This window comes from Nelumbo lutea, chromosome 6 (genome assembly GCF_056320005.1).
Source record: "Nelumbo lutea isolate HS-2025 chromosome 6, American lotus-T2T, whole genome shotgun sequence".
In the NCBI taxonomy this organism is placed as follows: domain Eukaryota; kingdom Viridiplantae; phylum Streptophyta; class Magnoliopsida; order Proteales; family Nelumbonaceae; genus Nelumbo; species Nelumbo lutea.
The window spans coordinates 29,977,319-30,246,744 of NC_142689.1; the positions used below are offsets into that span (position 1 = coordinate 29,977,319).

General features: G+C 37.6%; 12 protein-coding genes, 1 long non-coding RNA gene and 3 other non-coding genes across 20 annotated transcripts; 10 read left to right on the plus strand and 6 right to left on the minus strand.

Annotated features, from left to right (window-relative positions):
- The first annotated feature begins 25,999 nt into the window (after positions 1 to 25,999).
- Positions 26,000 to 32,620, plus strand: LOC148848280 (GPI-anchored protein LLG1-like). Of its 2 annotated transcripts, XM_088951535.1 has the most exons (5): positions 26,000 to 26,380; positions 26,480 to 26,536; positions 31,254 to 31,579; positions 31,903 to 32,129; positions 32,247 to 32,620. In XM_088951535.1, the coding sequence occupies exons 1-4, from the start codon at positions 26,305 to 26,307 to the stop codon at positions 31,987 to 31,989; spliced, it is 546 nt and encodes a 181-aa protein (XP_088807661.1). In that variant the 5' UTR covers positions 26,000 to 26,304; the 3' UTR covers positions 31,990 to 32,129; positions 32,247 to 32,620. The 2 variants fall into 2 exon arrangements, with proteins under 2 accessions (XP_088807661.1, XP_088807660.1); XM_088951534.1 differs by lacking the exons at positions 31,903 to 32,129; positions 32,247 to 32,620 and having other exon boundaries at positions 26,002 to 26,380; positions 31,254 to 31,835.
- Positions 32,621 to 33,065: 445 nt separating this feature from the next.
- On the minus strand, positions 33,066 to 33,168 carry LOC148848281 (U6 spliceosomal RNA). The gene has a single exon (XR_016101639.1). It is a non-coding gene; the product is annotated as a U6 spliceosomal RNA (small nuclear RNA).
- A 3,085-nt stretch (positions 33,169 to 36,253) lies between these two features.
- Positions 36,254 to 42,392, plus strand: LOC148848282 (GPI-anchored protein LLG1-like). The gene is made up of 3 exons (XM_088952241.1): positions 36,254 to 36,606; positions 36,698 to 36,754; positions 41,927 to 42,392. The coding sequence occupies exons 1-3, from the start codon at positions 36,531 to 36,533 to the stop codon at positions 42,292 to 42,294; spliced, it is 501 nt and encodes a 166-aa protein (XP_088808367.1). The 5' UTR covers positions 36,254 to 36,530; the 3' UTR covers positions 42,295 to 42,392.
- Positions 42,393 to 43,576: 1,184 nt separating this feature from the next.
- LOC148848283 (U6 spliceosomal RNA) lies at positions 43,577 to 43,679 on the minus strand. Its single transcript, XR_016101638.1, has one exon. It is a non-coding gene; the product is annotated as a U6 spliceosomal RNA (small nuclear RNA).
- A 5,254-nt stretch (positions 43,680 to 48,933) lies between these two features.
- On the minus strand, positions 48,934 to 52,288 carry LOC148848284 (large ribosomal subunit protein eL15). Its single transcript, XM_088949232.1, has 4 exons — positions 52,234 to 52,288; positions 51,575 to 51,741; positions 49,463 to 49,660; positions 48,934 to 49,382 (listed from the first exon to the last, which is right to left on the minus strand). The coding sequence occupies exons 1-4, from the start codon at positions 52,235 to 52,237 to the stop codon at positions 49,137 to 49,139; spliced, it is 615 nt and encodes a 204-aa protein (XP_088805358.1). The 5' UTR covers positions 52,238 to 52,288; the 3' UTR covers positions 48,934 to 49,136.
- An 8,946-nt stretch (positions 52,289 to 61,234) lies between these two features.
- LOC148848285 (3-isopropylmalate dehydratase small subunit 1-like) lies at positions 61,235 to 70,915 on the plus strand. 3 transcript variants are annotated; one of them, XR_016100629.1, is made up of 3 exons: positions 61,326 to 62,176; positions 63,439 to 63,653; positions 70,633 to 70,802. XR_016100629.1 is itself a non-coding variant. In XM_088949194.1 (2 exons), exon 1 carries the CDS (start codon positions 61,399 to 61,401, stop codon positions 62,161 to 62,163), a length of 765 nt encoding a protein of 254 aa, XP_088805320.1. In that variant the 5' UTR covers positions 61,235 to 61,398; the 3' UTR covers positions 62,164 to 62,176; positions 70,633 to 70,915. The 3 variants fall into 3 exon arrangements, 1 of the variants encoding a protein (XP_088805320.1); XR_016100630.1 differs by lacking the exon at positions 70,633 to 70,802 and adding an exon at positions 69,099 to 69,971; XM_088949194.1 differs by lacking the exon at positions 63,439 to 63,653 and having other exon boundaries at positions 61,235 to 62,176; positions 70,633 to 70,915.
- A 10,432-nt stretch (positions 70,916 to 81,347) lies between these two features.
- On the plus strand, positions 81,348 to 81,454 carry LOC148848286 (small nucleolar RNA R71). The gene has a single exon (XR_016101607.1). It is a non-coding gene; the product is annotated as a small nucleolar RNA R71 (small nucleolar RNA).
- Positions 81,455 to 86,843: 5,389 nt separating this feature from the next.
- Positions 86,844 to 91,403, plus strand: LOC148848287 (Uncharacterized conserved protein (UCP012943)). Its single transcript, XM_088949197.1, has 4 exons — positions 86,844 to 87,752; positions 89,129 to 89,372; positions 90,530 to 90,623; positions 90,736 to 91,403. Exons 1-4 carry the CDS (start codon positions 87,328 to 87,330, stop codon positions 90,999 to 91,001), a joined length of 1,029 nt encoding a protein of 342 aa, XP_088805323.1. The 5' UTR covers positions 86,844 to 87,327; the 3' UTR covers positions 91,002 to 91,403.
- A 1,004-nt stretch (positions 91,404 to 92,407) lies between these two features.
- Positions 92,408 to 145,840, minus strand: EMB2766 (structural constituent of nuclear pore). Its single transcript, XM_088949195.1, has 9 exons — positions 144,188 to 145,840; positions 131,445 to 131,565; positions 129,484 to 129,565; positions 129,030 to 129,152; positions 127,209 to 127,286; positions 104,609 to 104,712; positions 93,394 to 93,481; positions 93,215 to 93,313; positions 92,408 to 92,771 (listed from the first exon to the last, which is right to left on the minus strand). Exons 1-9 carry the CDS (start codon positions 145,593 to 145,595, stop codon positions 92,679 to 92,681), a joined length of 2,196 nt encoding a protein of 731 aa, XP_088805321.1. The 5' UTR covers positions 145,596 to 145,840; the 3' UTR covers positions 92,408 to 92,678.
- Positions 145,841 to 163,667: 17,827 nt separating this feature from the next.
- Positions 163,668 to 183,822, plus strand: LOC148848289 (putative glycosyltransferase At5g03795). 2 transcript variants are annotated; one of them, XM_088948003.1, is made up of 6 exons: positions 163,668 to 163,728; positions 163,832 to 163,982; positions 164,556 to 165,237; positions 165,336 to 165,466; positions 180,292 to 180,640; positions 182,266 to 183,822. In XM_088948003.1, exons 3-6 carry the CDS (start codon positions 164,776 to 164,778, stop codon positions 182,944 to 182,946), a joined length of 1,623 nt encoding a protein of 540 aa, XP_088804129.1. In that variant the 5' UTR covers positions 163,668 to 163,728; positions 163,832 to 163,982; positions 164,556 to 164,775; the 3' UTR covers positions 182,947 to 183,822. The 2 variants fall into 2 exon arrangements, with proteins under 2 accessions (XP_088804129.1, XP_088804130.1); XM_088948004.1 differs by lacking the exons at positions 163,668 to 163,728; positions 163,832 to 163,982 and having other exon boundaries at positions 164,638 to 164,914; positions 164,987 to 165,237.
- Positions 183,823 to 191,220: 7,398 nt separating this feature from the next.
- LOC148848290 (transcription factor MYB114-like) lies at positions 191,221 to 192,508 on the plus strand. The gene is made up of 3 exons (XM_088952560.1): positions 191,221 to 191,631; positions 191,746 to 191,875; positions 192,035 to 192,508. Exons 1-3 carry the CDS (start codon positions 191,496 to 191,498, stop codon positions 192,345 to 192,347), a joined length of 579 nt encoding a protein of 192 aa, XP_088808686.1. The 5' UTR covers positions 191,221 to 191,495; the 3' UTR covers positions 192,348 to 192,508.
- A 6,450-nt stretch (positions 192,509 to 198,958) lies between these two features.
- Positions 198,959 to 208,461, minus strand: LOC148848291 (uncharacterized). The gene is made up of 10 exons (XM_088951890.1): positions 208,160 to 208,461; positions 207,960 to 208,018; positions 207,793 to 207,850; positions 207,627 to 207,666; positions 202,005 to 202,127; positions 201,866 to 201,918; positions 201,681 to 201,741; positions 200,950 to 201,041; positions 200,597 to 200,833; positions 198,959 to 199,297 (listed from the first exon to the last, which is right to left on the minus strand). The coding sequence occupies exons 1-10, from the start codon at positions 208,202 to 208,204 to the stop codon at positions 199,163 to 199,165; spliced, it is 903 nt and encodes a 300-aa protein (XP_088808016.1). The 5' UTR covers positions 208,205 to 208,461; the 3' UTR covers positions 198,959 to 199,162.
- Positions 208,462 to 210,150: 1,689 nt separating this feature from the next.
- Positions 210,151 to 211,507, plus strand: LOC148848292 (type III polyketide synthase A-like). The gene is made up of 2 exons (XM_088951312.1): positions 210,151 to 210,382; positions 210,510 to 211,507. Exons 1-2 carry the CDS (start codon positions 210,151 to 210,153, stop codon positions 211,505 to 211,507), a joined length of 1,230 nt encoding a protein of 409 aa, XP_088807438.1.
- A 13,914-nt stretch (positions 211,508 to 225,421) lies between these two features.
- On the plus strand, positions 225,422 to 230,941 carry LOC148848293 (uncharacterized). The gene is made up of 2 exons (XR_016100951.1): positions 225,422 to 226,221; positions 230,741 to 230,941. It is a non-coding gene; the product is annotated as an uncharacterized LOC148848293 (long non-coding RNA).
- A 1,762-nt stretch (positions 230,942 to 232,703) lies between these two features.
- On the minus strand, positions 232,704 to 233,874 carry LOC148848294 (PLAT domain-containing protein 3-like). Its single transcript, XM_088950636.1, has 2 exons — positions 233,590 to 233,874; positions 232,704 to 233,427 (listed from the first exon to the last, which is right to left on the minus strand). Exons 1-2 carry the CDS (start codon positions 233,665 to 233,667, stop codon positions 232,945 to 232,947), a joined length of 561 nt encoding a protein of 186 aa, XP_088806762.1. The 5' UTR covers positions 233,668 to 233,874; the 3' UTR covers positions 232,704 to 232,944.
- A 21,716-nt stretch (positions 233,875 to 255,590) lies between these two features.
- On the plus strand, positions 255,591 to 256,716 carry LOC148848295 (PLAT domain-containing protein 1-like). Its single transcript, XM_088952308.1, has 2 exons — positions 255,591 to 255,901; positions 256,022 to 256,716. Exons 1-2 carry the CDS (start codon positions 255,827 to 255,829, stop codon positions 256,505 to 256,507), a joined length of 561 nt encoding a protein of 186 aa, XP_088808434.1. The 5' UTR covers positions 255,591 to 255,826; the 3' UTR covers positions 256,508 to 256,716.
- Positions 256,717 to 269,426: the final 12,710 nt, after the last annotated feature.

Genomic DNA, 269,426 nt, shown 5'->3' on the forward strand with positions numbered 1-269,426 from the left:
ACGCCGGGGTCAGAAAAGTGGTTGAAGCTTGAAAGAGTAGTTGAGAAATACAGATTGTTTAGGGCATTGCCCCAGTTCTACTCCAATGGAAAGCCAAAGCCAATATTCATTCTTCATTGCTTAGGCCCCATTTGGTTCGCCGGAATAGGGGTCCGGAATCGAAATGGGTGATTCCAACTGTTTGGTTTGGTTGGACGGAATCGGAATTCCCATTGGAATGGCCATTCTTTGCCCCTCCTTTGGAAATGAAATCCCATTCCTGTCATTTCAGTTCTTATTTCCATTCCTATCTGAAGCAAATAAATTATAGAATGGACCATTCTGATTCTAATTCTAAAATATTTCATTCCATCCCCAATTCCAATTCCAACTGCAAACCAAATAGGCCATTAATGCTTTTTGTAAAAAAAAAACATTTAACACTAATCTTACGGCTTAAGTCATGTGCCGTTGAGTCATTGATTGAGTGTAGAAGTAGCAGTTGGTTGCATTTTAGACTTTGGATCGAGTGAATGTTGATTGGGGAGGCGTGAGAATGCCAATTGGTCGGCCGAAATCCCAATTCCAAAGTTTGTATATGGGAAAATAAGTGCCGCGAATCGAAGAAACGACCTGAATTCAAATTGGCCTGAATGCATAGTTTGCTTGAATTAAAAAATAATAATAAAATAAAATAATGATAGTTCTAAATTTGTTGCCTTCGCTGGATTAGTTTACGAAATATAATATAACTTAAGGATAAATGCATTGATTAATGACTAGAACATCACTTGAGACTAGTCTGGTTCAGTGATGTACCCCCTATTTAACTTGATGTTATACGCTTATTAAGGCATATGGGTTGATTCATCTTAGGATCCGTTTGGCTTATAGAAACAGGTCTAAAATTGGAATCAGAATGATCCAACCATTTGGTTGAACGGAATTGGAATTCCATTCTTATTATTGGAAAATGACATTCCTCCATTTGACACAATGGTCATTTCCTCAAATGAAATTCTAGTTCAGCCAGTTCAGCTGATTCGGATTTTAAATCCAATTCCCATCTGAACCAAAGAAGTAGGAAGAATAGAGTCAATGGACGAGCTCGAATACTGTGGACCCTCGGATTCACAGAAAGCGTGCACCTGCGAATGACAAATGAGCACACCACCTTATTAAGTTAACAAGAATTTAAAGGAATTGCTCTGACAACCAAGTTGGGAGACCGATGATCAGTGACCGGCAGTAAAATCGTCATCATCTTCTTCTCTTCCTGTCATAGACGGAATGGAAGTGCAGGATATGTAGCTGGAAAAAGAAATATCGGAAAACCATTCACTGTGTGCTTTATTAATTATACCTTGAATTTTTGAAATGCGTAAAATAAATTTATTTTAAATGTTTTGATGGTTCATACCGGACAACTGAATTTAAAAACCATTCACTACAAATCCCAATTAACGGTCGGACACCCAGTTGAGTTTACAAATCTTTGTTATGCACAATTAAAAAAAAAAAAATCGTCCAACTGACACTAAATATGAAATGCCCATCTTCTACTTCATTAAATAATTTTCCTCTCAAAACCGAAGTACAAATTTGTGACTGGAATATCTAGGAAAGGCACTTCAATTGCCTAGTTTTTTTACTGTCTTGGGTTCTCCATCCTTATAATGTGATTCCCTTTGATCCTTCAAACGTCTCCTTAAATGATGATAAAAGAGGAAGGATGCAAAGCAATGGGCTTTCTTGGAGGGGGAGAGAGGGTACTTTCTGGCTTTTGGCACCAAGTAAGTTCACATTACTTCAACTATAAAGCAGGCATTCTCCCTTAATAATTAGTTATTTGGCCAGGCAAATAGATGACTGTCTTAATGTCTTTACAGAGAGTGGTTTCACTGATTTAGGTTTCCATTTTTCGGATGGTTGTTAAGATTATGGTTTTCAAAATCGGATCGGACTGGATGGCTGAACCGAAAAAACCAAAAATTGATTGGTGATCAATTCTGTTTTACCCTAGAACTGTTATTTTGTCAAAAAAAAAATCGTTGATTTTATCAACAAACTGCTGATCCAGATGGTTGAATCGTCTAATGGTTTTGACTGTTTTTATTATTTTTTGTTAGAATGAACCATCCATTTGATTCAAACGGTTAGACCGTTTGACCCAAGAACTGAACCCCTGACTGGGCTATTATTATTATTTAATGGCCTCTTAATTGCTGGAACTGATGATGTACTTATTGTCTGATTGTTAGTACTATTTAGCATTTTATGATGAGATATGGGCTTTGTTTTTTTAATTCTCTCATGGACTTGGTTTTCTGCATTTTATACTGTGTACAGAGTTGAAGTTCTTTTTCTATTTGCAAATTTCAATATTTTGTTGTATTTGAAGTTTTTTAAGCCTTCTTTTAAATGAAAAGTAGTATACGTTTCTGTTGGGATAGATTATAACTAATTAGTGTTACTTCATGTTCGTTTTCATTATAACATTCATTATAACAATACAAAAGCACTTCTCTCAAAGGAAGTTTTAAAAATCGACCTAGAATTGGAATCATTAAAAATCGAAAAATAAAAATGATCAAAACCATTAAACGGGTCAATAGTTTGATCGCCCAAATCAATAAATTGCTAATTAATTCAACAATTTTTGGCCAAAGAATGAATTTAAGGTATAACGGAATCAATTGCCTGAATGATTCTCGGGCCAAATAATCTGACTGTCCAGGTCAATGGCAGTTCAAAAAGACTAATGCTTACTGTTTAATTCTCTTTGCACAATATCTGAGAAGGTTCAAATGGTTCATGTATCTTTCGTCGTTTTAGCATGCATAATGAAGGATTTACAAAGAAAAAAAATATTTGAGGATGCTGTTGTGCGTTGAACATACCATTTGCACTCTGACATGGGAACAAAAATAACCCATATATGATGTTTTTGCACATGGACCTCAGCTCTCATATAGATTGACTTTGTTTATTTTTTATTACTTAATTTGACTTATAAGTTTTTAATTTCAATCTGATGAGTTCCCATTATTCTTTGTTTTCATTTTCGTTGTTCCAAAATCAAACTATCAAAGTCAAAGAGACACTGAGCTGGAGCCTACATGCTTTGGAAGTCCATTAGCAAAACAAGAGAAAAACCTCTCTTAAATTGTAGTAAATAAGGTTGTCAAAGATTCTCTTATCTCTAAACTTTGAGAATAATTGCATTATATATTTGGGAAGAAAAACATGTTTCTTTGTTTTTAATTTATTTATAGGGCTGAAAATGGATTGGATTTAATCCAATTCAAATTTAAATCTAATTCATTTAAGTTAATTTTGGCATTCTATTGCCCATAATCGCATCGAGGTATCTGCATATATTATTTTTAGTAATAAAATTCTTCAGGAAACAAACAGTTGTTTTGCAATGCTAAGCATTAGTATATACTTTTAAACTTGAACTTTTTTCACTTCTTAATTACAAGAAATTAGTCAGAATAATCCATCCCCAACTTGCTTAGCTCTAGTTATAATCTTACAACTTCTATTAATTGGAGACTTTCACTCGAGAGAATAATGCCCTTTATATATACCAAGGTTTTTAAAACTGACTTGGAGATCGCATCGGTCAGGGGTCCAGTTCCCGGGTCGAACGGTCTAACTGTTTGAACTGAACGATTGGCCTGTTCTGACAAAAAAATACAAAATAAATAAATAACAGTTAAAACCGTCAAATGGTTCAAATGGTTTGAAACGGTTTAACCACCCGGGTCAGCAATTTACTGACCAAATCAATGTTTTTTGCAAATATCTGGTTTTAGGGAAAAACAGAATCGGTCACCCAACTGGTTCCTGGTTTTTCCGGTCTGATTTTGAAAACACGGATATATACTGAAATTTGACAACCTGTGGAGTAATTTGAGTGCACCCCAATTTTCATAAGTGCAGAACACCCCTAATTGTGTAATGGAAAGGCACATGTCCACAAAAAAACAAGAGAGAAATAGAAAGTTGAGGACTCCACACTTGACACAGGGAAATTTATTTTGGGGTTTAGTTTTGATTTTTTTTTTTTTTCATTTTTTCTGGTAGGATTTTGGTTTTGATTTTACTTGAAGGTAAGAATTTCACAAGCTTTTCTTTAAGAGATCCATTCAATGAATTAAACAATTAATATAGAAATCTAGACATTGTTGTGATCATCTACGTCATCCATGTGGGACTCCTCAAATGGATATCCAGCATGTTCAGTGATTTTCCATCTAAATTATATGCTTAAAAGTAAACCATAAGTCATAGGGCATACCCTTAATAAATAGGTTGGACTAAGTTGAGCATTGATGATGCCTTCTCAAGATTTGTCCTGAAACTTCATCCAAGCACAACCAGAAAAAGTTCATCCCCCTTCCCACCATATTACTGCACGTTTATAGTTTGTACTGTTCAACATACATATCCTCCGGCCTCTTCTCTCATTACTCGGATCATAGAAGCACACATGTACACACAAGTCAACCTCACTGCTACAAAAATGTAGATGAAGGCCTGAACCAGCTTTTCATTGAAGATTAATTAGAGCCACATTGAAAATATAAGTATCTTTAGGACAATGTTTTCAACCCCCGGTGGGTTGAATCGTTTGAATCGTCACCTGACATTGATTTTGGGTTTGGTTTTGTTAAATTCGGGTATTTGGTAAAAAAATATTTGATCTGGGTGGTTAAACCGTTTATCTGTTTTACCCAATCACGGGGTTGCATAGCAAATGTGAATGCAAATACATTGGGTGATTTTTTTTATACTTTCGATAACTTCTTGAGATTTATGCGTTCAAAGGTGTCTTGTCCTGTTATTTTCGTCAAAAAATCTTTTTTATGTCCGCAGCAGACTCACTATGAACTAACGTTTTATTATACAAGAGGAAAATCTTTACAAAGAGATTTGGTCATATTAATTGTTGCCTATGGAACCGGAAGACTCATCAATTCTTCCTTATTTTTAGCCTTTTACATTAATCACAGTTGTATATATTAGATTAAGGGTCTGTTTTTTTTTTTATTTCGATTTTGAAAGGATGAAAGTTGGTCAATAGGATTTTAAGGGTCAGCACTTTCAGTTTTGGGGATTTAAGTTCTATTTGTTTATATGGGGTCCATGGAAAATTTATTTTTCCTGAGTATACCCATTTCCTAAGTGGGTAAATAAATTTTCCACCTAAAGAGAAAGTTGTCAATACGTGGGTAGAACAAAATTGCCCCTTTAATAATGGTTTTTATGGCTAAAATGATCACCCTTATTTACCTAATAAATAAAAGAACATAGGTAAATGCATGATTTTCGAACCATTGTTGACTCAGATAGTCGGACCATTCAGCCTGAGAACCATCCAGGCAACCGGTTCCGTTTCACCCCAAACTCAGTCTTATGTCAACAAATCATTGACTTGGTCAATGACCTGCTGATTCAATTAGTCAAACCGTCAAGCCGTTTGACCTGGAAAATGGTTTTTGACCTTTTTCATTTTAATTATTTTTTATTTATTATTTTTTTAAATTGTCATGGGTCATCCATTTGAACGAAACGGTTGAACCACTGACCTAAAAACCAGTGACTAAAGTAGTTCCAGTTCCAATTCCGAATCAGATTTTAAACATTGGATAAATACACTTACTCGAATAAGAATTTCTCAAAAAACACTTTACCTAAATAAATAACTTCACAAAAACGATCAAAGCTTAAGAGTAAACTATGAAATTTGACTTGAAGATAGAAAAATGAATACAAATAAGGAAGTGTCACGACCCCTAAGTATAAGGTCGTTGTCAATATGAAAAATCAACACTTAACTGTGGTTTTAAGGTGTCTGTTTGGCTCACCCATGTGTTGCTTATGTATCGGACTACAATTGAAAGTACAAACCAGGTCCAGGTGCACTATGGCGAGTGCAATAGATCGACTCCATTCCACTGTATCCAGTTGTTAGTGGTTACACACGGATAAACCAATTTTTTGAGAATCAGATCGGATTGGCAGGTCCAACTGGTAAAACGGTGAACTCGGTTCACCAAGTCAATTCGGTCATGCTCTAAAAATCGGTGTAAACAAAAACCAGTCATAACGACTGGAGGTGAAAGTGACCCCAATAAGGTTAGGATGCATGGTGATAAGACCTGTTCATGGGACGGCTTCAGATCGGGTTTTGCCTCTTTATTAACAAAAACTGTGTAGGTTTGATCCTGAGCCCGGTCTGACCATCGGGTCTATATCATGAGCCCGAATCTAGCCCTTATATAAAGTCTGTAGCCCGAGTCCGAGCCCAAATACTGATATTTATGTACAAAATATCTTATTTTCAGTTTACTTTTATAAATTAGTATTATATTAATTTGGTAATAAATTAGTAAATTAATAAGCTAATTTGTATTTCCTAATAGTAAATTAATATTTATTAATAATTCAAAAAACAAATATATATTATTTATTATATATAACATAAATACTTATTTATTATATATAAATATCAGGCCTAGTATTTAAAGCCCAAACCCGAAACTTTGTCCAAGTCCGAAAAATAACAAACTGGGCTGTCGGACTACGCAGCCATGAAGGAGTTCAAATCAACCCCCCACAAGATTGCCCCCCACAACATCCCACAGCACATACCAGTCATGTATTACGAACATCTCCCGATGATAATACCAAATATGATGATATCATCATTAGGAGATATTCCCAATACACGTCGGAGTAGGGCTGCAAGTCAGGTCGGGTTAAGTCGGGTTGAGGCCAACCCTAAGTTCCAAACCCCAACCCTAACCCTAACCCAAATCGAGCTTCAACCTGACCTACCCAATCCTAACCTTAACCCTAACTAAATTCCTTCAACCCTAACCCAATCCAACCCAATCCGAAGTCAACTTTGGGTTGGGCCCAACCCAACCTTCTTCCCATCCCTTAAAATCTCATATCTTAACTCAACTTTCACTACATATATATTAATCTTATGTTTTATTAGTATTTATTTGTTGATATTTTTATTGGTTCTTTAAGTACAAAATTCAAAAAATAATATTTGAAATAATTATAGTTTATTATGACTTATAGCTTATAATAGACCTTTTATGGGCAATAAGCTATGGGTGATAAACAACAAAGAGGAGATAAAGAATAAAATATTCAAAAAACATAAAAAATGTTATTAAGGTTTTGGTATTTCCAATTAGGATTAAGTGAAGTGATTATCTTAAAAGAAATAAATGATAGTATGTAGTAGGGGCTATACAACTATCATGCATATAAACAAATCAATGTATGATATCATATATACAATATATATTTATATAAGATATGTACTATAGAATTGGGTTCGGATTGGGTCGGATTGCTCGAGAGGTCAACCCTAACTAGACCCGTTCATGGGCCGGGCTCGAGCCGGGCTTTTACTCTTCATGAATGGAAATTTGTTAGGCCCAAGCCCGAGCTCGAAGCCCGAGTTCGTGGTGACTGTAAGCTATGATTTCAACAGTGATCAATTCGCGTCTAAGAGAGAGAGAGAGAACTCACCGCCACCGCCGGTGCCTATATTCGCCGCCCCGCCGGTGACTATAAGCTAAGTTTGCGGTGTCTGAAATTTGTAAGCTGCGATTTCAACAATGATCAGTTCATGTCTGAGAAAGAGAGAGAGAGAGAGAGAGAGAGAGAATGTGAGAAGAGGAACAGTGAATGTTCGCCGCCTTGCCTGTTGTGTGGCTACCTGAGAGTGTGAGGTCTGAGGACTGAGGAGGATGTGAAGACTGAAGAGAAGAGAGGTTTAACTGGAAAGAGGTGAAAGAGGTGAAAGAGAAGAGGGGTTCAACTAGGGTTTTTTAAATTTAATCTATAGGTCGGGCCGGGCCGGGCTATTTTGGCAAATCCCGAAACCGGCTCGAATTTATTGTGGCTCGAGCTTTTTGGCCCTGGATTAAGCCCACGGGCTCTTTTGCGTGTTCAAACCCGTCCGGGGGTCGGGCCACCCAGCCCATGAACAGGTCTAACACTAACCCAACCCGAAGTAAAGTTGGACTCATAAAATTTAACCATAACCCTAACCCGAGCATCAACCCGATCCAACCGGTCAAGTTGGGTTAAAGTTGGGTTCAAGCCAACCCGGCCCAAGTTGCAGCCTTACGTCGAAGATGTGTTATGGGACGTTATGGGGGGCTGATTTGATATCGCCATGAAGAGGTCTAATGGTGACCTTGGTGGATCAAAGAACACTTCAAACAGCCTAACGCTCATCCAGTCGGAGGTGCCTTGGCGACAGTTGATAGAGATCAGCTCGTTCTCCGAGTTGATCCATGTGAATAAAGAAACGCATTGATGCCATCCAACCGAGGTGAATTGCATTAAAAGAAACACACCCAAACAGAACCACGTGTATGTGAAGACAACTACCTGGTGATATGGTCAGCCTATCTGCCTATTTTGTCAATTAGTGGGCCCTAGGCTCTTTCCACGTACGCATAACTGAACGTGTTGTACCAGTCAGCAAAATGTATCCTACATGTCTACTAGGTGTCTTGCTTGTCATCACGCCGTGTAGATTGGCATGATCCCAAGTCTCCTACGACGAGCAGAAGACGTTACCAACCCGTTGATTGGCATCTTGCACACCAGTGAATCAATCTGATTTGATAAAACTAGTCGATTTTTATTCATATCTATATGAAAAAATTTGAAGGCCATCAAAATCCCTTTGTGACCTTGGCCTATTATTTTTGCCAAAAAAAAGTCCTTTCATAATTTTAATTTTTAATATAAAAATATATTTTTGTATGTATAATTAGGAATGGCAACGGGGCCAGTTTGAGGTAGGGATCATATTCTTTTCCCCTATTCCGATCTTCGTCGGGATGGGTTACTCGTAAGGATCCAAATCCCCAAATTTTATTTGAAAAAGTAATTTATTTAAAATAAATAAAAATTTTAATTATAAATAATTTTTTAAATATGTTTTGATATATATAATCCATGTCCCTGTCCCCGTCCCTGTCCCCAACCCCAATCGAGGATACTTATTAATCCCTTCCCCCATCCCTATCCCACCAAAACAATCCCCATCTTTGACCCCATCGGATCGGGGATGTTGGGTCCCTATCGAGGATGGGGAAAATTGCCATCCCTATGCATAAAATAATTTTGTATGTTGACCTATTCAACTCAGGCAGTTGAACCAATAATTCAATTGAATTGAATCTGAATTCAATTCGATATCCGACATATATTAAAAATTACTATCCGAATTCAAATCCAATTAAGTATTCGACTAATCAATTTGAATTCGATTAATTAATTATTTTAGATAATTAATAAATATTTTATTGACATAAAGTACATAAATATATAAATTATTTATATAACTTAATTATTATATATATAAATTATATAAAATATTTTATATTATATATAATAATTAAATAATCAATCAAATTTGGATATTTATCAAATCGAATCAAGTCATATCCAAATTTGAATCGGATTAACTATTCGATATGAATAAGATATCCAAAATCGACGGTTGAATATTTGAATTATCCAAATTCAATTCAATTATGTCAAATATCAAATTCAAAATCAAATTTTCGAATACTATTAACACCCTTAGCCTTTTGATTGATTCTCTAAACATTGAGATAAACACATCCTTTTTTTTTAAGGTCGCATCCTTACTCATATCATACAACTACAACTCAAAAGAACTTGATTATAGCCCCATCAAGCATATCCTTCGAGATCATTACTTTTTGGAATTTTGCCTGAAATCCTTAGATACATCCATAGATTTATTGAAATTTTGAATTTTTGTTGACTTGCAAATTTAGTATAAATAAATAAGAGATAATTAATTAATTATTTACCATAGCTTCATATATACTTTTTCTTAAATTTATAATGAAAAGTAAATAAAATAAACAGTACTTATATATAAATATTTATTACTTGCCCCTAGTTTATGTGTTTTTATCCTTTTATTAGAATCTAACTCATATAAATTAGTTTATCTACATATAGGGCCATTACTTGGTGTAATGGTCCGCAAGTATGAAACATAAGTTTGAATTTGTGAGTAATAATTTTGTGCAGAAAAAATAATGCCAAAGGTTAAAACGCTCCCAAAACCCCAGCTGAGACCAACATCGGATAATGGTCTTTTTTATGCCTAAAAGTAAGTTGAAACATTGACTAAAGAAATATTAGTGAAGTGTTCATGTAACATTTTATTTCTACTAGTAAGTGTGCAGGTGATAATTTTTGTGAGGATGATAATAATTAAATAATATGTTTTTAAAATTTTTTATAATTTTTATATTTTTATGCCTATTAAATTATTCTTATTTGTCACATTTATTTTTGTTTAATATGATGAATATATGGTATAGAGATATAACCAAATGTTTTCTTAATTTCTTTTACATTTTGTATACTTTTACGTGTTTTCATCTTTTTAATAAATTATTATTATTATTATTATTATTACTACTTCAAGGGTTAATTTACACATTTGACCCAAAAAGGTTGAATTATTGACTTGCCACCAAACAAGAAAACAACTTCACTTTTGTGTTGTTTTTAAATCTGTATTTTATTTCATTCATCAATAAAAACATTTATTCTTTATCACACTTATCTTCCTTTAATATGATTAATTAACATAGGACTCAATGAAATAATGAGAATTAATACCCTAAATATAAGACTTAATGAGAGGGAATTAAATGAGAAAAAATGTAATAGTTCAAATTACATTTTGTGCCCTCACAATTATAAAGGGATCAAATAAAAATCAGGGTATTCTAGTCAATAATAAGATTCAATGATGTTAATTGGAATTAATAACTTAAATATAAGACTGGATGAGAGGGATATGATTGAAGAGAAAAGTGGGTGTTCAGATTATGTTTTTATCCTTACAATTAAAGAGCAACCAAAACCAAAATGTGGGACATTTTTCTCTCCACACTCTCATTCACACTTCTAATAATAGTATATATATATCTTCATATGTTAAAGTATTTTTTTTTTTTAGAATTTTGAGAGGGGGAAATTGGTCAATAGGAGTTTGGTTCCCATTGACTAGGAATGGCAACGGGGGCAAGTATGGAGCAGGACACCCCCTCCCCATCCCCACTTCGTGGCTAAAATCCCCTAACTCGTCCCCGCCCTGTCCCTGATATTGGGGTAAAGATTGAACCCCCATCCCCGGCCCCATCAGGTATGGGGAATCCCTGACACATTCCCGTTGACTGGAGATCAAAATGAAAACAAAGATTTGCTCCGAGAGCCGCTCAAAACACCCTGATTTGCGTTTCTGTGGTTTTGTATTGTAGAAGTGGAACTAACTTACTATATCTCTAATTCTTTCTCATCTTTTAATCTTTTATCTATATCTGCGGCGCCAAACTGTGTGGTGCAAAAAAATAATTAAATAAAATATTGTTTTTTTATCAATAACAAACGATACAGTTACCAGCATGCCTCTTATCTCACCAAAGCAAGAACATGTTAATGCAAACGATTCAAATCAATAGATCTCAAAACTTGTAAAGCTTAAAGCCATTAAACATACCATAAAGAACGATTCTGGACTAGAGGGAGAAACACAGTTACAGAAATGGGAGAGAAAAATAGAGAACGGGGCCACCGGTCTCTCTGCTGCTACAACGCCTAGCAGGCGGCGGGCAGGTGAATTGAGAGAGGGAGAATGGAGCCAAAAAGCACAAACTGCAAAACCACCTCCAGCGGTCAGCAGGCAAACTGTGATCTACGAAGACTAAAGAAGAAGAGACGATGACAAATAGGAAGTGAGAAGAGAAACCAAAAGTGCAAAACGCCAAAACCTAACTCACATCTATATACAAAAAAGGGTATTATTGTAATTTACAATCAAGTTTGAGGATTTATATGCAGACCCATCTCTGCCCCATCCCTGGTCCGGGGCAAAAGAAAAATCTCTGAACCCAACCCGTTTCCATTTATGATTGGAGAAAACCTGCCCCATTTGAGGCGGATTGGATTGGGGCCCGGTTTTGTGGGGGAAATTGCCATCCCTACCATTGACCAAGATACCCATGTTCTTTTTCTAGACTTATATGGGGTCCATAAAAAATTTATTTCCCTAAGTGATTCACATCTCATAGGTAGGTAGGTAACTTTCTCACAAGAGGGAAAGTTGTCAATACTTGAATGAGGCAAAATTGGCCCTTTTAATAACGGATTTTTATGGTTAAAATGGTCGTTGTCTTATTTATCTAGAAAATAAAAAAAAAAACATGGGTAAATGCACCTACGCAAGTAAGTGTTTACTGGAAAATATTTATCCGGGTAAGTGCATTTATATGCATATATAACTTCCCAAAAAGTGAATGGGCCAAAAAAAAAAAAAATTGTATCAACAACCTGTATGATACTATTCGCTCAATATAAGCATAGAGAATAAAAATGTAAAATTTAAAAAAACGAAAAATTAAAACAAAGATTTTGGAGCAAAAACAAGCCATGTGATGTGGTTCAATTTTTTTAGTTTATAGTAATATATTTGCATTTGAACTTTAGAATTGTATAGTATTCTTTTTTTTGGTTTATCGTGTGTTTATGTTTTTCTTTCATTTTCTTTTGATTTACCTTCAAAATAATTCATGAAAAATATTTAATTTGAAGTCAAAATCAGAAAAATGCTGTCAATAGTGGAACGATTATATTAAAAATGCCAAAACACCCTTGCCGTATTATCTCCTTTAAACCAAAAAAAAAATACTATGATATCTTTGAAGGACTAAATATCTTGAACTACTTGCTTTGAGGGGTAAACAAAACAAAATACGAACCACCTTCTCATTGCTTTTATGCGATTGCAATTTTTTTCCCCTTTGATAAACCACATCACCCATCTTTGAGTCCCATTACTTCACTGATGGGGGCATAAACAGCCTCGGTTGAACTGCCAATGTGGAGAATGGCGACATAGCACAAGACTATTAAAGTATTAATCGCGGAGATCAGAAATGGTGCATACCACGGAATCGCACGCCGCTCAAGGTACATTCTTCTTCCACACTCTTGCATTCAAATTCTCTGCATCCCTTGAAGTCTTTAGTTCTTTAGCGTTGCTCAGTTACAACGAATTTGTCTTAACTAGTTCAACCTAGCCAATCTCCTCATCCTCTTCACTTACTTTAGTATCGGAATGCTTCTCTCTTGGGGATCCACCTTAGGGCCTATAACCTTTTTATGCTCGTAGGTCATCAGATCCAACACAACTTGTCCAAATCTAGGGGTGTCTATGAAAAATCAAAAAACTGAACCGAATTGAGAAAATTGAACTGCAATATGCAGTTAACGAAATCAATTGGTTCGGTTTCAATTTAGAATTTTTGAAAAACCAAAAGATCGGTTTAGTTTTCAGTTAACCTAAAAAAATCAATGGTTAACTGAATCGACCGATAATATATATATATATATATATATATATATATATATATTCATTATATATATATAATAATCTATTTATAAATATATTATATATTTTTAAAATATTTATAATGTATTATATATCATGTATTATTTATAATATAATATTCTACATATATTTATATAATGTATTATAAATTTAAAAATTCGAAGAACTGAATCAATCAAAAACCGGAACTAATGGACTAGTTAACCGATGGTACTGGTTCAATTTCGATTTAGAAAAATAGAAAAACCGATACTACCGATTCAGTTTGCAAAATATGCCCATGATACCGAACCATGCACACTACCATCCCGCTCATCAGGATATTTATTTCATATTTGTCCACCTCAACTCGAACATCAGTTATCAAAAGGTTAGACTTGATGAAAAGAAAAAGCAGAGAAACCTGTACAAACACAACCAAAAGGTATGATGCCTTAAAAAAACTTCTAACCAATATAATTGCATGTGGTAAACAATCAACTACTAGTCTGATATTCATCCAAATTCACGCGGGGTTCTCATTGGTTAGAGTTTTTTTCAGGTACCATACCCTTTCATTCGTAATGGTAAAAGTGTCTATTAATATAAAGGATAAAGTACAAAGACCACCCCTTGTATTGTGGAGTCAATGATAAATACCCCCCTTGTATTTTCATTTGCGACAAAGACCTTTCTCGCTATTAAATCAGCCTATGAAATATGTTAAATTACCAAAATGTTCATTTTGTAAATCAATGGGCTTGAAATGAAAATTTGAAAATGACAACAATGAACAAAATCATTCCCCTTTTTTGTCTATTTTTCACCCATTTTTTATTTTTCTCTTGAACCTTATTCTACACAAACATACTGTGGGAGAACCATTTGACAAGAACCCTACGTCACTCTTCCTCAAAAGTTGTTGGCACTATCTTATGGCGAAGAGCTATCTCGAATCTCTATTGACACCAAGAAATAATCGGAGTACACTGCATAATTTTGAAATTATAGTCCACCATGGTCTACTATTAGTCCGCATCTTATTTGTAGATTTGGCATTAATTCACGGTCAGGATTCATTCTACCTATGCTGGGGACCAAAAATTTTGAGGTGAACTGAATAGTTATTCTTCCAAAAATAATTTGCATTTGTTACGACATTGTTGAAGAAAAGATATTTTTATGGCCTTGCCCAATAAAAACCTATATAAACATATGCCACATCAGCTATTTTAACCACATAAGAAACAATATTTGCAAGAATTATTGGGTTATCAAAGTACAAGTGAAAAAGTAAAATCATCTAAGCAAATAATAAAACGACTTTTGTTTGGTATTTAAAACCTTTAAACAATAAAATTAGAATCTTTTCCCGAATTAACCGATAAAACACTAATGGAGAAGGTCTTTGTCAATGAAAAAGTTCGATGGGGATTTATCACAGATGAGAGTCATTTGTCACTGATTCCATAGTAAAGGGGGGTCTTTCTAATTTATCTAATAAAAACTTTAACATGTATAAAAAATAAAGGGGCCTCATTACTGAAAATAGCGGTAGCAATTGGGTGGATTGGGTTGAGTTTGGTTTGGCATCTAACCCACCAACCTATTAATGACCTAGTTATACAAAATTAAATGGGTTGGGTTCAACCCAAACCCGCCTTGATCCAATCCAAACCGCCCAAACCCATTAATCTTATATTTATGAACTTAAAATAAAACACTAACTCCCACTTAACAAATAAGTTGGTCATAGTTTGGTGGTAATAGTAATTGTTATTTATACAAGTCGTGAAAGTTCAAATCATATTACATTCATTTTATTTTTACACAAGTGGCAAAGCCATTTGACTACGTTTGGGTTTTGGGTTTGACCAAACCACTTAGGTTCAAAATGGTCAGACCAACTTAAACTATCTAATTGGATTGTCTTTGAGCTAATCACATAAAGAGCTGTTGAATCATTTGGATTCAGATCAGTCCGGCTGGACCAGACCAGCAGTCAATGGCGAATTGACTCAAATCAGCCCATATCAAGTTGTGCACGGGTTTGGAACTGAATCGATTGGTCCAAAGTGGGTCAAGGGAAGCAAATCAAGTTGATGCAAATTTGGGTCGGGTGTACGAATACTGGTTGGGCCAATTTGTCCGAACCAAGACCAAAATGATCGGACCAAATTTCGGGTCGGATCGAACTACACTTGGCTATCTGGATCCGTTTCGGGTTTGAATCGGACCAAATCTGGATCGGGTTGGATTCGGATTGGACTAACCAACCTAAACGAACTGAACAAAGGTGATCAAGTCTATTCATATTTAGACCGGGTTGAACTGGTCCAGACTCGGGTCGGGTTAATTTGGATTTATGTCAACTTGGGTGAAGTGTGTTCATTCAAGGCAAAACTAATTTTAATCAATAATTAATAAAAAATTAATGCATTAATTGTAAATTATTTCACTAAAATAAAAAAAAACTAAAAAATTAATACTTGTATCATTAGTGCTTAATGCAATGGTTATCTATAATCCAACCCATTTAAATTAACTGAATGGGTGATTTGGGTCAATTTAAATTAATACCTGAAAATCTTTCATAATGAAAGTAATATACGTGGTAATGGAAAAGTTGTCTATTAATAAAAGATTTTAAGTAACCTCAAACTAACTTGGTTCACACGAAACTCAATGTATAAAGCAAAGGTAAAGTTATCCATTAATAAAAGTTTTGCTCATTAAATATGTTGTTTTTTTTTTCTTTTTTCTTTTAAGCCCATAGACTATTTTGATTTCATCAAAATTAAGGATAACATCTCGTCATTAATGAGTTAAACGCCCGTTTGGAAAGACTAGAAATACAAAAAATGATCAATACAAATACAAATGTTCAGTTCAGAAAAATGTAGTCGGTTTAGTTTTATAATGATAATTTTATATTCTTGCCAAATGATTTTTAGGTGTAATTGGTACAATTAGGCTTGGCAATCGGTTTGGGTTGAGTCAAGACATTTTGGGTTGATTTTAGATCAGGTTGAATTTTGAGTTGGGTAGAAAATACTAGACCCTAACCATAAATGTTTGGGTTCGAATTGACCCATGGATCAACTTGGGTCAACCTAAAAATAATTAAAATTTTAAAAGCAAAGAAAAAAGACATGGGAAATGTCAAAATTAAAGGAATTAACCTTAAAATTCAAAAAATAAAATAAAATAAATGAAAAATCAACATTTCAAAGTGTAAGGACTAAATAATAAAGATAAAAGAGTGAAAACTTCTAACGATACATAAATAGTTCAAATTAGACCTATCAATTGGGTTAATAGGTTGACCCATGACCCAATCCGATCCAACCTAGTTTTTTGGGTCGGATGATTGGGTCATTCTTGGATATAGGTAGCTACATATTAGATCCTTACCTTGTTTTTCAGGGTTGGATTTCACGGATTAGGTCAACTTTTTACTAGGTCTAAGTACAATCATGAATTCCAAAACTTGAATCTACTCTTTACATTGAACAACTTGAAATGCAAAAGTTTGCAACCAATTTATTGTCATTATCAATAAACAAAAATATTCTAGCTATGCTAGCGCTCAAGCCATTGAAAAACTAAACCAAAATGCATATATACACTTAAATGCTATTTATACTCTCCCCAAACCTATCCTAAGGCTGTGTTTGGAAGTAATGTAAAACGCCGTCGATGTAACTGAACCGTAAAAAAGTTATTGTTGAGCCTTAAAAAGCGTTGAGTTTTTACATCAATTTTATTGATGTAATACTTACATGGATAATTGATATAAAACTTTACTTTTGATGAAATTTTACATCGATTTATGACATAAAACTCTACTCCATCCAAATGCCAACAAATCTAAACTGGAATGGAGTTTTACATTGATCTTGATTTATACTCCATTTAAATGCCGACAAAATCAAACCAACATAAACTTTTACATTAATAGCATTTTACATTGCTTTCAAACACATCTTTAAGATTCAGTTTAGAAAGAGTATAAATGCAAATATGTAGAGTGCAAAACCTTATATTTTGCATTATTTTGCATATATTTACACAATACATATTTACATTTATACTCTTTCCAAACTCAGCCTAGGGAATTGTAAGATAGAAGACGAAATCAAAAACCTATCATTTCATAAGCATATGAACAACCACATTACAACCAACAAGATAAATAAATGAAAACCGTCCAATGAAAGAGCGGCAATCAGCAGAGACCACGTTCCATCAAACTTTTAGGGTGAGAAGTTATGATTTAGCCATGTTTTTTATTTTTCATAAGCAAATTAGCCAACGTATATAGGTTTGTAGAAAAATAGAATGTGACCAAATATTTAAAATCTCCTGAATAATCAATTGGAATATTCAACTACTACAACATCATCTTTAAACATTGGTTGAACGAGATTGACATGATTCGTCACCAGTTTCTTTTTTTAAGCACGACCAGTTGAATGGCACTAACAGGTGTATGTTATATGGGTGGATCACATGGTTTAAACTCAAGTAACACGTATCTGTTATCTATAAATTCTTCCCACATTCTTATCCACAAGATACAACATCTATGTATTGAGAATATTTTTCAACATAGGATCTTCTGCCCACGTTTACTCATGACACACTATCCTCCTGAATTGATAATATTTCCCCCTGTATAATACTATGCAGGAAGATGAGATATTCTCCATGTGTGACTGCGATACTTTATGGGCAAATATGGGCAGAGTTTTCGTGGACAGAAGATCCAAACTCATATTTTTCTTGTCATTTCATTTATGAGATGTCCCAAGTATAAGGAGAAGTGATTTGGGATTGGCTCCCCACATAGTGACTACTCCAAGTGTATCTTATAACACTAGAACATTTTTGTATTTGTCCAAGGGAAGATGCTCCCAATGCACTATAGGGGGTCAATATGAATAGGATCACCACCAAGATAGTGCCTTGTGGGTAGGGATGTGAGAAGAGTTGTGGGTAGAATATTTGGAGTAGCCAATTGATTTAAGGTGCATTTGACAGGGCTTAAAATAAAGGGAGAATGACTGTTCAATGCACCCTAAGAATTCTTAACCCTACAGTACAGTTGAGTAGATACCAGCTCGAAATTAATGTCAATACACAGATAGGTATTAGTATTTTATGTTGGATGTATCTATCATTTTGAATTGTGTAAGATTGCAATAACACATTTAAATGCCTTTATATTGACAGCATTTAAATGGAATTCCTAGCCCCACAGTATTTTTTTTAAGCTTATAAGTGATGAAAGGTCAGATTGCCTTTATATTGCTTGTTTCAAATAACACATTTAATTAAGTGGTTTTTAGCCAAACTCAGCCTTAGATAAACTGAACTACCTAATTAACTGTATCATCAGATTCAATCATTTCAACTATTATCAAACGGTCCCTTGGGCCAGTATTGGCGGAACCACTAATTAATTGTTTATCAAAAAGTTCCCTTAAATTTTTCTATAAGCAATTAATTATTTTTGTTATTTTGGTTTGAGTTTCCATCAATTGCATATTTTACACCTTTGCTCTTTGTCGATGAAAGAGACGTAATCAATATGGAAATATTTAAAGTGTATATCTTTTAACAAAAATACTTTCATACTAAATCCAGTCTTATCATCACTCTTTTCAAAATCGAACCGAACTGGACGGTCGGACCGGAAAAACCTAACCGGTTCTGTTTTCCTCTAAACCATTGATTTTGGTCAGCAAACCGTTGAATCGGCTGGTTAATCATTTGAATCGTTCGAATGATTTTGACCATTTTCTAATTTTTTTTTTGTCAGAACAAGTTGGTCGTTTGGGTCGAATGGTCGGACCATTCGAACTGGTAATTGGACCCCTGACCAATTCGATCACTGGTTCATTTTTAAAAACCATGCTTATCATCTCATCAAATTTTAAATCTATTTATTTATTTATTTATTTTGTTATCATCATACAAAAAAAAAAGTTTGACCCTTCAAAAGATATAGGCGTTGTTTGGTGTGTCTTTTTGCACGGTCTTTCGACTGTTTACAAGCCAAGAAGACTGAATGGCACGCAATAGATCTAGCCGCCAAAAGGCGCGATGTCGAAAAGATACGTGAAGCCCATTTTGGGCTGATTTTGGAAAGCTTCAGATGAAGCTTTTTACGTCTTTTACGTTTTAATCTCGCACTGAAAGACCTAAAATGATGCACGGAAATATGCACATCTATCAAACGGTCTTCAAACTGCTCAGATCTTATGTCAAAAACTTAATGCGTCTATTGACGAGCAAAACTACGAGAAAATCTTTTCAAAGACTTGTTAAACGGGCCCTAAGAGTATTTTTATATAAATAAAATATATAAAGATATAAACAATAAAATAAATATAATTTAAAAACTTTTAAATGTCAAATGGGTATTTTCAATCACTAAAATACTAATTAATAATAATTAGCGATGGGGCTGGAGTAGGTAAGTTCCAAGGGAGATGTTGGGTTTTGAACAAAATACCAAAGGGGTTACAATTAATAATTTTTTATTTATTTAATAGTACACCAACAGCAGAAGTTCGGTGCCGTGAAGAAAATTTAGTTGTCTATGTTGGACGGCCTTTGCCGTATACGGAGTTTTCTATGACTGATGATTAAGGTCCCGTTTGGTTCGTGAGAATAGGGGTTTGGAATTAGAATCAGAATGGGTTATTTTGATTTCAACTGTTTGGTTTGGTAGAATTGAAATTTCATTCCCATCCTAACCATTTTCCCATTTAAGAGAATGGTCATTCTCTACCTCTTGGGAATAAAATCTCATTCCTGTTGATTTTAATTCTCATTTTTATTTTTGTTTGAACCAAATAGACTATAGGAATGTACCATTCCAGTTCTAATTCCAGAGGATTTTGATTTCAATTCTGATTCCGATTCTAATTCCAACTGCAAACCAAACAGACTCTAAGATTCATGTAAACTTTAGCTGTTTGATAAACAACCTGAAATGTTTGGGAGATTTTTGCACAGGACACGTTAGTTAAGTTTTAGTTTGGAAGGAGTACAAATACAAACATGCTGTGCAAAACCTTGTATTTTGTATGTATTTGCACTACCTTCCAAACTGAGCATAAATGAATATTTACACACGATTCAAGAAAAGGCGAATAAAGAACTGAATGGGATGAGTGGGACCAACTACGGTGGACCAACCAGTTTGTAAGTTTTTCTAGCAGGTTCAAATTGGGAAGAATATAGTTAAATACAAATATGCACAGTGCAAATACAAGGTATAGAATAATTTGTATTATACATATTTGTTTTTATAGCTCCATTTGGAAGAAGTATAAATACAAATTTATAGAGTGCAGAACCTTATATTTTGTATTATTTTGAATATATTTGTATTTATACTCCTTTCAAACTAAACCTATACTCTTCCCTAAGCCCAACTATACTAGATTAGGGATCTCCTACCCACGGAACATCAGTTATACATTGAGATTCATTGTAGCATAGGTTTATGACAAAAAAGCCACTGCTACAAAGTAGGTAGACTAGAAACAACGTGGGCAGGGGGGAGCTATGTAAGGAAAGAGTGAGGCCATATGGGCTTTGGTCCCCTTATGGATCAAATAATGAACTTGTTAGTTATTGTATATTTAAACATATGTATTTTATATATATTGTATACATATGGGCTTAAGTTTTGTATTTAGTTTCTGATGGAGCGTAATCCAGCCGGTCTTAGCTGTCAACGATTTCGCCTCTGAGCTGGAGCGATGGGGAGCTTAAAACGGGAAAGATGAGGGAACTCCGGGGGGAACCCGGTGAGATAACTCCGAAGCTCAAGTTAGTATTATCTCAAAGGCAAAGTATAGATCAGATGGCGCAAAGTTCACATACCTTTGTTGTTGGGGTAGGGGGCCTTTTATAACCACTTCACGCACTCGCTCCGAAGCCCTTGTCAAGTCAGGTATGATTACCCTTGCATCTGTCAGTTCGGGTGTCGTCCTTTCTGCTGGGACAGAACCGTCACTGCCTTTTGTCAGAACCGTCTCTGTAACTGGAAATGGCGATGTCAGGAGGCAGTGGTAGGTGGCCGTTTGGAGTGCGGCTGTTAAGCGTCAGATCCCAAGTCAATCAGGTGCACCGCCCTTGGGTATGGACTTCCGCGGAGTCAGGCATAGTACAGTTTGTTTGGTTTTGGTGTCCTGAGGGCGATGTGGTGGAGTGGTGAGCGAGGCGAAGTCTTGAGTTCGGAGGTATGTTCTGTATTGCTATAGGGAAAGTTAGTTCGGCGAGGTGTATTCCGAACTGTTATAAAGCAGGCCAATTCGGCGAAGTGTATCCCGAACTGTTACAAAGCAGGCCAGTTTGACGAAGTGTATCCCAAACTGTTACAAGGCAGGCCGGTTCGACGAGGTGTGTTCCGAACTGTTACAAGGCAGGCCAGTTCGGCGAGGTATGTCCCGAACTGTTGTAAGGCAGGCCAGTTCGGCCAAGTGTGTCCCGACCTACTACACGGCAGGCCAGTTCGACGAGGTGTGTCCCGAACTGCTATAAGGCAGGCCAGTTCGGGTTACTGTTTGACTTGGTGCTGAAGGGGGAGTTCGAGCTCCTAGTAGGGAGTTCGGACCGCTGGTTTCTCCCCTTGGTGCTCGCGTCTTAGGCGTGTTTTTGTGCCTAGTTGTTGCCTTTGCCACGTGTTGCGTAACTGTGAGGTCGGGCCAAATCTTCCTTCATCAGTTTCAATCCCAACCTGACATATATTTAAACATATGTATTATATATATATATATATATATATATATATATATATATATATATATATATATATATATATATATATATATATATATATATATATATATATACATTACTTTAGGATAAATTATTAAATTATATTTTATATAAATATTATATTATGACACTTATAATTAGGGATAGAAATTTTTCTCATCCCCGTTAGCATAGGTACTTGACCTCTACATCCTTTGGGTTAGAAATGGAGATTGCCTTGGAAGTGTGGGTTGTCGCCGCCACGCCTTGACCTCAATTATATATTAAATATTTGTACATTAAATTTATAATATATTATGTATTATTTATGTTATATTATATATGTATCAGAATATATTTAAAATGTTATTTATATTTTAAAATTTTCCTTTATTTTAAGTAAATCTATTTTTCAAAGAAATACTATTAATTAAAAGATTTTGAGAATTTGGGTCCTTGTGGGAAACCCGTCTCCACCAAGGATGGGGAATATGGTCCCTACCCTAAACCCGACCCATTGCCATTCCTACTTATGATATATATTATATATATTATGTATAAAATAAAATTATATACATATTATACATTATTTAATATAAAATATTATATATATAACCCTTATCATAAGTGCAAAGCCCAATTCGGTCGAAACCCCTTTTTTAAAAAGAAAAGAAAAATATAAAATATCGAGTGAAAAAATTAAATAAAATATTAGCACTTTTAGTATTTAGAATCATGTATTAGATTTTATTTTAATCATTGTTTTGAAAATCAGACCAGACCAAATGGTTGAACCGTTTGACCCAAGAAACGGTCACGCTTCTAGGTCCGATTTTCAAGTGGGCTGCTTTTTTTGAATTAGTTAGAAAATTGTCAGCCTGGGTGGTCGAACCGCTAAACCATTCAACCCAAGTAGAAGTTCACAGTTTAATAAAATATTTGTTATTTAATATTTTTAAGAGAGCATGTACAAACAAGGGATCGATAGATGGGGGAGGGATTGAAATTAGATCTCAGATATGAGAGAGAGAGAGAGAGAGAGATTGAGATTGAGAATGAGATTGAGAGATCTATAAGATCCAAGTTGTCATTGCTCTGCTAATGTTGTCGCCACCACCGCTACTCTAGTACTGTCACCACCACTATTGTTGTTTTGTTACCATCGTTGATGAACCTCCTCCTCCTCCTTCTATCTTCTTTCCTTCCTTCCTTTCTTCTTTCTTTTCCTTCCTTTTTTTTTTTCCTTCCCCAACCCTCTTACCCTAATAGGTCAAATAAATCAACCCGCCTGAACCATTCAATCCAGATGGTCAAACCATTGACCCAAAAACCGGTGGTTAAAGCAACTTTGTTTCAAAATCGGTTTTTAAAACCTTGATTTTAATTATTAACATTTTTATTATGAAAATTAGGATCCACGTTCAAGTAATGAAATTAACTTTTGGACCCTAAGAAAAAATCTTGTCTCCACCCCAAAACGTGGACTAGGCAATCTATCAAGAGTGAACATACCAGTGATTTGTATGCATAACGTGTGAGACTCTTGATAGGTTTTGCTTACCCAGTTAATTTGTTTCTAACACTTGTTATGTGTAGCTCCTTGAAGTCAAAATGCACAAAATAAATAATAAGTGGGTAATAGTGATTGGCTATATAGCCTATTACGAATGAATATGCTGCTATTAATTTTCATACACATGAAACCTTCATGTGGTGTGGTTATTTGAGATGGGTATGTAGCCCTATCATACACTCAATACTTGTCCATGCTTGCAGTTTGCAGTAGTACGTAGATCCCACGTAATGTAACAGTACTGCTGAAGGCATGACTGTTTGAGTTCACTCATTGCTCCACCGCTGTATATAAGGGGCTATACAACCAAGTATACTATGAGTAAATACCTCTAATTTATACAGAACACACTAACATCTTCACCTGTAACCGGATATGTGGTTCACTGCCTCAAAAGATCGGTTTCAGTCGGTGCAAGGCCCGTTCGAATAATCTTTACACCTTTGCATTGGGTATATGTCTGTACTTTTATGATGCAAGTTATGTGGCTGTTCAAATGAGTTTTCCACTGATTGAATCTGATTTCACTGCCTCGCACTAGAACTCGGAAATTATTCATCGCAAAAGATATCTCACACCAAGAAAATCTCATTGGCGCCAATACACGGCTGGGAGGTGCTGTTGTGCTAATCTGATTTTCACACTAATCTCATAAAACATTGCAACCGTGCATTGGAAATGATGAGGGCGGATTTGGCCCTCCAATGACATTGTGACACCTGGCACCTCGTGACAATTAGGTGCAGCCTCGTAACAATCAAGTATCTCGACACTTACAGTTAGCTCGCCACAGGCATCTCGTCACTTACAGGCAGTTCGCCACAGACAGCTCACCACAAGCAGCTCACCATCATGTAGTCTGGCAACTTTGACAACTCGCCACCTCACAAGTAGCTCGCCACCATGTAGCATTCACAAGCAAATCGCCACTAGGCAGTTTGCACCATGCAGCACTTACAGACAACTCACCACCAAGCAGCTTGACTCCTCACAAGTAACTTTCCACCAGCCAGCTCGCCACCATGGGCACTTACAGACAGTTCGCCACTAGGCAGCTCGCCATCATGCAGCCTGGCACCTTACAGGCAACTCACCACCCAAACAGCTCGGCACTTCATAGGCAGCTCGGCCACCGCATGATAATTCCAAAGAACTCACCATTGTACCCCGCATTTTACGGTATTATGACTTGTAACGGCTATATTAGCTCACCCACTCCCCAATTCAAGCGGGAATGGGCAACCTCACCAGTTGGTGGCATTATCCCCACCTAACACGAAAACAGGTCCCATCACAGCGCGAATCCAGGAACTGTTCCACCAAACCCGCGAGGACTCTAATATATAATGACCTCACCCCCCAGGGGCAAAGGGATGAAAAGGAAAAGATGGAAATGAAGGGCGATCTCTGCTCTCTAGCTCTCTCATTCTCTAATACCATTTTCAGCTCACTATTAAGTGTTGGCTTAGCCATCGGAGTGTCCTCACCGGGTAAGCTACCCCAGGTTCTCTGATTTAGTTCTTGTAGACAACTAGTTCCCACCGTCTACAAAGATGAGTTGATCATCACCTACAGGGAGCAACTGGGTTGCACTACACTAGGGAGCTCCACTTCAGTCTTTGAGTCATTGGCCACTTGGGAGCAGACGAGATAACGAGGTACTTAGCCAAAAAAAAAATGATACATGACCAGAAACCATTACATCAAGAAACATCTCCCCCTTATATGTATGGAGATGTTCCCCATGTATGACTCCAAGTGCAATAAGATGAGTGCGAGACCTCAAACCTCACATCCAAGCTTGTATTAACTTTTTTGGTAGATCCCAATCCCATGATGAGATGTAGAGTGTAAGATCTTGTTGATAGGGTGTCGGAATATGTTTTATTAGCCGGAGATCCCAACTCGTTCACTCGTCCTGTAAAGGCTATATGCTGCAAACAATAGAACAGACGCTGTCGAATGTAGACAGCCAAAGTTTTTCAACTTTGGAAATGTCCACGCAAGCCTAACCTGCTTTGAAAAATGCTCTTTCTTTAGGTGGAAATGGTCCAATTTCACACTGATGATTATTTAGGCCACGCTTCCTTTTGAAAAAGTCATTTCAACGTTGGGATCTCCTGCCTACACCTACCCACGGGGTATCATAGCCACACATCGAGAACATTCCTCGAACTAATATTGTTGTCATTCGTTGGAGATGCTCCCGGTGTGCGGCTGTGGTGTTTTGTTTGTAGGGCTCATATGATGTGAGGTCCTAACTTCTGAAATAGGCGCGGTTTTTTTTATTCGGACACTTAAACAGCCGAAGGTGTAATAAGAACTTCCGATTCCGAGGCTTCTCTTCCGATCGAGCATTCTCTCAAATGGTTGCCGAAGCGCCCATAAATTTTATGCTACTCGTTGTCTTTTCCTTCTCTCTCTCCCCAGTTCCCGCTGAGAACGGACGGTTCTTTCCGATAATTCTTTTAAAAGGAAGATCAAAAAGGAAAGAAAAATAATGCCGAATCGCTGCTTGTCTGCGGTTCTATTCTTCCTTTTGACAGGCTCGGCTGCTTCTTCGAGCTTCGTTTCAAGTGATTTCATATGAATCTCTTCTACTTGATGAGTTTCTTACTTTCTTATTCCGTTTCAATCTGTTTTCTGATGTTCGAATTTGATCCAATCTTTTGCAGACACTATCTTTGAATATCATGGACACACTCGTCGAAATCTACTTCAGACGAAAACAGGTTTCTCTTTTCTTCTCAAAAATGTTCGCCTTCTTCCTGTATACTTTAAATTGACTGCTATTTGCATTCGTTAGAAGAAAGAAACATTCTGTTTCTCTTTTGACTGTTTTTTTTTTAAGTTGGAATTTACTGGATATTTATAGATATAGAGAACGAAAATTAGTAACGACGAATTGATTATAAATCGACAAAGAAAAACGCTTAATTTGTTAGTTGAGTAAAGGCTAATAGAGTAAAGACGTTAGGTTAAACAGACATATTTTTCGTCTCTTTCTATCTAAGCCGTCTTTCATCTTATCTCGGTGGTGGAGCGTCTTTGATAGTCTTTCTCCAACCCTTCTGTTAATTACGTAAAATAATTAATTGGTCAAATTCAAATTAAATCAAACATTTAAATATTTAATCAAATTTAAATTTAATCATTGATTTTTAATATTCATTAAATATTAAATTGAATTCAGATATTGAATTTCTAATCAGATTTAAATTCAGATATTACTGGTTGGCTGATTAGATTTGAATTCAATCCATTTACAACCCTAGAGATTGGGGGTTATGGGAACTCAGGTTTATTGCGCCCATCGTCACATCACAATTCCAGACCTTTCAATAAAATGTTTGCAATAAATTCAAGGCATCAACTTACTTTTTATTTCAAGCATTTTGGGAGCCATATGTCATAGGAAATGTTTTTGGGTTATGGACAAGGGGATGGAATAACCAAGAAGAAGAAGAATGTTGTGAAAAGTTCCGGCCTCTAGGCCTTGATTTTGATCAGGTGGATCTATGGGTAGAAATTAGAATTCATAAATTTAACCCATTTCAATATAATCCAAATCAAACCTAACCTTTTTTATTATGGTTTTTGAACCATTATTGACCCAGATGGTTGAATTGTTCGGCCCGAGAATCGTTTAAGCAACTAGTTTCGTTTTATTCCAAATCCAGTTTTTCATAAAAAACCATTGAAAAAGTCAATAACCCGTTAACCTAAGCGGTTAACCCATTCAACATTTTTTTTTTGTTTTTTTTATTTTTTTATTTCTTTTTATCAAAATGATTCATTCATTCAAACTGGAAGATCGAACCATCAACTCAAAAACCAATGGCCAAAACAATTCCATTTCCAAATCATTTTCTAAAACCTTGCTTTCGATGACATAAATGCTTGTATGAGTTAGGCCCAAATATAAACTAACCCACTTTTTACTTAATTGAATATTTGACTTTTAATGACGTCTCAATGTTATTGTTTTCAACCGTTATTAACTTTATAGGTATGATTAGATGAGTCGCCAAAGCTGCAGGTTTCCACGTCCATTTACCCTATGAGCCATTTACTAAAAAATACTGACCAACCAACGATCTAATGACCCATCCAATTGAAACATTGAACCACCAAGTCAGTATGTTTCAAATAAATCAGATATTAAATTCCATTTTTTTATTTTTCTATTTTGTGTATTTTAGTCATTTCTATCATTTATAATATTAATTTTCATTTGACATATTTATTTTTGTTTGATATAATCATAATTTTAAAAAACACAAGCAAGGAAATCAAATCAGCCCCCTACAACGTCCCATAGCATATCCCTATCGTGTATTGAGAACATTTCCCGATGATAATACCAGAAATGATGATGTCATCATTGGAAGATGTTTTTAATACATGGCAGGGATATGTTGTGGGACGTTGTGGGGGGCAATGCTGTGGGGGACTGATTTAAACTCCAGGCGAGGTGTTGAGGTGCAGACGGCACATCTCAAGGCTAGATGAAGCCAAAATATGTACCAAGAGGAAATGGTGAGGCATAATCTTCATACGAAAAACATTAGAACTAAAAAAAAAGAATATTATAAATTAGTTATAATACTTGTTAAAATTAAAAAAAATGATCATTTAGCGTTTATTTGACATCATTGTCATTGCTCCAAAAAACGGTGACACATCAACATCATGTCAGAAAAAATGGCACTCCAGAAAATGCCTGTTTTTTTTTTGAACCATTTTTCTATAAAAAAATGTGCTCCAAGCCACACCTTGGAAATTGGGAAGGCATGGCTTGGAACAATGCCGAATTTGGCATTTCTTGGAGCTGCAGTTCATTGCTGACAACAGGGACATGATGTGGCACTAGATAATAGGTACCGTGCTGAAAACGTTTCCTAGAGCACGCATTGGTACCAAACAGAAAACGTTGTTGCTCCAGAAAACATCCTACCTGGTAGCAACGTTTCCAAACAAAAATAAAAAAGACATCGTTTTCTCAAAAAACGATGTTATATCTGCAGCATCGATGGCAAACATATACTTAATTGCTTATAACTAATATAAATCAATTTATATAAAAAATCTCAAAATATTTCATTTAAATAAAAAAATGTGTCATTTATTTTTCTCTTACTCAATGTATATGTTACAATAGGGTTTCTTTTCCCCAAATCTAACTACAATGAACAAAGTACCCTTGTACAAAAAAAAATTACTTTGGGCTACGGGCTCCGCCCCCAAACCCCCAACCAAGTCCGCCCCCTACACCTTCATTGTTGTGTAAGGTGGGTTTAGCTACACTTTTGGCTCACTCACCTCCTCTCTGATAGATAAATTAAGTAAAGTTAAGGGTTATAAATGTAAAAAAAATAAATGTTAAAATAAGTATCACGTTAAAAATATATAAAGTAACTATGAAATAAAAATATATTTAAAATATATATGGAAATTAAAAATAATATGAAAATGCAAATTAAATAAATGGATAATTTTATTTAGGTAAATTATTATCATAAAACATATGTTTAAATTTAATACAAAAAATAAATATAAATATACAAGTTTCTATAAAATAAATAAATTATACTATTACAAATAATTTTAATATGTATTTATATATTAATTAAAAATTAGATAAATGGAGTTATAAACATAAAATATCTTTTTTTTTCATTTTTATCTATTTTTTATTTTCATTGTATGATTTATGAAGTCATAGGCTTAAACGATTAAACTATTGACCCACTATGGTCCAAGGTGATCAAAGTGCTTATTAATTATATATAATATTAATTAATGTCAATACTAATCTGAACTAATTGTTTTTGTAAATGCAGTATTAGAATTCAAAAAATATAGGCTACTTCTATAGTTTATAATTTTTATAGACATATCCATGAAACCTTTTTTATCATTTTCTTAATTATTATATTTATTTTATTAAATTAATTTTCTAATCAAATACATTGAATAATGGATTAATATAAAATTAAATTTGGATGTAAATAATAGTTTAAGTTAATATTTATAATATAATATATAAAATATTTTTGTTAATAACCCAGCTAAATTAATTGATATATTTATTTTTAATACTATTAGACATCTAATATTATTACTTTTGCATTTAGTTTTCTATATTATTTAATTTTTCTAATATAATAAATACAGCATTGAATTAATAATGAATTAAATAAAGAGATAATTAAAAGACATTTAAATTAGTGATCATTGAATTACTAAAGTCTTTTGCAGTTAATGGATGCTGAGTTCCTAATGTCTATTGGCCACCTTTATCTCTTAAAAAATGGAAAAAAAAGGGGGGTGGGGGGGAACTTTCTTTCTAGGGGATCATGAGGAGAATAGAGAAATGCAAGCATGGAGTATCTCCTTTTCTATATATAATATATAGATTTTGGATACAATCAGAATATGGTGTGGGATCATGTACACCTGATTGTACTCGCCATAACCTTTTTTAGGATCTTGGTTTGAAAATTCAAGACAATGGAGAGATTAAGAAGGATATTGTTCATAGAATTAGAGCAGGATGGGCAAAATCGAGGGATAAATGTTAGGCAATCAAGAAATAATATGTCCAAGGAATGAGTATGACAGAAATGCATATGCTAAAATGGATCAGTAGGAAGATGATCATACATACTATCCCACTGATGTTACCTGAGTTATTTCGGCTTGCATCACAGTTTACCTTCACAGCTTGTGGAGGAGTCCACGACACAGGTGGATAATTTGAGGTAGGATTCCCAGAGTTGATAGTCGAGTTCTATGGGAACAACTCAGCAAAGACGTGGATTTAAGTCCTACTATTTCCACCTACATTGAAAAGTTAATGTGTGACCAAAATTGTTATAGATAGATATATAGATGGTGTGTGACCTAAATTGCCAAGGCTGCGTTTGGAACCAATGTAAAATGTCACTAGTGTAAATATTTACGTCGGCCCGATTTTGCCAACATTTGGAAAGAGTGTACAATTATGATCGATGTAAAACGCAGTCTGGTTCAGTTTTGTACACGCTTGGATGGAGTGGAGTTTTACATCATAAATCAATGTAAAAATTCATTAAAGCCGAGTTTTACGTCATAAATCAATGTAAAAGTTCATTAAAGCAGAGTTTTACATCGATTATCGATGCAAATATTACATCGATAAAGCTCTGCTTTTCTCATGTACACTTTTCGAAATTCAAACGGGTACTTTTTAATGGTTCCATATAAAACGTCATCGATGTACATATATTTTACATCGGTTCCAAATGCACCATAAATATTAAAATAATTATGCTTTTGTTCTTCTCATGTGATTAATTTTCCATGCTTGCATCAAGTAACATGCACTTAGATTAGTTAACATATGAGATTTGTTAATTGGAATAGCCAATACATGACAATGCAATGTTTTCCCCTGGTGATCTGAAGAGTGCACTGTGAACTTCGAGAACCTGGACTACACAATATTCAAAAACCAATGCAAAGGGCCCCAGTTTCCCCCAGAGCTCTGTTGTGCAGCTTTGAAAGAATTTGCTTGCCCATACGCAGCTGAGATTAATGACCTCAATAGTAATTGTGCATCGACCATGTTCAGCTACATAACCCAGAATGAGGGATATCCCCCTGGCCTGTTTTCCAGTGAGTGCCGAGAAGGGAAGGATGGACTGAAATGCAATGCCACAGCACCGGTGGGATCTAGCAATGGTACCAGCGGAGCCCAGATTGGGCAAATTCTATTGCCTTTCCTGTTGTTTGTAAGTTCGTCCCTCGTGTTATTACTGCTCCAAATGTTATGAAACCCAGAGGTCTGATCATTTGCATTCAGATTTCAGACTCTCTGTGTTTGTTTTATTGTGTTTGGCCCCTCCAACAAACAGCCTTTCAAGAACCATGGTTTTTCTGCAGCCAGCCATGTTGTACTTTCTGTATCAAATAAACCATAGTGGACTATGTCTGTATTACAGTTCCATACTAAGCTTGATTTAGTAGATAAAAATAGTTTACCTGTTCTATACTCCTAGTACATTTGGGAGAGTAGAAATGAGAAAGCATGGTTCAAAGATTTGGCTTGTTCCAGGTCATGAAGACATCACTGCATCTTGTTGTCAAACTTAAGACAGACTGGTTGTGCTTAGACCAGTCAAGTTTTGCACCCCAGAAGTAGTACTGTAGCAGAATAACACAGAAACAAGTTTGTAAGGCTAAATACATCCTCCACCCCCAGCCTCTCCTCTCACGACTCGGATCATAGAAGCAGACATGTACACAGAAGGCAACCTCAGTGCTACAAGAAAGTAGATAAAGGTGAGTCTGAACCAGTTGATTAAAAATCCAAGCATGTTTAGAAGAATATTTGAGGGCTTTGGAAAAAACAACTTTACTACAACTAGTGCCCATGATCCCATTTTCTAACTCCTGCAGAAAGGAAAAGCTCCTCCTCCTGAACAGAAAATGGCTCTACATCTAGGAAGCTACCAAAAGGCTTTCAGGTGAATCAATTGACTGGGTGGAGTAAGAGGACTGATGAGTCTGATCATTGCACAGAAAGATTTTGAATTTCAACAAAGGCCTGGTGTTTGACTGTTTGACTGGGAGATCTGGGTCATACTAACCTCCATTGAAATGGCCTACATTTGATTAGGATTAAAGATTAACTGGGAAAATTGATTTGAAGATTGAATGTTGAATACAAATAATTACTTCACTACTGACTGTGATGAAAACTACTCCCAGAAAGATCTGGATTTGAAGGGTGGTTTAGGATGTTCAGATTGTGTAAAGTAAAACAAAGCATTATTCAAGATGACTAATTTCAAAGGAAAAATAAGATATAATGGTAGATATAACAGTCACCGATAACCTGAATATTTCTGAATGTGATTTCCTAGCTTCTGGCGTTCTGTTGCAGAAAAGAATTTGACAAGCGGAGAGCAGAAAACATCTATACCCACCAATCTATACATTTGATAGACTTCCAACACTCTCAATCTTGTTTTACTAAGAAAAAACGAAAGGAAAAATTACCCCAATTTGCTTTCATAGAAACCCAGAATCATACCCTGGCATAGATATTGTAGAACTGAAAGATAAACAGAAAACAAGGGTAAACAGGAACTTGACCATTCAAAACCTTCAATGCTGCTTTTTTTTATCGAATGATTTCTGTATTCTAAATTCAAAAGGGTGATCTTCGGTAAAAGTCTAAAATTCATAGATTATAAAATTGGATAATTTTTCCAAAACACTTTGGACCATTTCTCGATTTATTCGTGTCATCCTTGCGCAGGGGCCATGCTAATCTTCCCTTTATCGTTCCAATTTTATCGGATGTCTCCGAAGAGAACCGCTCTGATAGCCATCATGCATATTAACAAGATTCATGCTTATATGTTAGCGATGTGGGACTGCGTCCATTCTAAATAGGTTCAATAGGCTTTCAATAAAAGATTGGAGTCACCGGGTTAGCACTCAGGCCGTCAAAGAGGGGTTTCATGTCCTGGATTTTGGGCTTGGGAGATATGGCCCACCCAAAAAGCCTATAAGCCTCTATGCAGCCGATGCCTGAAGACTGAACCGAAACAGTTATTTAACTAAGCCCTTCCTGTTTTGTTATAATGTTCCTATCACAATAGCTTGTATTAATATATGGTAATGTTAATTTTTTTTTCTTTTTTTGGGTGTGTGTGGGAGGAGGGGGGAGTCTATGATACCGGACAGACATGGTATCAAAAGAGTTTTCACCAATCAAAATATCCCATGATGAATTTTGATGAATACAACCTGATTGGTCACTCTTTTATGATATTTTTTATTGGCTGTAAGTTTTCCTGATATTATATGTCTGGTATTATAATCGAACCCGGGTAAAAAGATTCAACTCTTTCATGAGCTATTTGAGCTCAGTTTGTGAAAAGCTCAATTCGGCTTAATCTAAACCAAGCCTCAAGCCGAATTTAACCCCAATATATAGGCTTTTTTTCTACTTGAGCCAAGCTCGAGCCTAATAAAACTCAGCTCGTAAATATATGGTAATAATAGTGTATCTAAAATTTTTTGTAAATTTTATGTATTTTTACATACATACATACAATATATATATATATGATTGAATAGCTTACTAGCCACATGGACAAATAAAGGTTTTGTTTTTGAGTCATTTTTTAAATATGAGTTTTATATTATTAAAAGTATTAAATATAGATCTAATTAATAGAATTTATTTATTAGAAAAAAATACCTTACATAGAGAGAGAGAGAACAAGATTTAATATCGCGTATGACAATCTTGAAGTGACACTATTTTTTAAATATTAAAAGAAATGCCCATTAGTTTTTAAGAAAAATTAATGGGATAATGAATATATAGAATCCTAATATTAATACCATGCCAATAACAATATAGTTGTGTATAACATGTTAAACCTTTCATCTTTGCCATATCATAGTTTATATATTATATGTAGTGGGGGTTTTATGAATAATAAGAAGGGGACTTTTGAATTTTGTATTTACAATAGCTATTTTAATTTTGTTATTGTTATAGTTGATAAAATGGATTTGGTTAAAGAGCCAATTGAGGTAGAGTTTATAATAATTTTTTTAAAGCTTTGACATTTATTAGAGATGATGGCAACAATTAATTGTTATTCCAATGTAAAAGTGATGGTACAGGTATTGAGTGGCAATGAACCATCAATATCTTAGTGTTTATGTCATTACATAGATAAAATTAGGAAGCTTGTCCAGCAATATTCTTTAGGCATATTTGTTTATAACTCTCGACCTTTTATCAAAACCTACTCATATTATACCCTAAAATGTTAGACTTTTGAATGAATTTTGTATATGAGAAAGCACCTTACTTGTAGGGCTATAATACATTGAATTCATATCAGATTGAGCAAAATCCGAATCCAATCCAACTATTGAAAAATTGCATCCAAATCTAATCTAACTATTCAAATTGTGAGTCAAATCGATCAAACCAAACCGACCCAACCCGATTTGGTCGGTTTTTGGCACTTGAAAACCAAAATCAAATCGAGCCGAACCAAGCATCCAATTCACTAATGTAGAGTGTTTTCATCCTTGGTTATTGGCCTATTGCTTCTTACTTTCTTAGTCTTAGTCCTTTCCTATTCCTACTTAGTTTTAAATTTAAGTAACATTAACTAAATGGGGAATTGCTTTTGTCTTGGGATTGTTATTTCCTTTTTCTAATATTTCTTACACTCTCTTTACACTAAAAGGGAAACATGGAAATGAGTTATGAGGGGAAGTTTGAGTCAATTTCAAAGTCTTTTTATTTATTACCTTTTTTGGGATTGGAAAGCCTTGCAAGAAAGATCCCTATGGCTTTAAACTTGCCAAACTTAAGGAGAAATTTGAAATTTTTGTTGCACACACTAAACACTACACAACATCTTGCTTTTGCCCATTGGCCAAACCAACTAGCTAAACTGACAAACCGATCATTCATGTTTGGGTCGGCTTTACTTCAGCGTGGGTCGGTTTTGGTTTGGTGAATAAGCAACCGGACAAGGTCAGGTCGGTTGAAAAAAAATCATTGAAACTGACCCAGCCCAACCCATGAACACCCCTACTAGACAGTAGTGCAATTGTGTGATTGTGAGTCTCAGATCCATGCTTGTATGAACTATCATGTGATCATGTGATGTGGAGAGTCACATGTATGAGCAAAGGCCATCAAATTTGACAAACAAAGTTTTCTATGTTCCAACCACTATCAATAATCAACAAGCTAGCCTGCTGTTGGTTGTTGCTAAAACCTCCTCTAAAGTTTGGTAATTGCAGTCACCTCTCCTAAACCTTTTGACATGATTGTAAGTAGATTTCCTTCGTTACAATTCTTTAAAAAGAGGCATGAATAAAATGTTCAAAATACCCATGTAGTTACTTTGGGCCAAAATATTTATTTTTCAAATTTTTTTTCCCGTATGAATTACTATCCCAAATCCTTTCAATATCTTTTCTGAAATTGATTTATTTTCCAAATTTACCTTTCATATAAATCACTGACAGGTAAAATTGCAAATTTGCAACTTTAAATTCTCAGTTTTTTTGTTATTCATTAAGTATGTATTAATTTTTTTTCCGTAAAAACCAATTGTAGACATCTTCATGCCTCTTTTCAGAGAATTATAACAGAAGAGATGTGCTTACAACTGTGTAAGAAAATTTTAGAGATATGATTACAACTACCAAACTTCAGTGGGGTTTAAAATGCTTCTTCCTAATAGAAGAAAGATCCCATTCACATTATTGATGTATTAGGCCACGCCTCCAGAAAGTCAATTCGACATTCTAGATCTCCTACCCACAGGGTATTATAGCCGCACATCATTAACATTTCTGATGCTTCCAATGTGGGGCTGTGATGTCTGTGGGTAGGGTTTGTGTGAGTAGGAGGTATGGACTTGTTTATCAATTCTGGCCGGTTATATAAGCAGCCTCCGAAAGCGCGGTTTTTTTATTTGGACGCGACTACTACCGAAGGCGAAGCTGTAACGAGAACTTATGACTCCGCGACTTCTCTTCCGAGTTCGATCGAGCATTCTCTCAAAGCTCCCATAAATTTTATGTTGCTCGTTGTCTTTTCGTTCTCTCTCTCTCTCTCTCTCTCTCGCTGTCCCCGCTGAGAACGGAAGGTTTTTTCCCATAATTCTTTCAAAGCTCCCATAAATAATGCCGAATCGCTGCTTGTCTGTGGTTCTATTCTTCCTTTTGACAGGCTTGACTGCATCTTCGAGCTTCGTTTCAAGTGATTTCATATGCATCTCTTCTACTTGATGAGTTTCTTATTCCGTTTCAATCTGTTCTCTGATGTTCAAATTTGATCCAATCTTTTGCAGACAATATCTTTGAATCTCATGGATATACTGCTCGTAACCTCCTTCAGACGAAAAAAGGTTTCTCTTTTCTTCTCAAAAATGTTCGCCTTCTCCCTGTATAATTGAATTTTATTGCTATTTGCATCCGCTAGAAGAAAGAAACATTCCGTTTCTCTTTTTGACTGTTGTTTTAAGCTGGAATTTACTAGATATAAATTTGTCCTTGTTGACTTTAAGATAGATATAGAGAAACGAAGAAAATTGGTAACGCTGAATTGATTATAAATCGATAAAGAAGAAAAACGCTTAATTAATGATTTCTTTCTTCTTTGAGAACAGGGATTCCCTCACTCACCCGACATATATAGGAATGTTTATTTGTTAGTTGAGTAAAAGCCATAGAGTACAACGTTATCTTTTCATGAGTCCCGCCTGCCAGGTTAATTAGACATGTTGTTTTTCGTCTCTTTCTAGTTTCCATCGATCTAAGCCGTCTTATCTCGGTGGTGAGGCGTCTTTGGTCGTTTTTCTCTGGCCTTTCTATTAATCATGTTTTCAGCAAAAAATCTGAAAATCTGCTGCGACACTTGTTGCATAAGAACCCAATACACCAACGTTCAAAAAAGAAAAAAATAATAATAAAAAAAAAAGCAGTTTATGTGATCTGATGCTTGAATTTATTGAGGGTAAATTACACCCTGCAATTTAGGGCTACTCTCACTTTAACATCTAAATTTCAAATCTTGCTATTATTTGATCTTCCAAAAATTGTTAATTATCTATATTAGGTAATGACATGTGCCACTTAAATTTTTAGGAGAATTATTGTTCAGCACATTTTAAGAATTCTTAATCCACGGTACAGTTCGGGTAGGTGCCGGTGTAGAATTGATACTAATAATTGAGCCGGTATTAGTGTTTTAGGGTGGGGGTATTTATTATTTTGAATTATGTAGAGTTGCAGTTTTATTCAGAATTCTATAGTGTAGTGCAGTGTATTTTTCCATAAGGACACTGTTTTCTCTGACGGCATTTTTCCATATGACTTCTCCAGCGCGATGCATTGGTTCTTCAGCAGAAAGTTCAGGGTATAAACTGAGTAGTGGTTCCCAATTGCGGTGAAAAGGGATTTAAACATGGCTATATTGGCCATTTCAAAATTGTATTTCTCTCCTATTCATAGGGCTGTCAACGGGTCGGTTCTAGGTTCAGACCAGCTAGAATCAGAACCGACCCGATGGGAAATATTGAGGACCTCGAACCGAATTAATCGGTTCTCAAGATAATTGGGTCTGACCCGACAGACCCGATTATAATAAATAAATAAATACGTTTAATATATATATATTAAAAATTATATATATTATATGTATATTATATATAATTTATTTAATATATACTATGTATTATATGTATATAGCTCATGTCAGGTCTAAATAGGTTCCGGGTGTTTGTTATATATACTATGTATCTATTCACATACCATCTAACATTGTTAAGGAATGTTTACTAAATTGGTAATTTTCGAGAGTTCAAGTACTATAGTGACACGTACATGGTACTAATACACATTTTATCCATTTTGTTTAAAAAAGAAAAATAGTGGTGTGTTGCATTTCATTGGGGATTACATGCAACCAAGGTTTTAAATTCCGACCTAAAAATGGAACCATTCTGGGCATTGTTTTCTGATTCGACGGTTCAACTGTCCAGGTCGAACGGTTTGACTTGTGATGTCATAAATAAATTAAAAATCAAAAAATAATTATATATAATAAAAAATGCCATAAAAGTTAAATAAAATACACATAAAAATATAGGAAAAAGAAATCATAGTATTGCAAGAAACAAGGTTTTTAAAACTGAATCGGACAATGAATCGGTCAAGGGTTTGGTTCCCAGGTTGAATGGTTTGACCGTTCGAACTGAACAAACAGCCTATTCTAACAAAAAAATAAAATAATAAAATATAAACGGTCAAAACTATTAAACGGTTCAACCACCTAGGTGAACAGTTTAATGAACAAATCAACGGTTTTTGTAAAAATCCCGTTTTAGGGAAAAACGACCGGTCCAGTCCAATTTTGAAAACCATGGTAAGAAATACCAAAAAAATGCAATGGTCCTCGACTCCAATGGAGTGGGCTCCAACGCAAATGGTGGTTCCTGATGCAAGAAATCGTAGTATTGCAAAAAAAAAAAAAAAAAAAAAAATGGGTTAAGGCTTAACCCAATCACATCAAGCCTTCCATAGTGTTGCAGGCAGCCGCAGCGAAGATTGGTCGTCGGAGGTTGGATGTCCATAGTGGTCGCTGCCTTTCTCTTCAACAGATGTTGTTCCTTTCAAGTAGACTTATTCATGGGCCGGGCCGGGTAGCCCAATGGCCCGGCCTGCACCCCATTCGGGCTTGGACATGTAATTAGGCTCGTGGGCTTGATCTCAGGCTCAAAACAACAAGCCTGGCTGTGTTTCGGGCTGGGCTCAGGATTTGCCAAAAAAGCTCGACCCAAGCTCAACCTGGCCCAACTCAGCATTATATATTTTATAAAATATATAATATGTATTTTATATATTATATAAAATATATAATATTTATTAGAATATATATTAACAATTTAATATTATATATATACATTTTTTATTTTTTTCTTTATAATTTCTCTCTCTCTATTCAGTCGCTTTAGCAATAGCAGCAGTATGAGCTAGACTTTGGGCTCGGACCCAGGCATGGACTTTGGGCTTTTTATGAGGGTTGGGCTCAGACCTAAGTTGTAAGCCTAATAGTCAAGTTGGGCTCAGGCTCGGGCCATAGAAAAACTTGTTAATGCAGAGTGAAAGCCCGGCCCGGCCCATGAACATGTCTACTTTCAAGAGATCAGAGATGTTTGGAAATAAAGTGTTCCACCATGCCGAACCACTAACCGTTGATCGGGTCGAAAGGGTTGACAGTTTGATCGTACAGGTCAACGGTTTTTTTACCATTTCAACTGTTTTAGGCTAGATGACAATCGGATAAAACCAGAATCATTCAAGTGACCTGTTTCTGATCCGAACGGTCCAACCGCACGGATCAACGACGGTTCAAAAACGTTGCATATAAAACTAAGTGTCAACAAAGAGATTGGGGGTTATAGGGAGCTCACATTTCATTAGTGCAACCACGATGTCAATCCAGAGACCCCTCAACAAAATGCAAACACTAGAATTCAAGGCATCAAATCAACCGGCTTTTTATTTCAAGCGCCAGTGTATTTGCATTTCAGTGGGGATCAAGAAGAAGAAGAAACGTTATGGTTTATTGATGACCCAATGCCTAAAATGACCACTCATGTATCTCCAAATTCTTCATGGAAATTTCAGTAGACCTCACATGCACCCTATTATGTTCCCGCAAGTTCAAGTAGTTTCATTTTTTATTTTTTTTATTTTTTTCAAATATTAAAAAATATAAAATTTAGAAGAACTATAGAAACCATAAACGAGTTGCAACATTCAACAAAATCCAAATCCAAATCTGAAAAGTTCTGGCCTCTGGGTTTTATCACCTTTCTAAATCTAGATTTTGATTTGAGTTAATCCATAAGTAGACTATTACAATAAAACCCAAACCAAATCTAACACCTTTTTTATCACATAAATGCATCTATATTAACTATGTCTCAATGTTTTTAACCCATCTAATATATATAAACAAAGCCCTCAAACTAGAGAGCTTCTCTCTCAAACAAGTGGCATATTTTTTTTTCAAAAAAACGCATCTCAAAGGTGACTATTTCGTTCTCAAACATGTGTCTACCCACTTAAGTGATAGTTAATTCCACTCTTAAAAAAGGTTAGTAGTAGTTATTTATACTAAAATTGAATGAATATTTAGAAATAAAGTTGAATTTAGTTTCTTAAATTAAATAACAAATCTATACATAAAACAATCAAATAAAATAATACCCTAAATTTACAACATAAAAATGGATATCAAATAAAACTTATTAAAATTCATAAAAAAAAAATGTTGGCCCTGTACTTAGTATTGGAGTCATTCTCTATTTATTAACTTTATAGGTAACTAGATGAGTCACTCAATTAAGCAAGTTTCTACATCCATTTAGCCCATGAGCCATTTGATCACCTACAAAAAATACTGACCAACCAACAATCTAATGATCCATCCAATTGAACCATTGAACCATTTGACCAAGTCAATATCTTCCAAGTAAATGGCATTGATTGTATTTCCGAGAATGTATTTCTCATCTAACCTTTTTTAATACCTTGGTTGGAAAGTTCATAACAAGAGAAAGAGATTAAGGAAGATATTGTCCATATAATTAGAAAATGATAGGAAAAATGAAGAGGTGAATTTTGTGTGCCTTTATGTGATATACAAATATATAGCACTTAGATTAAAAGGAAAATTCTATAAGATAGTTCTAAGGCTTGCAATGATATATAGGGAAAAGTGTTAGACAATCAAGAAACATGTCCAAAACATGAGTGTAGCAAAAATGCTTATGCTAAAATGGATGAGTGCGAAACAACTATAAAGTAAAGGGTTATAAGTGAAATCATTCAAAGGAGTTTAAGAAGAACTCCTATTGTTGATGAAATGAGAGAAGTAGACTTAAATGGTTCAATCACATGCATGGAATACCACTTACAACACCCATAAGGTAGTGTTTGTTTGTGGTGTAAAACCCCATCCATGAAGTTTCACACCGAACTATTGAAATCTCTGAACCACTGAACTTCAAAAAATGTGATTATCGATGTAATACTGTATCAATTTTATTGATTAGTATTTACATCGACAGTCAATGTAAAACCTCATTATAAGTGACATTTTATATCGATTTACGATATAAAACTCCACTCCATCCAAACGCCGCCAAATCTGAACTGGGAGTGAAGTTTTACATCGATCTTGATTTATGCTACAAACAAACACCGACAAAACCGAATCAGTGGTGAGGCTGGGTGAAGCTTCTTAGATGACGATGGTGATGATGATGTTATTATCTTTATAAATTGTTTTCTTTAATAGCAAAAAAAAGAGGCTGCCAGGACTAGGCTTCCCTTTATACAGATAGTGTGTAAGCTAAATTCTAAATATCAAAAAATGTTGTGATTTTATTGTTCTTCTCATGTGATTAATTTTCCATGCTTGCATTAAGTAATATGCACTAGGATTTGTTAATTGGAACAGCCAATACATGCATGATAGTGCAATAATGCTTTCCCCTGGTGATCTGAAGAGTGCACTGTGAACTTCGAGAACCTGGACTACACAATATTCAAAAACCAATGCAAAGGGCCCCAGTTTCCCCCAGAGCTCTGTTGTGCAGCTTTGAAAGAATTTGCTTGCCCATACGCAGCTGAGATTAATGACCTCAATTGTAATTGTGCATCGACCATGTTCAGCTACATAACCCAGAATGAGGGATATCCCCCTGGCCTGTTTTCCAGTGAGTGCCGAGAAGGGAAGGATGGACTGAAATGCAATGCCACAGCACCGGTGGGATCTAGCAATGATACCAGCGGAGCCCAGATTGGGCAAATTCTATTGCCTTTCCTGCTGTTTGTAAGTTCGTCCCTCGTGTTATTACTGCTCCAAATGTTATGAATACCAGAGGTCTGATCATTTGCATTCAGATTTCAGACTCTCTGTATTTGTTTTATTGTGTTTGGCCCCTCCAACAAACAGCTTTTGAAGAACCATGGTTTTTCTGCAGCCAGCCATGTTGTACTTTCTGTATCAAATAAACCATATTGGACTATGTTTGTATTCTAGACTTCTAGTACATTTGGAAAAGTAGAAATGAGAAAGCATGATTCAAAGATTTGGCTTGTTCCAGGCCATGAAGAGATTCCTGAACCTTGTTGTCAAAATGAAGACAGACTGGTTGTGCTAAGACCAGTCAAGGTAAATTTGCATCCCAGAAGTAGTAATGAAGCAGACTAACGCAGAAACAAGTTTGTGCTGCTAAATTCTGAACCAGTTGATTAAAAATCCAAGCAGGTTCAGAAGGATATTTGAGGGGTTTGGAAGAAACAACTCTTTAATAACTACAACGTGTGCACATGGTCCGATTTTCTAACTCCTGCAGAAACGAAAAGCTCCTGCTTCTGAGCAGAAAATGGCTCTACATCTAGGAAGCTACCAAAAGGCTTTCAGGCGAATCAATTAACTGGGTGATGGAATAAGAGAATTCATTAGTCCGAACATTGCACAGAAAGAATTTGAATTTCAATAAAGGGCTGGTATTTGACTGGGAGATATGGTTCATATTATTACCTCCATTGGAATGGCCTACATAGACTAGGATTAAAGATTCACTAGGAAAATTGATTTGAAGATTGAACGTTGATTCCAAACAATAACTTCACTACTGATTGTGACGAAAACTACCCCAAGAAAGATCTGGATTTGAAAGGTGGTTTAAGATGTTCAGATTGTCTAAAGTAAAACAAAGAATTATTCAAGATGACTAATTTCGAAGGAAAAATAAGATATAATAGTCCCCAATAACCTGAATATTTCTGAACGTGATTTCTTACTGAACTGAACTGAACAGAAAACATCTATACCCACCAATCTATACATTTGATAGATTTCGAACCCTCTCAATCTTGTTTTACGAAAAAAAAAAAGGAAAAATTACCCCAAATTGCTTTCATAGAAACCAGGGTCCAGAACCATACCCTGTTTCCTAGCCCAGAAAGCATAGATTTTGCAGAAGGAAAAAATAAATGGAAAACAAAGGGTAAACAAATAGAACTCGACCATTCAAAACCTTCAATGCGCCTTTTTTTCTATCGATTGATTTCCATATTCTAAATTCAAAAGGGTGTTCTTCTGCGGAAGTCTAAAAATGTCAGATTTTAGAACTGGAAAATTTTTTCCAAAAAATTTGGACCATTTCTCGATTTGTGCGTGTCATCCTTGCGCAGGGGCCATGCTAATCTTCTCTGTATCGTTCCAATTTTATCAGATGTCTTCGAAGAGACAGCCTCTTAGATAGTCTCCATGTATATTAACATGATTTATGCTTAAATATTAGCAATGTGGGACTACGTCCGTTATGAACTGCGCCTGGTGCTTAATATAGGTTCAATCGGCTTTCAACAAGAGATTGGATCATTGGAGTCATTGGGTTAACACCCGTCTAAGAGGGCTTTCATGCTATGAATTTTGGCTGAACCAAAACAGCTACTTATTAAACTAAACCCTCCAAAACAGCCCTTAGTTGTAATAACAATCCCATCCATCACAATAGTTTGTATAAATATATGGTAATTTAAATTTTATTTGGTAATCAAGATTTTCATTGACTAAGCAAAGTGACAGATTAGCAGAAACAAATTAAAAAGAAAAACTAACTAATGACAGACGACTAACTAATTAAACAACACCACTCGTAGACAAAATAAAATAAAAGAACAAGGGAGACCATTACGGAGGGTCTACATTTCTGCCATCTTCGAATGCAATTTTATCATTAATCAAAAAATAAAAACTAACTAACTTAATTTCCCTTTCTTTTCTTTTTTAAACCAAACACGGCCTTAGGCTTCCACACACGCACAAAATAGATGTCTATTCGATTGAGTTTGGTGCTAAGGCTTTTGGTGACTTCTTGCATCATCCTCTAAGCCAAAGTTTTTAAAATCGAATCGGACAACGAACCAATCAAGGTCCGGTTTCTAGGTTGAACGGCCGATCATTCAAATCGAACAGATGGCTCATTCTAACAATAAAAAATAAAAAAAAAATGGCCAAAACTGTTGGACGGTTCGAACGGTTTGACCATCTAAGTCAGCGGTTTGCTGACCAAATCAACGGTTTTTGGCGAAATAAAGGTTCTAGATAAAATGGAACCGATCACCTGACCATTTCTCGGTTTTTCCGATCAGTCCGATACGAATTTTAAAAGCCATGTTGTTAGCACTAAGGATAAGTAAATTGAGTCCGACTTGGGTCAAGGCAAAGCCCGTTCCAACAAGCTTTACAGCCTTATGTTGGGAACATCTTTGTATTCATGCGATTTATTTCAAGGGAGATATTCCCAATGCAAGGTTATAAGGGGTTGCTCGAATGGTGCGAGCAACGAGTTGCCCTGACAGAAGTTGAACTCAAGTAAACTTGGGTATTGGGTTTGTCATTACTTGATCAAAGATGAAATCATTCCTGCACTTCCAAATAAGCATGGCATGATAACAATAGAACTAGCGAAGGGGCCTTGCAGGAATGGAACCATCAACCCGTTGATCCATTGACCCAGTCCCTGGCCAAAAACCGTTGAATCGGTCAATGACCCATTGACCCGACCAATCAAATCATCGACTCATTGACATGTTCAATGGTATTTGGCCATTTTTTTAATTGGGAACCATCCAGGCAACCGGTTCCGTTTTATCTTAATCTCGATCCCTAGCCAAAAATCGTTGAATCAGTCAACGACACATTGACCTAGGTGGTCGAACCGTTGACCCATTCAATGGTTTTTGGTCGCTTTTTTATTTTTTTAATAACTAGACAGTCAAGCTGTCGATTGTCAGAACGTTATTAACAACATTTATCAATAATAGTAAGTAATTATACTATTTAATTAAATAATCATTAATGATAGTTTTAATAATATTATTTAGTTATTTTTAATATAACACTAAATATTGAATTTATGAATAGGATTTATTAACAATATTCATTAAATTAATAATTACCAAAATTAAATTAAATTAACAGTATTTATCAGTAATAGTCAATAATTATAATATTTTATTGATAATCAATAACAATACTTTTAATAACATTTTTAATTATTTTTAATATAACAATAATTACTAAATTTATTAACAGTATTTATTAATAACAATATTTATAATTTTAACTTAAAGTAAATATCTATTTATTAATCATATTTATAACAACAAACAGTAATTATTAATTATAATCACTAATTATATATTTATTAAATTACTGTAATAATCAGTAATTTATTAACAGTATTTTTTAATAACAGTACTTATAATTTTAAAGTAAATATCTAGTTGTTAGCAATATTTATAATAATGGTACTTATTAATTATAATCACTAATTAATTATTTATTAAATTACTCTAGTAATCAATAATTATTAAATTATAGTAATTAATTACTGTAATAATCAGTAGATTCCATTAACTATCTATTAAGTACTGTAATTACTGGAATAATTAGTAGATTCCATTAATTGGCCATTAATTAATGTAATTATTGGATTGTGAGCTCTCACATGGAAATCTACTCGCATGAATAAATTCCATTTACTCACGAAGAGAGCATCTGTTTTTATATATATATATATATATATATATAAGATTTGGCACTGAATCATGAATTGACTAATCTATTTCATTTAACACTGACCAATTTTTCCACCATGAAACAAAAGAAATACCTCATTTCACATAACTGTGTTTGAGGTTCAGGGTGACACCTAAACCAACAGCTTTCGCATGCCCACATGTTAGTAGTGTATGAACAATCGTTTCTGGCTCCTTCCCACATAGAGCACAATATCATTCACATTCATACCAAACCGAGACAGATTTGCTTTAGCAGCTATACGGCTATGCCATTCAAACAATTTTTCCAAATAAAACTTTTTATACCAAAAGCAAGAGATCAAAGTCTCATTTGGCACGTCTTCACGCATATACAGTTGGTTGTATAGAAGGCCGGCAGCCTGTGTTTTAGTCTTTTCTTATTTAGTTAAAAAAATATTTAGTCGCCAAAAGATACCACTCCAAAAAGACACGTTGAAGCCTGTTTTGCGTTATTTTCAGAAAGTTCCAAATGAAATTTTTCAACTTTTTTCATCCCATCTTCATGTGGGAAGACACGCTTTAACCAAACAGCCTTCAAGTTGCTAAGATCTTAATATAAAAACTCACATTGTAAGTCTTCCAAAAGATCTTTCAAAAAAGACTTACCAAATGGCACCCAAGTTAATTTCCATTATTTCTTTGATAGAATAAGCCGACCCTTTGGATTCGGAGTCCCCATGAGCTTATCATAACCCCCAAACTTTTATTTTTTTTCTTTCTACATCACAACCCCCACATTGTCCCAAAATAATTTTTTTCCCATATCTTCTTGAACAATAAGCCCAATAACTAATATCAAAATTGATTCCCAGACTCCAAGGCTTCATTAAGCTAAACAATGATTTCGAGTTTTCATAGACCAAAAATTTTTGTTTATCTTTCACTTTTTTTATCTATTAAATTTTCTTTGTTGTATAACCTCTAAGCCAGTTTGGCTACTAAAGCAAGGTTAAAAGTTATTGGGTCTCTAAATCCAAGACCCATTGAATTTTATTATTACATGCATTATTTCTACTGATCCAATTTATCTTTCTCCACTCGTCTACCTCCTCCCACGAAAACTTAATTTTGGATATTTTGAGTTGATCATACAAGCCCTTTTGGGAATTGGGATCTGCTCCTCACCAAGCACACATCGCACCAATCTCACGGTCACATCGTATATTGTATTAGGAACATCTTCCCTATAAATATTAAATACAAGTATGAGAGATGTTCCCGATAAATGACCAAGACGTACTGTAAGATCGATGTGAGGCATGTTGTGTGAGAAGATCCCGACTCACCTTTTGGGAGTAGGAAGCATGTATAATATGGTATAAGATGGTAAAGCAATTAGGACTGCTTTTATCTTTATTTCTTTTCTAACTACAAAGATTATTTTCTATCCAACTCTTAACTTTTCAGTCCACCCTCTCACATAAATGGTTAAGCATACCTTTCTTTGATCTACCCATATAGAGGGTAGTGATGCAATCTCAAATAAGGGAACCGTTTGCTAACCATCTAAATACCTATAGCCCTAAAAACATTTTTTTCTCAATTTAGGGTGAAGATTTAAGCCAAAAACAAACTTTAGACTTTGACGAGCTCATTTACTTTCCAAAGGCCATTCCATATCTCTTCCAAGCTTCCATAACTTCCCTATTTAATTATTGTGGAGCCTGCTAATGGTTATAGAAAAATCATTGGAGCATATTGAAAAACTATGTAAAATTTTAATTCCCTCACTAATCACCTACCTCACCCATCATGAAATCATGATTGTCAATTACCACAAGTCTAGAGGGTGGGACTTTCATGACTATTTGAGAACTTCAATAACCCTCAGGGGCCGTCCGATAACAGTTGAAGACTTGAAGTTGTTGAACTGAAAAATCTTATTGCTTGTCTTTTAGGCTCAGTTTGGAAGGAGTACAAATACAAATATGTAGAGTACAAAATCTTGTATTTTTTATTATTTTATGTATTCATATTGTACATATTTGTCTTTGTACTCTTTCCAAACTGAGCCTTAGTGAAGCTTTTAAGGCTTGTGGACTTCTTAATTGCTACAAGTCTAAAACTGAAGTCAATAGATTATTATTTCCTTAAACATTTTATTTTTTTAATTATTTTATCCACTAAAGACAAAGTAATTTGTTCAGTTTGTCTCTGATTTTTTTTAGTTCTTTTAAAGGGCTACACAACCGGAGATACCCCATAAGCCATAAACCCCCCAATCTAGGTGCAAGCAAAATTCGATCCCAAGTCTTGACTACGACCAACAGGAGACTTTACCAACCAATTTGTTGGCACCTTGCCAGTTTGTTTCTGATTTCGAGAAAATAATAATACTTGCATATTTGTTCTTAATTATCAACCTAAGCATCATACCTCGAAGAATTATGCCTGAGGCCATTTTATGCAATTTCTCTATACTTGACAATAAATATAAGAAGGGTTCGAGCATGATACGAGAAAAACGTGATACCAAAAAAATTCACAGCCAATCAACTAGTATTATAAGAAGTGACCAATCAGACGATATTCATGACAATTTGGGGGTCCTTTAATGAAACACATAAAATTCAGCTTGAAAGCAACTGCGTATGCATCAATAGGGGAAAAAAATGGCGGAACCCAAATAGTTGGTCGAGTTGTATTTCTCGGGAAAAATGTTTATTTTATTTCCAAGCTACCCGTCGCTGAGCATAGGCACACATTGAAAAGATTAGCATCAGCATTCGAAATCATGCCTTCAAGGGATACAAATCATAAAATTAAAACTCAAAAAGCAGTAAGTAGATTCAGGATAGACCTTTAATTGAACAAGGAACCTGAAAGACGAGTAGACGTAGGCACCCAAAATGGGGGAAGCAGAGAAAATGCCCAATGAAGAACAGGCCTAGCGTTCTAGCAACATTGTAATAAAATTATAAAAACGATCCTCCACATGATAAAACAACTTAAACAAATATAGCGTATAAAATCTGCCAAAATATGAATTTGTTCATCGTTATAACCAACTCACTCTTTATCCCAAACAGGCTAACGAGTCCTACAAATGAAATCCCAATCCTAAAACAACAAGAACTGCAAGAAATGTCACTTCCATTAACGATAGCGACGGAGAGAGAGGGTGTTGTTTCTCTTCCAGTTTGCCCTTCGGGATGGCCTTGCCTTGTGGTGCAAGTGTCCCTTTCCATGGAGACCCCTGTACTTTTTACCAGCAGAAGTGAGTCCCCGGAGCTCCCTGTGCTTATGAACAGGCTTGCAGATCCAGTTGATCCTAGGGTCATTGCGGATCGCATTATGGGCAGCGTCAACCAAGATGATCTCATAGTATTTGTATGTTGAATCCTGCAACCAGAAACGAGAAGGGCATTCATTACAAGCCAGACCAAAACCATAGAAACGGTTACAAAATTCAAGGCACATACCTCATTGATCCAGTACGAATTAAGAACCTTCAGGCCACCCAATTTACGCCCAGCACGTTCCTCTGCAACTGATCTCTTGTTGCGTTGAAACTTCAGCTGTGTGATACCTTGGTTTGTTGGCTTACCGTACATAATACCCTTGGGAACTGGCCTCTTACGACCACCACGTCTAACACGGACACGGTAGATCACATATCCCTGAAAAGAGCATAAATTTAGCGAACATGCGGATGCAAGAAACAAGATTAGTTCGTGAGCAAGGTTCCAAGTATTGATAAGACACCCCATATCAGGCATATCATATGGTATCATTGGGTATCCGATACACCTGTTTACAGGTGTTTTCATCGGGAACCCAACCTTTTTATTTATTAAATAATATGAAAACATTCATAAGAATTAAATTTCAAAAAAAAAAAACACATGGCCAAAATTGTATCCATACACCCCTACCAATACATTTGGGTGTAGGGTGTATCGATACCTTAAACCATGCTTATGAAACAAATCCATAAATAAACACGCATTCAAGAGTGGGTATATTGAAAACACTGTATAAATTTAAGGAATTAAAGTTATTAGGGATACACAAATTTCAACAAAACTCCCTCGCTGAGATTCAAGTAAATCAAACCAAATTATTGGACTTTGAGTGAGGACACTATCATAACAGGTAAATAATTCTGGCCAGTTGGAACCAAATAATAGCTCCCCCACGTAGTAGATGGTCAGGCCACCAAATGCACAAACTCGAAGGTCATGTCAATAAGGCGTATTAAGTATATGAATGGAATGCAAGAGCCATGTGATCAGACATGGTATGTATGAAGTTTTCATTTATTTTTGTATTCTTAGACAATGGAGGCGTTTTAGTCATCTTACATAATCTGAAATCCAGCATGGTAGTTTGGGTTCCCTAGTCTTGGTTTATTTCTGTCTAAAATTTCGAATTCATCAACAAGTAATTTAGGAGTTACTGAGTTTTCTTTTTGTTAAAAGCACAATAGTGCAACTGTGCAATTCAATCATTTTTGTTGTCTTCCCTATTATACCCAGATACCCATACACTGGAGTCATATCATGTTGGATACTTCAATTATTATGTAAACTTTGCAAGAATTTCTCAGCACATCCTTGTAACATACTCATTTGGTACTACAATAATTGGAATCTAACTCATTTGGTCCTACATTCGTTGGCATGAAAGTGGTACATCCTACATCAGAATGCTAATGCATCACTAAATACATGAACTGATGCTCAAGTTTGTAGTTACCATCTTAAATGCTATAAAATAATGAATCGCGATCAACTAGAGGAACATTACATGCTAATGTTTGTGAGGAAAGCACTCAGTCCCATATCATTAATCAGTATGAAAGCACTTAGTCCTACATTTGGTATCAGTGTAGTTCATCCTACATGGATACATCAGAATGTTAATGGATCTGTTATTATATACCATAATACAAGAACCGGTTCTCAAATTTCTGCCTCAAACACCATAGCTTAACAGGTCCAGATAAACTAGAGGCACACTAATATCAATGTTTCAAAAGAAAGGATGTATTATTGAACATATATAGACAATATAAGCCAAAAAGCAATAAAAGCCGTGAATTTTCAGATCAAAATCTAAATATGCAAATCCAGCAACGATCATTCAACTTTTAGGGCAACGCACACGAACTTTTAGTTTAGATTCCTCAACTACCAGCAAGCCAAATAACCCGATAACTATGGTTTGAGTTTGAACTAATTAAACACCAGTTTTAGTTGCTTTTTGGTCATCTAAGATGATTTCCAGGTACGCTTCATCTTGTGCAATCTGCCCAGGCTCACCTGAATAACTAAACTGCTAAGAATGGATTAAGGTAAATCAAATCATTATGTACCCAGAAAAACTATAGCATTAAGGTAGGTGCTCCTTGGTAGTCTTCCAATTTGATGTGGTAATTTGGGTATCATTCAAACCTTCGCAGTAACTACAATTTGTTGAGTCCAAACAAGATTTTGGAGAAAATATAAGTAACCGGTCCAACATGTTAGCAGGTAAAAAAGACAAACCCACTTGAAAAGTATAAGAAATTGATGCAATAGATGGCCACACACCTGTTTAGCCTTGTAGCCCAACCGGCGAGCCTTGTCAGGCCGCGTAGGTCGCGTCACTCGGACGATCGAGGGTAGCTGGCGGTATTCCCAGCACCTGACCCTCTGCAGAAACCTCATTACATCGGACTGCTTCTTCCTCCATAGCTCTGATACATACTTGTAAGCCCCTAAATATCACATAAATGTAAAACAGAAAAATCAAAACCCTATAGACACGTACAACCGGCAGAAGGTATCCAATAAGATTGAACGACCATTAATAAAAGTAAAATACTTGGATCCTCAAAACAGATAACAAAACTCAGACCAGTAATCACAACTAAACAAAAACGACTGAGAACAAATACAACGACTAGTGCATCACAAATCCACTGATCCAGCATTGGAAAAAAGATATATCGTAAAACTGAGAATTCAATACGCCTGAGAATAAACACCATTCGCGACATCAATGACACAAAGTGAAAAAAAAACGACAGATTTGTTCTTGAAATGTTCGAGACAGAGTACCAGCATCCCCAGTATCCCATTTCTAGAATCAAAGCAATGGCTGCAAAACAAGACTGTAACATCCAAAACTGGGAACAATGGCTGCAAAATGATTCAGAGCACGATATGAGAATTCTGAGATCGAAGGAATGAAGCGACCGTTCGCTTACCCATCGTTGCCGCGTCTTGGCTTCAAGTTGCTCTAGGGTTTTTGCGTACCGAAGGGCTGTGTTTTGTCGAGATAGAGTAATTTATAGAAGACCGATGAGCTATAAAGATGAGATCTCAATCGTGTATTATAGAAGATGTTAATCCGTCGGTTATTAGAATTATACCAAGTATATTGTAAGAGAGTTCGCTCTCTCCAAGTCCCAACTCCAACTTTCACTGTCAACTTATAACCCAGATTCATTTCTTATTTTCAATTATATCCTTCATTTTCTTCTCCCTCCGACCGGTGAATTCACATCTGCGCCCCACATGCACATCTGAGCGTGCATTGGGAGCATCTCTTACTTCTATTTTTGGGAGATGCTCGCGCTCAATCGATGACTCAATGAGCCAACAAAAACATTTCAACATCCTACTAGCATTATCGGACATGTTACAACTTAAAGTTACGAGACCGAATCAGCCCCACAAAAATGCTTCACACAATGTCCCACACCACATCCTTGTGGTGTATTGAGAACATCTCTTAATGATGACATCATCATTCTTGATATTATGATCGGGAGATGTATCTAAAACATAGCGGAGATGTGTTGTGGGATGTTACTGGGGACAGTCTTGTAGGGGGCTGATTTGAACTCAAAAGTTACATCTTATACATGGTGAGTCCTACTTTTATGGTGGGTCCTAATCTCATGGTGAGATTAGGTCAGGTTTTGGGCTTAACTTTACAATGTGTTGGATCCGGGATTGAGGTCAAGTCCATTTAAATTTTGGCAAAAGTCAAATCCAAATCCAGCTCATAACCAAATATAGGAGAGATGTGCGATAGAGGGTGCAATTCGGGTTGACTTGAGTTAAATGTTTATATTGTTTCGAGTTTTGGGTTATGCTCGTTGAAATTTTGACAAAATCCCAACCCTGATATGCTAAAATTGCACCTTTGGGCATGTTCATTTCTTCTTAACTCTTATCTCTTAAGAAGAATCTTTTTAACTTTAAGAGAAAATTTGTTGTTTGTTTCCTCTTATCTCTTATCTCTTATCTCTTAAAGTGCAATCATACAACTTTTTGTTTTCCAATGATATCTCCAAAAAGACAAATAAAAAACTCTCATTTATGAGTCAAAATGGAAATTTGATAGTTTTCAGAATTCAAAATAACATTATCTGCATTCAGAGTTTAGAAGAAAAAAAAGTTCACAAATACCAATCTACCTCTTAATTTAATTATTAAATTTTCAGATGTCAAACTTTAAAGCAAACGGACAGGCCCTTAAATGTCATGTCATATTTGTAAAGTGTTGGAATGTGTTTTGTTGTAGGAGATCCCAACTTGTCAATGAGTCAGTCTTATCCAATCAAACTGAGCATACCAAACCAATTATATAAGTTATAGTTATGTGATTTTTCCATAATTATAAATGGGTTAGTTTCAATTCTTTTCTGTTCCAAACAAATTGATGAGTTAATAATATATAAAGGATATATAGTTTTCTTGTGTTTTTTATTATATTTTATGTTTAAAAAGAAAATATTAATAGATAATATATAAGATATTTTTGGTTCAAAACTTGGCTTATTAACATACAAACAATTAACTATTGTATTGTCATTTTTATTAAGGCCATATTAAGTTTTAAGTTGTTATTAGTATAGATAATTATACATGTCAATATAACTTGATCTATTGAGCCAAACCCAATTATCCTAATTAAAGATAAGATAAAATTCCAAATTAATACCATATACTTTGTGTCTAGTGCCACTTTGGTTCCCGAACTTTAAAATGTGACAATTCAGTACCTCAATTTTCAAAACGTGACAATCCAATACCTACCATTAATCAGTAGTTAAATTGTCGTTAAGTGACATTTGAAAAGGACACAAATGCTATTCGAGTGTCATTTAATTTTTTTGTTATCAACCATCTAAATGTTGACAAAAGATTAACAGTCCAAAATCCTTGTTTCTTCCATTCAAGAAAGTTGGGGTAATGTTTGAATGGGCATTCTGGTGAACCCAACTTTCTTGAATAGAAGAGGCAAGGATTTTGGGACTATTATTTTTTTCGTCAATGTTTGGTTAGTTGATAAAGAAAATTAGATGGCACTTGAACGACATTTGTATCTTTTTAAAATGTCACTTAACGGCTGATTAATAGCTAGTTAACGGTAAGTACTAGATTGTCACATTTTGAAAGTTCGGGTACTGAATTATCGTATTTTAAAGTTTGGGGACCAAAGTGACACTAGACCCAAAATACAAGGTACTAATCGAGAATTTTCCCTAAAGATAATTGTAGATATCAATATAACCAGACCCAATATATCCTAATTAATGATTTCTATGTCTATAATTTTCTCCCATTAATAATTGGTACACGACTAATACACTTTATCCCAAAATAAATCTGACCTATTGACAAATCTATCCCTCTATAGGGATACAACTTGGGAAGATTGGATTGTGTTAATGATCAATCTAGACCTAGCCCTAAAACTTAGTCATCGAATTACTTTAATTAATATAGAAGCCTTAACTTCTCTCTATAACTCTGTAACACCCCTCCACTTAACTCCTAGAACAAAAACATATATTTTTTCTTTATAAAAAAAAAAATGTATTAGACCCAAACTCTACCTCCTCTACTCCCTATCTCGTTATCTTGTTTTTTTTTTCCAAGAATTTGTACATGAGAAAAAGTAATATGGACATCACTTTTTCAAAGCCCATAAGCCGAAGATATGGCAGTCCTCTCCCTCACCATACAATTTATGTACCTTTGACTTTTTATAACAATATTGTATCTATAATGTAATTGACTTAATATAACTTTTTCCATTGCCATAAGCCAACAAAAAGATTATATAACTCCCCCCAAAGAAAACTCCAACCTCTGCCACAATCTCAGTAGATTGATAAAGTTTGAAAGGATTTTAATCTAGGTGGAAAATTCATCTTTTATTAGGCTTTTATAACCCAATTTAGGAGTATAATGCACCAAAATTATGAATAAAATGCACTTGGCTAATACATACATGCACATTTTATACCTGGAAAAAAACTTAAAATTAATGTATCATTAAAGTGGTTACCAATACGGTGGCACTTGTCAAAATTCATAATAATTTATCTTTTATACATACATACATGCAAACATACAACATCATCGTCTAAGCCTTATCCTAACTATATGGGATTGGTTACATAAACTCAGTGTTGCCATTATGTTTTGTTTTAATGTCATATTATTGGCAATGAATCATTTCTTACTATTTCTATGGATGTCCTTTTGATCTACCCTGTACCCTTTTTTAGCCTTTTCAACTTGAAACAAATAATTTCTTCTTACAGTTTTTACTTTTTAATTTTTTTCCATGAACATGATCAAACTATCTTAATCTATTTTTCTCTCATTTTATCACCTATAGGAGCTCTCTTATGTTCATTCGAATGACTTCATTTTTTATCATATCATTTCTTTATTTTTTTCACTCAATTATCTAAACATATACATCTTTGCCGCAAACGTTTTTTGGACCTAATGTTTCTTGATTGTCCAACACTTTGTTCCATACTGTATAAGTAGCCTTATAGTTGTTTTATAAAGTTTTTCTTTTAATTTAAGTAGTGTTTGTGTATCACATATGACTCCATGTACACCCTTCCATGTTGCCCATCTCACTCTGATTATATGGGTGCCATCCACTATGTATATATATGAGTAGAAAAAACAAAATGTGTTTCTATATGGATAACATACATAATATGTGTATTCGTAAATGAGTGTAAGTGTGTATTAATCATATACATATGCATTTATTTATTTTTATTTGATGAATGAATGGTATTTTATTAAATAGAGACAGACACAGTACAAGCATGAAGCACCCTAAGAGGGGGCATGATGTGTTTCCTCCCCTTAAAGGTGGTTCCAAACCCAACTCTTTTCAAATTGCAGTTACAAATTATTCAAAAAAACAGAAAATTCCTTGAAGTCCCTTGTTTTGCTAAAGAATCTCCCAAAGCATTTGCCAACCTACAAACCCACTAAAAACTAACTAACATGATTTTTGTAAGTCATTTGACTTTTTTTTTATGATGTCCCTATATCCTAAACAACAGTTAATGGGACTGACACCCCTCCACTTAACTCCTAGAACACAAAAATAAAAATAAATAAATAAATAAAATCTTCTTTATAAAACAAAAGATGTATTAGACCCAAACCCTACCTCCTCTACTCCTCTACTCCCTATCTCGTTATCTTGTTTTTTTTTTCCAAGAAGCTGTACCATGAGCAAAAAGTAATATAGACATCACTTTTTCAAAGCCCATATATGGCAGTCCTCTCCCTCGTCATATAATTTATCTATTTATTACTTTTGTAACAATATTCTAGAATGTAATTGACTTAATATAACTTTTCATTGCCATAAGCCAACACCCAATTTAGGAGTATAATGTACCAAAATTATGAACAAAATGCACTTGGCTAATACATACATGCACATTTTATACCTGGATTCAACTATGATACCAGGAAAAAAAACACAAAATTAATGTACCATTATCATAAAAGTGATGACCAATAAGGTGGCACTTATCAAAATTCATAATAAATTGCCTTTACATACATACATACATACATATGCATGCATCCATCCATCCATCCATCAATAAAGAAATGATATGATAAAATCTGAGGTCATTCGAATGAACATAAGAGAGCTCCTATAGGTGATAAAATGAGAGAAAATAGATTTAGATAGTTTGATCGTGTGCATGGAAAAAAGTAAAAAGTAAAAACTGTAAGAAGAAATGATTTGTTTCAAGTTGAAGAGGCTAAAAAAGGGTACAGGGTAGATCGAAAGACATCGATAGAAATAGTAAGAAATGATTAATCGCCAATAATATGGCATTAAACAAAACATAATGGTAACACTGTATTTATGTAGCCAATCCCATATAGTTAGGATAAGGCTTAAACGATGATATTATATGTATGTATGTATGGATGGATGGATGGATGGATGCATGCATGCACATGCATGCATGTATGTATGTATGGATGGATGTCTATCTAAACATTTACATCTTTGCCGTAAATGTTTTTTGGCCCTGATGTTTCTTGATTCTCCAACACTTTGTTCCATACTGTATAACTAGCCTTATAATTGTTTTATAAAATTTTCCTTTTAATTGCTTATCATATATGACTCCATGTGCACCCTTCCTTGTTGCCCATCTTACTCTGATTCTATGGGTGTCATTCTGTATGTATATATATGAGTAGAAAAAACAAAATATGGTTCTATATGGATAACATACATAACATGTGTATTTATGCACCCTTTCATGTAGGCTTAGGTAAGTTGGTCGGGCTTGGAGTACACGATGCCTCAACCCAAGTCAAAGAAAAAAACAATAAGTACCTGACAAATAACTGAGGTCCAATTAGCATCTTCAATTGCTAGCATTCAAAGATGGAGAATACCAACAATTTAGTAAAGTGGTGGAAGTTGAGGCAAGACGAATAGAGAAGCTTGGCCAGAGACTAATACTGTGTTTGGTTTGAAGACAAAAGTAGGGAAAGGAAGGGAATCCTTTACAAACTTTGTATAGGTGAAGAGAAGGTGAAAGCTTGGGCGGGATTTGAATGGGGGAAGGAAAGGATTATGGGTGTTAGAAAACTGAATGGAGGCTTGTTTTTGTTTATGTTCCATGACATAAATCACACACATCTAGTGGGTGATGGATATAGAAGAGAGAAAGAACATATATAGACTACGATTTAAGATTAGGGATGATTCAGAAAGTGAGAAGAAAGGAAAGCGATGTGAATTGGGATCCTAGGCATTCCACTTCATGCGTGGTGTAGGTGAAGAGGTGGGAAAATTTAACTTGGCAAGAATTTTGGTTTAGATAGAAGACATTTCAGATCTCCCAATGTCAGTGATGCTTTGCTTCGTAGGTGAAGAATACGAGCTGAGGATTTTTACAGAAGGAGATAAGATTGGGATAGGAGCCTAGGGCCCAATATCAAACAAAGCATCTTTTAGGCCTCGTTTGGTTCATTGGAATAGGGGTCTAGAATTGGAATTGGAATAGGCTATTCCAATTCTAACTATTTGGTTAGGTGGAATTAGAATCCCATTCCCATTCTTGTTGGAATGGCATTCTCCCATTTGAGAAAATGGTCATTTCTTGTCCTTCCCTCGGAAATGAAATTTCATTCCTGCTGACTCCTATTTCTATTTTCATTCCTGTTTGAACCAAATAGACTATGGAAATGGACCATTTTTTATTCCAATTCCAAAAGATTCCGATTACAAACCAAACAGACCCTTTCTTCAATAGTTGGGATAGCAATAATCATTCTATTCTTTCATAATACCTGTAGGAGTTAATAGCAGAGAATATATTAATCAGACCTATTTCATGAGAGTCACTGGTCCATGTTCCATAATCCAACCGATGGAAACCAATGAATAAGGTTCTTTCTTCTCTTGGTGGATGCATGGTTATGATAAAAGCCCGTATTACAGTCCCCACTACCTCTAGTGAGCTAGTAACACATCGAACTTTGCTTTCAATGACCCTTTTCCATTTTAAGTAGTTGTTCTAGTTCTATTAAGGCTCAGTTTGGAAGAAGTATAAATACAAATAAGTAGAGTGCAAAACTTTGTATTTTATATTATTTTGTGTGTATTTATACTATACATATTTGTATTTGTACTCTTTCTAAATTAAGCCTAACAGATCGAGTTCTCATTCCTTGATAATATTTTGTTCATCTCTAACACCACCTTGTATTGCTTCTCAAAAAAAAAAAACCCCACTTTGTATTTCCTACAACTTGGTCCAAATGGAAATTGGAAACTATACTTTGTTTTTAGCCCCCCAAATTGGTGCAACTCCAGGAGTGTAACCCATCTTGGCATTGTTTAAATTTGTAGAGTTTGGCCAAGCATTCTTCGTAACATTACAGTAATCTAGGTGCCTAGTCCAAGATAGGGGTGCAACTTGGGTGGGTCCAACCCGAGCCGGAACCGACCCCAACTCAAGTTTTTGCACAGGTTGTTGGGCCAAAGTTTCTGAGCTACAAGTTGGCCTGGGCCAGAAAACTCAGGCCCGATCTAAACTTGGGTTGGGCTTGGGTTGAGGTAGCCCAAGCCCGACCCTAGTTGGCCCAACCAACCCAGGCCCGACCCAATTTGAGCCCACCTGAAAAAGTACATACATACATATATTATACTTATATAAAAATATTTTTTCTAATTATGTATACATGTAATGTGTATATGTATAAAGTATGTATATGTCCATTTGAAAATGAAATTGTACATATTTCAATCAATTCTACTCTTAAATTAGGCCATAAAGCCTAATAAAATATGGCTATATAAAAGTATATACATGAATTCTTTAAAACCCAACCAACATACCCAAACCCTATTAACTTGGCTAGGCCCAACCTTAGTTGTGTTAGATTAAGCTTGGGTTGGACCTAGGTTGATAAACTTAGGCTTAACCTTGGGTTAGGCCAGGCCCGAGCCTAAGGTTTGCACCTTTAGGGTTAGGCTTGGGTTGACCTTCAACTTGACCCCACCTGCCTAAGTTTCACCCCTAGTCTAAGAGTTTTCAAAGTGCACTGAATACCTTCCCCACCCTCCTTGCTTGTATGAACAATGGATAAATGTTGGACCAAGGCTGAATGAAAGAACTGTAATCAATCCATTGATGCTAAAGCTTGGTTCAACCTTTCACAGATTAACTAATCTAATTGTGATCCATTGATCCAAGTAAACCTACACAGGCTCCTTAAACCCTACATTGGTCTATATCGGTGTTTTTTTTTTAAGTTTTATTTATATTTTTTAAAAACCAGTTCAGAAGGGTCGGTTTAAGTCCCGGTTATCCTCTAAACCATGGTCTGACCCGATACAATCCCTATAGGGGCATATCGGGAAGCCATCAACACAATACGTATCGATACTTTGAACCTCAATTCTAAATAATAGAACTGAAGACAATGCTCCTTCTCCACTCATTTCTTTGGAGAAAATCTTTCTGTGTAGTAATAACCTCTCTTAACAAACTAGTCAGTGGCATTCAAAAAGCTGGGACTCTAGTTCATCCCCTGGCATAACTAGAAAGGAAGGGAGATAATTATAAGAAAGGAGAAAAACCTAATAAACACTGAAGGAAAATATAAAGAGCAAGGTTTTTAAAACCGGACTGGATAGATAACCTTTCTGGGTCCAGTTCCCAGGTTGAATCGTTCAGAAAAAAAAATTAAAAGCCTAAAAAATAGCAAAAAATCATTCTTAAATCAAACCATTCAATAATTTATTAACCAAATCAATGATTTTTGACCAAATAACATTTTGAGTACAACGAAATCCATCAGGTAATCGGTTCCCGAGTTTTCCTATCCGACCGTTCAGTCCAGTCCGATTTTTAAAACATTGTATAACAGGGCAACACAACACCACTGTATTGATCAACTGAAAATGCAAGGCAACATGTATCCAACACCCCTCAATATTGGTGCAGATTAGGGATGTGGTCAATGGGTTAGATTTGGTCAGGACTCAGGATAGCCTGTCCTGAACCAAGACAAAACCAAGACCAGAACTGTCCCAATTATTAATCGAGATGATTAGGTTTGACCCGATTATCCCAACATCTATAGTTATTATGTAAATAACAACTTAAAAAACTTGTTTTCTCATGATATAACTTTTAACAAAAATGATAAGAAAATAAAAAACTATTTATATGTTAATAAATTAAGTATTTTTAATCAAAATTATCCTATATATTATCTATTAAATTTATCGGACATAAAACTATGATAGAATAAAAAAATGTCTTTATATATTATAACAAATTAATCTGTTTAGATCAGAATCGGTTCGAACCAGGCCATAATTAGAACCAACCCAATAATTAATCTGAACAAAATCACATAATCGGTTCGGTCGGTCGGGTAGAACCGACCCATTGAAAACCGCTCGGCAGTCTGTGACACGTAGCTCAGAACAGGCGAAAGTGCGAAACTGCGAAACCTAAAACCGATAATTCTTTGCTACCGTAGTGGACTTCGGAACTTAGCAGAAGGTTCTGTGTTCTGTTCCCAGTCTTCAACCAGAGGCGATGGCGACGACTGCATCGGCAGCTACAGCTTCAATTGCGTACACAACGTTTCTTTCTTCCTCGAAACGTACGCCATCTCTCTTAACTAACGCTTCAAGCTTAAATTTCAGAACGCCTACCACCCATTTGATCAAAACCCCACTCAAGCAGGCTTCTCCATTGCCACCTTCATATCTAGTCCCTCTGCGTGCGTCTAGCACCCCTTCTTCCACAACCAACACCTTCCACGGTGTCTGCTATGTTGTCGGTGATAACATCGACACTGACCAAATCATCCCCGCGGAGCATCTTACTCTTGTGCCCTCCAACCCCGACGAGTATCGGAAACTTGGATCTTACGCTCTCGTCGGGCTCCCCTCCACATACACCACCCGCTTCGTCGAGCCTGGCGAAGATAAATCCCGCTTCTCAATTATCATAGCTGGCGACAACTTCGGTTGTGGATCGTCTCGGGAGCATGCACCGGTTGCCCTTGGTGCTTCTGGGGTCAAGGCAGTGGTGGCCGAGTCCTATGCGAGGATATTCTTCAGGAACTCGGTTGCGACAGGCGAGATTTACCCGGTGGAGTCGGAGGTTAGGTTGTGCGAAGAGTGCTCCACTGGAGATGTGGTCACTATCGAGATTTCTAAGAACCTATTGAATAATCATACTACTGGGAAGGAGTACAAGTTGAAACCGATTGGAGATGTGGGGCCTGTTATTGAGGCTGGAGGAATTTTTGCTTACGCGAGGAAGACTGGGATGATCCCATCGCATTCCTCTTAGAACTGAGGCTCAGGTGCGTCTGATTTTGCTTGTTATGATTCATGTTTTCTTTGTTTAGCTTCTTTTCTACATTTCTTCAACTCTGTAGTTTCACTACTCCAAAAGCTCAATCGTAGTTTTATGCATTGCACGATTAATTTATGCCTTAAAATATTGGATTGCACATAGAAAACATGAGAAGAGAAGGGTTCTTGGGGGTGTATCTTTGTCAATCCCTGAAAATGCACTTAGGTTTACAGCTGGGGGAGGGGTGTTCGCCTATGTGTACGGTTTTGTTTTTGAAGACAAAAAGAACTGCTACAGCAGCAAAAAGATAAATGTATGAAGAGATTGAAGACAAGGAAGGTTTTAATCCAAGTAGACAAGAATCAACACTTCAACAGCAATAGGACACTGTTTGATTGCTTGACATAACTTTATTAATTACTTCTAACCGTGACCATACACCATAGGAAGTTAATTACCTAATGAAAACCTGTATGCTACACTTTGTAACATGTTCAATCTCAATTTGAAATCCTTGGCTGGTAAGGGCCACAGAAAGAAGGATAAAATTAAAAACTAATGCATTTTAGTGAAACCTAGGAGTAGCCTCAGTAGGTGTCATGAGGAGACTAGGTGTTTGAGGAGGATTTTTTTCTTTTTCTGGTTCACAAAATTTACTCGCGGTGGAGGGGTGGTCACCATAAATTTTATTTATTGTGGAAGGTGTTATGAGGAGGATAAGTCTGTTGGAATGGTTAAACGGTTTGCATTGAAGATCAAAGATTGCACTGGTAAAAAGAATTTTAAGGAATGTTAACATAAGCAGGACAGGAATCAGCAGAAAAGGATTTGGGCATGGGATGGATCAAAGATTTTCTCAGTGAAGTCTTTCTACAGGGGTTTGGATCAAAGGAGCGATAGTAGTTTTCCATGGTCAATGATATTGTTCTTGTAGAAGTGCATAACAGTAGCCTCACTACAGACAACTTGTTGAAGAGAGGGATGATCGTGGACAATCCAAACTATATTTTCTGTGATAGCTGTATAGAGACAGTTGGATCAGAATCACCTATTCCTTCGATGCAGGTTTGCTGTTGAGGTGTTAGTGAAGGCCTTAGGTTTATTTAGGACACAAACCTGTTTTCCAGAAGCATCAAGATAATTCCTAGAGACAGTTGATCACCTCACTACTGACAACTTGTTGAAGAGAGAGATGATAGTAGACAATCCAAACTGTATTTTATGTGATATCTGTATAGAGACAGCTGACCACCTCTTCTTTTAATGCAGGTTTGCTGTTGAGGTGTTGGCGAAGGCCTTGGGTTTATTTATTTAGGATACAAACCTGCTGTTTTCCAGAAGCATCAAGAGAATTCCTAGAAGCTTGGCAGTTGAGGGGCCTGAGTCAGAGGGACAAGATTATGTGGAAGTTGGTCCTGACTGCAGTCTTTTGGGCCATTTGGGGGGAGAGAAATGCTCGTATATTTGAACACAAGAGTAGTGAGGTAACTGTGATGGTTAAGAAAATTATGGGATGCTTTTTTCTTGGGCAGCCATACATAAAATTGTTCATAGAGAGACCATACATTTTTTTTCTTAATTCTGAAACCTTATTTTTTCTAAGAAAGAAAGGAAAGGCAATAGAATTGTTCAAATTGACCAATTAATAAGTAAAAAGAAAATTATATTAAATAAAAGAAAAAACTGTATTGATCAAAAACAAAGAAGAAGAAAAAACTAAATACAACCTAAAGGCAGGTGTTAAAACTTAAAATAACATTCCCCATATCCAACAACAACGCCAACCGCCACAAATAGCAAACAGGGTAAAAGCAAGAATTTAAACCCCTCTTGCACAACAACCGCAGCACCTACAAAGCAACTACTAGGCTCAGGTCAATCTTCCACCTCAACCAAACTCTTCCGGGCCTCCTTCCTCATCACAAATTTCTGCCCCTAACGCTTCAAAAGCTTTCCTCAAACTTCCTTCCTTCTTCCACTTGAACGCTTCAAAAGCTCTTCTAGCAGAGCTCTCTCCTCCTAAAGAGACAAGCTCAAAGACTTACAATTTCCACCTCTTTATCAACCAGGGTCTTCAAGTCCACGCTTCCTTTCTTCAATTCCTTTCCTTCCGGTAGTACCTTAGCAGAGACCTCTTCCATTGTAATTCCATCCCTACTAGCTTTCTCTGACATGCCAATCTTTTTTGACTCCTCCCATTGAACTGGAGGAGTCATTTTAAAAATGAGGATTCTCAAGACTCAGAGTTCTGAGTTTTACTCTTCTTTTATAAATCCTTTTATACTTGTTTGTTGTCCCTGCCCCCACCAGTCCATCTTTTAGCCTTGAAAAGACCTTCGTAACACGAACCACGTTGAGCTTGCTTGTAGCTCTAGACTTCTTTGGGACCTCCAAAACATCACCACTTCTAGCCAAAATAGTCTCCTCCCCCCTGTGGCCCAAATCAACTCCCAATCTTCCAACAACAACTTCAGATACCAAATAGTCAGAATCGTCCCCAAACAAAGCGTCTTGATTCAAATTTTCAAGCTCACTCACCTTCTCTCCCTTGCCTTCTATTATACCAGCTCCCTCTTCCTTGTCACCTCCCTCCTCCATCCTCCCTGTCCTTGGTCTCGTTGTTCACCCCCTCTTCAACCACCTCCACCCAACTCTGCTTACATCTCCTTCTTCCAACTCCGCCCCCTCTGAAAATCCTTCCTGGGAGACAACAATAACACCCCTACTTTCCTGTTGCAACTTGGAAAAAGAAAAAGGGTTTGGACCTTGCGTACCTTCAACTGGTTCAAGCGGCAGAGCATCGGACTTGACCCCACCTAGCTTGGAGAGGCTTCTTAGATCTTGATTTACCTTCAGAAATCACAGAGCAAATCCCATATACTCGATCATCAGAAACAACAACCTCCAATAAACCAGCAATTGAAACTTTCTTTCTATTAAACGTGTAAGCCACCCAAGGCCTTCTCTTAAATCTTCTCTCTTTTCTTCCCCTTCAAGCTCCAATCATGCCTCTACCTTTAATGCAGGCCCACACTTCTTAAAATTACTCAAATAATTCACACCTAACACTTTGCTTTTAGAATTCAACAAACTCTTTACTGTCACTTGGGAACCACACAAAGATAGAGCCACTTTCCTTCTAACCACGTGGGTCCCACTCTTAAACTGCTCCTCATTCAATCTCGAAAAGGTCCCTTCAACCTTTTTGAAATCTCCCACCACATGTTCCTCCTTAACTAAAGACCTCTCCTCTCTTTTCCAAGAAATTCCTTTTTTACCTGCACCTCTCCAGATCCTCCCCTCTCTCCTCTACATGACCATCCAGCTGCCCAACTCTTCGACTCCCATCATCTTCCTCCCCCAAACTCCTGATCTCTTGCCCAAACGGCTACCTTTTTCCTCTTCCAAAACAATCAAATTCCTGTGTTCGACTTGGCATAACCACTGAATCCTCCTCTAACCAAAGGCATTAATCCACACAATGCTTTTACTCCCCACTTCTCATACTGCCCCCACTAGCGGATTCCATCTACCCTGCTTGCAATCTGACATCCTAACCTTAGCAGTTTCTCGATCCAGGACTTCATCTGCCTCTTCTTTACTGCAGAAAATAAAAAGAAAGAAGCCTGCATTTAGCTTTCGTACCTGAACATCTTCTGTCAAACTCCACTCTGATCTGACCCATCTCAGATCCTCCACTTTGTCAGGTTCAGAAATAAAATGAGTGACCTGGCACTTCTCTAACCATCTCACCCTCCCAAGAGCACATTCGCTCAATTCCGCAAAGATTTCCTTTACCATTGATGGCTCAAATTACATCTCCTTTGCTTGACACCAAAAGTTCCCACTACTCGGGTGGAGACACGAGTGTTAGCATCAGAGGAAAATTTTGCAGTGACACTGTTCATACAGTGACTGACCAGGCTTGTTCATTTCCTTAAGGATTGCCACATTATCTAAGCTGACTTTCTTCTAGTTGAAGGGATTTCTAAGAATGTGATTGGTTGGGTTAACTGGTCCGGTATTGGCCCATGGAGGACTGCTCATTTCCTTAATGAAATTAGGAATATCTTAGTGTCCCTAATCTGCAGATATAGATGGGTCAAAAGGGAATTAAACCAAAAGGCTGACTCTCTAGCTAAATCTATAGATCAGAAAGAGTTTTTTTTTTTTTTTTTTTTTTTTTCGTATAGTGTAAATACTTTACCTGTTTCTTTGGTGGGCTTTTCACTTTTGGTCTTTTTGGTGTCTAGCCCCTACTTTTGTACATCTCATGTAAATGGTCTTTTTTGACTACTTTTGAAAAAATGTTTCCAAATTATTTACAAAGGGATCTATAGTTTAGTATGTTTAAACCAATGTAGTAAATGTGTTGCCTAAGCATCAACTGGGCAACTAACTAGGTGTTTAGGGAGGGGCTAGCTAATTTTACGCCCTTTTATGGGTGTGTTTATCCCACTTTGAATTGATAATTAGGGCTCTTAATCTTTATGGGCATTTATCTTTTCCTTTGAATTGGGGAGGTCCTTCAAGAATCTTGTCATTTTTTTCTGAAAACCATGTGTAAGTTGTAATTTACTGATTTAATTTCTGATTTATAATTAACTTGTATTTACAAAATACTTATATGTGGTTCTAGACATGCATCATAATATATGTTTATATTTATTTATTTATTTATTTTTATTGCTGAGACAACAACTAGTTTTTGCCAGGCCAAAACACCTAGGCATCCCTAACCTAACCATATTGGCTAAAACTATATGAAGTTAGTTTTCAATTTGTATATAGAGATACTCATTTTTTTCTGTAAGTGATGATAAGGATAAACTTTGTTGAGGTGCATTTTAGGGTAAGCACCTTGCCTAGATCCCAGCACAGCACTTTCAAAAGGTGTGCACCTGATGTGCTTTGCACTTCAGCCCAGGCACACGCCTTTTGAAAATTTGTGCATTTTTTCTGTTTTTTTATATGCTTAGCAGCTAGGAGCCCCCTGACCCCCAACCAAGCCCCCTTCCTCCTCCTCCTCCTTGCTGATTTCTTCTTCTTTTTCTACTTTTCTTATTCTTGTTGTCAGCACCAAGGTTCAAAATATCGATACAGGTCGATATGCTGGTAGGGGCGTATCGGCCTGTATCGTGGCTCGCTTACCCCCTTTTTTTTAGTTTTTTTTTTTTTTTTTCTTTTCAATCTGGTTCAGAGAGGTCGGTTTAAGGCCCCTCTACCCCCTGAACCAGGGTCTGACTTGAATATCCCCTATAGGGGTGTATTGGGAAGCCCCCTATACGCCCCGATACGTTGCAATTTTTTTATCCTTGGTCAGTACCTTTTTCTGAGATAGGAAATAACCCTCTCTGCTTCTTAAATTTCTGATTCTTTTCCTTCCTTTTTTGGAATAAAAACAAAAACAGGGTTATGCCCCTTCTTCTCCTTCTTCATTTGATGTTTTTTTATCTTATCTTTTTCCTGAAACATGAACAGGGGCTCTGCCTTCAATGTTTTTTCTTGTATTCATTTTTTTTCTTGAGACAAGAACAGGGGCTTTGCCCCTTCTTCTCCTTCATCATTTTTGAGGGTTTTGCTCTCTCTTTTCTGAGTCAAAAACAGGTGCTTTGCCCTTCCTTTTTGCTTATTTTTCTGATTTTTTCTTCTTTTTTCTATGACAAAAACAAAGGTCTAGCCCCTTCTTTTCCTAGGCAAGCCTTGAAACAATTGGAAGAGAAGGGTTATTTTTGAGACACAAACCTTGAAATACTAGGAAAAGCAAGGTTACATCTGATACACTAGGCGACACCTAGTTGACTGCCTAAGACTAGGCAACTAAGTGCTCCCTGTTGCCTAGCATCGCCTTGGTGTCTTGAAAACTATGGCATACATATCTCTGCCACACTCATTGTTTTTGGATATATTTCTTGACTGCCCAATGCTCTGCTCCATACAGCATAGCTGGCCTTCCAACTGTTTATAGAATTGTCTTTTAATCTAAGTAGTATTCGTCTATCCCATTGGCGATATTCCTCCTCAATTTCTCCCTTATTAAGAATTATTAAACCAAGGTACAGTAAAAAAGCCACATTGAATTATCTCGTGCTCTACAATACTAAGGCTCCATTTGGGAAGAATGCAAATACAAATATTTAGTCTTATTTTAAAACCTCTTGTTTTTAAGGTACTTGTCCATAAACTTGAACAGTTGTATTTTCTTTTCCTTTTAATAATTTATTATTTTTTAAAATTAATTCGGATCGGATCAGATTCAGATATCTGACATCTTTATCGAATTTGAATTCAAATGGGTATTTATGAGATCCAATCGGACCTACTGTGTTTCGCCCCGAGCCGTTTGCATCCCTAACCAGAGTGTGTATATGCATTGAATCAGTATTTGCTCTCTTCCCAAACAGAGCCTAACTGTACCCTGATTCGCACTCCTATTATTATTAAATTTACATATCATATAATCTGCTTTAGGCTTATTTTAAAACCTCTTGTTCCTAAGGTATTTGCCCATAAACTTAATTAGTTTCATCAGTTAAAACAATGTCATCAGCAAATAACATGCACCATGGGGCCTCCTCTTGAATATATTTAATCAATTCATCTATAAGTGCAGTTCGGCAAAAGTTTTGGTGCAGGCTGCCAACTTGACCCAACCTTACTCCTTCATCTGAGCCTGGGACCAGCAGTATAAGACAGGCTCACACTGGCTGAGTCATTATTATTGAATTATTAATAGTTTTCCAAAGTGCATTAGGAGTTAGCTTACCAAGTTAGGAGTTGTGTTAGCAAGTCAAGAGTTAGTAGGTCAGTCTCATAATCCTAAGTTAAGTAGGATATATATTATTCTTGGTTCTCTCCTACCACTTATTAGTTTCTTGCCCCTTTACTACTAATCTTTGGGAATGGTTTCTTTCCTCTTTTGGTTGCAGGTGGACCCCACCGCCAAACATTCAAAGTTTGCTTAGCCCCTCATTTGTCGGCCAAACAAAAGGGGAAGGATAATGTAGAAATGTGTGAGGGCTGCTGTTTGTTGGACTCTTTGGGAGGAAAGGAACACCAGAATTTTCTCTGAAATTGAAAGAAGTAAAGAATGTCTTATTGAAGTAGTAATTAGTGAGGGTGGTACATTGGCTAAAATCATTGGACCTGTTTGTTGATATTTCTACGGATATGTTGCTAAATGGCTGGCTGGAGGTGGCAAATTCTGCTCCTGCTTGCTCTTTAGTTTGTCCTGTGTGGTCACCACCAGGAAGTGGACTTGTAAAGCTAAACTTCAATGGAAGTAGTGAAGGAAATCCAGGTCCATCAGGTGTAGGAGGGGTTTTCAGAAATGAGGGTGGGAAGATGCTCGCTTTGTATTCAGGTTCCATTGGGTTTGGAGACTCTCTCAAAGCTGAGGTCTATGCAGTACTGGAGGGTATAAGGAAGTCTAAGGAACTGAATATACAAAAGTTAGTCATTGAAGGGGACTCAAAGCTGGTCTTAAGTTGGTTACAAGAAGGTAGTGGACTTTGGAAATATGCTAATGAGAGGAGGGAGATTAAGTGGCTAACTAGAGGAATGGAAATCAAGTTTCAGTGGGTCAAGAGAACAGAAAATGCATTTGTTGATGCTTTGGCAAAGCAGGGGGTGGGAAGGGATCAAATGTTTTGGGCTGTTCTGTAAATTTTTCCTTTTAGTTATCTTCCCAGAGAGAGTTTAGCCTGTTTATCTCTCTTTGGAGCGCTGTAACTAAATTCTTTTAATCTAATGATTTCTAGTTATTGATCCAAAAAAAATATATATTATTCTTGGTTCTTAGCTAACTGGGGTTTTTCTTATTTTAAGTCCCAAATCAAATTTCCAGTCTCAAGTCAGCTATGAATCTTTGATTTGTCCCATTCTTAGTAGTGTTTTCTTAGTTGATTTTGAAGTAGGAAAGTAAAAGGGATGGCCAACCCTCCCCTTTTTGCTTATAAATACAGGACTTTTTTCTAGAGAATTTATAGAGTTTTAGTGTTCTGATTCTAATGTTGGAATGATTCTAATTTTATTGATGCTTCTGATTCTTTCAAGAAACTATAGTACCTTTAAGTGCAGGTTCTAGATAAGCTTTAGTTGCTAACTCCTAGTCCTAGGTTATTTTGTTATCTTTTTATCCTCTTCCATGCCCATCCTGTGTCAAAAAGTTCACCTCAAAAGGTAAAATGTTAAATCAGAGGCATTAAGTTAGAGAAGAAAAAAATAGCAATTATTTTTTTTGTTGTTTCGATAAATTGGTTATTCAATTAAAATATTTTGTGACACCCTGAATACGACAGTATTCTTCTTTTACAATTTTCATCTCTGTAGAATCTACACCAGAAAGTATTGATAGATGAAACATTTTCATTTTTTCTGTTGCTCTATTTTAAACATTTTCATTCATGATTATGTTTGTATTTATTGGAACATCACTCATTTGATTAGTTGCTGTATTCTCAGGCCTGCCTTAGTACAAGAATAACAAGCTTCAACTTCAAAAGATACAACAGTATCACGGGATCTTGAGACTGGGTGATTTATAGGATGCATCGGAAGGATTATAGACATGTTATTCTCTTTCTTTGACTTCTTAGTTATTTGTTTTGAAGTTATGTAGTTGAAAATTCGGTCAAACTGGTAAACCTAATTTAACTGGATTTGCTACTGATAAATATTGCCATGATATTGGTCCTTCTAGTTCCTGTTAGTTTAAAAATTCAAAGAAAACCAGAAGCAATTGTATGTTTCTTGATCATTTCTTTTCAGTACATGTGTCCAAATGTAGGCAGTTGAATCTTCTAGTTGGGAAAACTTATTCGCAGTCGTCCTCTTTCATTTAGGGAGCTGTTGGTCAATTTCTTTCTTTGGTCACTTGATAAAGATTTGTTATTCTTTGAGTAAAGTGAAACATTCTTTTTCATCCTGATGATAATATAGATTTCTAGTTACATGATTCTATGTTTAACTTGAATAATCTGTTCAGCTCCTTTGTTACTGATTCTACATGATGTGGCTTTGACTCTCCGACCTCCGACGGTAGGAGGTGATTAATGGTTGAAGCCTTGCAGATATATAGTCTACTTGCATATACAAATTTTCCTGATTTTTCGGTGGCTCAAAGCCTATCTTATGATAGGGACAGTTTTTGGAAGAAAAGGGATTTGTTCATGCAGTAATATGTTGGCGTTACTGTTGGTTCAGGTTTATCGATTACACCTAGAGCTTGACTTGATCGCTGAATTTTTAACTCAGGTTTTGGGCGGGAGCTCGGTTCTGCTTCTCACTATCACTAGACGCTATCGACACCCTATCCACAGGGAACTACAGCTGCACATCTCAGGTTTCACGTATGATCCCATTAATCACAATTTACAACATAAATACGTGAGATGTATGTTAGGGTGTGGCCTGTGGGTAGCAGATCCTCTCTCGTCTGACCAGTGGGTGTCCTGCTTTGTGTGTATAGTGTTGGATTTGCTTGTGTAATGTGGTATGCCTTGGTTTCTTTAGAGGCTCTAGGCTGATGGTAATTATGCCATAGTGATGTTGTTACTTGTTGCATCCAGATTTAGATTTGCTTCTCACAGCATATTGGGAACATCTGGGGTGAGGAGCAAATCTGGATTCGATTCGTTGCATCCAAGTCAGGACTTGTATAGCCATTGGAATCAATCTCTCTTCTGCTGGGAACTTGTTAAGGCCTACGTAGGGTTTATTTCAGGTTATGCCAGTTATGCCATGGGGTTGAAAATGGGGAGGTGAACAGTTATGGCAGAAAACCGTGTCAAATACCAAATGATGTTGGCTCGGTTGATAGGTTTTTCCGCTGAGATTGGATTCAGTGTCACAAGACATTGTTTACATCATACTCAACCATTTGCAACCGTGTATAGGGAATATGCGAATTTGTAACAGAGACCTGGGATCAAACCCTGCTGCCACCAGAGTTGGGAGGGCTAGAATTATGACTTATGAGTATGGGGCCGGGCTACCCCTGTTGCGTAGCCCCGTGAAGAAGAAAAAAAGAAAAAGAAACTTAGGTATTGGCAAAATAACTTTCCTTCAAAGAACTTTTATTTTTTGGGTGGAAGGTGATGGGAAGACACAACTAAAACCAACTTTTGGTGGGTTCTTCGGCTGTTTGTAATGGATACTTAGTTTCAATCCAACTACCACCAGGGTTGTGCATAATGGAGAGTTGAGAGAGAATCTGATTCTAAAATGATATTCTTGTAGCCCAAGTTCTAAGCAAGAGTAAGACCCTGCTTAATGGCCCAAAATTCTGCCACATCATTGGTAGCTTGTCCGATGTAAGAAATGAAGGCTATGAAGCCACCCCCATCTGCCCTAGTGGGCCTGCATAACATCTAAACAAGTAATAACAGCCTCTCCTTCACTACTTTTAGCTGCTCCATCTGTGTTAAGCTTAGCCTAATGCTGTTCTGATAGTATCCATCCATCTGATTTCTTTCCAAATCCTGTTTATAAACTCTGTTCTTTATCGTAATATTAGTCAATATTATCAATATAAGCATGGTTTTCAAAACTAGACCAGATCGGAAAAATTAGGAACCGGTCACCTGACCGGTTCTGTTTTACCCACAACCATCTTTTGGCCAAAAATCGTTGATTTGTTCAGCAAATTGTTGACCCGGGCAGTCGAACCGTTCGAATCATTTGAACCGTCCAACAGTTTTGGCCATTTTTTATTTTTTATTTTTTGTCAAAACGGGCCATTTATTCAATTCAAACGATCGGACCATTAGACCTAGGAATCAGACCCCTGAACGGTTCATTATCCGGTTCAGTTTTAAAAACCTTGAACATAAGATTAAACTATTGTTAAAAATCTTTTTGTTCCAAAAATTCCCAATCAACCAGTTTAAGTAGCAAAGCAGGGCAAGATATGCATCCTTAAGCTGATGTAAGTTGGTTTTAATCCAATCATTTAAATTGAGAATAGTATTATTGTTCAGCAAAAAGGCTGCAGGAACCTCACTCCGCATTCTTCTTAGTCACAATTCCTAAATAAATGGTCCAAAGTTTCATAACTGGAAATACATAAGGTACATTCTTTGGGGATATTAAAACCTTTGTGTGATAAATTTAACACGACCCAAAGTTTGCCAAGGTAAAGAAGCCATATGAAGCATTTCATCCTAGGTTGTCAAGGAGAAGACTGAACGAGTTTAAGACTACGTATGGGAAGAAGGGGCAGTTCACATTTTACTTAGGAATCTATAAACAGACTTGGAAGACACCTTACCATCTTTAGTATCTGAACAAATCCAACGATCTTATGATTCCTCATTTCCTTGCAAAAATAGGATTAGCAGTGGTCTTGTCTTTAACCTGCTAAGGAGTAATGGACTAAAATCATGGCTAGATCCCAATCTCCACTATTAGAGGTGATGTCCTTGACTCTTTCTAGCTTAATAATAGGAAGGGTCCCTGGAAGCCTAACATCTTTTAAAGCACATCTATCACGCCAGTGATCTCTCCAAAGATCAATATCTTCTTTCCGCATTACTAATGGCTTTAATTAAACCTTCTCTTAGCACATTGAAACCTTTAGTTTTGCCTTTGATCATTCTGGTTCATGACAGGGTTCTAAGCAAGCTCAGTGAGGAAGCCAGGTTAGTGGTATTGAAATTTTCAACACCAAGAGCAAATTATAGGGATTTAATAAGAGGTTGGAGAGTTGAAGGAGAGAATCTAGCACTCACACACTTGCAATTTGTAGATGACACAATACTTTTTTTGTGAAGGAGAGGATCTCAATAGGATCAAAAACTGAAGCTCACTATACAACTCTTTGAACAAATGTCAAACCTTAAAGTGAATTTTGAAAAGACTTGTATAGTTGGAGTTAATATGGGGGAGGGGGAGGTGTCTGAGTTTACAGACATTTTGGAGTGTGCAGTATCTAATTGACTCTTAAATTACCTTGGTTTGCCATTGGGAGATAATCCTCAAAAATGTGAGTTTTGGGTTTTGGTCGTGAAGATGTTTAAAAAGAAACTTGCAACTTAGAAGAATAATTATTTGTCTCTTGGAGAAAGAATCACTCTAATCAGGTTTACATTAGCTAACCTTCCTATCTACTTTTTGTCAGTCTTTAAAATTCTGGTTAGGGTGGCTAGCAGATTAGAGAAACTAATGAGACTTTCTCTAGGATTTGGGAGAGGAGAATAAGGACCATAGGATAAGGTGGGAGGTGGTGCATAGGAGTAAGAGGGAAGGAGGTTTGGGTATTGGGATCATAAGGAATAGGAACTGGGCACTACTAGGGAAATGGCTATGGAGATTCTCATTAGAGAAAGAAAAATTTTGGGTGAAGATAGTGGGTAGTATTCATGGGGTTGCAGACAATGGATAGGATTCTGGCAAGGACTACAAGAGCATCTCCCTGGAAAGATATTCAAGTTATTTTTCCCTTGTTCTCTCCATGGATCAGATATAACTTGTACTCAAGCAACCTCATTAATTTTTTGGAACTTGTTTGGGTTGGGAATTCTTCTTTAAAAAGACAATTCCTTAGTCTTTTTGCTCTCTCCACACTTAAAAATGAACCGGTTTCATCCTTCCTTGTACCTTCTAACTCAGCTTCTGGGTTCAGTTGGAACTTGGGTTTGAGAAGAGAAATCAGGGACATAGAATTAGACTATTCTTCCTAGAGCCAACAAAGGCAAACAATAGAATTTGGAGACTGGCTCCCTCAGGTTCTTTCACCTATGCTTCTTTTTTTAAAGCCCTAATACAACCTTCTTCTGTTGGATTGTCCTTCCCTGTTAAAGAGGTGCGGTGTCATCCTATACCTCCAAAGGTTGGGAGTTTCTGTTGGGAAGCCTTTCTACAAAGAGTTAAAGCAGGAGATTTACTTCAAAGAAAAATACCCAATAGATATTTGTCTCCCCACAAGTTGCCCTCTATAAAGCTGATGGTGAGTTTGGATATCATTTACTAATTTTCTGTCAATTTACTAAAATCATTTGGGAATGGTTTACTTCTTTGTATGGGTGCAGGTGGACCCCCCTTGAATGTGCAAAGCTTATTCACTTCCATACCAAACTAGCCAACAAAAAGGGCTAAGATTATGTGGAGATGTATTAGGGCTGCAGTTTGTTGGACTGCTTAGGGGGAGAGAAATTCATGAATTTTTTCAAAAAAGGGGAGAAGCTTAGAAGTAATTTTGGAGGTCATCCATATTAGGGTGATACATTGTTTGAAAACTTTGGCCCTGTTTGCAGAATTCTCAGTTGATGAGTTGCTAAGAAACTGGAAGGGGATCGTGGAATTAGCTTCAGCTAAGAAAGCCTCAAGCTCTTTCTAGATTCCTCCACCTCAAGTTTTACTAAACTAAATTTCGATCGCAATAGTATGGGTAATCCAGGCCATCCGGAATAGGGGGACCAATAAGAGATGAAAAAGGGAATCTGTTAGCCATGTTTTCTGGTCCAATAGGGGCGGGAGATTCCTTGAGGACTCAGATACTAGCAACTCTTGAAGGAGTATAAAGGGTCAAGGACATGCATATTAATAAGTTGATCATAGAAGGAAATGTTGAAGTTGTGGTGAACTGACTAAAAGAGAATAACTCTAGGCTCTGGAATTACAACAATGAAAAGAGAAAATTTAAGTGGCTGACTAAAGACATTGAAATTCAATGCACATAGGTAAAGAGAAGTGCAAACTCATTGGCAGATGGTCTACTTAGGCAAGGGGTGAACGAAAACTCTATTTTTTGGGCTATGTTGTAATTGTTTTACTTTTAGTGTTCACTAGTGCACTCGAGAGTTAAGATTGTTTAGCTCCCTTGCTTTGTAATTTTCATAATCTTAATATAATTCACTATTATTGATAAAAAAAAATCAACACCAAGCCCTCCATTAGCTCTAGGTAGAGTAGCCTTATCCCATTCCACTAGATGGAGCCTTCTGCCATTCTAAATAAACCCCACAAAAAATACCTTGGTAATTTTTCATCTCATGACAAGTGCTAGATGGCAAACAAAATATTTGCATAACATGTGAAGGAATAGAAAAAAGGGTTGATTGTAACAGAGTGTTGGATTGACTTGAAAGTGTTCTTAGTAGGGGTGAGCATGGGTTGGTTCAGTTCGGTTCCATGCCAGAACCTGGAACCTACCCTATAGGGGTAGGTTTTGGGGTCTACCCATGGAACTTATTCTTTCTTTACTAAACTTTGATTTTCAACAATGATAATATATAGTTTAAAACTTATATTATCTTTATTGATCAAATTGAGTATTTTAATGTGTAGATTATCATAATATATTAATATATGATTCAAAATTTGTCAGGATTCTCATCAAATAGTTCTCCAATAGTATATTTGTATGTTTGTGTGGGTTAGGATTTAGGAAAAATAAGAAAATGAACAACAACACAAGGGGGAATGACTACCCATTTTCATCATTTTAAAAATTTCATTTTATGTTCCTTAAATTATAAAGAGAGGATTTTGAAAATTTAGTCCCTTTTAATGGTAATGGGTCTTTGTCACAATGTAAAAGCTTAAGGATCTTGTCGCAAATAAAATTACAATGTGGGTATTCCAACAAAACTATTCAAATCAAATCGTTTCAATTCTCAAATCTCAACCCTTCCCAACCCAATTCAGATCTCCTACCCACAAGAGTCATACACATATGACATTACAACTATACATTCAGAACATCTCCCCAAGAATAGTAACATGCAAATGCATGAGTTCACATAAGCACCTCACTGCGTTCCACAACATATCCCAACTGTGTATTGGGAATATTTTCCAACGACAAGTATGAAAGATGATGAGACATCATTGGGAGGTGTTCCCAGTACACGGTTGTAATGTGTTGTGGGGCGTTGTAAGGCGCCCCTAGTCGGGCATTGATGTATAGTGTTGTGAGGTGTGGATAGGTTTATTTTGGGTAGGAGATCCGAACTATTCCCAACAACAAAATAGGTGTTTGGCATTGATGCTAGGAACATAGCACCATTTCAGTAGGTGTTTGGCATCAGTGCTGGGAACACACCTCCGTTTTCTCATAAAAATGATGCTGAGAACGTTGGTGTATCCAAAAGCGCGTCATTAAACACCCCAGAACACCAGTTTAAACATTTATAATTTTTTACCATTTCTCAAACAACTATTAATGTAGTAAATGGGTGAACACGGGTTGTATCCATAGGGAAGCAAATGAAAAATTAATATATACTTGGATCCGAACAAGAGAATACAATCGAGAATTGCAAAAAATAAAAAAATATAATCTATTATTACTGAAATTAAATGTTTTGAATTTAAACGACAATAAAGAAAAATCAAAATTTAATAAAGTATGAGAATCAACTTGCAGAAACCCCTCCTGACAAGAACCGGACATCTATCCTTTCTACAACCCTCAAACCCCTCAAAACAAAGAAACAAACAATAATTAAATCTAAAAGAATGTAGAAATAAAAATAACAAAAAAAAATAAAGAAAAAAAATAATGGTTGATCAGATCTGATGGCAGTAGTTGCAGATTGGTTGAACAGCTTGCAGGAACTCCTCCTGACAAGATCTAGGCGTCCTCCCCTTCTACAACTCTTGAACTCCTCAAGAAACCTTAGCTTTGTTAACTGGGTGAATTGACCAACCCCTTCTCCAGGGCCCCTTGGGTCATTTTTATAGAGAATGGTGGATATAACTGGAATTAGAGAGAAAAAGGGGGGGGGGGGGTAGCTAGGTTTTAGCAAAAGTATGGGTGCCCTAGGGTTTAGAATGAAGGGCTCGGATGGTTCTAGGGTGATCCTAAGACTGAGAAGAAAAGGAGAAGGCACCTAATATTATGTAAGGCTGAGATTTAATAGCTAAAGGCTGAATGGTGAAAATTAGAAGTTAGGTGGCTCCTAAAGTTAGAATGCTAAAAAGATAGTGCCCTATAATGGATGGTGGAGATTAGAAGGAGTGGAGAGTGGAGATTAAACAGCTAGGAGCGGCTAGGGTTTGCTAAGAGTGAAAAGAATGGGTTAAAAGGCGCCCTAGAGTTTGCTAAAACGTGGGGAGCATACTAATACAGTGAAAGGGGTGCTAAACTATGTTTAGCAGCTAGGAGGCACCCTCCTGCTTTCAGTTTTTCACAAAAACACCCCCTCTCTCAACTGGACTTCATACCAGCTTCCCAAAATCTGCATTTCAACCATGAAAACTTCCTAGTTTTGTACATAATTTGCATAGGGTTCCTTAAAGGTCACAACATTGAAATTAACTAGGAAAATGACACAATTTGCTACTCTGAGGTCGAAAATACCCATGTAGAGTTTATCACACCCCCAACTAACCATTGCTAGTCCCTTAGCAGTGCAGCATTAAAATTATACTGAGCATAGGTCCTTCCCATCTCAAGGTCATCCCTAGCAGAATTAGTCAAGCATCCTGATTCCAAAAGTCTCAAACTCTGTATAGATCAGTATTGAGCTTAAGGGGTAAAATTGTCTTACTTTGAATATTATAGAAACTTGGCTTAAAAATCTTATATACCCTTCCATTTATAGATTGTCTTGATAAGATGATATTGGTTTTAAAATCAAACAGGTATTCTTCTTATCATTTTTTACTGTGGATTTCTACCCCTGAACTTGATTTGCACACTTATTTCTGTTGTTACCTTCCACCGTTTGATGTGAATCTCGACACTTGCCTTAGGTGAAGAGACCCGATTACTAAGTGTTAGGTGATTATCTTTGGCATTCCCTTTCCCGTTTGACGCAAATGTCAACACTTGACTTAGGTAAAGAGACCTAGTTACTAAGTCTAGGGTATCCATTTGACTTTTTATTCCTTTTTTTTAGAACTGTTTAGGGTAGTCCACTATTTCTAACAACTTGAAGAATTTTTGTCTACTTTCTCCATCTTTCTCTTTTTACCTTAGCAGGGGCAAATTTGGGAGTATGTTCCAATTTCTAAACTGTTTCGAAAATATTTAAATAAGACAAATTTTGACTCCTATCACTTGCAACCAATTTCTACAAAATCCAATATTATTTTATCAGTTTCCTCAACTTTTTTTGTTTGGAAATCTCTTTTAATGGAAAAAAATTTTAAAATTTTCAGTGAAATTTCATTTCTGCATATTTAAAGGCTTAGCTTCTCAATTTTTCTCTCTCTTTCCTTACCCCCAACTTAAATGTCATTGTCCCCAATGGCATGACTAGAATGATGCAAAGGTATGCCACCTGGTCTTGAATAAAAAAAAAAAAACTCTAATCCTAAAATTAACTAAAAAATTTACGTTCAGTTGCCTCCCAACAAGCGCTAAGTTTAACGTCCTCAGCCAGATGCAACTATTCATCTCTCTCATCCAAATTCTCATACTCACTTTCGTTTTCATACCAACCAGGACCAGATCGGGCTAACCAAGGGGTAGGGAGGTCATTCACGAGATTGTCCACTATGTCCACACTACCTTCATGTTCCCCTAGTTTTGGATGCTTAGAGGCATTAAAAATATTCAATTGGACTTTCTGCTCCTCAAATAAGATGTCCATTTCCCCCGATTTACAATTGATATTTGCATTAGCTGTTGCTAAAAATGGTCGTCCTAAGATTATCAGGTTGTGGTACAGTTATTCGGTTGGGGTCATGTCTAAGACAACAAAATCTACAGGGAAATAATAGTTTTCTATCCTGACTATGACATCCTCGATGACACCTCGAGGAGTCTTAACTGACCGATCAACGAGTTACAGAATTACTGGGGTAGGTTTCATTGCCGACCCTGAACCTTTCATAAATAATGGACGGAAGCAAGTTCACACTAGCCCCTAGATCCAATAGGGCCCTATCAAAGGTGATTCCATAAATTATACAGCTAATAAGAGGAGCACCCTAGTCTTTCACTTTCCGGGGAAGTTGGTTCAGGAGGACCGCACTCACATCTGCTGAGAGCATGTGAATCGCATCGAAACTTTGCATAAGCTGAGACATGCTGAATCGCATCGAGGAGCGGGATGTTAATTTATACTTATTTGAAAAGTTCCCTAATCTCCTCATTGCGAATCTCTTTCTTTTTCCATGACGGCCTGACTATGAGTGTGGTAGGAAAGGGGACTACAAATTGGTTTACTTTAGGCTCTTTTTCTAAGTTTTCCCTTTCTTCTTCTTCTTCCCCCCCCCCCCCAACTTAGGGTTTTCTGACTCCTTTTCTTCTCCTTTACTTTCTTTCTCATATGGGTTTTCCAAAATTCTCCCACTCCTTAAAGTTGTTATAGCTTTAGCATTTTCAAAGTGGGGGTTCCTAGGAGGTAGTTGAATTTGCTAAGAAAAACCCGGTGACTGATTCCTAGGGTTTGCAACCGGTTGACTCGATAGTTGCCCCACTACCCTCCTTGCATTAGCTTCAGCTAGCTGTCCTATTTGGCTTTCTAACCTAGCAATGGGTTGCTGTTGATTTAGGATCAACTGCTGCAACTGCATAAATTGATCGTCTACTGATCGGGATTGAGGAAGTTGTGGGTAGCCTTGATATGGTTGGGCCGGTTGACTCCTAGGGTACACCTGCTAGAATGGTTTTGTACTACTGGCCTATGAAACTGTTGGGCCATGGAGTTGGACGGATGTTGATGGGACTGTACATTGGGTTGATGTGTCCTCCAAGAAAAGTTAGGATGGTTTATCCACCCATGGTTATAAATATTAGAATATGGATCATTATTTGGCCTTGATAAATTCTGGGCCGCCTGAACTTGTTCTTGGATAAAAGGCAGGAACTAGGTTGTAGTAGGATAGTCATCAACCTGGTGGGCGAGGCTGGCACAAATGGAACATACTTCGGGATATGAGATAGATGGGCCTGATTGCTGGTTAAGAGTGAAAAACTGGTTGATTTTCTGGGCTAGAAGCTCTACCCTATCCAACTTTCTAGAAATGGCGTTTAAGTCCATTATTGCCTCAGGCTCTATATTATTTATGACCTCATAGAGCCATGCCTTCTTTGAAGGTTCCACCGACCTTTCATAGGAATACAACAACACGTTATTGATAAAATCCTCACTTAGGGTTTCGAAAAGATTATAAGCTTCATCCTTGCTCTTGCTCATAAATGCCCCCCACACGATGCATCTACCATCTGCCTGTATTGATCTGTCAGGCCTTCATAGATGGCCTAGACAATTTTCCACTGGGACAGGCCATGGTGTGGGCATTTTCTCATTAACTCTTTTATCATCTCCCAAGCCTCATGAATTTGTTCACCCGCTGTTTGGGTGAATCCCGTGATAGCTCTCCTCATGGTATTGGTTCTGCCTATAGGATAGAACTTCCTAATGAATTCTTGTTGCATTTCTACCCAAGTCATAATGGATCCTCCTATAATCCCTAACCAATGCTTGGCCTTATCCTTCAAGGAAAAGGGGAAAAGAATCAATCTAAGGGCATCATCATTGAAATTCTAAATCCTTACAGTTGAACATATTTCTAGGAACTCATCTATGTGTTTGTATGGGTCCTCACTTGGGTTCCCATAGAAGGATGGGAGCATCTGGATTGTACTTGACTTAATTTCATACTGTAAGGCCTGAGTATCAGGTAACTGGATGCAGGATGAAGGGTTTATTGTGTTGGAGTGAAATATTCCTTCAACTTTCTAGGTTGGGCATCATTGATTCCGGCCATTTGATTTCAGTGTTGATTATGGAGGTATCTCTCTATTTCAGGTGTAGGTTCTATAGTTTCTCTCCTTAGAGATCTCCTTCCCAACATATAACACATAAGTCCCTTTTCTTTTAAGGCAACAAATCAACCACACGACCTAGGGGCTGACCTAGGGTTTCCTAAACTAGTGGTTCAACCAATGTGAATCCTTTTAGTTTCACTAGGAATTACACCACTTCCTTTCGTTAGCCAGGTAAGAGGTGGGGATGTGGGAGGCTCCCCTTGCTCTCGTAAGGATCTAATTAATTAACCACAAAATCCGTTTAAGCTTAGCCATTTAACCTCTTTCCTTAGACACCAACCCCCGGTTATGGAAAATAATTTCCAACTTTCTTAAAATTCAACACACCTTTGAACCAAATGTAAGGCTTCCCTAAAGGATCTTGCTATCCAAATTTTAAATTAGGGTTAGGGTGAAACACACATAAAGGGTGGTGATTTTTGGGCCAAGGAAGGGTGATGAAATCCCCACCTTATCTTATTTAAGTTGGATGGCCTTAAATGGATTAACGAAACAAAAACAACCAAACAAAATGAAAGCAACTAATTACAATGCATGAACAATTATTTCTAAAATGCAATTCACCAATATAACATAAAATAATAAAGCAAGATAATTAAGCAAAAGAAACAATTAAAATAATAAAAATAAAACCTAAAACATTCACAAATAGCAATGATAATTTAGCAATTAAATAAACCTATATGATGCGTGCTCTAGAATATCAAACCCTAAATAATGGAATGAAAATGCAAGAGAAATATTCATTTTTTTTCGAATTATATATATATATATATATATACATATTTAATTCAAAATTTAAACTTTTGGAAGTTTAAATTCAAATTCAGATTTTGAGAGTTAAATTTGAATTTTTTTTTTACTTTTAACTTTTTTTTTATTTTTTTTCTTTTAAATTTTTTAAATTCAAAAATTTAAATTTTAAATTTCAAATTTTGAAATTCAAATTCAAATTCAAATTCAGATTTCAATTAAAATTTAAATTCAGATTTAAAATTTAAACTCAATTTCTAAAATTTCAACAATTTCCTATTTAGAAATCAATTATTCAATTAAACAACTAAAAGAAAAGAAATTAAATAAAGCAACAAATAATAATTGCAAACAGAAAATAAAACAACAATTAATTGTGCTAAACAAAATTAACAAGTACCAAAAATAAATTCTGACAAACAAATTGCTAATCTAAAAATTAAACTGAAAATAAAATGATAAAAAAGAAAATTATGCAAGAAATAGATAAAATAAAAGAAAAAGAATACAAATATAAAAAAAGAAAACCAAAAATAAAATAAACAAAAGAAAAAATGCTGAAATTTTTTATTTATACTTTTTTTAATAAAAGAAAGCATAAATCTAAAAATTAATACAAAAAGAAAAATACGCTGAAAAAATAAATAAAATAAAATAAATTATTTTTTTCTTCTTTTGGTTTTTATTGTTTTTATATCTGAAATAAAAAAGAAAAAAAAGAATCTAAAAAAATTAAACCGAAAATAAAAGAAAAGAAAAGAAAATTATGCTGCAAGAAATAAAATAAAATGAAATAAACAAATTTTTTTATGTTTTTTAATCTGAAATAAAAGAAAAAAATCAAACAAGAAATTAAAATGGAACCAAAATAATACTAAAAAAAATAAATCAGATCTAAAAAATTAATAAAAAAATTGAAAATCACTATTCTACCAAAAAAAGTTCAAAAATAAAAATAAGAAAATTAAAAATAAAATGGAACGACTGCACCTGAAACGCAATCCAATTTCTCTTCTCTTCTCTTCCATCTCACAGTCCCGTAACTCATCGGTACCCCACCTTTCGCTATTCCGTCCCACAGAATCAAAGAGAAACAATAATTAAATTGAGATAATAGATCAAGTAATAAAACGAAAAAGAAAGAATAATGAAACAGATCAGGAAAAAGTAAACAAAATTTTTTCTCCGTGCCTCCCTAGCAATGGCGCCAAAAACTTGGTGTGTTTGGAAGCGCATCGTTAAACACCCCGAAACACCAGTTTAAACATTTATAATTTTTACCATTTCTCAACAACTACTAATGTAGTAAATGGGTGAGAATGGGTCGTATCCACAGGGAAGTAAGTGAAAAATTAATATATACTTAGATCCGGACAAGAGAATACAATCGAGAATTGCAGAAAATAAGAAAATAGAATCTATTATTGTTGAAATTAAATGTTTCGAATTTAAACAAAACAATAAATAAAAATCAAAATTTATTAAAGTATGGGAATCAACAAAGGAAATAAAAGAAATAAATAAATAAACCATCCAAAATCTGGATCCGGTCGCGGTAGTTGCAGATTGGCCAAACAGTTTGCAGAAACCCCTTTTGAGAAGAATCGAGCGTCTATCCTTTCTACAATCCTCGAAACCCTTGAGACACCTTAGCCTTGAACCGAACGAATTCAGATCTGCAAAACAAAAAAAAAATGAACAAGAATTAAATCTAAAAGATTGTAGAAATAAAAATAACAGAAAAGAAAATAAAGAAAAGATAATAATGGTTGATCGGATCTAGTGGCGGTAGTTACAGATTAGTTGAACAGATTGCAAGAATCCCTCCTGGCAAGATTTGGGCATTCTCCCCTTCTACAACCCTTAAACTCCTCAAGAAACCTTAACTTTGTTAACTTGGTGAATTGACCAACCCCTTCTCCAGGGCCCCTTGGGTCCTTTTTATAGAGAATGGTGGATATAACTAGAATTAGAGAGAAAGAGGGGGGCGGTAGCTAGGTTTTAGCAAAAATATTGGTGCCTTAGGGTTTAGAATGAAGGGTTCGAATGGTTCTAGGGTGATCCTAAGGCTGAGAAGAAAAGGAGAAGGCACCCAATATTATGTAAGGTTGAGATTTAATAGCTAAAGGCTAAATGGTGAAGATTAGAAGTTATGTGGCTCCTAGGGTTAGAATGTTAAAAAGAGAGTGCCCTAGAATGGATGGTGGAGATTAGAAGGAGTGGAGGGTGGAGATTAATCAGCTAGGGGCGGCTAAGATTTGCTAAGAGTGAAAAGAATGGGTTAAAAGGCGTCATAGGGTTTGCTAAAACATGGGGAGCATACTAATACAATAGGAGGGGCGCCAAACTGGGTTTAGCAGCTAGGAGGCACCCTCCTACTTTCAATTTTTCACAAAAACACCCCCTCTCTTAGTTGGACTTCGCATCAGCTTCCCAAAATCTGCATTTCAGCCATAAAAACTTTCCAGTTTTTCACAAAATTTGCACAAGTACTCTTAGAGGTCACAATATTGAAATTAACTGGGAAAAGGACACAATTTGATTACTATAAGATCGGAAATAGCCTTGAATTGATGCCTTTAAGGCATCAAAATGCAGAGTTATCAAACGCCGAATTGTAAGCACTGTTTTTTTTTTTGGAAGTGGTGCTGCCACATAGGTTGTTATCTAGGAAAACAACACTGGTTTTGTTTGGTACCGGTGCTGTAGAATCATTTTCAGCATTGGTCATATTATCCAATGTCCAAGATGATGCCACATCATTACACCGCTTGCAGCAACAAGTTGTTTCTAAGAAAACATCAAATTTGGTGTTGCTTCATACCACACTTTCCTAATTTCCAATGCGTGATCTAAAGCAACATTTTTTTGGAAAAACGATACCAAATAAGTGGTTGTTTTCCGAAGCACTGCTTTTTCTAATGTGGCACCTACATCGTGTTGTTTTCTCAAAAAACAACATCGATGCCAAACACTGCCATAGAAAAGAGTGCTTATTTTTTGTTTGAAAGTGATGTTACCACATAAGGTGATTTTTTGGAAAGCAGCATGGGTTTTATCTAGTACCAATATAGAACCATTTTCAACATTGGTATCTTGGTATCTAATGCCACATTGATGCAACATCATTGCACCATTGGCATGATTATTTTTCAATAAAACATTAAATTTTACGTTTTTTCATATCACACTTTTCTAATGTGGCACCATTCCACATCATTGCACCGTTTTTTCTTATGTGTCTTCTCCTTTATCCTCGTGCATGGATAAAGGAAGGAAGAGCGGATGGGGAGACTGGTTTTCACCTACTGGTGTCTTGCCACCTCGCGAGGTCAATTTGGGATTGAGTTTTCTCCTTATTTGGATGCAGCTAGAATCCCCCATCAGACTTGCAGGGCTTTTTCTCCCCTTCCTTTTTCAGGTGGCGGATAAAAAGGGGAAGGACAATGTGGAAAGGACGAAGGGTTGCAGTATGCTGGACATTGTGGGAAGAAAGAAACTCCAGGATATTCTCAGAAACTCAGAGAGGAGCAGTAGATCTGAGGGCTATCATACATATTAGGGCGGTACAGTGGTTGAAATCTTTGAAACTTTTCACAGATTACACTATAGATGACATGTTGAGGAAGTGGGGTGAAATTGCAAATTGCACGCAGACCAAGTTAGTAATGAGTGTGGCTTGGACCCCCCCCCCTAGTGGATTCTTGAAATTAAACTTTGATGGGTGTAGTAGGAGAAACCCGAGACAATCGGGGATCAGGGGTGTTTTTAGAGATGAAAATGGGGTCATCTCTACTATGTTCTCAGGCCTAATTGGAGTGGGTGACACCCTTAGAGTTGAGATCTTTGTAGTTGTGGAAAGAGTCCGGAAAGCTAAGGAATTGAACATCAAAAAACTCATAATTGAAGGGAATTCAGAGGTGGTGATAGGATGACTGACTAAAGATCAAAATGATTTATGGAAGTACAATAATGAGAGGAGAAAATTCAAGTGGCTAGTGCCAGATATAGAAGTTAAGACATATTGGATCAAAAGATTAGCTAATTCCCTGATTGATTAAGTAAAACAATAGGAATAAAGGGATACATTGTTTTGTGCTAAGCTATAACGTTAATGTCTTTTTTTTTTCTCTTTTCATGAAGTTATTTGTATATTTGTCTATGAAATAATGAAAGTGTTATTTCGGCTTTCACTACGTGGGTTCCGACATGTTTGTTAACTACCCCCACTATCTCTGCAGCCTATATTTTACGATTCTCTCGCAGTTATTGCCATCCAGTGGTTGCGAGAGGAGAGCTCCACGTCTCCATCCCTTAACCAATTACTGAGAAGAGTAGCAGATAATGAGTGATATTTTATAGGACTCAGAAGAGACCGGAGAAGTGGCACTATGCCATTAGTATGAAACTAGTCCCACGTCCATTGTCACATCGTGTAAAAATATCAGCAGATTTTGGTTCCGTAGTAGATCTCCGAGTATCATTGATCATTACCATTGAATTCAATTCAAGTGTCTCAGATTTGAGATATCTCTGAAAGGTAATGGGACCCATGTTGCAACGGTTCAGATTCATAGAGAAGTAAGGACTCGTTGTTTATTATGGAGTATGGATATCATCTATTCCTCCTTGAAGCTCAAAGCACAGGAAAACAGGTTTAGCAGGAGTAAGAGCAGAATATGAGGAGGTCGTTTGGGAGCAATAGAAGGATGGGAGGAGGAGGAGGGATGTTAAGGACGGTTGGAAGGGCAGTTGGGGCCCGTGTGGGTGGAGTCCAGGAGGCTTTCTCCAGGTCCACCACCACCACCACAACCGCCGCCCACAACAACCCCACCACCACGTCTAACCTCCGCTCTTCATCATCTTCTTCTTCGACTTCTTCACTAAACCTTCCCGTCTCTGATACTTCTACGACTACGACCACACCCACTTGGCCTTTATGTCATGATTCTTACTCTTTCTGCCACGGTGATGAGTGGGACTGGGAATCTGTAGATGGAGATGGAGTAGAGGAAGAAACAGCAAATGGGTTTTCTGAGAGACACGTTTTTGGATCTGTTCCTTCCAAATGCGAAGTCGAAGATGCTGTATCTTCTCTTCAGCAGTAAGCAAACCCATCTTTTACTCTTCTCTTTCTTCCTGTATCTAAAATTTCTAGATTCTTCTCTCTGTTTGTGTATGGTTTGCTCAGATGTTCAAACTTCTTGTTCTTCCTTCCGTTCACCCATTTTCTTTCTGTTAGTAACTGGTTTGGGATAAGGTATCTTTCCTTTTTTACTTTCTTTGGTAAAACTGTAAAAGTACTATGGTTAAGGCCAATTTCACAGGTCTAATAAAGATGTTATCTCTTGAAATCCAGTTCTGATTAGGGCACATCTCATTTTTAATAAATCAGGCACACCCCCATTGAAAAGACAAAGAAACCGCTATTTGTTTTATCTATCCCAAAAGTCAAAACATGAGGTATGTATTCCTTGATGGGTTTGCGTCTGTATAAAGAATGGGATGTGCCCAAATCACTCATTTCCAATTGTAAATGTAGTAAGGACAAACATGGATAAAAACAATATAATCAGAGAATTATGATATAGCTTGTAGTCAAATAAACGGTTAAATATAGGTTTCAGTTTTGTTTAGAATTTGAGGAGTAACGTTCTATTGTTGGTGTATCCATCAAATACATGATAACTATGGAAGTTATGCTTTTTTTTTCCTCTGCTCATGGTATATATGGACTCCTGTGTATCGTGTACCCATGGACATTGGCAATGGTCCCCCCACCCCTTAAATTCAATTCCAACAAACTATCTTCTAAAGTTCTAAAGGTTGTTTGAGAAAACATCGTTTGCTGAATCTGAGCCCACATGAACATTGAAAAAAGAGTGACGATTGTTTTGCACACATCTAACATATTGAAGGAAAACATGTTTTTCTTTCAGGAAGCAACTTTTTCTTGGTTCTTGAAACAATTTCTAATTTATTTTTTCAGACATAATGTCAAAACAGTATTGTAAAATGCCAAAAATATGATTCTTGCTGATGCAGCAGTTTCAGAAATTGACGAGAACAAATACAACTACACTGCCAAACACCACTGCATGTGGGTTGGTTTCTTCTGATAAATGTTAAACTAGAAAGAGAAAATCCAGTTCTTTCCACTGCATGCCTATCATCTTGACCAAGGTTGGCAATTTAAGGACCCAGAATTATCTTGTCTGTCTGTAAAATTTGGGTCTGTTAGCAAGTAAGTTAATTGAATGACCACGTTTCTCTCAAGTTTGATATATAAAACAAGTAATCAGTTCTAGAATGTCCATGCATATAAAAGAAAGAGTTGCTTCAATTATAAACTGTTCATGCGTTATTGACTATGGAATTTCTCCTGCTAGATTTTGATTTTACATCTATTTGCAACAACTAGTCATCAAGCATCAAAATGGAGAATGAAAAAAGCCAATTATAATGGTTTTGCTCCTGTAGGATCATTGCCCCAGCTTTATGTTCCCAAATTGTCGAGGATAGATCTCCATCTAGTTCAGACAAGGATGTGATTCATCAAATTGGGAATCCAACCAGTTTTATGCACAGAGATTCTCTGTATGGTTCACCAAAGGACTGGATTGAACCAGCCCTGAACCTTTACAATCCAAGAGTTTCACAATCTCGTCAATGTGAAAGAGTTTATGATGCTTTTCATTTACTTCAAACAGAGCCATCTGTGCAGGTGCCCTCTATTATTTAGAGCTATTGTTCTTTTATTATTGATTATTTCTTCTAAATCTGCTCTTCTTGTTTCTTCTGCTCAAATTTCTCCATATGTCCTGTTCATGTATAGTTGTAGGACTAGGAGCAAGGGTGTTAGGTTGTTCAACTATTATAAATTATACTTTGTGGGTCTGTCACAGATTCCAATAGAAGCGGGATTTTGTTTACTTTATTCTGCTTCATTTATTCAAATATATGCCTCATTGAGAAACATATGCATTATAGACATTAATATCAATATCCATATTCTGGACAAATGCTAATGCAGTAATATTAGATACTGACAAATGCTCTGGTATTCGGTAAGCAAAGAAGTAGATTGTTTCACTTGCTGTTTTACTATCCTGATTATGCAAAGTATAGGTTCCCATTTACTTGGATTTTTGGTTCACTTTTGTAGCCTTATATGTTATATAGTCTGACGCCATCTATTTGGAGGATCTAATCCATGGCAGTACAAAGAAATAGTGTCTGATATACTTGGGTTTGGGCTAGGATAACTTCATGCAGGGACATAGGGATAAGATTCTCATACTTTCCATTTTTCCTTTTTTTTTTCATTTTATTTCTGGTGTAGACCTGCAGTTTTGATCAAAGATATAATGCAAATTGCAAGCCTTGTCAACTTTTCAAATTCTGAATTTCCTTGACTGCGTCAGTATTTGGCAAAACTGTGGTCAGGGAATATTAAGTTCAAACTGGTCACTATGTTTTAGTGGCCAACTCCTCAAATTGAGATCCTTAATAAAGTTGAAATAATTTTATTATTTGGATAGGTTCATTCAAATTGTTGGAGATTTTGGTTTTTGGATGAAATAATTTTGAAGACTAGCAGGCCATGCTAATCAGTTGTCCTTCTTTTGTGAACTTTCATTGATTATTTTCGTAATTCTGACTTATATTCCCTCTATTTAGAAGTAAAAAAAATAGTAAATAAAGGAGAAGCTTCAAATATACCTGCATGTGTTTCTTTTTTTTTTCTCCTTATATTTCTGGTTTCTTGCCCAAATTTAGGTTGAGAAACTTCAAATATACCTTACCATCCATAATAGGGTTTGTTAGGTGCTGTTTTTTGTGGTTGTACACATCTTTTTGAGGATTTTCAATTAAATGCAGAGAATGGTTATTTCATTGTCTACTGATAAAGCCGTTTGGGATGCTGTCCTGAACAACGAGGTGGTACGAGAGATCAAGGAATCATTATGTGCAGGTTTGTAAGAATCCAGTGTTTTATCCTGCTTTATTTCTGTTCAACAAATATGATGTATATCGGTACGAGGGGAGAAAATGCAAATGCATGAAAATTATGATGTTTTATGCAGCTGAAAATGGTAGCCAGCAGAGTTCCCAAAGAAGTTCCAATGTGGCAAGGAGCATTCTCAGGTCGATATTGGACGGCACCAAAGCAAAAGCTATGGAACTTATTGAAAAAATTAGAAAGCTGGTGAACGAAATATTTCAGGCTCCTGAGAGAGAGAAGACCACAGAAGGAATCTCGGGTCTCTTTGAAGACAGGCTGAGATCATCACTCCTGCTCTCTGTTGTGGTTCTCCTAATTGTGGTCATAAGTCGATCCCAGAGGATTTGATCATCATTCGACGACATAACAGCCTCAAAAACTAATGGATCAAGTTACTGTTAAATTGCTGTTAAACAAGAGTAGTTTTCCTCAGAAAAAAAAAAGCTCGAAGATGAGAGGTTCATGATTAGTCTATGTTTAATCATTAATTGGATTTTTCAAGAGAATTTATTATGGAAGTGAGGCTTAATATCTAATGGCCTTTGTGTTGATATCCTTCCATAGCACTGACCTTATTGGGTGGAATGCATTTAGAATCATTTAGGCTAAATTCATAGGAAGAGTGCAAATAGGATGAGTGTAAATTTTTGTTATACTTTTGCTTCAGATGTAATTTTGTCATACTTGTTTGTGAGACATAAAATGACATGGTTCCCTCGTTAAATGAAAGAGAATGGAGGTATGGGGAGAGTTCTCTGTTTGGGTACACCATGGGGCACTCGAGTTTGGATTTCCTCCTCACATAATCTTCTTCACACCCACCTCACAGCACTTGTGCAGCCCAACATCAGCAACCCCTACTTGTATTTTTCATTCATGGGAGATGTTCCCGATGCATAGCTGTAAGTGCTGTGTGGTGGGTGTGAGGACCATTTCGTGAGGAGGAAATCCAGATTTGGAGTGCTCGTACTATTTTGCATGGCAGATTATATGTTTAGGGGCACAAAGTGGTACCAATTGGAATGGAAGGACAAATAATCCCATCTTAGCTCGGATTACAAGCATTTATATACACACCATAGAAAGGTTAGGCATAGGATGTGGTATTAATTGCCCTGAGACTTTAACCTCTCAGGCCACTTGACGAAGTCAGTCGTAGATCTGCATCAGGATCATAGTCTGCGGCATGTTGAGTAGTGAAGTTCCTAAAGGTTGGTAGGGGATTCCTCCGTCAACAGTCTCGGTGCCGACCCGACCTCTTCCTGTAACAGATATAATCAAGCTCCTTGGCAGGAATGCACCCTCCTGAATGTTGAACATTGTAAAAGTGGGCGACTGGGCGTTAGGCCCAATTCCAGGCATTGGAGCTGGATTTCTAAGGCAAAGTAAGTCGCTCATTTTCATTCTTCAACCCTTCAAGATCCTCATTGTGCCCTTTAGGGTCCTCTAGGGGAGGATCAACTTGAGAGGGCACTTCACACGCGAAGTCGGTTGCTGGTGAGAGGAGCCAGAGGTGGAGCGCACTATTTAGTATATTCTTTTTGATGTGGGGTAGCATGAAATCCGGTTTATGACAGCCAAATTCATGCAATCGATGCAAAATCAGCTTGCTCTCAGCTGCTCTAAACCAACATTAGTATATTCTTTTTTATGTCTAGATTCCCAAGTTTCCAACAAACTCAGGTGCTCCGATTGTCAGCTTATCCTAATTGGGTTACAGCCCGTAAAAACGTTAATTGCTATATTACAAAATGTGAGTCTAAATTACTTCCAATAAGCAGCATACACCAAAATTACACGGTTGGGGCTTTTCAAGTACAGCCAGATATACAGTTCTCTATCAAAGAACAATAACAGAGAATGGGAAAAAACAGAACAGGGGAAAATTAGTTGGATGTCATTGGGGAAGGAATAAAAATTCTCCATGGACCATAGTGAAGGCACATATGGAACACCTCAGCACATTGCCTGGCTTCACTTGGCACAGTTGATTCATATATGTCTTCTTCAGCAACAGGCCAATGATCAACTCATCCAAAATCTTGAACCGGCCAAGTCCTGGTTGGCAGCAGAACCACGGCTAGCTAGCTGCTGAATGCGAGAAGAGAACTCTCCAGCCTGCCATGAATTTTAGCCATTAGGGCTCAAGCCATGGAACAAAATACAGCATATACAATCAAGGAAAATACTATGTTTTCTGCACAAATGCCTGGAACAATGAAACATGGGAATTCTACAGGCTCAGTTTGGAAGGAATACAAATACAAATATGTAGAGTGCAAAACCTTGTGTTTTGTATTATTTTATATGTATTTGTACTGTACATATTGTATTTGTACTCTTTCCAAACTGAGCCATCATGTCCAATGATTGTTTGATTTGATGCCAAAAAACCAATAAAATAACTTAATCAAGGAGCAACAATCAAAAGCAGAAAACGAGAACTTGATAAAGGAGAAGCAATCATGCAAGGTACGGTTCTCAAGGATTAGAAGAAATATGTTTAAGAAAAAAAAAAGTTAACACGTACCCTGCAAATGAAGACAGTAAACAATACTGACCTTTTCATCAATCCACATGAGTGAACTAAGCTGATTGTTTAGAATCCGGACAACAACATCTAAGGGAGTCATCCCATCTATTGCATCAAGGTCCCCACCCTGAACACTTGACCAAGTAAGGATTCCTGACAGAATGTTTACAAGAAGAATGCACTACAACCCATCAAATCATACTATACCTGGCTAGTGTTTAAGGTCTGAATAATTGACTTGATTTGTTCAGCCATCTGTTCCATCTCTCTCTCAATCAATTCTGCCTGCTCATACCTAAAAATGGTCAAACTAGACAAGTCAGAAGAGACAAAAAAAAAACTAATGTAAATAAGAAGAATCCACAAATAAAAAAAACGAGCAAAATAAAGGATGAAATAACAACATTCCTCACTATCCCAATGCTTACTGATTTTTTTCACATAGTTTGTATCTGAGTTTAACAATGAAGCTTTGGTAAAGAATTTTACTATGTGGGAGGATAAAAACATCAAAACAGCTGCTAAATTGGCTTGTTGACTAAGACTATTGAATAGGAAACTTCAGCTCTTTTAGAATGCTTAAGGCTTTTCCCATTGCTTTTCATGTGATGCAGAGGGTGAACCTCTCAAGTCATCCCTAAGGCACTTTCTCCCCGCAAGAAGTATTTATTGCCTACATCATGTAATGGCCCAAATATGAAGTTTCTAGAAAATCCATGTGGCTTCTTTCACATAACACTTGTGGCTTCTTTCACATAACACTTGTTTTCTTTTTTTATTTCTAGGAATACACAACAGGGGGGTAGCCCATCCCCCAACCCAGGTGCAGACGGGATTTGATCCTGTTATGCAGGAGAGAAGAATGAAGGAAGAGAGAAAAGAGCGAGAAGAAGAGAGGAGAGAACTGAGCTCAAAGATCCTGCTGGCGGCGCAGCTTTTTAATATATATACTAGGGCGACAATAAAAATAAAAAAGGAGCAAAAGTACAATAGTACCCCTGCGGTACTATACATAGGAAAAATAACAGCTGTTAACACTCCCCCTCAAGTTGGGACATAGATGTCAATCATGCCCAACTTGTCACATAAATCATGATGTCTTGAGTGGTGTAGTCCTTTTGTAAAGATGTCTGCAAGTTGATCCTCAGAGCTGACATTGGGAGTACACACTTCTCTCTAATAAAATGCTTGTCAACTTCGATGTGTTTATTTCTATCATGTAGCACAGGGTTAGCAGCAATGTTTATGGCTGCTTTGTTATCACAAAATAGGGTCATAGGTCTGTCCATTGGAAAACCCAACTCACTCAACAAATTCTTTATCAACATAATTTCACCCACTCCATGAGCCATTGCTCGATATTTAGCTTCAGCAATGGATCTAGCCACCACACTTTGCTTTTTGCTTCTCCAAGTAACTAGATTTCCCCCTATGAAGGTGCAGTAGCCACTAGTTGACTTTCTGTCATTTAGGGATCCTGCCCAATCTGCACCAATATACACTTCAACTTACAAATGTCCATGCCTTTGAAACAACAAGCCAGCACCTGGAAACCTTAAGGTATCAGAGGATTCTTTCTGCTACTTCAAGATGAGTGGTCATAGGGGCATGCATAAACTGGCTAAGGACACCAACTGCATAAGCAATGTCTGGGTGGGTCATAGAAAGATATAACAATCTCCCTATAAGTCTTTGAAACGGTTTCACATCCTTGATAGGTTCACCTTGGTTGTCACCTAATTTATGGTTAGAATCAATGGGGGAATCAACTGGCTTCACTCCCATTTTTCCTGTATCCTGGAGTAAATCTATGACGTACTTCCTTTGGGAAATGAAGATACCCCTTCTTGAGCAGGCAACTTCAATTCCTAGGAAGTATCTTAGAGGACCTAGGTCCTTTACTTCAAACTGTGTGGCAAGAAAACTCTTCGACTTTTGGATTTCATCTTTCCAGTCGCCAGTGATAATTATATCATCAACATATACTATCAAAGCAACAATTTTACCTTCTCTTTTCACAAATAATGTGTGATCAGATTGACATTGCTTGTATCCTTTCTACTGAACCGTTGCATGGAATATGCTAAACCAGGCTCTCGGTGATTGTTTTAGCCCGTATAAAGACTTCTTCAACCTGCACACCTTTTGTTCATTGCCTTGAGCCTAAAAACCAGGGGGTTGTAACATGTAAACTTCCTCTTCAAGGTCACCATTCAAGAATGCATTCTTGATTTGATATCAAGCTGATGTAGATTCTAGTCAAGATTGGCAGCAAGAGAGAATAGAGCTCTAATGGAGTTCATCTTGGGAATGGGTGCAAAAGTCTCTGCATAATCAACTCCGTACACTTGTGTAAATCCCTTTGCCACTAAACGAGCTTTATACCTCTCCACCGTGCCATCAACCCTATGTTTGACTGTAAACACCCATTTACATCCAACTTTATCCTTTCCCTTAGGAAGATCTACAAGTTCCCATGTGCCATTTTTATGAAGGGCATTAATTTCTTCCTTCATAGCATCTGTCCATTCAGGTACTAAAAGAGCTTCTGCCGCATTCTTAGGGATAGGGACACTATCAATGGATGTGAGAAAGCCTCGAAAAGAAGGTGAAATGTTTTCATAGGAAACAAAGTGGGAAATGGGATGTTTAGTGGTGCACGATCTAACACCTTTCCTGTGAGCAATAGGAAGGTCAAGGTCGTTAGCAACAGAGGTATCAACTGCAATGGGGTCAGGAACATCAATGGGAACCAAGATACCTGAGTGGGTATGTGAAGGGATGAGAGATCCATCATATGGATCGCCGAACCCTGCAGGTAGGTTGGGCGAAATTTCAAAAATTTATCTCTCCCATCTGGGAATCAATTCCCTGTTTTAGAAAACTTCTTTTCAATGATCAATCTTGAACCAAGAACCGAACCATATCTGAACCAAAACAGTAGGAGAGGGATATACCTAATACGAAGATGCAATATCTCCTAATGAAGGTGTTCACACCCAAAGAAAGACTCCAAAGACTACTCCCACTGAAGATGACACAGTGAATGATGGAGCAGAATCAGCACGGTTCGTTCAACGAACCGAATTCTTCAGCTAGAATTCAATGGAGGTAGTGAGCAAGACTTCTGATCAGCCTTTCTCCAAAGACTGATATCAAGACACTTCTTGATCGCTCCTACAAAGGATGGAGATCGAACTGGCAGTGTGGCGGCAACTGGAGGAAACGCAGGGAGAAGATGGCGCAGTCACACTGTTGTTGTCTTCTCTCCGGGTGTTCTAGAGATCTAATCTCTAGATGCTTGGGATGGGTTGAATGGTTCACCCCCTCCTCCTTTTATAGCCTTAAAGAGAGCTCCTAATCTCATTAGGAGTTTCCCAATCCAAATCTGTATTTGGATAAGGAGTTCTCTTTAAGAGATAAGGATAAGCCCTTATCTTATCTGCAGATTAGATCAGCTCTCTCCTAATCTTATTAGGAGGTTTCCATATCTGAATTCAGATCTGGACTCTCTGAGTGGATAGGGTATCTGCTGATTTAATCCCAGATCCGCCCCCTTTATTTAACTAATCAAATTAGGCCAGTTCGAAATGGGCTTTAGGCCCAATAAGTCTAAGTGCTCAAACTGCTTCCAACCTGCTGCCCAATTAGGCGTTTTCGTATGGCGTGGAACCCAAACATTGATCTACACATCAGCCACATGGGTTCAGCCCAACTTTTGTTACAAGGCCTGACCGAATTCACTGAAAAGACAGTGAACCCCCTGAAGCCCATCACATGGACTCCTAATGGGCCCAACACTTACACTAAGTGGTCCCTGGGCTGGGCCAAGCTACCTTACAAAAACCCAGGGACTGTGGGCAAATGTAAGATTAGCCCATCAGGTATTACACTCAATGGTCTTACACTTAACCTCTCAGCCCATAATGATCGAACACTGCCCGACAAGAGAAGACCTCTCCCTCGGCTGCAAGGAACAGTGTTGCACTCTCTACTCACATGGATCCTGGGAATTAAAACATTTTGCAAACATTTTGAAACCATAATATATATAGTATATATTTATATCCGTATATAAAATATATTTTGCAAAACAATTTTCAACGATTGAAATCAGCTACCAGCAATCTTGGTTTCCATCAGAGAGAGTGCATCCCCGATCATTATCTTTGTCCGATAAAGGGGCTGATCCTGTCACTATGATCACCCATTCATGAATTCTCGGATTGTCCCAACATACCCAGGTTTTGACCCCCGCTAAGGATCTCACTGATTGGCATATCAAAGACAGCCCAATCCGACACCTAGTGCAGTATCATAATCGAGTCTAGAGGTCAGGTGTAACTTTCCAGTTTTGCCCACTAATCACCAACGTCCAGAGCAATGCTGGAAATCTAGTTCGGTTCAGGGTTTCAAGTAAACCTACACTGCATGTACCTCGGGTCTCATCCTGGCAACTGAGACAGGCCACCCCAACACTTGGCGACACATCAGTGTCAGCCTTAGTAGGATAAATCTCCCCAAACTTATCCAACGGCTGTGAACATTCTAAACTAACACGAGTCCCACAAGTGTCCAGTTTAAGAGTATTACACAGAAACACACCACTGTTAAATGAATCAAATATGTACTTTATTCATTTAAAATAAATGTCATAATGTACATCAATCTGATTGGAGCTAAGGGCATACACTGTTTAACAGTATGATCCGTCCCCGAAGAGTTTAATGGCACTAGATGTACAGCTTCTAGATTCTCCACAGCTCTTGAATTTGGTTGGCCTTTGTGACGACGAAAGAAGACACGAAAAGAAGGAGGATCAGGAAAAGGAGGGAGCTGAACTAGTTTCTCCTCGTTCCTACTCTCCCCCTAAGGAGAAATAGGGAAAAAAGGCTCACTCTCAAAGAAAGAAACATCCATGGAAACATAGAATTTCCAAGAAACAGGATCAAAACAACGGTATCCCTTTTGAGTGAATGAGTACCCCAAGAATATGCAAGGAATAGCACAAGGATCCAATTTCCCACGAGTGGGGGAAAATTTTGGACAAGGCAATGACAACCAAACACACGAGGAGGAATGGGAAGAAGGAGAGCCTTAGGAAAGAGAAGCTGATGTGGGGCTTTGCACTCTAACCAACGAGAGGGCATATGGTTGATGAGGTATGTAGCACAAAGGACAACCTCAAGCCAAAAGCGTTTTGGGACATTCATATGGAGTAGTAAAACCCGGGCCACTTCAAGGAGGTTCGGTTCTTTCTTTCAACAACACCATTTTGTTGTGGTGTTCGGGCACAAGAGCTACAGTGAAGTGAACCACATGACGCAAAAAATTCCGTGAAATCACTATGAAAATACTCTTTGGCATTATCTGATTGAAAATTTTGGATTTCAGTTTGAAATTGGGTGAAGACCATCCGTTGAAAATCTTAGATAATTTTGGGTACTTCATCCCTGATCCGCATGGGATATACCCATGTATATCTAGAATAATCATCGATAATGGTAATAAAATACTTGTAGCCACTCCTAGATGGTAAAGTAACAGGGCCCCACACATCAGAATGAACAATGTGAAAAGGAAATTTAGATTTATTATTTTTTGAAAGAAAATGAGTTCTACACTACTTACTCAATTGACAAGTTTGACAAGAGAAATCTGAAACGGATACTGACTTCAACAATTCTAGAAACACCACTTTCAAAGACTCAAAAGATAAATGACCAAGACGACAATGCCATAAATAAACTTAACTCTTAGACTCTGTGACTTGAAAACCAGCCTTATTCTCCAGCATGTAAAGTCCATCAACCATACATCCTCTACCAATCGTCCTCCCCGAGGCTAGATCTTGGATCACACAGTAAGAAGGGAAAAAGGTCACTGAGCAGTTTAAGGAATTAGTAATACTACTAACAGAGAACAAATTAATGGGAAATTTTGGAACATGTAAAACATCAGAGAGGGTAAGGCCGAGAGGGAGAGAAGTGGTTCCTTGACCAGCTATGGTAGTAATATGATCCATCAGATAGCCTCACCTTGTCTCTTCCAGAAAGAAAGTGATAGGTTTGAAAGTAAGAGGACATACCAGTCATGTGTTTTGACGCTCCAGAATCAATGATCCAGGGAAAGTCAGGGTTATGAGAAGCAACATGGAAAGTTGTGGCAAAGTTACCTAATGTAGACGCAAATGAAGTTGAGTGAGGAGCATCCATCTGACGAATTGCTCTACCATAGAGCTCTAAATGGTCACGGAAGGAATTTATAATATCCTCCCTTGGGTCAGATTCAGATGAATGTATCTGAGTCACAGTATGAATGGGGGGTTAATTCTCCTGAGTAGCCATGTTTGCCATAGTGTGTTTTCTTGTACCTTGTTGTCCTGACTTTTTATTCATATCTGAACCTTGCTTCTTATTCAGATCTTGAGCCCATTTCAGCTTCCCATGAAGATCCCAGCATGTGTCTCGGGTGTGTCAGGGTTTCTGGCAATGAGTACACCACAATTTGTCCTTGTCATCCATCTTTTTCTGAAGATCTCCCTTCCTAGAAGTATTTCCCCCTCCGGTAGTAACACTCCCTTTCGCTGCCAACACAACTACATCTCCTCCAGAACTGTTCATCAAATTCCTTTTGCTTTCTTCTAATTGTACAAGAGCATAAACTTCCTAAACTGATGGAAGATCCTTGCTACCTAGGATCTGAACTCTGATAGATTCATATGTAGGGTTCAAACCATGTAAGAAAGTAAACACTCTCTATTGGGAGACGAGTTTTTTGTACAGTTTTGCATCTTCATCACACTTCCAATCCACACTCTGATAATGATCTAACTCCTTCCGAACAGAGGTCAAGTCTGAGTAGTACACAGAGACACCTCCCCCCTGTTTACAAGTAGACGATTCTACCTGTAGTTGGTAGATTTTTGCATAGTGTCGCAATTCCGAATATGTTGATTTTGCTTGTTCCCATATCTCATTTGCCATTTCAGCCCACATGAAATTCCTTCTTATTTGAGGTTGCATAGAAACTAAAAGCCAGGACATGACCATGTTGTTTTCCTGGTTCCATCTGTTATATTCAGCACTCCCAGAATGTGGTTATTTGATTCTCCCATTAATATAACCTATCTTTCCCCTTGCAATAATGTACAGCTTGATCCCTCTTGACCACTCTAAATAATTTAAACTATCAAGAGGGATAACAGCCCTGGGAAAGGATAGGTCCACACCCCCACTCATTCCATTCAGCATTGAGGAAACACCGGATGTAGCATAATCTTCACCACTCATGATTTCAGATTCAAAAACAACTCTTAAATGGGGTACATAGCCTTAAAGTGTTGTTACAGCACTAACAGGTCATCCCTTGACTTACAAGTTCAACACAAGTGTTGCCACAGTGCATACAGGTCATCTCTTGACATACGCATCAGCAGGACTACTGTTACAGCAAGTACTAGTCACTTTCTGACCTTCAGTTCACCATAAAAGTTGTTGTCGCAGCACACAAGAGGTATTGGTCACTTTTTGACCCACAGTTCACCATAAAAGCTGCTATTGCAGCACACAAAAAAGGTCCTCACTACCTACAATTTCTCAGGGATCAATCAACCCCACAAAAAAGGAAAGAAAGAGGTGTTGATCACCTCACATCCAATCGGCAGACCTAGTACAGGTTCTGCCCTGGCACACGACCAGAAAAAAAGGTAAGAGAGAGAGAGAGAAAGGTTACTTCAATGTGTGAGATCTTCAATCAGCCGAACAGCAGATGAGGGCGGCAGATCTGGAAATCTGGTGCGAAGAAAAAGGACTGTTTGCTCGACTTCTCCTTTCAGATCTGGCAGTCCTGCTCTGATACCATATAATAGGGCGACAGCAACTAAAATAAAAAATGATCAAAAGTACAATAGTACCCCTGTGGTACTATACATAGGATCAATAACAGCTGTTAACAGATCCCAAGTCTCCGCTACGACCAGCAGGAGACCTTACCAACCAGCTGGTTGGCACCTTGCATAGCCCTTCCCAATTCATGTTGAATTAGTTTTTCTCACATTTTGAATATGCATTTGCCACTTTATATAGTTCCAATTTAATGAACTTAGGGTCATAGAAAGATTCTTCCATTTGTCTTATTTCCCTTTTTCATTCAAGATATTTTGGTGACTTCCTAAATAACATCTAACCACCTTGATTTTTTTTATGGTTATCTAACCACCTTGATTTTTGTAATCATTATTGTTGTGATTTTATTATTTGATATTTTGTTCTAAGGCAGCAGCTGACCCTATATAGTTGGACAAGGCTAAGATGATGATGACTTCGTTCTAAGGCAGTGGCCCCTATTGAATGGTTTCAACACCATGAATCCATTGCTAAGGCTATGCCAAAGTCTTATTTTCATAATTTCTGCAGTATTGTCATTAATTTTTAAGTGTTATCTGCCTCTTATATTGTTCCTTTCCCACTTTGATTTCTCTATTACTTATGCATCCATGCCCCTAACCCTAAAGATGGAGGTATTGAACAAATCATTTTACTTGCTAGTTTCCCAAATAGGACACCTAGCCTAAACCATTTTCAGACTTTCTTCATCACGACATCATTTTGCACATTTTCTCTTTTCTGATTGTAATTACCATTGTTCTTGACAGAACGGCCATACAAGATGACTACTAAGTAGGTCTACCACGACCAAGTGACCACAGTTGTGAATACATTCATTCTTAATTTTCTTTTGAAGGCACAACTTGGAGGCTAGGTTTTGCCACTTCAGGATAGCTAGCCCAAGGTGCCTAATACCTTCCCTGAGACACAATAGTATTGTCTTGCCTAGAACTCATGTTGTACACCCTGGTGGAGTTGATACTTCTGATCAGTGTTTTAAAAATGCAAAGTGCAAAAAAAAAAAGTGCAAGGGCCAATTTGCGCCTGATGCGCAAGGCAAGGCGCGTGCCTTTTTAAGAAAGGCGCAAAATTACAAAAAAAGGCTAAAAAATTAAAAATAATAATAAAAAAGTCAGAAATTTCCAAAAAAAATGCGAAAATTTTAAAAATATTAAACATAATGTTAATAAAAATATAAACTTAAGTTTTAGAATAAATGATTTAAAAAACCTATTATCTAAAATTAAAATACATAAACATAACATGTAAAGTGTATTCAAATGAAAATTTAAAAATAAAAGCAAACATATAAAGCATTTTCAAGCATGTAAAACCCACAATCTCTTTTTTCCCTAATTGCATTGCTTCAAGTAGTTAATGTGGTGTAAAACATATTGCACTCTTGATTCTATGAGTTGCCTTTGTAGCATGCCCCTCGAGGCAAGCCCAAACAAGTCTATGTTAGGCGCATACCCCAAAATGCACCTTGCCTGCGCATGCCTTTTAAATCACTGCTTCTGATTATTTATTATGGTGACCAATGATACCTAATTAGTTGGTGGAGACACATTTTCTTGCTTCCCCCTCTGGGAAGAAATTTCCCCCTTTTTATCTTTTGTTGCAAGATCATGAGGCTACGCATGACGGACCAAGTGTGTATCTTGTATATGGGTCTTAGAGAGTTTGGGCTCATGTTCTCTAGTTGGATCCCATAGATATTCATTGATTTCATTTTTGCTTCTCCTTTCCTTTGTTCTCTATTGTTTGTTTACCTTCTTTTGTGGTTCAATAAAATTTTATTACCTATAAAAAAACGTTAAATGATGCAACCACATATAAAAAGCCACCATAAAGTGAAGAGAACCATACTAAAGTTGAAAAAGGGGATAGAATTAAGTTTTGGAAGGATTTCTGGTGTGAGGAAGGCCCCTTGGCTGATGCTTTTCCCCGGCTGTTCCAAATTGCAGTGAATCAAGATTCTTCAGTTGCTGATAACATTAGTACCTCTGGGGGCTCCTTTACTTGGACTCCCCTATGTAGGAGGAATTTGCTAGACTGAGAAGTGGAGGAGTATGTAGGTCTGTTGGGGCAGATTCAAAATTAGAGAATTGATACGAGTATGGAAGATGAATGGACTTGGAAGTGGAATGCAGATGGTAGATTCACAGTTAAATCCCTTTTCCTTAAGATGTGCAGCTCAGGTCAGGAGAACTTCCCGGATGGGCAGATTTGGAACCCCACCTGTCCCTCCAAGGTTAACTTCCTGGTTTGGACAATGGTTTTGAATAAATGCTTAACTAGGGTTAACTTGGGGAGAAGGGGTGTTCAGATTCCTGATCCCTCCTGTGTTTTATGCGGCATGGGTGCTGAATCTATAGATAATTTGTGCATTCACTGTCCAATTTCCTCTTCAATCTGGGAACATTTCTTCAAGAAACTAGAGGTGTGTTGGGCTATGCCTAAGTCTGTGAAGGAGCTGTTTATGAGTTGGAGATTGGAGGGTCTTAGAAAGAAAGACAGGCTTGTTTGGAATACTATTCCGCAGGCTGTTCTTTGGTCCATTTGGATGGAAAGAAACAATAGAATTTTCTGTAATCAATCAAAAAGTCCAGATGACATTGTGCAGAAAGTGGTGGGGAAGATTTGCTCCTGGGTGTCGGTGAATGAGGAGTTTAAAAGTCAGAATGTTTCTCTCCTTCTTTGTACTAAATCATGGATGTTCTTGTAATATGTTTTGGGCCCAGGATGGCCTAGTTGGCCTGAGTCTTGTTGTAATTGGCTTTCTCATTGAATAAAATTACTTCACCTTTTTCCAAAAAATAAAAAATAAATAAAGTGAAGAGAACCATATTGTTAGAAAATATCCTTGCTACAGTGAAATATTCACAAATGGCAGCAAAGGGAAGGAAAAGGAACAAAAATTCAACCTTGTACAACACCTCTCTCCCCAATTAAACAACACAAGTGTGTTTGCATACTTCAACCTCTACAGTGTTATCTTTCACAAGGATTATCTATTGTCATATGAGAAGCAATGAGAGTATAGACAAATAGGAATGATCACTTCAGTCATTACCTAAACCTGCTCAACCTGTTATCACCTGTTCCCCTGGTTTCCTTTGTATTCAAGTTTGTAATTATTTGAGCAAGGGTTCAACTCTGATGCCGGAAAGACATGATACTGAAAAAACCTCTAGCCAATCAACCAGCACCATAAAAGCGGTAACCAATCATCAAAATTCAGGGGGGCAGGGGGGCTGTTTGATTGGCCAAAGCCTTTCCAGTATTATGTCTACCTTGCGTCATAGATTTTTCCTTGAGCAAATTATCATTTCAAATACATAGTTTTTCTGTTAGAAGCATTCCCTTTTTGTTGTTCCAGGGAGGGGAGCTTCTTAATCTCCTAGAATATCTCAGAAACATTGAACTAGCAAACAACCCAGTCAAGATCACTGGTTTGCAGGTAAGTTTAAAAAGGCTACTTCACAGATGGTTAGATAACACCATATGAATTTAGCAAACTATTTACTCACATAGCATCTCTTGCAGATGCAGCCTCATCTTCAAGAAGTAATCCACGCTCATCCTTGTAAACACGCTCAGCTTCTTCTTCAATACTTTGCAAAGCTTTATCAACCTAACAAGAAAAAGAGATGCAATTCAATCACATAATGATGCCCATATCCTCGTAGAAGCAATGGGGAAAGTGGGTAAGGTAATAACTACTAACATTTTATTTTATTGACAAGGAAAAAATTATGGGAAAAAAGACTTAAACCTCCCTTGACGTTAATGCGAAATACTAGAACCCCCCCCCTCTTTTTAAAAAGGACTAAGACCTCTCCTCTGAAATGCATTAGCATTATGTCTAATGCGAGAGTCAAAAAGACAATTACACCCTATGGGCTAAATGTCGGGTTATGTGGGATGGGTTTCTAATAAAATAAAAAAAAAAAAAAGAAAATTAGACATCATCTTCAATGTTTGAACAATGGCAATCTCCGCCGCAACTCATATCACCACTGCAACTAAAAGCCAAAACAAGGGCCTGAATGGATAACTAAATGCAGCCCAAGTTGGTACTTCAAACATTCCTTCCCTATTCCTTTCAGATTCTTAAAGTCCATTTTTAGAACCAAAGCAAGAATTTTGTTTGTCACCAGTAACAAGCAACAACATAATGGAAACAAATCTGATCTGAAATCCAGGAAAAGTTGAAGAATATCTCTTTGCAGGATAAGAAAATTTATATTGACCAGCAACAAGCAACATAGTGGAAATAAATTTCATTGATCTCAAACCCAAAATGCAGAAACCTAGGAAGAAAAGAAGGGGTGTGCAGTTTTCTTTGAAGTCCCTAAAGAGACCCAATAAACTAAGAATAGTATGAACAAGTTACTGCAAACAAGGGCAAATCGGCATCCCAAAGGCTAACTTCAATTTCCAGGCATGAGCAATGTTTTAAAACCGACATTTGAGGTCAACGAAGGTTTTTTTTTGGGAAAATTTTGAGGCAAGGCGCCTTTGGCACTTGAGGCATTCACAACCGACATTCTTTGAAGTCCCTAAAGATCACAATTGGACATCTGAGTACAAAGTTTAGCCTCCGGAGGTTTGCATTCACAATTAGTGTGCAACCCATGACCCAATCACCAGGTCGAACAGGTCAACACTTCAACGGCCCAAGTCGGATGGATTTTGACCAGGTCAACAATTTTTTACCGAAGTCTGGGTTTTAGGAGAACCGGACGCAGAATTATGGTCAGCTGACAATTTGAATCAATGTTTTAAAATGCGGACGCAAGGCGTTCCACTACCTAGAGTCATGAGGCGTAGTTCAGAATGCAAGAGGCGTAAGCCTCCCGAACACAAGAAGGCATAAGTCTCCTTAAGAGGAGTGGGGTTAGGAGGAGGATGAAGAGGAAGGGGGATCTCATTTTTTCTTTATTTTTAATAAAAATCTTTTATATTAAGAATAAAGATACATAACATTATTTGAAAGGGCTCTTGTCGAAAAAAACGCAAGAGGCGTACGCTTTAGAGGTGCCAGCGCCTTTGGCATACGCCTCAAGGCGTTTTGGGAGAGCCACACCTGGAGGTGCGCCTCTAGGCGTATGCCTCCCATGCCTTTTAAAACAATGGTTTGTAAAAAAGGGGGGTAAAAATAACTTATTCCTAAGTGGACAAAGAAAAGATATATGGATTGTTTGTTGGTTGCTTCTCCTATAGGAGTATAACTTATTCCTAAGTCTTCGGCATCACTTGTACTCATGCCTGAACTTCCATTCTTAGTTATTCCTAAGTCCCATTGCCATCACTTGTAAACTCTTCATTTTCATCCAACTGCCTCAAGAAGCATTCTTCGATTTAATTTAGATGGTCATCTTCATAATTATCAAACCTGTTGGCATGCTCAAATTATATTCTACTGCAGATCAGTGTTTTAAAAGGCGTGGGAGGTGTACGCCTAGAGATGCGCCTCCAAGAGAGGCGCCCCCAAAACGCCCTAAGGCATAGGCCAGAGGCGCCGACACCTCTAAGGCATACGCCTTAGGGGCAAGAAGCCTCATGCACACCACATATAAAAAGACAAAAAAAAAGGAAAAAGAAAGAAAAGGAAAGGAAAAGAAAGGAAAAGAAAAGGAAGGGAAAGAAAAAGAAAGAAAAGGGAAAGGAGAGGGAAGGGAAGAATAGATAAGGGGAAAGAAAGTGGGCCAGGGAGGATTACGCCTTCCTCTTCTTCCTCCTCCTCCTCCTTATGCCTCCTTGTGTTTGGGAGGCTTACACCTCTTACGTTCTGAACTACACCTCACGACTCTAGGTAGTGGAATGCCTCGCATCACACCTCTGCATTTTAAAACATTGTTCCAAGAGTCATCATCCTATTACATGGTGCACCTTTCTCAATTCTCAAGTTTTATGTTGCAAACTGGACAAATTAAACAAGTATATATACCACCTTTTCTAGCTTTTTTTTATTGGAAACAGTAACTCTCATTAATTCTTTAAGAAACTTAGTACAACTGTTACCTTCAAAAAACAAGGTGACCCCTCCACAGATTACAAACAGGCCCAAAAAAGGTCCTGCCTACTAACTCCTTGCTTTGATAAAGTACTAGCCCTTGCATTGGCCGATCTCCTACTCCATTTAAACCTGACTTCAAGCTCCCTTGTTAGTTGCATAATCTACCTTACAGGTTGTCTAAGGGACCAAGCGCCTAAGTTGTTTGTTTGCATCCAACCTATTACCAGTTTCAAGTCTCCCTCCACTTCCAACTGCTGAAAGCCCAGCTGTTTAGCCAGATTGAGCCCTTGTAGGAGTGCCAAAACTTCTGCCCTAAGAGAGTCCCCCAGTCCTGCAGGGCCAGAATAAAGGGCCAGGACATTTCCTCCCCCATCTCTAAAGACACCCCCAATTCCAGAGGGCCTTGGATTACCTATAGAACTGCTATCAAAGTTTAAGTTAACATTCAAAGATAACGGGAGCGACCAGTCCTCTTGAATAGCTAAAGAGGGGTAGGAAGAAGTTGCTACCGCACTCCACCCTCTAATTAAGTCATCTACAAAGAAGTCCTTGAACAGATCCAGCGATTTCAGCCAATGTATGATCTTGATGGTGATCCCTTCTATGACTTCATGTGTTGATTTTTCTTTCCCTTGAAAGATTTTGCTATTTCTCTCTACCCACACTGCCCAAACAACTATTGCCCTTGTTGCTCTCCACATTACCCTTCCTCTTTTCTTTGACAGACGAAAAAAGCTAGATTCAAAAAGATCCACCACGCTTGTAGGAGGAACCCACCTACACCCAAAGAGAGAGGAAAACCAATCCCAAATAAGAGTAACAAAAGGGCATGATATTAGTAGATGATTTACTGTCTCACCACTCTTCAAGCAAAGGCTACAAACATGAGGGGATAAGAACCAATTCGGTCTTTTTTTCTGAAGGAAGTCCAAAGTGTTAATTTTTTGGAAAACCACTTCCCAACAAAAATCCCTCACCATGAAGAAAGAGTGCACTCCACACTTCTTTTATAGGAAAAGAGTAAACTAAATTGGAAGAGTGCACTAAAGCATTGAAGAAAGAAGAGCATGAAAAACAACCAGAGGACTCTTTAGACCAGATTATATTATCATGACAAGAATGATCCAAAAACACTGAATTTAAAGGGAGAAAAGATCATCTACCAACCCTATATCTGACTCCCTCAACCCTCTCCAGAACCCTAAATCCCACGCATCATTAGAAACACGAAAGGTAGAGATTACTTTAAATTTGCTCAAGGACAAGGAGTAGAGGGCCAGGTACCTATCCTTAAGACGTTGGTCCCCAACCCAAACATCCTCCCAAAAAAGGACCTTATTACCTGAACAAGCGTCATACCTGATGAAAGGAGAAAAGGCGAGAAAGATACCAACAATGTTTTTCCACGAAGAGGAACGAGAAGCTTGCGTTGATAACCAGCATCCCATCCATTTGCTGCCAATCCATGTATGCTTTCTATCACTCTATGCCACAAACTTTCTTGCTCCTTGGGAAACCTCCACAACCACTTACCTAAGAGTGCTATGTTTCTTAGATGGATATTTCCAATCCCTAAACCCCCTTTGTCTTTTGTCCTAGAGACCATTTCCCACTTCAATAGGTGATCCTTTTTTGACTCCCCAAGTTCCCAGAGGAAATCTCTCATTACTTTTTCCAACTGATTTGCCACCTTGATAGGCACTTTGAAGGTAGGCAGGAAGTACGCAGGCAAATTTGCTAAGGTTGGCTTAATTAAAGTGATTCTACCTCCTAAAGAGATGTAATTCCTCTTCCACCCTGCTAGTCTCTTTGTGAATCTTTCCAAGACTGGGTACCAGAAACTTTCTGACTTTGGGTTTCCCGCCAAAGGTAAACCCAAGTATTTTATACGCCAATCACTCCGCTCACAGCCTAACAACCTAGCCAAGGAAGACACCTCCTCATCTATCTATTAATCCCAGCCACACAACTTTTATTCCAATTCACTCTCAAATTAGAGACCTTTTCAAAACCTTCTACCAACAATTTCAAATTGATCATCTCCTCAGGCTCTCCCTCACAAAAGAGAATTATATCATATGCAAATTGTAAATGAGTAACCACTACTTCTTGCCTCCCTACTCTCCACCCATGAAAAATATTTCTGGAGTCACCTCTGGAGATCATAACACTCAAAACATCCACCATTAAGGTAAAAAGGAAGGGGGAAAGAGGGTCCCCTTGTCTTAGACCTCTCTTTGCAGGGAAAAAATCCCTAGCTACCCCATTCACCAAAATAGAGTAGTGGCATGAAGTCGCACAACCTTTTACCCATCTACACCACCTTTCTCCAAAACCTTTGTTTCTTAGAACTTCTAACAAAAAATCCCAATCTACTAAGACATAAGCCTTTTCCAAATCAAGTTTGCAGATCAACCCCTTCTCTCCTTTTCTCTTTCTATAATCAACACACTCATTAGCAATAAGGATTTGATCCGTGATTTGTCTCCCAGACACAAAGGCTCCCTAGTTTGGAGAGATCAAATAAGGAAGTACCTTTTTAATTCTTGAGGCTAACACTTTAGAGATGACCTTATACATGCTGCCAATCAAACTAATGGGTCAAAAATCCTTTGGGTGTGTTGCTTCCATTTTGGGGGGACTAGAGCTATAAAAGTAGCATTAGCACCTGAACTAATCCTCCCTCTCTCAAAGAATTCTAAAAACACCTCCATTAAATCCTCTCCTATGATTTCCCAGCAATCTTGATAAAAGGCCATCGTGAATCCATCTAGACCTGGGGCTTTAGATCTTTCCATTGAGAAAACAACATCTTTGAATTCTTTGATGTCAAAATTTCTTTCCAATTCCTCCATTAGTTCTCTACTCCCTACTTGCCACTGAAAATCAAAAACGCCCTCTCTCATCCTGCTAGGACTGTCATAAATGGTTTTAAAGTGGTCCACAAACGCTCTTGCTATCTCTTCCTCCCTTGTAAACACTTCTCCATTCCATTCCATTCCATTCCAACCTCTCCACAGTGTTCTTCCTCCTCCTGCCATTTGCCATGGTATGAAAAAATCTAGTATTTCCATTTCCCTCCTTGAGCCATTTGCATCTAGACTTTTGTCTCCAACTTATCTCCTCTTTTCTTAAGATTTCCTCTAATTCTTGTTTCAAGGTCCACCTTTCTCCCTTTCTTCTACTCTTTAGCACTTCTCCATTCCAACATCTCCACAGTGTTCTTCCTCCTCCTGCCATTTGCCATGGTATGATAAAATCTAGTATGTCCATCTCCCTCCTTGAGCCATTTGATCTAGACTTTTGTCTCCAACTTATCTCCTCTTTTCTTAAGATTTCCTCTAATTCTTGTTTCAAGGTCCACCTTTCTCCCTTTCTTCTACTCTTAATCTTCTCTTTGCTTCCTCTATATCAATTTCCCGAATCCTTTTAGCAATCCATTCTTTTCTCTCTTCGACTCTTGCAAACTCCTCTTTGTTCCACTCTTTGATCCTAGCTTTTAGAACTTGTAGCTTTTTGTAGAATTTATAACCTTTCCATTTGAACTCCACCTGATCTTCTTCCCACCACTGTTATACTTTCTTTAGAAATTCAGGATGAAGTAGCCACATGTTCTCAAAACGAAATGGAAAAGGTCCTCCCAATTTCTCTTGTGAGAGCCTAATTGGACAGTGTTCCGAAGTTGGTCTAAGAAGTGCCCTTACTACCATTCCCCTCCAAGCAGTCTCTCAATCTACAAAGAATAAGAATCTATCTAGCTTACAACACAGGGATTGGATTCTTCTTGAAAGTTGGACCATGTGAAACTGGCTTGTAGCATGGGCAGCTCTCTTAGCTCAAAGGACTCCACAAGAAGGTTGAATTTCCTCATGCTAGAGGTGATCCTATGGCTAGGATTCATTGTTTCATTCAGAATTTTAATGACATTAAAATCTCCCCCAAACACCAAGGCCCACTCCAGAGACCCCTTATGGCTGCTAGTTCTTCCCAAAACTCTTCCCTTTCCCTGTATAAATTTGGACTATAGACATCAGTTAAAGCCCATTCTAACCCGTCCTCTTTCCTCCTAAACTTCATTGTGACTGTAAAGTTGCCAATCAGTTCTTCAATGCAGTCCATCTCCTCATTCTTCCAGATTTTTAGGATGCCTCCTGAGACTCCCCACGACTGTGCACAAGCCCAACTTAAACCACTAGCTGACCACAAACTTCTAATCCATCTTCTATCCACCTCTTCCAACTTTGTTTCTTGAATTAGAACAATATCCGACTTTTCTTTTCTAAAAACTTCCTTAATCACCCTTCTTTTTCTTTGACTCCCCAACCCCCTAACATTCCAACTGATTATTTTCATGGGAAAATCAAATGTTGAGACCCTTGAGGTTTTTCTTAACCTAACCCAATTTCCTTTCATTTCTGCTTGTACCTCCTTTTTCATAATCAACTCCACATCTCAACCTCTCCACCTCACTCATCTTTTTCTTTCTTTTTATTGAAGACTCTAACTCCTTATTTTCTAACCTTTTCCTTTCTCCTACCTCTTTTTTCTGTTGTTTTTTCCTTTTGTGTTTTTGACTTTCAATCCCCTCTTTCTTTCTCCCTCCTCCTCCTTCAAGCACTTTAGATTTGGACTACTACCTTCCTCCTCCAAACCTTCTCTAGATTGTATTTCTACCTGAAGCAACTGATCAAAGCGCTGCATTATTATCTCCCAGATTCTCTCCCATTCCTCCTTAGGATCCTCTACAACCTCAATATCTCCTAACACTTCTGTTGCCTCCAACGACACACTAGGATTGGCAGTTGCTGGACAAGAATAGGTGTCACCTGAGACCACAAACACAAGAGGGTGGGGAGGGTTAGCTGAAACACAAATAGAATTATCTAAAAATTGACAAATCATACCAGAACCCAGAAACAAAGGACTGTCATGCAAAGAAGGTTGACTCTGAACAGGGCCGATGTCGGGGTAGTTCTCCTCCAACCTAACCTTCGAACAGCTAGCAAGGGAAGGGGAGCTGTCTATAGCTTTTGTTTCTGAACGACGAGAAATCGTAAAATCTCAAGGGAGAACTTTTCAAACCGTCGCTCTTCTGAGATTCCAAAGAAAGTTTGGTTGGGGTCAACAAAGAGTTTTCGAAGAGTAGCCTTGTTCCTAAATCTACATCCTCCAGAAGAACATTCCGTGCACTGCTTTTAATGTTGTCGATACTAGACTGGCCATAGGACTCTTCTTATGAATTCTCCTCTTCACAGCTTACCCAATCCAAGTCAAAATCTCCATCTTCCTCTTTGTTTCTATCATACCTCGGATTTTGTCGTTCAGGGGTGGTTGAGTAGCATACCAGCCTTGGCCTCCATTCAAAATTCTCCATAACAGAGCTTCTCGGCTAGGAAAGACTCGAAACAGGTTGGATAGGGGACGATGATACACCCAAGTTATTGTCCCCCTTTCTTTTTTGTCTTTTTCTGAAGTCACATGGTTACTTAAAAAGTCACGCGACCTCCTCTCTAATCTGCCTGACCCATTTCTACTTGTCCCGCCTGGCCCATTAACACTTATCCCACCTGGCCCTTTACCACTTATCCCACCTGGCCCATCTGATGGCCCACTTTGCAAACCCAAACATTTGTCCTGCTTCGTAAGTCCCATTAAAGGCCCATTTATTGCTTTACTTAAGGTCCGTTTAGGCCCATTCTCTCCTTGGACTTTTGAAGTGACCTTTACTTCTCTCTGTTCAGCCCCCTTGTCAGTCCCACCAATCCAAGAGCCTTGACAGCCTGGTTTTGCATTTAACACACCTGTCACCACCTCTGCAAAAGTTCTTTTAAACGCTGAAGCTTTGCCTTTGCCTGCACTCTTTCCATTTTCCTCTTCGAGTAAGCCTTTCTTGTTATCTCTTCTTAAGCTTTCCAATTCTGTGATAGTTTCAACTAATTTGAATTGCACCAGTCTTTGTGATCCACGTAGGTAGTCTTCTTCTACCTCATCATCTTCCTTCCTCCTGGACTCCTTCCACAGAGCTGCTTCAATGGAGGTCAATAGCCACACCGAATAGAAAAGCACTGTCAGCATAAACCTCAATCTTTCTGGGAATTTCTTCTGGTTTTACTCCACTTACTCTCATAGCTGTTGATCGAAGGTCTTTTAGGAACACACCTTCCAGTTTAGCTTTGCACAAGGAAGCAATGGATTGAAATAACTCTAGCTTCCACAAATGGAAGGGTAGGCCAGCAAGCCTTACGGTTACCCCATCCTCCACTGAGAAGTCCTTCACGTTTGAGGCACCTCTTCACTGTAGCTGCTCCATTCTGCAACTGGATGTTAGAAGCACTAACTATTGAGAACTCCTCCAACAGATTGCTCTACAGTCTTCATAAGGGGTGATCATTACTGGACCTTTTACCTTCAGAATCTTGAGTAAATCTGCTACTACAACCCTCCAATCTTCTGGTTTCTTTTTGACTTCAACTACCAACTTTTTTCCCATTCTATCTTCTCGGTATGGAAAACCAACCTGTCTCTTCCCAAACCATTCACCAGAATGTTCCCAGAATTTTCTTCCTTCTCCCTTGGAGACACTCTTGCTTCTCCAGTAAACCGAACACACTCGGTACCTTCCTTCATCTCTTTCAAAAAGTCCTGTAGAATGTTTTTTATCTCCCTCTAAACCATGCCTTTTCTACCTTCAGGAAAGCAGACAAGTTGTTTCTTTCCTTCTCCAAAATACTCAGTCAGAGCAATGAATCTACCTTTATATTCCATCTTCTTTCTACTAGGTATCTTCGATCTTGTTGTTCTTTAGAGCTCTTCCAGTCTGTATGTTTGCCTGACTGTAGTGCTCCTTCCATGAACAGTTTGAGCCACTCAATCACCTCCATACCTACCAGCAAAACCATGGCTTTCCTCACTTCTCTGATCTTTAACATTACATTCCCTTTCACTTTGAACCTCTCAAAGGAAAAGTTTTTAGCTTCAGCCTTCAGAACTCTGCTCCATGTTGCTTTCTGCGCAAACTCCATTATTGTTTTCCCTCCCTGTTCCTTTCAGCCTTTGCTTTATCTGAGTGTCAATCTTTCCAGCCTGCTACCAAACCAATGGTATTCGGTCAGTGAATACCAGAATATGCACATTCACTCGATCAGTGAATGTGCCTCAATGGTCCCTGTTCCTTTCTCCCTCAATGCACATTCACTTGAAACTTGCAGATATCAAGCACCTGATCAAACAGCATTCAAGCTACCAGCTTGTCTACCCGCTGAAGATCTTCAAGAAATAAGAAAACTGACTTGTATATTTGAGTAGCAATAACAGAAACCAGGAGTTGCGGTGATGAATAATGAATTAGATGTCGGTCAACAAAATCTTGGTTAAAGGGTGAATCTTCACTGCTGTGTGTGAGCTTCCTCTCCAAGGAGAGGTTTTTGTCCAACGAAGTTTCAGATAAGAAAATAAAATGAACTATGAAAGGGCAAAACTGAGTTTTTAAACAAAAAAAAATCACCCATGCATGATGCCACATGCAAACCGATCTTGACAGATTGCAAACGGAGGGGAGGTCTTTGACTGAGGACATCACCCAACAAGGGAGGTCTTAGTCCAAATTGAAAAGAAAAGGGAAGTTTCAGCATTTGTGAGAAATGTGAAGGGAAGTTCAAGTCTTTTACCCAAAAATTATTAGGAACACACGAAAGGATGCAAGAAAAGAAACAATGAACCTGTCAAAGAGACGGGTATGAATGCAACAATACCTTTGAAACAATATTAGAAATACACATATATACATACACATGGAGGCTTAAGTGACAAAAAAAATCCTAGATTTGGCAGGAAAATCCACAAACCCACCATCAAAAAAGAAAACCTACTAACCATTTATTAATAATGGCACTAAATAAACTGAGAACACCAAAGACATCATATACCGTCCTAGATTTAGAATAAATTGTATCGCAACTTCTAAAAGTACAAGGATCCTAAGATCAAATTATACAAAAATGATCAGAAACTTTATCACATGCAACCATGAGGTTTGGACATGCAGGTCAAACACCATACTAGGACCCCTTCAAATATATCTAGAGGTGACAAATATAGTGTTAAGTCCAAGACTGATTTCTTATGTGCTCTACACTAGAGCTGTTTAGTTTCTTATTCTTTTGGTTTTATATTGTGTGGGGAAGCAGGGAGGAGGTTAATAAATATTAGATTTTTTTATCAACAGTTAATGAATATTAGATTAGGCAAATAAATATACAACATTTTTTATCAGAAACAATAACTTTCATTAGAGATAAATTAACCTGAAATACAGAATTCAACCCTTATTAGAAAAGGTTGATCCAATAAACATCAAACATTACAGCACTGCCCAAAAAAGACTCTCCCTTACAGTCCCTTGTTCTGCTAGGGCGTCAGCAAAACCATTTGCTGATCTCCTTACCCACTTGAACCAAACACCCACCTCCCTCGTTATGCTAAGAATTTCCCTTATCAGCTGTCTATATTGTCAAATTCCCAGCTGCCCTGATTGCATCCACCCAATTACCAACTTGGAGTCTCCCTCTATCTCAATCTGCTGTAGCCCCAACTGTTTGGCCAGTTTTACACCTTGATGTAGTGCCAAGATTTCCGCTCTTAAGGAATCTCCAACTCCTAATGGACCTGAAAACAAAGCCATTATCTTGCCTTCATTATCTCAGAAAACACCTCCTATACCAGATGGGCCCGGATTACCTATAGAGCTTCCATCAAAGTTCAGTTTCACCCTTTGTTGTGCCGGTGGGGACCAAACTTCCTGTACCATAGCTTTGGAAGTAGTAGTAGATGCCACAATACCCCAACTTCTATAAATGTCTTCAACTGAGAAATCCTTAAAAAGATCACAGGATTTCAACCAATGGATAACCTTAGTAGTTATTCCTTCCACAACCTCTTCCTTGGATCTACATCTGCCTTTAAAGATCCTATTGTTTCTTTCCTCCCACTGACAACAATAAATATACAACATTTACAAGCACTCGAAGTGGTTACTCCAAAATCTAAGAAGAGACTCATGAACGATAACAGTTTCACTTAATAAAGTCAAAAGTTTTGGATAAAATACAGCTTCTAGGCTCATGCTTTATATCATAAAAAACAGAACAGCTCACATAAAGAAATTGTTTTGTACACTGAATTACAGAAATTTTCGTTTCTTCCAAACAGCCATCCTGACACAACTAATGCACTCAAATCGAACCTTGAACAGGAAGAAGATTCTTTGAACCAGAACATATCCAAAATCTTAGGCAACCTAGCAGTTGGATGATAAGATACTAGATCCCAAATAGACCCCAAAAATAAAGAACTAGCTACTGTTGAAAACCAGTCATGCTGTCTATTTCTTTTAGTGACACTTCTATTGACTTGGGAGTAATCCTGTAATCCTGTGAATTGTGTTTGCATCAGTACCCCTACTTGGAGGGAACTAACCCTCAAGTTTGTATCATCTTCTCTCTTGTCACCTTCCAAATAACCAAGTAATGAACTTTAGTTTGTACAGCAATCAAACCCTTGCTTGGCAAGTATTCTCTGCCATCATCATCAATTCATCATTACCACCAAGATCGCTCTAGATCAAAAACATCAAAACTAGAACCAACACCAACTGAACTGGCAAATCAATCTAATAGGCATGAGAAATCATCATTCTTAATCTTGAAAGTCTTGCATATAATCTTTCTCTTACTAAGCTAGGAGTAAGTACCAACTAGACAAAAAGCAATCAGGTAAACAATAGCCATGTCTCCAAGAGACTAGAACCTGCTACACTTGTAAGCACAGGTTTTATACAAGGCATTTGACTTATCAATGTTTAGGCAAATGTCCCCATGCAGTTTGTGTACTTCTTTGGCCATATTGGTAGCCTGTAGGGTTCCTTAAATAATCACACACTATTTCGGTTTAGGAAAGACTGATGTTGTTAGCCCATCCAAATGCTAGATTGTGATGGTTGCTCCCTAGTGAACTCAGAGCCACCAAGAATGCAGGGAGTATTTATTAGGAACTTGACAGATAATGCCATCCAATCATACTTTTCCTTCTCTCAAAAAAAGACCATCCTTCCCTTATGAAGCCAGTGTTTTAAAAGCGTGCAGAGGTCAATTTGCGCCTGAGGCACAAGGCACAAGGCGAGGCATGGTCCTTTTGAAGCAATGCACAAAAATTTAAAAAGAATGTTAAAAATCAAAATAAGAATGTTTGAAGCAATGCACACCAAGCGTATGCCTTTTGAAAGGGCTGCGCCTAAGACCTAGGTGAGGCGCATACCCTAAAATGCGCCTCACCTGTGCGCCTAGGCACACCTTTTAAATCACTGTATGACGCCCAATTGGACCGGCGCCTCCCTTAAAACTGAAATAAAAGCCTTGTTGCAGGGCATCCATCTTATGATCTCAAATGGAGATTTAACAAGAATCATACATCATAAATGGGTTTTATGAGAGTTGAGACATTGATGATAGCAGTGGGACTGGAACTGAGAATTACTTTTCAAATGTTAATGGCAGGCTTTTGTGGGCTTTCAGCAGCCCAATTGGTGAGAAAGATGTTCCAGCATCTGAACTTAGAGCTCTCATTGTGGGGTTAATAATGTTAGAACTATCCAAGCAACACCTTAGTTTGTTGAAGGCAATAAAGCTATTTTCACCTGGTTAGTGACAGAAAAGATCATGGCTTCCCACTGCTTAAAGTTTTTCCGAAACTATTTTCACCTGGTTAGTGACAGAAAAGATCATGGCTTCCCACTGCTTAAAGTTTTTCCGAAAGATCACCCAAGCAACAAGTTAGAACCTCCATCAGCTGCAATTATGATGATCTCGTTACAGCCTCCCTCCCTCCCTCTCTCTCTCTCTCGTGCCGAAGAGTGGCACGAGATGCTACCTCTCTTGAAAGTAAAAGTGTAACAACCAAATCATTACAAGGTTGCCAGCATTGATTGAGTCTCCTATTCCCACTAGACCAGAGTATAAAGCCAAGATATTACTGTCCTTATCTCTCAATACCCCCCGATGCCTGAGGGGCAATGATTTCCTTGACTACTACCATCAAAATTCAGTTAAACCCATTCATCAGGTGGCGAAGTCCGATCTACAATGACTTTTTCTTTCCTGCAGGAGTTGTTTGCCACTACTGACTAGTTTCATAAAAGTCATCAAAGGAAACACAGCGGAAAAAATCCAAAGTTCTCAGCCAGTTAATTGCCCTTGTTAGGATACACTCCTTAACAAGTAAGAGGCTTTTTTCCTTTTCTTGAAAGATTCTTGCATTTCTTTCTTCTCAATTTGTCCAAAGTGTCGCAGCTGCTGCAGCTCTAATACATTTCCACACAGTCTTCCCTCCTCTAATGGACCATACAAAGGTCGAGGGGTCAAAACGCAAACTTACATTTGAAGGCCAGTTCCACTTGCATGCAAACAAGGCAAAAATCCAATCCCAAATAGCCACAGCAAAAGAACAGGAAGTTACTAAGTGGAAGCAACCCTCAGCATTGACTTTGCAAAGAATACACCAGTTAGGGGATAGGCATATGAAAGGCTTTTTCTTCTGCAAACAATCTAAAGTATTAATTTACATTGACAATAGAATCGAAGTATCGAGCCGAGGAAGATGAGAGAACAACAGCCTCCATCGTTCCCACACAGTCCTCTAAAGTCAAGCTAATGGGAAGAAGACCTTCCAGAGGTGAGTTCGTTAGAGAAATGGAGTTCGTGCAGGCAGGTCAGTGGAGGAGATCCTTGAAGATAGAAGCAAAAAAAATCATGTTCGAAGAGATGAGAATCAAGGGGAAGGTAAGCCTGAAGGTAAGGGAAGCGAAAAAGGGTACAATATTGCTGGAAGGATTAGAAGTGATCGAGTGGCTAAGAGAGTTCATAGTTGGAGCCTGTTCAAAAGGTAAGCAGATAAACTGGCAGGATTTTAGTACATTAGAAGGGAGAAGATATGTTGTTGAACGTAAGAAGAAAAGAAAAGGCTTCTTCATAGCTTTGGCTGAATTTTTTTGGTAAGGGACGAAGGCAACTGGTGTGTCTACCAGCAGGAAAACAGAACCAAGGATGGGGGGAACTTGACTGGTTGTTCAAAGAGTTTTTAGCTCAAAGAGTAGCAAATGATATAAAAGCCTAAATAAGGGAGGAGAAGGCATACCTCAGCAACAGCAGGGTAGAACAAGAGCCAGTGGTCATGGCAAAAACAAAAGGCCAATGCAGAATGGTGGGAGGTCTAGAGAGAGAAGAGTGGGATAGTAAGTTTGTGATACAAGCCAAGGGAAAGGTTAATGATTGGAGGAAGGTAGCTGACTTACTGGCAACCAGGTTGAAGCTGAAGAGTGTCTTCATAATAACCCCCTTCGATAACTGTAAAGCCCTCCTAGATCCAATAGAGAATGAATTGGAAATATCAGCTATCAATGTTCAGGCTGATTTCGGATCATTCACAGTCTTTAAATGGAATCCAACATCCAACTCCAAGGATTTATTTGTCGAAGATGGTGTGGTGGTGCGTGTAATAGGCTTGCCATTTCATCTATGGAAACAAGAAGTACCAGAGTCTATAGCAGTATTGTGTGGAGGAATCTTGAAAGGAGCTTTCTGGGGCGATCTTTATTCAGTAGCAATCCTGCTAAGTGGTGTGAAAGCCAGAAGACATTCCACGAAAGGTAGAGGTACGAACAGAGGGGAGTTTTGTCTCTGTGGCTAGCATCCTCCATTGAAGCAGGGCTGTGGAAGGAGGCTCGTAAGGTAGGAGGGGAGGAGGAAGAAGAAGCATTACATGGACTTCTGAGATTGGTTAATTCAAATGGGAAGGAATGTTTTGCTAAAAAGGGCCAACAAATTCTAGGAAGCCAAAAAGCTTTGAGGCAGATGGAAGGTCAAACTTGTAGAAAGCAAGAAAAGGCTATGACAAATGGCAGATCTTTTGCACAGGTGGTGTCAGGGGAAATAAACAAAATTTTACCAGTGTCTAAAGGGAGAGGGATGAACCAGCAACCTCAGACAAGGAGGATTGCTGGTTCGACCATTAAAACAGGGGGGCGTGATTTGTTAAGAGGTCACGTGGGAGGAAAAGACTTAAAAAATGGGCCCAATCAAGTGGATCACTTTTCTGGTGGACCGGAGAAGGCAACTCAAGTAAAGGCTTTAAAGTTGGGTTCTTATATTACAAGTGTTGAGCCCAAGGCCCATTAAAAGACAGATGGGCCAACGGACCCTTTAAGTAAGCATGTGACTAGGAGGAGGGATGAGCTGATAGACAAGATTAAGTGTTTATCTTCTTCTACCCCGAATCCCTCCTTCGACCGAACAGTTCATACGCAAAATCTCAAGACTCTCAGTCTCGAGGCTCTCTACAGTGGGTCCCATCCAACCTGGCGAGCCGTCTCTCACCAGATAGGCGCAACCTGAGATACCTGAAGCCTAGTGATTTGAACAGAATAGGGTTTGATGATTGGTTGAGTGAACAAAACAGCAGTGACGATTCTAATAGAGACGAAACTTTAAGTTTGGGAAGTCTGTCTCCGAAAAGCAACAATGATTTACTTGAAATAGAAAGTTTGCATACAGAGTTGTTGTTTTTAGAGGAAGAGATTGAAGAGGCAGGTGGCGAGAAGACTAGAAATGTTGAAGAAAATGGTCCTAAAGCTGTGAAAACTCCTCTTCCCTTCGTCGAGGGAGCTGACCCTGAGTCTAATGAGTTACATGATGTTGGTGGAGAGGGACAAGAATCGGTCGTGAGGATGGATGTGGGTATTCCAATGTCGGAAACACAGAGGAAGGTTTTCCAAGTGGGTAGGTCGTCAGGAAGTGATTCTTTCACTATGTCTACTTCACAACTTTGTCCAAAAAGGGGAAAGGCCTTAAAACCATTTGTCGCCTGTCAGCAACTCAATTCTAGTGATTCTAGTCATACCCCCGTCCTACCAGGTATGGGTGTCAATTCTTTTTTAGGTACTGACTTGTCTGCTATGCATGTAACAGATATTCCAGCTTCCCATCCAGGAGGTTCTGATGCAAGAGAGAGGCTGATAGTGGAAAGAGGAGAGAGGGTGATGGAAGGAAGTAGTAAGGGGGAGGCGGACAGAATTCGGGAGTTGATCTGTACAATGATGGAGGAACTAAAAAAAAAATGAAGGATTCTTAGAGAGATATTGTAGCCAAAATAAGTGTAAGCAGGGTAGAATTCTTCCTCAGACATTGGCTGGAAAGGATGGAGACAAGAAAAAGCATGATTGTTGTATTAGGAAGGGGGGGGGGGGGGGGAAGGAACAAAGAAGAAAAAAATATCTGAAGTGGAAAGGTTAATCTCAGACATTGAGGGGGATTTAGAATTCAGTGGTAGAGGAAATAGGAGGAAGGGCCTAAAATGAGGAGATTATGGCCTTTTCGTGGGTTTCTTTTTGCTATTTTGTCTCAATGAAAATTATTAGCTGGAATGTAAGAGGGTTAGGGAGTGCAAGAAAGAGAAGGGTGATCAAAGACCTTCTCCAAAGGGAAAAACCCAATATTGTGTTGTTACAAGAATCCAAAATGATGGAATTAGATGAGAGATGGGTGAAGAGTTTTTGGAGGTCTAGAGGTTTAGGCTGGAGCTCGTCTCCTTCTTGGGGAGCCTCGGAGGGGACCATAACACTGTGGAGGGAGGATGTGGTGGAAGTAGTGGAAAAATTGATAGGCAGATTCTCAGTTTCCATTAAGTGTAAGAATGTAGAGAATGGGTGTGTATGGGTCTTAACCAATGTTTATGGCCCTAATTCCTATAGAGAGAGGAATGAGATGTGGGAGGAACTATATGCAATCAAGGGGCTATTGGATGGCCCTTGGTGCCTGGGCAGGGATTTTAATGTCATTAGATTCTCTGATGAAACCAGTAATCCCCAACAGGTAATTACAACAAGCATGAGGAAATTTAATGGTTTTATTGAAGAATGTGAACTGAAGGAAATACCTCTACTGCAAGCCAGTTACACTTGGTCCAACCTTCAGAAAACCCCTTTGTGTTCGAAGTTGGACAGGTCCTTATTTAACATTGCCTGGGAGAATAGTTTGGAAAACTTGGTTGCTAGAGCGTTACCTAGGGTCACCTCCGATCACTGTCCTATCCAGATAGGTACTGAGTTTTTTCCTATAAAACCCAAACCTTTTAGATTCGAAAATATGTGTCTTACCCATCCAAATTTTGTGAAAAAGTGAAGGAATGGTGGGGTGAGGAGGAAAGGGGGTAAGATGGAAGGGGATCAAGTTTCATAAGAAATTAAAAAGGTTGAGAGCCAAAATAAAAGAGTGGAATAGAGATCATTTTGGTAGAATTGAGGAGCAAAAATTGTGCCTAATCTCTTGAATAGAAAACTTGGATGTAAAGGAATCTCAAAATGGATTGACCGAGGAGGACAGAGTGTTAAGGAGACAATTGAAAAAGGATTTGGAAGAGGTCTTACTGAGGGAAGAAATCAGTTGGAGACAAAAATCTAGACACGAGTGGATTAATGAAGGCGATGGGAACACTAGATTTTTCCATGATTTGGAAAATGGGAGATGAAGAAAGAATCTTGTGACCAAGCTAGAGATAGGAGAGGAGGTGATTACCAACTAGGATGACATAGCCAGAAAATTTGTGGACCACATCAAATCAATTTATAGAAGACCCTTGAGTGAGAGAGTAGTCGTGGAAGGGGTGGAATGGCCAAGAATTGATGACGGAGTGGCAAGGTGGCTAGAAAGGGATTTTGAGGAAGAAGAGATTAAGAAAGTTGTCTTTCTAATGGATTGGTCCAAGGCTCCAGGTCCAGATGGCTTTACAATGGGTTTTTATCAAGACTGTTGGGAGGTGTTGAAAGAGGATTTAGTTGAAGTCTTTAAGGAATTTGCAGACAATCACATGATAAGCCCTGGAATTAATGCCACATTTTTGGCCTTGATACCTAAGAAGAATGATGCCAACCACCCAAAAGATTATAGGCCTATTAGTCTAGTGACAAGCATCTATAAAATTATGGCTTAAGTGCTCTCGTTGAGGATCAAAACAGTCCTCACTTTTATCATTAGTGAAACCCAGGGGGCTTTCATTCAAGGGCGACAAATAATAGATCAGATCTTAATTGTGAATGAGTGTGTGGAGGAAATGAAAAGGTGTAGTAAGAGAGGTTTCATTTGTAAATTGGATCTTGAAAAGGCCTATGATTTGGTGGACTGGAAGTTTTTATTAGAGGTTATGTGAAACTGTGGATTTGGGGACAAGTGGTGTAGTTGGATTTTTGGGTGTATCAGTACTTTGTCACTACTCTATTCTAGTAAATGTATGGTGAGGGACTTTTTTCCAGCTTGCAGGGGTGTCAGGCAAGGGGATCCACTCTCACCCTCCCTTTTTACCTTAGTAGCTGATGTGATTAGTAGGATCATTACTAAGGCTGACAGTGAAGATGCCATTAGGGGTTGGAGAATAGGGAGACACCAAGTCCCCGTCACCCACCTTCAGTTTGCAGATGACCTAATGATCTTTTGTGAATGAGGTTTTAGTGAAAAGGTAGCAAACCTAAAGGAGCTAATCAAAGGATTTGAAAGTATTTCTAATTTGAGAATAAATTTGGAAAAGAGCTGCATAGCGGGTATAAATTTGGAGGTAGGGGAGGTCGAGGCTATTGTGGAGTGTCTTGAGTGTTCCACCTCTACTTGGCCTATGTCATATTTAGGGCTTCCTTTAGGGGCAAATCCTAGGGAGAGTAGATTTTGGACCCTAGTGATAGAAAAGTTTGAGAAGAGATTAGCCTCATGGAAGAGGAATTATGTCTCTTTAGAAGGGAGAATTACCCTAATAAGAGCTACCTTGGCTAACTTACCTACCTGTTTTTTGTCTGTTTTTAGGATACCAATTAGGGAAGCTAGGAAACTAGAGATGTTGATGAGAGATTTCTTATGGGAGCCGGGACAAGAAAAAAATGATCACTTGGTTAATTGGGAAATTGTGTGCAGAAGTAAAGAAGAGGGGGGTTTGGGACTTGGGAGGGTAACTAGAAAAAAACAAGCTCTGTTAGGGAAATGGTTGTGGCGATGGCCATTGGAAAGAGAGAGATTGTGGCATGAGGTGGTGGGAAGCATTCATGGGAGGTCAGAGAATGGATGGGATGTTGGTGTATCAAGGCAAGCTAACCTAGCAGCACCTTGGAAGGCCATTCACAACACCCATCCTCAATTCCTCAATTTTATCAAGTATGAAGTTTGTTCTGGCAACACTGTTCATTTTTGGGAGGATATTTGGGTAGGAGACACACCTTTAAAGGATATGTTCCCTTCACTATTTTCTGTTTCTTTGTACAAAAAAGAGGTGGTCTCAAAATTTGTCTCACCTTTGGGAACACCCTTAGATCCTACTTGGGATTTTGGGTTTTGTAGAGGACTTAGGGATGATGAAATTGAATCTATTACTGTTTTGCTTGGTTGTCTTAATCAAGTTTGTTTGGATCCCTCCAAGTCAGATAAGAGGGTATGGACTCCTAGACCCAATGAAACCTTCACTTGTGCTTCTTTCTTCAAGTCCACCTCTCAACTTTCTACTCACCAACCCTTTCCGTCAAAAGAAATTTGGTGCAGGCCAGTTCCCCAAAAAATTATGGCATTTTGTTGGGAAGTAATCCATGGGAAAGTAAACACTCTAGATAACCTACAAAAGAGAAGACTTTTCCTCTGTATTTCTCCTAATTGGTGTATCCTCTGTAGAGCTCACAGTGAGGATTGTTACCACCTATTAATATCTTGTCCCTTTTCTGCAAACCTTTGGGCTTGGCTACTTCCGTTGTTTGGGAGTAGTTGGAGTCTTACCAGCAAAAGTTCACATGCTCTTCAACCATTCTACCTTTTATTGGCCTACAACAATAGGGAGAATTATGCGGAGATGTGCTCGTGCTGCCTTGATTTGGACTCTTTGGGAAGAAAGGAATATTAGAAATTTTCAAGAAAAGGAAAGGAGCAGTCAGGAATTGAAAGACTGTGTGTTAAATAGGGCAATACCTTGGTTGAAGACCTTGGAAATCTTTCATCAATTCTCCTTTAATGACCTTTGGAGAAATTGGCCAGCAGTAGCGAGGTGTTCATCTCTAAAGGGCAAATCAATTACAAGCTGGTCTCCTCCATCCGAAGGCTCACTAAAGTTGAACTTTGATGGAAGTAGCATGGATAATCCAGGATTATCCGGAATGGGGGGTGCTTTGAGAAATGAGAAGGGAGAGATTTTGTTGCTCTACTCAGGTCCCTTGGGAATTGGGGACTCCATTAGGGCAGAACTTTTAGTTGTTGTACAAGGAGTGCAATTTGCAAACCAGCTAGGAATACAACACCTAACAATCGAGGGGGATTCCAAAGTGGTGGTGGGTTGGTTGAAAAATCCTGAAGAGGCTATGTGGTGTTACAAGAATGAAATGAAGAAATTTAGTTGGTTGACAAGGAATATGTTGGTCACTGTACAGTGGGTTGGGAGATCAGCAAATACTTTGTCAGATGTGTTAGCTAAGCAAGGGGTAAATAGGGAAGAATTGTTTTGGGCTCAGTTGTGATTCTTGCTTTTCTTTCCTAGTTTACTTGTAAGATTCAAGGAGGTGCTGCAGCCCGCACCTCTCCCTGGGATGTTGTATGAACTCACTCCATATCTGCTTCTTAATTAATAAATTTATTATCATTCATCAAAAAAAAAATCTAAAAGTAGTGATCTTCCCACGAAACACCTTCCAGCATAACAGAATAACTTTAGGAGGAATGGGTCTAATCCAAAACTCCTTGACTGGACAGACATCTTGAGCAGGGGGAGAGCAAAGTGCCTTGACGAAATAAGCACAAGTAAAGATGCCTTTTGGGTGGGGAGACCAAATCCTCTTATCTGGCTTTAGAGGATCCAAACAAACACTATCTAGGACATGAAGAAGCTCCAAAACACCAACAGAATTGTTTTTTTTATGAATAACACCAACAAAATTGTTGCCGGTTTGGCTTCCCTAATCTTCAGATTTCACAACTGTACAACAGAGGCCTCAAACAGTCTCCCCTTCTCTCCTTCAGACATGTGAAATATTAAAAACCCTCTTATGTCTTAATTTTCTTTATTAAAATCTATCATTACTCTTCTCTAATAAAATCATTCTTAACCCCCCCCCTCAACAGACAATATTTGTAACATCTCCTCCCACCCCATTAAATCCCTCCCTTACTTCCTATTAAATATCCTTGAGACTCTTTTGACCTTGTCTAATAAAACATGGGTATAAACTAGATGGGTTGGGTGGGTTTAAGGGCCAACCCTAGACCAACATTTAACATTGACCTCAGCCTGGATTTGAATGGGTTTGCTTGCTAGTATACAAAGAGTCCAAAGTTTCGATTTTACAATTCAAGAACCCCCCCCCCAAACAAGCCCATGATTTGGCCAAAAAGCAGGTGTTTTAAGTGAACTTTACTCCATGAAGAGGGCACTAAGAGGATTATGAGAACCACCTTGGCCCCAAGTGGAAGCTGTTTATTCAAACCCAATAGTATGATCATTCTCCTTTGCAATAACCCATATATGGAAAAAGGTTCCTTACATGAGCCCATATATTTTTGCCACATGGAGGGATCTTGTGATTGATCCAGACTATCCAATCAGATAAGAGACCCACTAGATTGGCCACATGCTCAATCCCAAAGTGAGCTTCTTTAATTATCAAAAAATGAGCTTTTTTCGGATCAATAATGAATAACTGTATTAATTCTGAAACTCAAAGCATCCAAAAGGATACAAAGAAACTGTACAAGCAGTATCTGTCAAACCAAAATGTTGCATTTAAATCAAGAATTTACAGCAAATACCAGGCCCATGAATAGAGGGTGGGTAGAGGACTTTGAAGACATCTTTTAATCTCTAAACTAATTTATCATGTGTAAGATTCTTTGATTGTTTAGGGAAACTCACTGAATTGCCCAACTAGAAACCTAATCCCTACACACACAGGATGTGAACATTTATCTTAAGACATTTAAAACAACAACACCAGGGTGCTTGTGGGAAATGGGGCCATTGAACTACAAAAGTCATTTTAGTAAATCGCATACCTCTTGTTGATGAGTCTCAATCAACTCCAATTGTCGCTCCAAGTTAGCTTGTGTCTCAACTACTTTTGCTACTTCAATCTGATATTAAAAATATGCACATAAAAATCACAACCTAGAATATTGATAAAAAGAATTCAAGATAAGGTCAAATAATACATGCAACTATCAAAAACAATGATAAATGTAAAATAGAACCATAATATATCATTAATCCTCACAAACAAGCATTATCAAAAACCAGTCCTCCCCTTATTGAAATAGAATGTAAAAAGTGCGTTTTAACATGAGGTTTTATCTCACAAAAGGCTAGGATATGCTACCCACACATACCCCCAAGATGCTACAGCCACAGATCTGAAAAATCTCACCATGAATGACAATTGCAATGTTCCCGATGTATGGCTTTAGTGTCTTTTAGGTAGCAGATCAGGATTCCAATACAGTATCTCACAATTTTTTTTCTCAAGGTACAACAAAATGACAGACCAAAGACCAAGTCAAATGTTTCAAGCAAGAAAAAATCTTTTTCTGGGATTAGTGAAATGATATAGAGATTTATTGATAAAAAGAAAATGGTAACGCGTTGCATAAAGCAATGAAAACAAGGGGGGAGGGGGAGCGAACAAAAATCCTTGGCTAATTTAAAGTAATTTTCATGTTTAGTACCCCCTCCCCACTTACACCCAAACTTTGGTCCTAACCTAGCCCAAACAGCTAGTATTAAATGGAGAGCCCCCAATACACATTGTTTTGTTTAACCATGCCCTTGCAAGGGCATCTGCCAAGTCAGCTAACCTTGGACCCACTTGAATGAGCTGTTCACACAGTGCCAAAAATGTAGCCCCATGATAAGATATGGTAGATAAGCAAAGGACCTTTTCCACCCTTCCCCATCCATCTAATCACCACCTGATTGCCTCCCTCCACATCCAAAGATGTCCAATCCACTGTAACTGCTAATCTGAGCTGAGTGATACTAGTTCAACCTTTGGATATTGCTTTTTTTTTGATAAATAAATTGAACCCTTGGATATTGCTTATGAAGCAACAGTCTAAAGTATAATGTTCACTTCTTGGAGTGACAACATTCTTTGAATAAGACAACTAATAAGTAGGGTTAGGATTTGGTAGGATTCAGATACAACCCAATGTTATAATGGACACAAGGGTTTCTTACTTTCTTTCGAGATACAAACGCACAGACTATGTTACCTGGATACAGCAAATGCATGGCTGGAACTGGGTGTGGTATCAGATACGGAAATTACAGTAAAAATTAAAGTATCCAACACAATACAACATCCTTGTCTGGGCATCCAGGTATCATAGCATACAGGCAGATGCGATCTCAGGAGATGTTAGGTTATCCAATTATAACTTTTCTATTAATCCAGATAGACTTCGTTGAAAGAAGTCAGGATGGATTTCGGAATGGAATAGACAAACAATTGTGGGTTATCCAATTACATCCATTCTTGTCAGTTAACCTATAACTGGTGATGCATTACCACGCATTGGGCCTTGACCAGAAAACACAGGATCATGTTCCAACATCCAAGATGCCAAAAAACAACAACATACACAAAAGGCAAATATCAAAATATACCCGGTGACGCCATTTTACTAGAGCATTATCATAAGCACAAGAGTAAAATAATTTACAATTTAAACCATATTTAAGTTGCTTTTCTAATTATAGGTTAGAGATCTAAATAAAATCATAAATGGACACATTAACTTAAAATTTCAAACTTGATTGAGTTAACAAAACCTCTAAAAATTAATGCATAAAAATTTTCTCAAGTTGGACGATTGGATCACCTCAAGCCTAAGAAGAACATCCCTATTCTGAAGGATCCTCCTATCCCACTCAGCCATTGCACAAGCCTGCTTTCGAAATTTCCCAGTCCGTTCTTGTAGCTCAGAGTTCCACTCTTTGATAATCTGAAAATTAAATAAATATAGAAGTAATGGAGGAATGACAGAAAAATTATAACCAACCAAAAGAAAGAACCAGGAAATCTAAAAAATGTGAAAGAAAGACAAATTGTGATGAATGACAAGCCACAATTTTTCAAAAGAAAAGGACATGATTCAGACACATATTCTTCCACAGAAGTACAGTTCCCCTACACCCATCAACAAAAGCATAGTTCCCAAACAATCATCATGAGGCATAGGCACAAAGGGGTTGTCTTTGAAACAGTTAGAGCAAGAAATACCTTTAAGCTCATTAAGAACAAGATAGATGGATTTTAAGCTCATTAAGAAATACCTCCTCAGCAGTTTTTCCAGTGATCTCAGACGGTAATTTTGGTGCAGGAGATACTGTTGCACTGACAGTTGAAGACACAGTTCTACAGAAAAAGAAAGCAGAAAAGAAGATATTAAATCCATAATTACAAATCATATTACTTGGGCATTTTCAAGAAAAGATGGAAATTCTCATTGGACTTTTAACACTAGTTTGTTTTCTGAGTTATGACATAAAAAGTCAAAAGAACATTTAAAGGTCAAACTAAAACTAAAAAAAAAAATCAAGAGAATAAATAGGGCCTGGGAAGATGTTACAAATGTCATATTATAACCTAGAAATGAAAATTATATTACTGGGCATTTTCAGGACAGAAAATGAAAACCCTCATCAGATTTTAAATGCAAGGTTGTTTTGTAAAGGTCATGAGAAATTTAAAATACTATATTACAAACAAATAAAGTAGAATTTGCAGCATAAAATAGGAAGATACCATAAAAAAGGCCATTACCCAATGTTGGTCCATTGGTCCCAGCTATTTGGAGATTTGGGAGGAGTGGACTGGATAAGGACCTAATCATTTTTAGCACAAAGTGGCCACTCTCAGACTAGAACCAACATCTCACACCTGTCAACCTGAGAATTTACCATTACACCAAGCAATGGCCCTTACAAAGATACCATAACTAAAGCATAATTAAACTGTTACTAGTTACTAAAACCTAAAATTCATACTAAAGGGGTCTGTATAATTGTCAAGGGTCACCTAAAATTCATACTAAACCCATGACTAGACAGTTTTCATGGGTCGCCTTGCCCAATGCCAGATGTTTTTCCTTTAGGCACTCACCCAGATAATTAGGTGCATGCCTAGGCAACTAGGTGGGCACTTAGATTGCCTATTCAGATTGTTGGCCCACACATATTATAATCATTTTCTATTGGTTACTTTTATCTTACTAGAATACACCCCATTACATGCTATATTTTTTATTATGAGAATTATAATAAAACAAAACTATGAAAGTTTCTAGTCTTTGTCTAGGGTTTGAGCTCTGAACCAATTAGAGAAAAGAAAAATGAGAAATCTCTCTTCTTAAACAGTCCAAGTTGTCCTATTACTCCTGTATTTTATTTTCTTATTTTATTTAGGAATATTTTTGGGAATGAAACAGGGGCTCCTGCACCCCATCTTTCTAAAATTTTTTCTGTATTTTTTGCATTCTCTTTGGAACGAAACAGGGGCTCTGTCCCCTAATTTTTCTCTCTTATTTTCGCTGCATTCCTCCATTTTTCACTCCTCTCGGCTATGGATAGTAATTAGTTGCTTCTTATTTGCTATATTGAATTGTTAGTTAAATATTGAAATTAATATATTTAAGTGATGAATATACGATGGCAGTTTATGTTTTTACATGAAATGTACACTTACCTGAAAGATTTTCTTGCTGATAGTTAATGTAAAGGTTTGTTGATTGGTATACAAAACTAATAAACCAGCTTAGGAGGGGTAGGGATCTATAGATTTTAAATTTTCAATTTCCACCACCTAGGCGCCTAGGCACCTGGGTGCCCTGTAGTTGCCTAGGCTCGCCTAGGTGCCTTGACAACTATGGGGGTCTGCTAATGGCAGACTGAATGGCTTATTGCTTTGTCTTTTAGTGAATAAGCCATTCAGTGGGTGGTAGGCTCCTTCATGGCTGAAACACCCTCACATGCCATTCATCCATAGGAGTGCACTCCCTACTTAATAAATGTCCGTTAAAAAACAAAGAAGTAAGCTACTAAGTTCAGCTAAATCAGCCATTATCAAAAGGCCGACAATCTTGTTAACATATATTTTGTAATATCAAGATCATGAATATAGGATAATCTTTACTTATATAGCAGGAAATCTAAGAAATCATCAGGAGACTTAAGAATCATCATAGATTGCCCTGGAGAGAAAAATTTAAATCATAACCAGGGCAAGGTGCACGGACCCACTACTGGTAGTTACAGCAACAGTAGATGATGTCTGAGCTGCACTGCTGCTGATACCAGAAAAACTGAATTTTGGTGCTGAGTCAGTTAAGGCAGCTGTAGAACTTGAAGCAGCAACACCTATAAAAAGAAGTTCCATGATTACAATAAAACGAGAACTACATTAAAGAAACATCCACTAGCCAATACCTACTAGAGGAGGAGGATCAAATATTGGTAGGACAAACCCACTATAAACAGATGAACATAGAAAGAGAGAGAATCAAGAGAAACAGAGAGATGTTATAGTGATAAGATTAAACTAATCTAAACAAGTTAATCAAAATGGGCATCACTGAGGTCCCAGAAAAGCTATAAATTGATCAATTAAAAATGAAGGTAGGATGACAGTCTTTCTTGAATAAAGAAAGGTGGCAATAGGGTGGTTAATCAGATAGGCCACATAACCAATAACAGAGACATGTATAGACTGTATTGGGATAGGATGGATCTGATTCTGATTTGATAAAACATGACCTTTCCGGGTTTGATTTCAGCTGTGTTACATGAACTCTTTGAAACTAATAAACAAATCATGTTACAACAAGCATATAGATTGATCAACCGTTGCCATGTCCGTAACATGAAAGTAAAACATCTCAAATACTTACTATAAAATCTAGGTAAGAATTATAAAATTTGTAATGGTAACAATCAAAGGCATTGGATCAATAGTATGAGAAAAATACAAAATAACAAATGTACAAGAACGATATCAATATAAAAAGTGTGAACCCATCCCAAAGCTGCACAAGGTAAAGAACTTTTTCACAACTCATAAAGACAAAAAGATAAAGGTCGTAAAACAAAAAGAAACAAAATATAAGATGTATGATATAGACATCAATAAAAAAGTGTGAAACCATCCCAAAGCTGTACAAGGAAGAACTTATTCACAGTTCATAAAGACAAAAAGATAAAAGAAACAACAAGAGCTTAAAATCTCCCCTGCATCCTAACATGGGAGAGCCAAACGCACCTCACAACATTTTCATTGGTAAAGAATCCGCCAAATTACCAGCCAGTCTTGGCATACATGAGAAAGGTGTTCACAAAGTGAATACCAGGGTCCAGGATTCCTCTAATGGTATGGATTAACCTCCACAAGAAACACCTCCTCCCCAAAGCCCATCCAGCCACTTCTGTAGTATGACCTTCCTTCAGCAGCCCATCCAGCCATCAGTTCAAATTGATGGGCAATTTGTAAATGATAAGAGAAATAGACCTTAAAAATTCTTCTGTTGTATTCTTATATTATTGATAAGACTGAGCAACAAAATCTCTAGGAAAAAGCCAAACTTCCCAAAGGAACCGGTGTTACATGTCATGAGTTCACTTCTAAATGTTATTATGTTTAGCTAGAACATCTGCTAAATAGTTTCCTTTTCCTAGAATCAATTGAAACTGAACTCCAAGTTCCCACACTAGTTTCATAATCTAAGTGTGTCTGTGCTTCCATGGTCCAAGACTGTTATTTAACAAACTGCCCATAATAATGCAAGTCTCTCCCTCCACCAAGATGGTTCTGAGGTTCAGTGACTTACCAAGCTTTAGTCCATGCCCCATGGTGTACTGCATACAATTCAGCATTCAATGAATTGCCAATTTGCCATTACCTATGGGGCCTGAATACAATGCCATTTTCACTCCATTCCTTCCCTAAACACCCCACCAATGCCTGATCTTCCAGGATTCCCTACATTGCTAATGTTGTTCATCCGTTCATTCCAATAAAGTATCTTCTTAAAAGGCAATTAAAGTTATAAAATCATTGTTTTTTATGTCAGAAATAAGAATTTAAGACCCAAACATGGGCTTGTTCGGGCTTGCTTCAAGGGGCGTGATCGGAGGTCTGGGGGTGGAGCCCCCAGCCCAGCCGTTAGGCTCAAAAAAAAAAGGCAAAAAGCACAGAATTTTAAAAGGTGCACACCTGGGCTGAGGCACAATGTGCATCAGGCGCACGCGGGTGCACCTAGGACCTGGGCAAGGCACATACCCTAAAATGCGCCTTGCATGTGTGCCTAGGCGCGCCTTTTAAATCACTGTTCTGAACCATGAGTGAACAAAATCATTTTTGAGATAGAGGGGAGAGAGAGAGAGAGAGAGGAAAATTTAATAAATAAGATTAGACACTTGCCTATTAATAGCTTCAAAACTCACATGCAAGTAACTTGAAACAAACTTCTCATTTCATTACTTCAGTTCTAAAAATTCAATTGACTATTTTTTTTATTCTTTGACCAATGCACACTCCAAAACATTTTTTAAGGTTCTGACTCCTTCGAGTCAAGCTATTAAATTGCAATTCCAAATACTCTCGAGGTGCTGACTCCTAGAGAAACCTAGTTGTGGATTCCTAGGGTATTCTCTCATTATTTTCTCCTCTTCTTACTCTACAGCTTTAGGGGCCATTGCTTGGTTTAACAGTAAAATCTCGGGCTGACAAGCATGAGAACACAGGTTCATGTCTGAGAAAAGCCACTTTGTGCAAAAAAGTTTTAAAAAAAAAAAGTGTCAAAAGTTAGGTCCTTATCCAATGCACCTGTCCCAAGATCCCAGATAGCTAGGACCAACATTGGACAATGGCCCTTTTTTGGTATTCTACAGCTCTGTTTCAGATCTGGTTTTGGCATTGTTCCTACACATTAGGTCTGCATTTCAGTACTGTGATTCTTGTCCTACATCATTAAGTAGCCATCATCTTGAAAGTGTTACTCCATCTGGTTAATGGGATGGCAAAGGATATGGCTAAGGGCATAGAAAAATCAGGAATTAAGAGGTGAAAGTTTATTAAGTTTCCAAATGCAATTTTGTAATATAGGGATGAATTGATCTTTGTAATATTTTTTATAACTTATTCTAACTTTTCATTACTTAATAAAAGTTAAGGCACACAAGTTGAAATGCCAGATAAAATTGACTAGGTTCCTCTTTATTTTGTGGTTCACTTCAAGGTAAAAACACAAGTTACTAATAGATAAGGAGAACAAAACAAGAACTGGAAGAAATTGTGAGGGAGGCAGAGATTAGCTGGAGATAGAAATATAGGTGTAGGTGGCTATGGGATGGGAATGGAAACACTAGTTTTTTCCATACACTGGCAAATGGCAGGATGAGGAAAAATTTAGTTTCCAGGTTGGAGTGGAATGGCTCAATTTTGACAAAAGAAAAGGAGATGGCATAAGCTCCCATAGACCATTTCTAAGCCATCTATACAACCCAGAGGGCGTAAGAGAAAAACTAGGTGATTTTGAGTGGAGAGCTGGATCTAAGGAGATAAAGCCCCTAGAACATTTCTTTAAGACCCAAGAGATAAAAGATGCAATTTTTTCTATGAAGAGGGATAAAGCACCAGGTACAGATGGTTTTACAATGGCTTTTTATCAAGATTGTTGGGAGATTATTTAGAATGATCTTGTGGTGGTGTTTGCTGAATTTTATGAGAGAGGCAAATTTAACTAAGGTGCCAACGTGACATTTATTGCCTTGAAAATAAAGAATGTCCTTCCATCTTTAATATCTCCCAAGGACTTCATACCTATAAGTTTGGTGGAAAGCATGTATAAAGTGATTTCTAAGGTGTTGGCTTTGAGAATAAAGAATGCCCTTCCATCTTTAATATCTCCAAACTAAGGATCCTTTGTTTTTGAGAGAAAAATAATTGATTAGATCCTTACTGCTAATTGCAAAATAAGAAAAAAAAAGGGGGGGGAAGTGGTTGATTTTCAAACTTGATTTGGAAAAGGCTTATGACATGGTGGATTGAGAATTCCTACTAGAAGTGTTAGTTGTAGACTTGTAGGGTTTTGGAGAAAGGTTGTGCAAGTGGATAAGGGGCTGCATTGAGACCCACTTTCCTTGTTCCTGTTCACTTTAGTAGCTAATGTATTGAGTAAAATGACTCTAAAGGCTGGCGTTGATAACATGATTAGAGGTTGGAGAACTGAAAGGAATGCAATGGCGGTACCATGGTAACACATTTGCAGTTTGTGGATGCCCTTATTTTGTTGTTGGAAGGGGATTCAGAAGAACTTCTAAACTTAAATAGATCGGTGACCAAATTAGAAAGAATTTCAAATCTCAAAGTAAACTAGGAAAAGAGTTGTGTTGCAGGAGTTAATGGGTAGAACTACATTAGTTAAGTTCACTTTGGCTAATTTGCTTATCTATTTCCAATCTAACTTCAAGATTCCTAGTAAGGTTGCCATTCAACTAGCGAAGATAATAAGGAATTTCCTATGAGAACTGGGAGATACAAAGAACAGCCGTTTGGTGAAATGGGAGGTGGTATCTAGAAGTAGGAATAATGGGGGGTTAGGTATGGGAAATATTTGGGTAAGGAATTTAACATTGTTCAGAAAATGGATATGGAGATTTCCCTTGGAGAAAGATAAGTTGTAGCACAAAGTGGTTGTAAGCATTCATGGATTGGCATTTTGGCAAACAACAGATGGGATGCTGGCTTCAACCATAATGCTTTTCGATTTTCTCCTTGGAAAGCTATTCATTGTATTTTCCCTTCCCTTCTTCCCTATTTCAAGTATAACGCTTGTGTAGGTAATGAAGTGTTTTTCTGGGAAGATGCCTGATTCAAGAATACCTCTTTTAAAGCATAGTTTTCAAGGTGCCAAGGTGAGGCGAGGCAACAGGAGGGCACCTTGTCGCCTAGGCGATGAATTTTTTAAGTAAAACCCTAGATCCTAGGGTAGTTCCCTAGGTTCCATAACCATCTTTCCTTAATAATTGTTCATAATTTTCATAAGTATAAATTTCATGTTTAAGTCTAGAAAATCAACATTTTATGAGAAGAAAAAGAACAAAGTAAAGAAAATTCAAAAAATATAGGGGCTGGACCCCTACTTTTGTTATAGGAAAGAAGAAAAGAAAAGGTGGAAGAAGAAGAAGAAGAAGAAGAAGAAAATGTGTTTTTTAAGTTCTTCCCTTGCTTATAGGTTCAGGTTTTGAAAATTTTGAGGGTTCAATCAAGGATCAAAATTTCAATATGATACACCCCGTATCGGGTGTATTGTATTGTATCTTTGGGGTCTCGATACCTGTTTACAGGTGTTTTCGGGGACCCATTTTTTAAATTATATATATATATTTAAAAATGAAATTGAAAACCGTTAGCGTAGGGGTATTTCTGTCTTTATACCTTGATTGATGTTGCTGATCTATAATGTTGTGTTGAAACATGTGCTCTTAACTTAAGGGCACATAGGTCTTTTCAGTTATGTTTTAATAATAATATAAATACTTACTGGCCGACTGGGAGAAGTTAGGTTGACTCTTTCAATTCGAACCAGAATTCTCTCTTCTCTCTTTCTCTCTTTCTCTCTTTCTCTATCACTCTTTCTTCTTCTGCGTAACTGAACTCAGTCAGGCCGAACTCTAAGGCAGACCTGAATTCTAACATGGTATCAGAGCCAGGTTAAATCTGCCTAGATTTCTGCTTGCCTAGGGTTCATTCTCTGTGCACCCTATCTAGGGTTTTCCTCTTTTTTTCTGTATTCGATTGGAGATAAGGGAAAGGGCTAAAAAGGAGTGATCGCCCTCTTCCCTTGGGGGTCTCTATGCCTCCAATCAGGTCGTATGTGGTCGGTTGTTGTGATTTCTAAGATCACCCTCTCCTACTAGAGGAAGAATAGAGGGCCGAACTGTGTGTGGCTGTTGTGTGTGAAGCGGCTGTTGTGTGTGGACTGCTCTCCTGCTCGCATGGGTGTTACTTCAGCGATAAGGTAAGAGATTTCAGTTCTTGATATCAGTTATGGATTAAATAGGAGGTGTGTTTCAGACCATTTGCTAGTGTTTCGGCCAGTAAGTACTAGGGTTTATGCTGATTTCTTTGTGCATGTTGAAGGAAGAGATATGATCATATAGTGGTGAGATTTCAGGTAGTTGTAGGAGCAGGGTTTGTGGTGTAAAGAGCACACATTCCAGCAACAATTAGTGCTGCAATCAGTGTGACAGGTGTGACCTAGTGGTGTGTAGTGTGCAGATCTCAGTGATAATAGAATTCAGCAAGTGTGCAAAATTGGTGATAACATAATGGGAGACAATAATGATTATAAACCTAGTGTGATGGTGCCTACAGACTACCTGAATGTTCAGATGACCTCCATTAAGTTAAATGGAGAGAATTATGTGTCTTGGGCTAAATCCGTTGAAGTCTTTCTAAAGGCAAAGAAGAAGGTAAAACATATCAGAGAGGAGAAACCCTCCTCTGACTCTCACGAGTATGAAGATTGGGAGCAAGAGGATGCTCAGATCATCACATGGTTGTGGAACAGTATGGAACCCAGGATTAGTGTGAACTTCATGTTCCTTGATACTGCCAAAGACGTGTGGGACCATGCGGAAAAATTGTATTCGGGGCAGGACAATACAACCAGAGTTTATCAGCTTTATCAAGAGTACTTTAATCTATAACAGGGCAATCAGAGTCTTGAGGAGTATTATGCCAACATGAGGAACATACGTAATGAGTTGAATGTCTATCATCCTTTCACTTCTGATGTTAAGATTCAGCAACAACAGAGAGAGCAGCTTGATGTGACTAGATCTTTTGTGGGACTAAAGTCTGAATATGAACCAGTACGGGCTCAGATATTAGGGGGATCAACTCTTCCGTCCCTAGAAGAGGTATTTGCTCGACTTCGGAGGATTTCTATCGGATCTACTGAGAACTCTAATATCTCAGATAGATCTGCCTTTGCTGCATCGAGAGGCCGTGGTGGTAGAGGTGGAGCTCGGAGAGCTCAGTCTGGCCATGGTGTTGGTAGTGGTTCTGCATATGGCCGAAGTGGCAATGGTGGGTCTACTTATAATCGTGGTGGTGGTCGTACTGGGAGCAGAGATTAAGGGAGAGCCCGTGGTAGAGGACGTAGCTCAGGCCCGAGGAAGTGCACTCATTGTGGTATGGATGGACATACCATCAACTATTGTTATAATTTACATGGTCCTCCCTCAACCTGGGCCAATCATGCCGCGACCGGTGACTCAAGTTCCAGCTTTAAACAGGAGAATCATTCATCTGACCAGTTAACTCCTACATCCATAGATGGTCCCATGAAGGAGATGGTGAGTGTTTCCCGGGGTGAATATGAGAGGTTTATCCAATCACAGCAGAACACGGCGACTTTTGCTCACTCAAGTATGGCTTGTCTAGCATCTACACCCAATCCCTGGATCATTGACTCTGGAGCCTCCGATCACATGACTGGAACTCCAGGTGTGTTTTCCTCCTTATCTCATTGCTCAACATCACAATCTGTCACCCTTGCTAATAGTTCCACATCCTCAATTTGTGGTGTTGGTAATGTTGACCTAGATCCTGTATCCCTCTCATCAGTTCTGTATGTTCTTAAATTGCCTTTTAACCTTATGTTTGTTAGTAAGTTGACCAAATCACTTAACTGCTACATTACCTTTTATCCTTCTATGTATGTCTTTCAGGATCTCAAGACGGGGATGAAGATTGGTGGAGGGCATGAAGCAGGTGGACTGTATTATCTTGACAGTGGTGGTGGTAAAACTTCAACAGCTCTCCAGTCATCTCTTTCTCCTCTCCAGTGGCACTGCCGATTTGGTCATCTGTCGCTCAAAGTCTTGAAGTCCTTAGTTCCCTCCTTGAGTCAGCTTTCTGTTTTAGATTGTGAGTCGTGTCAGTTTGGAAAACACCATCGTGTTCCCTTTAGTTCTAGGGTTGATAACCGTGTGTCGAGTCCTTTTTCTTTAGTTCATTCAGATGTTTGGGGTCCTTATAAAGTAATGTCATATAATGGATACAAATATTTTGTCATTTTTGTGGATTATTGTTCAAGGATGACGTGGCTCTATTTAATGAAAGAAAGAAGTGAATTGTTTGCCATTTTCCAAAAACTTTATGCTGAAATCCGTAACCAATTCGGTACCCACATCAAAGTTTTTCGTTCGGATAATGGCCGCAAATATTTATCCTCATCATTTCAGGAATACTTGGACCAACACGGCATTATACATCAGACCTCGTGTACCTACACCCAACAACAAAACGGGGTGGCTGAGAGAAAGAATCGCCATCTCCTTGAAACAGCAAGATCCCTAATGCATCACATGCATGTTCCCAAACCTTTTTGGAGTGATGCAGTGCTTACCTCTTGTTTTCTGATTAATTGGATGCCCACGTTCATCCTTGATGGTCAGTCTCCGTTTCAGGTCTTGTTTCCCTCTTTGTCTCCGTTCCCTCTTACGCCGAGAGTTTTTGGGTGTGTCTGTTTTGTCCAGAATCTGGGTCCTGGGAACGACAAGTTTGATGCCCGTTCTCTCAAGTGCATCTTCCTTGGCTATTCTCGGACCCAGAAAGGGTATAGGTGTTACCATCCTGGTTCTCGACGGTCCTTTGTATGTGCTGATGTCAGTTTCTTTGAGTCTACTCCATTCTTTTTGGGGTCTGGTGATGCTTCTTCCTCCTCAACACCTCCTCCCCTTCCACTTCCTGTTGTCGATCCTCAATTTGTTCCAGTTGTGACCAAATCCTTGCCTCCAGTGCCACCACCTGCTGAACACCCACCTATCCGCCATGTGTATACACATCGCCCACGTGCACCGACTACCACTCCTCCGGCTACATCTTCGTCGACGGATCCGGCACCAGAACCCCACTTGGCATCTGAGATTGATCTACCCATTGCTTTGCGGAAAGGTAAACGTACTTGCACCCTTCATCCCATTTCTAATTATGTTTCTCTTACTCACCTTTCCGCTTCCCATCGTCAGTTTGTTACCTTGTTATCATCAGTTATTGTTCCTAAAGATGTCCAGGAAGCCCTTGCCTCTCTAAGGTGGTGTCGTGCCATGGAAGAAGAACTCTCAGCCCTTCATCATAATCATACTTGGGACCTCGCTGCTCTTCCTCCTAGGAAGCAAGTTGTTGGTTGTAAGTGGGTTTATACGGTTAAGTATCTGCCTGATGGTAGTGTTGAACGCCTGAAAGCGCGATTAGTTGCAAAAGGGTACTCCCAAACCTATGGCATTGAATACACAGAGACCTTCTCACCGGTTGCTAAGATAGGGTCAGTTCGTGTTGTGATCTCTCTTGCAGCCATATATGAGTGGCCACTATATCAGTTTGATATCAAGAATGCCTTTTTGCATGGTGACTTACTCGAGGAGGTCTACATGGAGCAACCTCCAGGGTTTGTTGCTCAAGGGGAGGATGGTAAGGTGTGCAGACTAAGGAAGGCTATATATGGGCTTAAACAATCTCCCCGAGCATGGTTTGGTAGGTTCAGTGAGGTGGTAAAGAAGTTTGGCATGAAACAGTGCAAGGTTGACCATTCTGTATTTAGTCATGACTCTCCGAAAGGAAAAAATACTGTTGGTGGTGTATGTAGATGATATTGTTATTACTGGGAATGATAACATTGGTATTGATAGGTCCAAGACTTATCTGCAGGATCACTTTCAGACAAAGGATCTGGGTAAACTGAAATACTTCTTGGGGATAGAGGTAGCGAGATCCAAGTATGGGATTAACCTGTGCCAGAGGAAGTATGTGCTTGATTTCCTGGAAGAAACAGGCTTGTTGGGTGCCAAACCAGCTGAAACACCCATTGACACAAATACCAAGCTAAGCAGTGATATGGGTGAAGTGTTTGAAGACCCTGGCAGATACCGACAACTTGTGGGAAAACTGAACTACCTAACCATTACCAGACCAGACATCACATTTGCAGTTAGTGTGGTAAGACAGTTCATGCAAAAACCTCTAACTCCTCATTGGAATGCGGTTCTGAGAATTGTGAAGTATCTAAAAGGGGCCCCAGGTCGCGGTCTGATATACAAGAGTGGGGGAAAACTTGAAATAAAAGGGTATTCTGATGCTGATTGGGCCGGTTCTATGTTTGATAGGCGGTCTACTACAGGCTATTGCACGTTTCTGGGAGGTAACCTGGTGACATGGAAAAGTAAGAAGCAGACGGTTGTGGCAAGAAGCAGTGCAGAAGCAGAATATAGGGCTATGGCGCATACCGCTTGTGAATTAGTGTGGCTAAGGAACCTTCTACAGGAAGTAGGGTACAACATTAACACTCCAATGAAGCTCTATTGTGATAATTAGGTTGCAGTTCATATCTCCTCTAATCCAGTGTTTCATGAAAGAACCAAGCACATTGAGGTTGACGGTCACTTTGTGAGGGAGAAGGTGTTGAATGGAGAGCTAGACATTACACATGTTAATACAGGAAATCAGTGGGCTGACTTATTTACAAAAGGCTTGAGTCGGGGAAGAGTGGACTACATATGTAACAAGCTGGGAGTATATGATATATACTCACCAACTTGAGGGGGAGTGTTAGCGTAGGGGTATTTCTATCTTTATACCTTGATTGATGTTGCTGATCTGTAATGTTGTGTTGAAACATGTGCACTTAACTTAAGTAAAGGCACATAGGTCTTTTCAGTTATGTTTTAATAATAATATAAATACTTACTGGCCGACTGGGAGAAGTTAGGTTGACTCTTTCAGTTCGAACCAGAATTCTCTCTTCTCTCTCTCTCTTTCTCTCTCTCTCTTTCTCTATCACTCTTTCTTCTTCTACATAACTGAACTTAGTCAGGCCAAACTCTAAGGCAGACCTGAATTCTAACAAAAACCAAAGAAATAAAAAAAACCAATACACCTCTGCCAATACACAGAGGTGTACCGATATTGTGAACCATGGGTTCAATACATAATATATATATATAATCAATGTTTGCATTGATTAAACCCTAACAAAATAAGAAAAAAATAAAAAGAAATTAGTATATAAACACAAAATAAATATTCTAGTTTAATAATGTCTATTTTATAATTATAATGTCAAAAAATTAAAAATCTAAAAGTATTTTATAACCCAGTGCACAAAACTGCTAGGCAACTGGGCGAGGCGAGCCTCCAAGGGCGCCCTGTCGCCTAGGCGTCGCCTTGACAACTATGTTTTAAAGATAGATTCTCATCTCCTTTTTCCATTTCTTTAAATAAAGGAAAGTAATCTCTTCTATTTGTGGCAATGGAAACTCTTGAGATTTGGGTCTGACCATCTGAGGAGAAGTTTAAAGGAGTCAAAAATGGGGCTGGTAGATGAACTTATTTATCTTCTAAGTATGGTATTTTTGGATCAGTCTTGCTTGGATAGTAGAATTTGGCTGGCTTCCTCCTCTGATTATTGCATTTTTCCTTCTTTCTTTCAAATTCCACTTCAGTCTTCTCACTTGGCAGGGTCTTTTCCAAAAAAGGAAATTTGATGCAACCTTATACCCCTTAAAATTAGGGCTTTTCCTAGGAGGTGCTGCTCCAAAAAATCGATACTTTGGATTGCTTCAGAAAAGAAGGCTAAATTGCTGCCTCTTACCCCATGTCTATAGCCTCTGCTTGAGTTGTGATGAAACGATCACACATCTATTAATCCCCTTTCCTTTTGTGTCTTTTATTTCAAAGTGGTCTTATTCTCTCTTTGGTTGTAAGTGGACCCATACCTAAAACGTGGTAGCCCTTTTTAACCCAAGTTCCTTTAGGCAACCGAATAAAAAGGGAAGAGTTATGTGGACAGAAACAAGAGAAGCTGTTATTTGGTCAGTTTGGGAAGAAAGAAATCATAGAATTTTTCAATGACTTGAAAAATATGAGGAAACCATTGACTGCATAACTATAATTCATTGGCTGAAATTGATCGAATTCTTCAAAGGTTTCTCCGTTGAAGAGGTTGGAATGCAGTGGCTAATTTTGCTTCTATAGATAAATGATGTTTTTCAGGAATCCCAGTCCCCTTTAGCACAACAAAGGGTGAACCTGAACTTTGATGGAAGCTCAACAGGTAACCTAAATCCTAGAGTTGAGGGAGTTTTCAAAGATAGTAAAGGCAAACTGCTAGCTTTATTATATTAAGGACCTTTAGGAGCAGGGGACCCATTAAGAGAAGAAGTGCTAGTGATAGTCCTACAGTCCTACTTTTAGGGGGTGCAAGCATTTAGACAATTTGTGAGGGAAATCAACTACTTAGCAAGGGATTAAGGGAGAAAGGATTTCCTTTAGGTGGATTAGAAGATCAACAAATGGCAAAACAAGGGTTTTCCAGGGAAAATTTGTTCTAATGTGTTAAAATGGATCAGCACCCCTTTTTGGGTGGTGGATAGTTGTAATTTATTACAATCTTCCTTGATGAAAGTAACCGTTTCCAATCAGGAAGGAAAAAAAAGAGGACAACGACAACCATTTTTGTAATTTGTGTCAAAATGGGGTCAGAACCTCTTTTTGGGTGGTGGATAGTTGTAATTTATTATTATCTTCCTTGATGAAAGTAACCGTTTCAAATCAAAAAAAAAAAAAAAAAAAAGACAACCTCAAAGAAAGGGATCCTTACTTAAGAAGTTTATCACAATAATGAAAATTGAGTTCTTGTTAAAATGGAGAGAAATTGTTATAGGATGTTTTGTAATTTGTGTTCAAACACCTCTTTTTGGGTGATGGAAAGTTGTAATTTACTATAATCTTCCATGATGAAAGTATCCGTTTCCAATCAAAAAAAAGGACAACCTCAAAGAAAAGGATCCTTACTTAAGAAGTTGATCACAGTAATGAAAATTTAATTCAAGATCTAATAACGACTATAAAAAGTATGTGTGTGCTTTGGTTGGGGGAGCAAAAATAGTCTACCTATACAAAGAGTGTTGTCAAGCTTACCAAATACCGGTGCAGCAGTTGATGATTGGAGTTGTGACGATGATGTGGGAGCTGATGTCTTAGTTGACAATGAAAAACTTGAGAAAGAACTGGTAGTGCCAGATGTGGCGGTAGTGGTCGTAGCTGCTGATGTTGACGCTGTAGTTGCCGATGAAGAACTAGTCCCGAAAACAGGAAATGATGGCGTAGAAGCAGATGAGCCAGAAGTTTGTGAAGAGAACAAAGCAGGAGAAGAAGACGCAGGGGTTGCACTCACTGCTGGAGTAGAAGCACTGGTAGCTGTGACAGTTGAAGAAACAGATTGTGCTGAAGAAGATCCAAAACTTAAAGAAATAGGTTTTGCGGTAGAACTTGCAGCAGAGCTAGCAACGCCAGAGGTAGCACTTCCAAATCCAAACGAAGTTGGGAATGCAGATGATGATGGAGTCCCGAAAGACAAACTTGATGAGGAAGAAGAGGAAGACGCTGAGGTAGAGGAAACGATCGTAGCAGTAGAACTCGCAGAACTTTTAGAAAGAGCTGAGCTACTGGGAAATGAAAATGATGGTGCTGCAGAGGCTGAAATCGAAGATAAAAAGTTGGTAAAAGAAGGAGCGCTTGAAGCTGAAGATGATGACAATGAGGAAGATGAAGCCCCAAATAATGAAGGGGAAGGCAAGGCCGGGGGAGTACTAGCAACAGAAGTTGAAGCCGAAGAAGCTCCAAACAATTTTGAAGCAGCGAAAGCCGGAGAAGGGGCAGCTGTGGTTGTAGGAGTCGAAGTCGAGGAAGATCCGAACAATGTCGAGGCAGGGAAAGCAGAAGTGCTAGTAGAAGTAGTCGTAGAAGCAGAGGATGATGAAGTTCCAAACAATGTCGCACCAGAGAAAGGAGAAGAAGTGGTCGCAGGAGATCCGAATATTGACGGAGTAGAGAACGCCGGGGCGGGACTAGCAGAAGAGGCCGAAGTCGTAGATGTCAAAGACGTCCCAAACAGCGACGAACCAGTACTTGCGGACGATGCAGAACTTGTAGACAATGGAAACGAGAATGAGGGAGCAGACGCAGAAGATGCACCAAAACTAGAGGGAGTTGAAAATTTTGAAGTAGACGAGGACGAAGCAGAACCGGTTGCGAAGGAAACTTTCGGGGCCGAAGAGGACTGGGATCCACCAAAGACGCTAGGCGTCGTTGAGGAAGAAGTGGTAGGGTTTGCGGAAGAAGTGGAACCAAACGACGAAGCCCCAAATGAGAAACCACCAGATGAAGCAGCAGAACCGAATAGGGAGGGAGATGCGGAGGAAGAGGTGGTGGCGGCGGCGGCGAAGGGTGACGTTGGGGAAGAAGATGAAAAGTTGAAGGAGAATGGTTGAGATTGGGAAGACGAGGAGGAAGGAGTGGATGAGGGAGTGAAGGAAAAGCCCGACATGTTCCCGGCTTCTGCGACGGTCTGTGGATCGAGGGTTTTGGGAGGGATTTCTTGTTGCTTCCTTTTTCGCGGCTAAATGCAATTGAAATGCCCTTCCCACTCTCCCAGTTCCGGTTCCCCACTTTCTCCCTTTTCCGTCTTGCTATGACCGAACGTTGATATGGACCCGATGATTCGCAGTCGATCAAATGGGAAATTTACTAAAACCTCTCTGTATTTTTTACTCCCACAGTGATGGTTTTTGCAACCAATGCCGTTTCCTGTGTTTTTTTAGGAAACGGTGCAGCATTGGCGTAGCCGTTTATTTTTTCATCATTCAACGTTTGTACTTTAATCGTTTGCAAAATCGGGAAAAGTAATAAATACGGGCCTGTTTGCGTGTTTTTTGGGGAAAGTTATTATGGTAGCTCTTTCACATGCAAAGGACGCATTATTGAGCTTTTGTACGAAGATCTGAGAAGCAGGAGATGCACATCTTTCTGTCTTTTTGTATGAGAATAAAACACGAAAAGTGCAAAAAACTTCATTTTAAGCTTTCCGAAATCAGCTCGAAATTGACTTTTCACGTCTTTTCAGTGCTCCATCTTTTGGTGGCTAGATCTTCTGTAAGCCAAATGGGAATAGACCAAAAATTTGCCTTTCCGACTTATAAACAACCGAAAGACCACGCATAAAGATGCGCCAAACGGGCCCATACATGATAACTAGGCATCACTTGGTGAAGCTTTAAAAAATAACTTCCCCATATGGTAGGCGTGCACCACAAAAATTGAAGTTCATTTTTACCATTCTCGATGTTTACGAAAGAGCAAGAGAGGGGAAATGTTGAGTGACGCCTATGTGGCAGCGTTTATTGAATAAATCCCCGTAGAACCAAACACCTCGATACTCTTTTTTCGCAATATGCTTTTTTCTTTTTTTTCTATTGTTGATGCAATGACAGATGAAAGACAATACTAATTAGAATGATGAAAATACGAACCTCTCCTTGCTTTTAGAAGTCTTGGAGGGCTTGACCGTTTTTGTTGTTTTCGTTTCGAGTTCCAATTGTTGCTCTTCTGGCGGGAACAACACACCATCAATGCCTTGCATTGAAATCCAACCATCCATGTAGATATTAGGACCAAACAAATAGGCAGACCCATCGTCATAGCCTATCGTATCGGACCTTGCCGAATCTTCTTACAACGTTGCACATGCTCTCCTCCGTCTGGTATTCCCGAATGAGGTGGTAGCACATGATCTGTTCCGGTGCTACAGGTTCGCTCAGCTGGTCCACTTCGCCAAGACCTCGTCGTTAGGTGCTAATACGGTCAATATGTAACCGTCAGAAACCAGTTTCCCCATTTCCGTGGCTAACAATATCATGTTCACAAGAATATTTGCCAACTCGTATCCACCGTAATGTAGGAAGTTTGGATGGCATCCTTCACCTTGGCTCTCACCATCAAACCAATGGTGAGGCCTACCCTGTCCTAGTGTCACGGGGGTAATCGTTAGGGCCCCGTGCGGCACTCAAAAGGGGCGAATAAGCCTACGCAACAAAGCAAATACACACAAAAAGGCAACAAGATGGAACACGAATTAGCAAAATGCTATTTGTATTGCAATAATCAGTGGCAAGCACAAGCACACAGTATACTGTCGAGGGGATCTCGTGCTTAACGTTTACACGCTTATGAGCTCACTCGACTACCTACCTCCCCTCAAAGAGTACGTTAAGCTTTGTGGGGAATGACAATAAGAAACATCAAAAAGGTGAAAAATCGTACTATAGTGTTACAATAATGCCATTCGCAATCCCCCCATACAAAAGTACATGCATAGCCCACCCATGACACTCTTGGACACTGGAGTGGCGGTTGTAGGCACAATGGTTGTCACTTGATGGCACGGCGAATAGAACACTTGTTACAGTCTCCCCCACTCAATTCAGTCTTCGTCCTCGAATACTAGCTTTTGCTTGAGGCTTGAACTTGTTGGTGAAGGAAGGTTCTTCGACTGCTCCACGAACAGGGTTTCTTCCAAGGCTCAGATAGGAAGTTGGGTAGATGGCTAGTGGATGTTTCGGATGGTGGGAAAACCTATGGCTAGTCCTTAAGTTAAGTCCCTGCCTAGCTACTTCGATGTAGGATTTTGGATGGTTCCCGATGGTGGTAGGAAAATTGGTGGCCAAGGCTGGGTCAAAATGGTATTTTGGATTATTAGGGTGTTGGTTCCCATAAACTTGTCCCCAATGGTGACTCACAGGGCTACTACGAGATTTAGCTTGAGGGATGATGTGAATGTGGTCCCTAAATGGTTTGGGTGGCACTCGCTCTCCCCAGTGGTTGTGGTAGTAGATGTGGGCAAAGTTTGACATGGCATTGGGTCTTCTATTGGGCCCACCAGTTGTGGGTGTGTGCGGTTTCTACTGCAAAGGTGGCTTCTATTGCTGTTGTTGTGGCGGCATTGGCACTGACACTGGCGTTGGCGCTGACTTCTTTCTGGAGTTGCTACGATCACTTCTGGTTTCACTAGTGGTGGTTGTAGATCTCTCTCCCATCAATGGTTGAGGGTGGTGTTGGAGTTGCAAGGTAGAGACTTGCTTCTTCTTGGTGCTGGCGATGGCGATCGTGCTGACCATGCAAGGTGACTGCTCGTCCAAGATCATCAGGGTGTTGAGGTGAGGCGTCGATGCCGCTTTTGCCTGTATCATGAAGTCCATTCCATGGACAATATCAAAATCATCTATGTGGATGACGGAGAGGTCAATCTCTCCATCCCAAGTGCCGAGTTGTAGTCTCACTCGACGAGCCATGTCTTTAGTAGTTTTGGCACCTGTGTTAACTACTTTGAGCTAGCCAGGCTCTTTGGAAGCAGCCAACTCTCATTCCGTCATGTGAGTCGAGGAGAGCTTTCTAGACCAGCTCGGAGAGTTCGGTGTAATGTGAGTCGAGGAGGGCCACTATGACGGAATGAGAGTTGATTTGGTCGGAGTTAGACGAGGAAAACTGATTTACACCTAAGTTTTCTGACAATGCAATGCCGCTTGCAGCAAATAAGAGAAGGAACAACAAGTATAACAACTTGATGCACCATAGATCTCAGAATCCATGGCGACTGAAGAGGGGAACCAGTTTCAGAGAGGTGAAAATTTGGCACAAAAACCAGAGAGGCTTGAATCTTTGGATCCTTGTTTCTACTCCTTTCGTTTTCTTGTCCAAGTCAAATGGGCATTTTCGACATACACGAAGGGTATTTTGGGTATTATGTAATATTAAATCAAACATGTGTAATGGTCTTGATGGAGAGTTAATAGTAAGGGAAGATTTAGACAATTGTCAATAAATAGTAGGGGTAATGATAGTCAATTTTCAAACAATAAGGATATACTTAGTCAATTAGCTAAACTACAAGGCTAGTTTAAGAAATTTATACAATATGTCTCACACATAAAATTCCTACATGTTCACATGTGACCAAGAACAAAAACAAAAAATAATTATTTTTATTTAATAATTAATTACTAATAAAATAATGATTTATTAGTAAAACAAAAAATATTTGACTTTTTAACTTGAGTAATTTCAATGGGAAAAATAACAGGTGGATCCCACTTAAAATTTCCACCTATTCACATCAAACCAAGAATAAAACCAAAATAATTATTTTTTTAATAATTAATTACCAATAAACTATCAATAAAAACTAGTACTATTATTTATATCTTATTATTAATAAAAAATTATATATTATAAATATAAAAATACCAATGAATTGAACTGGTCAAATACATTTATATTTATTATTTTATTAATAATTAATATTAATATTTGTTATTAATAAATTTATTTATATTTATTAGTACAAATTTATTAATGATTGATTATCAAATAAAAATATATGTTTTCCACATGTGCACATGTGGAAATTTTCTATGGGACCTAATGTAATTTTTCAAATAAATATTTTGACTTGAATAATGCCACATTAGCAGGGCTTATTAATTCATTATTTGTCTAACATAAATCGTCAATAGTATCTCTAGCAATGTAAGTTTTTGCCTAAATATGGCATTCTCACCATGGTTTGAGGGTGAAAATGGCATTTTTGAAACTTTATGGCCAAAAGTAGCTTTTTCACAAAGTTCGAGGGTTGTCAATGCCAAAAAATCCTATAGAAAATACACAAATGATCAAATATCCTTTAACATTCAAAACACTATTAAATTCAACACATCATATATAAGTTTCCATGGCTTACAAACAATAAGGGAAAACATATGATGTCATCAAAAAGGCTTTCACCAATTAAAATTCCAATGAATTTTGATGAAAACCCACCTGATTGATTATTGTTTTTATGATGTTGGTTGATTGGGTTGTAAATGCCAACAAATCCTAAAGAAAATACACAAATTATCAACTATGATTTAACATTCAAAACATTATTAAATTCAACACATCATATATAAATTTACATGCCTTACAAACAATAAGGGAAAATATATGATGTCATCAAAAAGGCTTTGACCAATTAAAATCCCCATGAATTTTGATGAAAACCCACCTGATTGGTTATCATTTTTATGATGTTGGTTGATTGGGTTATAAGTTTTCATGCATGGTGTATTCCAAACATCATAGTAGATCCTATAATTTAATATAACCACTATAGGTGTTTTAGTAAATACAATGTATATGTTGGGTTTAGCATAACACCATACCCTACTTGTACCCATGCGGGTTTTAAAAACCTAAAATCCATAGACAACATTTTTTTAACAAAAAAAAAGGGCGGGTACCCATCGAAGGAATGACATCATTCGTTTTGAGGATAATGGACATTGTTGGTTTTATGTATTTCAATGATAAAAAAAACTCATATAGAGTACTAACATTGTGGAAACATAAAATGTGAAGTTGCAAGAAGTGACTCCTTGCTTGAACTCAAAGACTTGAAGAAACAAATGTTAATCTGAAGCACAAAGGAGTAGCCTAATCAAATGATAGATTGAATGATCTCTAAGCTAAGAAAGCAAGAAGAAATGCTACCATGAATAAGGATAAGAAAAATAAGACATCAAGCTCCAATTGTTCCAATTTTTTTTTTCTTTTTATGACTTCTATTTGGGTTTTACTTAGACCTACAATGGTTATACCAATTTTTAGAAACCAATAGTTAAAACTTGAAAAGGTTCTTAAACTTTTCCCAAATTCAAGATTGGTCTTTTAATTGTAAACATTCTAAGTTTGGAAGCCCAGCTACTAAAGTTTTATAAGGTTGGATGTTGTCAATAATTGACTATCTAATAAGCAATAGTTGACTACTACCATTGAAGTGGTGTAGTGTTTAGCGAGGTAAAGTAGTATATAATTAACCTTTAACAACCAACTACTTTGCAAAAAATCTATCTCACATGATTACTTTTTAATTGTTTGAACTACACTAACTATTTTCTCTATAGGAGAATTTTTAAAACCTCTTAAAATCATCTCCATTACTTTCCAACATATATTAATTAATCTCCAATGAATCACATGAATACTTTTTTATTGTTTGAGATACATTTGTTATTTTTTCTATAGGAAAAAGTTTGAAACCTCTTAAATTCATATCCAATACTTTCTAATAAGGGATTGATTAATTTCTAATGCTTTTCGGTGAAAATGAGAAAATGACTTGGGCAGAAAATGTGAGATTCAAAGGGTTTAGCAAGAAACGAGATGAAACATGAACAAACAAAAGGAGATGTCTATTGAGCTTCCTTCCCTTTAGTTAAAATGAGGGAAAACCCTTTTAAGCTTAAATGTATGAAAAGCCTCATTGAGCCCAAAACATCCATTATGTATTTTTTCATACTAAGATGTTTTTATTTGTATTGTTGTATCAGCCTATTAAGAAGCATTGTAGTTCTTTTTACTTACATTGTCATATTCTTTTTGGGATTATAGAAACAGTGGTTTGTGTGTTATAAGTAGACATGTTCATGGGCCGAGCTTTGGGCCCGATTTACACCCGACACATCCATTGAATTAAAATGAGGGAAACCCCTTTATGCTTAAATGTATGAAAAACCTCATTGAGCCCAAAACATCCACTATGTTTTTTTTCATACTAAGATGTTTTTATTTGTATTGTTGTATCAGCTTATTAAGGAGCATTGTAGTTTTTTGTACTTACATTGTTATATTCCTTTTGGGATTGTAAAAATAGTGGTTTATTAGTGGTGTGTTATAAGTAGACTTGTTCACGGGCGGGCTTCGGGCTTGATTTACACTGTGTCGGGCTCGAGCTTCAAGTCGAGTCCCATTCAAAATTTGGCAAAAGCCAAGCTTGAGCCCAACCCATGAACAGGTCTAGCTATAAGATATAACACATTGAAAGATTTGGATAGACCTTGAAAACTATCGGGTGAAGAGTTTGGATAAGATCCATGGAGACTATTCAAAGACGTCGAGTCTTCTAAGTGAGAAGGTGGAGGCATGTTGAGTGGTTTGAATATGACTTGTAAGTTTATCCATTGTAATGTCTTGTTGACACTTACGAAGTCCATCAGGTTGTAAAGTTTCCATTGGCATTATGAAATCCAACTGGTTAATAAAAATTCTTAAGTGGCATTCCCAGGGAGAGGATGTAGTTTGAGTTTAGCCAAACCTCTATAAAACTCATGTGTTTTGTGTTTTTCCTTGAATTTATTTCACACACTATCATTCTTATCACAAAGCTCTCTTTATTATTGATTTCCATAACAATTGATTAGTATTCAATGTTTTGAAAAAGCTATAAGTTGGGGAAGATACGGGTAGAACCCAATTCACTTCCCTCTTAGGTTAGGCTACCCTAGGTCAACAAAGGGTATCAGAGCAGATTATATAGTTATTAAGCTTGATAGCTAAGAGACAAAGATTAACGACAACTAAAGTTTTAAGCCCTTACCTAGAAGGAAGATACACATGGGGGATGAATTGTTCATGAAATGAGCAAGAAAGCAACCGAGGGAATAAAAAATGAATGTGCTACAAATGATATATAGTAGCAATGAAAGTACTTCATCATAAGAAAGGGATGGTGAGGAGGAGACCAAATACAGTATGCTTGAAAACCCAAGAAAAAATCGAGGCTTGTTAGAGAAGACAAATCATACCCAAGATATGTGGAAATGAAGGATAGTAAGATAAAATGAGGTCTAGCTAAAACTTTATTAATACTTGGGTGCATTTCAATACGAGTCAGACAAGGATAGTTAGACAACTTGGGTGCATTTCTTAGTTGATAAACTTAGGTTAAAAGTACTCAAGAGTCAAAGTTAAGCAAGTCAATAAACTCCTCTTGCAACATGAAAGTCTATTCATCTCCTAAATCATCTTGACGAGAACCATAAAATTATGGGTGAGACCTACAAGTAAATAGATAATGTTTGTTGCATATCAACATTATTGGAATTGATCTTCAAATGCTTGCATAATTATGTTGTTAGACTTGTATTGATTTATGCATGTATAATCATCCATTTCATGTAGAAACATAAACTCAAAATTAAAAGTAGTTAATTGGTACCATGAGCATCAATTTTAGTCCCATTTAATAGGGAGTGAAGCTCTAGTCATGGTTCTAAAAAAATATAAGTATACTATAAGTTATAAAGTAAAAATGAACCTTATTTTCTAGTTGTGCAATTTAGGATAAAAAGCTAATTAATGTTACAAGAGGGCTTGAATTTTCAATTGCATGAATTTCAACATTATAAACTATACTAGCCTCATCATGTGAGTTATTTATGCTTGAAATAGCTATAAATAGGGAATTTAACATCTTAGATCCTAGATGAAAACCTACTACATGCCTTAAGATGGTTAATGCTCAACAGTTGCCTTACATTATTATAAAATCTTTTGTCCCAAGCATATTCTAAAATGATAGAGCAATGTTCAATAGTTGCATCGACTTTTAATCGGTATAAAAAAAGTGGTAACAAATTAGGTACCGTTTATTAAAATTAATTTCTTTGGGGGTGATTAGTCTAACAAAGCATTTCCGGTTAAGGTTCAAAGTATCAATACGTATTGGGCCATATCAGTCAATATGTATTGTATCGAGAGCTTCCCGATATGCCCCTACATATGGTGTATTGGGGTTTTGACCGATTTAGGGGGTGGACGGACCTTAAACCGGCCCCTTTGAAACAGATTTGAAAAAACTAAAAAAAAAAACTACCGAATCAGGTGTATCAATATTTTGAACATTGTTTCCAGTATCATGTATCTACAACAACCTAGATTTTTTTTCTTTTTTATTATAGTGAGGAAAAGATATATAGTCAAATTATATGTAATCCCAACTAGCCTACCGGTGAAGTTTATAGCTAGTTTTAATGAAGACCTGGGATTCAATCCCACATTCACCCAAGTTAGGGGTCTAAGAGGTCAAGGAGTAGGATTGTGTGGCGGGATACCACTATTTTGTAAATCATTACTATAAGAAAAAATGTAGTATGAAATGCTTTTACCACACGCTATAAAAGCATGGGAATCCAATCACACATCCCATGAATCGGAGAACCAAGCTCCTTTGTGTCATCACAAATGGGCCTCACATACACCCTATTCTACGAGACAATGAGACTAAATAACAACTTAATTAGCTTGGATTGAACATTTTTAACTAGTTTTTTTATTCAATTCAAATCAAATCATCAAAGCATGCATTCAAGATATGGGATACCCTAACTTCTCTAAGCTAGGGTTGCAATTTAGGTTGTTTAATTATCATTTTACATTGCTCCGAATCGGGATTTTGGGCTAGATACATTCAAATTTTGAGTATTTGCTAAAAGCCTAACTTGAGCCGTCTAAGCCACATCCCTACCCTAGAGTCAATTAGACCAACTACCAATGACAAAATAGTTGAAACTGTCATTTGACATCCCTTCAAAATGAGATATATGGGTTTCAAGATTGTAGAATTGTCAGCTCCATACGACACAATTGGATTCCCTACAAGTAAAAGCTTTGCATACACTCTGAAAGCATGGGAACCTAATAACACATGGGGAACATCTTCCCATGAATTGGAGATCTGGGGTCTTCCATGGCATGACAAATGGACCTAGCATACACCTTAATCTATGAGACTACATAATTCAATAACAACTAGCTTGGAGCCTTGGACCGAACAATTTTAATCAGCTTATTATTCTGTTTGGTTTAAGTACAAATATGGAGTTTGCATCCTCTACAATCGTGGTTGCGGAATACTTCTACGACCTCCAATGAAATTAAAGCATGTCTCCAACTTTAAGATTTTGGAAGGTAATGGTAGCAACTCCAAGTTACCGTACAGACTCCAAAATAACATTTTAATTTCTTTTATTTTTAATATTTTGAGTCCCAATAGTTCATTCCATTTGTTTAAACTCCTCTATTAACTCTTCCGCTCCTCACTCCTCACCCATCCATCTATCCACTCTGTCCCCTAGTGACGAGTGACTGATGACACAGGAAAGTGGCATTACAGTTCTAACAATTATTCTATCGGCGATAAAGAATTACGGTGACTGGTAAAAAAAACCCTATTTAAAAAAACAAATAAGAGTTGCCCTTCTCATTTTTCTTTTGTGGTGGAATACAATTAAAACAAAAAAAAATGTTTCAACATAAAATTAAACAAGTAAACATGATTTGTTTCGACATTTGTTTAAAAAGAAACAAAGTCGTTCAATTCATGAATCCTTTTTGCAAATGGATTTTATATAGATTTTCATAAATTGCCCAATAGAAGAACCATAACAATTTAGGTTTGTAAATATGAGAACTAATACTCTCTTCAGGTTTCCATATTGCTTGATGCTACATTTTTTTTTTATCATATATAAATGCATTGCACTTTTTTCTTGTGCATGTTATTCAATTATAAAAGAAACATTTTATGCTTTTTATTACATGGTTATATTTTGAAATGAGGGCCAAATTATGTATTAGGTTATATAGTGAAGGTGGAGATCAAATAGATGGCAGCTACCAAGCAGCTCGCAAATTGAAACTTGAATATGAGTCAAATAATATTTCAGAGTTAAAATGTTGGGGGTGAGCATTATTCAGTTAAAACCAAAAAATCAATCCAAATATTTCAGTTTCATTTTTTTGTTCGATTTTTTATTATTTTAGTTTTGTAAAACTTTGGTTTCATTTTCGGTTTTTAGGTTTAGAAATCCGGTTAACTGAAAAACCGAATTAATCAACCTTTATTATTTATAATATACATATTAGCATATAACACATGTATAATATGTTTAAAATATATTATATTGTATTATATTATGTATTAAAATATATACTATAATATTCATTAAATATATATAGTGTTGAAATTCAATTTTAATAAAAAAAATTGATTTCGGTTCGATTTTTCATTTAAAATTTTGTTTATTCAATTTGACTTTTAATCGAATGAACAGTTTGCTCTCCCCTACATTTGATGAATCAAATAAGAGTAAGGAGCTAGCAAAATCCATAATTGGGAATGTTGTTTGAAACATTAGAATATGCTTACTCTTTTTTTAATGATTATGCTAAAAAATTAAGTTTTAATACTTGAAAGAGTAGTTAACATAGAACCAAAAGTGGTGTAATAAGAGCTAAAATATTTTGTTGCTCAGTAAAAAGTTTTCGTATTGAAGACAAATGAACAATTAATGCAAAATATCATCAGGACAATATGATAACTGGTTGTAAGGTACATATTATTGTTTCAATCAAAGAAAGTGGTCAATACTCTATCACTAAATTTGAGAAGAACCATAATCACCAAGTTATGACTCCCAGTAAGTCACACATGTTAAGGTCACATAAAAGAATAGCAGTGTTCTAAGCTATCAAAGTTAACCTTGCAAATGCATTGGGGATTGGTCCAAAAGCAACTATGGAATACATGGGTAAGCAATTTGGAGGAATTGAGAATCTTGGGTTCACTCGGGTTGATTATGGTAATTATTTACACATAAAAGAACAAAAGGATATGGAAATGGGAGGTGCGAAAGTTGTTTTAAAATTTTTTAAAAGCTACAAATAGAGAATTCATCATTTTTCCACAAATATCTTTTGGACAGATGCATGGATGGTAGCCGACTACCATTACTTTGGGGATGTTGTTTGCTTTGACACAACTTTTTGAACCAACTGATATGAGCGGCCATTTGCACCATTCGTTGGTGTTAATCATCATAGGCAAAGTGGGATTTTGGGGAGCTACTTTGTTTTATGACAAGACTACGTAGTCTTTTAAATGGGTTTTTGAATCTTTTCTAAATGCAATGTTTAGAAAAATGCCAAAGGAAATTTTGACAGGCCAATGTTTAGTAATAGCAAATGCAATACAATAAGTGTTTGTGGGAGTCAACCATTGTCTTTGTATATGGCATATGTATCAGAATGCAATGAAACATCCAACTCATGTTTTTTGTGGTTCTAAGACTTTTGAGAAAGATTTCTACTCAGTAGAGTGATATATGATTTTGAAGAAGATGAATAATTTCTTGTAACATTGGATGAAATGCTTCACAAGTATGATTTGACAGAAAATACATAGTTGAAATGAATTTTTGGGGTGAAAAAAAAGTTGGCATTAGTATCTGGAATAAATTATTTTTCTGCTAATATGATAAGTACTCAAAGGAGTGAGAGTTTTAACAGTTCATTGAGAGGTTATTTAAAGTCAATACTTAATTTATCTCGCTTCTTTATACGTTTTGAAAGGGTGGTTGCTACGAGACTCAATCCAAATTTGCCACTCGTTGGTTGGTGTTCCATTATGTTATTTGAGACTACGCCTTCCATTCCATTCTTCGTTAAGGATAAACATTAAAAGGAATTAGAGTTAGATTTCAAGATGATTCAAATCAAGCTACGTTTAGTTATGTCGGTGCCAATGTTACAACATTCTGCAGAATTATATACTCCTATAGTTTTTAGAGAATTTGAGAATTAGTATTTAAATTCCATGTAATGCCTAATCAAACCCAAAATTTGAAGTTAATGAGATGATTACATACGTATAAGGTAAGCATATATGACAATCATCGTGAATACGTTGTGACATTTTCACAACCAAATGTGTCAATTTCATGTAGTTGCAAAAATTATGAGTTGTTGCCTTGCTTTGTTTTCATGGGAGTTCTCTTTGACAATCAATTAATATAACTTGCATTCCAATATTTTCTAAAATGATGGACAAGAGATGCCAAAGATGGTAGTGCAATAAATTACCATGGTTATGCAATACAACTTGATCCCAATTGTGGGCATGCCCTGAGAGTCACTGAATTAATTAAATATTTATGATATTTATCAAATCAAGCAACAGAAAATAAGAAAACATATTTGTATGCATTGGATGAGTTAAAAAAAATCGTATCGAAGTGGAAAAAATAATGAAATAGAAAGTTGTAGATATTATAGAAGTTGTTTTCTATATTAACATTGATGATTATTTGAATTCGTGTACACAAGTTGAAAATCAACTTGAATATCATCATATGGCTAATTTACAAGATGAAGTGGGCAATGAAGAAAACGAAAGAAATGTTATAGCAGCTCATGAGGTAAAAAATAAGGTGAAGGGAATTGCAAAGAAGTCCAATGGTGGAAAAACTAATGGTGGTGGTGGTAGAAAAAAACAACAATTTGAAAAAAGAAAGAAATAAAAAGAATTTGCTACCCTATCCACCTCCTCCAACTACTGCAACCATGGATGCTCAACCCCCATCTCAAACAAATTTGGTATTACATGCAACTATTTTTGTGTATTTTTTTGACATTATTTGATGATCTTGTTTACCTATTGAACATGAATTATATGGTATTCACACAAATATGCCACATATTCTCAGTCTTAACCAGTTTGCTCACTTGTATCAATCGCATATAGTGAATGCTAATACATCTTATATAAGATATCTGATTATGACAGATTGCTACATATAAATATTAATGCCACATATACTTACTTTATCCTATTTTGAATAAAATTAGGATTTAGTGTAACAATAATTTTATTATTTTATAGGCTTCAATAGCTTAAAGCACAACTCAAGGGGGTATAGATGGTATTAATCAAATGAGCCATGTAAGTGAGTAATTCTCAATATCAACATAACTATAAATTTTAATTATTAATAGTGTTATTAGTTGTGCTTTAACTTTCTATCATTTATTTTATGGTTCTCCTGAAAATGCGTTCGAGTACTTTATTGGCACCAATTCCATTTAAGAGTGCCAACCATTTTCTCAAAATAAACAATAGAATTATTTCAGGAATCCATTGTATGCTATTTATTATTTTAATATGGATAAAGAAGTTAACGTAGAATTAAAATCATTTTAAGTGTTCATCGTATTTTGTTTTTCTTTTGTGATTTTTCTATATTAACTTTTTTTTTTCTCAATGGTATTTTCAGGTTATCAATGTGACATTAAAATTATTTTGGAGCTCCCCCCACCCACCACTCTCTTAGTAGAGAGTGGTCATTTTCTATGTTATATATTGTAATGAAAGCCTTGCAAACCTTTTTGAGTTATACATTAAACTAGTCTAAACCACTCATGAGTTTTACAAAACAAATTAATTATATCTTTCTATTATTAATTGTTGATTAGTTTAAGTTGTTATGAATATAACAGTTTAATGTAAAGTCCTTTGTTTTTGAAATTTTTAGTATGGTTCTACGTTGTTATTGGCATAGATGCAAAATGGCTTGGTTGCTATAAAATTGTAAAAAAAAAAGGCATTCCAGATTACTTTGATAGGTGATATTTACTCTTACAAGTCTAAAGCCCATATAAATAAAAGTAGAAACACTTAATATATTTAATTGCAACCAAAATGAAATTACATTTAAACTTTAGATACATTGGTGAGTTTGAGCATTATAGCATAGTGAATGCTTTATTACAATGAGCACAAAACCAACATTAAAATATTTAGATTTTTAACACAGTGGAGGTTTTTTATGAATTGACTTATCTGATAAATATATCCATCCACTTCTTTCATTACTACTTTGGCAATTGTCTTCGTCACAAGGGTTACACCATGAAAAAAAAACCTACATGGTGGTAAACTTGAACCTATCAGTTGAAAACCAAATAACAAATCAAACAATAACTAATGATATAAACACAAGAAAATCTTTTTCTTGCAAGAAGCTAGTGGTAGTGTTATTATATTAAAACCTTTTGAGTTTGAAAATAATAGAGTTGCAAATGATAAAATAAGGTAGAAAGTTCATTAGGTAGTATTTTACCAATGAGACAGGGTGGGATGTGAACAAAGATAGTAGAAATATTATGAGGACTCTGTTTGATAGAGAATATGGCAATTGAAAAAGTGAAGTGTTGAAAGAGAATTCTCGTAAGAATTTATATAGCTGAGCATATTGATTGACTAAAAATATTGCATGTTATTCAAGGGTCTTGAATTCCAATTAATATGAGTACCAAATAGAATTAAATCCAATGTTTCTTTGCTCATGGTTTACTGTCAATCCAAGCAAATACAATTCCTGAACCTAAAATTTTTCTAGTTCTCAATCAGGGCCTTGAATTTAAAAAGGTCTAGCCAACTACATCCGATATTTTACAATTTAAAACATATATCCTCTGTTTCAACATAAAATGGATGGAAAAACCTTTTTCAGTTAGACCGAAATATTTCATTTATATTTTTCATCCATTTCACATTAAAAACCTTGTTTTTCTACTATGCTTGCATGATAGCAATTCAATAGAGAAAATAATTTTCCATATTAAAAAGGGCAAGGATAATAACTGAAATATTTTTAAAAAGGGCAAGCATTTTTCATATTAACAACAAAATGATTTTATAATTTACTTTGAGAAAAAAAACTTTATCTCCTTCAAATGAGGCAAAACATCATAAGAGGGGTTAGCGTGATGTGAATAACGTGTATTAAGTGAGGCTTAACAAGAACTTCATAATTGATATATTATTTTTGCTTCCTACCTTTTTTTAATTAACAAATTATTAAAAATTCTAGATATAAAATTTTTATCTAGTAAATATAATTAAGGCAAAATCTATGGTGCATCCCACCATGTAGCAAAATATGTGTGGTTAGTTGAACGAGACTGGATTTAGTCATCACAAAATTAGTCATCATTTTGTTCTTACAATACATTCATTCGTTCACTGTATTTGTATGTTTTCATTCATGGGAAGATGTTTCCAATGCAAGGTTGCAAGTGTTGTGAGAACTAATTTTGTAAGTAGAAATTTTGATTAACATGGAATTCATATAAGTGAGTAGTGGTGTTGTGTTTTTTTTTAGTCATTTACTAGAATACCCCATAGTTTTGCGGATTTACTTAAAGGGCAAATTTCTTAAACTACCCTTACTATTTAGCTAATTGACTAAGTATATCTATACTATTTAACTATCGTCTAAGGCTACCCCTATTGTTTAAAAAAATTATCATTATCATTAAATATCAACAGAAGGGTTAAAAGCCAGTTTATCCTTTCGTTAAATCCCTTTGAAGGTAATTCTCTCTCTCTCTCTCTCTCTCTCTCTCTCTCTCTCTCTCTTTCACACCACACACACACACATCACTGTTAGTTTGTCGTTGCTGCAACGAAAATGGGTGCAACCTTTTGAGCAAATTGGTGACGAGGGTCAAGGGACATCTGACAACGGGTAGGTGGTCACCAATCAAAGCAGATGTAGTGGCTGCCAATCGAAGAGTAGAGCATACCAAGGGACATTCGATGACGGTGACGACAAAGTAGAGCAAACAGAGAAAGAAAGCCTTCAAAAATAAAGCTTTGACTTCTTTAGGTTATCCTACTTACCTAAAGAGGGCATGACCCTAACCGGGAACACTCCACTTGGTTCTTTGACTCTGAGGAGGAGCGAAAAAGCTTGATGTGTTGCAGTTCTACAAGGTTAGGGACCATGGTAAGATTCAAAAGCTGCAACTCTCATCTATATTGACGAGAATAGGGGAGTTACATGGCAAAAGAAAAAGAATTGAGAGGTAATGGGATTGTTGAGAAATAAATAGCAAAAGCTGCAACTCTCTTTGTTATGAAATTAAAATATAACAAAGAAAAAGAAAGAAATAACAAAAGAAATAAATAGTGATGGAATCGTTGAGAGGCTTCTGACGATGTTGGATAATAATTGAGAGGTAATGGGTGCAAGAGACCCCTCGAAAGAAGAAACTATTGCTAATGAGCCATCAATTTGGCTGCCCGAGAATTCCCGCTTATTTGGTGCTAACGGAGACAGTTGAAGGAAGATAGAGAGAGGGGGAGGAGGAAGGGGACGAGGGTAACATTTGGGTTAAAAAAAAGTAAACGTCACATGATGTTACGTGTGTATGGGTTTTGACAGAATATTAACGAATGCTAGCAGTAAGGGTATAGCTAGTCAATTGTCAAACAATAGGGGTAGCGTTAGACAATAGTCAAGCAATAAGGGTATACTTAGTCAATTAGCTAAACCATAAGGGTAGTTTAAAAAAGTTGCATTTACTTAAATCTATCCTATAGTTTTTATTTTATTAAAACATTGTCTTAGAAATAGTAACATGATCACCTAAACTAAGTGGAAAACTGGAAATTGTGAAAAATGTTAAGGGCTAAAGGGCATGGACCCATGATTGTTTATTCCAAAGTTACCCCTTTGTACATATAAGATTGACCAAATAGAGTGGTTGCACCAGTGTTTTAAAAACCTATCTGAAGGCTGAACCGTTTTTGCCTATGGGTTGGGTTTCACCGATTTGACCGGCTGGGTCAAATGATTCAGATCGTGCCACATCAACGTGTGTGTATATATGTATAAATACATATTTTATTAATAAATAATGTATATTATGTTTTAGATATTATATGTATTATTTTATATTTATTTTATGTTTTTAATTCAGTATTTATTTATAAAAATATTAAAAATTACAATTTGGGGCCAAAAGATTTTTTTTTTATTTTCCGTAAAAATAACGAAACAACACCTTGAGATACATAGATCTTAAAAAATTACCTAAAATAAAAAAATTCATCTCAATCACACATGAGAGTATAAAATTATGGGCTCCCAAAATTTGCATATATAATATGCAACATGCAACCTTGTCACCGGGTCGATCGAATTAATGATTCTGACCGGCCAAACCAATTGAAAAAAACTTGATTGCACGTACCTTATTAGAAGCAAAAATATTATTTTCATTTTTTTCTTTTAATTAAATTTATTCAAATGGATAATAGAGTCAAAACTGTTATTTTTTCACTGTTATCCAATGAAAGGATCGATTAAATAAATCGATTGCAAAGTGCTTTAGTAAAACACAAAGTATAGAGTTGGTTTAAATAAATCGATGAAACTGTGTTTTGATAAATTACCCTTTTTTTTAACTCTAATGAAAAGACAGAAACATCCTTACAAACATGTAAAATTAACGGAGAGTATATCTCCAATCCCATCCGGAATTCCGGACCTTCTATTTTTATGAATCCACGATGGACACGTGAGGAACTCAGAGAAGCACATGAATGCTGGATTGGGATGAAAGCGACGTATCGTGGAAGGTGTTGAATGAGCTTATGAGCAAGTGGCATGTTTCTTTGGTGGAGCCGTTAAATGCATCGGACCATTTTTATACATACCGAACTACCGATCCGATGGCTATCAGATGCATTCAGAAGTATGGACCATATGTTATGTTGCAGTGAATAAATTTCACCCTTAATCCGGGATTAATGGTTGAGGTTGAAACTAATGAAAGTTCTTTCGTGACGTATACAGTGTATAATTAGCCACGTGTCATCCCGAGCTCTAACAACTAATGAATTAATTCTTAGAAGTCAAAAGTCAAAACCCGAAATCCAACAAATCCACATGTCTCCCCGTTGTTACAACAACTTACAAGCTAGGCCAGCTTAGGTCCATCGTCTACAGGACCACATCCTCTTAGCTGTAAAGGCTAGTGGCAGCATTGTAAATAAATAGAAAAAATGAGGTAAACTCGAACAAAGTGCTGGAAACTATATATTTCAGAAACGTTGCTGTGTTTATCGTCATTTCGTCAACCTTGCTGTTTCCCTCCATCGTTCAACCGTGTCCTGTTTGAAGGTGGGCTGGGCTTTTTCTACTTTATCTTCTTCTTCTTCTTCTTCTCGCTTGATTCCTGTGTGCTTTTCTTTTAATGGTTTCTTCTGTGTTTTACCTGCAACAGATTCCCTCTTTTCTGTTATATATTGTTTATCTTCCTGCTCCCTAAAGAGATTCCTTACTAGTCTATCTTTCGTCGGCGAATTTTTGACGTAATTTGGTTGATGGTGGACTGGTGGTGTTTATAAATCTCTGCTGAAGCTTCTTAGATAAAGGTATGGTGATTTTCTCTGTGTTCTTTTTCTTTTCGGTTCAGTTCTCCACTTTTTTATTATTTACTTTAATTTCTATATATCTCGGCCAGTTTCTTTTAATATTGTTCGTTTCTTTTATTTCTCAAGTGTCCTTGCTAGATCATATTTTCTAATTTATATATGAGCTGTTTTAAATGGTTTGTTTCTTTTTGGTTCTGAGAGGAAATTGATTAGTAACAAATCAACTACTCTGGAACTTCCCTCTTTTATTCCCAAATTGATTGTTTTACTATCTTTCTTTATTTGGGTCATGTTTAATGCACTTTGATTTATTTTCTATGCGTTTATTTGTCAACTGCTTTCTACCTGTTCAGTTTTGGTAATCGAATTGATGATAATCTTTATGCTGTATTGAGAATTTGTAGTTTTTCATTATCTATTTAATGTCAGCTTTCCATGCAGTTTAGTCCGTTGTATAATGGCCATTTTTTAGATGAACTTTGTTCCAAGTTATGGTGGAAAATTCTTGAACATTTGATTTGTCCTATTCTCTTCTACACCTGAAAGTAAGCTCTATGTTGCTGCATGTTGCAGTTTCAGGTTCTTGCTTATATTTCTGGATTTGGGAAGTTATCGGTGGGGAGCTTCTGGGATTAAGTAGTTCACGACTCACAATTTTTGGCTGCGGCTCCTTAAAGAGCGAAGACTTGCTATATCCTTGTGCAGTTGTGCTTCATAATTACTATGATTTAGTTTGGTTTCTGAGATTGGAACGCTCCAGTAGAAGAATTGGGTTTTATTTTTGGATGGTTAAATGAAAAATCTATTATGGGTGATCACCGTTGCTTTGATGAAAGAACTCAGACGCTGGTGCAGAGGATACAGAATCCAATGGAGAAAACTGTTTTTTGTTGTAGCGTTCATTACAACGGCTGGAGCTGTGCTTCAAACCTGTACTCTTCCTTATCCGTTGACCATGTGGTTTTTCTTTCCCCCAGTAACAGTTTCATCATACAAAGCCTCAGTTGCTATGATGCAGGTTAATGATACTTCTCCTCTGGCGAGGCCTGAAAAATTCTCACTGGTACCATTTTCCCCTGCCGGTTCTCTTAATTCTACCGTTGGTTTAATTCAAATACCACCAGTTGTAGAAGATGACAAGAAAATACGACCCAGAGGAAATTATGAAAGGATAAGGATGAATATCAGGAAAGAGACATCTGATGAACCTAAGGTAGTACCTTCTCCACCTAGGACTGTGCCCTCTGAACGGCAGGTATGATCTATTATATCTAGTTTGTTACTCTTCCTTGAAGTCAGATCCAGTGGATTTTGTTAATTTCTTTTGTTTCTATTGTGTGGTATTTGATGTAGAGATATTTATGGTCTTCGCCACCTGATGAGGCACTTCTGTATGCCAAGAAGGAGATTGAACATGCCCCAGTTGTTGCTGATGATCCTGACCTCTATGCTCCTTTGTTTCGAAATGTTTCCATCTTTAAAAGGTACTTTTTTCATGATGACACTTTTTTTTTGTCCTATAAAATACCGTGATTGTACTTTTCCATGACCTCAATTGTTTTTGTGATTGAATGTAGTGTAGTGAAATCTTTATGATTCCACTTTCTTTTGGTCTCAGTAGTTTCTAGGATCAGGTGCAATGTAGTGAAACAACCATTATCTTGTAAACCCATTAGTCCTCAAAAAACAGAACAAGCAAATATATATCTCTTTAATTATCTTTTTTGTGTCTGTGGGGTTGGGAAGCTTGGTATGATCAGAGCAAAATTTTTAATTGTGGCATGCATTAACCATGGACCAGTGTTTTAAAACGCAGAGGCATGATGCAAGGTGCTCCACTACCTAGAGGCATGAGGCATAGTTCAGAACGTAAGAGGCACAAGCCCCCCGAACACAAAGAGGTGTAAGCCTACTTAAGAGGAAGGGGGATGAGGAGGAAGAAGGAGGAGGGAGAAGAGGAAGGAGGATCTCATTTTTCTTTATTTTTATAAAAATCTTTTATATTAAGAAAAATGAAGATGCATATCACTAGTTAAAAGTGTATGAGGTGTATGCCTCAGAGGTGTCAGCGCCTCTGGCATACACCTTAGGGTGTTTTGGGGGTGCCTCCAGGCGTATACCTCCCATGCCTTTTAAAACACTGTTATGGAGTTAGTAAGTAATCAGGCTCCAAGATAAGAACTTTTGATATAATGTAGACTATAAAAGTGGAAAAAGTTGGCTGCTACCTTCAACTTTTGTCTTATGAAACAAGTCCCAGAGTAAATTGATGAGGCAATGTGTTCTGCACCTTTAGTGTGAATGCATAAAAATAGGTCTCAGTTAATATCAGTAGGTAAGAGGTGCGAAACATGATGATTTATGTTATCCCTGTTCAACTATTCATAAGAGGGGGGATTGAGACAATGCTTTCTATGTAAGCATTATTGAAGCCTGGATGTAGTTTTGGAGTGCTATAGACCAACAAAAATTGGATCACATTAAAGGGAGAATGTACAAGGAGTGATTTGTTTGAATTAAAGGGTCTAGAAGAGCTAGGGGCAGGACGATGAAAGACATAGGTGGAAGTAGTGAGAAATGATTTGAGGGCTGATGGTTAACTATGGAGACATCTTTGAACAGAGTAGAATGGTGAAAGCATTACATATTAGCCATTCTATATAGTTGTCATGATGCTTTATTGGGCTAAGTTGAGGGAGAATGTTTTGAGATAGATATAATCTTAGTATGCTTTATGGGGCAGTATGTTGGATGATCATAACCAATAATGAGGAGTGGACTGGTTCAAATAGAAGGAGATCAAGGGGAAGACCAAAGAAAACATAGCATGAAATAGTAAAAAATGATTTAAGGACTTATGATTTGACAGAAAACATGGTTATTGAGAGGAGAGAACGATGGCAGGATAGGATTTGGGTAATTGACCCCAAATTGTACATTGGGTGCATAGCCCTTATTTCTATTTTTCTTTACGTAAATTTTGGATGTATGACAATTATCAAAAATTGCAGATTAGTACCCTATACTTTGGGCCTAGTCTCACTTTGGTACTCAAATTTCAAAACGTGCCAATCCAATACCTGAACTCCCAAAATGTCCCAATTTAGTCCCTGTTGTTAGCAATCCGTCAGTTATCTGTATCATGTGATGACATGTGTGACTTAAAACTTTTGAAAATGTCAAAATTACCCTTTGACATAAGACACTGTTCATCATATTCTTCCTCAAGAATCAAGATTGAACCAAAGCAATGATGAACAACCCAAAGGACATTTGGATGGTTGATAAAGAAAATTTAGATGACACCTGAAGGATATTTTCATCTGTTCACATGCCACTTAATGGCGGTTAACAATTTTGGACTAAACTGGGACATTTTTGGAATTCAGGTACCAAAGTGAGACTAGGCCCAAAGTACAGGGTACTAATATGCAATTTACCAAAAAAAAGGATATATGACATATTTTTTTTTGGGCACAAAAGAACAGAAGCGATCGGCAAATAAATCGTCTTTGTCTCGGGTTCACAGGTATATTGAGGATTTCTACCGATGCTTTTCTTTGTTATCAATTTCTTTGTTATCAAGCATTTGTGATGAACCTGATTTGTACTTGTTCATCCTGTCAGACTTACCAAGGGTTTCCAATTGTTCTGAGTAGTGTCTGACATTTAAATGCCATCAAGCTTCATGACATTCAACCAAGTTATACCTTGGATTCACACCTGGACCCCTTCATGCACGGTACCCATCTGTTACCAATAACTTTTCTGGCACTTATGTTCTCCTTGTGTATAGTTGGAGAATAATTTTCTCTTGACGTCCATGTATGCAACAGTTGATGGAATTTTCTTAGTGTCCATCAAAATGTTTTACACATGGTTTTGCATGTTAATAGTAAAAAAAGAAAAAGAAAAAGACGAACTTCTGTGGTGGATGTTCAGACAATAAATTGATTCATAGCATGCAATTCCACATTGGGAGTCCATGGTGTTGGTGCTTCTGCATATATGTAGCCCTTATTTCTGTTTTTTTCTTTATGTAAATTTTGGATATATGACAATTATTAAAAAAGGATATATGACATATATCTTTTCTGGGCATAAAAGAACAGAAGTGATTGGAAAATAAATCGTCTTTGTCTCGGGTTCTCAGGTATATTGAGGATTTCTAGCTATGCTTTTCTTTGTTGTCAAGCATTTGTGATGAGCCTGATTTGTGCTTGTTCATCCTGTCAGACTTACCAAGGGTTTCCAATTGTTCTGGGTAGTGTCTGATATTTAAATTCCACCAAACTTCATTTCATTCAACCAAGTTATACTTTGGATCCACACCTGTGTCCCTTTATGCACAGTACCCATCTGTTACTTAAGTTCTCCTTATGTATAGTTGGAGAATAATTTTCTCTTGAAGTCCATGTATGCAACAATTGATGGAATTTTTTTAGTGTAAATCATTTCTTACTGCAAAGGGATGATTTTCTTTCAAGTACTTATTTGAATAAGTACTTAAATTGCCAAAGGGTTCTGGTGATGTAGGAGAAGATTGTGTGATCTAGATTCCCTACAAATCTAGTTGCAAAATTCTAGTTTTTTAGGGTTTAAGTGGGAACAAAGGGGTAGGTTTTATGTAGCACACCCCAAAAGTGAGGTTTCCTCTTTCTGGATTTTCTGGACCATAATTAAGTTTGAAGAACCTCAAAAGAAATAAAAGGAGTTTTCATGAGTATTGCTGAATTTGAACAACTAGAGTTTTGAATCACCATGGAATAATGGCAAAACAAAAAGAAGGAAGGAGAATGGAAAGAAGTATGGGTGGATAAATAAAATGAGAGATCTAGGGGGGTTAGATATTCAGAAAAAAAGTTTTGAATACAACTCAGATTCTAAGAATTAGAAGTAGAATTGAAAGAAAGGAGGACAATTACAGAGCAAGTAGTGGAAGATAAATAGGTTTAAAGCATGATATGAATGGATAGGGAAGTCCAATCCATTTTATTAATTGAAGATTATAGTCATACTAGCCTAGAAAAAGGCCTTGATGGAATTCTGTGGCCCTCAAAATCAAGAGAAAAGCATGTTGCAACATGTGAACTGAAAGCCTCGGCACTCATTTAATTTCTTTTGTAAGTAGATAACAATAAAATTCATTTAACAACAGTGTGTATTGTAGGATCCATTCGTAGATAAGTATATCTGTCCAGGGCTTGAGATTGTCTCTTTGGCTACAATATGTCTATAAGGGCCATTGGCCAATGAAGGTCCTCGGTATTGGTGGTCTTGGGTAGCTAGATATGGACCTAACGTGGCATTTCTTGGGCACAAAGTGGCCCTTCTTAGACTTGAATTCATACTTTCATGCTTATTATCATGAAAATTTTCCATTGTGTTGAGACGAGCAACAGGTCCATGACTACAACAACAACCCATCAACCTCTCACTTGCGATTTACCCACTATCAAGCAGGTCTACAATTGAAGGCCACATAAGCAGTTGGTTAGGGATTTGATTCCAGCCACATATTAGCACATCTGTTGTAACAACCTGGACAAAGATTATATATATATATAGTGGCTTTGTAATAAGAAGAGCAACAAAGAAAATAATCTTCCATTTCCTTTTTTGTCTCTCTCTTTACACACTTCTGGAGGTGGTTCCCCTTTGAGAAACCCTGTAATAGGAAGTTCCAATCATTTGGCATTAGACCCAATCTCTCATGACGAATACTAAGTTGTCTACTATGGAGGCCAAAGTGAATCAGTTGGAGGCAAAGCTCCACAAAGTAAACATTGACTTGAAGGGAATAAAGGATAGGTGATGTCAAAGTTTGATCAGATTTCCTAGGGAGGTAGCAAGAAGAGTGGACAAGAAGGACCGAACTCCAACAGTGTTCGAGACAATCTGGATAGACAACTGGTAAGTCAATCAAATTGCTCTTCCTTGTTTTCATTGTTGATGATCCAATCTCATGGATCTTTTGCGCTAAGCGCTATTTTGATTACAACAAAGTCCTTGGACCAGATCGAGTACTACTAGCTTCCATAAATTTTGATGGGGAGGCAATCTTTTGGTACCAATGGTATTGTCGTATTGCCGCTCCCATCCTAGAATGACTTGGGGGTTGACTTAATCGAGGCAATCTTTGGGCACTTCGGGCCTTCTAGTTTTGAGGATTATGACGAAAATTATTGAAACTTTGACAACTAGGGATAGTTAGAGAATATTAGGTGGAGTTCCAACGCTTAGTGACTTAAAGTCCAGGGTTGGTTGGAAAAAGCTTTGGTGGGCTGTTTTATTAGGGGTTAAAGGAGGAGATTCGGTAATCTACCAAAAAAGAGAAAAAGAGGAGATTCGGTAGGAAGTCTAGGCCATGCAACCTATTATGGTGATGGCAGTAGCTAGGCTAACTCATCTCCAAAAAGAGAAGATAAACCGGCTTAAGAGGTTGACATGGCCTAGTGACCCAATTAACAAAACTTAGGGTGGAGCCAATAAGTCTGATGGGATTCTAGGCAAGCCCAATAACCCCTTGGGGTCGGTCAGTGGTCAACTTTGAGCTAGGAGGCCAATGAGCACAGTGAAGCAAGTGAGTATCGATCACAGCTAAAGGTGTTACTCTCATGGTTTGTTGAAGTTTTCCAGGAGCCCCTAGGCCCACCACCCGACTACGTACATGATCATAGAATTCTATTTTTACTGGGAGTCATGCCCACCAATGTAAGACCTTATACCCTCACTATCATAAACAAGAAATTGAAGAGAAGGTACAAGAATTACTTGATAAGAAAATGATACAGCCCAACCATAGCCCATTTTCCTCTACTGTCTTATTGGTTAAGAAAAGGGATGGGACATGGCAGTTCTTGGTGGGCTATCGAGCTCTAAAACACATTACTATTAAGGAATGTTTCCCAATCCTAGTCATTTATGAACTCTTGAATGAGCTTCAATCAATAAGAGTACTTTCAAAATTGGACCTCAAGGCAGGGTACCACCTAATTAGGGTTCATGAAGATGCTGTACACAAGACTGCTTTTCGCACCCATGATGGACATTATGAGTTCCTTGTCATGCAACTTGGGCTGACTAATGCCCCATCCACTTTCCACGCCCTCATGAATGATGTTCTCAAACCTTACTTACGCAAATTCATCTGGGTTTTCTTTGATGACATCAACCTAGGATGGGAACAACATATGGCCCATTTGCGAATTACTCTTGAAACCCCCAAGTAGACATGTTCATGGGCCGGGCCGGGCTTTGACTCTTTATTAACAGAAAAATGTTAGGCCCGAGCCCGAGCCCGGCCCGACCAACGGGCCTACAACTTGGGTCCGAGCCCGGCCCTGATAAAAAGCCCGAAGCCCGAGCCCGAGCTCGAAGCCCGACCTAATAAAAGAAATTCAAAATTTTCCTTATTCAAATAAACATTACCTATTTTAATTCAGACGTTTTTTTCCCCTATTTAAATGAACAATGGGCCTACAAGTGAATCAACAACCTTCTCAAATAAAAAAATTTATTCAAATGGACATCACATAGGGTTTTTACTTAGGTTTAACTATAGGTCGGGCCGGGCTATTTTGGCAAAGCCCGAGCCCGGCTCGAATTTTATGCGGGCTGGGCTTTTTGGCCCGAGGTTAAGCCTGCCGGCCAAAAAGCCTGTTCAAGCTCGTCCGGGGGTCGGGCCGGGCCGGCCCATGAACAGGTCTACCCCCAAGGAGATCAACTTGACTAAGGACTGCAAGTGTGCCTTTGGGCTGACACAAGTCAAGTATTTAGGCCACATTGTAGGTGGTGGTGGTGTGGCTGCGGGTCTAGAGAAGATAGAGGCCATGGTGCAATGGCCCCAACCCAGGTTTGTGAAGGAGATTAGAGGGTTTCTTGGGCCTACCAGTTATTACCAGTGGTTCATCAAGGACTATGGTTGGATTACTGGCCTGCTAACTCAACTATTGAAGAAAGATTCGTTTGACTAGGGCCCAATAGCTCAACATGCCTTTGAAGACCTCAAGATACCAGTCTCTTCCCCACCAACCTTGGCTCTACCCAATTTCTCCAAGGAGTTCATCATTGAATATGGTGCCATCCAACTTGGGGGTCGGTGCTGTATTGACAAGAGTTAGTTTATGAGAAAGAGTTAATGGCTATGGTGTTAGCCATTTAGTGATGTGGATCATACCTATAGGTTCACCATAAGAACATGCCACTGAAATCTCAAATATCTCTTGGAGCAAAGAGTTTTGACCATAGAACAACAAAAATGGGTTGCAAAGTTACTTGGGTACAACTACCGGATTGAGCACCGAAGTGGCCCAAGCAATAGAGATATTGGCACCCTCTCTAGACAATTTGGATGTGGGCCTATGCTCGTGTACTGGCCCATGCATCCCCTGCTTGATGATATTAGAAAAGAATCTAGGATTTATGGCCATCTCAAGTCTCTGAGAGAGAAGTGGGCCTTAGACCCCAGCTCCACTCCTAGATATTTAGTGGTCGGTAAAGACTTATTCTACTCACTTTGTTTTTCTGGCCCATTTGACCTACATTCCTAAGCTACTTGAGTTATGTCATTCATTCATAACTGGTGGCTACTCAGGGATCTTACGCATTTACTAGTGGTTACATTTTCAGTTTTACTGGCCAGGAGTGAGGAAGTAGGTTCAAGACATTGTATCCACTTGTGACATTTGCCAGTGGCAGAAATATGAGACCCGTATGCAAGTTGCGTTGCTCCAACCATTCCCCATACTGACCCAGGCCTAGGAGCATATTTCAATGGGTTTCATATCTGAGTTATCATTATTAACAAGGAAATTCGTAACTTTGGTTGTGGTGGATCAATTTATTAAGTACAGCCATTTCATTGGGCTACCTTACCCATACAATGCTCCTTTGGTTGTAGAACTCTTTGTGAAGGCTCTGTGCTCCATGGAACTCCTGCAGCATTGTATCTGATCGTGATCCTGTGTTTTTTTTTTTTTTTTTTGATAAAATAATCGTGATCCTGTGTTCATGAGCTGCTTTTGGGAAGAGTACCTTAAACTTCAGGGGTGTCCTTACAAAAGTCTACAAGCTTTCAGCTGCAAACCAATGGGCAAACAGAGGTTGTAAACCCATGCTTAGAAACCTACCTCTGTAGTTTCACCAGAAGCCAACCCAAACAGTGGATGAAATGGTTGCCATGGGCCGAATGATGGTACAATACCACCTATCAGTAAGCTGCTGGAATGACACCTTTTAAGGACTTGTATGGTCTTGCCTTTTGAAAAGGGATCCACTGAAGTAGCCACTTTGAAAGAATATCTGCTCCAACAAGATCCTATATTATAGGAGTTGAAATCCAATCTCTTATGGGCCCAGTAGCTTATGAAGAAAAGTTATGATGCTAAACATAGGTCCATGGAGTTTCAAGTAGGTGACCTGATCGTTCTCAAACTCCAGCCATACCATCAAGTTACAATAGCCCAAAGAACCTGGAATAAGTTGGCTCCCTGGTACTTTGGCCCCTTCAAAATACTGGAAAGGGTTGGACAGGTAGCATATAATATAAGTTGGACCTACCCCCTAATTGAAGTTGCATCTAGTATTCAACATGTCACTCCTGAGAAGCTGCTTGAAGCAAGGAGCTATCATCAATCCCACTCTACCTCAATTCTCTGCTGAGGGCTCCTTAGTTACCAGGCCACTACAAATCATGGATTTTTTCTGGGTTCGAAAAAGGGAGTATGTCATTTTGGAGGTTCTAGTGATTTGGAGTAACTTACCAATTAAAGATGCTACATGGGATCCATACCTCAAGCTAAAGAAGAATTTCCTCAACTGGACCTTGAGGACAAGGTTTGTCTTAAGGGGGTGGGAGTTGTTAAGATGAGCAACAGGTCCATGATCACAGCAGAGGCCCATCAACTTATCACCTGTGATTTAGCCACTATCAATCAAGTCTAAAATTGAAGGCCACGTAAGCAGTTTGTTATGGATTTGATTCCAGGTGCATATTAGCAAAGTAGCTTATTAGCAGTTTGTACTCGGCTTCAGTAGATGACTTGGAAACTGTTTGTTGTTTCTTGCATTTCCAAGAAATTAGAGAATCACCAAGGAATATACACTAGCCAGTAGTAGAGTGACGAGTGCCAGGACAACCTGCCCAGTCAGCATCTGCATAAGCTCGGAGCTGTGTGGATGAAGAGGATGAGAAAAATAAGCCATGTGATAGTGTATGTACATAACAAATAATTCAGAGAACTGCAGAATAGTCAGGCTAACGTGGAGTAGAAACAAACTGACTCACAATCTAAACCGCATAGGAAATGTCAGGTCTAGTCATGGTTAGGTAGATAAGACTACCTACAAGTTGTCGATACAGGGTAGCATCAGGAAGAAGATCACCTTCATCTTTACTCAACTTACAATTAAGCTCTAGAAGTGTATCAACATGTTTAGAGTTAGTCAAGCGAGCAAGAGACACCAAATCAGAAGCATATTTCTATTGGTTGGCAAAGTAATCCCGATAACATCTTTGAATTTCGAGTCCAAGAAAGTATGTTACTAGCCCAAGATCTTTCATTTTGAAGGAGTTACTAAGCAGAAATTTGAGTTTGTTAATACCATCCACCTCATCTCCAGTAATAAGGATCTCATCAACATAGACAAAAAGAAGAGTCAACCCTTGAGCCCGCTTGAGAGTGAAGAGAGAGTAGTCTGAAGCACTCTGCTGAAAACAAGCCTCCAACACTACTGTACGGAAGCAATAAAACCAAGCTCGTGGAGCTTGTTTAAGGCCATATAGAGATTTCTTCAGTTTACACACCAATTGAGGATTGTCACAGTAGCCAGGAGGTGGTTTCATATACATTGTCTCCTGTAACTCTCCATGGAGGAAGGTATTCTTGACATCCATTTGGTGAACTGTAGTGGTGGGTGGAGGAGGAGAATCTATACTTACAGTAGTGATCAGGTGGACGAGAAATACGAGATGATCGACGCAAAGGAATAGATGAAGGTAAATCCTCAGGAGGAGAATCTGTACTTACAGTAGTGGTGGGTGGAGAGGAATGACCAGTCATTGTTGCTTGAGGTGGAGGAGGCATAGGCAATGGGCGAACTGGATGCTTCCTGAAATACGTTTGAAGAGGTTGAAGAGAAGGAGAATCACCTATAGATCCAAAGTCATGAAGAACATAAATGGATGGTGCAGGTAATTTACAAATATGTTCAAAGAATGAGAGATTCTCAAGAAAGATGACATTGCGAGAAATGCACAACCGACGAACTTTGGGATCATAACAGAGAAACCCCTTGTGTTCTGTACTATATCCCATGAAAGCACACATAGCTAATTGAGCTATTAGCTTAGTGCGTTCATGGGGAGGGAGATGGACAAAGAAAACGCATCCGAAGACACGAAGTATGGATAGGTTTGGTGGACGATGAAATAAGGACTGATGGGGAGAAGAATTTTCAAGAATAGGTGTAGGAACACTATTGATGAGATGAACAACAGTGCGGGTCGCCTCCACCTAGAAGGTAAGGGGAGCATGAGAGTCTTGTATCAACGATCTCACCATACTAGCAATTTGATGGTTCTTGCACTCTGATACTCCATTCTGTTGAGGAGTACTAGGACAAGATCTCTGGGACTGAATCCCATGTTGTTTAAGATAGGTTTGAAACCCACCATCCTCACCATCATAGTACTCTCCCCCTGAATCTGACCTCAAGATATTTATGGTGCTTTTAAATTGGGTCATTACCATGGCATGAAAGTTCTTAAACATGAAGAAGACTTCTGATTTCTTTTGAAGAAAGTAAACCCATGTGTAACGAGTACAATCATCAATAAATAACACAAAATACTTATAACCCAAGCGTAAAATAACTGGAGACGACTACACATCACTATGAATGAGATAAAAAAGTGTAGATGCATGTTCAGTTGAAGATGGAAAAGGTAAAACATGACTTTTACTATAGCAACAAGTTAAACAAGATTTATCAACATTTTTTATTGAAGAAGTATTCAAAGGCAAGCAACTAGAGGAAAATAAATAATCCAAATTTTTAGCATGAATGTGACCCAAACGTCTATGCCATAAATGCCACACATTATTACAGGAAGAACTAGGTGTAACGTATAGCAAACAAGAACCCGATGAAGATCTCTTAGTCTTGAATTCCAGAGCAAGTAGCCTCCCAAGCCTACGCCCCTTCCCCTTCAGCTCTCTAGTGTGCTGGTCCTGAATAAAACAACCATCACGAGTAAATAAGGCATTATTACCATCATCAACAAGTTGCCCAACGGATATTAAACTGGTAGTTAATTTAGGCACAAAGAAAGTTTTGGGAAGATGAAAGGGTTTGGTCTTAGTAGTGGATAAAAAATAAATCATTACAACCATATACAGGTAGGAAATCACCATTAGTAGTAATAATATGGTTGTCAAAGGTTCTAGGTTTAGGAGACTAACTGAAGGAGGCCCTAGTCATGTGATTTGAGGCCCTGGAATCAATAATCCACATGTGACAAGGAGATGGACACAAAAGAGCAGACTTACCAGCCAACCCAAAAGCAAAAAAAGCAGAAGACATGAGCTCACAAATCTTTTCTTTAGTCAGATTTCCCTGATGTGAGCTGACAATGAGGTGGTAGTATCAGTAGAAACATATTCGGTTGAGGCCTGATAAGCCTTATGTTGTCCTTTCTTAGGAGGCCTAGTCGGGAATTCCACTATAATGTGTCCTTGCCGTTTGCAGTAAGTACACAAATTTTTCTTCTTGCAGTGGAATGCCACGTGACCGAATTCTTTGCATTCATAACACTGCAACTTCGAGAATTCTTTCTTACTCTTCTGTTTGGTGGCTAAAAACACAATATCGATCCCATGTTCCTTCTTCTGATCTAGTGCAGATAAGGTAAGAAGACGAGTTTACTCCCGTAACAACTCTCCAAGGATTGCATCAAGTTCAGGCACTGGTTTTCTACTGAGAATGTTGGAACGTAGAGTTTCATAATTAGGCCTGAGGTGCATCAAAAAGTGCACAGTGTTTCTCTCAGTGAGATGCTTCTTCATAGTCTTCACACAATAATCTGTAGACAGATCCCCAAAGTGAGCCTGTTCATATTCAGTCCAGAGATTTACAAGTCCTGCATGGTATTCCTGAATCCGCTTCTCCCCTTGAACATAGGAGAAGATATCAATTTCAATATGATATTGCCTAGACATATTTGATTGCTGATATACCTTTTCTGGGTATTCAAACATGTCATGGGCAGATTTGAGACCTCTCATCGGAATACTGACATCCATTGAGATAGACCCAAGTATCCATGAGGTAACTTAAGCATTCTCGGTTCTAGGAATGGCAACGGGTAGGGTACCCGTGCAAATTGCCCTACCCATTCCCAAACCTGCCTATGTATCCCTAATTCCAAAACCCTTCTAACTTTTCCTCTCAATTTCCCAAACCCGTCCCATCCCAAACCTGTTAAACCCCTCCCGACCCGTCCCACCCATTAAACCCCTTGACCAAACATTTTCTACTAAAAAAATGTTTCTTAATGCTTATAGTGTGACTTGAACCTGGATCAATTAATGATAGCGCCAAATCTCTTAACACTACTTTAAGCCACTAAGCCATCTTGCCTTTTGTGTTATTTAATGAAATAAAATAGACTTTATTAACTTTTGTGTTCATCAAAACAATCAATACATGTATATGATTAACAATTCCAACTAAAAATTTAAAAAATAATATTTAAAATTAGCATTTTATAACTAAATGAAATGAACAATCTGTCAAATCCAAATTTACATCAAATGATGATTTTAATCCCAAGAAATTTATACAAATAAAATATTAATAATAGTTTAATTATCTTAGTACTTAAAATTTATAAATTTGTGCATGATATATAATATAATAGATTAATAAGTTCATACTCATGCATCCCGAGTATTGGGTGTCGAATACCCTAAAGTCAAAACCCAAACCCTATAGGGTTTGAATCTAAAATCCCAAACCCTATAGGGTTTTGATAAACGGGTCCTATTAGGGTCAGGACGGATTGGATACCTGAAAATTCCCACGAAATTGCCATCCCTAATCGGTTATCCACTGTTTCAGTCCTTTTGACATCACTGGTGTCAGGCATGGAAGTGGAACCGTCAATGTAACCCCACACGCCTTTCCCTTCAACAAAATACTGAAAATGGAATTTCCAGAAAGCATATTTGGTCCCATCGAAATTAACAGAAATAAATTCATTCTTTTCCAGAGCCATAATGAAAAGGAAACAAGTAAATACTGATCGAATCAAGCAACAAAGTAGTAATCAAGCTGTGAGAATCAAAGAAACTGATAATAGAAACCTCTTACAGTCACCAGAAATTGTCCAAGTTCCAGCAAATGTAGAAAACTTGAAACACAGTCCAGAAAAGGAAAGTCTGGATGCAGCCGCCCAGAAGAGATGTATAGATCTCTCTCAAAACTTCTCAGATCTCGATGAAAATTTCAGAATATGATTAGAGGGCCTAGGCGACACTTCCTTTCAATTCTTACTACATACTGATGTTGTACGAGAGAGATCTAATTAAATCTCTCTCCCTGGATGCGCAAAACACAGAGAACAGATCTCTAGAGAGATCGAAAGAATCCAGAGTCAATTGGTAATGATTAAAGTTGTCAAACTGATCAAAAAGAAGGAGAAAAGGATCAGAGAGCAGCCTGCTCTGATACCATGTCGGTTCGTGGGAAAGTGAAAGAGCAAGGAAAGTGACAGAGGTTCAGATCTGTTAGGGTTGATCAATCTGATCGAACCAACCCAGAAAAGAGTATACCATGTCGGTTCGTGAGAAAGTGAAAGAGCAAGGAAAGTGACAGAGGTTCAGATCTGTTAGGGTTGATCAATCTGATCGAACCTTTTTCAGTACAAGAAAGAAAAATAAAGTACTGTAGAATTACAAAACTATCCCTCAGTAGTTATTCTACAAGAACAACATATGCATTTTCTGTGGTTTAATGATCATTTTTATAATCTTCATTCAAGTGATTCAGATTCAAGTCTTGTAAATCATGTTTTTTTTTGTAAAAATACACACATAAATAACACAAAAGGTGTTGTGGATTAATGGTAATGATAATCTGCAATTCTTTGTAAGTAGGAGGTTGTGAGTTCAATTCTCATTATTATTTTACAATATATGATGCAGTGACCTGGGTGGGCCATTGTAAACCAGATGGGTCACCAAAACCTAGTTAACAACGGTTTGCCTGCACCAATAGTAGGTCAGACAGTTTTTGAGAAAAACTAAAAACCAGGGTTAAAAAACTGGATTTCCCTCTAGTTCCCAGCTCTGACACTCTCTGTTCAGGCGGTCCAATTCTTACTTGCCCGCATTAATAGCAGGTCATATAGTTTTTGACAAAACTAAAAACCAGGGTTAAAAAGCTGGATTTCCCTCTGGTTCCTAGGTCTGACAGCCACTCCAAATCTTACAATGTTGCACCTTTAAGTTTTCAAACAATACCATAACCAGATTGATTTAGTGTGTGCTCTCTGAAAATCTGTTGCTTGTGTGATTATCAAAAAAAAAAAAAAAAAATCTGTTGCTCATGTTGTACCTTTGTTTTATGCATCCAAAAAGTCTGTGCCTGGACTTAATAATGGGCCAACTACTTTCATGATATTGTAGTGTTGTAAGGGCTTTTCTTGTACCCACGAATTTCCAAAGGAAAGCTTCACCACTAGCACAACCACCTTTACCACCACCAACTCCCTCTCATCTTAGATTATCTAACTTTCATTTTTCTTTAACCGAGGAATTCTTGCTAATGCTCCTTTTTCTTCATCTGAACCTTTAGATAAATATATTTCTTAAATTTAGGTATAACCATTCACTTTTGTAAAGTTCTGTGGTCACATTAATTGAGTTCCTTAAGGACTTTGATTAAGCTGTAACCAATACACCATTAGGAATCATTTTTGGATGTAAAAAGGAACATGTGTGAATACAGAGCATCAAAAACCATAAATTGCTCTAGGTGACATCTGAAACTGCTGATGGTTTACTTTTTAGTACAACTTCTTAATAATTGTGCTTATTGTAGTCTTGAATTGTATCAGTCAGTGACCCATTACCCATATTGTTCTTATCCTTTTTTACTTATTTAACTTCTAAGTTATTCAAATTTAAGATTTGATCTAGCTTCTATGTTATATGAATATGAGTTCAAAATCCAGTTTCATCCTTTGAAGAAATTTCCAAAATTTTATTAATTCTAGTGTCTCTAATAGAAAATGTCAAACTTCCAGGAGCTATGAATTGATGGAAAGCATACTCAAAGTTTACACCTACAAGGATGGAGCAAGACCAATTTTCCACCAGCCATATCTCAGAGGCATTTATGCTTCAGAAGGATGGTTTATGAAGTTAATGGAGGAAAACAGGCAGTTTGTGACAAGGGACCCGTCAAAGGCCCACTTATTCTATTTGCCATATAGTGCACGCCAGCTGGAGATTGCACTTTATGTTCCAAATTCACATAACATGCGGACTTTGTCCATTTTTCTCAGGGACTATGTGAACATGATTGCTGCAAAGTATCCTTTCTGGAACCGCACACGAGGATCAGATCATTTTTTAGTTGCTTGCCATGATTGGGTATGGAATAACTGCTTGTACTATTTATGATATAAAAAATGCTTATTTTATTTTTCTAAGCTGTACATCTGCATGGTCAAAATTGTTGTCTTTTGGTCTATATTTCAATTGCCTTTATGTTCAAATGCCCTCAGTGAGAAAATTTGCAAACTTCTAATCACATTAAGGCTGCATTTGGTTTCAGTGCATATGAAAATGCATGGGAATGCAAATAGACTGAGTGTGAATCCTGGTTTGTTTTTGTTTCAGATTTGGCCTTGTCTTGTTTGTTTGTGAAAAGTATAATAGGAAGTAAAATAGTGTGGTCCCACTTTATATGCAAGAGAATGGAGGTAGGAGGATTATTTGTTTGGGAGTTAGGTAAGAAGCAAGATGATGTGGTCTCCACATGTATGAGAGAGAATTGAGGTAGGGCGTAGGAGGAAGGTGGTATTTTGCATAAGATTTTGAGATGCAAAATTTACACTGCAAATGAGTGCAAATGAGAAAAAGCATAAATTTTATATCAGGTAAGAGTGCAAATTATGGGTTGTATTTGGTAATAGTGTAAATACAAATATGAACGGTTCATGAAAAAGCAAAGTTGATTTGGTTTTGTATTTGATAAATTTTGTTTTCATACCAAGCATATTTGATTGTGATGGGTACAGACATGAATTCCAACACTGGAATCTACTTTTCACATTGACCAACTTTGAGCGCAAAGTTTGCATCCTTTTTTTTGGAAAAAAACTTTGCTCCCATTTTGAAAGCAAAAATGTCATAAAAAAATTGCTGTCATTTTCAATACGAAAATGTTTTCTTACCAAATGCCTGCCAAACTGAACCAGAGTGCAAATTTGCTTCAGTTCAGTGTGTGCACCCTTACTAAATGCAGGGATGGTTACAAATAAACAGATGCAGAGCCGAACTGGGTGAAAAATTTGTATCTGCTTCAGATTTGCAATGCAACCAAACACAGTCTCGTGATTGACAATAACTTTCCAATCTAAAGGGAAAAGGCATAAGAAGATATTTTTGAACTCCAAATTTTCAACATATTTGAAAAAGTATGATATTCTTTGATACAAAGTTTGTATACTCTTCCACAGGCATGATTGTGCATGTGGTGCAGCTAGATGCACTTAGGAGACCTACTGGGCTAGAAACTGATTTGCTTGGATGGTCCTACTCATTGTAGATCTTACACCATTTCTTACCTTACCATACAAAATATGTAATGGATCAGACGGTTAGGATCATTTGATCAGGTTAAAATTTCAACCTGAAGCTGAAGATCACCCAAATTAGGCACATTGAAAGATCTTAATCAACCTGCCTACTCTTATGGTTGCTTTATGTACGGATCTCTGTCATTTTTCTCTCTTTATTTTTCAATATAGTTCATTTTGAAATTGGTGCTATTGCAGTTGGATTATTTGCTACCCTCTAGTTCTTTTTGTTCAATTATATTCAATGGAGTTACAACAGATTTTGTGTTTTTTTTTTTTTTTTTGGAAATTTAAAAGAATCTGTTTCTTTTCTTGCCTGATAATGCTTCATATATAGAAATCATGTCCAAGTATTCACTGACATTCTCTCCATCTATCCAACTTATTCATTTAGTTTATTTTAATGTTCTGCAGGGTCCATATACTGTGAATGAGCATGAAGAACTAAGTAAAAACACCATAAAAGCTCTCTGCAACGCTGATCTTTCTGAAGGAGTCTTTGTTGCCGGAAAGGATGTCTCCTTGCCAGAAACCACTATAAGAAATCCCAGGAGACCTCTGAGAGGCCTTGGTGGGAAAAGAGTTTCTCAACGCTCGATCCTTGCCTTCTTTGCTGGAAATATGCATGGTAGGGTCCGGCCCATACTGCTCAAATACTGGGGTGACAAGGATGAAGACATGAAGATTTATGGTCCTCTACCAAATAGAGTTTCCAGGAAGATGTCTTATGTTCAACACATGAAATCAAGCAGATTCTGTATTTGTCCTATGGGGTATGAGGTAAACAGTCCCAGGATTGTGGAGGCAATCTATTATGAGTGTGTTCCGGTGATCATTGCAGATAATTTTGTCCCTCCATTTAATGAAGTGCTGGATTGGAATGCATTCTCAGTGATTGTTGCAGAGAAGGATATACCAAGTTTGAAGGATATCCTCTTGGCTATCCCTATGAGACGATATCTTTCTATGCAAAAGAACGTCAAAATGCTGCAGAAGCATTTTCTTTGGAACCCGAGACCAATCCGATATGACCTTTTCCACATGATTTTGCATTCACTTTGGTTCAATAGGCTGAACCAGATTCAGATTCCATGATGATTGTAAAATGTTGAGAATTTCTTTGGGTGAATTTTGGATGCATCACAGATTAGCTTTCCCCAACGATGAGAACTGTTGGATTATCCCTCAGAAGAGAGATGCTGTTGGAAGAGGAAACGGCTGGAGTTAAAAGGACAAAAAAAAATCAGAAAGTTTATCTCATTATTATTTGAAGAAAACGACGATTAAAGTTTACCTCATTGTTATTTGAAGAAAATAACAATTTTTGGAGTTGGTCTGGAATGTACAGTTCAGGAAATGGGAGGTTGGAACAGGGATGGGTAACTGAAAGGACGCAACAGTGGAGGACCAGAATGAGGGTTTTTTATTGTAGATATGGATCAATTCATGGCCTTTAATGCTGCTCTAGCAGAGTTATGTTGGATCTTGATCATTGTACCTCTGATAGCATGGGACCTCTGGGCTTTCAATTACATGATTTACCACCGGCGAATGAACTCCTCCTGGGATGCATGCATTTATTCATGCATCATAAATCAATAATGTTACTACTTGCTAGTCGTACAAATAAGTTCCATCATTGGATCAGTTTTGTGGTTGTTCGTTTCTACTTTTGTGTTTACCATTATCTTTGAAGTAGGGCCATTCATTTATTTGATTGTCTAGAGGTGGATGTAACATTTGTGTAATATGTACTTTCCTTCATTTTTTTTATTCTCTGGAGGTGGATGTAAGATTTGACTGGAATTCTGTTACTGCAGTAACTGCTAGACAGTCTGCAGTTAGTGTAGGGAGTAGGGACAGCTTTGAGGACAGTCTGGTAATGGTACCAGGTAGCTCATGAAAGTAAAATCCCTTTTTACTGTAACATAGAATGAAACAGATAAAATGCATATCTTATTTATTTCATTATTTTACCATATTTTCTTTGAGGGCAAATTGGGTCTGACATCCTCAATATTAGGGAACATCTCTCAATAATAGTATCAACTGATGTCATCATCTCAATACACGGCGGGAATGTGTTGTGGGACGTTTCTTGTGGGGCGGAGATGTGAGTTCCACTTAAAGGGGTGTTGAGTGGCGTGGATGCGACAGTTCTCAACCCTTTAGGCTTTTGATTTGAAGGGAAAGGTAGGAATGTGATTCATTTTCCTATTGAATATCATTTTCCAAGCAAATCATTCAATTTTTCCAAGCAAATCTGTTCCGACTGAAAGTCTTAACAAGGCAAACCAAAAGGGAAAAGTAGAGATACGGGCCAATTTTATGCCTGATTCTACTTTAGGTTTAGGACCATCTATTCTGGATATGTAAAAAGGTGTTATCTTTTTAAATTATAAACATCAAATTCGTTGGGACAGAAGTATACGCACTCCTGAATCCGGATTAGCTGCAACAAAGGATCAAAATTAATGTTTGTTTTAAACGTTAATGAACATATTAAATCCAGTCCCCTTTTTAAGTCTTGATAAAAAAAAAACTAAATAAAAAATATTGGCGACTTCACATTTATTCCCCACAACGGGGTGCCTCACAGTACATTCCCGTCATGTATTGGGAACATCTCTCGATGATGACATCATCATTTCTGATATTATCATTAAAAGATATTTCCAGTATATGGTGGGGATGTGCTATAGGACGTTGTGGGGCGCAGATCTGAACTCTAAAGCTAAAGGTTCAGAGTTCTCACACATACCTTGGAGTGTATCAATATTTTGAACCTTGACTGCATTAAGGATTGTTTAAGTTTTAACTAATAAAAATGTCCCACGTCAGCATAGTATGTATGCCCCAGCCCCACAACCATTTAGGTGCTCCCTGTAAAGCCCTTGAGAAGCCATCTTCTTAGTCAGCAGCAATGACAACCAGGCAGCAGCTTAAACATAAGACTGTATTTGGTTCGAAATAAAAACCTTTCTGCCAACCGGTTTGATGATCAGATTGGCCAACCCGGGTTATTTAAGAAATTTGTAGAATTAAGCTGGAAGGCACTTGAAAAAAACCTTTTCCTTCCTTTATATTTTTCTTCTTTTCAAACCAAACACAGCCTAAATTGAAATTCAAGGAAAACACTGAATTTGAGCTACTTACAAAGACTGGTTTGGGTATTAGGCTATATGTTTGGTTTGAAGAAAAAGGAAGAAAAAAACGAGAAAATCTATATAATGTTTGTAAAGGTTTCCCTACCTTTCCTTTCTTTTTCATGCATTTTCCTTCAAACCAAAAAATATTTAATGAGAGCTGAAGCGCTAATTTTTTATACGAGAATTTGAGAATTTAAGAAGATAAAGTGTAATGGCATTAATACCCCTCTCAATGGCGATTGAAATGGTTAGTTGACTGTTGACACCTGCAAATGTAGAGGCACAAGATCAAACTTACAGAACTATAGGCCATCCGTAATTGGACCTCACGTGGAGTGTACCTTGCCCTGTATAATGCTCATCATCACCATCCAAGCCTTATGCCAAACAGCACTTAAGGTAATGTTTGATTTGAAGGAAAATGCATGTAAAAAGAAGGAAAAGATAGAAAAACCTTTACAAGCCTTATATAGATTTCACTGTCTTTTCCTTTCTTTCTCTATTTTTTCTTTCAAACCAAACATAACCTTAAGAATAATTTTTTCCTACTTCCACCTGTATCCTTTTTAGTCCACCCCTCAACCCTCTAACCTCTTCAGTCTTCAACTAGTAACACCTCACTTCTTACAAACTCTGTCGGTGGTATTTTATGCACGTCCTCTGATTAAAAAACTCTGATGGAGGACGGAGGACCCCACCCATGGGCAATGCCAAAATATAAAGAGTTCTTGCCTTCCTTTATAATATGATTTCTGATCGAATCAATTCCAAAAGAATACAAAGGTTGTCATCTCGTCTATGCAGGATCCAACTGGCCCCACCAAAGCCCTAAGCTTGGTGGATGGCGTTGCGTCCAATTACCATGTCTCTGTCTCACATTATCTCTTGAATCTTTTTATTATTTTGAATGATGATGATGATGTATGATCACGTGTGAGAATGAGACCTACCTTTCAAAGGACAGCTCCATTCCATAACTCCATTATTTCTTCTTCAGTGGGCCGACAACGTACACACAATCAAAAAGGGGTCTGGAATCGTGTGGCTACACGATCCATTCTTGTCGCCACACTAACCCTCTTTTCATGGGTTAAGGGATTCTTTAGCCCATCAACTAACCATTTGCCACGTGTCACAACTACACAACCTCCTTTCCACATCATGGAATAGACCTGGAACTACACCCAGCCCACAGCCATAGATTTCAACCACCCAGTTGGTTCTTTAACCATTGGATTGGAATCCCCCTCTATCTTTTCTCATTTGCCATATCATATGCTAATATATAATCCTTAGTATTATTAATCAATCAGGATTCCTTCCTTTCTTTCTCACTCCTCCACACTTTGTTAAATTAGGAGTCTAAATATGTTATTCAATTACATCTATGTCTTTATACCTACTTCCTTTTCCTGCAATTACCTTTCTGGCAGAACCCAGTTTGTAAGAGAGAGAGAGGAAATGAACAACCTCATGTGATCTCCAATACTCTTTTTTTGGTGATAGCTATGGAGTGGAGTTTACATCTCCACCCCACAATATATCTCCGCCGTATATTGAAAACATCTCCCTAATATGAGAGACGGTTCCTTATGAGACGGAGTGGCAGTTGAACGGATAAGCCCTGCGCTGCCGGTGGCAGGTCCGGTGGAAAGTGGAAACTTCCCTTCACATGTTATTGTAGTTACCAAGTACTAACAACAATACTAGCAGCTAGCTAGGTTCCTCTCCCTTTCTTAATTATAAATAAATAAAGCAATATCTTTTACCAATAAATAAATAAACCAATATTTGGAGGAACCAATTCAGATCAGTTGCACTATCACATTTTCTCCATTAAGGCTCAGTTTGGAAGGAGTATAAAGGCTGTATTTGGTTGCAGTACAAACAAATTTGCACTGATTGCAAATGATTTTGGTATAAATTTTGATTTATTTTTGTTTTAGGTTTTACCTTATTCTATTTGAATGCAATACAAATAAAGTAAGATAAGATCAGGAACAAAATGAAGTAAATATAAATATGTAGAGTGCAAAACCTTGCATTTTGTATATTTTTGCACTGTACTTATTTGTATTTATGCCCTTTTCAAACTGAGCCTAAGTTTATTGCATATGAAATAATATTTTTCATTCGCTTCTTAAATTTTAGTTACAATTTTGCCACAAAATAATGTTTTTCCACCCCCACCCTTCTTGATTCACTTTTTGTAATGGAACTATCATTTATTTGTTGTTATTAATTTTCAAAAATTAAAAAAAGAAGAAGATTTAAGACCTAGGGAGCACATAAGTTAAAGGTTCATTTGGGAGTAGACCTGCTCATGGGCCGGGTGGCCCGATGGGCAGCTCGGCCTGGCCCAGCCTTGGACGGGCTTGAAAACGCAAATGAGCCCGCAGGCTTGACATCATGCCAAAAAGCCCGACTCGCAATAAATTCAAGCCGGGCTCGAGATTTGCCAAAATTAGCCTGGCCCGACCCGACCTATAAACTAAACCCAAAAACCCTAATATGCTAACCCTTCTCATTCATCTCTTTCCACATTTCTTGTTAGCTGAACTGCCTAGTGTCGAACCTCTCTTCTCTTCACATCCTCCTCACACTCTCAAGCAGCCGCAGAACCGGTGAACATTCACCAACGCAACAACTCTAGCAGACCGGCGGTGAGTCTTCTCTCTCTCTCTCTCTCTCTTTCTTTATCTCTCTCTTTCTCTCTCTTTCTTTCTCTCTCTCGTTCCCCTTATCACTTCTTCTCTTTCAAATCTCAAACAACGGCAAGGCGGCGAACACAGGCATCGGCGGCAGCGGCGGCGAGTCCTCTCTCTCTTTCTCTTAGACGCGAACTAACTCTTCTTTTCACTGTCAAAATCGCATCTCATCGCAAATTGAGCACCGGCTGGTGAATCCTCTCTCTCTCTCTCACACACACACACACACGTGTGCACGCGAACTCAGCACCAGCAAACATAGTCACCGGCGATGAGTTATTTCTTCTGTTAGCTTGGGCTTCGGGCCCGGGCTTCGAGCTTTTATTAGGGCCGGGTTCGGGCCCAACAAAATCATGTTTATGAAGAGTAAAAACCTGACCTGGCCCGACCCATGAACATGTCTATTTGGAAGGGCTGAAGCTTTGATTTAGTGCCCATTTAAGAATGCTTTCGTGCATTTGCTTCTAGTGTTGCAAGGTAGGACCCACATGGAAATCATGATAAACCCCATAAAGCTGAAAATACACTTATGTTGAACTTAAAAAATCAACTTTCCGGTGAAGCTAGTTTTGTCAGCTTCTTTGAAATGGCAATATTTAGCTCTTACTATGTTCGAGGACATGCGTCTTACTTCCTAATTTTTAAATTTAAACTTTAAATCCTAAAATCTAAACTCTAAACCTCTAAACCCTAAAATCTAAAATGTAGGAGCCAAATATTTTCTTTCAGTCAACATAGTTCAATCAATACTAAAGCCCTCTCAAACCGAGTCTTTAGCTGCTTTCTGCAACTTTGGAAAGGCTAATTAAAGTAGCTTCACTGGGAAGCCCTTTTTCTGACTGGAATAAAGTTATTTGAGGTTTCCTGGGTTTTCACCAAATATAGCTTATGGGCTGTCCAGGTATGGCCCACCTTCATAAATACAAAGCCGTTACCCGAAAGTCCTCCCAAAAATGTTCTAAATAGTGACACTATTTCAACTTATATATACTTGAAGAACAAGAGAGACTCCAGACTCCAGAATATATACAAGGTTGAAAGTATCGACATACATTAATTGATATGTATTATGTCAATGATTTTCCGATACGCCCCTACAAGAATTGTATCAGGTCAACTATTGATTCAGACGATAATTGGGCCTTAAATTGGCCCTTTTAAACTGATTTAAGAAAAAAAAAAACGTAAAACATAAAACAAAAACACCGACACAGGCTGATACACCCTATTGGCCCATATCGATATTTATAACCTTGAGTGCATATAGAAGTTCAAAAGAGATTAATGCTCCAAAGCCCCTAATGCCTCTTAAACCTATTCCCTCAAGAAAGAAAAGAAAAAAAAGAAGGAAAAAGAAAAAAAACAGATACAGTAAAAAGTGAGACACTGTATCCATTTTCTTTGTCATACTCCAAATTAAATGCGTTGGTCCCGGGACTTAGTTTATTCAAGGATGAGAAGATAAGCTGTAAAGTGCTTAGAGATAAGGATTTGTTTGTAATTGGTCTGATATATATATATATATATATATATATATATATATATTCTGGTAGAAAGAGATCTGAGAAAGTTCAGTGAGATAAAGTATTGTGGTTGATTTAACAAAAAATAACATCAAAAGCTTGTCCACGAGTCAATACTAATATAATAGAGTGATAAGTTCTTTTCCAAAGGTAAATAATTTTATGCAGGGGATAAGGGCATTCACATTTTCTATACCACTGTTTTTTTATCCAAAGAAGTCAGAACATGGGGTATGTGCAAAAACATGGCACTGAACAGAACGAGAGAGAGAGAGATGTCAAGTTCATGTGTATGTAGTAAAGAAACAAAAAATATTTTACGTGCAAAAAACTTGGAAAATAAAATACATTATAAATTTACTTATTATTGATATTCTCTGATAAAAAAATTTTTTCTACCAGAAAAGCTTGCCATTATAGAGAGGATCAATCTAATGCACCCCAGGTCTACAGCTAAAATCACAAGGTCTTTCCCATCTGATAATTACTACTTAATTATATATCAGTTTTCTTTAGAGAGATAGAGAGATAGAAAGATAGAGAGAGAGAGGAAATCTATGGTCTAGTGACTTTTCTCCAGTCTCTAGAGTCTAGTCCTAGTTTCATTAATTCCATGGAGACCCTAGACAAAAATCCCATAGCACATATAAAAAGAAAGAACCACATGGATCCATCTTGAAGTCATCATCTCTCAATAAAAGTTGAACTTCTTCTCAGACTCTCACACCACACTCTACCAATGTAATGGAGTATTTCCTCTTTGAATATTCTCTCTAGAATTTTGAGCTTGGCAACTTTACAGCACATGCTTTCAATAATTAATTCTTTAATCTGAGTGGAATTTTCAACCATTCGGAATCATTGTTCCACAAATATCAAATCTATTTTGTCTAAATACCAGAGTTTCAACCATTATTTTATAATAATAATAGTATTAATTATTCATCCACACTTTTCAATGCTGAGCTTATCACCTTGCATAATTAAGTAATGGCAGGAGTTAGAATGAGGCATTGGATGAGAAATTTAATTAGAATATTGAGTTCAGAGCCAAGCCAATATGACCAACTTGTTCAAGCAATATTCCTTGATTCTTCGCTTAATCCTTTAAAGCTAATAAAAGATCAATCCCTTTTATAAAGACTCAACCAAAATATCTCCTCCCCCAGATCAAGATATTAAAAGAGGTGATTTGTCTAATTGGATGGTTTGGATCTGCAGATGGTTTTGCTGATTGAGCCATACCTACTAAGAAAATATCAATCAATCTGGATGGGTTGCTTTGTAATGTATCTCTCTCCCAAAAATGCTAGTCCCCAAATTCATGGGGTAGAAGATAAGGGCTGTATGGTTATTTTTCTTTAAACAGTTTATGCCGTAGAGAAGAGTGAAGACTGTGAAGAATAATGGAGACAATGATGATAACAAATTAATAGCTGCTTTGACTTATAGACAATATCTTACGATTCTGTTTTTTTCTGCTTTTTTTTTTTTTTTCTTTTTCTCTTTGTTTAGACATGGTTATTCTTTGGTGTCATCAAGACTTCAAAGACCCTCACAACAGTAGCTGGATGATGAAACTAGATCACAATTCACATCTTTATGTACAGTGCAGCAAGTATCCAAATTAAATTAAAGGCAGAATCTGATCAAAATTTTTTACCTTTCACAGATGGTAATTGTGTGGTCCAGGTCCAGAAATTAGATATCAAGACAGACCTTTGGTTTGGTGGGTCAAAAATAGAAAGATCAATGAGGTCATCATTATTGGAAAATATGGCTGGCTCCCATTATTAAAGTATGAAGCACCATGTAATTGTAATAGAAGTTACTCTAGTTTGTAGAGAAGTACTGTTTGTGTAACTCCTATGATTGATTTTTCTATTCATTTAAACTAGGTTTTACTTTTTAAGCAAAAATTTGTGATGCCGATTAAAACCAAACAATCTTTCTGGAATCTCTAAAAAGGACAAGTTTGTGTTTTTATGAATGGCTTCAATGAACAAACCAACAACCTCCCGAATTTCCACGCCCCATTCTCATCCCCCCTCCTCCTACAATGGTAGTTGGGTTTCTTCTCCCAAGAAGGGTAGATGAAAGAATAAGGGGACCCATATCACCCCCCTAAACTACAACCAGCTCTCCATACTTTTAAATTACATTGTCCTCTCTTCCCTTACCCCAAACAAAGAAGCTGCTCTCTCTCTCTCTCTCTCTCTCTCTCTCTCTTTCTCTCTCTCTATTAGACTCAGATACAAATAAACATGGCAGCAAAGAACGACCAACCCACAAAGAAGTTAGTGAACAGAGGAGCATGGACGGCCGAAGAGGATGGAAAGCTGGCTCAGTACATTGAAATCCATGGTGCAAAGAAGTGGAAATCAGTTGCAGTCAAAGCAGGTACTGTCTTGGTTCTTGAACTCAAATTCTAACTCATGAATTGTTATAGATGTCGTTGTTTTCATCTTAATCTCGAGATGGAGCTTGATGGGTTGCCATGTTTTAATTTTCCAGGTCTGAACAGGTGTGGCAAGAGTTGTAGGTTGAGATGGTTGAATTATCTCAGACCCAACATCAAGCGAGGAAATATCTCAGACCAAGAAGAGGATTTGATACTTAGACTGCATAAACTCCTCGGGAACAGGTGACTGATTAATTATCATTTATCACTCAAACAAACTCTAACCAGTGACTCCTAGTATATCACTTTTCTTAGCTAGAAACAATACTTAATTCACTTCACGATCACTTGGCCTTGCATTTTTAATTTTCATTAATTCTTTCTTTCGTGCTCTTCTTCTAGGTGGTCCTTGATTGCTGGAAGACTACCTGGACGAACGGATAACGAGATCAAGAACTACTGGAATTCTCATTTGAGCAAGAAAATAAACCAGCAGAAACCGAAACCATGTGAAAGCTCAGCGGAGAAGCACGAACCCGAACCCCAGAAAACCTGGGAAAATACAGAAGTGAGTGAAGAAAGTAAGAAGGAAGGTGGAGAGTCGGAGACTGGTTTTAATGTGGACGACTTCTTCGATTTCTCAAGCGAAGAGTCTTTCGGTTTGGAGTGGATGAACACATTTCTTGAGCTTGACGAGGGCTTATACTTCTCGTGAACCCAAAAAGTGTTTCTGGCTCATGAACTGTGTGGATTTGATTTATATCCAACTTGTAAAAACTTAGTGTGAGTGAATGAATTGGTTCACTTCTATTTTGGTTTGGAACTAAAAATTCCATTTCTGGTGCTAATAGAATAATAACTTCATAGTTATTGATACCCCTTCTGCAATCTGCTGATAATTTCTCAACTTCTAGAGCATATCTACAGTTAACTATAATGGATGGCGACCATTACAGACTTTTTCTTTTCTTTTCTACTTTTCTATTGATCGATTTCTCTGTCATTCTCACTTTTCTGACCAGTGTCATAATTCATAATTCAAAGGAGTAAGGTGGACTAATGGATGGTTAGGATCATTTAGACGGTTTACTGAGTACTGTAGCAAAATCTCATTTTACCGGAACACGCCAAGGAGAAAATGCATTCTGTTAAGAATGTGATACGTTCAGAAACTAGTATGCTTGATTATTATTTTTAGTGTTTCAAGAAGCTAAGAATCATGTGAACAACCTGAGCACAGCATCAACCCCAACATCAAGAATATCCCTTGTAATCGTATGTTAAATTCATCCAGAAACATCCTCAATGGGTGGTTACTGGTTAGCTCACATGTACTTTGAATTTGGTCTCAACACATGGTCCCAACAGCCATTGCAGTTGGGATCCTATATGAGAACCAGATAGAGACTGTTTAAAGAAATTAAACCCCATTTCTATCAAGAAAAAACATGCCATGAGATATTGTTAATATGTGGTTGGATGCTGAGTGAGCAAAAACTCTGCTACTACAGTATAGAATATTTAGGGTTTGATTGGTTTAGAGTCGGAATTGAAATTATAATGAGAATATTCCCATAGTCTATTCCCTCAAATGAGGGAATGCCAGTCCACTAAAAATAAGAATGGAATTCTATCTCCTCCCAACCAAACAATTGAAATCAGAATAGCCCATTCAGATTCCAATTTTATGTGCTGAGATTTGGTCAGGATAACAGTCTTTCATCTAATACACCCAACAGGATACAAGATATATCTATATCTATCCTATCTATAAAACAGTGAATGCCCCTTCTTTCTGGAATTTTTATTAGACATTTTCTACCCCTTGTTTAAGCATAGAATAGGCATAAATATCATTTATTCTTGCTTCAGAAACTATCAACTTATAACTATTCAAAAAATATCTATGCATTATAAATAGTTTTATCTTGAAGATGCTGCCACGTATAAATGCATATACACGTTTATTAATATTTTCAATATCATGAATCATCATTAACACGAGTTGACATATATGCCTCATCATCTCCCATACTGTTGTCCGGAGATTTCTCAATACAAAGTGGGGATGTGGTGTAAGGCATTGTGAGTCGCAGATGTCAACTCCATAAAACACATGCATCGTACATTTTTGTGGCCACAACCAAGACCCCCTTAATTTCATCAAATTCATTTATGAGAAAATAAAAGTTTGATGATCGGGAAGACGCATCTGACCATCAGAGGATGGGTCCCATTTTTTCTATGATCGTTGATTGTCGTTGTTAGTGATCGTAGACCGTAGTTGTCTAAACTCTATCTGGTTCAATAGAGATGTCTTTATTTTGATCAGTTGATACGATGGTCTTGACTCTTGACTAAGTAAATGCACCCAGTATCAGACATCTGGAATATTGTGTCGTTTCAAATGGGTCCCATGAGGCGACAAAATCACATGGCAGTCATACCTCCTTTCTCTGTTTTTTGTCCAATATTAATTTATTTCACCAAAACCAAATCACAATTATATTCACAACCGGTCAAATTGGCATAAAATGTTAGAAACTTCGAAATAAATTCCAAGGTAGCGAATCAATATGGCTACCAAACGGATGAATAAAATAAGCGCGGACGATGTTTGTTCTTATCCAATACAGATTAGGGGTGTTCACCGATCGATTCGTGGGTTTTTTTAATCGATCCGGTATTATTAGTTTTTAAAAAATCGGTAATCGAAACCGGACAGGCCAATCAATTAATCGGTTGACCGGTTCAGTTGATCATCACTTTAGTTTGTCGATTTTTCAAAATTTTTAATTTTTATAATATATATTAAAAAATATAATAAAAATTATAAATATATATATATAAAGGATTATATTTTAAATAATAAATAATATATCATACATTATAAATATTATTTATATATAATACATATTTATCAATTTATAATATATAAAAATATAAAAAATATATAATCGGATTGTTGGGTTTTTTAAATTAGATTGAATCGAAAAATATTATCACCCTCTATTTGATATATATATATATCCGTTGGATCTTTGGATGGGATCGATATGGAATTTACATTATTAAATTTGATGGGGCGTTAATCGCCCCGATTGAACTGCCACGTAAGTGCTTATGTGGACACTGTCCTCCCTAGACGAGTTGGCAGCATAGCCAACGTGAATTGTTGTGGAGCTTAACAGCAGTGTACATCGTGGACTTAGGACGAAGAGAGACATATAGCTAACACTAGTCGAAATTCAACCTCCCTCACCTTTTGCCATGGTTTTTAAAAACGAACCGGTGACCAAATCGGTCAGGGGTCTGGTTACTGGTTCGAATAGTCTGACTATTCGACCCAAATAGTCGATCCGTTTTGATAAAAAAAATAAAAAAATGATCAAAACCGTTCGAATGGTTTAAATGATTAATCGGCCAGTTCAGCGGTTTGCCAACCAAAATCAATGGTTTTGGGGGAAAGAACGGTTTTGGAGGAAAACGAAACTGATTAGATGACCGATTCTTGGTTTTTCCGGTCTGATCCGACCATACGACCGATCCGATTTTGAAAACAGTGCCTTTTGCTTTGCCTTTCGCATAAGGGATACGGAACCAACCTATACTCGCCCACAAGTATTTAAGGGCACGCCACCTGATGTAGGATCACCCGGCTAGCCCAATAACAGGCCTACACGTGTCTGTCATTGCATTGTAGGGCGAAGCCAATCAGAGCATAGGCAGAGTCGAGCTCGACGCATCTCTTGGGGCCAATCAGGGTGCGCTTAGGGACGAACTCAGTGGGTCTCGCGGGACCACTCGTTGCGTCACCTGGCGGCCTTAGATGGCCGCGCTATGGCCGCCTGAGACCTGCCATGACTCGGCGGCCTCAAGTGTACCACCACGAAGGTAAGGGATCCAGAACTCAAGAATCCCAAACTCACCTTGAGGTTTTTTGCTCGCTTCTGTGGCTTCATATAAGTTCCCTTGTACCTCAGCCTTGGCTACTCCACATACACATGCTAACTTGATCATCGGAGTCCTTATATCGGGTTCGCACCTAAGGTCTCTATCACTGTTCCCCTTGCAAGATCTGATCCCTTGTCCTCGGCCGCCTCGGACACCTCAAGCCTTGGATATCTCGCACTTCAGACACCTCAGCTGATCACCTCGGCTTAGGAGAAAATTTACCTTATTGACCCCTCGGCCAATCCAAGCATCAACACCACCCAAGGTACATTTTGCTAGACCTGTTTATGAGTCGGGCTGCATTGGGCTTTGTATATGTATCAATAAAATACAATTAGGCCTGAGCTCGAGCTTGGACCGACCATCGGACCTAAGTCTTGAGTCCGAGCCCAACCCTCATATAAAGTTCAAAGCTTGGGCTTGAGCCTGAGCCTGACCAAAAATTTGAAAACATAAATTATTTTCTTTTTTTATTCAATAAAAAGTGTTTTATTTATATTAAAAACCTTTAAAACTCAAAAATAATAAACATCTCACTATTACTTAGAAAAAATGAGAAGAACAAAGAAAAATATTATATATATTTTATTAAATAAAATATATTTTTATTATTTAATATATAGTATTAAGTCGGGCTTGGGTTGGGCTTTTTTGATAAAGCCTGAGCCCTACCCGAAGAAAAGTCAGGTCCAGTGTTTTAGTCTTGAGCCTGAGCCCGCGGGCCTAAAATTATGACCAAGCTTGACTTAATAACAGGTCGGGCTGGGCCAACTTGTCAGGCTACCCAGCCCATGAGCAGGTCTACATTCTACTTCCACTCTCTGAAATTCTAGCTCTCTTGCTTTCTATCTCTCTATTAGATAAGGAAAAGATAAGGCTTACCCAAAATCTGGGTCGTGATAGAGTTTGAACTGTATTAAAATTAGTTTTCCGAGATTACCCTATTTTACCTTCATCTTAAATAATGAGAGTTTCATTCGAACTCTTCCTCTTTATTGTATTTAAACCTTAGCAATAAAATTCACGAGTATGTGTTGTTTTTCTCACTACATTGATTTTGTTTTACTCTCTTAAGTTCTTTAGTTCTGTTCGGCTACAACCAGCTCATCCTAACTAGCTCGACTTAGCTGACTTCTTCATTCTCTTCACTAAGTTGAGCGTCAGAGTGCTCTTCCCAGGTAACCACCATGGGGCATTTGACCTTTTTGTGCTTGTAGGGCATTCTAACTCAACTGGTCTACCTTAGTTTTTATAGTATATCAAACTGATATCGTCTGTGGAAATTAACACAAAAGTCCTTCAGTTCCCTTTTCTCTCTCCATCTCGATGATAATGCCTCCAAAGAATGTCTCAGATCACTTACACACTCATTCTTCTTCCAGGGGCTCACACTTCATGCATGTCTCATCACCCCGAGAGCTTCAAAATCAGCCAATGATGCAGGAGCAGTTTAACTCCCTCCACCAACAAGAAGGGTTAAGGGTGGACCAAAATGGATATAGGTGGAAATAGTAAAAATGGATTCTAAAGTACTCTTAGCTAAGACTTGGATGGTGATGAACTGTTGATGATTATTATACATTGGAGAGATATTAAGAGATGGGGGACAGAGCAAGTTACACTACACTTGAGGTCCACTGTCCCTATTACGGATACCCTAGAGTTGTTTGATCCCGTGCCTCTACATTTGCAGCGATATCAAGTGACTATCTGTAGGGGTGCAAAATGGAATGTACCATTATCCGATTCAAATTTGAATCCAATCCTATTTTGTAAGATTAACTGAAATTTTAAATTGGATTAAATTGAAAACTATGGCCCGTTTATAAATCAGATCAAATATAAAATTTACACTATCGAATCATCGGATGGGATATAAAATTTACATTATTAAATTGAATTCGAATATACTCTGTTGCTGCCTTGGATGAGCCGAGGGTAATAAGGTAAATTTGCTTCTGAAACTAGGGTTGATTGATACGGTTTGTAAATCAGGTTTGGTACGGTTTATCTTCTCTCTAAACCCATCCTCTAATTCTTCCATACCGAAACTAACTGGAATTTGTGGTTTAGTCTGGTTTACTAAATTTTATAAAATAGACCAAATGACAAATCATATTAAACTGAATTATTAATTATATTTATTAATGTATATAATATATAATATGTAACTGTTTATTTTTGAAAAAAGTGTGAATGCAATTTATATAGTAGTAATAGGTGGCATTTGTTATATATCTGAATTATATTTGTTAATTGAGCTTTCTAATTGGGTTAAGCCCAAATATGGAAGTAGAGACGATCACACCCTCCATGGATCGATGTGGTCCCACCTTAAATTATATTGGATAAAATGAGGTTAGTGGCTCAATTTTCTTATAGGCTTTTCAGAAAAAAAAAATGTAGTAGTAATTAAAGAAGATGAACTGCTGCACATGTTGCACAAGCAATCAATTTGTGGTGGATATGGCTAACCCCTGTGTAAAAGTACTAATCTTTACACATGTACCCAGGAATAACAATCACTAACTCATATCTAAGGCCTTTCATGTATACTTTAAACTATCAGGCAAGTAATTACAGAATTCTGATTAGCTAAACGCTTTAGTTGTTTAGCGGGCTGTGAAACCAATGATGAGGTTCCATTAATAAATCATGGCCCCACTGTAAAAGTTGTGAGCCCCATGCATTTAAATTCTGACGTGGAACTTTATTGTTGGTTCCACAACCCACTGAACAGTTAAAGCATTCAGCTAAAACCTTTTGCTATAATTAGAAACTTCTGTTTCATTTCTTTTATAAAAGAATAAAATTTTGGTGGTGCGATAAGGATGGTAATAGGGCGCGTATTTCTGTCATTTCACTTATCCATTAACGTATCATATGTAACACATAGGGACTATTAGACACAATTTCAAAGTTTAAGGTACTGTATGGACATGTTTTAAAACTTGATACAACCCCTAAAATACAAGGTACTAATCATAAATCGGAGACTGACTTGACACAGCCCCTAAAATACAGGATACCGATCATGAATTTTCTCTAAAAATTTTGGGTAGTGTTGGGTTGATAAATCTGGGTTTTGGAATCTGTTTGGATCCAGGCCAGGGTCCATGTCTAGGATTAGTGTTGGGTTGGCCTTCAACTTGACCCAACCCATCAAATTTATACCCAAGAGGTCAATCTTTTTAAAGAAAACAATGATAGATTTTATTAGAGAAAATTAAGGGCAAAAGAAAAGGAGTTTTATTATGACTTCTTATATTTTTAATATAAAAATAGACAACCATACTAACAGGAGGTCCATGTGAACTTTGTGGTGAGAAGATACTTCACTTCCCCTCATTCTAATACAAATATAGAAGATAATTACGTCAAAAAAAGGAGCTTAACATCACTATTTGTTACAAGTTACAGCTGCTACCAAACTTATCAAGTTGTTAGAACATGCAACTTTACATAAGCAATCTAGGAGTGAGGGTAAAACTGTTCCATTGGAAGGGCCGAACCAATACCTGACATTACACAAAAGAAGTTTTCCATGACTTTGTTGTGGAATCGAACTATGTTAATCTACAATAAGAGGGAATCAAAATCAGGGGTTATGATGGCACGCTTGTAGAGCTCTCCTATGACGCAACAGTGTCGGTCTTCGGTATTGATGGCTACGACATCCTGGGCAAAAATACAGTCTGATCCAGAGGAAACCTGCACAAATGACCAGAAATTAGGTAACTCTAGAGAAATGCGTTTCTAATTTCCTCAATGATTGTGGGTCACATTATGAAAAAATTTGGTGGGTGTCAAACATGAAAAAATTTATTTTACTTGTGGATCTGATGATGATGTTAGTAGGCAGATCATTACTAAGGTCAGATGATGAAATAGATGGGTTAAATGATAGTAATGCGATGCCTTTAATAGCTCCTAAATAATTCTAGCATTTATTTTCCAATTTCTTATTTTCTCTATAGTATTTTGTGAGGCAAAGGGAGTCTTTCTGTTTCTGTCACTCGCTATTGCTTTGAGGCCTGCAGTAATTGGTTCTTTTCTGCCTCATGGCCAGTTCATATCACAAATCCAACCTGTCCGTTAGTGAATAACAACCTGGAGTAAGAAAATTTCACTCTCAAACAGCCCCATGTGGCACTGTTCATTGAATTTGTTTCAGTCCAGTATTTTTTGACTGGTTGTTTTCAGCCAGTTTTTAATAAATATTACTAAATAAACAATGAAAAACATGACTTTTCCAAGTGGCATAAAGCTATTGAGCTGGAAATTTTTGACGTGTGAAGTGTTTGACATGCAACCATATGGATCCATTTCAGCTGCCACTTCAGCAGCCGCATGTACTAATCATGCAGGTACCAAAATTGTTTTGCTTGAAAAACAGACAGCCTTGTCTTTGTGTGTGTCTGTGTTCAACATTACAACAGAAATATAAGTTCCATATTTTCTTACAAATCAGCAAAAGTCTTATGAAGATATTAGAAAATAATTTCCAAAATTTTCAAATAAGTTTTTGGGTGAACACATAAGTACCACTAGCAAAGGAACATGCAAGTGCAACTTCAAAGCAGAGAATAAGGCCTATGGTAGAAAGGAAATGAAGAATTAGATATGTATAACTGGCCCAAAATAAATGGAACAAAGTTGGGTGAAGATGAAAAATAAAAAAGATGCAACAAAAGATAAAGAGGGCCACTACCGTTGGTCCCAGCTATCTGGGGTCTTGGGAATGGTGGACTAGATATCGGCTATGTTACCCAGATATGACAAGGACACAGCTGGACAAGGTTTTGGATATGAAATTTACACTAAAAATTTAAATATCTGACACAATATATTAGCCTTGTACAGGTATCGGAGGATCATGGATATAGGCCTAATCTCCTGCATTAAAGATGCAACTAAGAATGAACAGAAAAATTTTATACGGAACAAGGGGGAAAACATAAAGAAGGAAATAGTAAAGGTCTAGATATGAGATTTATTTTATGCACTCACATCATAAAGGGTTTCTCCAAGCTTTAGCTTGACAGCGCCACTCTTGTACACCAGCATTTTGCCCATGAAACCAGGAGGCAACTCTTCTAAACTGCAGCCCTGATCTGCAGCACCCACACTCTTCAATGGTTTTGAGCTGCCAGCCATATCTTTCCCCTTTGCACTAGCTGACCGCTTAACTAATGGCAGAGAATCAGGTAGCTGAATGAAGAACATTTTCTGTTCTTCACCTTCCTCCTGCAATTTACAACCAATATAGTTTTACAAGCAATCCACCATTATAACAATATATAGGATTTGCCAACATTTATTGTGTTTTAACTATCTAAAATTGTATTAATCAAATTATTTACCATCAGTCCAAGCTCTACAGCTGGTTTTATAGTGCTCTCTTCATATGGCAAGTCTGATGAATCCTTCCCAAATTCCTCCTCATCAAGAAGTTCTACAGAAGACAGGACAAGCTATAAGAGGAAATAAAAGGAGAAATAATGCAGCCAGCTAAATGAGGAAAGTGAAATATAAATAATTTAGCTACATCAGCACTGTGCTTCACATGTTAGTGTAGCAGGAGTAAAACCCCCAGATACAAGGTTGGATGCACATGGCACCTGTTGTAAGAGCATACACATTCAAACTACCACAGACCCAGTTTAAACCATTCTGAATCAGAACCAAATCAACCTGGTCCAATGACCAATCTGGATCACCCAACAGTAAATCAGAGCAGAACACAAATAATAATAGATGCTCCTAGATGGAGAGGAGACAATCTCACCCAACAGACATTACGAAACAACTGCTCTCTCCTTTTTCCTCAGTTTCTTTTATATAAAAGACAAAGCTGCAAGGACCTACACTGGTCCGATCTCTCTCCAGAGGGTATATAGTGCAGCTGAGCCCCTCCGGGTGGTCTGGCCACTCCCAAGTTATAGCTTGTGAGTAGGGAACTGATATAATTATACTATATGGTAGGGTGGTCAAGATAAATTTTCATCCTGTACTTAATTAGTGTGGTTGTTTGCCATTAAATAGATGCTGCAATAATAGTGTCAACCATTCGGGGATGCCCCTAACAGCATACCTGGATTTCCTGAGTATGGCCTCCTCAGGGGAAGGGTAACAGGGTAGTAAGTATAGTAATTCTGCAGTGACATCAGGAAAGATCATTTACTAGTAAGTATAGTAACTCTGAGCATACCAGGATAGTAAGTATAGTAATTCAGAGAGAGAGAGAGAGAGAGGGAGAGGGGTATTAGGTTTACATACCCAGGGTTCAACATACTCTTTCTTCTTCTTCTGGTCTGACTCGTTAGTATTATCTGCAGAATCCCAGGCAAGGTTGTATGCATTAGAACCACCAAGCTTGGCTGTTGAAATCATCAATAGGAAAAGACAATTCTCTTACCATCAGGAATATGAACTTGAGGTTCCACTCTACCGGTGCTGCTGCTACCAGTCCCTCCCCTAGGAACACCAAATGTTCTTATTGCAGGTGATGCACCTCCATATCCAAATGCTACTTGAACCGCTGCAGCAAGTTCAGATGTCAGAAGTGAACTGGTACAAACGATGTACTGAATCACCAAGAAACTTGTTATCTGCTATCCATAGATAGATGTTTAATTCTGTAGGTCAGACAAAACTCAGGCTTTAACCTTGTGTTTTTCAAATTCCAGCAAATTCTGCAAGGTAATTATTAGAAGTTTTTAGAACTGAAATAAGTGGTGCATATAGAATAAAGGACCTTATAGTGGCTTTCCAACAGATAATTAGCCTTGCAAACAAAAGATCAATTAGGTGTCTGCTTACCTGGTTTGGGTACTTCGACTGACCTACTGGATGGTCCATTAACTATAAAACTTATTCTCCCATGTTTACTATTGTAGAGGAGAGGGCAACAGAAATCAAGCAACCTGGGTTGATGCCTAAAGTGTTACAACAAAACCTTGTCAAATAGAGGAATCAACAAGTAGACCTGTTCATGGGCCGGGTAGCCTGAAGGGCCAGCCCGGCCCGCCTGTTCTTGGTCAAGTTTGGACAAGATCTTAGGCCTGTGGGATCAGGCTTGGGCACAAAACACTAAGCCCAACTTTTTTTTGGGGATGGGCTCAGGCTTTCTCAAAAAGGCCTGGCCTGAGCCCAACCTGATAATATTTTGTTCCTCTTCTCTTTTCTTAATCCACAGTGATATCTTTCAGTATTTTTGGGTTTTGAGGTCATTTAATATAAATAAACCAGTTTTGTTGTTGATAAAAAAAAATCTTCTTGCCCGATATATTGGTTGGGCTTTGGGCTCGGGCCCAGGATTCAGACTTTATATGAGGGCTGGGCTTGGGCTCATGCTCGGGCCTGAACATGTTCTGTTAATATAGAGGCAAAGCCTGGCCTGTGAACAAATACTAACTGCAAAATCAAATAACCTATTGTGAAGACCTTGCCTGGACTTACTATTGTCAGCATTTTTCAATTGCCTTATGCATAAAACAGGTAGCTGACTTAAAATCTAAAGTAGCATTGAATTTCATGAATATCATCATTATCATTATTAACAAAGATCAAAGAGGTAAGACAATGGACTTGTAAACCCAGTTGATTCAATATGGACCTGGACCAAGTCAGTCTGGTTCAACCCAGTTTACAAGATAATATACTAGGCCAGAATTTAACAAGTGGTTGACAACTGGCCAGTTGGGCTGATATCACTTCTAAAGAATGTTATAGAATTTAAAGAACTAAAAATATTATAAATAGGAGCCCCATACCCACATGGGGCCCCAATACACTTAACAGATCCACGCCTGAGTCTCCTTTCTCTCTTCCCCTCTCCCAACTCTCTCTCTCTCTCTCCTCCACCAATTTGATCTCTCCACCACCTTCCTCCCTGGACCTTCAGAGTTCAACCATCACTGCCTCACTGGAGCCCACATTCTTACAAGAGGAATTCATTCAAAAGTAAACATAAAAGAAAGTGGAAAACACCCAAAACCTCAAAGCTGATGAGCTAAGGGAGATGAATATACAACAGAGAAGCTTTACACACAGACACACAGAGAGCAGGTGAGGGGAAAGAAATCAAAAAATATATGGAGGATGGATCTCCAAAAAAACATGTTTTTTTTTTTTTTTTTTTTTACGGGCATTAAAAGGCAAGAAACATAAAGGGGACTCCAGTGAGACAGAAGGGGACATCCAACCAACCTATTCTATTAGAAATGCTGAGAATGTTTCCTAGAATTACATAGGCAGCCAAGTTAGAAGTTCTAGAAAGAGAGGTAAAAAGCAATGGACACAAATTGGTTAGGGAGATCCCTAATGTCTTCCAAAAACATGCAAGCAGTAATTGGACAGGGAGCCTTCTTATTCATACTTAAGGGCCTCTATGTCAGACTTGGCACCACTTTCAGCCAGTAGGCATTCAAATCTATTTGCAATTGCGTGCAATATGCCAAACTTGATTGCCTTCATTACTTACAAAAGAATCATCTTTGAGGGAGCCACTGCTGCTACCACAAAATTGCTGTCCAGGTGGTGGAAAATCCAACCATAACTGGTCTAATTGCCAAAATGGAGGATAGCAAAGTGTAGCAATTTAAACCGTTCATTTATCAAAAAAAAAAAGTTGCAATTTAAATTGTGAAATTTGGAGGGGTGGGGTCAGTAAGGCTGTTGTTAGAGATCCTGGTCACTTTAAAAGTTTGGACTCTATTGTGATGGGCTCATCTCCTATTCTATAAGCCTCCTCCAACTTCTGCAACATGGTTAGGATTACAGAAAGCAGAGTCTACTTCTGAAAGACTAGAGCATCACAAACTTCCAGATCTCCCAATTAACAGCATGCAAGCCTCCAACTCCTGCTGCTCCTCTTTACTTCAATATCTCCATGGGTTCCAGTTGAGAACCTTGTAAGCAACAAAGTTCAGAGAACACTCAGTAGACAGGGGAAAGGAGGAATCCAACCAAACTACTTGGACTGTTGGGCAGTGGAAGATCATCTGAAAACTGGTTTCAGCAGCCTGGGCCCCACATATCTCAGGCAGGGTTTACAGTTGCCATCTTTCTCTTTTGTAAATTAATATCAATGGTGATTGCTTCAGAACAATAAAATTCCTAACTTTTTAGGGAATATCCAAACTCCACACTTCCTATGCTTGGAATGATCAAAAGATACCCCAAATATATGACGGGGGTCATATTTGGAGGGGATGCTGTTATGTCATGGAGATTGGACAGACATATTAATAGTCTTTTACTTAGTAGATAACAGAAGAGATAACTATTCTATTGGACCATCATGTTGTGAAGATGATCAATCAAGTATCTGTGATACTTGAATAACACAGATAAATGACAATAGAGCTTATGTCTTGCTCTCAATGAACAAAAATGATATTCACTAAAAGCATGCTTATTGCCATAAGAAATGGAGGGGTTTTTTGGGACAGCTAACTTTAGATTACTAAAAATAATAGGCAGAGGTATGCAAACCAAGCCAAGGCTGTGGCAGGAGGTTCTACTAGAAAAGAAGGAAAGAAAGAAGAAAGAAGATATCCCCCAACCTAACATAACAATCCAGCTCCTCCAGCCCCAAGTAGTACATCAAATAAAGAGATACAGCCTGTTATAAAAGGCAAACTCAAAGCTAAAGTAAGTCACTTCTTGAAATCCTGAAATGGTTGCATTTCAATATGTTCTTATCAACCATAAATGGCTCCATTAGATGGTGAATTTGTTGTATGGATGGATTAAATCTTACTCCAATGGCCTGATGTCACCCATTGAAATGCACTATGAGGTGAGTTTTTCTCCTCCTTGGGACATGTATTGCGAACCAGGCATAACCCAACCTAGTTCAAAAGAAAATCAAATAATCTAATTATATGCCAGCACTAATTATATTAGCTTCTGTTAATATAATTCCATTTTCCTAGGACTTAAATTAACCTGATACAATCAAGTGCTTTTTCTACTTTTACATTTTCCCTCATTTTGCTACTTGAAAAAAACAAGCAGCCTTCAAATAATTCATTCAGACATCCATCAGGTGAACATCTTAATGTGAAGCCTTACTTCAGATAGAACACGCTCATTATCTATGAAATAGCAATTCATTAATAAATTATATAGCAATATGCTTTGATCATTTTAGAGCAAGTATTCTCTGGCTTATGCAACTATTTTGCACAATTCACTAAATTTATGATGACAAAGGAGGCAAAACTAACAACACAATAGAGGGCACAAAGGTCAACCAGTAAACTTTTTTTTTACCTATATAGATCCTTACTGATTGAAAGGAACAATAAAATACCTAATTCACCACAGTCTACTACCTTAAACACCAAACCAGAAAAGCACTGAATTTTTAACAATCTTAGGCCATTTTGAATGTTGCACAAAACCCAGAAACACAGATTTGAATGGTACAGTAAAGTGAAGCTAAAAAACAAAGATATGAGAAGCAAGAGATGAGAAAAAAAAAAGCAGAGCAACACATATATAGGTTTTTCGGCCTTTGGCCCAAGTATTGTGAATACAAAGTTATCTGCCTCCACACATAGAGAACCCTAAACCCCCAATACAACCCGAAACACTCACTCACTCCCTTCTTATTCTAGTGCCAATGAGATACATATTTGAGCAAACCCTAAGCAACATAACATATTCGAGTGTATAGCTCTCAGGGGTCTGACCCCTGTTATGTATCTGTATACCTCCTTTTGTACATCTTTATCTTTTTAATGAAATCAGTTAATTTTTCTCAAAAAAAAAAAAAAAAAAAAACATAACATATTCGAGTCAGCCCCATAAGCAGAAAATAGGTTGGGTTGGGTCCGAACCTTCTGCATCCACCACAACCCTCAATAAATTTTCTCTTTGGTTGCGTTTGAATGTGGTGTAAATGTACTTTTACACTGTTGGAGTTATACACTGATAGGTTTAAAAGTTATGCTCGATGTAAATGGAAACCAGGATTATTGATGTAAAATTCAATTTGAGTGGATTTTTACATCGATTTTTGGTGTTTAATTACGCTACAAACCGGATCAGAGTGTAATATAACACTGGTTTGGTATTTTCACCGCAAACAAGTGCAGCCTTTGGGTTTTTCTCCACAAATGTCGGGTCAGAGAGCGGGCCACAAACAAAAGTCAAGGTTTTTAAAACCGAACCACACAACGAACCGGTCAGGGGTCCGGTTCCTGGGTCAAATGGTCTGACCGTTCGAATCGAACGGATGGTCCATTCTGACAAAAAATTAAAAAATGGCCAAAACCGTTGGACGGTTCAAATGGTTTGACTGCCTAGGTCAGTGGTTTGCTGACTAAATCAACAGTTTTTGGCGAAATAACAGTTCTGGGGTAAAATGGAACCTGACCGGCTCCCAGTTTTTCCGGTCCGATCCGGTTTTCAAAACCATGCAAAAAATCAAGGCACAACTCAACATTCAAATTCAGGGTTATGACTGGTTTTGGCCCTTTTGGGCGACAAAGTCTTAGGGGCCGTTTGGTAACGGCAGAAGTTGCTGAACTGAATGATTTATTGTTTTGTCTTTTAGTAAATAGAATAATTAAATAATAAAATACTAAAGGGTAACCTACCCCGACATCCTTAAAATATCATTCTTCAACCACTTCATTTGTTATCAAACGGCCCCTTAGTAAGTTCAATCATACAAGGTTGGCATAGTCGGTATCAACAATTTGGTTGGCATACCCAATAACAGTGCTAAGAACTTTCCCTCAACTTTCACTTTTTTTTTTTCTCTTATTTTCTATCAAACCAAACATAGTCTTAAGTTCCCCTGGGGAGATTTTTTTTTTTTTCTTTTTTTTTTTGCGGGGGGGGGGGGGGGCGGATGGCTCCCTTCTGCCACCCCCTGGCTCCGCCCCTGCACCAACCTGAGACGGAGCAAAGCAAAGGAACAAGAAAACAAGAATGATAAACTAAGTATGGAAATTTAAGGATATCTATTAAATTGAGCCAAACAAGAAAGAAGGGCTGCGGAATCAGTAGAGAAAGCACTTACGTTTCTTTTCAACTTTAGGTCCTCGTCTTGCCGAAGCTTCCTTTTCAGTTCAGAACAATAAATTCAATACAAACCATTAAATTCCAGAAAGATTGAAGCCTAACTCGTCATTTAAATCCGTAAAAGGGAAAGAGAACAAACAAAAATAGAAGTAAGAAGAAACTACGTTGACACGGCGAAGCAACTCCCTGGACTGGGCAGCTTCCGCGTCCTCCACAACTTCACTGCAAATGTCAGAAAGAGTAAAACCCAAGATCTTTCAACGATATGAACGAATTCATGAAACCGGTACCTAAGGAAACAGCTTCAGAAGTAATACAAGTTGAAGATTACGTTTTGGTTTCAATGGGTTTGTGCGTTCTGCGAGGAGGGGCTTTGGGTGCATATCTGACCTGCCAAAGAAAAAGGAAAAATCACGAAATTAAATTCATAGGCTTTGAAGACAAGCTCCGCCATTTCCACACTATAAATTGGGGTGAAAAAATTAGAATGAAAAATTGAGAAGTGTGGTAAGAAAAAGATTAAACAAAAACCTTCCTAGTAGAACGAGCTTGGGTTCCAGATGGTTCTTGCTCCATTTCCGCTTTGTAATATTTGTCTGGACTGGATTTTCAGGAAAACTTCAGAAATGCATGAGAGAGAGAGAGAAGAGAAGGGTAGTTAATGAAGTTGGGAAAAGGGAGGAACCCAAGGCCAGGGGTTTTATACGATTTTACGAAAGATAAAATCGATAAAACCGCGGTTTGTCCAAATGAAAAAGGCCTGAGAAAACTCCGCTGTCCCAAAGCCAAAAGTCCACGTCAGGTCAGTCCTGATTTTGTTTGGCACCAGGAATTTATGTGCTGCTGAGTTTTTACGAGATCGGATCAGTAGATCATAAAAACGTGTGTACAATAACATCTATAGCCGCACATCGGGAACATTTCTTATCCTATCATAATCATTCACCGGAGATATTCTCAATATGCGGCATTAGTGTTATCTACACACGGATGTGACGAGCGTATTGTGGTAAATAGATCCACGTTCAGTTATCAGTGTCACGTTAGAAAAAATGATGCTCATTTGGAATTGTTTTTCACAAAAAGTGGTACTCCAAGCCATGCCTTAGAAATTGAAGAAGCATGGTTTGGAGTAATGTTGAATTTGGCATTTCTTAGAGATGTAATTTATTATTGCCAAGAGTGCCATGAGGTAATAGTGACAAGGACATGATATGGCACTGAATAATAGGTATAAGTGCTAAAAATGTTTTCTGGAGCATTTGTACCAAACAGAAAACATTGCTATTGCTCTAGGAAACATTCTAACTGGCAGCAATATTTCCAAACAAAAAAAATATATCTTTTTCTGACATCAACAACATTGTTTTTTGAGAAAAATGTGTTGTATCTGCAACATCGATGACAAACATAAACATTATTTATTTTTTGACGTTTTTTTTTTTGCTACCAACGCTCGGTTTACATAATTTATTTGAGACCGATCCACTCCTCACACATGGCACCTCACACCGACCTCACAAACACATCCCACCATGCATTGGGATATCTTCCCTACTTATGTGTTATTATTTAGGAGAAATGTTCCCAATACACGATGAGATGTGCCTGTGAGGTCGTCATGATGAGGCGCCTTGTGTGAGGAGTAGATCCCAATTCAATTTATTTTGGTTGTCTTAAGAAAAATGTGAGCTAGGTATTGCTACTTGCTAGTAAGTTCGGATTTGCTCCTCCCATAACGCTCCTGACACCAACCTTACAATGAATCCCGGTGGGTATGACACCAACCATACATAAATAATTTATGTATTTATGGATGCATGTGCTAATAGAATCAAGCTCATGAGCTTTCAAACCAAACTTTTTATTAATCTACCTTGAGCTTGAATAACTAATCAAACTTACCCCAAGGTTAAAACTCTATTTGAGAATCGAACTCTGCAGATGTGGATCTGTTACTTAACCAATTTGGTAAGATCCTACTTATCAGAAAAAAAATGGTACCATACTCTCCAATTTTATTTAGATTTAGAGATGTCAATGGACCAGGTTTAGATTGGATCCATCCGAATCAAAACCAATTTGAAAGGGTCGGAAGGTCCAATATGATATGTTGAATTGAAACAGTCCAGACTGGTCCAAAATAATTATTGGATCGGATTAATGGATTTATATTGGATTAATTTGGGTTGAACCAATATCCGGTCCATTATTGACAGCCCTCATCCATCCACCTCTCTCTCTCTCTCTCTCTACAGAAACGTGGATGGTGGCCGATTCAAACTTTCACACTTCCAACCCCCATAACCTAAAGAGTCACCAGACCGTAATAAATTAACTAGGAAATATCGATCTCATGGTTCATGCTATTCTTTCTTGCTACCAAATTCTTGGTACCAAAAAACGAGCTAACATTATGTTAAAATCCCATTTATGGAATTCTAGCGCAGCACATTTTACATCAAACACCAACCCAAAGGCCAAACCATTCATCCTCCTCTTGCTTCCAGCTTCTCGTAAAGATGTCGAAAACCAACAATAACTCCATTGATGGTGCTACAACAGACCACATCGACAGTATTATTAGCACTACCACCTGTGACTGTGAGCCAAGAAGGCCGGGGAAGGCAACTGTACTGGCACTAGGCAAGGCCTTCCCCAGCCAACTCATCCCACAGGAATGCTTGGTCGAAGGCTATTTCCGAGACACCAAATGTGATGACTCCGCCATTAAAGAGAAGTTGGAGCGTCTGTGTAAGCAGCCACTTGGTCTTTCCTTGAGAATTCAGATCATCATCATGTCTTGTGCCTCTGTAACATTGACATTCATCTTCTTAATTTTCTAATTCCGTCCTTTCTCTTTTGATCATTCATTTACTAGGCAAGAACACCACTGTGAAGACGAGGTACACAGTCATGTCCAAGGAGATCCTAGACAAGTACCCAGAACTGACAACAGAGGGCTCACCGACGATCAAGCAAAGGCTCGAAATAGCAAACCCAGCAGTACTGGAGATGGCGCTGGAAGCAAGCCTTGCCTGCATCAAGGAATGGGGGAGACCAGTAGGAGACATCACCCACATCGTCTATGTCTCCTCCAGCGAAATCAGATTACCAGGAGGAGACCTCTACCTGGCGAGCGGGCTCGGCCTGCGCAGTGACGTCGGTCGTGTAATGCTATACTTTCTTGGCTGTTACGGCGGCGTCACCGGCCTTCGCGTGGCCAAGGACATAGCCGAGAACAACCCCGGCAGTCGCGTTCTGCTAACGACATCAGAGACTACCATCTTGGGCTATCGCCCTCCTAACATGGCACGCCCTTACGATCTCGTTGGTGCTGCTCTGTTCGGCGATGGCGCTGCAGCACTCATCATCGGGACAGACCCAATAAGCCAGATAGAGTCTCCATTCATGGAGCTCAACTTCGCAGTGCAACAGTTCTTGCCAGGGACGCATAACATAATTGATGGTCGCCTGTCCGAGGAGGGTATAAATTTCAAACTGGGGAGAGATCTCCCACAGAAGATCGAAGACAACATCGAAAGCTTCTGCAGGATGCTCATGGAGAAGGCCAATCTGAAGGAGTTCAACGACCTGTTCTGGGCTGTTCATCCTGGGGGGCCTGCAATACTAAACCGCCTAGAGAGCTGTCTCAGTCTGAAAGCAGACAAGTTGCATTGCAGCAGGAGGGCATTGATGGATTATGGGAATGTGAGCAGCAATACCATCTTCTATGTCATGGATTACATGAGGGAAGAACTGAAGGGTGGAGGTGGGGAGGAGTGGGGACTTGTGTTGGCATTTGGGCCTGGGATCACTTTTGAAGGCATCCTTGTTCGTAGCCTGCTGCAACGATATGTGCCGAAAGCAGACCCTTAAAAATTTCTTCAAGGTTTATTGTTGTTTGTCTCTGGGGTTGGATTATGTTTTATAGAGTTGATGCATCAATTAAATAGACATTATCATAAAGTTCTCTAGTAAAGAAATTCTGTGGCTCAATATTTCAGAATTTTCGGTATCATACTAAATACCCTCATTGAACATCATATCCCTTGTTAAAAGACTTCTCTGTTAATAGTTACACAAATAAGAGAGAAATAGTGAGAATGAACTTATGGGCTTTTAGAGGGGTCGAATGACCATCTCGACTACTAGGTCTTTTGGCAAATGTTCGTAGTTTCTAGTAATAGAATAAATGGTTATACATAGTAAGTATTAGGTTGGGGAGAACGAGCTCATTTTCTCTTGATTTGGCAAGATATCAGATTGGTTGGTATGAAGATAGATTTGGTGAAATGTTATATTAAAACTTAACTAAGATGGGCATTTTGGTTCATTCAAATTCAAAGACGAGTCAAATTTCTAACTGTTGAAGAGTAAGTATTTAAAGTTTGAAGAATTTTGTGATGTTAGGGGAGGTCACGGTTTGGTTAACTGGTTGACCGGTTTCCAGTTTTGACTGATTCAGCTCTTCAGTTTTTATATTTATTTATATATAATATATATATTAAAAATATATATAATATACATAAATGGTACCCGCGCTAAATATAATTGGATTTGGGCATCAGATACCACCGTAAGATCAAAACCCAAATCCATCCCAAGCCCTATTGGATTTTGACAAATGAATCCTATTAGGGTCAGAACGAGGTGGATACCCAAATATTCCTGCAAAGTTATTATCGTTAAACCCATTATATTCATGTAACATATGAACGTATTGCAGGCGTGATGCAATATGTTATGCAGGGCAGGCCAGGCCAGACTACACCTGCATATAATACCTAGGCCCAAGCCCGGAAGGCTTCATCATCCCTAGTGGTGTTGTCTTGCCATATGCAACTTCTTAAAACCGTTGGAAGAGGCTTTATTGTTATTTGTTAAAACACTGGAATTCAATTCCATGAATTTCTTCTTCATTCTTTATTTTAGACAAATTTAGGAGGTTGGGGTGGGAATTACATCCTAGGTAGGTTAGTGGGAATTACATCCACTAACCTACCTAGGATGCTTATGACTTGTGAGAAGAGGGTTATACACTTATACCTTGCAAGCCATGGATCTCATATTTGGTGGGACCATCCAGCTCAGTTCCTAATGCCACTAGCTTTGTCACTTCGCTGTTAATATCAGAGACAGTGAAGGATAGAAGTGATGAGTATCCCTTCTGCACAAAAAAGGTCACTGTGATTCTGGAGTTAGCTAGCTACTAACTGTTATCAGCTCCATGCACGTATAATAATAGGTTATCGATTACTCCAAAGAATTCTTCTGCAAAAACTGGGTAGAGAAGATAAGTCATCCTAATCAATCTCTTAGTGAAATCCCAACAAGGATAGCCCGACTCATGCCTTATTATATAATCAACAAAATGAAAAAGATGATTTAAGTCATAATTAATAGAGTTACTTATGTAGCCTATAATCATTCATGTTGGCATGGTGTAGATCCCAATATTTGCTAGTGGGTTATTAAAAGCTTAAATTCACTGTATTGCACATGTAAAAAGATCCCATTTACCTGTTCTCTTCTCCCTTGGTATGATTTATTTTTGAGTCATGTTGAAAACCCTATCTTATCAACTATGAAGGTAAATATTACCACTCAATATGCTTGTAATGTCTAACCAAAAAATCCAAGTCCCGATTGTTGCCAACAACATATGCAATATTCTAACAATAAAAATAGAATGATTAATAGTTAACAGGAATTCATAATTCATACTTTCTCAAACAGCAATGGTCCTATTTCAGGCTGTCTTACAACATATGGTGGCAAACCATACATCAGAAATGAAAAAGGGCAGCCCAACACATGAGGTTCCCACCAATGCGGGGTCTGGAGGGGGACAGATGTATGCAGTCTTACCCTTAACAGTTTTTGAGATTTGAACCGTGACCACCCAAGTCACAATGGAGCAATCCAACTGTCATGCCAAGGGCTTCCCTCAAACCATACATCAGAAAGTAAGAAACTTTAATGAACATGGTCTAGATATGATGGTCATCCATATGAGAATTTCAACTATCATGCTTTTTTGCTTAAGAAAAGACCAAGTAGGTTTAGATACGAAATGAGCTTTTCATGAACTATTTGAGCTCTACTCGTGAAAAGCTCGATTCGGCTTGGTCTAAACTGAGCTTTAAACTGAGCTTGAGCCCAATAAAACTTATCTTGTGAGGCTTGCAAGTCTAATCGATCTTTTACACACATATAAATGAAATATATATATGTTTTTATTATATATAATAATAACTATGTAAAATAAAAAATAGTTTTTCATATGTAATTTTTTATTTTTATAAAAAGCTTGATTCATAGTCAAATTTGAGTCGAACCAAGCTCAAACTTATAAACTTTTGAGTTGAGGCCTCATAGTTTCTTGGCGAATTGAGCTTGAATAACCAAATATTAGGCTTAGCTTGGCTCAAATCCACCAATAGGTAGGTAATGTAGCCAATACCACTATAACATATCTAGTTAATGGACATCAATGAGAACCATTCACCATTATTTTCCTTATTATATGGATGACCATGATGAACCCATTGAGTCAATATTCAAAGAATGCCAAAAGAGAAACCAACTATCAAGTATCAAGATTGAAAAACCAAGTGTCAGCTTCTCTATGGTGTATATGGGTGGGCAGGAATGCATGAATCTCAGCCCACTCAATCTCTTGTATATAAAATCAAAGTTAGGGTAGCACATGAAGTCATTGGCAATGTGGGTATCAAAATTATTCTACATGACTTTATTAGTGACCAAAAACTGGTTATGAGATAACATGCCATCATCATCATATGCAATTACTTGCTCCTCAACTCAAATCCAAAACTATCTCAAGTCTATACCTCTAGTTGTTACCTAAATTTTAAGATGTCAAAAATAGACCTTGGTCCTCACCAAGGTTCAACACTTAACCCTTATTTATTTGCACTGATCATAGATGAATTGACTAAACATATTTAGGAGGTGCTAAGGTGCATGTATGTTCACTTATGGTATTGTTTTAATTGATGTAACTAATGAAGGATTAAATGTAACATTAAGTTTATGGACAAATATCTTAGAAACAAGTAGATTTAAAATAAGTAGGACTAAAATAGAATATATGATATATCAATTTAATAATAATAGGAGTGAAAATCAGGGTACATAAATTGACCTAAAAAATACCTTAAGTTTTTCAAAAAGACTTGGATATATCTTGTGACTCTTTTATCCTTCATATTCTTTCAAAATTTCAAAATTGTACATTGAATTTTTCAAATCCATGTGGGTGGTGGGCGTATCAATAAAAAAAAATGCCAAAGCACAATAAATCTCTAACCCCCAAAAATAGGATGAGAAAAAGAAAATATACAAATACAGAAAAAATGTGGCAGTGTCAATTGAAATTTTGTTAGTTTCTCTATGACTCCATCTTATCTTTAACTCCAACTTGCATGAGAGAGAGAGAGAGAGAGAGAGAGAGAGAAGAAGAAGAAGAAGAAGAAGAAGAAGAAGAAGAAGAAGAAGAAGAAGAAGAAATGTGCTAGTGTTAATTTCTTTTTGGAAAAAAGGATAGAACTTGCAAGTTGAAACAATAGCTTTATTAAGAGCGGATAAATGCTATGTGAAGAGCACTTGAAAGAATTAGTTGTGTAGATTTAACACAGTGATACACAGGGTATTACTCAAAACAAACCTCCTGCTAAGTTCTCTATGAAGAGCAATGATAGGGATCTAGAACAAAACAAAGTAAGAAGATAGGGAAAAGATAGAGAAAGAAGGCTACAGAAAATCAAAACTCAAACTCATGTCCTCCGCGAGCTCAGACGATCAAGAGGTGGATAGAGTACAAAAAGAAAAGGAAGGTTGGGATGGAGATGAGATTAGGAAAGAAGACATGGCAAAGGGGAAATGTATGGAAAGCGTGTTTGGGAGAATAGTAGCAAATAAAAAATGAATCAAAAAGAGTGTTAGGAAGGGTGAAAAACTTGCTGCTATTGGAAAGTGTTACATGCCTTATGAGAACTCGCCCCTAAAAGCTAGCTATTAGAGGGAGGGAACCCAGACACATATACACCCCACAACGGCATCTCATACTACCAATGTGGGACTAATGGATTGTAATATTTCACCATGCTCCACAGCTCCAGTACTCACACAGGCTGGCTTTGCACTAGTCCCCCTAGTCTCGGCCGAATACTACAATACTGATGCCACCACTTGCGTCACACGATTGCAATTGGGAGGCATAGTGTAGGCTCTGATATCATCTCTTACATGCCTTAGGAGAAATCGCCACTAAAAGCTAGCTATTAGAGGGAGGGAACCTAGACACATATCCACCCCACAAAGACATCCCATACTACCGATGTGGCACTAATGGATCGTAAAAGAAAGAGGATATAAAATGAAGATGCTTAGAGGTGGCATCCTTTGGTTTAGGTTCAAATTGATGGAGGATAAAATTATGTTCTTGAAAAAGGAATTAATGTTGGCTGATCAAGGAATATTCATTTTTGCCAAAAGAGTGGGAACCATAGTTAAATCCCCAAACTATGTTCATGAACGAGATTCTAGCTAGACCTTCTGGTGGAATGCATGACCAAAGCTGTTGGAGAGAATTTGGAAAAATAGATAGAGGAGGTCTTAGCTGTGAAAGAATGTCGATTTTAGGATGTTGGGAATGCACTTTTAGTCGGACTATTCTTAAAGGTTAGGGTTTCCATAAATATTTTGAAACCTAGGCTGCATTTGGAAGTGTTGTAAATCAATAACTAATGTAAAATTTACATTGGTTCAGTTTTGTAGTTATTTGGAAGGAGCATGTAATTATGATCGACATAAAACTCCACTCCGGTTCAGTTTTGCATGTGTTTGAATGGAGTGGAGTTTTACGTCATGTATCAATGTAAAACCACATCAAACATAAAGTTTTACATTGATAATCAATATAAATACTACACTGATTTTATCGATGTAAAACTTTACACTTTTTTTTATCATGGTTTTCAAAATGTAACATTCTCTTATATATGGTTCAGTGTAAAACGCCATTAGTGTACTTTTACACTGAATCCAAATGAAGCCTTAGTTTGTGCTATACACCAAAGGCTAGCAAATGGGAAAGTTAAATGGTATTTGGTATAGTAAGGAAGGAGTTCTAGCTTTGTCAGTTGGGGCGATAAGAGGGGATCAAGAAAATCTAGAGGATTCTAAAATAGGCCAAACACAAGTCTTGGATATATATATATATATATATATATATATATATATATATATATATATATATATATATATATATATGAGAAAAAAAGAGAGAGAGAGAGAGAGAGAGAGAGAGAGAGAGAGAGAGAGAGAGAGGACTGTTAGAAACTATGAGTTAGAAGAACTTGAAACTCGAAATCAAATGGGACAAAGACAAGAAAGGCAAAATGGGCCAGAGCTGGATATGGGCTCGGGTAATAGCAAACTTGATAGAGCGGACTCAAGTGATGAAGAGAGTTGAGAGGAACACAAGAAGGAAGGAAATCCAAAATCCGGATTTGAATGAGGTAGAGTGTGTCCCAGAAACTCAACTGATGTTTGAAGACAAATTGCATAATAACCATTATGAACAAGTGGAAGAAGTATCATCGAGCTTTGAAGATTACATGAGAGACATCTATGCAAATAGTGGAAGAAAACTTCAGACGTCCAAGAGTTGGGATACATTTGGATCCCCAAATAACCAAAAGCATAAAAGATGGAGGCAATGAGCCAAATGTAGAAATGGAGGTATGCTCAAACAACTAAAGATTTTACTTCATAAAATATTTGACTGTTATACAAAAGAAATGTTTTTATTGGGGGACAAGAATAATCTTGAAGGTAAGTAAAGAAAGATTGCAATTAGTAAAAGACAGAAAATGGGAACAAAGAAAAAGAAAAACAGATTATTTCAGTTTCTCGAAAAAGATTGCCAGGGAGAATTAAAAGTTTCAAATTTCATGAGAGAAAAAGGAGCTTCTTTGTTCTTGGATATACTATTATTAGTGAATTTGTCCTCTCTTGAAAGGGTGTGGGTGCAACTGCCCTCTCTCAACCCCCACAATGGCAATTTTAAAGATTAGGCTCCCCCTTGACAGTTCAAACCCTGAAAAGAACTTGTTCTGAAGCAAAACCAAGTATTATTTTTCTTATAGAAATTAAAAGTTTGATGTTCATGTGCAAAAAAAAAAAAAACTTTGAGGGTGTTTGGAACCATGGGCTTTCATTTAATAAACGCTGCCACATAAGTGTCACTTCAGTGGTTCCCCTCTCATGTTCTTTCATACACATCGAGAATAACAAAAGGTGACTTCGGTTTCTATGCACGCTTACCGTTTGAGGAAGTTATTTTTTAAAATCTTCCCCCCAGCTGTTAGCCATTTTTCACTGTTATGTTGATGTAGTGCCTAATGGTGACTAGTTGTCATAAATTGTTATAATTATTACCTTTCTCAGTTTTACAAACAAATAAATTACAAAGGTTGAATGAAAAAATGTAAAAGAAACCAAACAACTACTCTATTGGCTCAAAGAATGTTGGGGAGTGGATGCAGTAGTTCTAGCTAGGGGGCTATTGGTGTTATGGAATGAGGATGCCAACTTAAAAATCAAGTTTGCAAATCCAATAATTATTTCAGCTGAGGTTGAGAAAAACAGACGGTCTCAATGGTGCATTTCATTCATTTATGGTGAGACTAATAGAAGAAAAAAAAGATTTTTTTTTTGAACTAGTGGCTGAAATTGGCTGATCAAGTTGTTTCATGCCCATGGGTGTGCATAGGTGATCTCAATCTAGTATTTAACAATAAAGATAAGATTGGTGGAAAACAGATAAGCAAATCAGCGACTAGCCATGGGCTAAAATATATTTGGAATAATAAAAGGAAGGGACATGACAATGTTAGGGAAAGAACAGACTTGGCACTAGCAAATGAGGAATGGTTAGATCTGTTTGAGGAAGCTAGGGTGATTCATTTGGTCGTAGGAGGATCAGATCATATCCCCATAGTTCTAGATAATTCCCCTAAAATAGTGGATGAAAAGACCTTTCAGATTTGGACTATCCATGAGGATTGTTCCAATTTCATTAAGGAGATGTCAGATGTCGAGTATTGATGGGGAAAGTAATAGACAGTCTTGAATGATTAAAAGGAGTAAAAAAATTGCAAGTTGAAAAGTATAAAATCCTTGCAAAAAAGTATAAAACCCTTGAATGATTAAAATGCGTTTGGAAAAGTGCAAAAAAGTATAAAATCCTAAAGTTGAGCTGAGCACAAATAAAAATGCCCCTCTATGTTCCTTTCAGCAGGCTAAGGTAAATCAATTATAGAAATAGATAGATGAAGAACTAAGAAGGGAAGAAATTTTTTGGGCTCAAAAATTAAGGCAAACCTTGAGAAGAAGAGCTTGAAATAGAAATGTTACATTGAAAAAAGTGAAAATTGGATTGTAAGTCAAGAGCAAATTAGTAAACTTCTTGTAAATCACTTTGCAGATCGGGAACTGTACTTTAGCCAAGTGCCAATTTAGTACTTACCGTTAATGGTCCCAACCCCTCACTGATCTCCCCAGTTCTTCATCTTCTTCGCCATTTGAGCACGATCGAACGTAACTAACAGTCTCTTAACGGGAGCTGGTTCAACGACGGTCTCGTTACCAACTTCAACCACCATCCAAGTACTAGAAATACGCTAAAAGGAAGAGGGTGGATTACAATAAGAGAAGATATTACCAAATCATATATAGCCTGAGATTTGATGTTGCAACGGGGGGAAGCCGAGCTACCCTTGTTCTAGAACATTTTCTTCTAAGTGCAATGCTGAATCGGGCCTATAATCAGGAGCTTTGTCGGTGATGACAATGTTTTAGATGTGGGTAACGTATGAGTGAAGAATGGAGACATGGGTCGCTGTTGTCGTACTCTTCTCAACCGGAATATGAAACAGAGGATCGGTGAGTTGGGGAGCCGAAATGTTGAAAGAAGTCAGCCTTAATGTTGGGGAATAATAAGACTTTAGCAAAATGGTGAGGTTTCTCCGAAAATCTGAAAGGGAACGAATGCGTATTGTCGTTATGGAGGCTCTCCATGACCAGAGGAACAAAGGCGGAGGAATGGATGCTTTCCAACGGAGAGCTTAGTTCCCAGGATGACCTCTTGGATGTTTGCCAAGCACAGTTTGAGATGTTGAAACGCACCTAGCTTGGAAACGAGCTTGAGGTTCGACTTCTTGCGCAGCGACGATGATGACATGTTGCGCGCAGTCCTTCCGTGCCGAATCTCCTCGCTCGATCCCTTGAGGCTGCTGTCATTGCCGTGGCCGTTCTCCATTATTGTCCACTGCTCCTCTGAGGCCATGATGCTTGTTCTAAGCTCTACAACCAAGAAGAAGAAGAAGAATGTAGAAGACTGGAGATCTTTGGTGAGGAAGAGAGTGATGCTACTATTAGAGAATTGTGTAAGCCACTGATGTTTGAGCCAAGATTTCAGAGCTTGAGAATGATTTTATGAGAGTCATGGCACTTTCCAGGAAGCTTCTTATTGCATGATACTCAGAGCTAAGTGACCACCAAAAGTACATACAGGAAGCTTCTTATTGCATGATACTAAGAGTCATGGCTGGCTAGCTCCCAAGCTATACGGCCTAGGAAGAGGAATATATACAAACAAAAGTACATACTCTAACGTAGAAACAAAAAGTACATCGGCGGTGAGATATTAAGATGGTCCCTTGGTCAGTTCTTGGATGTGATCGGAAGGAATTGTACAATCACAGATCTTCCATTCAGATTATTACAAACAAGGGTGTGTTTATTGAACACCTTTATTATTTAAGGCTGAGTTTGGAAGGAGTACAAATGCAAATATGTAGAGTGTAAAACCTTATCATTTGTATTATTTTGTATGTATTTATGTTGTATATATTTGCATTTGTATTGATTCTAAACTGAGCCTAAAGTACATAATGGCCGGGAAGAAATACACAAAACAAGCATTTTTTTCGGAATTAAACATTTGTGGTTGACGCAACACTATTCGTCGGCGCCTTCATTGTACAAGATCTGACAACTCCTTCATTGTCTAGAGAGGTCACTCTCTGGAGCCATTCTAGCCACTGTTTTCTGGGTCTACGAATGGTTCAACTGTCTGTTGGTGTTTGGCCTCCCTCTCTATAGTTGTTGCAGATTTACAGGCTTGCAGATTGTAGATGGTTGAAAAAGAAAATTAGATGACACTTGAAGGGCATTTGTGTTTTTTCCCATGACACTTAACGGCTGGTTAATAGTAGGTACTATATTGTTGCATTTTGAAAGTTTTTGTACTAAAATGGCACTCGGCCTAAAATATAGGGTACCTATCGGGAATTTTCCTTTAAAATTAGGGTAAATTTCTAAAATCTCCCTTGGAGTTTTTTTTCGTTGACGAAACCTCCCTTGAAGTTAGTAATTACAATCACCTCTCCTAAACTTTCTGATATAGTTGCAAGTAGACCCTATTCTGTAGAATCTTTTAAATAAAGACATGAAAATGCCCAAAATATCCATGAAGGTACTATTGAGTCTAGTTTCTATAAAAAAACAATACAAACTTTATGAGCAACAAAAACAATGAGAATTTAAATTTGCAACTACCAGCTAGCTTTACCTTTGAGTGATTGATGTGAAGGATAAATTTAAAAATTAAATAAATTTTAGAAAAGAGATCGGAAGGGTTTGGGGTAGTGATTTATATGAATAGAAAATTTGGAAAATAAACATTTTTTTTTTGTCAAAAGTAATTGAATGGGTATTTTTAACATTTTCATGTCTCTTTTTAGAAGATTCTATTAGAGGGGGTCCACTACTTGCAAGTCGCAACTATGCCGAAATGTTAAGGGGAGGTGATTGCAATTATCAAACTTCAGGAGAGGTTTTAACCACAACCAGAAACTTTAGGGAAGGTTTCAACAATTTACCCTAAAAATTATTAAGTGTATGTATGTGTGTGTATTAATAGTAATGGTTTATGTGTATCAATGTTTTCAATTTGTCATTGATCCGGTTGGTTGAACCATTCGAATCGTCACCTGGCTAGGATTTCAGGTCGGTTCAGTCAAGACCCGCTAAACTGTCAAAAACCGTTGACTTGGTCAAGAACCGCTCGATCCGTCTGGTTCGATTGTTGACCCATTCGACCCGGTGATTGTATCATAGGTTGCACACTCAATGCATGAAAAACTTTTAGAGGCCATAACTTTGCACTTCAATGTTCGATTGAGGTGATATTTTTTTTTGGTAACTTTTCAAGATCTATGCATCCCAAGGAGCCATAGGCACATTGCCCACTATTTTCGTGAAAAAACCTTTTTTTGGCCTTAATTACAATTTTTAATATTTTTATAAATAAAAAATAAATACTAAATTAAAAACATAATTTAAATACAAAAATACATATAACATATTAAAATATATTTATACATTATTTATTGCTAATATATATATATATATATATATATATATATATATATATATATATATATATGTATGTATGTATGTATGTATGTATGTATGTATATCTATACTAATTTAAAAAGCATGAATGACCTCATGAATATTTCTGGAATTTTATAAGGACAAAATTTACCCCTATATATTTAAATTTATTGATAAAAATGAGGGCAAATAGGGTAATCGGTTCTTGATATTAAATGAGTTAAAGAGGTAATTTGAAGATATTTAGTACATTCAGTTCTCTCTCATTAAATCCAACATTTAAGTTATTAAATTGCATTAATGTTCATTGAATCATATATTTAAGTCATTTTTGTTTATTCTCATCATTAAGTTCTATTAATTAAATCCATACTTAATAAATTAAGAATTCCAATAACAAAAAAGCTTATACTTTTAAAATCTATCTAGCAAAAATGGTGTTTTCATCTAGGTGGTGTTAAGAAATTAAATCATTTTGGGTTAAATGGGTTAATCCATGTTGCCACGGTCAAATAATAAAAGTAAAAAATAGATAAAATGAAAAGAAATAGAAATTAAAAAAAGTAGGGACAATTTTAACATACATATTAAATAATAATAAGTATGATAAGTAAGAAACATTTTTATTGATGATGGAAATGGAATGTAAAATTTAAAATCAATTGGGAAATAAAAAAATTTTCCTATTCTCTCTCATTAAATCCTATATTTAAGATATATTTTTCTCATCATTAAATTCTTGTAATTAAATCCACAATATTAATTTTAATAGTATAAAAATAAATATATTGAAAAGTAATTTGAAAACAAAACCATTTTCTTCCCTCTCGGTGGTGGGTAAGCAATTCAACCATTTGGGGTCAAATGGATTAATAAATAATGTCATAATTAAATAATAAAAAATTATAATAAGTAACTATGAAATGTAAGAAGTATTTTTATTAATGATGAAAATGGAATGCCAAATTCAAAATCTACCTAGAAATGAAGTGATGTCATAGTCAAATAATAAAATTTTTAATAATTGAAAATACAAAGAATTACAAAAATAATACAAAAAAAGATAGAGAAAATTTTAGGCACATATCTAATGATATATTTATAAAAAATAAAATATTGAGTACATATTTAATATTGTGCATTCATTATATTGAACAAAAATAAGTTTTATACATAAGAAATAAGTTTATCAATGATGAAACTGTAATACAAAATTTAATGTCAACCTAGAAATCAAACAATTTTTATTTTTAGATGGTGGGTTAGTGGTTTGAGTCAAATGATACTATAGACAAACAAAAATTAAGTATAATAAGTAAAAAATATTTTATATAATTTAAAGGAAAAATTATAGTCAAAGTCGGTTGTACATTTAAAATTAGGATGCAGGTTTGTCCAAAAATCAACAAATTAAAACTTTGACAACCAATTCTACATTTTAAATTATAAAAACCCTTGCCATGTCATTAGAGACTTATGTGGCTATTGCCAACATAGGACTCTTAGTCCATGTTGAACACAACAAAAAACCTATACCAAAAATAGGTTTTTAGCTTCTCTCCCACTCTCTCTGTCTCTTGATCTCCCTCCCTTCTCTCTCACTCTCACAATCATCTCTCGACCTCTCGCTCCCTCTGTCTTTCCCACTCTCTCAACTTCAATCTATAACCAAATAAAAAACCTCTCTCTTTCTATTGTTCTCCTTCAATCTTTCTCATTCTTCTCCCTTACTCTTCCTCTCAGTCAATATCTCCTTCTCCCTCAATTTCTATTATTATCTAGTTGGTGTAAAGATCTCATTGATACATGAAAAAAGAGAAGAAAAATAAAGAAAAAAATGTATTATATATGTTTTTTTTTATTATATAAAATATATTTTTATTATATAATACATTATCAAGTTAGGCTCGGGCTTAGGCCGGGTTTTTTTGAGAAAGCTTGAGTCTGGCTCGAAAAAAATCGGGTCCAATATTTTAGGCCCGAGCCCATGGTCCTGAAATCTTGTCCAAGCCCGACTTAGATTGGACCGGGTTGAGTTGGCCCGTTGGGCTACTCGGCCCATGAATAGGTCTAATTAAGAGTCCCATATTGGCAATAGCCACATGCCTCCGATGACATGACGAGGGTTTTTATAATTTGAAATGTAGAGCCGATTGTCAAAGTTTTGTTGGTTTATGAACCAACTCATAGGTTAATTTTAAATGTATAGTTGGCTCCGACTATAATTTTCCTTAATTTAAAACTAATCCAAAAGCAAAGCTATTTTATTATCTAAATGATACTAGTGATCCAATTTTTTAAAGAAATTAAATCTATGATTTCATAATTGAATAATAAATATTTAGGTTTATTTTTAATCATATTGTTACTTTTGTTAATTTTCAATTTTTATCTTACATTACAAGAAGATGGAGCTTTCGCTACTGTACTGTAATATAGCTACGGACAACTTTATGTCCATGGCCAAAAAAATGAACTTTAACTACAAGCAATTTGGCTGTTATTAAACGTTGTTTGTCTGTGGTTAAAAGATATTTTATAGCCACGGTTTTAAACAATTTGTGGTTATAAGTCACAATAAGCAGATGTTGACTTATAGCTACGGTCGTCCAGTTTGTGGCTAAAGAACTTTTTCTCCGTGGGTATAAGTTATTTACAACTATAGCCACAGATTCTAGTTTATACGTGGCTAAGTAACACTTTGGCCGTGGCTAAATGCTATGTATAGCTATAGCCATGGATTGTAGTTATTTGTAGGTATGTTTATTTGAAAATATTATAAAATAATAAATATGTTAAAAATAATTAATTTAAAAATACTTAATAAATAGATAAAAATAATACAAATAAATATTTACTAAAATGATTAAAACTTATTGTAATGCAAGGAAACTAATAAATAATAATCATATAATATTAACTAGAAATATTTATTATTTACTATAATAGTAAATTTATAATGAATAAATTATTAAAATAGATAAATATGATTAATAATTATTAGTTCATTACTAACGAATAACAATAATAATTAATGATTGGTATTAATAATACATAAACTAGCAAATAAATTATTAATAATTTCAAAAATAAATTATTAATAATTAAATATTTATTTAATAAATTAATAAATTAATACTTGAACCTGAACTAACCCAACCCAACTTGATCGTAGGGTGATGATAAAAAATCGAAAAACTGAACTGAACCAGTGAAACCAAATTCAAAATCCGAGTAACCAAATTCAAAATCCAAGTTACATCTGAGTGTGCATTAATAACATCTCTCGTATTTATCATTGGAAATCTTCCCAATACACGGTTCAGACTTCAGACGTGCTATGGGGCACTGTGGAGTAGGGCGCCGATCTGAACTCCCAATTTTGCCGAGAGCCACACCTGGAACACGACTCTTTAGTAAACAACATAGCCAAATTTTTAAAATATATGTGCAATGCCAAAGTTTTAAAATACCCTCGCGATTGCGCACATGAAATCAAAGAAGGGAGGTGCCCATTCCCATTTTCTAACCCTAACAAGGAAAACGAAGCAGGAGTGGAGAGATAGTGGAGTGTCTCTGTGTCGTTGTCGTTTCAGACTCAACAAATGTTGTGACAAGAATGCCTCGGCATTCCTGTGGGAAATTTTCACTTTCTTCTCCCAATACTCAATCTCCATCCCTTTCTTTCTCACTCCATCAAGAATCGACTAAACATCTCCCTTGCTCTTGAACAAACACCAACTTGTTGGAACCGTTGTCTCTCTCTACCTTTCAATCTCTCGTTCCAACAAATTTTATCCATCCCCTTCTTTCTCACTGTCAAGAAGCGATTGATCGAGCCTAGAACATAGAATATCTCCCCCACTCTCACTCAAACAAACCCCTGCTTGTTGGAACTGCTGTCCCTCTCTATCTTTCAATCTCTCGATCTAAGAATCATCATCGACCTAGTATCTTGCAAGAACCTTGTACCTGGAGAATAAACACGCTAAGTATATTGGAGAAGAAGCACTCGCCTAGTGGAGCATCTGATTTGGAACTGGGTGTTTCTTGTAAAACCTTAATGGCATTATAGCACCATTGCCACATAAAGAGCTGTGGTAAGATGAAACCCATGAATCACTTCTCATTTTCATTCTTCCCTCAAACACAGTTAATTATTTAGGGTATTTTTTGGTTTCATATATCAATTGATATACAAACTAGGCTAATGGTTCATCGTATTAAGGTTGTGTATTGGGTGTATTACATTTTGTGTTTCTTATTGTTTAAAATCAATTAAGTGTGTTTTTGTGCTTAAGCATGCTAGGTCGTAAGTGTTTCTTTGCATACTTAAATATAATATATAATGTATCTTTACAGAACTTTATAAGCTTAGTTTGCATTCCTTGAGTGTTTCGAAGAGGAACTTGATTATCAAATCAGATTAGTGAACAATGAACCAGATATACAAAGCCATACCAGTAATATTTTCAATATGCTGATAATCCATCGTAAAAAACATCAGTGCCTACAATTACCAATTGCCATCAAAACCTAAAAGAAAATCAGCACCATAAACAAAAATAATTACTGTTAGCATCTCGTAGAATGGCGCCTCCTATTTTTCTTGGGAAAAAAGAAACTATTTCATTAAGGAAAAAGAAAAGAAGTAAGAATGTCTTTAGTCATATCATGGTCTCCTCCCTCTCCCAACAAAATCAGGATGAACTTTGATGGATGCAGCTTTGGAAATCCAGGTAATTCTGGATTTGGAAGTGTTTTCAAGAGCAACAATGGACACATGGCATTCTCTTGGGCCCATTGATCATGATGATTCAATAAGGACAAAGCTGATGACAATACAACAAGGGATGAGACTAGCTAAATCAGTAAATTATAGAAATCTAATGGTACCTTGTAGACATAGACATGTTATAATTAGGATGTCTCATGATAGGTAGTGTCTAGTGTTGGACCTTGGCTTGTGATCATCTTTATTTTATTTATTATCAACTCATTTTCCTTTAATTTCTTCAGAGATCTTCATTCCCATTATTGTCTGTCAGTCTGTTGTTAGTAGTTATCTAGTTCCTACCAAGCTTCCAGGGTTAAATTTAATGCTGATCTACTGAAGATGATTTGAGAAAATGGAAAAAATACCAAGTCCTAGAAACCTGGAGAAAAAATTGTCTTCAGACGATAAACAAATATGAGAGATAGAAGGATCTAGGATTTGTGAGGGAAGCCATGCAACATTCCTGAAGCTATCCTTAGCATTCTAATACTATTTTAGAACAATCTGTGTATCTGACCTATTAGAAACATATTCATCTTTAGCTGACCTTATGCTTAAACAATTATTCTATTATATTTTATTATTGACATGCATTTAAATCAAAAGGGAAAAATAAAAGATAGAAAAATATAAGATATGGTACAATGTTGAAAAGAGGATAGCAGAAAAACATACAAGGAGAAAAAGTCAATCAGTCCATTATTGCATCAGAAATATCTAATCAAATAGATGTAGCCTATTTGGATTCCCATTGCATCAAATTTGCAAAGATATTAGCTCTGTCATCATGGAATGCAGTTATATAGCTCACAAAGTGTTCAAGGAGACAATGATATCCGATACTGATTCCAAGTAGATAAAAGTTAGCAAGGCACTGATAGCATAATATGAATTCTTTACTTTGATTTCATGATGTACCTATGTTTAAATGGTTGGTGTAAGGAGGTCATCTCAGCCTTCTATCTTTTACACACTTTCTATGTTTACATGGTTGAGCACCACTACTTAGAACCTTGTCCTAGAGGATCAATTCTGAGATACAATCTTCCTTGAATCTGAAGAAATGTACAAAAATAATGAGGTAGATGCTGCAAAAAATTTTGATCTAGGACAAATCAAGGAATACAAGATTCTCCACAGATTTTAAAGAACCAGGTTTAGGAATCAATATGATGATAATATAATTAGTTATTTAATGGAATCTGAAGGTAGGTAAAGGAACTAAGAATCAGATATGGATCATTAAATCAATTAAGGAACTGAAACAGAGATGATTAAAGAAATCACAAATGCATAGATTGTTTTCTTTATTTTCTGGTGTCAAATTTTCTCAAATGACTTCACTTTATTTTTTCTCACATGCTAGCAATCATGTGGATCATCACGTTGTAAGCTACTGATTGTACTTCATCATGTGATTTCTTGCTTAGTACATGAAATCAGATACTAAAATCCTTTTCTTCTCCCAGCAAGCCAAAGGTGTAGCTCCTAATTTTGACGACGATGGCCTAACAAACTTCACTATGAAGATTCTTTGCTTAGTATTACCACCTCATATTCTCATTATCCAGACTCTAAGGCTGTTGTGTGTTTGGCATGCTTTCCTAGAATTAATTTTGATAAATTTTTTAATTCTAAGAACCACTTTGAGTTTGAATTTATGAATTTCATATTGGAACTGATTCTGTTTTGGTTTCAAAAACTCATTGTAAGATTCATTTTTTGGTCAGATCTCATTCTTCATGTAGTGATTCTTTGAAGCAGATTTAGCCCCCATTTGGGATTGCTAGTGATTATAGGATAAGAACTTGTTAATAAGTGCTTATCCTACTAAGTGCTCAAGTGTTTGGTGAAAAAAATGCTTCTTTTATATATTTGATTTTATTTTTTGTGATTCAGCATTCTTATATATTTGCTTCAGGACAATTGTTTCCTATGGTTGTTCTTTGCGGCCTTAATTTTTAATTTGTTAGTTTAGGTTGTTTTCTTAATAAACTTCATGGTTGCCATTAGTTCAACATTTTTACCATGTTCTCAAGGGAGAAGTTTTTAGTTGGTGAGGAAACATATAGCTTCCTACTTATTGGAGTTGATTTTTATAATTCATTGGGATTCCTTAGATTTAATGCATATGATCTTGTTAAAATGATGTAGGAGACAGCAAAGCAGCATCTGCATATCAGCTTGTTGGGTTTGATGCAAGTCTTAAACAGTAATATATGCTTTTTTGGTGTTTATCTTAAAGCCACAATTATCTGCTGTACCGTGTGAAAACAACGGCAATATATACTTTTTTTATGTACTCTCCCTCATACTGCTCTTTAAGTTTCTTTATTCTTTTCTACTTCCAAGGGTGGAGAGAACAATTGACACTATAGGGTGTTCTCTTGTTGCTTTAAACTTGAGCCAAGAAGAGAATGATGGACTTTGAGCATGGGTTCTATTTGGGGGTTTTCAAGTGTGAATATCACTTTCAAGTAGCCGTGCCATGTATTGATGAATGCAATGCTATTAATATGTTAATATGTTCGGGATTCCTTTTCAAACCCAAAATAAAAGACAGTAGATTGTTCTCATTTCTATTAATATGTTAATATGTTAGGGATTTCCGCCATCAAATGTTGATCCTCATCATTTATATAGACCTTATCTCTATTATATGGGGTTGGCTATCCATGACCATAAGAGTTTGGCAACCTTTCAGTGTCAGCTGCCAACTAGTATTGATCGAACAAAAATCCTATGAAATTCTGATCGCCAATATTCCAGTACTGATCAAAGGTTAATCTTGATCATTTTCTCTTCCTCTGATTCTTCCTGGTTATCAAGGATATGATCCTATCTTTGGATTGCTGCTATAGATAACCTCCCAAGAATCAGCCGAAGAGAGCTTTCTCTACTCTTCCAGCCCTAGGCAACTCTCATGTGGTTGGCTGGATCAAACTCACATGAGATTCCCTGAACCAAGCTCTGATACCAAGAAGTTGTACAAGACTACATATTTGAACAGAAAATAAAAGAAAAAATTAGAATTGAAGTGAAGAGAAGAGAGATGGAGAAGAAGAACTCGTGGAAGGGTTTTAGGAGAAGAGAGCGGTTGGTTGTGTTTGAAACAGCCACCCTCTCTTAAATTTATATACATAGTATCATACTTGTAAAAGGACTGAATTGCTTACATGGCAAGATAAGATAAGATAAAGCTGAAAAAAGACTAATCCTAATCTTATCATAAAGAACTAATCCTAATCATAACTTATTGCTAACATATGAACAGTGGGGTCTACATTAGTGTTCTCTACATTGCTCTTTGTAAGAGTACTTGGAATGATGACCAAAGGGGATTTACACCTAGCCCCATATAGTTCTTACATTGCTCTTTGTAAGAAGTTCCTCAAGCCTCATTTATTTGCAGTTTGATGCAAATTTTTCACCAGATTTAAATTTGCATGCCTTTGTAAAGTTTGCATTTTTTTTTGCCTCATTTGCACCTATTGATAGTACAAATTTTGCAAACCGATGAAAGGTTTGAACCACATTCTCTATCATATAAATTGGGTGGAATATCATTTTACTTTCCATATGAGTCCTTCCAAAAAAAAACATTCCTCTTACTTTGATATTACTTGAAACAAAGCGGGTCCTATCATCTTACTTTCAATTTTGCTATTCCCAAACAAACAAAAAAAAAAGTAAAGCCTTAACAAAAGAAACTAGGATTTGTACTTAGCCTATTTGCACTATCATGCATGATTTATATTGCATAGTTAATAATTAAATTTTCATACATGATTTTATATTTTCAAAATTGTGACTTTTAACTTATTTTCTATTATTTTTTATAGGTTGAACATTGTAAAATAGTATTTCACACGTGCGGATGGAGACATTCGAACAAATTTTACACATCAACTTTTTTTTATTGAATTTCATGTATTTAATAACCTTGAATTTGTAACAGATTTTAAAGACATTGATGTATTAAAGCACCTTGAGATATAATTCATTTTTTTATTATATAATCTTTTAAGGGATTTTACATTGAAGTTCAATCTTATATTATGAACGGAATTAGTTGTGTTTGTATTCGATACAGGAAAAAAAAAGGTTTCAAAAAAAAGAATGAAAAAAATTCAGGATCTAGCTATAAACTAAATTGTATTTATAGGTTTCGTTTTTAGCTACACTTGACTTAAACCGTATTAGAAACCGTAGTTATAGATTAATGCTCTTTTGCTATAGGTTACTTAAACCGTATCTCTAGGTTTCTTCTGTAGGCATAGACTCATATTTTTAGCTACGGATATCTCAACACTGTAGTTATAAATCAAAATTCTATAACTTTACAGCCGTAGCTATAAAGCTAAATTTGTAACTACAGATAATTTGAAAACCGTAACTAAAAAATGCATATTAGGGTTTAGCCACGGGCATAAACCATAACTAAAAAATGCATATAGTGTTTAGCCACGGGCATAAACCATAACTAAAAAATGCATATATAATTATTATAAAAGGGTTTATCCACAGGTATAAACTGTAGCTATATGTTAGTTTTAGCTACGGATACAATCATCCATAGTTATTTCCTATAGCCACTGCGACTGTAGCTACTATTTTTTTTGTCATAACTAGTCCGTAGCTATAGACCTATAACTGTGGTTTTTTGCATTTATAATTATGTGTTTTGCATTTATAACTATGGTTGTGTTCATAGCTATAGGTCTATTTTTTTGTAGTGTTAACTATGATATATCTAAAATTTAGGTAATTAATATGAAGAAAAATTTCTCACGTGCAACACATGTTCTTAATTACTAATATGTATGTATATACATGTATATATATAGATAGATAGATATATACTTAATATATATATGCATTGACATGGCACGGTCTGAAACATTCGACCTAGCTGATTGAACTGGTGACTTGAAACCTGAAGGCAAAAATGATTCAGCCTCCGGATCGATTTTTAAAACATTGATATATATATAGGATTAATGTGCATTTTGTGTATATATATATATATAAATTATAAATATAATTGATGCATGTCTAATATAATGATTTACTTCACACAAGCAAGCTCCAAATTGAAGTTTACGGTTTTTACGTGTATATCTTATTTGTGGACAATTGTTCTCATAATTTATGTTCGTGTATTAATAAGATTTAATTGGGTTTTTAATTATTCCAGTGATTAACCGTTGAAACCGAAATCATCATTATCATCTATCTACAAAAAAAAATCACCATTATCATGTAAGCCTTGTCGCAAGTTACATACAATCCATTTTTCTCATTCCATTCTATTCAAAGTGCCATATGCACTTTAATCATTTCTTCCTATTTGCATGCAAGTGGCATGATTATGGGATAAGATATAATTGATAATAATGAAAAAAAATTATATCTACTCTTCCATGAAGTAGGTTAGAACCTTAAAATGAAGTCTCTATGCCACACTAAGCATTTCTTTTTTTGGTAATGTAATTAAGTAAATTTAGATATGGTTTGGCGAGTTTTTTATAAGATCTTCTGATAAATTTGATAACTTAAAGATGATTTGGTCTTTTGCATTAAAATCTTAGCTGCTTGAAAATTATTTGATTAAGTTGTGTTTTTCTGGGTGAAGATAATTGAAAAAAAAAAAGCAAAAAGCTTAATTTGGAGCTTTTTGAAAATAGCCCAAAATTGATTTCTTTTTGACAGTCAGATCTTTTTCCAATCAAATGGAAAAAATGAAAAACATGAATTGCTGGGCTTCTAAAAAGCCGACAGCCCGTGCAAAAAACGCGCCAAACAGAGCATAATTATTTATTTAAACCATAAAAAGAAAATATAATTAAGAAAACAGAAAAATCGGACACTGAAATTGCAAACCCACAAGCACAAGGTTAATCTCGAAAGGGAGATTAACTGATAAAGGGAGAATAACCAAGCTGACCCACAGACCTAGTCTCCAAAAGTCTACACTGCGAGAAGAGTAAACCCTGTATTTTACACTGCGAACTGAGACTTATGTTCATTGCATCATCACTCTGCATCAGGCTGAAGATCCTTCTCTTATTACGCTGTTCCGAACCACCAGAGTGCCATTTCGAGGAGTATGCACCTTCTGCTGCTGCAGATTGCAGCCATCTAGGTAAGCGTTTAGTCGGAAAGGAGGATGGTCGGTTGAAAGCCATTGCCGGACGAAGAAGAAGGCCCTGCTGCAGCGTTTATGGGGTCCTGTCAATGTCACGTCCACGAAATCGCAGTACCAGCTGTTAAACAGGGAGCCCCCGTCGGACGTGAGGTTCAGCCAGCAGAGAGGGGAGTCAATGCAAGGTCCCCGGCCGCTGAAGACGTCGAGGCTCCCCTCCTGATAGTAATAGTGGTCGCGTTCCATGATCCCCCATTTCTCGAGATCCGGTACCTGCACCAATTTCCCCTCGGCGTTACCCAGGGCCACGCCGATCTTGGCGTCGGTTTCTGCCATGATCATCGATCCCGTCTGCACGTACAGCGTGTACACGCACTCCTCCTCCTGCATCTCACAATAATCATTATCAAGCACGAAGACGAAAGAACGATCGAGCGGCGCCGGACGATAATGAAAATATTAGAAATGAACTGTGAAGCACGGTGAACGATGATCGTCTAATAAAGGAGAGATCGAGTTCGAGGAAGATATTTTCAGAAAGCTTACCGGCGAAGAGTCCCCCGGCGCGGCGGAAAGGAATAAGACGAGGAAGGTCAGTGTGCAGAAGTGGCGACTCGTAATCATCTTCGTCTCCCGGTGATTTCCGAACTGAAGAGAAGAGAGTGTCGTCTCAACTCACAGTCTCTGTTTCTTGAAAGGGTGATCGGTGTATGTGTATTTATAACGGAAAATTCCTCATCAGTACCCACCCTTGCCTTTCGCTCGAGTGATAATTTAGTCCCCAAATTTTAAAATGCAAAACTTTGGAAAGATCACCGACGTTGATCAGCCGTTAAGTGGTATACGAAAATATATAAATATCCTTCATGTGTGTGTTAATTTTCTTTATCAATCATATCAACCTTCAAAATTTTCATCCATTTTATTTTTTTTCTTTAAGAGTGTTGTTTTATTGGATTTTGAGAGGGGGTTGGATTTTGGTTCCCCTTCACCAATAATCTCTCTTCCTTTTTGTGGGGACCCGGAAAAGTTTATTTTCTCAGTATATCCATCTCCTAGGTGAATAAATATTTTATCACATAAGGAAAAATTATTAACATTTAAATGGGACAAAATTATCCCTTTTAATAATGAATTTTTATAACTAAAATGAATTTTATAACAAAAATGCCCCTTCTAAGAGATAATCAATCATATAGTAAACTGAACAAAAATGATCTGTGAAGAGAAAAACGGGGGGAGAGGGAGAGAGTATAACTAACTAACTAAAACACTATAATATATACTACGCCTAGAAAATAACTCCCATTGTCGGAAAAATAAAAAATAGAAAGAGAAGAAGATAATGCAGAGAGAAAGAAAAGTTAGGTGAGAGAGAAGGGGGTGGTATGAAGCTCAAAAGTTCAAGTTAATGCCAGCCTGACTTGGACTCCTTTAACCTTTCTCTACTTCTTTCCTTCTGCGGTGCCTCTTGTAAGCTACTAAGTGTGTCATTTTTTGCGTTCATACGTAATTGAATTTTACGATAGCATTTTGGTGATGGTCTCATCCGAATTTTAGAATTTATCACCTTCAGTAGTTCTCCGCCTCAAAATTTTTTGCTTGAAAAGGAGTGAACTGTTGTAGACAATGGTTGAACGAAATCCCTTCAACAGATCGGTAGATGCTCTCTTTGCTGCCTATTATCAGCACATTATTGTTGGAAAAGATCATTTTTGTGGTGTTCGTGATAAAGAGTTTGAGCTTTATTTCATCTTGTTAATGATGAACAGTAAATTTTATTTTCAAGGATAATTTTGACATTTTCAAAAGTCTTAAATCATCACCTAGTACATATAACAAAGGTAGATTAACGACAGATACGTTTTCATCGCATTTTAAAATTGGGGGACCAAATAATCACTCGAATCAAAGTACAGGGTACTGACTACCCTGATCGAGAATTTTCCCTATTTATAATGGTGGAATGGTGGTGTATGATGCGGAGAGGAATGAGAGGGGTAGCCAACTTTAAATTACGAAACTGACCCAGAACAAAGAGGAAAATGATTAATGGTACTGCATACAAAATTGGCTTGTCATGTGAGGCTAGTTAAAAGGACAAAACAGACAAAAACAACGTGTATTGACTCACAACGGATCAAAGCTTGTGCTTCAAACAAATAATAAGGCCTTGACGCGGGATTATGTGTGAGGCGCACGCCTCAACGGATAAACCTAATAAATCTGGCAGTCCGGGAACTGTTATTGCTTATACTGAAGTCTTGGTTTAATTTATGTATTTTATGGTTTGTTTTTATGAGGTTTGTAGTTCAAACTACATTGATCGGATTTGCTCCTCACAGAGTGTGCCTCATACCAACCTCATAGTATATCGATCCCCTACATTAGGAGCATTTTCTTATAAATGATAGAATCAAGTAAGAGAGATGCTTTCAATGCACTGCTGAAAGTATTGTGAGGTTAGTGTGAGACACCGTGAGGAACAAATCTGAATTCCTCGAACTTGTACCTCACTTCACCAAGACCAGACCGCCTTGTCCACTATCAAGAGCATTTTAAAAACTTGAGTAGGGAAAGTTGGTTAAAAAATGTGGGGGATAGATGGGTTGAACTCCAATCAATTCATCTTTTGATGGAAAAAATGTTAGGGGGAGCTACAAATGATATACCCTATTTTTTCTTGTAGTTTAATCGAGTGAGGAGGACAAGTCATTTCACTTGGGCCTAGTGTCCTCATGAGGAGCAATTGAGTATCCATGAAGACAATTAGGACCCAAAACATAGCTAACTAACTCATTTTCTGATCCAGACATGCTTACAACATAATTTTGGTTATTTTGAATTTCTCCATTTTAGTGTTTATTATGGAACTAGTAATTGAGCACATGTGTTGAACTTGAAAAATTTTTCTTCATATTAATTAATTGAATTTTAAGTATCTTACAGTTAAGATAGAAACTGAAAATTAACAAATGTAACAATATGATTAAAAACAAACTTAAATGTTTGTAGCAAATAACAATTATTATTATTATTATTATTATTATTATTATTATTATTATTATTATTATTATCAAATATTGTATTCCATTTCTATCATAAATACAAATAAATTTTATTTTAACGATTATTTTTATTTAATATGATGAATATATATAACATTAGAAATGCTCTCAAATGTTTTTGAAAAAATTCTGTACATTTTCATTTTTGGTGTTCTATCTTTTTTGAATATTTATTATTCAATTATGACATCATGAGCTTCTTTGAAAAGTTGGACCATTGACCCACCATGTAGATAAGAAAATAGCTTTTCTTTTAGATTAGTTTTAAATAAAAGAAAATTATAGTTAGAGTCGATTGTACATTTAAAATTAGGCTACAGGTTGGTCTAGAAACCAACAAAACTCCAACAATCGGTTCTACATTTCAAATTATAAAACCCCCACCATGTCATCGGAGTCTTATGTGGTTGTTGCCAACATGGGACTTTTAATCCATTTGGACACAACAAAAAACTTATACTGAAATTGCCCTTTAATGCTAGGTGATTGGAAAATAAAAAAGGGTTTTTAGTTTCTCTCCCGCTTTCTCTCTCCTTCTCTCTCCCTCTTCCTCTCCCCTCCTCTCTCTCTCATTCTCACAGTCGTCTTTCTTTGTTCAATGATTGTGTGATTTTAAAATAAATAAAAATGGTTTTTGGTTTCTGTACTTACGTTCTCTCAATCAATTTCTTTCATTCTCTCTCTCTACCTATCGTTCTCCCTCAATCTCTCCCATTCTCTTTCTTGATCGATCTCTTATTCTCCCTTAATTTCAATCGTTCTCCCTCAGTTTCTCTCCCATTCCCTCTCTCATTCTTCTTCTTTTTATTTTCTTACACACTTATATGGTATTAATTAGATCATATAAAAGAACATGAGACCAACCTGGTATGGTTCAAAAATCATTACATCAATTTGATAAAAATTCACAAGAAACTCTTGGATATGACAACTTGATAGAAGTTTATAATTTGATTATACAAGTGGTTTATCCCTTTAGTTTTTTATATGGTTTGATTAATATTGTATAAGTTTGTAAGAAAAATAAAAAAGTAGAACAAGAGAAAGATTGAGGGGAATGACAGAGATTGAGGGAGAAGGAGATATTGATCGAAAGGAAGAGTGAGGGAGAAGAATGAGAGAGAGAGAGAGAGAGAGAGAGAGAGAGCGGGAGAAAAACTGAAAACCTATTTTTGGTATAGAATTTTTGTTGTGTCCAACATGTATTAAGAGTATCATATTGGCAACAACCACATAAGCCTTCAATGACATGGTGGTAGGGGCTTTTATAATTTGAAATGTAGAGCCGATTGTCGGTTTTGTTGGTTTTTAAACCAACTTGCAACTTTATTTTAAATATATGGCTTTGACTATAATTTTCCCTTCAAATATATATTTCATTTACATTATATAAAATAATTTTTACTTATCACACTTAATTTTTTTTTGTCTATGATATCATTTGACCCAAACCACTATCCCATCACCCAAAAAGAAAAATAACTTGATTTATAGGTTGACATTACAATTTGTATTACATTTATATCATTGGTACACTTATTTCTTATGTATAATAGATATTTTTTGTCAATATAATGAATGCATAATGTTAGAAGTGTACCCAATAATTTATTTTATATAAATATATAACATTAGTTATGTGCCCAAAATTTTCTTTATCTTTTTTATTTTTATGATTCTTTGTATTTTCTATTTTTAAAAATTTTATTATTTGATTATGACATCATTTTATTTCAAGGTAGATTTTAAATTTGCAATTCCATTTTCATCATTAATAAAAATATTTCATACATTTCAAACTTATTTATTTTAATTTTTTATTATTCAATTATGACATTATTTATTAATCCATTTGACCCCAAATGGTCTAATTGTTTACCTACCACCGGGAGGAAAGAAAATGGTTTTATTTTCAAATTATTTTTCAAAATATTTATTTTTATACTATTAAAATTAATATTATGGATTTAATTACAAGATTTTAATGATGAGAAAAAATATATTAAATATAGGATTTCATGAGAGAGAATAGAAAAATATTTTTATTTCCAATTGGTTTAACATTTTACATTCCATTTCCATCATTGATAAAAACATTTCTTATTTATCATACTTATTATTGTTTAATATGTATGTTAAAAATATTTCCATTTTTTTTTTATTTTTTTCATTTTATCTATTTTTTCGGGGCAACATGGATTAACCCATTTGACCCACAATAATTTAATTTCTTACCACCACCTAGATGAAAACACTATTTTTTTCTAGGTAGATTTTAAAAGTATAAGCTTTTATGTTATTAGAATTATTAATTTATTAAGTATAGATTCAATTAATAGAACTTAATGATGAGAAGAAACAAAAATGACTTAAATATATGATTCAATGAACATGAACTCAAGTTAATAACTTAAATGTTGGATTTAATGAGAGGGAAAATGCATTGAATATCTTAAAATTACCCTTTTTTCAACTCATTTAAGATCAATAACTTGTTACCCTATTAGCCCTCTTTTTTATAAATAAATTTAAATATAGAGGAGTAAATTTTGTCCTCAAAAAATACAAAAATATTATTGAGGTAATTTGTGCTTTTTAAGGTAGTATAAATATAGATTATTTGTTTTCTCTCATTAATTATTTTTTCCTTAACTAGGTAGGATTTTGAAGGTTTGGTCCAATTAGGATTAATTTATCTTTTCCTTAACTAGATAGGCTTTTGAAGGTTTTGTCCAAGTAGGATTAGTTTATCTTTTCCGTAATAAGATAGGACTTTGAGGCTATAAAAAAGACCTATAAGTCTCCCGTCCAAAAAGCACTCATAATAAGAAATACTTCTTGATGATGCAGTAGAGATGAGTAAATGTGGGCTTTACAATTGAGACTGAGTAAATGTGGGTTCAATCTATTTTACTAATCTCTCCTGCACCATTTTATTTGTTTAATTTGGCTGCCTTTGATGCAGTAGAGATGAGTAAATGTGGGCTTTACAATTGAGAGGTGCAGTTGTCCCACAATTTAGTTTCCATCATCATCTAGGAACTAGAAAATAGAGATTGCCTACACCAAGCTAGCTGCACTAACACTATCATCACACATTAATAATTAAACATGCGATTTATGCACTTTATTGGAGATTTTTATCAAATATTTGTGTTTGTGATCATGTTTCAAGTCTTTTTTTTATGAAAATTTAAGTCTAGATTAATGACCGGGTCTAATGAATTGGAATGTTGTGGGGTTGCAAACTTGAATATGCACCTGAAAAGAATAGAAAAATAGCTTTATTAACGGGTCATTTACTTATAAACACCCTAAAATTTTACATATTTACTAAAATATACTCTATAGTTTGTATTTCTATTTGGGAATGGTCATGTGACCTCTTAAAACAAGTAGTAAATGCTAACCAAGATTTTTTATTCCAAGAGTGTGCCTAGAAACTCCTATATCGACTTTTAGAAGCAAAACCTAGGGGGAAATTGATATTTTGTTTTTTATTTTTATTTCTTTAGATTAATTTGGTCGAATGGACATTAGGGTAAAAAATGTCATTTTTTACTCCCATCTTAAAGAGGGTAAATTGCTTAAACCTCCCCTGAGGTTTCTCACACCATGGTTGCTATAGCCCTTTCACTATATATGTGGATTGTGGACATTAGAAAGATAACAAAGAAAATGCCCATGTCATGTTCTCAACATATGTAAATGCAAAGATTGCCCTTATTTGAGAGGGTTGTTGGCAAGAATCCAAATGTGTTTTAAGACACATTTTTCACAAAAAAACACTTCTGCCACGTAGGTAGAGAGCAACACTATGCTGTTTGGTAAGGTGATTTTTATCACCGATTTTCATGTATGTGCTGACAGGTAAGCACCACATAGGATACACATCAATCAACCGATGGGGGAAACGGTTCACTGATGCATGAAACACCAAATTTTTAAGGCATCGGTTCAAAATTTGGTGTTTCATGCATCGATTGGGTCCCGATTTTCGAGACATACCCGGTTTTTTAATAATTGATTGAACCAAACAATGAAATACATGGGCATTTGTTGAAACACCTATGTGGATCTGATGTGGCACCATTTTTTTGGAAAACAGCCACGGTTCCAAACATCCCCTTAATGATAACAAATTCTCTAAGTCTCTAGTATATGTTTGGCATCAAATCTGCAAATACAAAAAAGCGGTGTTGTATATGTGTGGGTTGGAAGCACCGTTTTCTGAGAAAATAGTGTCTTTTTTTTTCTTTGTTTGTAAATGTTGTTGCTAGGTAGGATGTTTCCTGGAGCAACAACAACACCTTCTGTTTGGTACTAGTGTCCGTATATGTTTTCAGCATTGGTACCCATTATAGAAAGTCCACGTCACTACCACATCATGTCCTCATTGGAGTACCGTTTTTTTATGGAAAAAACAGTTCCAAACATATTGACGTTTCCTGGAGCACCAATTTTTCCAATGTGGTGCTGATGTGTCACTGTTTTCTGGAGCAATGACTTCGATGCCAAACACCGCCCTAATCATCTATGAAAGTTGAATGTTAAGTTCAGTAGCCTCAAGTCTATGGAGCCTTGCATGTTGGTAGATTATTGGTGCCTCAAAGCTTTTGTTCATTTACAACTTTGTAACTTATTTGGGTAAGTGTATTTATCCAAGTAAATGTTTCATGAGTAACTTTAAAATGGTCAAAAAAGCACATAATGTTGTAATCAATAATCAAGCTGCAAATTATTATGTCCATACGAGCCAAATTGACTCTTAAGAAAGCCTTCTCCTTACTGGCATAAAAAAATTGATTGCAAATTATTAACCAACTGAGGGCTGGCTCGTGGGTGTGTTAGATGGTTTAATTTGTTCCAGAGATTATGCAAAGTTGAATCTCACAACCTGCACTTTGGGAAAAAAAAAGGGTCAAGGGGAAGTTATTAAGTCAAGTGAAAATTTGTTGAATGAGGTTTTGTAGCTTGTGTACATGAATCTGAGTGGAGCTGGTTTGTACTATAATTGTCATCTCTAATCCAAAATGCATAAAAAGAATATCATATTTGTATTTATTCATTTTATACTCTGATAGTATTTGGCACTTTTATCTATTGTTTTCTAATCATCATTGATCCGGATGGTTGGACCAAAATCCATTTAGACTATTGTTCATTCACCCTTAGTTCATTCTTTGGTCAAAATCATTGATTTGATCAACAACCCGCTCACCCAGGTCATCAAATCATTGATACATTCAAATTGGATAGTCAAACCACTGACTAAAAACTAAGTGGCCAAAATGGTTTCAATTCCAAATCAACTTTCAAAATATTGGTTTTACCACTTTAAAATTAAAGTGGTGGTATGTACAAATTCAGATGAATAAAATTTAGCTGAACACTTTAACTATTCAGCAAGCTGTGAAACCAATGATAAGATTATACACTAATATTGAAATACATGAACTCCATCGTTTTCGATAAAGCCCATGAATTTATTACTCATGTAAAACCTCATCATTAGTTCCACAACCCACTGAACAGCATCAACTAGTCCGAATTCAAATCGGATGAAAGCGGTGAAGAGGATGGAGTTGTGTAAAAGGTTTGACCAATCAATAGTCGTGAAATCTTGGGGAGAGGCGTAGAAATCTTTTATCTACTGCACACGACCTGAACACTACATGCAACTCTAAAGTTTTACTTGTTTTATCTTTTTTACCACTGTGCATCAATTAATGCACTTTACATATCCACTGATACATTTCCTCCCTAAAAAGACAGACTTTAACATAATTATGGGTGGCCAAGAGGCAATTTTTTCATGAGCTATTCTATTTTCAGCTCATAAAAAGTTCGATTAGGTTCAGGTTAAATCGAGTTTAGAATTAAATTTAAATATAATAAAGCTTGATTTGTCATATTCTTAATTTTAATCTAGTTTTTCCATATATATGTATATATGTATGCATACATATATAAAATTTTTGTCTCATAATCAACTCTAACTGAATTCAAACTCAAATCTTTAACTCGATTCGAACTCGGACATGATGGTTTATTAGCAAATCAAACTTGAATAATTAGATGTTGAACTCAGCTCAGCTCGAATACACCCCTAACCATAATGAATGGGTTCTAATTATTTATTGTTATTTGCATTTATATAACAATTTAAATATATAATTTAAATTAGAAGCCAATTCACCCCATCTTGAATTGTCAGTCTAAGCGAAAAAGATAGGATTTCATCTTGACCAAAAGACCACCAAAAGGACCTTTTGTCAGAGTAAAGAAACCTATCCACATATTTGAAGGAGGATTAATGCCACTACCATACAACCAAAAGATCTTTACGTAAACCATCAACAGTTTTGTCATAACAACAAGAAAGATGACCCACTTGGCAGCTGAGTAGATGCTTCTATGTGCTTATGGCATTGTTTATCCTTCAAACATATGCCTAGGTTTGTTCACTTAGGAAAACAGTCCTTTAAAGCTATTTTAATTAGTATAAAACCTTATCTTATCATGTAAGAGTAATCTTGGCATTTACAAATGCTGAGAACATGACATAGCATTTTCTGTTATTTTTTAACGTTCACATAACCGAAGGGGTGTGTGTAGATACCATGATTGCAGAAACCTTAGAGGATGTTTAAGTAATTTACATTTTTTAGATGGTAGAAGAAAATGACATTTTTACCATAACATCCATTCGATCAAATTAATTAAAAGAAAATAAAAGAAAAATATAAACTTTTCCCCTGGATTTTGTTTCTTAATGGTTGATGATGATGCGTGATCTGACAACTCCCTGTTCGAGGGCAATTTGGATGTCGAGCTGGCTAGTTTGTCGGGTCGATTTGTAGAAAGACAGTGTCAAAGTGTCTGGGCTGATTTACTTGGGGTGGGTACTCCAATTCTTAGGTCAGGGAATTGGAAATTTTTGAGAGAGCTAAAAGCGAGTGAGTTAAAGAGATGTGAGAGCTAAGTTGCGCATACCTGTTGAAGTTGGAAATGAAACATTTGTACAGGCGTTGTTTGGCAGGGGCTTCACGCACTCTGTCCGAGATCTCTGGAAAGTCATGGCTAGCTGGGCTGAAGTCTTGGGAGGTAGTTGCACATGTAGACCAGGCTTTGCGCCTTCATCTGGAACACTCGGTATGTTAGCTACCTTCCGGGAGACCCGAGAGTAACAGGATGCACGTTGAGGGAGTCGACAAGCACATCTCGTAGGTCGCTACATGGACCTTAGTTAGGTCAACAGGTTCTTGAGGGAGGTCACTCCCTACAATGAGGTCATTTTGACCAGTACTAACGAGATACCATTGGTCGGCAAGTCCTCAAGGAGGTCGCTCCTCATGCTGAGGTCCATTGGACTGGTAATCACAAGGTAACACAGGTCAGCCTTGGACGAGGTACTGCTAGCTGCCCTACCGAGGTGCCCAAGTTGTACATGAGGTGTTCTGAACTAATTCTAGGGTGTATCCACTTGATTGGGTGAGATACACATCTATCCACATGGCGTTGAGGTGAAGGCAATTGCCATGTGTCGCTAGGTCAATGGAGGGCCAAATATGCCCTCATCAGTTGATATAGAAATTGCTAGGCACATTTTTGAAATAAAAAATCTTGGGCCTATGCCCTTTTCACATGACCATTCCCAAACAAAAATACAAACAGTTCCTAAGGTCAATTAAGTAAAGAGGTAAGGGGATGTTTTAGTAATATACATGATAGATTTTAGTAAATACATGAAATTATTGGGGTATCTAAGTAAATGACCCATAAATAAGAAATTTTTTTTGCTTTTTTGTATTGCATTCTAAGTTTGTAACCCCACAACTTTCACACTTCTTCCCTATCTTTAGATATATAAACATCAGACCCACTTATGCTTCATATAAAAAAAAATTGAAGCATGATCACAAATATAAATATTTGACAAAAGTCACCAATAAAATGCATAAATTGTCACTCTGAATCTGGTGCATTGGGACATGAAGGGATTTTTCCTTCGATTCTAACCATTTCATGAACACGTCAAAAGTAAGAGAAGGGAAACCAGTTAGCATGGTGAATTCCCTCTTCCTTAACTGTATATATTTACCATTATATATAAAAAAAAAATGAAGAGAGGGATTAAATGAGAAAGAAGTGAGAATTCTTCCTTCTTTCACTCTGGCAATCTTTGTTGAAAGGTTTCTTCATCGGCAAAATCTTTTATTCCCCATCATTGTTGTGACGTGTCCCACCACATTTGAAAATCAAAAATCAAATGAAGATTTCATATTAAATCGTTTCTGTATAGTAGATATAATATATATATATATAGCCATATTGATACAAGTTAGACAACTCTCGATACAACTTGGACAATTTGGCCTAATAACATGACACGTTACTAGAATTTGTTACACCTGTCTTTATTTATAACCCCCTAAAGTTGGAGAATGTATGATGCCCAACGTATCCAATAACAATGAAAACTGATCAGCACCCAAAGCTTTTGTGAGGATATCAGCTAGTTGAGACTTGTTATCAAGATGACGAAGTTCAATTTCTTTGCTTTGTACATGTTCACGTACGAAGTGGCAATCAATATTGATGTATTTCGTATGTTCATAGAAGACAAATGGCCATGTGAATTACAGCTTAACTGTCACAAAATAATTGCATGAGGCCATACAATGATTTCTGGAGCTTGCAAACCTTAGTTTTCTCATGTTTAGGGAAAGCTAGGAGGAATTAACATATAAACATCTTCATTCAAATCATCGTTTAGGAAGGCATATTGACATCCAACTGGTGGAGTTTCCAACTCCAAACTGCAACAAGGGCAAGCAAACAAAGAAGCATGACAAACTTGGCCATGGGAGCATGTGTCATGATAGTCATACCCTTCTACTTGAGTATACCCCTTAGCTATTAATCATGCCTTATAGCGCTCAATAGTGCCATCACCACGGTATTTGAGCTTATAGACCCACTTAGAACCAATAGGTCACTTTCCAGGTGGAAGATCTACAATTAACCATAGTTCAAGTGCAGCAATTTCTTTATGCATAGCATTGCGCCAATTTGGGTCTTTGGCCACTTGTGAATATGTAGTGGATTCAATCAAGGGATCAAACTAACAGATGACAGATGAAGATAGTGAAGTGGGAAATCGGCAGATATAATCTTATAGGTGAAAAGGAAGTTTCCTGATTCAAGTGGGCCTAGAAATCCCAATTAATTCATCAATGGTGGTGGTGGGTTGGCTACCTGTAATGGTACAAGAAGCTGATATATTTCAGACTTGTACTTCATGAGGAATACTCATGTTGAACGGCTGTAGTCATCGACTATGGTTAAGAAGAAACGTGTACCCGAACTAGAGGCAACATGATAGGGTGCCCCATATATTATTGTGTATCAAATCGAATGATGCTCAGGCTTGAGACATGCTTATTAGAAAGAAATGTGAGTTTGCTTAGCTTGCTATCATGCATCACAGTTAGACGGAGCTGATTGTCTAAGCTATAGTAGTGATAACTATCGTGAGGATGCATGTTTGAGCCTATTATGCCATAGTGTTGAGCTATCTATAGTGCTGGAATTAAATGCAGGTATGCTATTGTTGATAGAGGAGATCTTTAAAAAGTACAAACCATCGCCCAATTCTACCTTACTAATCGGAATCTTCAAGACTCTGTCGTTCAATGAACAACAGGTAGAAGAGAACACAACAATACAGTCAAATTGAATAGTAAGGTTGCTGATTTACAGTAGATTATATATGGATCTAGGAACATAAAGCACATCGGGAGCAACAATGGTGGGAGTAAACAAGAAGGAGCCTATGTGTGTGGCTTTAAGGGTTTCACCATTAGGAAGCAAAACAAAACGATGGACAAATAGAGGCTCACAGTTGCTGAGGTATGATGTGTTTGAAACCATGTGGTCTAACAAGCCACTATCTAGAATACAACAAATAGGAGTATCAAGAGATAGAAGGGCCTTACCGGACGCAGTTGAGGTGCAGATTGGTTGCTTTTCAGCATTCAGTAATTGGATTAACTAGCCATATTGGTCAGCTGTCAAACCAGCCACTGGAGATACTGTAGAAGGATTTGTTTGGTCAGCCTTGGCATAGGCTACAATCTGAGTTCTAGAACGGCTGCCTGCAGATCCATTCTTCTTGTTGGGCCTGCCTTTTTCCCAACCTTCTAGATATTCATTTAATTCATAACATCTTTTCTTTGGTATGGCCAATCTTTTTCTAGTAATCGCATCGTGGTCTTGGGCGAGTGCTAATATCTTTCTTTGGAAATAGGGGTCGAATAACTGACATATTGAATGCAGTAGACTCTTGTATCAAGGTGCCTTTTTGAGATACCACGAGTTTGTTCCTTTCTTCTTGAATAATGAGTGCATAAGCAAGATTTTTCGATGAAAGTGGATCAAAACCAAGGATGCTTGATCGCACACTATTGAAGGTGTCGTTAGTCCATCAGGAATTGATGGAGTTTGTCTATGAAGGGATGGGAGATCCATCATATGGATGGCCGAACCCTACAAGAAGGTTGGATGAAATTTCAAAAAAATTCTTTACTCCCATCCGAGAATCCTATTCCCAGTTTAGAAAACTGCATTTTCAAGGTTCGTTCTTGTAACCAAACCGGACCAAATCTGAAACCAAGATTAGGGAGGGATATACCTGATACGGAATCCATGCAAAAAGCTCTTCCCAACACAGGTGTTCACACCCAAAGAGTGTGCCAAATCCTCCATTCACTGAAGATGACAACTTAGGATGAGGTAAGATCACTAGGTAGTTCTTCACTAAGAACTTGTGATTCTTCAGCAAGAATCGAATGGGGTAGTGAGCACAACTTTAGTGGAAGCCCTATAATGTATTACATGCATGAGTAGAAGCCCCAGAGTTAATACACCAGGAAACAGAAGTGACCAACATATTGGTCTCTATGACAAAGGATTCGAAATTACCTTGTTTCTTAGTCTCCAAGTGCTGAAGACAATTCCTCTTCCGGTGGTCGATTTGCTTGCAAAAGTGACAGGCATCTAATGCCTTATCCTTATTCTGCTTTTTAGGCATTTTAGTTTTCTTTTGAAGTTTCTTTTTTGCCTTCTTCTTCTTCTTGCTCGATTTGTCACCTTCAACAAGCATGTCTATGAGTTCATCATTCTTTATCAGTTCTTTGGCCTTCTACAATATATTGTTGTGTTCCTGAAGGCTAACATTTAGCTTGTTCATATTGTAATTCATTATGAACTGATTGAAGGAATGAGGCAAAGAATTCAGGATGACATCAACTTTTGTGACATGATCTAGCCCAGATCCAAGAGCCTCCAGTTCATTGATATATTCTATCATATTAAAACAATGGTCATGAACTAGTTGGTTCTTGGACATTTGTGCAGTCATAAACTTCTTTAGGACCTTCTGACAAATAGAATGATTCAACTCTTCATACATTGTCCTTAGACTATCCAAGATATCATTGGACACTTCGATTTGGTCGAACTGTCACTGTATTTAATTGTCTAAAAAGGCTATGATGTAGTACCGAGTAAGAGAGTTTTTTTCTCTTCCCATTCTTGATATTCCCTCCTACGGGCCTCAGAAGTTCTATCACTCGGATGATCCAGAGCAAGGTTCTTAGCAACTTTGTCCAATTTCTCGAACGTCAAAACCAGCATAAGGTTACGAAACCAATCAACGTAATTTGGGCCCTTAAGCTTATTATCGTCCAAAAGTTTGGCGAATTGTCCACTTGCCATTTCTGTTAAAAGGCAAAGCAAATACTAGTTCACAAACTGATTTGATTCATGTTATCTACATAGATATGGCTTTTAATCTATGTTCCATTTTCATTTGTTCATCTCTGAGATTTCCCTCCTATTTTAGTGACAGAGACTGTGAACTATGCCTCTGGAAATGTGGGAAATCACATATAGTGCATGGGACCAACTGTTTCAGCTGCATAACCCCACCACCTTCTGTAAATGATCATATCCACTCATCTCATGAGCTTTCCCTTTGGCATCTGTCAGACAAGGTTCATTGTCATTTTAGGTTAAACATTTTTATCCAATAAGTGCTTACCCATCATATTCGTGAATGCCAAAGTACCGTGAGAGAGTCTTCCATTTTAGGATAGGCCCCTCCCACATCGGTCTATGATGCCCCTATCATCTTATGAAACAATCTAACAGATTTAAACGGGCCCTAAACAATCTAACAGATTTAGAGAGTTCATCATATAAATCTTCCAATCACATGCATTTATATTTCATTGGAGGGAACGAAATATTACACCCTAGTTTTATTTAGGTCAAACCAAAGTAGCTCCCACTAACCTTCTCAAAGCTAGATTTAAACGGGCCCTAAACGGCTAGGGTTCTGCACGGTTCCTTTTAGGGAGGAAGCTGATGTGGGGCCCACCAAACGGGAAGATCATCCAATGATCTTATGGACACCATGGCAATGATGTGCATTCAATCATTATGTGTGAAAGAGCCACTATCGAATTAGCATGGGCCAAGTGCTTATGGCCCATGTACGTAGCACATCACACATCCATACATCACATGCATGAAACAAATTGATCAAATCAATTAAAATATCTGTAAAACCCTTAATTAATTAGATTAAATTAGTATTAGCTCAACAGAGTCCATAATATTATGATATAACATTATCTAGGTACGTGGACTATACTGCAAAAAAAAAGTTTGGCCCATGTAGCTAAATTAGGGCTGATTTAGTTTTATCATATTAAAAATGGGTTTTACAGAGATAGGTTGAGTTAAAACTTGAAGTGGGCCATCAACCCTCTGGCCTAAATCGAATTTGGGTCAGAAAAACCAACCCCATCAAACCAATAATTTGGTCCAACCAGTTTGGTCCAAATCTAGTGTAAATCAATCCAAGTTTTAGTGTTCAGTTCAAGATTTAATTCAAAAATAATGATCTGAAAAATAAATTAAATCTAGATAATCAAATTATCAAAAAAACGAAATCAGAGGGTTGAACTGTGATTTTCTTGGACATCCTGCGAACTTGCAAAAAACAATTAATCGTAGATTGTAGAATTGATATCTGCAAAATCGCAGATCGGAGAACTTCTTTCTGTGAAATCTTCTCCTCTGTTGCGCATTCCAGCAATCTCTAGATGGAAATAAAACAGAAAAAACCTATTTTTTTCTATTATTACATCACATCGAATTCCTATACAATTTGTCTTATATATATATATATATATATATATATATATATACTTACATACCAAATTGAATAGAAAAGAAACAGTAGGGTGCGCCAACCTTGGCACCAGAAAGATACGATCTCCATCAAATGTGCAGCCCAAATATTCAAGAAACATTTACAAAACAGTTCTATAAATATAACAGAATAATAAAGATTTATTTTCCAGATAATTCGCTTGAAATCTAGAAACCAATTCCCAGAAAAAATGTTAACTGCGAAAATCGGGTAGAATACCTTCTGCCCATTTGCGTAGATTCATATCTGATCTAATTTGGTTCAAGACTTGAACCTAGCTCTGATACCACTGAAGGGATGGGAGATCCATCATATGGATGGCTGAACCCTGCAGGAAGGTTGGGCGAAATTTTAAAATATTTCTTTACTCCCATCTGGGAATCCTATTCCCAGTTTAGAAAACTGCATTTTCAAGGTTCGTTCTTGTAACCAAACTGGACCAAATCTGAAACCAATATTAGAGAGGGATATACCCGATACGGAATCCACGCAAAAGCTCATCTCAATGCAAGTGTTCACGCCTAAAGAGTGTACCAAATCCTCCCTCAACTAAAGATGACACAACTTAGGATGAGGTAGGATCAGCATGTAGCTCTTCACCAAAAACTTGTGATTCTTCAGAAAGAATCGTAGTGAGCACAACTTCAGAATTGTTTCTTCTAGCAAGAAACAATATCAAGATCAAATCTTGATAAGTTCCAAGAATTGGAGATCGAATAGGGTAGGGCGGCAAGAGCAGGGAGTAAAAGAGCTGAAGGCAAAAATTAGTCAAACTGAGTTATCTTCTGTATTGTCTGTGTCTTTTTCAAATCCGCCATGCTCTCTATTTATAGCCTTAAAGAGACAACCTCCTAATTTGATTAGGAATCTCTTGATCCAAATTTTTATTTGGATTTGAACTCTTTAAGTGATAATGATAATCCATTATCTTATCTACAATTCAAGATCAGCTTATTCCTAATCAAATTAGGAGTTTCCTGATCCAAATCTTTATTTGGATATGGACTCTTTAAGTAGATAAGAGTTATCCTCTTATCCTTATCTACTGATCCAAACCCAGATCTGCCCCTATTTAATTAACCCAAACCCCGATCCTGCCACTATGATCATCCATTCAGATGAATTCCCGGACTGTCCCAACATACCCAGGTTTTGACTCCCTCTAAGGATCTCACTGATTAGCACATCAAAGACAGCACAATCCGACACCTAGTGCAGTACCATAATCAAGTCTAGGGGTCAGGTGTAACATTCCAGTTTTGCCCATCTATCTCCAAGGTCTAAGACAATATTGGAATTTTGGTCTAGTTCAGGGTTTCAAGAAAACCCACACTGCATGTATCTCAGGTCTCACTCTAGCAGCTGAAACAAGCCACCCCACCAACTTGGCGGTACATCAATGTCAGCATTGACAGGATAAATCTCGTCAAATCTATCCAACGACTATGAAGATTTTAAACTAACACGAATCACAGAAATACACCACAATAACATGAATCAAATCTATACTTTATTCATTTACAATAAATGTCATAATATACATAATGTTGATTGAAACTAAGGGCAGAAAATATATTGTTTGTTTATTTATCATTTGATTGGCAATTCTTTTGCACCTCAACAAGTATCCCAAGTTCATCCCATAATCGTTTAATTTTGGTGAAATTAGAATCAACCAAAAGCTCACCTTGATGCAGGAGAGACATATCTCCCTTGAGCTGGTATACTTGAGGTGACATTACATTGGGAAAATGGTTCCTCAAGGTCCTTCCAAATTTCTCTAGCTGTATCAGCATAAGATACGCTCTCATGGAGCTTTGGAGCCAGCGAATTGAAAATTTATGATATGTCAATGGAATTGCACTTTATCCATCCTCTGTTTTCAGGAGGAAGAAGGATCTAGCTGAGATAAAGTACCATCTACCAAGCAGAACTTGATTTTTGCTCTCAACGCGTTTCGCATCGTGTGTTGCCACGTATAGTTTTCTCCGGTGAGGAGTCATGATACAAGAACAACACTAGGTTATCCGATGGGTGCAAGAAATACAGAGAGGATGGATCTAGATCTCCGGCCATGACAGGCAGAGCTTCAGACTTCAAGAAAACATGGTTCAAGCTCTAATACCATGAAAATAAAAATCATAATGAAGATTTTATATTAAATCATATCTGTACAAAATATATATATATATATATATATATATATATATATAAGTTGAGCAACTGTCGGTGCAACTTGGACAATTTAGCCCAACAGACATGACACGTCACTAGAGTTTGTGACAACTGTCTTAATTTATAATAAAATTCAGACGCTGTAGTTTGTATTCATCACTTCTTCCTTGTATACATAGGATCTATGTAGGTCATCCTGGTTTATAAGAACTACCACAATAATGAACAACAAATCATTCCAAACGCACCAGAGAGGTTTTAACTAGATGTTTTCGAATTTTCTGTTGGCTTTGCTAGTTGAATTCCATTGAGCTTTAACATCCTTAATTCTGATCTTAGTTCGTTTGATTCTCATACATTGATTGAAGGGCTCAGTGAGCATGTTGTTCACCATATTAAACTTGTTCTTTTATCTCTGATTCTTCCGCTTCAGGTCAACCTGTTTTCCTTTTGTTAATCTATTTTATTTATTATTTTTTTGCCAAAGAAAAAAAAGATCTGGTTTCCTGCATAAAATTTTACTAGGGTTTTGGTCCAAGAAGCACTCAAGATCAAGTTCATTGATGATTGGAAAAGGGTTTTAACGGTGGGGAAAATGTTCATTTTATGGAGGTGAAAGGGTTTCGAACGATTTGTATGATGCTGGATTCTTCATAGAAATAAATAAATAATTACAATATTTTATTTTTCAAAGGAAAGGAATTGTTGGCTAAAAATTTAAACCCCACTAATCGTGTCACAAAATAAGTGGGTTCAAAGAAAAAATTCCTTCGAGTTCAAACTCGCTGGGTCCGGAGTCATAAATCAAATGTTTAATCATTAATGTGATGATAGTCACTGCTGCTGCTTGATGTAGTCTCTGGATGATAAAAGAGTGCCTACGTGTCAATCTAATGCTTAAATTTTCAAAAGGTGTCAATTTATCATTAAATAACATGTAAAAAGATATAAATGCCCTTTAGGTGTAATCAAATTTTCTTTATTAACCGGTTCATGACATTGATTCTACTACACGGAAAATGTAGGAAAAGAAAATGATATTACAAATGTAAAAAAGACACTTTCGAGTTAATCTTTTAAACAGAAAAATGAGATGAGGGAAATTCTATTCTATGGATTTTATTTATACAGCAGAAGAGAAGCAACTTCAGTGAGATGAAAAACGTCGACTTGCCGGAAAGTTCGGAGGTCTTCACGATCTCCTTCGTCACTTTCCTCCAAACTCCTGCAAATGCCAGCACAATCGCACAAACAACGAGGAGGCCAGGCATCTTCTCTTTAAGTATCTCTTGCGGCATGTTAGCCCAACAATTCTGCTTCAGACCACTCGATCGATGTGACCTCGATCTCAACGTCATCGTCAAAAAATCTTTGCCTTTAGTTGGTTTCGTGACCGTGTCAGATCAAAGGTCCACAGCTGAAAAAATTAAAATAACAGCTCTCCCTCCTCCTTCTTAGAATGGCCGATTAGCCCAAGGTCAGAATTTATAGGCTCAAATTACTGTTGGAGGTGCCGCTCGGAATTGATGTCAATTTATAGGTGAACGTTGGTGCAATAAGTGTGGGTTATGATCCTTTCGAATGTTTATAGTCTTACAGTCTGAATCAGAAATCTTCATTGGGCAAAACCGTACTTCTCCGAAAAAATTTTCATCTTCTGTGCGCTGAAATCGACCACAATTCTCTGCCACACGCCAAGACCGACGCTGCTCGACCTCAATTAGTAACTGCTCCTTGTTTGGCTTTGACAAGAAAGAATTGCCATCAACAGGTGAAGTTAGACCAAATTCCTCACTGTCTGATGACAGAATTGGTGGCGAAGTTTGACATCAATTTGGGAAGTTTGCACGACAGATTTAGACGTTCAGTGCCACCACTTGATGATGAACAGTGTCGACATTGATACACAGAACAGTGTCTATATCCTCGTGGAGGAAGATAATGAACAGTGTTTTGAAAGGTAATTTTATTTAATTTATATATATCGTTACTAGACCCGTTCATGGGTCGGGCCGGGTTGGGTTTTCACTCTGTATTAACAGATTTTTCTAAGGCCCGAGTCCTGCCCTCATAAAAAACACGAAGTCTAGGCCTGGGCCCAAGCCTGAAATTTAGCCCATACTGTTACTACTGCTAAAGCAGCTGAATAGAGAGAGAGAGAAATTATAAAGAAAAGAATAAAAAATGTATATATATTAAATTATAAATATATATTTTAATAAATATTATATTATTTATATATTGTATATAATATATAAAATACATATTATATATTTTATAAAATATATAATGCTGAGTCGGACCGGGTTGGGAGCCCGAAACGAAACACAGTCGAACTTACTGTGTTAAGCCCGAGGTCAGGTCCACGGACCTAATTACATGACCAAGCCTGATCGGGGTGCGGGCCGGGCTGGGCCATCGGGCTACCCGGCCCACGAACAGGTCTTAATTATATATATATATATTGGATTAATATACATTTTGAAAATTAGAATACTGCATTGGCATATTTTAAAATTTAGAAATCAAAGTGACACTAAGCCCAAAAGTACTAATCTAGAATTTTCCTTGAATTAAGCAAAGAAAATGAGTTCCTCCGTTATGTATGAATGTGTCTACTAATTGTCTTCATGAATACTCAATTGCTCCTCACTAGTCATTAGGACCTTGGGACCCTTTTCCTCTTTACTCGATTAAACTAGAAGAACAAAAAACGATACATCATTTGTACCTCCTCTGGGGGGTTTTCGCCATCAAAGATGAATTATTGGAGATCAGCCCATTTATCCTCCCACATTTTACCTCCAACCTACACAAAGATTTTTCTTTTTTTTAGCAAAATCGAATTTATCTTCTTTCTGCCTCTACAAGGCAGGAACTATTATAAACCGTCTTTATCCATTTACCCTAATTCAAAATCTCAAACACAATTCAATATAATTAATTAATCCGAATTCAATAGTTAGAAAATCTCTTAAGTTCTGTGCAAATTGTTAATTTGTTAATTCATTTATTTGTGGAGTTCACTTTTGCCACGACACTGCCTTAGCCTGGGTCTAAAACAGAAAATCATGGCATGTACTGCAATGGTTCATCAAGAGATCACTTGGTGGACCCATCATAATAAATCAAAGGCTTTGATTTAATTGTTTCAGCACAGAGCTACGACACTATCGCAACAAATGCGGGTTGCTATTTGTGTCCTTACTCCATTTTCTAAAAAGGCTCATCTTATAGCCTGAGGCGGTTGGTTGTTGTAGAGGTGAGGTGGTTTGAAGCATCAACCTAAGGAAAACAAACAAACAAACAAGAAGCTTGCATAAAGAAAATGTATTATATATTTTCAATTCATATTTCAGAGTCTAAGCTATATAATTCATGTAAATACAAAAAAGAATGCAATTACCCTTTCCTACTCATGCAGTAAGATAAAGAACATCTCCACTATCAGTTCCAACTGGGATGGTGGTGGTCGATCGGTTTCGTGTCATTTATATGGTTTTAGTATAGGCATTTCCCTTGAAATACTGTTTGGTTAAATCATTTATCAAAATGCATTTTCAACCATTTTTCTTGTTTTTCAAAATAAATATCATACAAAAGTATAAAACGTTTATTAAATAAGGCAATGAGACCAAATAATAGGGGTGATCAGATAAATAGATTCTACCCAAAACCAAATGAAACTGACCTCGAACCAACCCTATCCAATTTATTATAATGTAAGGTCTTATCCCAAATAATTAAAACCGGCCTTCATAGAATCAGCCTTGGAGTTGAACTTTTCTTGAAATAAATCCTAAAATAAGGTGTGAAAATTTAAACCTAATTGTCCATGATTACAAAGTTCATGATCTCAGTTGACCATTGAGGTAGTTAACTGATTTAATAATATGAGTAATGTAAAAGTTACTATTTGTAAAATTTAAATTATAATGATAAATTTGAAACATAGATTATTAATATATTATGATCATCTGACTTTTAAACTATAATAATATTGTATTTATTGAAACGAAACACAAGCGTTTTCACATGATGCGCCATTTGTATCGTCACTGTGGATCATTTATCATGATAATCTTCGTCGTTGTATGGGTAATTTCGTAATTTACAATGGCTCTCCCTCTCATCCCCATCCCCACACCGCCATTATAAATACACTGTTCACCCCTCTCAAGAAGAAACACCCAGACTGAGTTGACGAGACACTCTCTTCTCTTCAGTTAAGAGATCACCAGAACAACGGACAAAGATGACCAGCCGCCTCTTCTGCACACTGACCTTCCTCGCCTTATTCCTGTCCGTCGCGCAGGGGTTATTCAAATCGGTAAGATCACAACCGCTGTGATTCACAGTCTCATTTCTAACCTTAATTTCCATTGACGTCGTTCGCTGCCGGATCGTTCTTTCATCTTCGCGTTAATTTGGCGGTGATTTTGAGATGCAGGAAAAGTGCGTATACACGCTGTACGTGAAGACGGGAAACTTTCTCACGACAGGAACCACGGCCAAGATCGGCGTGACCCTGACTAACGAAAAGGGAAAATCGGTGCGGGTGCCGGATCTCCGGAAGTGGGGGATCATGGAACACGGCCACTCTTACTTTCGGCGGGGGAACCTTGACGTCTTCAGCAGCCAGGCTCCCTGCGTTGCGTTTCCTCTCTGCCAGCTGAACCTTACGGCCAGCGGGGGCACCCTGTTAAACAGCTGGTACTGCGAATATGTGGACGTGACGTCGACAGCCCCCCAGAAAAACTGCAGCAAGACCATCTTCGACGTCAACCAATGGTTGGTTGCCGGCCATCTAAGCGCTTCAGTGGACAAATGCAATCGTAAGGTGCATTCTCCTCGAAATGGGACTCCGGTGGCCGGAAACGACGTTCTAAGAGAAGGAGGATCTGCAGCCTCACAGAGTCACAGTGATGTAGAGTGATGATGTGATGCAGATAAAAGAAGTATTAGACTTTTGAGATTGTGTGGGTCAGCTTGGTTATTCTCCCTTAATCAGTTAATCTCCAAAGATTATGGGTTTGCAATTTCAGTATCCGACTAGTTTTCTGTTTTCTTAATTTTATTTTTTTTTATGGTCTTTGCTTATTAGTCTAAATTAATAAATTTGCATAATTATATTACTACAAAAAAGAGGCTTGAACTGCTCAGTGGGGTTCCTGTTTTCCTTGTTTTTTTTTTTTTTTTTTCCTATCTTTTCTTTCAAACCAAACATATTAGTTTATTTTTATGGCCATTGTTTATTGGTTTAAATTAATAAACTTACGTAATAGAGTTGAAGACTGCAGTTATGGGCTCTAGCCAAAAGATATATATCTTTTTATTTATCATCATCATTTAAGTCTTATTTCAACTACTAAATTTTAAAAGGTAAAAAATAATATCTAAAAATAAAAATAGATATTTTTTTAATTTTTATTTTAACTTTAAGGGAGCTGAATGGAAGAACTCTCTCTATAGCACAAAAAAAAAATGGAATGAAGAAACAAGATTCATGTGGCTAATCCATATAGTTGGGACAAAATTTAAATGTTAGTGATGATTGATGATTTTGCCTTCATGAAAGAGTACATGTGGTGGCAGCATGTGAACTCCAACCCATAACCTTCCTTTGGAATCGGGATCTGCTCCTCACAGAACGCAAGTCACACCAACTTCACTGTCCCATCTCGCACCATTTATTGGGAACATCTCACCATTTACACGGTGAGATGAGACTGTAAAGTCAGTGTGAGGTGCAATTTGTAAGGTTTCACCTTGTGGTGTAAATTAAAGAATAAGAAGAAAGAAAGAAAAACTTTAATTAGGTAATGAAAAACAACTTCTTTTTGACCATCAATGAATAATCAAAAATCCAAATAAATCTTATAAATACATCAAGAACATAAATTCGAAGGTTCAATTGTCTATAAATCTATACTATACACACACAGTTTTACACTTCTCTCTGCTATTGGTCCACTCTCCTGTATCTAGCTTTGTTGGTTGTCAATCACCATGGAAGATGACGATTTACTTCGTGGTTTTTCCAGGCTACTCCTTAGAAGATGCTCTACGAGTTGATCATTACTAGTGTCAATGGATCAGTTTGGATTGGACCCCGTCTATACCAAAATCAATTTTGACAGATTAGACAGACCTACAAGACATTAAATTGGGTCAGTCCAAAATTTATTAATGGTCCAAATTAGTATTTATTGGGTTGGATTGGACCTAGTTCATCCATAATAAATTTATACCAGATTGGGTTGGATTGAGTTAATATCTTGTCCATTGTTAGAAGATAACAATATAGATGCCAATGAACTAGGTTTGGGTTAGAATTAAGCTAAATTAAAACAAACTTGAACAGATTGGACAGTCCAGACATTAAGTTGACTAGTCCAAAATATTTATTGAATTGGATTGAACCTAGTCCATTTGTAATGGACTCACATTGGACTGGATTGGATTGGACCAAATCTAATCCAATTGACACCACTAATTTAGAATTGCAAGACTTGAAGAGATGAATTCCAATATTAGAAAACTACAGAATGTCCTTTACTTCACTTTGGCCCGAATTTGGTAAGGTTAAGTGTAGGCCAAGAAAGGCTAGGGATCTTGGATAACAAACGTAGGTTGTGATTCTCTGCTGATAAAATTGTGTGTTTGTTATGTTCTATACACTCCTTTTTATAAAGGGATATCCCGAGGCCCTTAAGGGAAGGAGCCAAAAAGGATTTGACTCCTATTTGAAAAGAGTATTTTCGATTCGGTGTTAGTTGTCAAGGGGGCACTGCTAGAGGTTTGTCACATGTCTAATGAGATCTTTCGAAGATGAAATTTTTTTTCGTCTAAGGATTCTCATAGAACACGTCTGTTACTTTCCTTTGTAGGTCTCCTATATTGACATGGTGCAGGTGACGTCAAGACTAATTTGACGTGTCTTGCCCAGTCCTATTGGATGCCCTGCTACAAGTGATTTTGGTTGATGGTATTTTCGTCGTAGAACTGCGATGACTTCAACCTCATCACAAATCTGTCGACATGGGTGTTTTTGTGGTTCCAATTTAATACCTCCATTCCAATCGTAATCATGATGGACAATATGTACTTACACCATGGCTCTTTGATAATGATATGCTAATCTTGCAAAAAGGAGAACTGAACACCACTCCAAATGATTATGCTCTACAATATGTTGATTTTTTTCTTTCACTTTCTCGGTTTACCCATTTCTTATCTTAAAGCCTCTACTATTAAATGCATTATATTTGTGTTTGGTAAACTTTTGAACCCTCTTGCAAATGAAGTGTAGAATTCGAACCACTATGCTCTTATTAAAATGTAAATCAATATCACTAAGGTTGTGTTTGGTTTGAAGGAAAAAGTAGGAAAACGAAGGGAAAGGAAGGAAAACCTATACAAGGTTTGTAAAGGTTTCCTACATTTCCCTTCCTTTCCCTACTTTTTTCTTCAAATCAAACATAGCCTAAGCTTCTGGGACAAGTGATTCCATATACCCTACTAAATGGGCATACTTCTAATCATGGTTTTCAAAACCGAATGGGACCAAAAAAATCGGTAACTGTTCAGCCCCTGAGTTCGGTTATATTGTAAATCGTTATTTAGTCATAACCATTGAAAAAGAAAAAACCACTGACTTGGGCGATCAAACCGCTAAACTGTTCAACCCGGGCAGCGGTTCGCAAGTAGGTGAAATTTATTTTCATCTAATTTAAAAAAAAAATACATTCATATCCCACGATTTTCCCTTACAAGTTAGGGTTAGAATGAAAGTTCATTTTCGTTCTAACTTCTAACCCTTCTGATGAAGGAAGATTCAGCCCAACCTCGTAATTAAGCAACACGTGACAAAGGCAACAGCTCGGCACAACAGTGCGCCCAAGGCGCAAGCACCAAAGGGAGGAACTAGCGGTCTGAACTCCCTACTAGGAGCCCGAACTCCCTACAAGGAGCCCGAACTCTCCCTTAGGCCCCGAGCCTCACACAAGGCAACAACCCGAATTGGCCCGCCCCACGACAGTTCGGGACACTCCCCTATCCGAACTCAAGACTTCACCTCGCCCACCACTCCAGCACTTTGCCTCTAGGACGCCAAACTGAACAATCGTACCTCGCCTAACACCAAGATAGTCTGTACCCAGGGGCGGCGTACCTGATTGACTTGGGATCTGACGCATGACAGCCACACTCAAACAGCCACCTGCCACCGCCACCTGCTACCGCCATCTCCAGCTGCAGAGACGGCTCCGACAAAGAGAGCAGTGGCGGTTCTGTCCCAACAGAGGTGATGACACCCGAACTGGCAGGAGCGTAGAGATAATCATACCCAACCTGACAGAAGCCTCGGAGTGAGTGCGCAAAGTGGTTATAAAAGGCTCCCTACCCCCCAAGAACAAGGTATGTGAACTTTGCGCCATCTGGTTTTGTCTTGCCTTTGAGAGAATACTAACTTGAGCTTCGGAGCAATCTCACCAGGTTCCCCCCGGAGTTCCCTCATCTTCTCCGTTTCAGGTTCCCGTAGATCCATTCAAAGGCAAGGCCGCCGATAGCTAGGACCAGCCGGATTGCACACCATCAATTGGCGCCGTCTGTGAGAACGCTTCTAAAAGCCTCCTTCTAAAACTCTCATAACCTCATCTTCTTCCAAAAAACTCCAACACCCATGACGTGGCACAAAAATGAACACCACCGGGGAACAACTCCAAGTCCCCATGGTGTGCATCGGACAGTTCACCATCCCCCTTCCGGTGGATGGGATCCCCAGCTTGAATGCGCCACAAGCAGTGGCACCCCTAAACCTTCCTGCCCTGAACATCCCTCTTCCACTCCCTATCGAAACAACTTTTGTTGAACCAAATGTTGTCCCCCTGGCGACCCACCAGAACCAGTTCGACAACCTGATCCAATGCATGCGGGCAATGCAAGCCCAAATGCAACAGTTTCAGCAGCATCAACTCCAACAGCACCAAGTACTACACCATCTCTCTCAACATCACTATCAGTAGTAGTTCCCTCTCCTACCCCTGAACCAGTCACTGCTTCCACCTCGGCACCCTGCTCCGAAGCCGGTTAAGGCCTCCCCTTAGGGTGGATGCCCTCACCGAGGAGAAGCCTCCCAACTCCAGAACCCCCCTAATAGCTAGGCCTCATCCCCAGGCCGAAAGGAAAGGAAAATCACCCCCGCCTCGCAGCTCATAGGCGAGTCGAGAACCTCGCCCGCAAAGTCAGCACCCCGGCGCTCCAAGCCTGAGTTCCCACTCATAGAGAACCAATTCAGCACCCTAGCAGTAGACTACCAACGATTCGGGCCCATTGAGCTCGGCAACACAGAAGCCAGCAGTACCAGTACCAGGCCCGCTCAACAACGAAGGCACCGGCGAAGTCGCTGAACTGCCACCCATGTCCTGCTCGAGCTCAGAGGTAAGGAAGAGACGAACTCGAACGAGGTAAAAGCTGCCCCAATTCTCTCAATTTCTTCACCTCTCGCATCAGAACTCCTGGCAGTCCCCATGCCCAGAGACTTCAAGCTCCCACCTTTGCACAAGTATGATGGGTCCTTTGACCCCAACGATCACGTCAATGCTTTCCAGCCCAAATGCACATCGCTAGGGCCAGTGAATCATGCATGTGCGTGGCCTTCACCACCACCTTCAGGGGGTTGGCCCGCACCTGGTACAGGAACCTAGCCCTCGGGTCAATAAGAAGCTGGACCCAATTCATGCAGGTCTTCACCGCACACTTCGTTACCAGCAAGCAGTGCCCCAGAACGGAGGAAAGCATCTCCGGAGTAGTCCAGGGGGAAGGAGAATCCATCTAGGGCTACATCAAGCAGTTCAATGAAGCATGCTTGCAGATACCGTGATTAGACCCCGCAGTATAGCTCGCGGCAGCCAAGAGAGGAGTAATGCACAAGGAGTTCAAATGGCACATGGTAGCCAGTTAGCCCGCAATCGTGGCCAAATTCCTCAAGCTCGCGGACAAGTTCATGAGAACAGAGGAAGAAATCAACCAAAGAACCGAAGGTGGGGTCAAGAAAAGGAAAAGAGAAGGTGAGCCCTCCAACCTAAGCAACAGAAGAAACCCGACCCGGGAGGCAAAGCCAAACCAGCCATCTCGAGCTCCCTTAGCAGTTCGGACGGATTACACGCTGTTAAACACAAGGTGGATTGAGATCTTGATGACGATCAAAGAAGCCCCATACATAAAGTGGCCACCACGCATAAAGAGTAATCCAAACAAGAGAAATAAAATTTTGTACTGTAGTTTTCATAAAGATCACGGTCATAGTACCGAACAGTGTAATAATCTCCGGGACGAGATAGAGGGACTCATCCGTCGTGGATACTTGAGAAATTTTGTACAGCATAATGATAATAATAATAAGGCAGGTCGGCAAGGGAAGCACGGAAAGGATGCCCCCGAATCTAGTAGCAGACCGGCCGAAGCGTTGCAGCGACAACCTCCAGAAGAGAGGCCAATTCGAGGAACCATCCATGTGATAGTGGGAGGATCGATGGTAGCAGGGCGTACTTCGACAGCAGCCCGTACGTCAGTTTGCGAGGCAGCCCGAGAAGAACAAAACCCTCCAAAGAGGCCGAAGACAGAAGAACCGATCTTCTTCATGGAAGACAATGCGCGAGGTGTCCACTACCCCCACGATGATGCCCTTGTCATAAAACTAAGGACCAGTGACTTCGAAGTCAAGCGCGTACTTGTGGATTCAAGTAGTTTGGCAGACATCATCTTCAAGTCGGCATTTGACCAGCTACAGTTGTAGAGAAGAGAGCTGAAGCCCGCAAACACTACTCTGGTGGGCTTCAGCGGAGAGGAAGTCAGGCCCCTCAAAAAGATAACAGTACCTATGGAAGTCGGCACATGGCCTTGCGCGATCAGACTCAACCACGATTTCCTAGTGGTCGCGACCCCCTCCCCATACAATGCCATAATAGGGCGCTAAGTAAGCATATTCTACGGGCAGTGGTCTCCACCTACTATCTGGCAATGAAGTTCCCCACAGACTTCGGTGTGGGGGTAGCGTGGGGCGACCAACTTGAGTTCCGCAAGTGCTATGTTGCCGCCCTGAAGGGAAAAATCAAGGCAGCCGACGACCTCGATCTGGAGTGGCCTACGAAGCAGGGCGAGGAACGAGCTTCGCCCACAGAGAAAATGGTCATGATCCCGACCTCGGCTACCGATCTGGGTCGAACGCTACAGATCGGTACTTCCGTCAAGGAGCCTCTATGAACCAAACTGGTGAGTTTCTTACTTCAAAATTTAGATATTTTTGCATGGTCCGCGGCCGATATGCCCGGTATTAACCCTGGCTTATAACTCACAAACTTAACACTGACCATGTAGTCAGACCCATTCGATAGAAGAAACGCAACTTAGCCCCAGAGCGCTGGAGGACGGTCGACGAGGAGGTCGAAAAGCTCCTCGCAACGGACTTAATAAGGGAAGTTCATTACCCGAGCTGGGTTGCCAACCCAGTGTCACCTCAGGTAAGTTCCTAGGGTACATTGTCAACCGGCGCGGTATTGAGGCCAACCCGGACAAGATAAAGGCCGTCCTAGATATGAGACCACCCCAAAAAGTAAAAGAAGTTCAGAAGCTAAATGGCCGCATAGCCGCTCTGAGTCGCTTCATGTCCAAATCAGTAGACCGTTGTCTGCATTTCTTGAAGGCAATCAAAGGCAAAGGATTTGAATGGACCCGAGACTGTCAGCTCGCGCTCGACGAGCTAAAGAGCTATCCCGCTACTATGCCAACCTTAGCCAGGCCTGAGGAAGGCGAGGTCTTAGAACTGTACCTCTCAGCAAGTGACGAGATACCCGCAAATAGAAAAGTTAGCATACGCACTGGTAATTGCAACTCAGAAACTCCGCCCATATTTCCAGGCTCACACTGTCATCGTCTTGACTGACAAACCTGAGGCAAGTATTATTCAAGCCCGAGGTTTTCGGTCGGCTGACGAAGTGGGCCATCGAGCTCAACGAATACGACCTCCAGTATAAGCCACAAACTGCCATTAAGGCCCAAGCCTTAGCAGATTTTATCGCCGAGTGCACATTTAGCCTCGAAGCCCCTGGGCCGGTTGAGCCCGAGATCCCTAGTTCGGGTGAACCCGGAGCTCCTAAGCCAATAGAGTCTGAACCCCGTGAAGTAGCAGCCAGTGTGGCATCTCTCCTGGTTAGGCCAAGCGCGAACTAGGATGAGGAGCCCTGGATCCTTCACGTAGATGGCTCCTCGAACCAGCAGGGCAGCAAGGCTGGAATAGTCCTACGTGGCCTGGGTGGCACGAAATTGGAATACGCACTACGCTTTGAGTTCGCAGCATCCAACAATGAGGCGGAGTATGAGGCACTGATAGCCGGGCTGAACCTAGTGCAAAAGGTAAGAGCAAAGCACATAGTCATCTGCAATGATTCCCAGCTCGTGGTCAACTAGCTTACGAGCGAATACGAAGCACGCGAGCTCTCTATGATCGCATACTTGGAAAAAGTAAAGGAGGCTCTGCTCAACTTCTAGTCACACTTCATCAGGCAAATCCCGAGGTCAGAGAACACTGAGGCTGACGCCCTATCCCGGTTAGCCAACACGAGTCACAACACCATGAGAACTGTGTACATAGAGGACTTACCTCGGCGACCTGGTTCTCCGTAAGATCATGGTACTCGAACCCAGCGTGGGCAAACTTGGACCAAATTGGGAAGGGCCCTACAGAGTAAAGAGAGCGTTTGGGGGGGCATACGAGCTCGAAACCTTAGAGGGCAAACAAGTACCCCGAGCGTGGAACATCGTCAACTTAAGGCGATACTACCTATAGACCACTGAGCGAAGTGGACAAAATCGCTACCAGAGCCCAAGGGCTAGGATGCCGAGCTAACGAAGGAACCTTGGCATAGGCAAGCAAAGAAAAGTGTCAGCCAAAGGCTCAGGCGAAGCGGAGACTGTATTAAAATAGGTCGTGCGAGTGTAGTAACTCGGGCAAGAAACAGATCAAGCATATGATCAATTTGGCAAATACGGTCAATTCGGGAGAAAGAACAGCCAACACTTAACCAAAAGAAAAGTCATTCCATTTCAAAATAAGGGAGTGTACATTTCGAAAAAAATTACATTTCACAAGCCCGGAGCTACTTCTTCATTATTAGAAGCCACTTCAACAATACCCGAAGGTCCTGCCTCGCCCTCAGAATCTGGCTCACCATCAACAGCATTGGCCATCTCTTGAGTTATGCGCGAAGTGGATATGGCACTGATATCGAGCTCGGGGTATGTATTCCGGATCATCCATCGGCTCAGTTTAAATCCCCTTCTGTACGAGTCCACCATCAGATCATCAAAGCGTGGCGAGGCGATGTACTCATCGACGGCCTTCTTCTTGGCATCTTCAATGCCTTGAGAAAAGATCTGCGTCCTCTCCCTAATATCCTCTTGAAGGTATTCAACCTGATGCTGCAGATCTAGACTCAGGTCCGCCATGTGCTTCACAACAACCCCCATGGTCTCGGCATCTCTCTGAGACCTCACCTGCCTGGCTATAGCAGCGCGAGCAACCACCTCAACAGCTCAAGAAGTCGCCTCGGCAGCACGGAAAGCCTCTTCGGCAGCTCACGCCTGCCTCAAGCTTCTCTCCACCCAGGCTGCCAAGGCATGGATAGAAGAGTTCACCTACCAAAAGGAAAGAACAAGTGATTAAGAGAACGGTAGCAAGAGGGATAAAAGCAAAGAAGCCCGATAAGAAATCTGACTCACCACCATAGCATGAGTGGCAGCACGACAGGTGACCTGGTTCAAAGGAAGATCGGTCCACGCCGCGACCTCCTTGGGGAAGGTGGCCTCCCTACTCTTCTGAAAAGCGTAGTTCGGCGACAACACGCTCCTGAATTCCCCTTGGGCTCCCGAGCCTGAGGGCCCAGCTTACGTATAAGCGGACCTAGAGTAAGCGGGAGCACTAGAGTAGGTGGGAGCCCCCGTGTGAGTAGTCTCGGCATAAGGGGCCCCTGCCGCTTCTTGAATTGGAGGAGCCACCTCGGGCTCCTTGGGCGGATCCTCTTACGGGTAGTCTGGTACCTGAGGCTCCGCATCTTGGGGCAGCTCGGCACGAGTTCGCTTGGCGACTCGCTTCCTCCTCTTCATGCCTTGAAACAGGTGCCCAACGCGAGTCCTTTCTGTGCCCATCACACCTACAAAAAAGAGTTCGGCATCAGAAAAAATGAAAGAACAAAGCAAAACAAGAAACCTCTGAGCAGAGAACCTACCCGAACTCAGGCCGGTCGCAATGAGCTTTGGCCTCCTTCAGATACTGATGGCATTTTAGCCCTAGTCGTGCTCATTGACGGAGGCCCTTTACTGTTTCTTTATCAAGCGTAACACCGGAGTCAGGGGCGGCCATCCCCCACCCGGTCTGAAACGTTCACCCTAGTACACTTCGCACCCCGAAATGGTTCCGCTTCCATGCCAGGATCTTGTTGGGAAGTTCATGTAAGAGCTTAAAACCCAGGCGAGGAGACAAGTAATATGCCCACCAACGCCTGGGAAGGGGACCCACTTGCTTCTTAAGCATTAAAATAGAAGAGAATATCTCCAAGTCTAAAGGAAAGCCCTATTCGCAAAATAGGGAGATTGTCCCCACCAAGTTACGAATGGAGTTCGGGTGAAGCTGGCCGACAGTAACACCGAAGTGGTTCATGACCTCGACGAGAAGGGGGTGGAAAGGCAGTCGCAGCCCTGCAGCGAGTTGCTTCCAGAATATCACGATCTCTTCAGGACCGTGTTCCCAAGGAAAGCTACCCGAAGGTATGAAGTAGGCGTACTCCCCAGGCAAGTTGTAATAGGTAATAAGGGATTGGAGCTCCTCAAGCGTCATGGTCGAGGGACCAAACTTGCCTAACATCCAACCTCGACGAGAGGTGGATGCCAAACTGCCCGAGGCGGCTCAGCCTATGGGCTCAAACTCTTCCTCAAGTTCTACCTTAAGTTCACTAAGGCCATTGGGGCATGCAACTCGGTTCGTAGAACCTACATCAGACCCACTTGAAGAATCGTCTGAGCTATCCGAGCTAGACATCGAGGAGAAAAGATGGATTCTAGGAAAATACTCACCCGGAAAAAGGCTTGAACAGACTACGAGAACTGGAACATGAGCAAAAAACCTTGAAGGCAAACTAAAAGCCTAGACGCGAGCTGAAACTTGGACGCGAGCTCAAGAAGCAAAGCGCAAAAGTGACAAAGCAACTGGGGTCCCCCACTATTTATACCCACAGTGACCGAGAACCAACAGCGCAGATCAAAGCCAATCCGACGGCCCGCAGTCGTGCTAACCACACATCCCCTGAGACCGAGACGTGATTGGCGCACGTCTTTCTGAAACTGACAAAACGCCAGCGCACGTCTTTTTGAAACTGACAAAACACCGGCACACGTCTTTCTGAAACTGATAGAACGCCAGCACACGTCTCCTCGCATTAAAAACGGCAGCGGTGCATTTTTCCAAATTTGAAAAGACCCGTTGTCAAGTCTCCCAGTGGCGCGCTTTTTTGAAATTTGAAATAAGCACGCGCCGCCACGTCTGTCAGCATTTATAGGCAGGTCGACGCGTTTCCCGTCTTTTGGGCGCTCGAGAAACCCAAAGAACCCTGACAATGCACGTCGCACTATCAAAATTCGAAGTACGGGACAAATCCACCTGCCACCTCGCGAACTCCCCGCGCCAGGGCAAGACCCTTAGCACGAGGAGTGGGGGGCAATTGATGAAGGAAGATTTGGTCCGACCTCGTAATTAAGCAACACATGGCAAAGGCAACAGCTTGGCACAACAGCGCGCCCAAGGCGCAAGCACCAAAGGGAGGAACCAGCGGTTCGAACTCCCTACCAGCAACCCGAACTCCCTACTAGGAGCCTGAAATCCCTACAAGGAGCCCAAACTCTCCCTTAGGCCCCGAGCCTCACACAAGGCAACAACCCGAACTGGCCCGCCCCACAACAGTTCAAGACACTCCCCTATCCGAACTCAAGACTTCACCTCTCCCACCACTCCAGTACTTCGCCTCCAAGACGCCAAACTGAACAACCGAACCTCGCCTAACACCGAGATAGTCTGTACCTAGGGGCGGCGCACCTAACTAACCTAGGATCTGACACTTGACAACCGCACTCAAACGGCCACCTGCCACCGCCACCTGCTACCGCCATCTCTAGCTACAGAGACGGCTCTGACAAAGAAAGCAGTGGCAATTCTGTCCCAGCAAAGGTGATGACACCCGAACTGGCAGGAACGCAGAGATAATCAAACCCGACCTGATAGAAGCCTCGGAGTGAGTGCGCGAAGTGGTTATAAAAAGCTCTCTACCCCCCAAGAACAAGGTATGTGAACTTTGCGCCATCTGGTTTTGTCTTGCCTTTGAGAGAATACTAACTTGAGCTTCGGAGCAATCTCACGAGGTTCCCCCCGGAGTTCCCTCATCTTCTCTGTTTCAGGTTCCCCATAGCTTCGTTCGGAGGCAAGGCCTCCGACAGCTAGGACCGACCGGATTGCGCACCATCACCTTCCAAGTTCTAGCCTTCCTTCTCATACTTCGACGACCTACAGCAGCCATGACCGGTGTCGATCGATGACCTACGATAGCATGACTAATGTTGATCAATGGTGAATCATGACGACTGGCAACTATCATCCGGATTTCCTTCTTCAAAAGGGCTTCATCTACAGCGGTGAACAACAAGGAACAGTGGCGGATTTCCTTCTTGTAATCAGCAACAACAAGGAGCAACAAGAGAAACAGCGGCCAACGATTTTGCAGCGGTGGATTTCTTTCCTCTTGTAATCAGCAGCAAAAAGGAGCAATATGGAGTAGTGACGATCGGCGATTTTACATAAGTTCTCTCAAAACTATTGCTTTTGTTTTTGAAGGAGCACATCTACCCTATTTTGCGAATAGCGAGAACAGTGTCGCTGCTCCTCCTCCCCTTTCCATCTCTCCGTTTGTTTTACTTGATTCTTGTTCTCATGCTCATTCTCCCATTGTTGGCTCTGGAGAATAGAGAGGACAATTCTATACTTTTATTATTTTCTATTTGTTATATAATTTGTTATTTTTGTATTTAGATAAATTTATTTTTTGTTTTTTATATTTTCCTGAATTTTTTTTTGTTTTTTTATTATTTATAAATATATTTTTTATTTTAATTTATTTATCACATCACGGGTCGAACCGTTTAACTCAGATGGTTGAACCACTTAACTGGAAACCGGTCCCCTGTCCAGTTCTATTTCCGGTTCGTTTTTAAAAGCCTTGCTTCTGATGTTCGTCTCCAATATGAGTGTCTCCCACGCTTTTGCTCATCTTGCTCTTCCCCCGACTACCCAAGAACAGATCAAAGCTCTCACCTGGTTGATCACATCACAATGGACATTTGAGTATTACTTCCCAATCGTCCATCCAAGATTCATTGCCCTTATACTGCTTCACCTTTAGCAAATGCTAATGGCGATATTCCCAACCCATCTCCGTTAGATTGTGTCACTTTGCTATCATCCACTATAAATGACTACAAACTTCAATGCTTCACCACCGGTGACCCTTAGTTAGTGGGGGCGTTCTTTTTTTGGATTTTGAGAGGAGAATTGGTTAATGGGATTTTGGTTCCCATTTACAAACACATGTTCTTTTTTCAAGTTTATTTGGAGACCAGGAAAATAAAGTTGTTGAATGTGACAAAAATACCCCTTTTAATAATAGATATTTAAAACTAAAATAGTCATTGCCTTGTTTAGTTGAAAAATAAAAGAATATGATTAAATGCACTTATACCTACTTGAATAAGTAATT

Bases quoted from the DNA above. Each gene is read 5' to 3' on its own strand.
- LOC148848289 (XM_088948003.1), top strand. From the start codon at position 164,776: ATGAAAAATCTATTATGGGTGATCACCGTTGCTTTGATGAAAGAACTC. The intron at 165,238-165,335 runs GTATGATCTATT...TATTTGATGTAG, and splicing joins CTGTGCCCTCTGAACGGCAG to AGATATTTATGGTCTTCGCC. The intron at 165,467-180,291 runs GTACTTTTTTCA...TCAAACTTCCAG, and splicing joins AATGTTTCCATCTTTAAAAG to GAGCTATGAATTGATGGAAA.
- LOC148848292 (XM_088951312.1), top strand. From the start codon at position 210,151: ATGTCGAAAACCAACAATAACTCCATTGATGGTGCTACAACAGACCAC. The intron at 210,383-210,509 runs GTAAGCAGCCAC...TTCATTTACTAG, and splicing joins AGAGAAGTTGGAGCGTCTGT to GCAAGAACACCACTGTGAAG.
- LOC148848294 (XM_088950636.1), bottom strand. From the start codon at position 233,667: ATGATTACGAGTCGCCACTTCTGCACACTGACCTTCCTCGTCTTATTC. The intron at 233,428-233,589 runs GTAAGCTTTCTG...TGTGAGATGCAG, and splicing joins CGCCGGGGGACTCTTCGCCG to GAGGAGGAGTGCGTGTACAC.
- LOC148848284 (XM_088949232.1), bottom strand. The intron at 49,661-51,574 runs GTGTGTGGCCAT...TGCTCTTTTCAG, and splicing joins TGGGCTACAAGGCTAAACAG to GGATATGTGATCTACCGTGT. The intron at 49,383-49,462 runs GTATGTGCCTTG...TTCTGGTTGCAG, and splicing joins ATTCGTACTGGATCAATGAG to GATTCAACATACAAATACTA.
- LOC148848282 (XM_088952241.1), top strand. From the start codon at position 36,531: ATGCCGAATCGCTGCTTGTCTGTGGTTCTATTCTTCCTTTTGACAGGC. The intron at 36,607-36,697 runs GTGATTTCATAT...AATCTTTTGCAG, and splicing joins ATCTTCGAGCTTCGTTTCAA to ACAATATCTTTGAATCTCAT. The intron at 36,755-41,926 runs GTTTCTCTTTTC...GGTGATCTGAAG, and splicing joins CCTCCTTCAGACGAAAAAAG to AGTGCACTGTGAACTTCGAG.
- LOC148848287 (XM_088949197.1), top strand. From the start codon at position 87,328: ATGAGGAGGTCGTTTGGGAGCAATAGAAGGATGGGAGGAGGAGGAGGG. The intron at 87,753-89,128 runs GTAAGCAAACCC...TTGCTCCTGTAG, and splicing joins GCTGTATCTTCTCTTCAGCA to GATCATTGCCCCAGCTTTAT. The intron at 90,624-90,735 runs GTTTGTAAGAAT...TGTTTTATGCAG, and splicing joins CAAGGAATCATTATGTGCAG to CTGAAAATGGTAGCCAGCAG.
- LOC148848295 (XM_088952308.1), top strand. From the start codon at position 255,827: ATGACCAGCCGCCTCTTCTGCACACTGACCTTCCTCGCCTTATTCCTG. The intron at 255,902-256,021 runs GTAAGATCACAA...TTTGAGATGCAG, and splicing joins CGCAGGGGTTATTCAAATCG to GAAAAGTGCGTATACACGCT.
- LOC148848285 (XM_088949194.1), top strand. From the start codon at position 61,399: ATGGCGACGACTGCATCGGCAGCTACAGCTTCAATTGCGTACACAACG.
- LOC148848280 (XM_088951535.1), top strand. From the start codon at position 26,305: ATGCCGAATCGCTGCTTGTCTGCGGTTCTATTCTTCCTTTTGACAGGC. The intron at 26,381-26,479 runs GTGATTTCATAT...AATCTTTTGCAG, and splicing joins TTCTTCGAGCTTCGTTTCAA to ACACTATCTTTGAATATCAT. The intron at 31,580-31,902 runs GTAAGTTCGTCC...GGCTTGTTCCAG, and splicing joins TATTGCCTTTCCTGTTGTTT to GTCATGAAGACATCACTGCA.
- LOC148848291 (XM_088951890.1), bottom strand. From the start codon at position 208,204: ATGGAGCAAGAACCATCTGGAACCCAAGCTCGTTCTACTAGGAAG. The intron at 208,019-208,159 runs GTTTTTGTTTAA...TTTCTTTGGCAG, and splicing joins AAGCTCGTTCTACTAGGAAG to GTCAGATATGCACCCAAAGC. The intron at 201,742-201,865 runs GTATGTAAACCT...ATGTCACTGCAG, and splicing joins AAGAGTATGTTGAACCCTGG to AATTACTATACTTACTACCC.
- LOC148848290 (XM_088952560.1), top strand. From the start codon at position 191,496: ATGGCAGCAAAGAACGACCAACCCACAAAGAAGTTAGTGAACAGAGGA. The intron at 191,632-191,745 runs GTACTGTCTTGG...TTAATTTTCCAG, and splicing joins ATCAGTTGCAGTCAAAGCAG to GTCTGAACAGGTGTGGCAAG. The intron at 191,876-192,034 runs GTGACTGATTAA...CTCTTCTTCTAG, and splicing joins CATAAACTCCTCGGGAACAG to GTGGTCCTTGATTGCTGGAA.
- EMB2766 (XM_088949195.1), bottom strand. From the start codon at position 145,595: ATGTCGGGCTTTTCCTTCACTCCCTCATCCACTCCTTCCTCCTCGTCT. The intron at 129,153-129,483 runs GTATTTCTTAAT...TTTAATTTTCAG, and splicing joins CTGGAAAAACTGCTGAGGAG to ATTATCAAAGAGTGGAACTC. The intron at 127,287-129,029 runs GTGATCCAATCG...TTTTAATATCAG, and splicing joins ATGTTCTTCTTAGGCTTGAG to ATTGAAGTAGCAAAAGTAGT.